The sequence below is a fragment of the Ooceraea biroi genome, chromosome 3 (genome assembly GCF_003672135.1).
Source record: "Ooceraea biroi isolate clonal line C1 chromosome 3, Obir_v5.4, whole genome shotgun sequence".
Classification (NCBI taxonomy): domain Eukaryota; kingdom Metazoa; phylum Arthropoda; class Insecta; order Hymenoptera; family Formicidae; genus Ooceraea; species Ooceraea biroi.
Window position 1 is genome coordinate 14,705,916 of NC_039508.1, and position 284,969 is coordinate 14,990,884.

A 284,969-nucleotide genomic window follows, 5' to 3' on the forward strand; every position below is an offset into this window, starting at 1 on the left:
GGATATTTTTAAAAATATAGTGAATAATGCAATGCACAATAAATATATTCCGTGGATTTTATTTCATCGTTATCATCATTAGTTTAAGACGTTTTCGATATTAAAACGCGGTTAAATTAAAATTCAGCGTTTTTACAAGATCATCTAAAATTTACTAATCGACTTTGCGAAATTTGTTTAAATTCTTTAATCCGCGATGTATAATAATATGACACTGGATAAAACGCGGAGAAAGCGACATTTGGAATAAGCCATGCAGCGGTATCGAGATCAAGAAGAAGTTTCTTCGGCGAGCATTTTATTCAGAAGTTAACGACTGTTTGAGGTGCGAGTTTTCTACATCTGCATTTCCTCGACAGCTTACTCATGCCTCCTAAAGCCCAAGATCGACGAACGTGGCTTAAAGTTGTGGCCGGAACTTTAAGGCTTGCTTACGGCATGGTAACATCCGGTTTCTTTCATTGGTTCGTACGTGCATACCGCACTGCGACATCCTGACGTAGTTTGAGGTTGTAGTAGCGAAACGCAAGCATGAAGACTTCATGGAAATTCTTGCATTAATGAATATTTCCGAATATACTGTCACTTGAAGATTGAAGAGAATCTTTTTCGCGATCTAATAGTTTCCAAAAAAGATTTTAAATATTTTCTCTGCATTTTTAAAAAATGATTTCGTCAATGTTTCACGTTTTGTAACATTTCCCCAACTTTTTTTCTTACTCTTTTCCACAATCTAAATATATCGATTATGTAAAACTATGTACATTTTAAAAATATAATTAATTATATTTCAATTGAAAATTTGTAATTAAAAATATAGATTTACCAATTGTTTCGCCAGATGCGTTTTGACGTAGGTTTTGGCAGTCGTTGCATACATTAACTGACATGAATTAATGACAGGTAGCCCAATGCGACGGCCAGAATTGTTCGCTTGTCAATACAGCGAGCGATTTGATTTCAATGTGTCAAGCGAATATCACGCCGGAGAGTTGTAAATCATCCAGACGGTACAATTCAACCACCATTGCGTACATTATTTCTCTCCTAACTACAATTGAAAGATATGAATAGGTTTCTGATATTCCTTCTTTCAAGTGAGAGACGTGTGTAATATACGTGTTTTATTTTTGCATTAGTTATTCTCAAAATTATTTAAAGTTACGGTCTTTCCTCTCAATATTCTAGCAGATATTTCTCCGTGCATATATCGAAATCTTTGGGAACAATGTTCGTACATCTATTACGAAGTTCTCCAGCCATGGTGCATCGTACAAAGCGATACTTGTACCTCTATTCCGGTGGGAATCATAAACGTTGATTTACATGCTCATTACTTTACATTTAACCTATTAATCGAAGTTCAGAATTCATCCAGTTATCGGCTTAATTCGTGGAAGCCAAAGATGAGCTGAACTCGTGAGTCCTATTATTCTGCATTCAATTATAACGGTCCGTAATTTGTATTGACTTTGTAATTCCATAAAGTAAACACATTCAGCCGGATATACACTGTGCGCGATCATCGGAACGCGAATTATGCTGAAAGCACACGAAGCGCGGTTCAATCGATACGCAACGCGAAGCGTTTTGGTCGAAATGAGTTTTTCAAGAGAGAAAGGAGAGCGACCGCCAGCGACAGGACCGTGAGCGGAATACGCGATTCCGCAAACCGCCAAAACGTTCGCTCTTCTCTCGTCGAGATCGTAACTTTCTTCGTGTACGAGACACGAGGGGATGCGAGCACATTGGTCTCGAGGGAGTATCACGAAAAATTCAATCGTACCTCTACATTCATAGAGAATTCTCGGTTCTCGCACTAAAATTGCGTGTTTTCGTGACACCTTCGTGTATGACGGTTGCAACGTGTAGCCGACAGTTCGCGTGTTATGTTATTTCGGTGTGATAACTCATTCTTTGACGTCCAATCCTCCTTCCAATAGAAAGTTCCGAATGTACAAAGAATTTCCGTATTCTCGGCACGTGCAGCTTGCAAATAATGAAATATGCAACTGCACAGAAATGACAAAAGATCAAATCACCACATTCAGAAAAATTTATCTTTAAATATTACAAGACATAATATTTCGTCCATATATGTATACATCTATTTTATAAAACCTCTCCTCGAAATATTCTCGTATTAAGGGATTAATAAGGATAGACGACCTGGACAAAGTTGAACGAGAAGTTCGAAAGCTTCTTCTCGAAAGACGTATTAAATGGTTTGAGTATCGACTATTTCTTGTCGAGAAGAACCAGCCTTCGATACGAGTCATTCCCCTTTTCTCTCATCCTGAGGGAGCGGAATCTCATCTACAGGGCAAATAAAGGTGTGTGTACGAGAGAACACCGTCCCACCCTCTGTACGATGCCCAACCGGAAGTTGCTTGCTCACGTCCGACTTCCCTACGAACAGAAAAGGGAAAGTCTGCCGGGAGCTAACTTGCTAGTCTCCCTTCCTCTCGGGAGCCCTTTCGCTGGGCTTACACAGAGAAAAGGAGACACAGGAAAAATGACCTTCGCCACGCGTCGACCTTCAACCCGACAGACTCATCTATCTAACAAGGTTGGAGCACTGTCCGCTTCTTTTTTATCAAAATGATGCTAAAATCCCTTTATATCTGATTTGATCGAGAAATTTAGTCAAGAAGAAAGATTGTTATAGCTTCCACTCTTTTTCTTTTACACCCTCGTGTAATAGTCTCTACAGGGGGATTTATGATGTGTATAAATTTTTGCGAGCACAGCTGAATCATGAATAATTATAATCTGTGAATTATAATTTTTCGAATTAAAAGTTTACTCACACACACACACAGGATGTGATAAATTGTGTCCAAAATTGCTTGCATAAAACGCGCGATGTCATGAACCATACACATTGCAATATGACAGTGGGATGTTGGAGGTGCAGGACATTTAAACACATGTCGCTTTAGACGCCGCTATGTGACGTACATAAAATATAAGCCGATCTTTCTGCCGCTTAACATCATTTTGCGTGTACTATCGGGGCGAGGCCAGTAACAGCGCGGCCGCAATTAAACCGGTTTGGCGGTTCGTCTAATTGTGCACGCGCGAATAATTTATCGCGGTCCAGTTACGTAGCCATCAATCCGCCGTCGAATTCGGTAATTATTTCGACCGCATTACAATTTGGCGCAATCTCGGCATGGTCCTTTTATTAATCGGCCTTCGGTTTCACGAGACAGCGGGGAGCACGGACATCCCCTAGATAGCCATCGATTTCCTCGTGCGGTTGCCCTTCGAGTTACATTTTCAAACTTGCTTCTCGCTCGAGAGCGACGTCGCTAATAACAGGTATGAAATTTCACCATAATTCCCCTTTTTCTATTTTCTTTTTCTAGAAAAAGGAAGTTGTTACTGACGGAAACTTATTACAGATCGCGTTTATGAGCGTCAAACTTTGATTCATTATGATAAAAAAATCTTATCTTCTTCGTTATTGCCGCGTGTATAGTGGAAATATTTTTTTATTAGACAAAGTTAATTTCTCTTCACAAAATTTGCATTAGTGAAGAGAAATTGCAGATGACTCACGGGTGCAGTGTGTTTATTATCACCATGGCAATTTTGATTGAATTTTCCGAACTTTTCTCGTTAACAAATGTTGAATCAACGGTTTGTGAAGTTTTAACGATACGTTTAAAAAGATAGACATTTTATCGTTAAACGACGATATATTTTAATGGACAGTTTTTAACAATTTATTTGCCTGTGCATTATATATCGATAAATGTCTGCGAAACTGCGCAAGTAAACAGATTGTGTCAAAAGGGTTCGACAATTACAAAATCGAAACTCGAGCGCAGTGAAGCTTGTACGAGCCATCACGAGGCGAAAGCGTGTTTTAGACGACAAAATCAGCAATTTAACTTCAATATTTAATCTACGGCGTTTTCGATTCTACGGAGTTTAGATCATTTTCAACCACCGTGAAGCATCGTGTACATGTTTGCCTCCCTCGCGCTTAGACAGTCAGCACTCGAGCTGTTCCTAAACTTCCCAGATGCAACGTAGGAAGTACGCGTAAGGAGGGACGAGTGCTCTTGAATTATGCGAAAACTTTCGCGGGCGGCAGACATCCCGCTCAATATGCATGTTACAAAAACTACATATGTCGCGTTTCTCTCGTTTCTGCTTGACGATCCTGCACGACGATGATGCCGATCATTTATTATTAATGAATAAGATTTTTTTCAGTTTGCTACATATACACTTATCTCCAACCTATTTAAACCCAAGCATGAAACGAGAGATCCCTTTGAGACGCGTTATCTCAAATGTTCCGCTTTTATGATGCACGTAAAAACTTTTTTTAGAGTTTAAAAGTGTACACGAATGCTGATATCAAAATTAAGCTAAAGTGCTTTATTTAACGTATTTATAATTGATGCAATTATTTTATTTCATGTACTATAAATTTGCCAATATACGAAACAACCAATCTTAATGGATTAAATTACATCAACTGAAAAAGATTATTCGTGGAAATAGAGAGAGGCTGATGATGATATGAGTACTCTAAAAACGAAAATGCTGCTGATGAGTCTCGTAATGAATAATATTAATTGCTTGATAAATGTAAAATAAGTTGCAAAATAAGTTGCAAAATACACGATATCACAATTCATCGTATTTTAATAAAGAACATGATGCGTAGTTATTATAAAACAATCACTGTAACGAAGAATCGTTCTCAGGATCGTCGCAACGACTTACTTCATCGAAAGATTAAAATGGGCCGAATGGACAAAAAATCACGAATAAATTCTCTTGATGCAAGAAAACCGTCAAATTATCGCGTTTTATTTCGGTTTTCTGTTTTGAAAACAAAAGAAAGTTTTTGAGACGTTTGTCTCAAGCAGATGAACATTCCTTCCCTCCGTTTCCATCGGATCGATTCGAGGTTCTATCTGTATGTAGTAACAGGATCAATCTGTGCCCGCTGAGACGACGGCGGAGCGTATGTTCTGCGGCAAGAGCGCGCGGTGAGCGGAAGGAAGACTTAATAACGTCCGCGGGGACACTGTCGCGCCATTATCTTTAAGAGCATATTCTCTCTAAAGTGGCACGAGCCCGCACACAATGGCACAATATCAAAGGCGAAAGGAAGACTGGAGCTTGCAGGGATGGCCGAGTCTTCTTTTCCATCGGTAATCACTCCGAAAGGATAAAAATGATCGCGTTTTATCGCCTTCTCTCTCTCTCTCTCTCTCTCTCTCTCTCTCTCCCTCCCTCCCCGCGCGCTCTGTGCCGAAGTTTCCACGAGAAGACTTCAATTTCATGTGCGGTGCGGGATCACATAAAATGTTTTTCCCCTAGTAGACGAGTATACATGATATCCTATACCCACCGGATGTCTCTTTAATCAAGCTTCTTTGGTCAATTTAGAAGATACGATTTTCTTCAGGCGAAAATATCAAGAGACTTGTACATGTTTATCGTACATCTGCTAACTGAGTTTCTAATTAAAGTTCTATTAATGTAAGATTACCTGAAATTAATTAAGAAATGTAATTTTATCGTACGTATTTTTCTTTTAACGCTTAGTTTGCTAAAAGACACTTGTTTTTATCTTAATTTAATTATTATATTATATATAAAATATAATATTCCCAATCTTATAGTCTGTGTGTCTATTAAATTTAAAAAAAATTTTAATTTGCTTGTATTATCAAAGTTATCTTACTGTCAGCAGCATTATATATGTAGTAGTTAGATCATATCATTTTATCAGAAGAGTAAATGTATAGTGCAGATGAGCATCACATATTTTCCATTGTAAGCGGATAGTAATTCTCAAGATGTCTTATCTCTACCACCCACGAGAGGCTCTAAACTATTTTCTTGTTGGCGTAAACGTAACCACGTGTTACAATAATGATTGCTACATATAAAGGCATTCTATTTTTGTCATACTATTTCCTGTATCACCTGCATAATCAGGAGAGAAAAACAGTCATTTTAAACAACAGGAATTTCCAGGAATGGCTTAAATATAAGTGCAAATTTATTAATGCAATTGATTTTACAAGCATAGAAAATAAAATTATTAAACTGGATCTAATTTAAACAGTAGATTTTATTAACTTCGTGATATGTCAAAGCATCAGGCATTTCATCAATAAAAATTTCGCTATCTGCCGCTTCTTGTTAATTCTGTAATTATTAATTAACAACAGATACTACAATTGAAATTGAAGAAATTGTTTAATCAACATGCGATGAACTGCTTGAATAGTTTTCTGTCCAATACATAAAGATTAAAAATATAGATAGATTATTTATTCCTAATCTGACCTCATTGACGTAATCAGGATGCATATATAGACTTACACGTAACGCACGTATCGTATACATGTTTCTTTTTTATCTATTTCTTTTTTCCTTTTTTTTATATTTCAACATATACATGAACACACGCATATAAGAGGTGGTTGCCAGCAACGGCTGCGACAGCTGCAACGCAATGCACCGCCTGCATCAGACGGTGCAATTTATTGTTGAAACGGTAGAGCTGGTTTGTCATCCTTCCGTGGTTCTCGATAGAAATGATAATAATTAATGTGACAGTTTGTAAAGACTGCATCGTTCGAAAGAGCGATAAATAATTAGAGCGTGGACAGAAATTCGAACAGTTGCACGCTTGAACTGTCTCGAGCACAATCCGGATGTCAAGGAAAACTCGTGCGGAAAGATCGTCCGTTTTGTTTTGTCAGCCACAGAAATAACCACTCTTTGTTTTAATTACTCTTAAATTATCGTCACAATACTTAATTCAGCTTTGACATATTTTACGTAAAAAGAATCTGTCAACTATTTTTGCCTGAATTTTTCTGTACTCGAAACGACCGGTTTTAGGAATAAAGTCAAACTGATTTTATCTACGCAATGAATAAATCCTTCTCCCAACTTATTGATCCAATTACAATGGCTTTATTCGTACACGATTGGGAGAACACGAAAAGCTGAAAGATTGCCCGTGACATAGGAGGGAAGATGAATTCGATTGAGCGTTGCGATGCATTCACGAGATCCGTTCGACTGTACTGTCGAGATACAGAGACCACCGTAAAATCCATACCGGTAGAAGCAGCGACGAGAGCGACGACGAGGATGATAATTGCTTTACGTCAGGTAGATACGGCGACGCGCCGTTTCATTGTGAAAGCGACGGCGCTTGTTTACCACCACTGTCTGATAGCTCGACGAATGATGGTAATTGTCGGCGACGTTGTTAGCGAAATAGTCGACTGGCATTCCGAGCAGGACCAAGAAGTTTCAGTGAGAGACAGAAGGACAAGTGGAAGAATAGAGAGGGTAAGGCACATTAGCGAAAACACATTAAGAGATCTATTGACAAAGGAAAGCAGAGAGATGGATTCGTGAATGTGAGTTTGAACAACGGAATGAAACAAAAATCCGCTATTACAACAGCTACATTTTCCCAATAATTAATTGCAAGAAATACCTACGAATTGTTCTCTTTCTCTAACGTGATGAGTTTATTCATAGAGCAAACTTTGTTTGCAGACAGGAAACTATGAAAACGGTTTTCATTTGTTCTACAAACTTGCCACGTTTTATTCATATTGCAAACGCAAAGAGTTTGCAAACAATTCTTGTTATACGAGAAAATTTTGTTTCGTATTACATCAGAAGTTTCCTGTTTAAAAGATTCCGTATTTCGCTTGTGATTATTTACAGTGGAGAATCTTGACAAGTTGATATTTACTTTGTCGTATGCTTTTATATATTATTTTCGCATTTGCGCAATATTGCATACGTGTAATCTAAATTCAAGTGCAATATACTGGAGAATGACGGATATATAGAACGATCGATGAAACTAGGACAGTTCGTATTAGCCGTGCATATCCGCTATAGCTTCAAGGAGTTATCTGACGCACACAAACGACTTTATCCCTTTTCCATTCATGATTACACATTGATACTCTTCTCCATTTCCGCTTGACAAAGCCATCCATTGTATGCGCATTACGATAACGTGCTGGAGATTTAACATACATTGAGAATTCCTTCTATTTTTTTTACTGAAGAGACAAACGAATTTATGCTACGATTTAAACATATCGTAGCATAAATTATGAGTTCTTCATAGCTTGGAAATGGAGCTTCTTACAATGAATAAGCTGCTAAAAGCTCAAATATGACAAATGATGTATCTAAATTGTACACTGCAAAACATGTCCACTTTAACTATAACGGAAAAAAGTCATTTTTTTCCGCTTTAACTTGTAAGTGTGAAATTAAAGCGGATCATATATATATACTGCTGCCATTATGCAGTGATGGTAGATTCGGGCCGCGGCCAGCACGGAATAGGAGTGGAGGGGGTATGTCACGTGACGCTGCGTGACGCACACATCTATCGTCTCGTGTCCGTGAGCGCTCGGGATCTCGGGCAACTTCGGGGCTCGTTCAAGCTCGCTCGCGAAACACGCGACCAACGCTTTTGGCTCGCGGCTCGCTGCTCGCTGATCAGCTGATGTGCCGTACAATACGGCAGCTGTCAATTTTGTCAAATTTGTATTGATGAAACACGATGAAATAAATAACACCTTAATATGGCAGTGCCATATTGCGAGTTGCCATAGTTACGTTATTTTCGTCCGCTTTAAATATGTATGACTGAAATCGTAACCGATGATCACATCCTTTATAATATCCGTTATAATGCTAGATTATTACCAGTCCTATTTATATAAAGGATTTTAAAATATTTTAAAAACTGGTAATAATCTAGCATTATAACGGATATTATAAAGGATGTGATCATCGGTTACGATTTCGGTCATACATATTTAAAGCGGACGAAAATAACGTAACTATGACAACTCGCAATGATTCCGCTTTAATTTCACACTTACAAGTTAAAGCGGAAAAAAATGACTTTTTTTCCATTATAGTTTCGCGGAATTTAAAGTGGACATGTTTTGCAGTGTACCAAGAACTACATAATATCGCACATACTATCGATTTCCGAAAATAACATTATTGAATAAAACATGGTTCTGGTGAATTGTAATAAATTAATGAACAGGTACGTCCTAATAATGTACAATTCTACAGAAACGCATTAACATTTAATTAACATTTAATTATTACCCAGCAATAGACATGTATTCACAAAATCAGAAACGAATCCTCATTTACTTCTCTTGATCAGGAAACGTTGCATTACTAAGTAACGCGATAATCTCAGCGTTCGTGCAGAGAAAAATTTAAAACCAGAGTGGAACGTCGTTCTTTTACCTCTCGCTGATACGGAGATGCGTTAATCGTCTTTTCCCAACTATTGTCTCTACCAGCTTGTGGATCTATAGTCTCGCCGAGCGAAGCTCTTGGAGACGCAAAGCTCTGCCCACTTGTTGCTAGCTACTTTTACAGCCGATTAAAGTCTCTAGGCCTTCATTTGTACGCGTGTTGGTGATGAGAACCGTCTGTGCCACGTGCAACGCTCACGTTCCCACGAACGCGTACTGTCCTGATACAATTTCCAGGTGTTTAATTATAGCATCTCCGCTCACCTCCATCGAATCGATTCAATCGAGCGATTTGTAGCAATTATTCTCGGTCACTGTGTGCAAACTTTAATAGGTTAAAGATGTCATGTGATGTTCTATAATTTTACACTGCATTTTTTTGATTTTTATACTTGCTGTTCACACTTGCAGTTCACACTGTGTTATCTTTTTTCTTATTATTTTTAAATATATTCAGAAAAAGAATTTGTCGAAACTTATAGCGATTTTGTTTTTCTTTTTATATTTTAACTTACAATTTTGCGGTGTTAATTATCATCATATTGGTGTATGTGTTATTATGTCGCATCTAAACGAAAATTTTCACAAACGTTATAGACAATGCGTTACTTTTACAAGTGTGTTTACATGATCAAATCGACATTGTCCTTTATTTTTCCATTATGTGAATATTTTGATAGGCAAGCTCAAATAAATATCATTTTAATGCTTCGAGATGTAATAGCTATTAGTCTTCCTTTTTATGCATGCAGAATCGATGGTCCTTTCTCGAATAATCAGGTATTACTTCTCTCTATGTGACGGGAGCGAATAAGTTTCTCACGCTTTATATGTAGTAATATCGATAAATTGCAATATCGGCGATGCAGCGTTTCGCACATCCTTTCACTTTTCTTCTTGTCGATTCTATTCATGGCATAAAGTCTTGATATTGCATCGTCGTACTAGGATTATTATATATAAATAATTATATATGATAACTCAGAGGAAAATTGCAATAGTTAGAAAACACACGGTGTATTCAATAAATCAAAGTGAAAAAGAAAGTCCTCGTAGAATATTTCATGGCAAAAGCCAAGATTAAAAGTTATGTTATTAATATTATATATTACAAGTTATATATAAAAGTTATAACACTTCTGTAAAAATGTCAAGGATCAGACTTGGACAAATATCCTAAAGTTAACGTGCCTTCCGTAATCTTTTAATTATTTTAAGCAATGTAGTTTCAATGTTTTACTATTGTGACTTTCGTGAAAAGGCTTGCCTTCTGGGAAATCACTCCATGTAGTACCCCGCTGGTAATAATGAACTTATTACTCCGGAAATACGGAATCTCTCCCGCAAGAACACCCGGTGTGTCTGAATGCGGAAATTATTCGCGTGATCGAAAAGCGTTATTTCGCGCACGCATCGGACACATGAACGAAGCACGCGCGGATTTCGAGCGTGGTAGATCGAAAGAATGACGAAAGGTTGGGCGAGGAGAGAGACAGGTACTATCGTAAAATTCTCTGGGCAGCAACGGGCGTAACGACGTTTCCCCATGTTTATGGGCCACCGTAAACGCGGAATGACTTCGCTGGGAAATTTTACGGATCGCGGTTCTTCCCTGCGGCTCTCCTCGCATTTTCCCTCGCACCACCGCGTCGACTTCGCTGACGTACGAGGCACGACGTTCAATGGATTTATTGGTTTCCGCGACGATGTCGTCCTCCATCCGTAGCAGGAAAAGAGTGAGAGAGACAGAGACAATGGAAGAAAAAACGAAAGAGTAACCTTCCGGGAAACGAGAAAAAGGATAGAGTCGCGGAAAACGTCAAGCGATGTGCTATTTGGAAAGCCGGAACGGATGAGGTTTTGGTGAAGAGAAGGTAAAAGGGGGAAATCATGTCGATATTTCCTGGATCTCTGAAGTGTGAAATTTTGCTAATCAAATCCCAGCGTATTCTGGTGAAAAGGGAATCCTTATTCTTCTGGAAAATAGTATTCATATATTCGCGAAAAAAAGAGCGCAATAATACGTCGCTCGACAATGTTGTGGCTGTCACGATATAAAACTGCAACAGTGGGATGTTTATGACAATAAAAGAAAACGTACATCCCAAAATACTGGGACGTGATATTTTCTCTATCGTGATGTAACTTCGTATTTTCGAAAATACAAGAAGGATGCACACCAGTGATATTGCCAAAGTAATGCGAAAATTTTATAGTCTTATCAGAAAATAATACGCTATAAAACGTGCAAGGTCCACTTGATATCGAGAAATGTTCATCTCTCTTTACTCGTTGCATTCTTCAGAACAACGAGCGATGTTCTCTTCGAGCAAACTCGTTTAACACGTAACTGAAAAATTCAAATTTGGCCGCGAAGTGTTAGCGGTTCTCGATATTTGAACGCTTAAGTGAATGTACGAAAATATTTGCGCGTGTAATGTACAATTATTAATTAAGCGCGATCAGCCATCATCAGTTCAAGCGAATTACTTCAGAAAGGCTGATATTTCCTCAGGCGTGTTTTATGCGTAGCGATCCCAAGCGGAACTTCGCAAAAGAGGGATATTCCAGCAACAAGTAGAATGTCGCTATAAGAGCACTCGCTTCATCAATAATATAAGGAAGCAAGACGCATCGGCCTTGTCGGAGCGCGTAACTCAATCGTGTCATCTTGCATTACGACGCGACTTTACGACGAAGCCTTTGTGAATTTTTGTTATATACATACAGCTTTTTCCTGATATACGTTACTTAGCAGCGCAGATGTCGGCATGACTTTCAGGCAGAAAGAGGAACTCGACGACGTTGAGAGAGAAACGCGGCTCATTCCGAGACGGGTCGTTCGGTCCTCTTGGCTAATTTGCATCTCGCGCGGCGACAGATGTCCGCGCAACCTGAATTACCTCTCTATGCAAGTCGCTCCACCTCGCTTTTTACGTCTTCCACCCCCTTCCGCTGCGCGCTCGGGTGGCTCTCCTTTTTTATTCAAATTTCATCTCGCGGAATAATAAAGCGCGAGCGACCCTCGTACCAGCGTCGACCCTCGATATTCGGTGCGCCGAGGGGTGATTCAAGATTGATCCAGCGGGAAGTCAGTGGTGATTTCGATAATGATCGTCGTAACGAGAACAAACATCGCGTTTCAGCTGGTACACGGGACGTTTGGTAGTCGATGATGGGGATGAACGCGGAGTGTTATTACCATTGACTATTGGCTGTTGACTGTTGAATGTGAATTGTAACCGACTGCCCGTGACTGCGTGGATTTTGTTAGACTGAAAAAAATTACTTTTTACTTTAATAAGAGCACATCGATCTTCTAATTTTATATATAATTAATTTAAACATTATTACATTGCAAACTGTATTTTTGTAGCGTCGTGTTGCGCTGTGACGCGCAACTTTGTTGCCTCTTTGAACGTGAATTCGCTGTATTAAATTCCTTTACTTTAAGTGTGACGAACGAGCAAGGATGCTAACAGTAACACAATATCCTGTCACATTGGCGGGCAGGACCGGTTCATCGGATTACAGGACATCCCGTGAGATATGATCCAATCATGGCCACTGCATCATGCATCATCGAGTGACGTAATTAAGCCGACATGTAGCGTCTGAGAAATGAATTCATGGAATAATTTTCAGATCCCACGTAACTGTGAAAACATTTACTCAGAATATATTTAATTATGAAAGCTAGACGTTATATTGTTATGTTAATGCAACACTGCTCAGTATATTCTGCTTTAGCAAGGATTATATTTCAATTAACTTCGAGTTGCATAAAAAAATACGATAAAGTTTCAAAGAACCTGCTCTCCTAAATAACGCTGTTAAAGACAAAAGCATTCTCTGTTCAACACTACTGCTAATTATTTTCTAATTAAGCAGTGCAATACGCATTACCTACATGATGGATTGCTATTGACAGCTCGTGTAATTTAGTGATCGGGAAATATTTGCGATCCGTTGTCAGGCTTAGACGACAGGTATCGCCGTAATATTGTTGTAGTATCTCTCCACAGAGATGGATTCCAATTGCATCGGCAATGCACCTCCGTGCCGCGTCATATGGCGCACACAACTGCGCGCGCCTACTCGCGCCTATACGTTCGCGGAGCTTCGAAGGAATCTGGTCTCGAGTCGGACGAGTGCAACGAGAGGTCGCCGAGGTCAAGGCAGTGAGGGCGTTCACCAGAATTATTCTCCCCTTTTCTTCCTCCTTCTCTCTTTTACTGCCTCCGCCATCGTCCTCGGACGGCAGCATGGCATGCCTTCGTGCGCGTGTACAGCCTGTTTCAGAGTCAATAAAATCTACTCTTGTCTGACTAAGTGGAAAGCCTCCACGGAGGAGGACCATTTGCACGGCTGCAACGGTGGTTCCACGATGATAAGGAACGTCCAATTTTATGGCAAGGAAATTAAACATTCTTCTAGCTTCGACGTGCATGACTTTTCCTACCTTCCGTGTCAAGCACTATCTTTTCCCAAGATTATCGTACAATCGTTTAATATCAGCATGCTTCTATCACGGTCTTTAAAATCACGCATGTTATTTGACGTTAAATCGTACACGAGTCGCAGCAGACAGCATGCTTGACAGACTTTTCGTTATTTCGCGTTTTTTGCGAGTCTTTTCTAGGACAGTTCTATTTCTGCACGTGAACACATTGTGAGGCGCATGAATGCACGTGCACATGGTACCGAAGTACATTCGCAGCATTCGTATCGATGTTCCCGATGTGTTTTAGTCGAGCATATTAGTGCCTCTGTTGAAAAGTTATTCCCTTCGATCACGACTCCCTTGCTGTTGAACGTCACGAGTCCGTGTCGTGATTACGTCGCCATAAAGTAAGTTTGCAAACTGGGTTCGCCAAGCAAACTACGTGAACCGTCGTAACTCTGTGCCATTGCGAGCATTAAACTTATTGTTTATCGACTCATTACCACCGAGGCGGCTCTTGTATTAATCGATTTATCCTTTATAACTTTTGATTAGCTTCGCGATTGTGCGACGCGCTCCCCTTATGGAAAACGTATCGCACGGCGCGCGTGCGTAATTAAAGTATCACTGATAGTTTCGCTCTAAAAAAGACGTTTGCAATGGCCTTGCACTTCGCAATGCGGAACGACACAATAGAAATAATATTTTAGTGAATAGATGCGCTTGATGGTCGCGTTCCTAATCGGTCAGTTCGCGCATCGATTTTATTATCTAACCGTCCTCAGTCACGGTTTAATTATAATCAGGCAATACGCGCGGAACGGGACCCGGAAATTAATACCCTGCGGATGCATTCTGCTGTACCAGTCCTCTCCCTGTCCCTCTCCTTCTCTCTCTCTCTCTCTCTCTGTTTGGGCAGTGCAAAGTGATACATAATATATATAATATATATTATATATGTCCGCAGATTATCTAATTAAATTTGTACTGCTCCAAAGTTTCTACATATGCGTAATTCACGCTTTTACAAATATTATTTTTTCTCTTTGCTGCGCAAACTCTTTCGCTGATGAAATTTAACTCCATTTAAAAATGTGCAAGATATTACTATCTTAAATGTACGATTCGTTATTGCAATTACGCCAGTCTTCACGATCCCGTGAGATAAATGTTTGACAGGACGTTAAATTCACGTTAATGCAATCGCGGAAAACGTACAAAATAAGTTAAACAGTCCGCTGTGGAGATAACTATTCTGTTGGGAACAGACGAAGATCCATTTTCGTGAGATGCGTTGGCTTCGCGAACCGGTTTTCTCGCTAGAGCGTCCCGGGATATTTCCTGAAAGGAAATTGCCAGGATTCTAATTCGCAGACTGCAGACCACCTCTACTCAGTTATCGCGATGCAACTTTTCTCCGATCAGGAGTACGAAAGTACTTTCACGGTAATAATTGCCTCTTCAATCCTTCCAATGCGTGTCTAATTTTTATCGGAATCCGTTCCGTAAAATCGTTTGCTATAATGAGTCATTTTTCTTGCTCTTTTCTTGATAATAAGCAATTTTTTCTTGCATGATTATATTTAAATAATTTTCATTCATTTAGGAAGTTTAACAAAATAATAAATAGTAAAATCACAATCAGTTCGCAAAAATCTTAAGAAGTAATTAGTTGATTCATTTACGCTTGGAGCATTAATTGACCCAATGTAAACGCAATTTTTCGATGATTTCTATTGTTTGATTGTAACTTTATCATTCTTGTTATCATGCAGTACTTTTTGTCGTTCATTTTAAGCGAATTAATATAAGAACTTTGCAACACGAACGGTCTTAGCCGTCAAATAATGAAATCGTTCAGTCGCAAATGAAATAGCGAACTATGCGAAGTACAATTTAAAATCTTTATCTCCACTGAAAAAAGGAAGAAACGTCGATAGCATCTGGTTGAAAGGACGCGTTCCAATAACGGATCGTACCGTCTCTTTTCATGGCAAAAAACCTTCGAGAAGGAGGATTGTCCTCTTCGACGCGAGCTGCTTTTACGCGCGAGCTAGCTCAAAGCCGCTCGTGCCGAGATGCTTCCATGGAAATTCGCCGCTAAAGGAGTCGACAACGTAAATCCTCGGTCGAGAGTAAATACCGAAAGGGCGATCGTAAAAAAGCGGAGTTATCGCTATATATACAGCATAGGGGTTTCGATGGATTTCCGATGGAAAAAATATCGTGTGTGGTCGATTTTTGTAGTTGACCGCTCTGGTGCTGGAGTATTTCCTCCGCATGTTCGAAACTTCATAAAAGGGTTCAAAATTTTATTATTCAATAACAAATGAGAGAGAGAGAGATCCACTGGAAATCGCATGTTTTCATGACGAATACAACCACGAATTCTCGGAAAATCATAGAGTAAACTTTCAGATTCTCTATTAACGCAAATTTAATTCAATGCTCTCTTTCTACACGACTTTTTCATATATATTTCCCACGTATACTTTAATCCTTTTAAGGCACTCGTTCATTCGAAAGTCGATGTTTCGTTTAAACACAAGTAGATCTTGCAGTACGATGCAAGGCGAAAGGAGTGCGGCCACCAGCGCATGTTACGTAAAGGAAGCGCGTCGTGCACTGGCGAAGTGTATCCACTTATAAAAAAAGGAAGCAGAAAAAAGAAGCGAGTGATCTGAAATGAAAGTGTCCGACCATCCTGGCAGCACTTTCTTTTGAATAAGCTTCTGTTCCGAAAAAGCGGAAGTTAATTCGCAATGTCAATGACTTTGAATGTGTTTCTAGCGTTTTCTTAATTCTTGAATTAATATAAGCATTCAGCACGTTCATTTCAGATAAGATAATGTCTAGAATAGATATCTGATGACATTTGTATGAATATTTTATGATACTGATGCATAAGGCTTAAGATGTTACGAAATAATTGGGATTTGATCGACGTCAGTTACACATGCAATTAGAAAAAAGACAAATTGATCGTAACTCGATATTAAGCGCCGCGGTAATTACATCGTTTAACGACCGTAACAGCGCACATTGTTAACTCAACTACTCATGGTATTACAACTAACGCAGGTAATATCAACTTTCTACAGTGACCTGAATCGCCGTTACCTTAGCGAGTAATAGATCCTTCAAATGCTGCCGATGACGCAAGCTCACCCGCTTATCCGACACAATATCATACAGTCTTTTCCAAAATTAGTTCTAAAATTATACCTTCTTTTGTCAGTACTATTGCTAATCGTAGCAACGTGCGGAGAGCAAGAAAGCATTGTCTTTAACATAATCATTAATAATTAATCTTAGCAGTATTTAAGAAGATTAATTTTCTTTTAACTAATTACAGAGAAATATTTTATATCCATCTATTATTAAATATTAAAATTCGATTTTCTTATTTCAATTATCGAAACATAAAAAAGAATGATATACATATTTCGTGTGCAATATTTTATTTATCTTTATTTTATAATATATTAAGGGTGTGATTTAGTTTTGAGGGTTTTTTTTTGCTCAAAAACGCATGTATTTAAATATGATAATTAATGAATACCTTAATCAAAATATTTTCCTTCGTTTTCTATAACTTTTTCCCATCTTTCTGGCAAGAGATAGATTCCACGACGATAAAATGACTCTTCTTTTGAGTTGATCCATTCGTCGACGAATTTTCGCACTTCTTCGAAATTATGAAAGTGTGTATCCTCTAAAGCGTGTTGCATCGACCGGAACAAATAATAATCGCATGGAGCAATGTCCGGAGAATACGCGGGGTGCGGTAAGACTTGCCATTCAAGCTCTAATAGTGTTTGTTTCACTGATAACGCAACGTCAGGTCGAGCGTTGTCACGAAGAAGAATCACTTTCCGTCGTTTACTCGCAATTGGTGGTCGGTTTTGGTCCAATGCTTGCTTCAACTTGTACAATTGATGTCGATAACGATCAGCCGTGACAGTCTCATGCGGATTTAACAACTCATAGTACACTATACCTTCTTGATCCCACCAAATACAGAGCGTTACTTTTGAACCGTGAATATTGCGTCTCGGAGTGGATGTTGATGGTTCGCCTGGATCCACCCATGATTTTCTGCGTTTCGGATTATCAAAATAGATCCACTTTTCATCCCCAGTAACAATCCGAGACAAAAGACTCTTCTTTTTTTGCCTGGCGATCAACGAAATGCAAATGTTCAACCGGTTCGCAATGGCACTTTCCGATAATTCATGTCGAACCCACTTCCCTTCTTTCTGAATTTTTCCCATTTCATGTAAATGTTTGGTAACTGTTGTACGATCAACATTTAATGCTCTGGCAAGTTCTGAAGTGGATTGTGTTGGATTTTCGTGCAATAATGCTTGCAAATCTGCATTTTCAAGCTTTCTTGGTTGTCCCGAGCGTTCTTTGTCTTTCACATCAGTATGACCACTTTTAAAGCGTCTAAACCAGTATTCACACGTCTTAATTGATGGGGCAGAATCACCATAAGTTTCCACAAGAATTCTATAACCCTCAGCCCCAGTTTTCTTTTGATTAAAAAACAAAAGCAACACATGTCGAAAATGCTCTTTCGGAAGTTCCATTTTTACGATGATATAAACACGACTGTTATTGCATCTATTGCTATAATACTACTAAATGTCATGGATAATGTCAACACTGTAAGAAACAACAGTTATCGGAAACAGCTATTGGAACAAACTGACACTACAGCCATCTGTTGCAAAACCCTCAAAACTAAATCACACTCCTAATATAATGTTTTTTTTGTAAAGATAGCAGTACTTAAAAAAAAGTAACATCATATGCACTTTCACATATAGAAAATGCAAAGTGATTGCTATTAGTATTTACAGAAAATATTTCTGCATACTAGAATTAAGATGTCTAGGTAAAAAGGAGGACACATATATTACATATAAATAGTAAACGCGAAGCGACGTAATCTTTGCATCGATATTAGCACTTTACTCGTCTTGGACACGCGTAAATATCGATTCGATTCCGATGAACTTTAACTAGACGAAGAGAAACTCGATTGAGAAACGTTCTTTCCCAAGATTGTTGTTAACGGTAGAGAAGGGTGCATCGTAAAAATATGAAAGAAGATATTGCACTTCAATATTGTCAATCTTGGAAGTGGTTCAAGCAGCTTGCACAACTGACCATCATCGTGGATATTATTACCTTTATTGTGTCGAGAGTTCTTTGGCTTTGAAGTGAGGTTTGTTATATTATAACTTTTCTTGGCATAACGTGTGACTGTAGCAATATACTTCTCCCGTATTTCTGTTCCGTTCTTTGCACTTTGAAAAAACTAAATTGTTCTTATAATTAAAGAAAGACACAAGGTTTGCAAAGATATATATAAAGAAAGTATAATATATTACTTGTATTTCTATTTCTCTCATTTTACAATCACCGTATTTATGTCACACTATAATTTATAGAGATGAATATATCATTATTACTCTTTATTGTATTAATGTTGATTAGTTCTGTGAGATTAGATATTGCTGGCAAATAAAACAACTAACGTTAAATTTTCTATTAATTAATTAAGATATGATATATTAATATCGTTTAAAACTATTTTCAATACACACGTATATAAGCTTTAGATGATCAACCGATTAGATTTTATTGCACATTTCGGAATATAATTGTGATAGTAAACGCAACATTCTCGTGCATTTTGCAATTTTCTGGTAACAGAAAGAATATGATGTCTCACAATGGTACAATATCATCTCGCGATGAAATCACTTCCGCAGCAATGTAAGGAGGAAAATGACGCGGTTAAAGATCAAACTTGTCGTCAGAACGAGCGGAGTAATCTCAAGTAAGTGCACATTTGAGTCGGAAGATATGAAACCCAGTTAAGTCGAGCCAAATTGAGAATGGCGCGCCTGACGGCCAAATGCATTACATTAAACGTATGCCAGTCTCTAGATATTAAGATATCTTCAAGCTGTATGAAATATTTAATGATAATTGAATTGCAAGTTTAACTGAACACTCTGCACGTTGACGGAAAATCGCTGAGAATGCAAGAGGCCATGTATTTTTTCTTTGATAATATTGTTTTAATATCTACCAATCGAGAAATATTCGTTTTTCGATCCTTCTACCTTTTCCATTTTTAGTTTTAATATAACAACAATGTTTTTACTTTACTTTTTACTAAATATTGCGAGAAATTCTATAAAATTCTATAAAACTAAACGCGGAACTATAATCTTTAAGCGCGTTTGAAGTTACTTTACTACTTATTATTATCAACGTATTTGTCGGAGCGTACGATTGAGACACGGTTTAATGAATATATAGTAATTGTAGTGTAATAAAATAGGGGTGTCTTCTCTGCACGAGCGTCCTGAAATAATCGTAATAACTGACGTTAGAATCGCCTGTGGGAATTACGGGATAAGGCATATTGGTGAGATAGGAGCTGGTAAAGTGCAATACGCGATGTACAAGAAGAGAAAGAAAGAAGGGGTTAATGCATTTAGAATGGAACGTAAGCTTCGTGGAAGCTTTTGGTACAAAGCTACCGCGGAGTTGGCGAGAGGAAAGATACTGTTTCGAGGAAGCCGTCTGTGACTAAACCTGGTTTAAATTCCCGTCTCGTAACACAGGACGTGTACTCCTTCCTTCCGACATCTCTAAACATGTTTTGTCGGGCTATCTGTAATCACAATGTCGCTTGGTACGAAACTTGCAAAATTATAGTGACTTTCGTGTAATTAGATATACCTGCAAATTAGTTCTCCTAATTACATGAATCCTTTTTAAAAAATCGGATTAACATTTCCATAAAAAAAAAGAAAAAAAATGTTCTTTGATTTATAATATACTACCGCGGATTGGATGAACGTTTCCTGCACGGCTCTCTGTTGGATTCTTTTGCACGAGAATCGTTCAGTTTAGTATGCAATTTAGAGATTAGTCAGACGCTGCACTTTGTAAAGCTACTCCGGAGTCCGGCGGATTAAATGCTCTCTTTAAAACGCTACTCTCTTTAAAACGAGCCTCTAATTAGAGTGCCGTTGCATAGACGCGCGCAGTTAACGAGGCCGTCGAGTGATAAGGCGAAAATTGCGCCGTAGACCGAGGACCTCATCCCGGTTTCCTAGTGCGCTGCGAGATCATAAAAAATAATCATCGTTCCGGTGTCATGCACTTTCCTCGAAGTCCTGCTCGCTTACGCGTCGTCTTTTATCTTTCTGGGTTTATTCTATTGTTAGAGGGCTCACTTCGAGGCAACTGTACCAGAACGCTGCCCACCGGTTTCCTTCTTTGTTCAAGCAGATCCGCGGAACTTTGTGACCTCCCATTCTGCGCGATAAAACGACGTTACGTTCGCGAAAAGTCACCGAGTTTTCCTTTTAGAACTTTAATTTCATAAACGAATATTGCATATCAGAACGCATATCGAAAAATATCGTGTTACGAGGCCACCGGTTCTCTCGCTCGTCCTTGACCTGCAGCTGCAGTGGATCTGAGCTAATGCTTTGTGAAGCAGTGTGAAGTAATAGAGATAGAGATTATAGGATGTAACGCGGTTATGAATAATGAATGACTTGAAATATGAATTTTAGCTATTTACGAAAACAGTAAAATTTAGTGAGATATAATGGTAATGCAGATGATACCTCTCAATTGTATATGTGCATGAACAGTTTCAATGTAGCGAGAAAGTTGGCGCTTAACAGTGTGTTGATAAAAATAAATATTTCACTCAATCCGAGAAAGATGTTAATCGATTTAGATTATTGTGTTATCTATGATTTGATTCAGCTAGATTTATGAGAGAATGCCTATTTGAATGCTGAAACAGTAAATGGTGTCAGTGTTAAAAAAGAAGAGAACAAAAAGGAGCAAACCGCATCCACACAATTATTTTACAACTCTGACCGAACGCATTCGCAGTCGATGTATGTGTAAGTAGTAAGTCCATTATCTAGTCAGACCGTTCGACGAGAAATGATATTTTCTCGCTTTTAAAAGCCAATATGCATATATATGCATACATGTCTATTTTTCAATTATTTTACAAACATTTATTTACATCTTATTGGGATAAATTTATAACTAATTATTAAATACTAATAATAAAGTTATCTGAAAAAGAGAATCTAAAACCGAAGTAACAATAACAAGGGAATGTTCGGGATACGTTCATTTGCGATATTTTATTGTAAACGGTATAACGAATGATCCTTGGAACGTGACTAAGGGATGACCGCAAGACACGCACAACAACATGGCCGTGGCATCAAACCACGATTCTCAAGGCGAGCCTCACTTAAGCTCAAGGAAATGAGACGCGAACCTGCCGTAATTAAGAACCAGCGCAGAACGCGTGCGGAAGGAGGGGGAAACGGTTAAGGGATGTAGGTCCATGAGCGCGGAGGCTGGGGGTCGCGTCGGCCGACTGGAAGTTTAACGAACTCGAACAAAGAGAAAGAGCCTTCAGCGACGAGGGACGAGGATTGACGAATGGGGTGCTGGCGCTAGCTCTGCTCCGCCAGGTTAGAGCGGAGGGTTGCGCGCGTATATTTTCTCTCTCTGTCTTCTCGCTCGCCTCACCCCGTCCGCTCCCGCTGCCACCCTCCGTGCCTCAGCCATCACGGAATAGCGGCGAGCCCCCGTGTATTACGAGCCAGCCACCCCCATAACACTACCCCTTGCTGCTGTATCGATCCATCGCAGTGCCGGCTTCGAGCCCACCCTCCTTTCCCTCCCCGGAGCGCCGGAGACTTCGGCGCTGTGCGGCGCGACGCGGTGCGTCGCGTGGCGGGATTGCTTGAACAAAGGAAACGTGATGCCGTCGTGGAACCTTTGCGGCGTTTCTTTGTTTCGGCGATGTTCACCATGACTCCATGCTTCTCTTTCTCTACGTCAGACATGCATAGTCTTGGGAAAAAGAGCATTAACGCGGTTTTAGCTGTTGAAAGTTTCCCTGAAATTACGTTAATTACATGTACAGTTACGAGCATGATAAAAACCTTAATTATCATTTAAAGAATTTTATATTAAATTATACAATGTAATGCTACTCCGAAAATTAAGTTTTGTCTTTTATAAAACAGATGTTTAAAGCAGAAAAAGGCTTATTTAATGACATGTACAAATAGACGTTTGTATAATTAAAAAATATAACTTAAACTAACATCAAAGTTTCTCTCTTCGATTCCAACCTTTCCATCTCGAATTATCCAGATATATGCTAATGAATTTCGGCGAACTTTTACATTTAATTCAAAGTACACAGCTACGTTTCCATTCTATTCGAATATTAAAGAGCTTCCATTAAAGAGGATCTCCAGTACGAATAAAAGGATCGTGCGGAGAGGCATTCGCTTTACTTAATCTTCTTTGTTTGGCGTCGTCAAGCAAGTTTCGCGCTTTGTTTCCTGAGAAAAAGTATGGTGGAAGTGAAATCTGCAGCTTGGTGTATATTTGCTATTATTATAAATTATAAGAATCTCATAGATTATCATGTTACATAATTATTGGCAATGCATACGCAAATAGTATCATGTGCGAGCGGACATTTATGAAAAAATGCGATTGACATACGAAATGCAATCCTGACTCCGTTGGACGTATGACGTTTAAACAACATTTGACAGAGATGGAGGGTTATACATCACCGTGCTAGACAAACTTGTCCGCTATCTCTAATGTATAATATTAACGTTCTTGTATTAACGTGCATTAAGCGGAGTGGAGGATCGCACTTGACGCGTTAACATGACGTTATTCGCCGGGGTACACGTTGAATTCAACACGATTGCGATATGGAATAAGCGCGGGTATCGCGCCCGCTCGACCCGACGTTTTGTCGGCCGAGACAAATGGATCCTTTTGGCGCATTGACTACCGGCAACGTATTTGCCAGCCGCCGTCGGAATTGTTTTGTCAGCTTAAAGCGCCGGCCAGGGTGTTTTGTTCGGTTCAGCGGTTCGAGCGCTCCCTTGTTCCGCGTCCGCCGTTGCAGAACCGACCTAACGCCCATACCGCGTACAGTACTTCCGCTTGAATCCTGCAATTTAACATTCGTTAGAAAGGAAAGCGCGCGTTCATTAAGCGTTAAGTAAAATTAACCCAGTTCTGACGTCACGCGAGCCGAAACGGAGAATTGAAACGTGAGGTGTTACTCCATGAAAATGTTCCTTTGCATGCAATGATTTCTCTTGCAACAAATGAGCTCTGCAAAGTTGAGACATCGTGTTTATTAGATGTCTTACTGTTTGCTAGATCCTTTACTGATGCTCGTAAATAATCTTTCTTGTAATTTCATAAATTTTAATTTTGCTTTATCATAATCTATGTAATATTCTTTTCATTAAGAAGGAACGACTTTGATGCATTGATAACCGCCATTGGGAATTCTCAAATAACTCAGCCACGAACGCGGCAATATCTCTCCTGTACTATCAATAGTATTGAGCAAATAGCGGCGTGATTCCAATATTTTATGTCAGCCTTTGGTTACACAGTGTATATATCGGGAAGAGGAAAGAAAGGAAAGGAACGATCGCGGTGCGAGCGAGGGCACTATTCACAAAGGGACGAGAGTATATATCCAGGAGATAGCACTCGCCTTAGCAGATCCATTAAAGCACCCTCGCCGAGCTTAAATCACCCTTCTGTGTGACGTTCTCGTCGTAGAAGAGAGCGCGAAAGACTGTTGTCTCATTTTGCTCGATTAAATCTCTCGATTTTCGGCCGACGTCCGTCAGCCGATGTCCATCATGGTCCATGATCAGTCGTAACAGCAAGTCGCCCAATTAATACGTAAAGGCTTTTCCGATAAATATCGGGCAGCATTTTCAAACGAGACTCCTCATTAGCTGCTCGCCTCCTTTTTACGCTCGAAGCGGTGCGCGTCCGTTACACGTCTCATTAAACCAACAGACCGCCTCTACGCTAAACGCATTATCTGTGGCACAATTAACTGCGGATCAACGATTAGGAGAGGCAGACCACAGCGATTCGGGCGAAAGAACCTTTTACCTTACTAATTTTATCGTGCTTTTAACAAAGACGAGCGGTGCTTTTGCTTTTCACGTATATATCACTTTATAAATTTATCTTATTATTATTTTCGAGTAAAATAATAATTTTATAGACTTCTATCGAGGATACACATGGAATTACGCATTTGTTGTGTGTGTACGCGGAAAGACTCCATGTATAATTAAATTGCCAATCAAAACGATGATGGAAGTCGACTCGTTAGTCGACGTTTGTATCTGCTCATTATTGCTTCTTCGCGTTTCTTTATATAAATCTACAAATATAAATTTTAATACGATGTGTAGATTAAATGTAAATTACACAGAATATAATTCACCGAATTTCTTTGCGTGATATCGTGATCATGACACATGCCAATTAAAGGATCTCTCTCTCTCTCTCTTTCTCACGTCGTCCACCTTCGGGCACACGTTCTTTCTTTCTAGCTGGACTGCGCTTACATTTTCTCTCGTTACGTAATACGCGCCTTGCAGCACGATTCCACCTGACGATAATGAGCAAGCACCCGGTGCACAGGCGCCCGAAGCGCGAATCGCGAGGACGTAACACGTATTTCTGCACGACGGTGATACGTAAGACCTGGGCTTCTCTTCACTCGAGCGATGAGCGGGGCAAATCGCTCGCTTCCTGCTGCGCGCGAACGAGAAAGTTCATTCCTTCACCGTCACATTCCTCGCGATGCATCACAACGTTTATAACATCGGGAAGAGATAGGGAATCCCAACTTTTCGATGGATTTTACTTGGTTTAAAGTTTCTTTTAAGCAATCACGAGTACAAATCGCAAGAAAACATTTTATAGAGTTTCCATTAACGATGAACGATTATAATCATTAATTTATTGTATTGTTCGATAAATTATTTTGTCCTGAGAATTTCTTTTTGTTTGCATTTATCAGAATTTTAATGGAATTCTGCATTTCTGTCATTCAAATTTAGAGTGGACATTTATATAGTGCATTAAGATATATACATTGTTTTTTGATTATCTCGTTTAATGATGATGATGATATTGAAAATTATACGAATTTGTCTTATCTCATGCTGAGTAATGTATTACGTGTTATAAAATCCATGCCACTTCATCTGTTTTGTTTTTGCCACTCGACCTTTTGCTGTAAAATTAAAATACAAATTGGAACAGCGACATCATTACGGGTTACAATCACGCCACGTGATATGACGAATGAATAGTAAAGTATGACACATATGGTGGAATACTGCCTTTTGCGTGCCATATGCTCTGCAGCAACGTGCGTTTCCGCGCTGATAAGATTGATAAGGCTCTCAATGGTGGGATTGCGGTCGTAGTTCGTTTACGCCCAAAGTATCGGCACGTTCAGTGATCATTCTTTTGCTTAAACGTGTCGCCACGCGAACTGTCACTCGTACTCTCTGAATTATTCGTTACAGTGTCACAGTGTGTCACAGAAGGACCTCGATTAAAAATTAATAATGCCTGGTAAGTAGCGACGTTGAATATTGTAAAATTGAGATTTAGAGATAAATAAATGAAAATAGAACGAGTAAGTCACGCAGTAGGTATAAAATTCATTTTATATCTATATTATCTGTTAAAACGATAAATGATTTGATGCAATAATTCTGGAGCTATTGAATTGTTAGTAAATGCTTTTTGCTTGTTTGGCCAGTTCCGAAAGTTTTCCGATAGTAGATCGCATATTTCAAAATTTATCGCAGTTTTATGATTGTGGCAATAGTTTTATTGACTATTATATATTATACTACTACACTTTTTCATCAAGATAAGGGAAATTCGTAAAAATCCATTAGGACGTGAAGGATGGTATCAAGAATCGTGCTATTTACGAGAAATGACCGGTGTGATAAGCGACGCGATAAATCATCGATCGTAACCCACCGTGAATGATCATGATGGGCGATTTCGTGGAAACGTGATATCCGCAAACACTCGACTCGATTTCTGTTGCAGGATACAGGTGGGTCAAGTGGCCGGCGCCTTATGCCGATCCACGTATGCTGATTATTATCGGTAGAGACTTGGATGGCATGAATCTGGCCGTAGGGCGTGCTATGCACCAAGGTGACATGCTACCGGCGAAAGTGAAGTTGGAACACGGAGTCGCCTACGTTAGTCACGGGGGTTCCGAGCACATAAAACGTGACTTTGAGGTACAATCCGTCAGGAATCGAGAAACTCGATCAACGATTTCCTTCGTTACTGAATACGTCTGGAATTTCGCGAGCGAAACGCCGACTCGCTCCTATACAATTATGCGAACCGTGTTATCTATCACTTGCACGCAGTTGCATGTGTTAACGACAGTTATTTTGATAATCTCATATAACTTTAATCAATTCACAATTGTGCAACGGTGCAGTTTTATGCGCCTCGACTTTCATGCGCGGACAGCACAGACACGTGTGGGTTTCGTAACGATGTGCCAGTCTCCTTTCCTTTAATAAGCGAATTCAAAAGTTCGCGTAAAGCCTTACGTAACACGTGTGAATACACTTCGCCCCTGCCTTCCCAGCGCATTTCATTTCGAAGCTGAAGATAAGATTACGATCGAGCGCTGAGCGTTAGCCACGTATATTTGTATGGTGATATCTCAGTGAAGAACGCTCATTTTATCGTATTGATAAAGCCTCTCCTCTGTTTCTCTCTAGTTTCGTAGATACGTCGTACACGTAATCGATAATTCGGTCGATCGGTGATAGCTACGATTGCAATACAATTACTCTAGATGCTCTCCGCGCGGGCGTACGCGTCAAACAGCGAGGCTGACTTTCCCGACAATATCCCGAAGGCGTTAGAGAGGAGCGAAAGTAAGACAAACGTACAGGAAGTGCAGCGAGGTATCGCTCAATATTGATTGGCCGTGGGATTCAAGTTGCGGTAATATATCCCCTAGATCCCGCATTAGACGAACCCTCCGTTTGCCGTGGCGTGCACTCGATCGCGCTCGTCCGAATCAATTTCTTCTAGTTCGGCTTATACACGATCGCCTGCGGCTTAATCTATTTGTCCTGGGCGAGGCCGGATGACGGGAAGTGCGAAGTGTACCGCTTCGTTGGCTCGAATCCCCCGCTATGAGCGGGGGCGGATATAAATCGAAATGTTCGTTTTCTATCTTAGGTATTGATGCCTTCTCATTTCAACTGGGTCCGCGCGGCACATGGTCATGTACCGGAACACGCAGTGGAGGCCGGGAGGACTATGAACGGTGAGGTACTCTACGTCGGACGTGCTTTTCACAACGGTGTACCGTGCGTAGGAAAGGTATGTTGCGAGTCCGATTCATCTGACTATGCTGATTCTGGTGAGATTGTACGAAAGACAGAGAAAGAGATCAAGAATACGTCTGTTCATAGGTTCATAGGAGTCACGGTTGTCTGTACATCCCATTCGATGGCAAGGAATTATCCTATAGAGACTATGAAGTCTTGGTGCAATATTGAACAATTGCAATTTTACAATTTCGTCTAGAAATGTCACGCAGGAGGTATCTTTGTTTGAAACTGCCAGGTTATTAAAGGACAGATGTTACCTTTACTTCTATCGCGGAAAGAATTTATATTCATATAAAAATAAATATTTTATTTTTTATTTATTTGTATATACTGTGAAATAAAATGTTAATGAATAATTTACAAACGTGAACAATGGCTTGAGTTGGACTGTCGTCGCGCCGATTTATGAAGTTTCCCTGAATTGTAAAGTTAGATTAAAATTTTACAAAGTTGGCGGTTCAGACTCGCGTTCTTATCTACCCTCGCTTAAGTTATATTATAGTACGCACAGAAAAGTAATTTATCGACCCTTAGTTAATGCGGCAGAAAAGGGCATAACGAGCTATGCTTCCAGACCATGGGACGATCAGCAATGGCGTCGCTACTCGCTTCCCTTCGCATAATCTGGATCGTAATTACAACGCGTATAGCCCAATCGCGATTCGTCGTCTCTCTTGAGCCTTTCGACTTTATTCCTTACGCTGATGATGTCGATGTAATCGCGGGCATCAAATGATTCAGCGACACGTAAAAGCATGAGAAAATATCGTTATTTTTGCTGGAATTTTATAACAAGCCATATTTATACTCTCGTACCGTTTAGTAGAAAATTAAAGACAGTAAATAATAATTTTAGATATAAATTGTTGAATATTATATATTATAAACTTGAATAAGAAATTTGATTAAGAATTATTTCTGGAAATACGCAGAAAAATGCTACGAACAGATCGATATACATATTCACCACTACCAAAATTTATTTTTTAGTTCAATCTTACAATAAGAGATACGTATCTATTCATGGAAAATATATAATACTCGTTATTATTTTATTTCCTTAAAACATATTTAGTATAAACGCTCGGGCTGCTTTGTATTGTGTACCATACGATGTAGCGTAAAGCTATTCAAGTTTCAATTACCATACATTTACTTAATCGCGTAAGCAAACAGAGAACGGTTCTCTGTTTTCTGATCGGTAGCCATTCAATTTTCACGCTCATTCGACTAAGATCGTTCAAAATAAATCCTAGACGCAAATAAATGTGGCACTGCGAGACGAGAGGATCGGAAGGGTAAAAGAGCGGCGCAACCAGTGGTCGTTTTCTGCCGGTACACCCGATAGGTGGTGGGCACGTGGCCGTTGCGGCATTATATTCCCATGCTTGGCACGTGGCCGCTTGCTCCTCCGTCTCCACCTTCTCTTTTTCCCCCTTCCTTTTATCCTCCCCTCCATTTATTGTTCCGGACCTGGTGTCTCGAAGCGGAATTGTCAAGGGGAGTTGCGCTATTTAATATTTTGATCGAGGAAAAGCGCGACTGCGCGCAAGGGGGGAGGCTTGCTCACGTGCGGCCGATCGCCCCCTTTTGATTAATTTTGGCTCGGATCGGCTGCCATGAACGAGGATGGCGCTCGACAAAGAAGCCCGGGGGCGAGCACGGGCGAGGAGAGACAAAAAAAATGGCAACAGCTGGCGGCGAGACCAGAATCGGCGGACAATGCAGCCCAGATCGAGGGTGAGACACCCCTCTTGCCGCTGTTGCCGACGCGAGTCGATCGACACGCGCGTGATCATCCCCACGTAGTATGCGCGTTATGCTATAATCGACGTGGAGGATGCGCGAAAGGGGAGCGATCTTATTAGGCTGAGGGCGAATCAATCGACTCAGGAAAAATTTTCAATTACGGAACGGTGATGCTTAGTGCCACTCGTACCCTGGTAGGTATATTCTCCGTAGCAAATTCAGCGGCGAGTTGTTTTCGAGCGAGAACTTGATTCGATGCCCGTTTTTAGCACAACTGTCGCATTTCGGATATTATATTTAACTCCGCGTAAGTTTGGTGCGAGTTTTGGAACACCGGATGTATATCCGGTTTCGTGTGTCAGGTTATCATCTGCTCAACGTCTCCGAGATAAAAAGGGTCTTTCAGGTTCACCTTTCGCGTTATCGTATTGATTTACGAGATAACCATACGGAGATAAGTGAATAGTGTTCGATATACAAAATAATAAGAGGTCTTGCACCGATCATTTTCACATTCGTCTGTAGTTTTCATCGTTTCCACGGAAACTCCTTTGCGCAAGTGGTCTTTTTTCTCTTTTCATTCACTTCTGTAAACTGGACAGCATCGCTGGCGTGCATTGCTGATATACCGACTCGATAAATCCGCGCTTATTGCGGTTTACGTTCGCCGATCGATCATCACGTCGTCGAAGAGCGCAACAAGCGAAAAAATTCGTTATAGAGAAATATTCACTCATAATATTGCCGTAGTTCTTGCAGATATTTCTGCAATAAAATATGTTTTCGTGTATTTTAAAACAATTTTTCTGATTTTTGTCAGAGCAGAAGCGTGATTTACCAGTTCGTTATAAACAAAAACAACACTTACAATTAAAAATATATCTTCCGTAAATCGATTGCTCCGAGAGACAAAAGCTGAAATTCCAGTAGCGGTGATTGGAATAAAAAATAAGCGTTATTGTGAAGGCGCGTTCGATCTGATTCGCTCGTGTTGGGCTTCGTGGATTGAGTATATCCCCGCAAGTGCGACGCTTATTTTATTTAGGCAAATCCGCTTTCTGGAAGCTGCGGGTTTCTGCGGGCGGCGGACGGATCCACCCATATGGCGCGGCAGATACGGCAACCAGAACCAGAATTGGGGTCCAGATTCGAGAGCGGCGGGAGACAGAGAGAACAAGAGCGAAGGAGAGAGAACGAGAGGACAGCTGCTCTCCCCGCTGTGCCGAAGAGCGTTGCAGCTGCTGTTTCGTTCAGAGGATCCACCAATTCCATGGACGAGCCTATAGCCGAGCGAAACTTACGGGAGTACAGTCCGCAACTAGTTCCGACACGTCGCGCATTAATAAAGTACCGCTTTATCGGACGAAACGTTAAAGGAGTCAGCGAGGAGTTGCTACTCTCTGATGCATTAAGAGCCATGAATACGAACAGAATCGGACTCTTATGATTCCGGTTTGCGCCGGACGACTATGAATTCGTTTATGCGAAATAGTTTCGTTTTTTGATTTCGTGTCCGCTTAATACTCAATCTAATAAAAATGACTGCAACATTTTTCTAAAGATGCAACACGTGTCTTGACAATTTTATTCAAATTTATTCGCACAGTGAATGAAATCATGAAACATTAAATTCAGAGCAAAAGTGCAGCACGAGCTAAACCATATCAGAATTGCATTTAGGCGTTGCGAATACATGCAGATACGTGGCCCATTGTTAATATCTCTCCGAGCGAGTGGGAATCAATTTTCAGAAATCTTGATATACGAGTAGAGTTCGGCTGGCGCTATCCGTTCCAATCTGATTATGTGGCATTATCGATGCTAATCAATTTACTAAACGACGGAGCGTGCATTTCCTGTTTACAGACTTTATCGAGCCATCGGGCATCAGATGAACAAGCACAGAAGGACAAGCACGTTTCGCCTGCTTAACGTACATCCATTACTCGCGAGGTTTTCATCATTGATCGCAAAAGGCACGCGCGCGAAGCGGATCACGAATAAATGAGATTCACGTTCTCCCGTGCGCACACGTCGGGGATATCGACTACATTCCGGTTTTTCGGCGATCTCTCTTCCTCGAGAGCAATAATTGCCGAGTTGGCACGACACCGGTTGTATGTACGTCTACCAACAGGTTAGCATTCCGGACTCTCTGGAAAGCAGCAGCCAGTCTGGGGAGCCAGTCCTTATTCTGGTCACCGAGGGTTGGGTGGTCCTCGCGATTCCGCGGGTTCTCTCCCTTGCTCTGCACGCTCGTGCTGTCCATCCTGCCTGCAACTGTACCGCACACGGGCTTCGCACCATCTGCCATTAGAGGCTGCACGCGTGCCCCGTGTCGGACCCCCCAGCCACGTAATGGCTCCATAACAATGTGGAGTGTGCTAAGGTTTCGATTGCTCGCGACGACGGTTTCTCCTGCTCTGGCTCGGAATTATGAAGGGGCACTGGCCGAGCGACTGTTGCACGCGAGATTACTATGCTCGATTCATTTCCGGTCATTTATTCGGAGCAGCAAATAATAACGAGAATGAGAAATGCAAATGAACGAAGCAACGGAATTTTTCTGGAATTAAATGTGTTTATTAATTGACTGAAAGGAGGTGAAGGAGCAGATAATGGCTTCATTTTTTATTTTCATCTTTCATTTGTGGAGCGCAAAAACAATTTTCTATGTTAAAGTTTAAGGAATTCAAGCTTCTCTAATGTATGTAAGACATATGTACGTATAGTTGGATACAGCTACTAATAAAAGTAAGGTACTATATATAGTATTTCACTCGTACACATATATTATACATACGTTGCGACAAAGCCCACGAAATTACTGTTAGCGTATTCTCACGTTTCACGTACGATTTTGTGGGGAAAGAAATTAGCATGACGAGGGGCGCATAGAGGGGGTGCAAGCATAGAGACGACACGCGACATGAGGGGTGCAACAATAGCCGAGATGACGATTTTGCGATTCTGTAGCGCACGGGCGTGGCTCTGGATGGTTTCGAAAAAAAGTTCGTTAGCCGTGCAATAACAGATCAAATGTATAAAGAGCTTACTTTTGTTATTGCAGATTTGCACACTGTTGAAAATACTGAACGGATATAAAAGCAGGAACTATTACAAGAGTGCTTCATTAGGTTTAAAAGAAAAATGGTTTAAAAGAAAATTGATTTAACGATCGATGATAGAGTCGAGTGTTCAGAAAATGGAAGACGAATGTATTGACACAGAGATATGCGAGAAAAATATTCATTACAGTATTGATAAATATTCTTACAAGAATTATAATTATTTAACATCTCTGTACGCGGCACAAACGTATGCATGTGGCACGAACTTATACGATCGAATTATGCATATATTCAAAATATTATTGCACAGGACGTTGTAGTTGGAAAACATTGTTCGTATTTTGCACTTTTGTTTTAACCACTCGTCGTTTTTTATGTACGACGCGATCGTGCACACAAATTGTACCGGCCATCAGAGGGCAACTGCTAGACGCTTTTACGGGCTTCGCGCATCTGGCTCTCCCGAGGCGTCCGCGGCTACGTGTAAAAAATTAAAAGTTAAGATCTCCAGAGAGTTCATGCTTCTCCTCCACGTTTTGTTAGTGCTTCGCCAGAAAATGTACGTGAGAGCTACCGCACGGTCGACCTTTCTCCCCAGAGTGTATTATTGGGTGATGAATGCAGGAATTAAACGAAGTAAGTGGATAGTGGCTGCATAGATTACAGGTCATCAATTTTTACGTGGCCTATAAATTATCAGAGTGACGGGATTAACGTACCGATGATATATCATGCCACCTTTGTTTTGTCCGATAATCTTACTACTGATTGCATTCGTTTACGTTGCTAATGAATCGCGTAATGTGAGTCGTTTGCGTTTCTTTCGCCAATTAATGTAAAATCTACTATCAATTCTGCTATCAAACTTGAATCGCAATCGTTTTAGAATTGGAGATAACGAGTGACAAAAATTCGGCTGAAATAACGGCTAAAGTTATTTGTGCTGGGCAAGATCGATCTGTGTAGGATTTGATCTCTTTAGAGACACAGGCGGTGCACGATCATTGATACAGAACGCAGCGTAAACGGATGGCAACGCGGAATATCGGTGTTGTTTTTCGACGGACCGTCACAGAACTGCAAATGACATCATGCTGACTGTACATCTCCCGTATCGGCGGTCGGATGTCGCGACGACACTCTCGTTTCGGATGCTATCATTGGAAACTGCCAGATGTACACGCGAGAAACCCTCGACCCTCGTGCCTGTTGTGCATTTCGCGCTCGCACACGCACTCGTGCACTTTCGATCGGCCGTGTGGGTGGCAGCGTGCGTATCCGTCACGTGGAAGCCAATCGATAAGGGCGCAAAGGGAGCGGAAGAACAAAGAAGGAAGCCCGCATATGTCGCTCCGCCCATCTCTTTCGTCGAAAACGGGCCCCTTTTGTGGCCGAGGGGATTCGTCTTACTTGTTTGCTTGCAGGCAGTCTTTATGAATGTATGAGGGATTTAAGGGTTCCCCTGTACCACATATACCATTATACCGCTCGCGCACGCAAATGAAATGCGCAAGGATAGAGGATCGTCTGTATCCCCGAGATAAAATTCACGATCTAGCGTCTCTTCAAATTCGCGCTACATTCGCGGAGGATATATCGAGGGATCTCCTGTTCATTTGATCCAACAAAAAAAATATTGAGGATCCGATAGATGCGATAATATACAGTTAATTGAGTAAGCCAAATTTTGTTAAAGAACTTTCGCCAGATGAAACACCTTCTTCATGACTCTTAAATTCTTAATCATTGTAGCTTCTTCGTGACACGTCTTCGCAATATTCACGCCATAGTGGACACTCGATTTCCCGCGTAAAAAGATTTCCAACTACCGTTTCGGTATAATCTCTCTGAGGACGTCGTAGCGATGTTCGCGACGAGCGCCGGGAGTAATTGAATAATTACGAAAGCCGAGACGTTTACGCGACGAACTCGCGCTCGCGCTTTGTATGAGTGCTCATTAAAACTCACGAAAGCTTCGGTACGTTCCTGTGCCTTTGATCTCGATCATGGAACGATCGCGCGACTGGCAGCTCTGAATATTTCGAAAGAAGATTGGAGGAAACAAGAGCTGTGTGGATCCCTCTGTGCGCGCGAGCGCACTTGCGGTGGCGCGACGGGATGAGAAATAGAGATGGAAAAGAGGAAGACAGATCTTAATTAACTACCCAACCCTCATTGGTGGCTGCTCGAGCGACCGAAGATGTCCAAGTCTCGTTATCGTCGCGTCTACACGAGGGACAGAAGTCTCTTTCAGCCGGCGCTTGCACTTAATAAGCACGTTTCATAGCGGAGGTCGAGTCACCGGCGATTCGAATGTAAATCGCGCCGAAATTGGCGGGGCGCATTCAAGCTGCCGACTTTAGGAAGTGTCTCACTTCGAATCGAGATAGATTGCGGCTAAACTCGACCATGGCCGCGACGCGTTTGCACTCGGAATCCGACAGCAATATTTACGAGAAAGATATCCAAACTGATATGATGCAATCTCGGCAGCGTGAAGCCACGAAATTACAGTTTTATTCGACAGAAGAGATCACGTGATACTTCTGTTTCATATGTTAATGTAATCATTTTTGTAAAAACGATTATGCAACATCGATGAAAAAACATTCTCTTTTTGTGTAGTAGAGCTTTTCACCTGATAAATTAAACATTTGTTCACTTTGAACCCGCTTGATCGTTATTATGTAATCGTTATTAATATTGTTTGTTAAGCTATAAAATCGAACCATTAAGAGTACTTTTATTTCCCGCTGATGTTTATCCGTAAATATGTTACGTAAACGTGAATTTCGTTTTCTCCCCGCGGGTAATTTCGAAGTTACATTTCTCCGAAGAATTACGCAACCCTCGCGCGGTGAGAATTCCATTATTTCGCGGAAAGAATTCTATCAGCGTTATAATGTCCGCATTTTTCAAGCCCATAAACTTTTCACCGCGTTGTTGCGAGAGCCGATATGATATTTTAAAAACGCTTGGGAACAGGACGCTTCAAAACGCGTCGCGCCCGCTATTTTAATCCGCGTTATGAAACAACGACATCTGTGGCAATACACGGATTCGTAGCAGCAATTTGAATTTAAATTGTTTCGGAATTACGAAGATGTAGGCACCGCGTGTCGGATTCGACGGAACCTGCTCATCGATGAATTTTCAAGCAGCTCACATGAAAGCGGATATGATTTGAACGTTCCATTGAAATCGGGATTTGTACTTGACGTCTGAGCAATTTGCAACATGAAATTGATGTTGAAAACTTTAGTGCAGTTTCACAAACGCGTGCCAATTTTTCTTGGTACATTGGTATTGACAGCTATAGCAAATAATCTTTTTATCTCCAAAATCAATATCGCATTGCGTACGATTGGTTTTGTTGTTTTCCGCATGCTGATGTTCTACGCCACTGTGTATCAAACGATACCAACATTAATTCTGAATGTTTCATCCTGGCATTCCGGAGAGCTGAAATCGCGAATCTTCTCACGGATTATCCCTCACCACGGATCGTCATAAGTAGCTCGTGAGCATGAAACGAGCCGTCAAATTTTTCCGCAACGCGGAAAAGGAGAGCGTGCCGCGCGCAGAGGAGGAAAGAAGAGAGAGGACCGATCGATCAAAAAGAAACAGAGAGATAGAGAGAGTGCGAGAGAGTCGGAAAAATGGACTCGTGAAGAGTCTACGTTTAATGAGCGCAAGAGCAAAGGGGTAGTCTTAGAACGTAGGCGGTTCGCGGTGGAACGCTTGTTTGCACACCCGAAGCCGTGCATGCGAGAGAAACGTATCCCATGCGATCGTTCCGAATCCAGGCTCAACGTGAGCCAAGCGCTCGTTCTCACGATCCGCGATCTGGCCGTGTGTATTGGTGCTCACGAGATAGGAATCGACTCGATATCGCCGCCGTATGAACTCGCCGCCTCTACATAAACCATAATGGAATACTCGGTCTACATCTCGCCTGGCATCCGCCTCCCGTCCATGTGCTTTACGTCTATGATGTATGTACTTAGATTATGCACCGACGTTAATTGTGTCGCGCGCAGCAGGAGGGAAAAGTAAGTTATACACAGCTCGAAGCACGTCTGCTCATTCGCGTTGCCCTCCGATGAAAAGCTGTCGCCAGCATTAATGCATGTTAATCGCGGTCGGATAATGCTCGATGTGAATTTTTATTTTTATCAATGGAAAGTGTTAAGGGCGAGGAATAAGATCGAAGCGCCGAGCGGCTGATGATTCATGAACGGTAACCAAAGGGTAACGCGTGATTTATAAAGCAGCTTTCTTATCGCACTCGTTTACATTCGCAACTCTGCCATATGAATTATGAACGACAATTCTTGGTCATTTTCTTATCCAAAGCGATTGAAATAAAGAATTAAAAATTGCTTCCGGATGTTCAGTATTGCAGATGAGTTCGTCAAGAATTATAGCATTAATTTTATTATCGCAACGTTAATTGCTTTGAAATAGGGTAACAAGTGCATTCGTTATCATTTTCTGTTTGATAAAAAATATTCTAAGTTTCAGTAATTTATTTATGCGATTAAATGAAGCCTCTATTATATTACAGAAATTAGAGTCCGATCAATTAAAGAGATATGTTCTTAAATCGGGTGATAAAGTGGTTGATCCTTGACCAACAAAGGAGTTATATTTCCTCGAGGGTTATCGAACGGGACCACGCTTCTTTGAAATCTTTCCTTCTTTACGCATGAGCATTGCGTCGTCCGTTTTTCACGAGGGAACAAAGAAGTTGATCCACGTGTTCCGTAATTCGATTTTCGCGATATCAATTCACTCTCGCGAGTGAAGTTTCGTATTCCTTAATCGATATTGTTGTCTGCTAAAAATATTGTTTTTCCTCGGATACAAGTTTGAACTTTGCTCGCATTTATTAATTCGTAACATATTAAATTATGCATATGATGGATTTTGATTATACTAAACTGTTCATCTTAATAATACTGTGATACTATACTTATATCAGAGTGCATCTAAATAAATTTTGCATCATTTTGCATCAGGTGAATATAATGTACAGACGAAATGCTTAACTTGTCAGACTTCAATATTACAGTGCAAGAAATAAAATACATTCTTACCAAGTATATATCGAATCAGACTATCAGATCTTAGCAGAATTAATGGAACACTTAGACATGTCTATACATCTATAAGATGTAAATACATCTGTAAGATCTATAAGATGTAAATACATCTGTAAGATCACATAACGGTCGATATGTCACATCATGAATTTAGCAACTCCACAGACTGAAATAAGTGAGACCTGGATCAAAAAGAAACAATATACATTAATATTACAATAAAAGAATGAAAGAGAGTTAGCAAAATCAGGGAGCGTAAAGTGAAAGGCAGCAAAGGGAATATAAAACACTAGACGTTTTGACAAATGACTCGCGCAGTTACTACAAAAGAAATTTTTTAGTAGCTGGATAACCATTCTTATGTAACAGTTTTAAGATGAACGGTATGTTTAAAGAAAAAGATAGCGTACGAAAGACATATTTAAGTAACATTAAATATTCTTCTCAGCAGTAGAAAGTTTCTATCCTGTATATTCGTTGGGAATATAAAAAGAACATAGGAAAGGAACGAAAAGATTTCAGTTTCTTACTAGTACATAGAATGTTCAAAAATTGTTCAAATGTGCCTAGTGGTTTATATTATAAAATTGATACACAGAGATAATATAATTATTGAAATTATATTTTCGCGTAAAAGATTTGTTTGATCCTTTACAAAATGGATGCATAATATGCACAGAAGCATAAGTCTGATCGCATTTTTTGCGATTTTTCTGTTTGTATCGTTCTATAATCATTCGCTATCGACGGGGAGAGAGTAACTCGATATAAATGTTTAAATAGAGACAGAAACTTTAATCTTGGGGTCAGGTGACATGATCAGCCGTGCGCGATAGGATAAATGGAAGCGCGGAGATGCAGCAGGATCGCACAGAAGAGACAACGAAAGTGGATAAAGAATAAATAAAATGGACGGAAGAGGCGAGGAAAGAGAGGAATTGCGGAAAGAATATCTTAAATCAAGAGAAACAGAGGAAAAGAGAAAGAAACAGAAAGGCAGATAAGACAAAGAGACAGAGCAACAGACAGAGACGAAACGTTGGAGAGAGTTGTGCGGGAAAGTCGAGAGCGAGAGAGGGTGCGAGTTTATGGGGGTGGAGAGTGGCGAGGGGGATGCTGCAGACGCGCCACGACAAGGGTAAATGTACGTACGAATGCACCCCGGATTGGCTTCGGGATGGTTTCCATGGAGACCAATTCGCTCGGCCCGGGGAAGTCGTCGCCGCCGCTACCACCGTCGCCACCACCGCCGCCGCCGCTACCACCGTCGTTACTGCCGTCACTGACGCAGCTACCCCCGGAAAATCGTACTGTTCCTAAACGCCAAAAAGTTGGGAACGACCGGTCCGCTCATTACCTGCGGTAGAAGTTGTACGCGAGAGATCTCCACTTTCTGTGAGGAGAGGTCCGCGCGGAAAATAAAATTCGTCGGTGGGTGTCCTGCGACGCAAAACTACCCCGCCGCGACCAAATTCGAGTGCTTAGCTGGGATTAACTTCGGTTCTCGACAGTAAATCGCATTTCGTTCTGCAGTTACAAATAGCGCAGAAATTGTTAATTTATCTGTTGTTATTTATTTCTAAAACAAGCTAAAAAACATTACATTTACAGATGCATATGATTGCATATGCAGATTATAGAGATGTTGAGCAAATGAGTAAAAGATGAGTGAACTTTGTATTTTTTTCAATATTGCACATTTCATATCTATAAAGATAAATATATATTTAAAAACAAATTTGTTATGCACAATTGCAGTATTGTTAGATTGGCTTGAGATAAAAAGATAACAATACAGTAAAGTCTAATTCGCTTTTTCCTGCAAGCACCGTATTTATCATGTATTTATTATGAATATATGATTTTTTGTTTAAAGATACTGCTTACACAAATATCATCTCATTTAGCACGCTATGTATGCAACGTGTGCAAAAACACGTTAATAAATTCATGTAAGAAAGTAAACTCTGAAGCGGCTATGAATGGAAAAGTCGATAAACCTTATGCTGTGGCGATAAGAAACTTGAGAAGGAATTTGCGGCGCTAACGTCGCGTCGCCGATAATTTTGTACTTAGTAAGAGTGATATCGCCGTTACCTGAAACCCAACGTAAGCGAAAATTCACGATTTACATTGTCAAGATATAATTCTCAGGCAATCCAGAAAGTCGATATCTTACAGAGTGACACAGTATTATAAAGATAAAAGTTTGCACAACATCGCGATATCTATATCAAATAAATGTACAAGGAAATTTTCTTTTATATTATAGTCTTATTTTGGAACTCAAAATGCTCGTGAGTATGAAAGTCTTATTATTTGAAGACAAACAATAAAAGACAATTTTTTTTACTAGCGACAACATAATACAAAGCTTCTTAAGCTTTACTGAACATAAAATTTTACTGATACATACATAATAAACAATTATTGTCTAATTTGCTTATAACAATCTTTGATAAAAATTTAATTCAGAATTTACTTGAAAATGAAGACGAGTTAAAGAACTTTCTTCCGAAGATGTCGCTCCAGGATTTTCTGACAGAAAAACCTAGCGAATTGTGTGTATGTATGTGTGTGTATGTGTTTGAGGGATGAAGTTCTACTCACCTATATGTACGTTACCTTGCTACAGTCTGCACCGTGAGATATCCACTTTTTGCAACACACGAGGCATGAATTCTCTTCGTTCGCGCAGGGTATAAACTCTAGATTCGCAGATTGAGAGCAGTGGCGCGGGACGATGGGATTACTGCAGCGCGCAGTGACAATCACCTCTAATAAAATAGTCCCTTCAGGCTAGTCCTCGTTGCTGCGTGAAAACGTTTTGATTATATGCGCGAAATTGCGCTAAGTAATCTCAGTATAATTTCGTTGGTGTTGCGATCTATTCATCGGCCATCTGGCACGATCGTGCGATATCACCACTAGAGCGGGATAGTCAAGTACAACGAAAACGAGGAGAGCTGCCCCTCGCCACGTCGGAGCAACTTCCGCAATTTAACGCGAAACGACGTTCCAAACTTCTTTCAGGGGATGAAAGCCCGCGCGTTGAGCCTTCAGCCTTACGAAAAATATTTTCCTCCGCATCCAGAGGCAACAGCGTATTTTCAGCGAGGTGGCAATAAACTCACGTGCACGTTTAGTAATGTTTGCGTAAATATTATCACAAAATAGGAAAAGAGAGCGAGAGAGAAAGAGAGAGTTAACCGATTGAATGCTGCGTTTTTAACAGATCACTAGCCTTTATTAAAAATATAATAATCTTCTATCACCCAACTTACGTCAGCAATTTGCAACACTGCGTCAATGAATGCGTTGAAACGTCAATGATATTGACATCAATATTGATAACTGCAGCCGTTGTTACAACGCGAGAAGCACAGAGACATACGAAGCTGACAATTTAATGATCTGTGACAAACAACAACATTGCTACATCCAAAAAACTGTCAAATATCATTGCAGTTATACAGGGTGAGGCACCTAAAACAGACCACCTGAATATCTCGGCTGTTATTGGTGATAGAAAAAAATGTGTCAGACCAAACTTGCATGGTTTCGAGGGACACATAATTTGTTCTAAATAGTTTTTTATTAGGTGGACGCGTAGAAGTCATATGAAGGTCAACTTCGTTTTTTTAAATGGTATGATATGTTTTTTTACGTACCATCTAGTAGAGCGTTTGAAGATGCGCACATTGATCTACGGGTCAAAATCATTCAAGATCACTGAAGGCCAACTGCAAGGGAAAATAATTTACTTTATATTGCCTAGAGTTCTCTGCTATTAAAAATACTGTAAACTCAGAAATGAAAAGTTCTAGCCCTTACAAATTTTTTCTTTTTCCGCGAAGTTCTGACTTGTTGTTATCATTATTTTTTATATTGCCTAAAATTCTCTGCTATTGAAAATACCGTAAATTCAGAAATGAAAAAGTTCTAACTGTTAGAAATTTTTTCTTTTCCGAGAAGTTCTGAGTTGTTGTTATCATTATTTTTTATATTGCCTAGAGTTCTCTGCTATTGAAAATACCGTAAACTCAGAAATGAAAAAGTTCTAGCACTTAGAAATTTTAGCTTTCAGTGACCTTGAATGATTTTGACCCGTAGATCAATGGCTCATCTTCAAACGCTCTACTAGATGGTACGTAAAAAAACATATCATATCATTTAAAAAAACGAAGTTGACCTTTATATGACCTCTACGCGTCCACCTAATAAAAAATTATTTAGAACAAATTATGTGTCCCTCGAAACCATGCAAGTTTTGGTCTGACACATTTTTTTCTATCACCAATAACAGCCGAGATATTCAGGTGGCCTGTTTTAGGTGCCTCACCCTGTATATTAAAGCAAGATGTTGTACAATTTACGTAATTAAGTGTGACGTTTAACATGTAATCGTACGTGACTACTGATAAGCTTACGTTCGCGAACTGTTGCAAAGAGAGGTTCGTGAATCTGCCGACTGTGATTGTCAATTGCTTTTGCGATCTCATTATCAAGAACAGCAGGATTCGAGTCTCACTGGGAGTCAAATCGTACCATAGAGACTCATATGCCGCGTCGCCGATCATTTTGCTCTGGAAATCGGAGCAGAAGTTTGGAACGCGAAAAATAGGCGGTGAAATTGCTGAAAAAGTTCCGAGACGTATTTGCCTACCTTCATACTTAGATATTCGCCAGCAAAGCAAAAGATGAATGCTTCTAAATTGATGACGACGTAAAATAGAAGTGATCTTATTATCATAGAGGAACCTTCGGTACCAATCGACTACAATATTAAAATTATAGTAATGTGCACACTCGGATTTCTTTATCACATATATCAGAATATCAGATTATTGAACATGCAAATTGTAAAAAATAACAACATCGCTTATAAATGGTGTTTGATCTCGTATTCGGTATCTCACTAAAGTGAATGAAAAATTTGATTATCGATTTGCTTTGCTCTACGTAATAAAAATTGGTAAAACTACTTACATTTACGATGATAAAGCCTAAGCAGCAAATAACGACGGTATTAGAAATAAATTGAGCCAGAGCAATGTACGAGTATAGACTCTCGATTTTCTCGGTAAATATGATGATGTTCTGATGCCTTTGGATCAATGAACCTATTGTGATTGTGGACATAGTCGGCTTCTTATCCTTCGATAAAATTTCTAATAATCTTTCACGCAGGATATCTATCTGTCCGCCTGCGTGCAGTACCTAGGAATTCGACACGCCATTATCTGCATCCATATATAAAGATTTGAGATAAACTAATAGCATACAATAAGAAAACATTTTAAAACATTTCTTAATATTTCATTAAAACAAGATTAATCAAGGAACCTTAAATTTCAATACATTTAGAATTGCAAGAAGATATAGGCAAATAATTTTATTTTTAAGAAGATACGTAAGATCACATTAATTAAGTAATGTCAAATAACGTGCCAGCTCTGAATCAATCTTTCGAATAATTCTTTTCCGATTTTTCCTAAATAAGTTGGAACGTGCACCAAACAATCTCAGACATCCTAGCGGAAATGTGGACCAAGCTACCTCGGGGGATCCATTCCCGGAGCTAATCTCAGTCGGGAACTTGAGAATCCCCCAGGGGGGTGAGAGCCCCCAAGGTCCCAACTTACCAGCGTAACTAGCAGGGCGCTGAGTACGCCGATCACGGTGGCGGACGTCATCTGATGAAGGAACTGCGTGGTCATGACGAGCTCGTAAACTGGCGACGTGCCACTCTCGAAGGGTAACTCCATCTTGAGGAAAAGTTCGCGCTCGGCGATGCCGTCGTGGTTACTCAAAGCAACGACGCCGATACAATAGAACAACACAGCCATCGAGTGCAAGCCGATGATCGAATTGGAGAAACGATGGCACAAGTTGGCCACGCTAGTCATAGTACACAGAGCTTCGCCGACGTCCTCGCATTCCTTCCAGTCCGTCGCGATGGCCCTTAACACGTCGTGGAATATTCTAGGAAGAATCGATTTCATGGAGCACCACGAGAACGAAGGTGTTCTATCTCGAAGACTATGATTAGGGAACTATTTGTCTATATACGGTCTATGGTGATAAACGATAAATAGAAAAGGAAAAAAAGAGAAAAGTGGATGCATCAATACTTCAAAGATATGACGTAAAGTAAAATGCATTATGTATAAATTATCAATTTAGTATAAAAAATATATAAGTATATAAAACTATATATTTGACTTTTGGCTACTTTCATATAATCATTAAGTTTTGTGTTAACGTTCGTGATGACAGGTGCATGAGAGATGTTTCGTATTACCAAACATTCGTTTTATTTGCACAAATTCGATGAAGTACAGAAGGCAATGTTCGAATGGCAACGACGTACCGTTGTTTCGTCCAGAAAACAATCAACTTGACACACAATAAACTGTACGACAGCGTCGCGCTCAACCCATCCATCAGAGGTGACAGATCCTCGGAATGAAGATGCAATACCATGTGGCGATACTGAAAGGTCTGCGCGGCTATCATCGTCATAGTCCACAAAAGTCGACTGGCGATCGTGTAAGAGACATTCGGCCAGATACCGGCAACCCGAAGTCCTATCTCGATCGAGCGAGTTATTGTATTCGCGAACATCATTAAACGTTTTAATTTCCGATTAATAATCCATGCTATAACGCGATCGACGATGCGTCTGACGATAAATCTGACGAAAGATAAACCGCGTTTTTCCTCTGAACAAAATGAGAGTGATTGTTAAATCAAAATTTTCCAATTAACGCGTCAAACAGTTCACTGAGAATGAATTAATTGGGTGAGGGTGAGAACGCACGGCACGTCACCGGTCGAAGGGTAGATTAATGAAATGAACGCGCACCACTCGCAGTTGATCGAAACGCGCGTGGAGTATATCAGCATCGAGTACAACCGTAGAGTAGATCTATGAACGGGAACCGGACGTGCACCTGTAAACGCCACGGATAGACTGAAGGATGCCGAGGGTCCGTTGCCGGGAGCGGCGAGCTCTACCATTGTCCACTGTCCAACAGGCAGGGAGCAGTTCATTAAATATTTTCATCGTTCCACTCTACGAAGAAGTTGCAATGCGCGATTGCCGATTTTGCAGATGGAAGGGAAATCGAGGGGGTCCGTCCTTCCGCGCCTAGCATGCGGTGCCGTGCAATTTCCGTTAAAAATGTACGATTCGTACGGAACGGAGGTCAGCGCACTGACGGCTTATAGTTCTGTTAAAAAATCATATGCGATGATCTAAAGAAAATAGAGAAGTTTCGAGGAAAAGGAGAGTCGCCAAAAGATTTGCGGAAATCGGAAATGTACCGTATGATACTTTTCTGTTGCATTATTATATTCTATAAATTATTTTATTAATTATCAATTGGATTGTCTTAAATGTAGTATTTTGAACGATGTATATTTAAAGAACTTTATATGCGCGTTTATTTAACTAGTGATATACATATATTACTGAGAATACGTATTTTATCTCGAAAGCTGACGAGAGGAATACTGCCAATGTTAATTACATCGCCAGCAACACCGATAGGTATGATCTTGTAGAATTCATGATCTGTAACAACGTGTGTGTCAAAATTCAATATATTTTAATTATATAATATATTATATTATATATAAATGTTATGTTATTATATTATGTTATATATAAATTATATATTGCTCGAGAGAGAGAAACATTTAAGATATTCCTGCGCGAATATAACATGCAAGCAGTCTATGTAATCAAGAGAGTTATGCAGTGAGTAAATACAAATCTAGGAAATTTAATAGGAAATGTCATGTGCATGTTAGGATTATAAATTATTTGATATTATCCTACATTTGCAATTTGATGTATGCAGAAACCTGTGAATGGTTTATTTTTATCAGGGCAATATTTGCGACAACGCAATAAAATATAAGTAAATTAGCAACATATACACAGTGCGTAAGCGCAATTAACGTGGTAATTAATTTTGAATAAACAATTTTCATTGATGCTATCTAATATTAATTTTACTCATACAGTTACGATTAAAACTCCTAGCAGGCAAGTCATCATTGATGCGAGTTGCAGCAGCGCGATGTAGGAGTAGAGATTCTCGATGTTCTCTGAGAAGTAAATGATTTTCTGATACTTTTTTATGATATTCCTCATCATCTCCTCATCATAGGATCTAAAAAAAAGAGACCACCTTTATGAAAATGAAGAGCCATATTCAAGTAATTAACTAAAATAAAACTAAAAGAAAATAGTCTTGTGCATAATTCTTTTTTTGGCAAAAATATCGACATACCTCATGAGACAACTTTACCAATTTATTTTTGTCAAATTAATTATAGTATCTACTATTTTGAAATATTATGGAAGTTGAAGTATCCAATCATTCGTTACGTTATTTACGTCGCCGTTGCGTACTTATCAGAGATAGAAGAAGAGCGTTCAGTATTCCAATTCCCTAGCCGCATATGAGAATATACATCAGTTCCGTAATTAACATGACTTTGTACATGCATTGTGTGTTTATGTTGAGGAAAGTTCCACTTTGTGAATATGGGATAGTTCGATCATGCAGTCGGTGACATCAGCTAAGATGATACCGGCACCATATGAAAACATGGCCACAGTATGAAGAGTAATGATCACATTGCTGATACGATTTAATGTTCTTGCTTTGTTCGTTATTTTTCGCATTTCAATGTTATTTTTAATGCACTTGCTTTAAACTTATCATCGTTAAGATTTCATTGAATATTCTATACATAACCACATATGTAAATTGTTTATTACGAATATTGCCTAACATTCGTAAAAAAACCGTGTAATAAAAATTTTACATATTTATTATTTTGTATCAGGTTTAAAAAAATTAGGAAACAACATAAAAAAAGAATACATGTGAGAAAATGACGAGCAATGTATATTGATTAATTTTGAATTTCCTAGAAAGTTACTAAAACAGTCCATCGTATCAAACACGTCGCTGAAATGATAATATGACAGGAAATATTTATAATTGCAAAATTAAGCGACTATTATTGTAACGCTCCAGAATATTCTGCAAATTGTGATGTACGATGTTCTAGCTAGATGCTAGGTAAAATAAAATGAGCACAAATTTTATCGTACGATATTTATTAATCGTGCTCTTACAGGCCATCAGATGCTCTTATATTTTGTACTTCTTTTTCTTTACATTTTTTAATTAATATAAATTAATTCATCAAAATATCTATTTACATAATAGAAAAAATATGCTCAGTAAAGAAAAAGAATTATAATTTATAATAATAAAAGAATTATATAATTTCGTTAAATGTGTATTTGTCAGCAACAAAGACCTTTCTCGATGTTATATCATCAAATTTCCATGTGAAGTCTGGGAGATCGTGAGATATCACCCAAATGTACCTCTGGCCGAACGACCAGTAAGAGCTGTTCATTAAATATTTTTATATCATATCACGTGTAGACCACGAACACATCTATTATGCTTTTTCCCCACTTTAATAAAAGGAAAGAGAAGAGACGGAATTATTTTTCCCTCTTGGGTGTACCGGACATGACCGCAAATGTGTTGTTTGTCTTAAATATGTAACGATTCATGCGAACATAGACAGGACAATGTATGTCCGACGATAAATCACGAATTCAAAGGTCTTGATAAAAGTTTCCAAAGTTTCACGTGGAGGGTGAAAAGACTTCGAAACAAAAGGAACAGCAAATAGAATCATGTAGTACTACGAAAAACACGTATGGTACTATGAAAAACACATATACGTTTCTATGTGCATAATAAAAGACTACGTATTCGTGTTACAGGGATACTTGGGAAACGATCAATAGCGTAAGTATCTGACAAATATAAAAAAGTAAGTTGTTTTTTACAAGATAAAATTAAGAAAAACAATTTACACAATATTATGGGAGAAGATTTAACATGTTAATACTGAAAGAAATATTTATTTGAGAAGTATTAATTTGCTTCACAAATATGTCTCATCTAATTTTATCTACGTAAATGCTATACTTCAAAATTTCAGATCATAGTTTAGATTGTAGTTTCGTTGTAACGTTATGCTATAAATTATTCTCAGTTTTGAAAGCATAGTATATTATATATTTGAAAAAGTAGGTACTGCACAACATGAATTTCTAACTAGTGATTTACACAATACTCATGCGTCATAGGTCGAACATTAACGATGGACATGATGTTCATTGCATCGCCAACATCACTGATAAATACGATCCCGAAGCACTCATGATCTATAACAATGTCATTCTTTACATTCATCGTAACTTCATATAAATTATACAAATCAATGCAATTTACATCAACATCGTCAAACTAATTTAAAACATGTGCCATTGTAAAGAGGTAAAATTACAACTGATATTTCTGAAGAGAAGAGTTTTACTACAAGCATTTTTTTATATATGCGATGATTGTGCAAAATTATTTCAAATGCTACGCATAATTCTTACACTTGCGAAATATTCTAAAGAGAGATCCATCATTTTTCCAACAGTAAGCGTCAACTGTTTTTGCGATCTTAATATTATAAATGATAAAATACGACCGTCTTCAGGTTTTAAGTTGTACCATGCAGAATTGTATGCTGCAACTCCGATCGCTTTGCTCTATGCAGGTAGAAATAATAAAATTATTTCGTTTTTATTATTTATGATATATTTGATAATACTAATTTTAAGGTGTTATTTGTAGGATTGTCCATTAATATTAATTTATCATCATATATATTATATTGTCGCTAACCTTGTTATTTAAATATTCTCCAGCAAAGCAAAATATAAACGCTTCAAGATTTGTTATGATGTAAAATAAAACAGACCTTATTATTTGCTGTGTCGCATCGGGTGTACCGATCGCCTGCAATATTAAAGCAGCATACGAAAAGTATTGTGAACAGTCAATTGCAAGTTAGTTACCTTTATTGACTTATCTTAAAAGATTAATTACAATAATTATGCGCCATTAGCAAACGCACGATAAATAGCAACAATGAATTTTGCCTTGCAAACATAAAATATTATGATTTTAATTCTTTACTTACGCATACGATGAGAAATCCCAGCGAGCAAATTATTATCGTGTTTGAGGCGAATTGTAGCAACGCGATATACGTGTACAGATTCTCAACATTCTGCGAGAAATTGATAATTTTCTGATGCTTTCGAATAATTTCGCCCGTTGTAACAATTGTACGTTTTCTCCCATCCTCTTTGGATACAAGATCTGTTAACAAACAACGCAGGATATCCACTTGGCCGCCTATATGCAAAATCTGGAAATAAGGAAAAAGAAATAATTATATAATTACCTTTTGAAATCACATTACAATTTATAAGCACAAAGAAAGATAAATCTAATATCGTGATACTGAAATAGAGATTTTAATTCAAATTCTTTTTAAATACTATAAATAATACTAATACTGTAAATTAATACAAGTGTTAATTTTGCTTTTCGTCTAGTATCATAAAAATTATATATTGTTCATAATTGCTTATAATTTGCAACTTACCAAAGTTAGAAGCAGGGCGTTTACAGCACCAGCAGCCCAGCTGCACATTATAAGATACGTGAATTGCGTGATTAAAACCATTTTATATGCTCGTTGTGTATTTACGTCGAAGGGAAGTTCCACTTTGTGAATGTAGGGTGGAATTGATGTGCTATCGGTGATATCAACATCGGCTAGGATGATACGTGTGCCATATGTAACAACGCTTAACGTATGAAGAATGATTATCGCGTTAGCAATACGATCCGATAATTTCGCTTTGCATATAGTTTCCTGCATGCTGATTTCATTGTTAGGACAGTCGTTCCAGTCTTCCGCCATCATTGCCAAGGTCTCGATGAATTTTCTGTGAATGATTGCGTTCGTTGATTATCCTATCGATTACAAAAAAGATTATTTCGGTTCCCCAGAGTACTCTTGTTTCCGAAAATTACAGAGTAGCTCTGGAAATATAATCCAACGTCGATGTTGTATTCTTTAAATCAGATTATAACTGTCCGCAGCCTGGATTTTTCTTTTCTCAAATTATTATAAACAATAATGCGCGGCAATATTAATTGCGCGTGCATATGGTATATGATTACTAATTGTAATCGCATCCTAGAATGTAGCTTAATTAGTGAACACACAATGTAATTAATAAATCAACAAATAGGTCACAGTTCCTCTTTTGTTACGAAAATTGTTGATAAGCATCGTTGCTTGAAATCGAATATTCATATATAGATATATTTATCATTGCAGCATTATTTTTATGTGGCAATCGTATTACTTACCTTTGATTGAACCAAAACACAATAAATTTAGTCATCACCTTTGCGTATGCTAGGAAGCTGCTTAAACAGTCCATCAAATTGAAAAGATCATCGGAATAAAAATGTGTTAAAAGATATCGGTAATGGAGAAACTGAACAATTATTATCGTAATAAACCAAAATATTCTGCGAATCTGAATACACGAGGTACCTGGCCAGATACCGAAAAGAGTAAACATAATTTCTGTCGTGCGATTGATTGTACTCTTCCGAATCATACTTTTTTATATTTCTGTATGCACGAACAAAAGTATCCAAGTTTGTACAATAACGCGGATATTTTCAGCAAATTAAAAAATATACTTCCGCCACAAATGTGTGTCTCAACGATAACTCGACGTGAATCATAAAATAGCTGCGTAAAGACTGGGAGGTCCTAAAAGAAAGTTATATGGGTGTATCCTTAGAGCTATCGACCAATAGAAAATCCTCATTAAATATTTGTATATTGCGTGCAGACCATGACAAAAGTTACCACAGTTTTGATAAAAAGAAGGAACAAGTGCGGTCTTCTCCCTTCTTTGAAACTCAATAATAATACCGTAAATCGTTCGCTTTAAATATGCACGAACGGTAGATACGATGTATCCAACTGCAAGTCCAGTGAGCTTTGAAAATGTTTCAAAGTTTAGAGACGAAAAGAAATAACAGAAAAGCAAATCGCGTACTACCGCGAAACTGTATGTACATCTTCCTTTGGGTGTAATGTCCTCGTACTGTGCAAACTCGGTCTGAGGAATCCATGATATTTCTTTTCATGGGAAAACGGGATATGTACGGTATCATATAGTTATATATGTACATATACAAGAAATTTTCTTGTAGTATTCTGTAAGTTATCTTTATCTTAGAGGATGTGTTTGAAAAAAAAAACTAATGTTACAATAATGTATTAGTATAACTAGTGAAGATATATTTACATGTCTCTTTGTAAATGCTTCACGACTATTGATCAAAAACCATCGGTATGAGAGTGTGACATTTATTGCATTGCCAACAAAACCGACAGGTAAGATCCCGAAATATTCATAATCTATAATAATGTTTTTTTTTGTATTGCGAATTATATGTATAATGTGTATAATAGAAATTAATATATTTTAAATAGGATAATACTATAGTGATACAAAATTATATAATCGGAAGATTTGTCAAAGACGAAAATAGTATAATCCATAAAATATTACGTAATACAAGAATATAAGAGCTAATGTGTTAAAAATTTATATTTTATATGAATCTTACACTTGCAAAGGATTGTAAGGAAAGATCCATCATCTTGCCAGCCGTAAGTGTTAATTGCTTCTGCGATCTTAATATTATGAATAACAAAACACGACTGTCTTTGGGTTTCAAATTGTACCATGCACAATTGTACGTTGCAAGTCCGATTTCTTTGCTCTATATAAATAATATGAAATAGATATGTTGCAAATAATATGCATATATTTTTATTCAATATATTTTTATGTGGAATGCATATAAAGTATGTATTGCTAACCTTATTGTTTAAATATTCTCCAGCGTAGCAATATATATATGCTTCCAGATTTGTTATTGTGAAAAATAAAATACACTTTATGATTTGTTGCGTAGCATCAGGACTACCGATTGCCTGAAATAATTAAAAAAGTACAATAAAAATTAGAAAAGTATTATTTGCAAATATCCGAGATAATTAATCTTATTATTAACAATATAATTAATCTTATGATGATAAAAAATATTTTTGTTAACAATATTTTTAATTTTACTCACGGTTACGATGAGAAAACCTATCGAGCATATTAGTGCTATGTTCGATACAAATAATAATAGCGCGATGTATGTATACAGAGATTCGATATTTTCCGAAAAATAGATAATTTTTTGATGTTTTTGTATAATTTTATTCACGGTAATAATTGATTCCTGTTCATTTCTGATCTCACTGAATGCAAGCTGCTCTAATCGGTATTGGAGAATGTCTATTTGACCACCTACATGCAGGATCTGGAAACGCAGATTTGATTTTAGCTGATAAGTAGACTATACAAATATACTATATTTATATAAACAGTGAAACAAATATAAATAATTAAATAACTCTTACTGTCACATCTCTTACAACTATCTTGAAATTTTAGAATATAATTCAAACGTTAATATTGAATGAAAAATATAAAAATTAATTATATACTTATGATAATAATTACGTTTCAATGTAATTATATATTTAATAAAAATATATAAATTAATTATATATTTATGATAATAATTACGTTGCATAAATGTGTTATTGTAACTTACAAGAGTTAAAAGTATAGTATTTATCAGACCAATTCCCAAATTGGAAAGGAACAAATGCATGAATTCCGCAATTAACACGCCTTTGTACATGTGTTGCGTATTAATTCTGAAGGGAAGCTCTAATTTATTGAAGAAAATTAGTTCATTTGTTTCAGTAATATCGATATCAGCAAGAATGATTCCAGCGCAATACGCAATGATCGCTATTATATGAAGAATGAGAATGATGTTAGTAACACGATCCGATATTTTTGCTTTACATGTCGCCATGCGTACATCGATGTCACTGTTAGCGCAATCGCTCCAATCGTCCGTGATTAATGCCAAGGTTTCTATGAATTTTCTGTGGATGATTGTTCCTTAGTCATGCTGTCGAATTCGAATAAAAATTCTATTCATCGCGTTGCAGAAAGCCGTATCTCTAGAAACTTGATGTCTCGCGCTGATATAGAATAGTTATATCGAATAGTAATAGTCATTTTTAAAATTAAATGAGAATACAAAATTTTACGTGTAAAAACATAATTACAAAGAAGAAGACTATTTAATCAATATAATAGATATAAGTAACTGGTTGTTATTTTTCCAATTCCATTAAATAGATCAATAAATAAGTTAAGAATAACAACGGAAATTCTTTTTAGCTTTAACAAGACAATATCATTATGGATCATCAATAATAATGAGACTTATGCGTTGTTCAGTTTACTTACTGCTGATTTATCCAAAATGCAATTAAGTCGATTAATAGTTTCATGTGTGCCAAAAAGCTACATAAACAGTCTATCAAATCAAAAAAGTTCTCGAGATTTAAATGCAATAAAAAATAGCAATAGTGACAATATTCAATGAATCCTGAAGTAACGATCCAAAATACTCTACTGATTAAAGTGCACGATTTGCTTGGACAAATGCCGAACAAGGGGAGCAGGAATAACGTGATGCGGTTGATCGTGCTTTTACGCATCATAATCCTTTATTTTTCTTTGTACTTGCTTGTGCCCAAAGAGCGCATTAGAAAATTAAGATAACAGAATGGGCGCACTCGGGGAGATAAAAGAAAAATACGTTGTCGCCAAATGTGTTTCGCAGTGATAGTACGATGCACTTCATTGGATACTTGCGTAAAGACTGAGAGACTGTAGGAGGTCATCAAACAGGTACACCCTTGTGCACCTGACCAATAGGAACTAGCTCATAAAATATTTTTATCGCGATGCGTGCAGACCTCGTGTCCGTCATATTTCCTTGCAATTTCGAGTAAAAAAAAGGAAATAATACAATGTACTTTCTCTGCCCCCGAGTACCGATAATGTATTTTTCGATGCATTTATGAAGCATACGTTAAATATGCAATGATTCGTGTGAAAGGACACGTATATTCCGTCCCCATGAGAGAACGTTTTGAATTTTTCGTCGTATTTCTCCCCAGAAATTGCTCACTGGACAGTAAACGAACAATAAAGTTGCGTGAAAAACAACGGTATTACTGGTGATGTAACGGTATTGATTTTATTCTTCAAGCATTATAACAAATTTTAATCTTTAAAGTATAATTTACTGATGAGTATTTTATATATATATATATATATATATATATATATATACATATATTTGATGCTATTACTATATTACTAATTTTAAAAAATTGTTGAGTTTTATAAAAGAACAGTGTAGATTCTTCGCACCTATATATTTGAAAAAATATGTCATATTTAAATCTGTACAACTGTTATTACAACTAGTGATTTATAAATACGTTATGATCGTTACATAAACATTAATAACTTAGTGTTTATTGCATCGCTAAAAGCATTGATAAATATGATCCCGAAGCATTCATGATCTAAAACAATTTATGTGTCTCTTATTATTATTTTTATAATGGAAAAACGTAAACATTTTCTTTAAAAAAACTAATTGTCTACATTTATATGTCTACATTTATATTTATAAATAAAAATTATAAGTTATTGTATTTGTTATGAATCTTACAGTTGTGAAAGATTGTAAGGAAAGATCCATCATTTTGCCAGCTGTAAGTGTCAATTGCTTTTGAGATCTTAATATCATAAATAATAGGACACGACTGTCTTTAGGTTTCAAATTGTACCATAAAGAGTTATACGCCGCCGCGCCAATCGCTTTGCTCTAGAAATTTTTATTATTATGAAAGTAATGAAGAAATGGTTTTGAACATTTATAATAAGATAAAGCTAGAAATTTAATTAAATAATGAAACAGAATTATTTATTTTCAATTATTCATCAGTATTATGTTTAGTTTTCCGTCGCTAACCTTGTTATTCAGATATTCTCCGGCAAAACAAAATATAAACGCTTCGAGACTTGTTATAGTATAAAATAAAACGGATCTAAGTATTTGCTCCACTACATTGGGACTGCCAATTGCCTGAAATACCGTACAGAAATAGCATACTAAAAATGTTTAAATATAGACTGCAAGCATAATTCTTTAAAATATGTTGTACAATATAAGATAAATAATGAAAAGGTGATAAATGATAAAAATATATAATTTATAAAAGCATAGCATTTTAAATCTATTGGATTAAATCTATTGAAGTATTAAAGAATAGAATAATATTCAATAACATTAAATATTATTATGTAGGGGAGACCGGTGTCGATTATAACAAAAATTCAATAACATTTTTTTTCAGTAAACCGTTCGCAAGTTTTGTTTCACATTTTTTTGGAACAAACCTTCAAGTTTGGTGCTACTTATCAGATTTTTAATATAGCTATCGGGAATCGTCTCGAAATATATTCCATTTTTATCATAGTGCGACGAGCGTTACTATCGACACCTCTCTGGTGTCAATTGTAACAAATACTTTTATTATAAATAATATCGAGTAAACATTGAAATAATGAAACGAGAACAATGAAATAAACGAACAATAAAGCAATAAGAACCAAACAAAACGAAATTCTAAAAACCAAGTGAAACATAAACAAAAGTATTAATCAGAGAGACAATTAATACATATAAAAGAAACATTTTTATCAGTGCAGCTGAGATGTTTGGCAGATTATTCCCCTTTCGGTTTTTCTTGGTCTTGGTTTCACTATTTTTCACTCGGTAGCTAAATAATTACCAAAAAATGTATATTAAAACATACGAAGTAAATGTATAGATGTCAATTGTAACATCCCAGGATGTTACAAACGACACCGTTTTTCGTGTTACAATCGACACCTCTATGCCATTTCCGAAATTATCCTGTTATTTTCTTATATGTTTCTTTACCTAAAATATCTAACCTACACAATAAGATAGTTCAGGCAACATATAATAAAAAAATGGGCTGTTATCGAATTTTGAATAAATACAGTAACCTAAGTTGTGCACCAAAAAAGATTTGTGAGAGAATATTTACTTTTGGTCGCAATTTCCGTAAATTTGGGGATAACGTGGACAACAAGAACGTTACGATGACCACATTCGGGACGGTAATGCGAAAAGTTGTCTCTTATTACTTAATGAAGGCTACTTCGTGTTTTTATATAAGGTGGCTCTAAAATAAGCTCTGTTACATTTGACATCTGTTACAATTGACACCAGTCTCCCCTACAATCGCTACATGCATATAAATTGTAATACATTCAACAATTCACTTACCATTACAATGAGGAAACCTAATGAACAAATCATTATCGTGTTTGACACGAACTGTGACAGCGCGATGTACGTGTACAGACTTTCAATGTTCTCCGAAAATTCGATGACTTTTTGATGCTTTTCTATAATTTTGCGTATCGTGATGACTACTGATCCATGTTTGTTCTCATCGACACGATGTGTCAACCAGCAACGCAGGATATCGATTTGACCAGCTGCATGTAGGGTCTGAAAATAGAGGTCCGATTGCCTGTTGAATTGATCAAAGTCTACGAATGGCATTCAAGCGGCTGAAAAAAGCGCGATGGAAAGTAACATTTTTTCAAAGTGTACAAAAATAGCAAATTGGATAAGGTAAACATTTGTTTTCGATTTTCGAATCTATTACGTCCATTCGGGATTTCGAATTCATACGATGCGATTGCTGCGCAGAGAGCGATTCACGGTTATCATTCATGCTTCATTCATACTAATTGCATACAGCTAAAATATCCTATATTTTCGTATCTTCTTAACTTACAAAAGTCAATAGCAATCCGTTTAATATTCCAATCGCCCAACCGCACATGATCATGTGCAAAAATTCGATGAGCAATATAAGTCTATATGTGCGTTGCGTGTTTATGTTGATGAAGGGAATTTCTAATTTGTTGGCGAGAGGCAATTCCGTCGTGTTGATGATATCAACATCAACCATGATGATACCGATGAAATATGCAACAATCGTCACCGTGTGAAGAGTGACGAGCGCATTCGAAATACGATCTGATATTTTTGCTTTGCATACCATCTCGCGCATGCTGATCTCGCTGTTGGCACAATCACTCCAATCATCAGTTATCATCGTTAACATCTCGATGAATGTTCTGTGGATGATTGCGTTCGTCATCGATCATACTGTTGACTGTAAGATGATGCGAATTTTCGCGTCGTGAGAACCAATCTCTCTACAGAGATCGTCATGTCTAGTTATTATAAGCTAATTTTTCATATTTTGTAACTATCATTGAATGTCTTTAATTACTATTACAATAACAATGAAAAACAATACCGATGATAGCAACAGTTCTTTTATCGAAATATTTTTACAAGGTGTATCTAACATTGCATACATATACGACATCACTTACCCCTGATTTAACCAGAATACAATAAACTTTATAAGCACTTTAGCATGTGCCAGGAAGCTGCACGTGCAGTCTATCAAATCCAATAACTCGGCAGAGTAAATATGCGTTACAAAATAACGGTAGTGACAGAACTCGATGAAACCTATCGTAATGATCCAGAAACCCCTGCAGACCAGAATATACGATGTGCCTGGCCAGATACCAAACAGAATGAGCAGAAATTTTATCGTGCGATTAAGCGTACTCTTACGAAGCATAATCTTTTATTTTTCTATTTGATCGTTCGTACGAGTTTCTAAGATATAATATAATGGAACAGAAATTCTCGGATAAAAAATAATATGTCTTGACTAAATGTCTTTTCCGCTGACGGTGCTCTTCCTCGAGATATACCATAGAATATTTTAAAAAGACTGAAAGATCCTAAAAGGGCATCAAACAGCAGTCTTGGACGCCTGACCAATCAAAGTTACTCATTAAATATTTTATCATAATGCACATGGAGTCCGCGAGTACATTAATTTTGTGCAAGTTTGTTGCGAGAAAAGGAAAAATGCGGGAAAATAAAGTCTCCCTCTCTTCCCGTTCTACCTCTCATGGATACTGATAATATAACCGTGAATTATCCAGTTTAAATATGTAAGATTGCGTGTAGAGATAGATATTGCGATGTATATCCGATTGTCAGTCTAGAGCTCTTCAGAAAAGTTTTCAAGTTTCAAGTAAAATGAAGAGGCGGAAGAGACATAGTGATACTTGTGCTACAACAGTATAACAAACAATTAACAAGTACTTGGAAAATAATATGTGAAAGGTGTGCAATTTCCCAAATATGCAAGCAAGTTTTAATTGTGCAAGCGCGAAAGTACTACAAGATTATCGACACAAAGTATTCTGGAGTAATTATTTCCTAATTTATGAATTTGAGACATGAAATGTTTTAAACTAAGCAACAGTTTAGTTTTGTATATTTTTGTACAAGTTATTATCGTTACAGAATATAATCATAAAAAATATGTTGCGCTATTATTCTATCACTAGTGAAGATATATTTACAGATCGCATTCGGTACATGGCTTCATGGCTATTGCATCTTCAAATGTATGATGTTCATTGCATCGCCAACAATATCGACAAATACGATCCCGAAGCTTTCATGATCTATAATAAAGTATACGCTCATTGTATTCGAGATCTCTTAGTATCTCTTAAAATACAACCTCAAATATCAGAAAAAAACCGCACTTTAAATATAACCGTAAAATAAGCGTAAAATTTATAAACGTAATAAATCGAAACGATTTATACAGGTAAAAATTTCGTATAAAAAATATCTTGGCACAGACATTATGCGTATAACTATTCTGGAAAATTATGCGTTACAGATAAATCTTACACTTGCAAAACATTCTAAAGAGAGATTCATTATTTTTCCAACTGTAATCGTCAACTGCTTCTGCGCTCTTAATATTATGAATATCAATGGACGACTGTGTTTTGGTTTTAATTCGTACCATGCTGAATTATATGCTGCCATTCCAATGGCTGTTGTCTAAAAAGATGGTTATTGTTAAAAAAGACTATTCAAGATCTATACTTGTTATATCTGTTTTCTTTTAATTCGACAAATTTATAATCACCTTGTTCTTCAAATATTCTCCCGCGTAGCAGAAGATAAATACTTCGAGATTTGTTACAGCATAAAATAAAAGGGATCTTACTATTTGTTCCGTTGCGTCGGGATTGCCAATCGCCTGCGATATGAATAATATGCAAAAGATTATTAAAGATATTTGCAAAATTATAAAGTAGCTTTCGGTTTAAAAAATATAAAGATATTGTTAAGAGATATGTAACAAAAATCAGTAGATATACAAGATGAGAAACAGAAATAATTAATTATATAAAATATATATTGTATTTTTATATGTAATATTTGTTGTTTTTACTCACAGTAACAATAAGGAATCCCAATGAGCACATCAGCATCGTGTTTGATATAAATTGCACTAACGCGATATACGTGTACAAATCCTCAATGTATTCCAAAAAGCTGATGATCTTTTGATGCTTTTGAATGATTTTATTCGTCATAACGACGATAGAATCATCTCTTTCTTTCTCTTTTCGAGGTACAAGCTCGATCAACCAGGAATGCAGGATGTTTATTTGGCCACCGGCATGTAGTATCTAATGAAAAATATATTATTACATTATTTTTATGATTGCGTATTATTTATGGTAAATACATATGACAAACTTACTAAAGCCAAAAGCAGAGAATTTAGTAAACCAGTTCCACAACCGGACATGATGAGATGAACGAATTGCATAGTTAACAGCGTCTTATATGTATGTTTTGTGTGTATGTTCACAGGAAGCTCCACTTTTAGCAGAAGAGGTAGTTCCGACTGCTGATCAGTAACATCAACGTCAGCCAAAAAAATGCCGATACTATATGCAACGATGGTCACCGTGTGAAGAGTGAACATCGCATTAATAATACGATTCGCTGATCTAACTTTGCACGCCGTTTCACGTGCACTGACATCATCGCCAGTGCAATCGTTCCAATCTTCTGCCATCATCGTCAAGATTTTCATAAATTTTCTGTGAATAATTGGTATTATTTAATTATCTTGATCAGTTGCGTATGATATTGTATACTATATAATTTTAGAAATTTGTATATTTATAGGATTGACTTGCTTGAATATTGCAATTATATTATAGCAGTGTATTATATTTTAACATTTACTTTTCACATTCTTTCCATGTTTACAGATATCATGTGTAGATCATGATCATGACATACGATGTTAAAAAAATTATTTAATTCGCATAATTATTAAATTAAATTAAAGAGATGAACGCGAGCTGCTATATTTCCTCCCCCGCTCAACTTATTTCTATATTACAAGATTACGTGAATATCGTATAGCGTTACTTACTGTTCGTTCCACCAAAATATAATCAGCTTAGTTATGAATTTTATCTGCGTTAGGAAACTGCTAAAACAATCCATCAAGTCGAAAAGATCATTATACTGGAAGTGCATTAAAAGATACCGAAAATGACAGATTTCATCTATTCCTAATGCGATGACCCAATATGCTCTGCAGATCGTAATATATGGTCTACCTGGCCATACACCGCACAAGATGAGCATTATTTTTAACGTGCAATTAATTGTGCTTTCACGCGTCATAATTTCTTATTTCCTTCCGTTCCTGTTTCTCTTTTTTTTACACAACAAAAAATATTGAACTATATTTTTAATAGGGCAAACTTTTTCAGGAAGATAAGGGGACTACACTTCAACGTATTTTCCAATGATGGTCCGACGTATATCCTGGAATAACTGCGTAAAGACTGGGAGGTTCTAAGACGTCATCAAATGGGTGCAACCTAGGACTGATCGACCAATGGGAATCCTTCATTAAATATTTTTATTGTACTACGTGCATCCCTCGAATACACCTGTCGTGGTCGCCTCGCAACTTTAATGCAAGAAGAGGGGTGCATAGGAGTCAACTCTCCTTCCCTCAGGTACTGGGGATGCAACCGCGCATTGCGTACTTTAAATATGTAATGATTCGTGCGGACGGGAACGCGACGATATATGTCCAATAGTCAGTCGTGTTCAAGCTCACTTCAGAAAAGTTTTGAATTTTGGATGTGAAGTGTGGAAACAACAAGGAAATCCAAGTGCAGAATATTACGTTTCTCTGGTTTGGTAAAAAGTATTTTTGTATTATTCTTAAAAATATATATCTGTTTAGAAAAAATTAACGTTTGTAATTAAAAACATAATTACATTACATTACATTACATTGTTAATTACATTAGTGGAAGTGCGTGTAAAATAATGGAATGCAATATTTATATGTGCAAATATGTGTTCCACAGACTAAAACCTCGTCCTAAAAAAAAACTGCAAATAAGTAGCTTTCTTCTATTAACAAAAGTAAAATTAAAATTAAAAGTAAAATTAACAAAAACGATTATTTCATAATTTATGGAGTTGAAATGCATTATGGAACTTTTGTTTTATAAGATATTGCTGAATCATTATTATTTTACACATTATATTTGCTAATTATATTGTCTAAAAGCATATATTCGAAAATATATAACTATATATAACATACATATAACAATATATGTTTTCATAATTCTTGATTTTACTTGTTATATGTCACTTGTTTTCCTATTTGACTGCTATTGATTAGGAACTGAGAATTATACTATCTGGTCTTTATCTCATTGCCAACAGTACTGACAAGTACGATCCCGAGGCTTTCATGATCTATAACAATGTTGCTTTTTGTATTATAGATAAATAAAAATATGTGTATGTATTGTAACACTTTTTATAGTAAAAAAGTGCTTTAAATGTTACTGCCAGAAATTATGATAAATGACAAAAATACACTCATATTGCATACAACACGCTTGCGTAAAACGGTTGAGTTGTAAATAAATTTTGTAAATATTTTGTGTAAAGTTTTCTATAAACATATATCTTACATTTGTAAAACCCTCTAAAGAGAGAGTCATCATTTTGCCAGCTGTAAACGACAGTTGTTTTTGCGATCTTAAAATTACAAACAGAAAAGTTCGTCTATCTGTAATTTTCATATCGTACCATGCAGAATTGTACGCTGCATTTCCAATTGCTTTACTCTACGAAAACAAACATAACAAGAACTCTTTTTCGAATAAAATTTATCTATTATATTATTTCTCTATAATTCTCTAATAATTTCTCTGTACTATTAACTTTAATATATAATACATGCACAAACATTAAATTGTTTATTAGCTAATTAATAATATAATAATTATCGTTACCTTGTTACTCAGATATTCTCCAGCAAAGCAAAATATAAACGCTTCGATGTTGGTTACAGCGTAAAATAGAAGAGATCTCATTATCTTTTCAGACGCATCGGGATTACCTATTGCCTATCGTGGAATAATGAGAAATGTATTTGCAAACTTATAATTTTGGATGAATATATGGTATGTGATAAAAATGACGATATACTATTGTATAAGTGATATGTATTAATATGTTTATAATATCAATATATTCTGGTACTAATATTCGGAAATATTCTGGAAAGTTATGCCAACTAAGTTTAGATATAGAACATGGATTTTTACTTTCGAGGTTTGTTAATATTTATAATTTACTTACAGTTACAATGATAAACCCTAATGAGCAAATCATCACGGTGTTTGATGTAAACTGCACCAGAGCGATGTATGAATAAAGATTTTCAATAACTTCTGAAAGAGTAATAATTTTTTGATGTTTTCGGATGATGGCGACGATTGATTCACGCTTTGTTTCGATCTCTTTCGGTGTAACTTCCATCAACCAGCAGAGTAGGATATTTATTTGACCACCTATATGCAAAGTCTAAAAATAAAGAATCTATTAATTATAATTATTAAACTTTAAAGATATTAATTATAATGATTAAACCTTAAAGATAAATATTTAAGCAAAAGAAGACGATCAGCAAATACTCTTATGAAAATAAATTTTTTAAAAAGTATACAAAAACCGGAATTAAATCTCTCATGAATTAAATCTTCGGTTGTTTAATATTTATATTATTATACATCAATATTATTTATTATAAATCGCCACATTCTTATAATCATATTTTGCTACTAATACTTGCTTAGGTGCAGGTTACCAGAGTTATAAGCAAAGCGTTGAATAAGCCAGCTCCCCAACTGCACACCATCACGTATATGAACTGCGTAACTAAAACCAGTCTGTACTCGCGTTGAGTGTCTATAACGAAGGGATACTCCATTTTCATCATGAGAGGTAAATCGACCGTTTGATCGGTGACATCTACATCAGCCAGAAGGATGCCAACGACATAAGCAAGAGCCGCAATTGTATGAAGAATAATTAACCCATTAGAGATTCGACTCGATAGTTTTGCCTTGCTTGAAGTTTTGTTCAATGCAACATCACTGTTAGAACTATCGCTCCAGTCCTCCGACATCAACTTTATGATTTCGATAAACGTTCTATGAACAGTTGAATTTTGAAGTAAGTCCAATGATACATTATTCAATTGAAGCAATTCTAATGATACATTATTAATTATAAAGATATTATCTATACAGCACAGAAGCTTGCAGCAACATCGCTGCAAGTTTCTGTGTTGTATGAGTGTATTTTCTTTATATAAAAATTTAAGTTTAAATATATATGTATAATCGTGCGGATAAACAAAATATTTAGATTTTACCAGTTCTGGTATTTCTAGTCATTTTGCATAATTATGTAATTATATAATTTTATATAATTTGCATAATTATATAAAAATATTGTTTATATAATATATTCTTACTTACCGCTGTTTCAACGAGAAAATAATAATTTTGACGGTCAATTTTACGTGCGCCAAGAAGCTACTTAAACAGTCCATCAAGTCGAAAAGATTGTCGATAGATAAATGAGTTACAAAATATCGATAGTGGAAGAATTCATTAATAGCTAGTGTAATTATCCAAAACACTCTGTAAATTATAACGCATGATATACCTGGCCAGACGCCAAACATGGTGAGCAGCAGTTCTATCGTGCGATTGATTGTACGTTTACTAGCCATAATTTTTCCCCCCATCGTTTACGTAGAAGGCACCAAACGTATGCAGCGAAATAAACACTCCTGCTGGAGTACAAAAGACATATGTTTTTACTGAAATTATATCTTCCGACCACAGTTTGATGCGCGTCCCGAAAAATTTGCGTGACGACTAAGCGTTCCCCTGAGCGACTGCAAAGCGATTGTATTAAATCGCTCTCTGGAACGATTGACCAATGATAATTGCTCATTAAATATTTTTATCCTACCATGTATGAAAACCAGAAAAACGTTTTTATCTAGCTTTGCTAACAAAAAAAGGGGATAGATATAATTTTGTCCTCTCTTCAGTGCTGTTGATATGTGCGTTGCTTTAAATATATAATAAACTGTATGAACATATCCGGCGATATATGCATATATCCGGAGGTGAATTGTAATGCTTGGAAGCAATCTTCGATAAAACTTTTTAGAATTTAAAGAGCAATCAAAGAGAAAAGAAGAAAAACAAAACATTGCACGAGGTATCTGCGTGCGAAACGTCTATAAGATATAAAACATATATTACGTAATATGACTTGCTTCGGCAAGTATATATAAGTATACAATAAATAAAATAATATTTAATATTGCATTATGTATATTACACAACGCAGCATTCTAATTGTTAAAAATATTGACTATATATACATGAGAAAGTTAACACACGGAACAATAATTATATGCTGTTAAATCATTCCATTGCTTATTAAACATTATCATCGTACTATATGCAAATCAGATATACATCATGTTACATTTCTCTAGTATTTTTGGAAAAAGAATTGTGGCTATAGATATAATAATACTCGAATGATCGGCTGCGCTACGCCAATGAAGAACGATTTGCTTTAAAAATTCAAAAACGCTCGAATAGACATGTCGATGATACCCGCATCGATTGTCAAATCGTGCGCACTGACTAAAGATAATATCCTGGGCATTTTCCAAATAAAGGGATTGCAAGAGAGAGACAGAGAGGAAAACGATAAGAGGAAGCCGCTTATAGTCTGTCAAGAATAATCGATCATTTGAAGAAAAATGTCGAGGGGTCGCGTGCTTGGAAAAGGAAAGCCGATTCACATGGGGGATTCGTGGACGGTGAGGTATACTACCATCTAGCTTCCTACATGCTGTAGCTTAGGTTTCTGCTTTGCATTGTTCTACAAATTACATTTGCGTCGCAAAACATGTTTGCAGACGTATACAGTTTCGTAACTACTGTAGTCGCATTAACACGTCACTCGGTATACGTTTTACAACATATTGTCCGTTACGTTGGTGATACATCTTGACTACGAGTGTAAGAATTCTGTAAAAAGAAAGTTTCATTTAAATATATTATTATTTTTTATAAAAATAATCATACGTAATATACAAAATGATTTAAATAGCGAGGCCGAGATTTTATTCATAATCTTTACATACGTTATTATCTTGGACTGTTCCACTATCTTTCTGATATATATTCTGATAGTATCAACCAATTCATCTATTTGCAAAGAAATACTTCTTTCTCAATCATTGGTACGTATAGTTTACGTTACTTTTTAACGCATTATATAACATGTATAGTCTTTGGTTTTAGCTTTATTACATCCTTTTATTATATTAATTTGTTTAGAGAAAACACACAAAGTAAGAGCTACTTTTACTAAGATTTATTTAATTTACATAAATTACCTTTGACCTATGTATAATAAAAACAATTTCTAAACTAATTAGAAGCACAATTATTAGCTCTTTAATACATCGCTAACAAAACTGATACATAAGATGCTGAAGCTTTTATAATCTGCAATAATATTATGCTTATCACACATACGCAATAAAATAATAAGTGAATGCAAATTATTATAAATTATTAAACTTTGTTTTATGTTGTTCAATATTTGTCTATGATAAAAATTGCGGCATTAAATCATACATAATTATAAATATCTTATTATGTAACATCTTTAAAGTAAATACATAAAAATATATTTTCAACATTTTCAAAATTTTTATCTTACATTCGCAAATCGCTCTAAGGAAAGATCCATAAATTTTCCGATCGTAATCGTTAATTGGTTTTGCGATCTCATTATCAAGAACAAAATAATTCGACTATCTTGAGGTGTGGATTGATACCAGCTAGAATCGTATGCAGCTTCTCCGATCATTTTGCTCTGCATATAAAAAACTAATTAACAAAAGAGAATCATTAAAGATTATAATAATCAAATTATTATCGTGATAATGAAACATGCTAACTTTGGAACTTAGATATTCTCCAGCGAAGCAATATACAAATGCTTCAAAATTCATCACGAAATAAAATGCAAGGATTTTTAATATCGTAAAGAAACTGTTAGACGCACCAATTGACTAGAACATTCAAAAGGCAGATGTAATCATAATAAAACAATTAATAAAGCAATTAAAGTTTTTTTAAATAAAGTGATAAAAAGTTCTGATATTGCGAAAATTTTTATCTAATGTATTATGTTACTTTCTTATATTAAAATTTATTTCAATTACTTACCGTAACGAGTACAAATCCAACGAAACAGATAATTAAAGTGTCCGATACAAACAAAATCAGTGCAATGCGAGAATAGAGATTTTCAATATCCTCTGAAAAATTAATAATATTTTGATGTTTTTCAATTATCTTTTTTATCATTACCGCACTCGGCTTATATCCGTTTTCTTCTGAAAAAAGAATCTCTGTTAACCACCTACGGAGAATATCAATCTGGCCAGCTAGATGCAGTATCTGGAAAATGAAATTTTAATTATTGTATCAGTTTATAATTGCAACTTGATTATAAATTGTGTTCTATTTAAATTACAATATATTGTGTATATGCAATATTACTACATATTGAAATATTATTATTACTATATTATTGATACAACGTCACATATTAATTTGAGATATTTAAAACAATCTTAATTTACTCACCAAAACAATTAGTAGAGCGTTTAATGTGCTAACGCCGATGGAACAAAGCAGCAAATAGAGAAATTGTGCGATTAACATTATTGCATAAATTAACTGTGTATCACTATGAAATGGAAAATTCATCTTTAGAATAAGTGGTCGCATAGATATGTCAGTTCCTTCGTAGTCACTTGTACTAACAGTGAGAACGCTAATACTGTACACTATTACGGCTATTGAATGGAAACTGAAGACGAAATTAGAGAAATTATGTGACAAAGTAGCATTGCTTATTATCATGTTAAAATCGATACCACTGTTCTTCTTCCAATCTATTGCCATCATTGCCAATATCTTATTAAACGTTCTATAAGCGTGATGTTCACAATTATAATATCAGGAAATAATAATTTTCCTAATTATGATACCTACTGTCACATGTCTTACCGTTGATTTATCCAAAAGGTAACGAGTTTAATGAATAACAGAGTAAAAGCCAGAGTTGCGCTTAAGCCGTCCATCAAATCGGAGAGATCGGCAATATATATATGCGTAATAATATACTGGTATTGAAAATATTGAGCAGTCACAAGTGCAATCGTCCAAAATAATCTACAAAGTGAAACGTACGGCGAGCCCGGCCAGATACCAAACATACGAAGTGGAATTTCTACGGATCGACCGATTGTGCTTGTAACTTTCATGCTTCTATTCTTTCCACTTTTTTAAAACTGTTTATCTAGTTTATTTCTTTTTTTTAAATACGGTTTGCAATAAAAATGGGCACTGTTATCGAACTATATAAAGTTCATGACTTGCACGATGTGTAACGCGAGACGTATCTGCACGAACTGTATGATTGTGAGAAAAGATTAAAAGAAATACATATGGACTGCGAATCCTCTCCGCGGAAATCATTAAGTATTTGCAGCTCTCTACAAATTGTACGTACAATTTCTATGTCTTACCGTTGATTGTAACATTTAGCAAAAAATAGCAAAAAATTATATAAGAAGCGATGCGCTTCTCAAATCGATAGTCACGCAAGCGATGTATAGTGAGCGATTTCCTTTACAAATTCAGGAGTTCAAGCAAGCATCTAGATGACACGTGAATGCATATCAAATGTTAACGTAAATTGAAGCAATCATAGGAGGGAATTTAATCCTTCGCAAAAATTGCATTTCAGGAAAAGGAAATAAAATTGTCTATGATAATCGCAATCAAGCGATTTTTATGGTATATGTTAGGGATACGAGGAGGTTTAAAAAAAGATTGTACAGTTTAAATGAATTTTTAATGTTGTTCTTAGGCTACCGTTTTCTCCGATTTACAATGCAATTGAAATGGGAGATATTATCCGTACGGAAAATGTATAATGGCCGAGTGGAAATCGGTGGAAACTTGAAGCAAGGAGAACAACATAAATGAGAAAATCGAAAATTGCTGGCCGCTTCATACGACTTCACTTATGAACTTTGTGCATTTCAAGTAATCGATTTTCCTTCCAAGCGTCTCGAGTTTACTTTCGCTTTCGACGAAAGTGCACATATGTGTATGCAAGTACATGCGCACAAGATAAATGAAACAATAGTAAGAATAATGTAAGAATTATTTTCATCTATTTTAATTTAGGTGCAAGTTTTCTACAATTAACTAACAGCCAATTCTTTATCAGTTAGAAACACAATATGTACAATATGTAGTGTGTTTAGTTTCAGTACATTGCAAGCAGAACCGATATATAAGAGGCCGAAGCTTTTACAATCTGCAATAATGTTACTTTTTATCATAATGATACGGATATATATATAAAAAGCATAAAAACGAAACATACAAAATTAATTAATTCTTTGTATCTGTTATGTTTTATGACGATTATGACGATATATGTTAATTGTTATAATTATTATATACATGTACGCGTGCAATTATTATAAAGAAGTTTAATGAATAAATTATAAATGTTAGCTTGCTATTCTGAGAAAATAGTATATGTGTCTATAGAAATCGGTGTGCACGTAAAATAAGTACAATAATCTTACATCACTAAATCGCTTTAAAGACATATCCGTAATTTTTCCAATTGTGATGGTTAATTGATTTTGTGATCTCATGATCAAAAATAATATAATTTGAGTATCTTTGGAAGTAGATTCATACCAAAGAGAATTATATGCAGCATCTCCAATGGTTTTGCTCTGTGTATTACATAAAATATCTTACATAGTTAATATGAGACAAACATAAATAATACATATTTTGTTATACTATTATTATAAAATTTGTTACAATACTAACTTCAGTGCTCAGATATTCTCCAGCGAAACAGAATGTAAACGCCTCCAGATTCATAGAGAAGTAAAATAAACAGGTTTTTATTAGAATAACCCACGTATTAGGCTTTCCAATTGACTGGGATATTAAGAAAAGGCCTAAGTTTTAAAAGAAAATTTCTCTGTCTTCCAAATTTCTTTGTTAACATATAATTTATCGTTACTTACTGTCGCCAATATAAATCCTAGGCCGCAGATGAGTAGAGTATCTGATAAGAATTGCACCAACGCGATATATGAATAAAGCTTCTCAATTTTCTTTGAAAAAGCAATGATATCCTGATGCCTTGTAATTATTTTCTCTACCATAGTAATTTGTAGGTTATATTTTTCTTTTTTTGGAAAAATTTTAATCAACCATCCACAAAGAATTTTGATTTGTCCACTCGCATGTAGTACCTAAAATTCCATGAAAAATTATTTTAATTCTATCTATATATTTTCTGTAATATCAATCAAAATTACCATCATTTGTAATAAAATACTAGCAATTATAATGATAATTAAAATAATAGTAATAACAATTAAAATGTTTCTGAGCAATAAAACTAACCATCGTTATAAGAAGAGCATTCAATATCGCATCCGCAGAAGCAAGCATTAATAATTGAAAGAGCTGGTTAAGCATGACAAATTCGTGTACGAATTGCCTGTTACTATCAAATGGCAAATTCATCTTTATAAGAAGCGATCGCTCGGAACTTTCGTTGCTGAAGATATTAGTAGCAAGGATGACGATTGAGTATGCAAGCACAGACCCCGAGTAGATAACCACTAGTGTATTGGAAAAGTAACGTGACAAATTTGCTTTCTTTGCCATTATATGTGCATTGAGGTCGGTATCGATGTTCTTTTTCCAATCCATTGCCATAATTGCTAATAGCTCGTCGAGCGTCCTACCAATGTTTATTGGTTCATTGGTACACAATGATCATAAAAAGTAAATTAATTTTTAAGAGTCCTAGTATGCATACGAGAGTATGCGGAAATTTATTTACTAGAGCTATATAATATGAATTTTATGCACACACTGCATTTCTAAATATTAATTAAAATTTCTCGATTTTAATATCTTTTAGTTTCTTTTCCAACTGTACTTTTACAAAAACGCCGAAGATTATTTAGCATTAAATAAAGCTTATTGGAGTCATCTTATGCACAAATAAAAAAACTTATTTAAAGTTCTTATAGAATATTTGTGTTGCACTATTATATATCTTACCGTTGATTGAGCCAGAAAATGACGAGTTTACAAAACACTAATATATTAACTACAAACACACTAAAGGTTTCCATCAATTCGGGAAGATCAGTATCTTGTAAATACTTGATAATATATTGGAAAGATAAAATAATTGTGATACTAAACGAAAATGTCCAATACAGTTTACAGAACGGAGCGTATGGTGAGCCTGTCCAGAGGCCACAGATGCGAAGTAGAATTTCTACCGAACGGTTAATAGCGCCTATAGTTTCCATATTTCTCTGCTTCTCTTGCCTGTTTGTACTATTATTTTTCTATTGCCTTTATTGAAAAGAAGCACACGTTGAAACTACGATACGTCGTGAGTACTACGTTAGCGGATAATTTAATCGTTTGATATGCAGCACTAAATATTTCTGTACAAACTGAAAGATCTTCGCAGAAGACGCATCGAACAAACCTTCCCTTTCACAACCAATAGGAGGTTTTCATTAAATATTTGCGTGGAAATCCACGCGTAATATATAGTATCATGCTTACAGCGAAAAACAAAATTACAAGAAAGAAAACGTGCTACCGAATCAATAATCACGCAGATAATATAGTAATCTACCAGCGAGCGATTTGCTTTAAAAATTCAAAGTAGCGTGCGTAAGCGCAATACGCGAATGCACCTGAGATATCATATTCATCGCGATGACTATAAGAAAAATGTTTGATCTTTCACGCAAAGCGTTTTTCGAGAGAAAATTCACGAATAATTCTGTTGAAGAAAAATTTTTTTCTGTATTGTACGAACATTGTGCTTTTCCGTTTTAATATCACAAGAAATCGCGGAATATGCAAGTGGGTATTACGCTCAAAGTTGTGCATTATAGTTCCGACAAACTGAAAATGTGAAGACTAAGAGAGAATCGGGGAAAGGGAAGGAAAAGGAAATTATTTCAAGAAATAAAACAGTTCTTCGGTATTATTATTGAGCAAGAGATATCATTATTTTTGTTCCGGAAATGGAAATGAAAAGCAAAACAAAAAATATATATTACAATAAATATTATTGTCTTATTATAAGATGGACAGGAAAAAAGAAAGCGAGAAAGAAGATAAACTACTTGAAAGAAGGTAAAATAATGTAAAAAGCGCAAATTTGTTGTACTAATTTGTTGTGCGGATAACTTAAAAATTCACTTCTAAATATTTAATTACAACTTTCCTCAAAACTAATTATTAACTAATTATGGCAAATTTCTTTTTTAGGATATGGCCATTAATACCGATATATAGGACGCCGATGCCTTTATGACCTATTATATAACAAAAAAGGAATTTCATAAAGAATAGAAAGATATTTCTTTACAATACAAATACAAGTAAAGCAGACTGAAATCGCTTTAACGTAAATAATTTGTCAAGATATATTTTATTAATAAGATAGAGTAAGTTTAGCGACAGTAATATATTTATATTATTTAAATCTAATTTATAAGAAAAAGATATATACTTACGCTAGTAAAACGTTCCAGCGAAAGGTCCATAATCTTTCCAATCGTAATTGTTAGTCGTTTTTGTGATCTTATTATCAAAAATGATATCGTTCGGCTTTCATTCACAGTCATATTATACCAAAGGGATCTGTAAGCTGCGTCCGCAATGTGTTGACTCTGCATCGAAAAAAGAGAGGAAGAGAAAGAGAGAGAGAGAGAAGGGGAGAAGTTATCGATTATTTTTTATATACATCTGCAATTACACGTTAAAGCGCAAAGAGGTATTCAAATTAAGAAGATGCACGCAAATGGAAGTTTTATCATTAATTCGTACGTAATAAAACGATCGCTAGATTAGTCCAAATGTAAAAATTTAAATAATATGTTGCGTTTCAGAAATCGTGTTTATAATTATTAAGTTTAAGTACAATGTGTTGTAGAAGGGAGCCTATAAGGAAATAGTACTTTGTGCCGATTTCGTCAATTTTTATAAATGAATATGCAATGACGTGACAAAGTCGATTCATGACAAATATGTTAAACATCTCGTTAATCAATGTTATATACGCTGACCTTAGTACTCAAGTAGTCTCCGGCAAAACAGAAGATGAATGCTTCGAGATTCATAACAATATAAAATAGCAGAGTTTTCACCAACATCGTGGACATATCTGGACTGTGCATTGACTGCAAAATATCATTTATATTAATATTTTGTTAATTACATATATATAATATTTTTCTTATATTCTTCCATCTTTTATATTAATCCAAGATCGGTTGAAACAAACTGATATTTCGTAACTTGTGCACATTCAAGGCAAGAAAGTTTTATTCTAAATATTTTTGCATTAATAAGGAAATTTAGGAAATATTATCAGTTGTGTATATATCTAATTAATATTCCAATTAATAAAAGAAATATAAAATTTTGCTATATTCACAGTAGTAATTAATTTCTTAATAAGTATTTGTTAATAAGTATTTGTTAATTACGTACCATAACGATCACGAATCCGATGGAGCAGATAATCAAAGTGTTTGACACAAATTGCATTAGTGCAATGTAACAATAAAGATTTTCAATATTTTCGGTAAATAAGATAATCTTCTGATGTTTTCCTATTAAATTCTTCATTGTAATTCCAGTCATACCATGCATACTTTCTTTGGAAAAAACGTTCGTCAACCATTCTCGTAAGATATCGATTTGACCACCTGTATGAAGTATCTAAAAGTACAAGTAATAGAAACGATTATTGAGGTAAACTTTACATCATTTCATATCTTTAAAAAAATCTTTAAAATAATTCTTTTTTAAATAAAATCTTTTCACAGAGAAAAGCATCCTCTTTTTATCACAGCACAGTCTCATTATTATAAATATTAAACATTTGTAATTTAGATACAAGATTTATGTTAAATTATTATTTATGTTAAACTATTAAATATATTAAACTATTATTTATGTTAAACTATTACATTAAAATTACATCATATTGATATGAATAATTACACGTAACATCTACGTCTCAAAATTTAAGTCGTTATTGTCTACATTGACTTACCAACGTTATGATTAAAGCATTTAGCACGTCAATCGCACACGCATGAGTTACCAGTTGAAAGAATTGTATAACCATTACGATCTCGTATATAGGCGAACTGTTGCTGTCGAAGGGAAAATCCATTCTTAAAATAAGTGCACGATCGAGAACAGTTGACGCATTAAAGTTATCATCCCCATTGGACGAGAGTACGCCAAAGCTATAAGTTACTACGGCAGCCATGTGGAGACCGATTATCATGTTCGAAATGCGATGTGACAGATTAGCCGCGCTCGTCGTCACGTGCAAGCTAAACGGATCGCTTGCGCAATCTTTCCAGTCCGCCGCGATCGTCTTCAAAATATCACGAAATTTTCTATACATAATACAGAAAAAGAAATGCTAGATAGTTTTACTATATTTACTAACGTTACGATTTGCCCAATTAATGTAGGCAATTCGTCCGATCTCTTTAGGATACGAACAAAAAATAATTCAACGATCGGATTGACTTACCGCTGATTGGTCCAAAAAATAATCAATTTGAAGAATAACAGACTATAAGCCAAAGCGCAACTGAGATTGTCCATTAAATCTGACAGGTTGTCGGTGTGAAAGTGCAATATAAAGTAAGCATATTGAAAGATCTGAGTGATGATTAGCGTACTGGACCAAAACAATCTGTGCAATATGACGCATGATACCCCAGGCCAGATACCGAAGACAAGAAGAACGAACTTTATGGAGAAGCATATCGTGCTTGTATTCGTCATTTTCGTAGTCGCCAGAATTTTACTGACTTTACTTTACTGACGATTTAGAAAGTATCAGATATCGGCAGATGCTTTATGCTCGTCTGATCGAATCGTACTACAAAATAGTTTGTTAACGATTACAACTTTGTGGTAAAAGAGCATCATATGCAACTGACCGAAATCATTAATAATTAAATTTCTCGTGGTACCGCACGGAATAAAATACTACAAAATTACGCTTTGCAATTATGCATTTACAATTGCAGTCTTGGAAGGTAAGGGGAAGAAAATGTACAGCGTGAAAACGAATTCGCTCCCTCGCTCTATTCCTCCCTTCTTTCGACGCTATAATGCAATAGCGGCGAATTATGCAATTTAAAAATGCAAGACATCGTACGCATGGAAAGTGTATAATGTTTCTAATAGAGATGGAATAAAAGGAAAATCAGCAGAATATAAAATAGAGAGACTAACATAAAGGAAAAATGGCAGACTGTGCACTACACTATTCAATCTCATTTAATAAACATTGCGTATCTCGAATTATTGATTTGCCACCTGAGAAACTCTTCTGTAAGTTTAGTCTCGTTCTCGATGGAAACATAAGCGCACATACGCGGGCAAATGCGCGAGGCACGTAGAATGATAAGCAATGCTGCAACAGTTTTCGTTAATTTTTATTCATGTGTTAATTCTCTGCAACTAATCAGCTCTTTTTGGAAATTCAATGTTCTGGACTTCAATACATGGCAAGTAGAACTGATACATAGGAGGCTGAAACTCTTATAATCTGTAACAATGTGAATAAAAGATATTAGTGGTCATTTAAAAAATACAGAAAAATATATAAAACATTTAATATTATATTCTTATAGTCTGATAAAAAATAAAACTGGTCTATGACATAACGTTAGATTCTTCTTAACTTCTTTTAAACTAACTGCAATCGACTTACATTAGTAAATCGTTCCAAAGATAAATTTGTAACTTTCCCAATTGTAATGGTCAATTGATTTTGTGACCTCATTATTAAAAACGGTATGATTCGATTGGCCGTGGAATATGAATCATACCAACAGGTATCGTACGCAGCGTCGCCAATGCTTTGGCTCTAAAGAATAAGATATATCATAATCTATGCTTTAAATCTATTTGTCGCAGATAAAATATTCCGATGTCTACCTTAGCACTTAAATATTCGCCAGCGAAGCAGAATATAAACGCTTCCATATTTATTACGAAATAAAATAAAACAGTTCTTATTATAATTCTTGCAGCATCAGAAGTACCGATTGACTAGAATATTAAAGAAAGATCTAATAGAATCTATGGAGGAACGGTAAAGTGATGATTAATTAAAAATAATTGACTTTTGTATCTTTGCAGATTTTATAGCAAGAATTTCTTGTAATCTATATATATATAAGCCAAATACCACTCACTGACTCATCAACGTGCAGCCCGAACCACTGCACCCATCGACTTGAAATTTTAAGGGTATATTCCTACTATTACGTAGGTGCTCACTAAGGGTGGGTTTTCCGAAATTTCACCCCTAACGGGTGAGAAGGGGTAAAATGTGTTTTTATTTAATTCTACACATAATATCGCGGGCGAAGCCCGCGTGACGGGGGATGCTAGTATATATATATATTCTTTCTTATCATAAAAAGAAATCGCAATTGCTTACTGTAACCATTATGAAACCCAAGCAACAGATAATTAGAGTATCCGATACAAACAGCGCCATTGCGATATTTGAATACAGGTCTTCGATGTGTTCCGAAAAGGTGATGATTTTTTGATGTTTCCTAATTGCTTTCTTTATCATAAAAAGACTCGCGCCACGTCCTTTTTCCTTTGAAAAAATTTTCATCACCCATTCACGAAGGATATCGATTTGACCACTTACATGCAGTATCTAAAATACACAATTTCCTCAACCGACACGCTTATTAGAAACTGTTAAAAACAGTTTTAGCTTTAACTTACAATATCTCAAAATTTAAAAGATTTCATATACATACATATCTATTTTTCTATCTTAATATAGTCACTAAGCTGTAATATACTAACTAGATAAGCAGCGCACATATATCCTATCAATCAATTGATACAATTAATAATTGATAGATGTGCTTTAATTAATAATAATTATAGGATAATGATAATAAAATATTTTAGACAATAAAACTCACCAAATTTATAAGCAGAGCGTTTAATAAGCCGATCGCACAAGAACACAGCCACAAATGAAAAAATTGAGCAATTATAACCAATTCGTATACGAATCTTCTGTTATAATGGAATGGTAGCTCCATTTCTAGAATAAGCGGTTGTGTAATGGAAGCATTACTAGTTTTATCGGTACCCGTATGAAGAATATTACTGCTATATAAAATCACAGCTATTGAAAAGAGAACCACTGTCATGTTAGCGAAACGCTGTGACAGTTTAACATTGTTTGTCGTTGCAAATATATGAACTTCCTCATTAAAACACTTTTCCCAATCGATCGCCATCATCACTAATAATCTCTTAAACGTTCTACAAGAATGGTTTTTATTGGTCATAATTATGATATAATAACCGCAATAACATTATTTAAATTATGAATGATGAAAACATATATCATTTTGCAATACTCAATGTAAATTTAATTTTTCTCTTCATCTCTTAAAATAACTTATTATTGATTATTATCAACATATCTTTAATTAATTAATTTTATTTTTTATATACGCAATTGCTAAAAAGGATTTACTTCACTGATAATTTAATAATAAATGTAGAAATATTTTAATTAAAAATTGAAACACTTTTTCTAATACGTATTATTACATACTACTGCATATCTCACCGTTGTTTATACCAAAAAACGACGAGTTTAATACAAAATAACGTGAACGACATTGCTGCACTCAAATGATTCATTAGTTCGGATATCTCGGTGGAATATAAATGCATTATGATATATTGATATTGACCAACTTGCTCAAATATAAGTGCCACAACCCAAAATATTCTACGTAAAAAAATACACGAAGAGTTCGGCCACATGCCAAAAATTTCTAGCCAGACTCTTGTCACCTGACTTATTGTATTCTCTAATTTCATATCGTCGTTATTAGTCTTTGCTCTATATCTTTGCACTTTGAAAAGACATCAACTCTGAAATAAAATATGAGTTTCGAAATATATGAGAAACAGCCGATTAAACATGCGATGTGCACGATATTGCAGCTGTGTACAGACTAAAAGTTCAAAACGGAATGCGAGTGAAACGTATCCTCCCCCGAGCTACTGCTTATTAAATATTTTGATCGTGTTAGGTACATGTTGCATGCACTATTGCATCATGGCATAGACATGTTCGAGGAAAAAAGTTTCCGGGTTGCGGACCCTCTCGAATAGTTGGCTAAACCGACGGTTTACCGCACCGTGTTATTTCCATTAAAAATTCAGGCAACAACACAGGTGGCAATACACGAACGTATGCTGTATGCCGAACGTTAAAGCATGCTCAGTGATCGTAAGAAAAGTTTTGCGGGTTTTGAGAAAGAGGGGATTTTGGAGGAAGAGAGAAAGTAAAAGAGGCGAAAGTTTCTCTTTCCGAGATTTTGTTCCCCTGCTATGAAAAGAAATTTCTCACGTATTACAGACAGTATGGTGAATACGCATACTTGTGCGTATTCACAACTTGTTTTCTTGAAAAATGTAAATCACGCAATTTCTTGGATAAAACACAGGCGTATAAATACAAGGTCGCACAGTAATCGCGAGGAAATAAGCTGAAGAGCAACCGGAATACGAAAAACATTTCATTCCAGCATTACGGTAATACTTTTTTTTTATATAAACGATAAGCATAGTACAAGTTCTAAAAAGCATTTTAAGAGAAAAGAGCTTCTGTCAGAAAAGATGTTTTATTTGACGTGATTGTATGAATCGTGATTGTTAACCGTTTCTGTAATTTTAGGATTACGAATACTATAATTCGATTCAATTTTGGACGCAACGCCATACCAAAGAGAATTATAAGCCGCATTCCCAATCAGTTTGCTCTACAAGGGAAGCAGAATAGATTCCGGGTTTCCTTAAATAATTGCAAACGTCGACTGCAGGATTCTCACCGCTTACCTTCGCTCTCAAGTATTCACCAGCAAAACAGTATATGAATGCCTCGAGATTCATCACGAGATAGAATAATACAGACTTCACCAATATTGCCAGGCCGTTGGCAGTACCGATTGACTATAATGATGAAATGGAATAATTGCGGATAAATAAACTGTATTTCCATGCTCTAAGATAAAATACAGCATTTACGGTTATCATCAAGTTATTACCTACATCCATAAAGCAACATGCATGTGATTCTCGCCGAGGTTACTCACGATGACGATAATAAATCCTAAATAATAAACAGCATATGATGAGGATATCTGATATGAACAACATCAATGCAATATAAGTGTAAAGATTCTTAATGTTTTCCGAGAATATAATAATTTGCTGAGATGCTTTGTATGATCAACGCTCTCAATATTATACGTTCACGATAGATATCATATTTTTGGAAAAAGCTTTTAGCAGCCACTCGCGTAAATTAGGACCACCAGTGTGAGGTATCAAAGATTCATATCTTTATGTTACAGATGCGGTCGTGTTTTCGATCCATTTTCGATCGTCTCGTGAAAGTTACTCACCAGAGTAATCGATGAGTGAATTTGCAATGGAAAATCCATAATCGCACATTGCCAGGTGAAAGTGTGATGAACAGTAGACTATGTGCATGGCACTACTCACTCCATCCATAAAATAAGAAAAATTATCTGTATTATAATGTATCACCATGTATTAGTATTGAATGAGCAGAGCTATGCTCAACATCACGATCCAAAGGAATCGGTACAGAGGGGTCGATGGTAGATATGGCCAGATACCACAGGCGCGAAGACCGATCTTCACAACTTGACTAACAGTGCTCACTTCCATGTTCAGTGGAAAACTACAAGAAATTCATAGAGAATCTCTCGAAGCGTGCGTATACCGTCAAACAATTTTGCGTATGTTAGAAAATCTGGGGTGGCTCGAAGCAACCAAACGTGGTCCTGCGTCGCTAAGCATTGACCAATCGCATCGCCTCTCATTAAGTATTCCTCTTGCCACGTATATCGCAAACTTTGGCAAACTTGCAACCACGTGCAATGACTTCAACCACTAACGCAGCTTCGAACGTGAAAAGTAGCGGTGTACTGTCTCCCCTACGAACCGAGTTTCCATGACCAGGGATAATATGATCGCGTGCTTAAAAATGCAACAAGTCGCGAGCTTGCAAGTGCGGTCTCCGCGACTTGCCACTGAGATTGAAAAGTTTTGCTGTTGGGGGAACGTTATAAGGAACGAGAAAAAAGAAAAAGAAATCGAAAACGTAAACATAAAAACACGAGATTTTGGTTGATAGAGCGGACCACCCCAAGATTATAGTTTGCACTAGAAGCAATTGCAAAGAGGATTGAAAACCGAGGTGACTTATAAAATTATGCGTTACAGTTCCGACAAAAGTAAAAATTTGAAGACTAAGAGAGGACGTATGCAACTTTTCGTTAATTTTTATTCATGTGTTAATTCTCTGTAACTAATCAGTTCTTATTGGAAATTCGATGTCTTGTACTTCAGTACATGGCATGTAGAACTGATACATAGGAGGCTGAAACTCTTATAATCTGTAACAATGTGAATAAAAAATATGATTCGTTGTCATTTAAAAAATGCAGAAAAAATATAAAAAACTTAATATTATATTCTTATAGTCTTACAAAAAATAAAACTGGTCTATGACATAACATTAAAAAACTTCTTTTAAAGTGATTGCAATAGACTTACGCTGGTAAATCGTTCCAAAGACAAGTTTGTAATTTTTCCAATTGTAATGCTCAATTGACTTTGTGACCTCATTATTAAAAATGGTATGATCCGATTGTCAGTAGTATATGATTCATACCAATAGGAATCGTATGCAGCATCGGCAATGCTTTGACTCTAAAGAGCAAGATATATCAAAATCTATGCTTTAAATCTATAATATTTGTCGCAGATAAAATATTCCAATGTCTACCTTAGAACTTAAATATTCGCCAGCGAAGCAGAATATAAACGCTTCCATATTTATGACAAAATAAAATACAACAGTTCTTATTATAATTCTTGTAGCATCAGGAGTACCGATTGACTGGAATATTAAAGAAAACTCTAATGGCAATGGAGAAATAAAAAGTTAATTAATTAAAGATGTATTAAGTAAAGATAATTAATTAAGAATAATTGGCGCTTTGTATCTTTGCAGATTTTTCTGCGAAAATTTCTTGTAGTATATACATTCTTTCTCGTCGTCAAAAGAAATGAAAATTGCTTACTGTGACGATTATGAAACCCAAGAAGCAGATAACTAGAGTATCCGATACAAACAGCGCCATTGCAATATTTGAATACAGCTCTTCGATGTGTTCTGAAAAGATGATGATTTTCTGATGTTTTCTAATTGCTTTCTTTACCATAAAAAGATTCGCGTCTCTTTCTTTTTCCTTCGGGAAAATTTTCATCAACCATTCACGAAGAATTTCGATTTGACCACTTGCATGCAGTATCTAAAATACACAATTTCCTCAACCGACACATTTATTGGAAATTGTTAAAGAACGTTTTAGATTAACTTTACAATATATTTTGTAATTTAAAAGACAATTGTACATACATATCTATTTTTCAATCTTGAAATAGTCGATAAGCTGTTATATAATAACAATATAAGCAATGCACATATATCTCATTTTCATCATTAGTGGATGATATAATTAATAATATTTTTATAATATATTATAATATAATTAATAATAATAATATTGATGTGCTTTAATTAATTATAACTATATTATAATGATAATAAAATGTTTTAGTCAATAGAACTAACCAAATTTACAAGCAGTGCGTTTACTGAGGCAATGCAACAAGAACATATCACCAAATGAAGAAATTGAGCAATTATAACCAACTCGTATACGAATCTTCCGTCACCGAATGGTAGATCCATTTCTAGAATAAGCGGCTGTCTAATGGAAGCATTGGTAGTTTTATCGGTACCCATACGAACAATATTAGTGCTATATAAAATTGCAGCTATTGAAAAGAGAGCCACTATCGTATTAGAGAAACGCTGTGACAGTTTAGCATGGTTTATCGTTGTAAATGTATCGAATTCCGCCCTGAAACACTTGTCCCAATCGATCGCCATCATCGCTAGTATTTTCTTAAACGTTCTACGAGAATGGATTTTGTTGGTCATAATCATGATAATGATCGCAATAACATATTATTTAAATTATTAATGAAGAAAAACTTTATCGTACAATATTGACTGTAAGTTTATTCTCTTTCTTCAAATCCAATAATTTATTATTGATTAGTTTATATATTTTCACACACAACACGTCTTTAATTAATTAATTTTATTTTTTATATTCGTAATTGCTGAAAAGGAGTTACTACTTTACTGATAATTTAATATTGAATGTAGATATATGTTAATTAAAAATTGAAACACTTTTTCTAATACGTATTATTACATACTACTGCATATCTCACCGCTGTTTATACCAAAAAGTGCCGAGTTTAATACAAAATAACGTGAACGACATTGCTGCACTCAAAAGATTCATTATTTCGGATACCTCGGTAGAATATAAATGCATTATGATATATTGATATTGACCAACTTGTTCAATTATAAGTGCTGCAGTCCAAAACATTCTACGAAGAAAAATACACGAGGAGTTTGGCCAGATGCCAAAAACTTCTAGCCAGACTCTTGTCGCCTGACTAATCGTATCCTCTAGCTTCATATCTTTACTATTAGTCTTTGCCGTAGTTTTTATCTTTGCTTTTTATATTTATTTATATCTTTGCACTTTTAAACCAAAGACTCTAGTAAAATATGAGTTTTGAAATTGAGAAACAGCCGAGTGACGTACGATGTGCACGATATTGCAACTGTGTACAGACTAAAAGTTCAAAACGGAATGCGAGTGAAACGCATCCTCTCGCGAGCCACTGCTTATTAAATATTTTGATCATGTCATGTACAGATTGCGTGCACTATTGCATCATGGTATACACACGTTGATGGAAAAAAGTTTCCTGGTTGCAGACCCTCTCGAATAGTCGAATAGAATAGACTAAACCAATGGTCTACCGCACCGTGTTATTTCCATTAAAAATTCAGGCAACACAGGTAGCAATGCGGACCGTATACCGTATACCGTTAAAGCATGCTCAGGGACCGTAAGAAAAGTTTTGCGATTTTGGAGAAAGAGGGAATTTTGGAGAAAGGGAGAAAGTAAAAGAGGGCAAAGTTTCTCTTTCCGAGATTTTCTTTCCCCGCTATGAAAGGAAATTTCTCACGTATTACAAAGGCTATGGTGAGTATGTACTCACAACTTGTTTTCTTGGAAAATATAAATCGCGCAATTTCTTAGAAAAAACACAGGCATATGTCAGGTTGCACATAGTAATCGCGAAGAAGTTAGTTGGAAGCTGAAGAGCAACCAGAGTACTGAAGAAAGCTTTATTCTAACGTTATGATAATATTCTTTTTTTATACAAACGATAAGTATAGTACATGTTCTAAAAAGCATGTTAAGAAAAAAGAGCTTGTGCTAATTTGTCAGAAAAGATGTTTCATTTCGATATAAAGCTACTTGAACGACGATTGAAAATGGTGATTAGTGATGTGTAAAAAGAATTTTTCTTATATATCCAATTGCATTAGTTACTTCATTAGTTACTGATATTTTTTCCGTAAAACAATTTAAGTAAATTTACTTATATAAAAATTGCATTAATGTGTAATATAATATTCTGATTTTTATTGCTTATATTACTTATTTATATTATTGTTACATTTACTATCAGATACTAACATGAACACTTGTATTATCAAAATATTGTCAGCTTAATTAATGCTGAACTTTGTTTAGTACATTGCCAATAGTACAGAAATATATGATGCCGATGCCTTTACAACCTATAATATTAATCACTTTGGTGACATACAAATATATAATTTAAATATTTAACGAATATTAACTTAACGAAATAAAAAGTAATTCAACAATAAAAACTAAATTCTTTTCATTTTAATATATTTATCATAATAGTTCGATAAAATATCACGTTCTTATTTATTTCATAATATTACTCAAAATAAAAAAAATGTTTATGATTGTATAACACTTATCAAATATTTAAAATTTATATTATGGAGGGAAGGAAAACAAAAAATAATATCTTACACTAGTAAAACGCTCTAAAGAGAGATCCATGACTTTTCCAATCGTGATTGTCAACCGTTTTTGTGATCTTAGGATTATGAACAATATAATTAGATTCTTTTTGGTTGCGACGTCATACCAAAGAGAATTATAAGCCGCATCCCCGATCATTTTGCTCTACAAGAGAAGTAGAATAGATTCCGGGTTTCCTTAAATAATTGCAAACGTCGACTGCAGGATTCTCACCACTTACCTTTGCGCTCAAGTATTCACCAGCAAAACAGTATATGAATGCCTCGAGGTTCATCACGAGATAGAATAATACAGACCTCACCAAGATTGCAGGGCCGTCAGTTGTACCGATTGACTACAATGATGAAATTGAATAATTTAGGATAAATATACCTCGTATATTTCTATGTTCTAATACCCCGAGATACACGCGAAAGATAAAATACAGCATTTACGGTTATCATCAGATTATTGCCTACATCCATAAAGCAACGTGCACGTGATTCTCGCCAAGGTTACTCACGGTGACGATAATAAATCCTAAACAGCATATAATGGGGGTATCTGATACGAACAACATCAATGCAATATAAGTGTAAAGATTCTCAATATTTTCCGAGAATATAATAATTTGCTGATGCTTCGTGATCAACGTTCTCAATGTTATACTATCCACGGTAGACATCATATTTTTGGAAAAAGCTGTTAGTAGACACTCGCGTAAGATATCGATTTGACCACCAATATGAAGTATCTAAGAGTCACGTTTTCATGTTACAGATGCGGTCGTGTCTTCGATCTATTTTCAATCATCTCATGAAAATTGCGGAACTTACCAGAGTGACGATAAGTGAATTTACCATGGAAATTCCACAGCCGTATATTGCCAGGTAAAAGAATTGAAGAATCGTAATCAGTACGTAGATAGGAGACGTGCTAACTGTGAACGGTAGCTTCATCTTCAAGATATATTCCCGCGCTGACACATTAATTCTTTGAATGTTACAGCAAGTACCCCGCAACTGTATAGGATTTATGACGGTCAACTGGAGGCCGATAATCCACTTCGAGAAGCGGTGTGACAGTTTGACTTTATCTGTCGTAATGCGTAAACTGCGATCCGCCAAAACACAGTTCTCCCAGTCCACGGCCATCATTTGCAATATATCAGAAAACGTTCTACAAGGTATAAGATTTATATTTAGTTATGTCTTAACTTAATATTAATATTTGTATCGTCTCTTTCTCGGATAAGTATTGAGAAGTGATGATAAGTTAGATATAAGCGTCGAAAGAATAATTTAGGCTTAATAGTTGAAATAAATTCAGATATCACAAATATTAGACAAAAAATATTATGGAAAACTTCTCATTCAAATCAAAGAACTTAAGAAACCGTTCTGCATATTGATATCCTGCATACTAATAAAACAACAATTTTTACACGATGCCTAAATCCTACCGTTGGTTTGCCCATAAAATGGTGAGTTTGACGAACAGTAGACTATACGTCATGGCACTACTCACTCCATCCATAAAATGAGAAAAATTATCTGTATTGTAGTGTATCACCACGTATTGATACTGAAAGATCTGAGCTATGCCCAACATCACGATCCAAAAGAATCGGTACAGAGTGGTCGTTGGTAGATATGGCCAGATACCACAGGCACGAAGACCGATCTTCACCACGCGGCTAACAGTGCTTATCTCCATGTTCGCCGGAAAACTACAAGGAAATTCGCGGAGAATCCCTCGAAGCGTGCGTACACCGTCAAACAATTTTGCGTATGTTGGAAAATCTGGGGTGGACTCGAAGTAACCAAACGTGATCCTGCGTCGCTAAGCATTGACCAATCGCATTGCCTCTCATTAAGTATTCTTTTTGCCACGTATATCGCAAAACTTTGGCAAACTTGGAACCACATGCAACAACTTCGACTACTAACGCAGCTTCGGACTTGAAAAGTAGCAGATATTGCCTCTCCAAGCCGAGTTTCCGCGACCACAGATAATATGGTCGCGTGCTTAAAAATGCAACAAGCCGTAAGCTGCAAGTGCGTACTTCGCGGCTCTGCCACTGAGGTTGAAAAGTTTTGCTGTTGGGGGAGTGCCATGAGGGACGAGGAAAAAGAAGGAGAAATCGAAAACGTAAAAACACGGAATTATTTTCCGATGGTGCGAGTCGCTCCAAGATTATAGTTTGTGCTGCAAGTAGTTGCAAACAGGAATGAAAACCGTAATGAATGCCTAGCTAGAAAAGATATAATTTAATGAATTTTTGAATACAGCCAAAGTGTGTACCTCAAAATGCCATTTTTGCGTTGGATTCTCAGCTTTAAGCATTTGATAGAACCGAATAAAGCAAATCTCGAATTTTACACAAATTCAACAAGAAATGAGATTTAATTGCGAAAGAAGTGCAAGTGTGCGACGTCTTGTATGTACAGAACATAAATGTACAGTCATAGGCACAGAGGTTGCGACACTTTTTTTTTAACTGAGTTTATGAACACGCAATCAAATTCAGGATGCGAATCACTGTGACGCGCGCCTACTCGATGAACGATCATGAAGTTGTCAAATTTGCGTATACATGTGTAACACAGTTACATGTGCGCGTCACAGTGATTCGCATCCTGAATTTGATTGCGTGTTCATAAACTCAGGTAAAAAAAAAGTGTCGTAACCTCTGTGCCTATGACTGTACATCAAATGCGAAGTTGTGCACGACGACTGTAAATAGAAAATTTGGAACTCAAGAAAATACGAACTCGTACCGCCAACAGAAAGTGAAATGACAAATACTTCTTTCAACAAAAGAGCTCTTTCAGTGTACATGCAAGAACTACAAATTTCAAAAAGGGGGTACAGAAAAATTAAATCAATATTTGCATTATTAATATAATATATTATAAGAAAGTAAAAAAGATTTGACTACATTTGCTGAAAAATTTCCATTATGCAATTTTTTTGCGGTAAATATTAATTACATAAATCAGTAAGAAATATGTAGTATACAATCAATATTACAAATATCATAATTTAGAACTTCATATATTTTAATTCTGCTACTAAATTTTACTGTTCACATTATTGCTTTACAATATTGCACTCACTATCTATACATTGTTAATTTTCAATACATCGCCAGTAGCATCGACAAATATGATGCTGATGCTTTTACAACCTATAACATTATCATTTATGATATATCACAAATATATACAATTAGTGACAATAATATGAAAAAATAATGTTTATGAGAAAATTGTTTTTGAAAATCTGTTGAAGATATTAAATTTTCATGTTAAAGAACAGAACGCGGACGAAAGAAAAATTGAATCTTACGCTGGTGAAACGTTCCAAAGACAGATCCATGATCTTTCCACTAGTAATCGTCAATAATTTCTGTGATCTTAAGATAATAAACGATACAATCCGACTCTGTTTAGTGGGGATGTCATACCAGAGAGCATTGTATGCCGCATTTCCGATCATTTTGCTCTGAAAATAGGAAACTAGAGTATATTTGCAAATTAATGAAAATTTCTCCGACATTAACCTTAGCACTCAAATATTCCCCGGAGAGGCAGTATATGAACACTTCAAGATTTATCGTGATGTAGAACACTAAGGACTTCATCAAAATCGCGGCAGCATTGGGTGTGTCGAGCGACTGCAATTTATATACACATGACGTACAAAAATTTAGTATAAGTTCAGTGCAAAATATAATAGCATATATACTCTTTCAGTATATACAGCAGCATATCTTTGAAAAAAGGAATTATTGGTAGCAATAAAATTATTGATAGCATTTTATCGGATAAGTAATGTCTATGTCCTTAAAACGTCGAACGTTTCGTTTCATATTACTCACAGTGGCGACAACGTATCCTAAACAGCATATGATGAACGTGTCTGATAAGAGTATCATTAATGCAACGTACGTATAAAGATCTTCGATGTTCTCTGAAAATAGGATAATCTGCTGGTGCTTCGTGATTAGTGATCGCAACGTAATTTCACTCATTGATTGCGCCGAATTTTTAGAGAATGCTGTCAACAACCATCCCCGAAGAATATCGATCTGACCACCCACGTGAAGTACCTAAAGTTTATACTTCGAGTAAAGTCCTTTTTAGAAAAACAAAAATCTATTCACACCTGATATCAGATACAGCGAAAATGATTTAATCGTATGTAATTAATGTCTCTCCAGCTATTTTGCATAATTGGAACTTACCAAAGTAACAAGCAGCGAATTGATAATCGTAATTCCGTAGGCCACTAATGTCAGATGATAACTTTGAACTACTGAGATCACCATGTAAATAAAATTCGTGCTAATATTAAACGGAAAATCCATTTTCAGAATAAGTTCTCGTGCGTATGGTTTCACTTCTTCTGAACTATTTACATTAGCGGCGAGCACGCCGCTAATGTATGTGACTACGGCAATCATTTGCATGCCAACAATCCACCTCGACATGCGACGTGCTAGATCCGCTATATTCGTCATTAGGCGTAAATTAGTGTGATTCGAGATGTAATTCTGCCAATCCTCAGCCATCATTTGCAATAGCTCGAAAAATATTCTAGAGAAGATTTTAAATTCACCATTTTTACGTTTACATCTATTTTATTCTCAGTTATCATGGAATGGTATCATATATGACACAATCCAACACGGATATTTCATAATTAATCAAGCGACGCGGTAGCGTCGCGACGCCAAGTACATAAAAATAAAAAATAAAGCTCCGAACAATGAGAATCACTGCATAAACATCGAGCGTTACCAAGTTCAGTGCATAGACGTCGAGCGCTACCGTATATTATAGCTTATCTGGAATTTATATCATTTGACAGGTCACATAGACTTATGATTAAAATATTTCAGGAACTAAAGCCGTAATCAAAAATCTACCGGCACTTTTATTATATAATATGGGTGCAAGCTTTTGATTACGACCAATTTGATCAAGATTGATGCAGTCAGTCTTGAGATATTGTAATCGTATATTATAATTGTGACGTTTCATTTTCCTTTTCCATGCAATTCAGGTTCAGACTCACGTACATATGTTCGCACATACACATGCAAAGCGATTTTGTCCGTCAAGCTGCCGTTCACACATGCATGATGTAATTTATTATAAATTAAAACTAATTTTAATACTTTTGGGTAATGTTTTATTTGAAGATAAATATATAAATCGCAAAAACTATAAAAAATTTAAATTTACTTGTTTAAATGAAATCATCGTGATAGCGTCGCAATGATAAATAAATAATTCTTCTAATTTTGAACGATATATTATGACAATTTAATTTGAGTACAAATCAATCAACAAACGTTTCGGTCTATTCGTTAGACCATCTTCAATGTATATCAGTAAACTATAAGCGAAATCAAAAATCCATATTAATAGTTACAACGGTCATTTGCAAAAATGTATTGATAGTCCATATCGCAATCCAAAATCCATGTTAGTTAGAACAGTCCTTTGCAAATGTTTATTCATAGACCCAGTTAAAAAATCTTTCCCAGTTAAAGAACTTTTTCATTTCTGAGTTTACGGTATTTTCGATAGCAGAGAACTCTAGGCAATATAAAAATTAATGTTATCAACAACTCAGAACTGCTCGGAAAGAATTGCATAAACGTTGAGCGCTACCGTTAGCTTATCCGGAATTTCATGCCAAATTCATGTCAAACAAACTTTTGATTAAAATATCTCAGGAACTAAAGCCTTATTTAAAAATCTAACGGCACTTTAAAAATATAATATGGATGCAAGCTTTCGATTGCGACCAATTCGAATAAGATTGGTGCAGTCTATCCTGAGATATTGTAACTGAATGTTAGAATTGTAACGTTTCGTTTTCCTCCTTTTCCGAAATCAGTTTCAGATTCACGTACGTATGCTCGCACATACACATGCAAAGCGATTTTGTCACTCAAGGTGCATTCACAGATGCACGATTTAATTTATTATGAATTAAAACTGATTTTAATACATGAAAAATATTTTATTTTACGATTAAGATATAAATCGCAAAAACTATTATATAAAAAATTAAAAATTACTTGTTTTAAATGAAATTATCGTGATAGAGTCGCAATGATAAGGAAATAATTCTTCTAATTTTGTAATATAAATTATGACAATTTAAGATATAAGTTGGAACATTTTATACTCATAGAATGAAACCGAGAAAAAAGAGAGAGGGAGAGAGAGAAAATTTTAAATTGTCACAATTTATATTTGACAATTAGAAGTATTAAGAAGATTTGCACGATTAGATAAATCTTTATTATCCAACATTTTTATGTTTGATGAGATCTCACAACAGAAATAAAATGACATATTATTGTGACAATACAAAAATACATAAAAACATTTAAAATTAATGAAATGTAAAAAATTTTTATAAAAAGTAATGAGATCCCTCTAAAAAACCTTACAAAGGTAAAAAAATACGCCAAGTACATAAAAAAGCAAAACTACATATGATGAAATCCATAGTTAACTAGCCAAGTACCTAGAAGCAATTCAGTTTGAGGATTTGTAATTTGAAATAATACTTGGTGTGCCCGGGTCGCATTAGAACGTACGTCCTACCTATAATTTGTGTAAACTCTATGTGTAAATTATTTGTATTGAGTGAGTAATGAAAAGGGATATTTATAATCACTCCGCTAGTGTGCAAAACTGTAAACGTATTTGTTTTAATATTACCAAATACAAAGATTTACGAGTCATTAGTGAAAATACTCAAGGAAGTACAAATTTAGAAGAATGCATGTCCAATGCGACCCGGGCACGCCAAGTATTATTTTAAATTACAAATCCTCAAACTGAATTGCTTCTAGCTACTTGGCTAGTTAACTATGGATTTCATCATATTTAGTTTTGCTTTTTTATGTACTTGGCGTATTTTTTTAACCTTTGTAAGGTTTTTTAGAGGGATACGTAAGTATAAAAAAAAGGATAGGCAATTTCTCGTAAATTACTACACAATATTATGTTATGATATGCAACATAATAACGCTAATTATACATTATTTTATTTTTAATCAAACAAAATAATTAAATTTAGAAATCGATTATAGTATTATTAAATATTTTTTGTTGATTAACAGCTACAATAAATACCGCTAAGAATGCAGTAACAAAATTTGCATTTTATTATTTCGGAAATCTTACTTATCTTACCGCTGATTAATCCACAGGATAATGAGTTTGATGAAGAGGAGAGAAGATGCCATTGCGCTGCTCACTCCGTCCATGAATTGGGAGAAATCGTCCATATGAATGTTCACCACCACGTAGCGATACTGAAAAACCTGAGCTGTGCTCAGCATTACGATCCAGTACAATCTAAACAGCACGGTAGATGATACATACGGCCACACACCGAAAATGTGCAGACCAATTCTGATTAATCTGCTAAGCGTAGTCGTCCTCATCGTTCTATTCGAAAACGATGTAGGACGGTTCGAAGATCAAAGATGCGACGCGTCTTCCGACAACTTCGCTAACAGTGATAATCCCGTGCGGGTCGACAACCGAACGTAAATTCATGTCATTGATCACTGACCAATCATACTCGTTAAATATATATACATCTGTTGTATAAAAAATTTGCAAAAGATTGTAATCATACTTTTACGGACAATATAAAAATGGGAGTATTCCTCGCCCCGTCGAACTGTCGACCGAGTACTATGCAATTGTACGCTCTTTTTAAAAATGCAACGAGTAAGGTAAAGAAGAACGTAGCTTCCATGAAATGCATGTCGCGAAAAGTTTCGTTGCTAGGGGAGCGTATCGTGGGGGATCGTGAGGGACAGCGAAGACGTATCGCAGGAGTTTGTCACGATGAAAAGACCAAGGCGAGAAGATCATAGTGCTGTTGTACGTGGTCGCAAGAAGGATCGGACAGTTCGGCGCTAACGGTCAGAGACCAAAGCACGCAGCGAAGGAAAGTGAAATCTAACGACTGGTTTTCCTTCCTCCTAAGCAAGATATCTATTCGTGATATTACATATAATATTCCTGTTATATAGTATTGTCTTTTGTATTGTATTTTTATATCAGAAGCTCGAGTAATGGAATGGAAAATGTGCAGATATAACATAAATGCGATTACATATTTATGGATAACTATATAACTTGATTATCTCAAGAATAGTTCAATCTTTATTTTTAGTTGTATAATTAAAAGTTACTTTACATTATTCACAATGAAACTTTGACAGAAACTTATTTTTTTATTTAGGGAGAAATTAAAATGAGTATTTTGTGTCTGAAGAACAAGTGAATTCTTTTATTTGAGCATTTATCAAGTTTGATAAAAAGCACATCGATTGAGGGAATCAGCATTGTGTTTATAGTTCCATATCTATATATCTATGTATTGCAAGCTAAGCAAAGTTATCACAAATCGATGCTTCAGTAAACGGCACCTTTGCTCGTCCAGACGCGTGTACTTGATGCGAAACCCCATCGAGCCTCTGAATAGGAAAATTACTAATCACGTAAACGGCTGGCGGTATAGCAAAAGTACTGTGTATTCTTTTGCACGCGACGTATAAGCAGCCACGTCGAGTACGTTAAAACTTCAATACATCGCATGTAACACCGACACATATGATGCCGAGACTTTCACGACCTACAACATGATAGAAGCAATTACGGCTATCATACGCGAACGTCATGCCAGGACAAGGTGACTGGAGAACGCCACGCGGTTGTCAGAACATCATTCACGATAACATCCTACGCGCAAATATGACTGTGTTCTTAGTCACTTTCATTATCTCACTAGATTCTTACACTGGCAAATTGCTGCAAGGAGAGATCCACGACCTTCCCGACCGTGAGCGACAGGTGCTTCTGCGATCTCATGATCATGAGGAGGAGATCCCGATTTTGTGCTGGTGTCCGGTTGTACCAGAGTGACTCATAAGCTGCATCGCCGATCGTTTTGCTCTGAAACACACGTGATAAATCTTTGTCAAAATATATTGCAGCCGTTATGTGTATTGTTCATTGCAATATATTACATACTGACTTTTGTACTGAGATACTCCCCGAGAAAGCAAGATATAAATGCTTCCATGAGAATGACAAGGTAAAATAATACGGACTTTATTAACATCGTCGATCCGCCTGAGACACCAATAGACTGAAATTTTTAAGATACCTTGTGTCGCGAAGAGAAATTCTATTATTTTAGTCTACTTACGATTACGATGAGAAATCCCAAGCAACAGATGAGCAGAGTGTCCGATACGAACTGTATAAGCGTAATGTTTGAGAAGAGAGTCTCGATGTTCTTGGAGAAGGAAATAATTCTTTGATGTCGAACGATCAACGTTTTCATGATGCTTTCTGCTTCACTTGGCTTGATATCATTCCGCGTGATTTCACTCAGTTTTTGCCGCACTATATCAATTTGTCCGCACGCGTGTAAAACCTAAATATCACATTCAGCTCAATATAACATCCTACACAATATATATATATATATATATACAGGGTGGCCCATTTTAATTTATACAGTCGATTTTTTAAAAAACTAAAAGAGATACGAAAAAATGTTTCAGACAGACATGTCACGATTTCGAGGGGGACATAAGATGATACCATTGGTTTGACCTTGAATAGTCGTTTGAAGGTCACGCGAAGATCACCTTCAATTTCTTAAATTGAAACCCCAACTTTTTATTGCAGATTCTTATTCTCCATCGAAAAGTAAGTAACTTTTGTCTGAAACATTTTTCGGAAAAATGTTTCAGACAAAAGTTACTTACTTTTCGATGGAGAATAAGAATCTGCAATAAAAAGTTGGGGTTTCAATTTAAGAAATTGAAGGTGATCTTCGCGTGACCTTCAAACGACTATTCAAGGTCAAACCAATGGTATCATCTTATGTCCCCCTCGAAATCGTGACATGTCTGTCTGAAACATTTTTTCGTATCTCTTTTAGTTTTTTAAAAAATCGACTGTATAAATTAAAATGGGCCACCCTGTATATATATCTGTTACTTATTGCTACATTTCTGAAATATTTAACTTCTTAAAGACTTCTTTTTGGTGCAATTGCATGATTACTTTTTTTTGCAATTTTCAGAAATACAATTGGCAAATCACGAGAAAACAATCATATTTACCAATATTATCAGCATAGAAGCTATTACGCCCACCATACTAGCTGCGCTCGTTTGATGAACGAATTGCGTAATGAGGACAGCTGTATATACTGATGAGCTCTCAATCGCAAAGGGCAATTCCATTTTAAGGAGGAGCTCTCGAACGTCGGACTGATTGTCGCTTTTGTGCTTCAGCAGAGTTCCAGTCGCATAGAACCACACCGACATCGCGTACAAGACGATTATCAAATTGGAGTATCGACGAGAGATGCAAGCCATCCTGGTCATCGTGTGCTTGTCAGAAATGTCACGTTCCTTCCAGTCCTCAACCATGCACGTTATGGTTTCATCGAACAAACTATAACGGATTATTTAAAGAGGTACTCATAAAAGATAAAAGTGCGCGAAAGCACAGATTTTATTTTTTGCAACACTATCGGGGTTGTATGAATGATGCGGCGTGTAAAGATTTGTGCGAGATAACTCTGAAGGTCCTTTTCACAATCTAAAATGGAGACTTTGAAGAGGTGTTTGTTTTGCAAACTACAACTTTGTGTACTTCATATCGAAGAAGCTTACCGAGTATTTAACGAAAAACTAATCAGCTTTATAAGCAGGAGACTATAAGCCAAATTCGCGCTTAGTACGTCCATGAGAAGCGAAAGATCTTCGCCGAAGTTTAAAAACAAGTATCGATACTGCAAAATCTGAAATATCGCCATCAAGGATATATAAAAGAACTTGCGTAAAATCGCATACGACGTGCCCGGCCATATGCCGACCAAGCGAAGGCCGTACTCGACAGAAACACACACGCTGCTCATTTGATCTTTATCTTGGATTTGAACAAGTATTTTACGACTCGATAACGTGGTTTATTACTAATCCCTGATAACTCCTGGTTTTCTTCTCTACATTGTAAGCAAGAAATATAATTGAAGGAGAAGCACGAATTTCTTATGGTGGAAGGACTTTAATCCGAACGATGGATACGCAACACTGCTTATGTATTGTCCAAAACTACAACACTGTTGCACTGAGAAAATGTTGGATTTCGCAATGACATCGGTTATAAGACGAGTGTTGAGGTTTTTGTCTGTGGTGCAATCAATAACTCAGATGCATCGGTGGATACGATCGGCCGAGAGGTCTCAGTGAGACTGCGAGGTCCTAAAGTCTCAGTACTTGTACAACCCCCCACATTGACCACAGTTGACCAATAGAAATTAGTCATCACGTATGCTCATTCCTCTCTAACTTGGAGATCACGTTTAAAAATTGTAAACCGATGCTTATGATAATTGCCACGCTTGTAAAATAAGAAAAAAAAGAACAAAGAGAACTACGAAGATGTTCATGCACCCTCGCATATACATCGTCTGGCCGCTGTCCCTTATTTACATTAAAAATGCAAGGCAAATGTACGTGCGTCGAATGCACGTAAGCACGAAGTGCGTGCATAGAATACTTAAAACTTTCAAATGGCAAAAAGAAATGCAGAGGGCAGGAATTGTGAAACATAAATTCATAAGAATAAATTGAAAGCAGAGGCAAAAGTTTTTGCGATGCGATTAGGATATTGCAAAGAACTCATCGAGCATAGAGATATCTATAAAAATTGCAACTGTCAATTCGATCAGAATGTATTGTAGTTTTTACATGAGGTCGTATACGTTCGTGGAACGTCGACCAATTAATATTGTAGATAGAGAGACGTTACATTTTCATAATAGCTACAAATATACACGAAGAAAATTGCATTATCCGCAGTATCTGCGTTATCTCCGCAATGATTATCCGCAATCATCAAGACATAGCATGCAATACGGATACGTAAGAGGCCGAAGCTTTAATGATCTGGAAAATATAAAGAGAAAATGGAACTTGTAATACGTGACTACCAAGATGTATTATAACATTATTGGTAAGTCTAATATAAAGATTTAGAGAGAGTAAAGTAATAAATACTTAAAATTATATTTTTTCACGTACAAATATAATATGTGAAAAAACATACAATATTCTATCGAATTAAAACTTGGCGGTTTAGCCGAGATGTATTTTTGTATTTACAATTTGTATCAAGAAACAAAGAAAAATGTAATTCTGAAAATACATCTTACAGTTGTAAAACGTTCTAGAGAGAGATCCATGAATTTTCCGATTGTAATAGTCAGTTTTCTTTGCGATCTTAAGATTAATAACAACAAAACTCGACTTTGCTTAGGACTCGAATTATACCACTTTGCCTCATAGGCTGCATCACCAATCATTCTACTCTGCAATTAAATTAATTACAAATTATAATTATAATTGAAGAAAAGATTGTGTCTACAGTAAATCTAGAAAAATGCTTTACAACGTACATTTATGCTGATATACATGTATTCTTTGTAACGCGAATTGCATATGTACGTCTTTTTCTCTTTTCGTAATTATATGAATGTAGACTAATTTAGACAATAGAGAATATATATATATATATATACACACACACAAAGATAATGCATACATTTGTAACCACGTCTTACCTTGGCGCTGAGATATTCTCCAGCGTAACAAAATATAAACGCTTCCAAAGTAATGACAACATAAAAGAAGAGAGACTTGACTAACATCGTTGATCCTTCTGAATCGCCGATCGACTACGACAATACGACATGGTTGAAAATAATACATATCAAACTTTCTGAACAGCGGATATGGAATGAAGGTGCTTTAGAATCTAGTCCTCAGTGTTATGCAGTTATTTGAGAGGCTCTTATCGCAAGATATATCATCATTTATATATCGATGTGCCACCAAATAAAAGAAAAAGTTTTTTATAATAATTATATGCGCACATCATTTGCAGATTAATTACAATATCTCTGCGTACCATGCATTACATTACTCACAGTCACAATTAGAAATCCGAGGCAGCAAATGACCGAAGTATTCCACATAAATTGCATCAAAGCTATGTATGAGAAAAGGGTCTCGATGTCGGCCGAAAGCGCGATAATTCTCTGATGTCGATGTATTAGAGTCTTAATGCTCGTAGCTGGCAAGTCGAACATGCCGTCCCCAGAGGAGATTTCTACCAACCCTCGGCACATTATATCGATTTGACCACCTACGTGAAGAATCTAAAAATAACGGTCAACGCCCTGCAGTATGCTGTCGGCATTGGCGCGATTAGCCAATGCAAAGAACAATTTGTGAATGCACAAGTTCAGCAACAAAAAGAAGCAACGTAAGATAGATAAAATTTATTATATCTTAAAATTAAGCTCTTGCATTATATTATCTCAATTACAAATTTTTCTTGTAAAGAGATGAAATACAAGAAAACTGCATGTGGCAATTTGAGAAAATGTAAAGATATAGATATAGATATTCATATCCTAAGGTTATTGAATCAAGACTTGGAATGTTTCTCACAGTACGCATAAATGAATGTAAACTTTTAATCATAGATGATACAGGATATTCATTAAATCAAATAACCAATGTGAAATGTTGCGCACGAGAAATGTGATTAAAATTATGTTATTATTCTGCTAAACTATATAAATTATGCATTTTCATCACGTGATGTAATTACGTGATACATTTCGTGCTATATGATAAATGGTCCAGAACTAAAATCCAACTCATCTCGCTTTTAATAACAGCAAAGCGAACTTCTCCTTTTCTTCTGGCAAAAGCAACCGTTTATTTGGAAAAACAACATCAGTCATATATTACGCCATTGCGCAGCATTAAATATTATGAATATATTATACCTTTATACTACACAATATCATTATAATTTCAATTACATTATTACATAATATAGATTTGTATTATTTAAAACTCGAAGAATATATAGAGTTTACATCAAACACTTTTTTCAAACCGAAAAGTGCCGTTTCAGAACATATTTACTCACCAATGAGACTATCAGGGCGTTCAGCACGCCGACTATCGTGGCTGCCGCGAGCTGGTGAAAAAATTGCGTGACCATAACGACTTCATAAACAGGAGAGGCATTGGACTCAAAGGGTAGCTCCATTTTGAGAAACAATTCTCGTGTCGGCACCGCGAGTTGCTCGTTAAGCTCGTCTTCAGGCTCGTCAGAGTGTGCGATAAGTACGCCGGTGCCGTAAAGAATCACGGACATCGAGTACAATCCGATGATCAAATTGGAGGACCGATGTGACACATAAACCGTCCTCGACATCAAGTAGCCAGCCCAATCGGTCGCACACTCGCTTCGATCTCGGGCCATTGTATTCAGGATGTTGTGAAATATCCTACGAGAAACTGTCCTGTCAATAGCAGAAGATGCGAACTTGCCTCCTGTTGGACATAATTAATTAATTTCTTATAATTATTTTTTTTAATGATCAATCGGAGACCAATTTGGACCCGATCTAAAAATGTGGATTGTAATGTAAAAGTGCGTCCTTTTTCACGTCACTATACAGGGATACACACAGCAGGAAAACGAAGATCTCACCGTCGATTAACCCAGAATATCGTAAGTTTCAGAAGCAGGAGACTGTAGGACATTGTAGTGCTCAAACCGTCCATGAGATGCGACAGATCGTCAGTACGAACGTGTATGATGAAATACCAGTACTGAAAGGTCTGCGCCATTGTGAGGGTGATCATCCAGAAGGCACGATGAAGGATTGTGTAGGATGAATCAGGCCAAACGCCAATCATGCGGAGGCCCATCTCGATCGAACGACTGACGGTGCCGACGATTATCGGATCGGTCTTCGAGCGCATTCTCGAAATTCTGCTCTCGAATAAATGCAGCCGAAATGTCTCTTTACATCGGTACAGTTATGGAATCTTGATATTTCGTTGACAACTCGGACAAGTATTTCATGTGGCGACGTCAAACACATGGATGAACGCGTGGAACGGAGTCGAATGCGGGGATGAAATACGGAGGACCGTCGCGCGTACCGATTACCCACCCCAATGCCACCGTAAACCAATAGGAAATAAAGACAAGATATTCCTATTGCGAGGCAGAAAAATTGTTGGATAAAGTTGCAATTATTTTAAGTAAGATAAATGCAATGGGTATAGATAACGAGAAAAAAAAGAAAAGAAGAAGCAGGGAAATTGTCGTATCTGGGATTACTTCGAACTTTTAAAAAATTCAGGAGTTGTACGCGATCGTGGTTTACAAGATCTACGAGAGATCGTGCAGAATAATAATGATCAATGTGAATAATGCGGATGAAACTACGTTATCGGACGAATCCAGATATTTCAAAATGGCAAACTATGTGAAAATTACGAATGTACAACAGAAAAGTTAAATCGGTACGTGCGCATTGTCGATACAACGAGGGGAAGAAATAATTGTCCGTAGCGGATACATAGCAGTTATTAGCGAGTAAAGTAAGTGCACGGACGGTAGTGTATGAGTTATAATGAAGACAAAATTGTGTGCTGTCTTTCTGCCCGTGAATTATAAATTTATATTATATATAAATGCTGTTTATTAACAGCGAAGAGAAATATTCATGAAGAAAGATTTTGTACACGATTTATTTTTTTTCCATCCATTATGCAGAGAAGCAAAGACTTGCTCTAATATAATTAATCTTTTCTAACTTGTTAACATATAATACATACGAAAACTTATAAGTGAGAAAAGAAAATATGGATCTCAATGACTGCTTGGTAGAAATTGAACTAGGATAACAAATAAATGAATAATTTAAAATAGAAAATATAAGTGATTTACGTTATGGACTCTTCGAAATTTATTCTCTTTCATTTCTTATTTCTACATTTTCTTACAAATTTTACTCTTTTTTACATATAGAAAATTATTCATGTCAGACAAGCTATGCGGCTACAGTGCTGTGCTTGTTACTGTCCGATATGTCCGTAACGACGATGGATGTGCTTGGCACAATTGTTATCCACTGCTCCCGCTTAATACATCGCGTGCAACATCGAGATATACGAAGCGGATGCTTTCATTACCTAGCCGAAATAAAACAGTTTCACTCATGTAACACTTATCATTTTCCTGTTTTTGATTTACGTTACTTAACACTATATCTTAAGAAAAATTAAAACTGGACGTATATTAATATCTAATAAGGAAAGTGCTTACGGTCGTAAATCCTTGTAGAGAAAGATCCATGACGTTTCCAGCGGTGATCGTCAATCTTTTTTGCGATCTTAGTATAACAAATAATATAATTCGACACTTGTCAGGTGTCATATTATACCAGAGCGACTCATACGCTGCATCACCAATCGATTTGCTCTGAAAAGACAGCGTACAGACTTGGAAAACTGAACAAAGGAATCTATTTCGTCCGAATCCAATCTGAATTCGATCTAGCGACATCGTTTGTCCAAGAGCTTTTAAAAAGCACGAGCATTATAAAGTCTTGGATGGGATTACGATCAAGTTTTTTTGGTAAATAGTCATGAAGAAATAGGATTGTTAAAAGATTGAGTGCAAAGAAGTAGCACAGAACATGAAATAAAAATATTGTGCAAACCTTGGCACTGAGATATTCTCCAGCGAAACAAAAAATGAAAGCTTCCAATGTTACGGCGACGTAAAAAATAGCGGATTTTAACAATATTATAGTAACTCCAGCCTTACCGAGGGACTGTGAAAAGATGACGAACAACTCGAAAAATACTCAACATAAGTTTAGTATTAAAAATTATTTAACTATAGAGTTATTTTTAAGTAACTAACAATATGACTTACAGCTATGATCGTGAAGCCGATGCAACAGATGACTAAGGTATTCGACAGGAATTGCATCAGTGCTATGTCGGAATAGAGTTCTTCAATATTATCTGACAGCGTTATTATTTTTTGGTGTCGAGTTATCAGAAGCCTGATCCCCGCAATGATCGAACTGCTCTCTGAAGATTCATCATTGCAAGTCATTAATAACTCCTGACGAAGAATATCGATCTGTCCGGTCACGTGAAGCACCTAAATGCAACTATTAATGATCCGTAAAAAGTACTTTTGATTATTATCAGCAAAAGTTCAGTAAAAAATTAAAAAATTTTCAAGTTGCTAATAAGAAATTAGAAAAATCAGATTAATCACTGAACTTTAATGTTCGCAGGAATCCTTTAGAACAAGTGAAAGGTAGAATCCCAGGAGAGTTCTCAAAAAATTGAAAAAAGTCATATATCATCTGTATGATCAATGGAACTCACCAACGTGATGATTAAGGAGTTTATCATGCCGACTAAAGCGGCGATCGATACTTCATGAAGAGACTGACCGATCGCCAGAAGTTCGAAGAGCGGTGACACGTTCGCTTCAAAAGGAAGTTCCATCTTTATAGGTAGCACTCTCTCACTAGCATTGAGGTTCCCTTCCAAATCGGTTGAGTGCCGTACGAGGCTAGTCGCGGCATAGCAGATCGCAGCGGTGGAGTTGATACTAATCAACACGTTTGAGCAATAACGCGACAGATTGGCATTGCTTGACATAATGCACATCAAGGATTGGTCGCGACTAACGTTGTTCCAGTCTTTGTCGATGGTTAGCATGATGTTATAAAATATTCTGTGGAACAACCAAACGCATAACTTCGGAGCTTATCGTAGTTCTTCCATCGAAGGAACTACTCTTACTTGCGATTCAACCAGAGAGAGATCAGCTTCAGGAAACCGAGGCTGTATGCTAACGTGATGCTGAGCGCATCGATGAGATTCGAGATGTTGCTGATGTCGAAGTGATTGAAAATATACACGTATTGAAAATAGAGCACTATCGCTACGCTGGTCATGTACGTGAGCCAGATCAAGGTCCCATGTGACAAATCCGGCCAGATCCCGACGAAACGGAGGCCAATCTCGACGGAAGTGCTGATGGAAGTCGCGCGCATTATCTCGCATGGGATCGGTGGACTGACCGATGTCTCTCGCGGGAGGTAAACGATCTTACCAGACCAACGACGTTACTCAGGAATTAAGCATGAGCTTCAGTAAACTGTAATTCCGGGCACACTGAGCTTTGCGAGACCATAATGCATTCATCCCTACATTGTTGGTGGTTATAGATCAATCGCAATTATGCAATCGAGTTTTGCTGCCTGTTCCCGGCGCAACGGTAAAAAGAAAAAAAATCATACGTCGATGATTACAGGTTGCAGAGAAAGAAAAACGTAATTCGAAAGGATGAATGTTACGTAGGGGAGAACATCAATTATTTGCTTAAAATATGTAGAATCTATTATAGGGAAATATGCATGTTCAGCGATAGATGCAGCTATCGAAGAATTTGGAAAAACAAAAGCAATGGAAAGGCAGTATTGAGAAAAGAGAAACTTGTGAGAAGGTTTAAGCTGTGCATTGTTACATTGCAAATGTAACGTAAAATTACGTGTAACGTGCTAACTTATCTTCATATAGTTTATCAATCAAATTAGTTTACAACTAAAACTTATTTACACCTGGAAGTAAAGTAATTTAAACAAATATATTTTTGCGAGTAGGTAAATTCATAGCATTAATATCACATGTTTTCAATAATGTATTACAAAACGCGCGTATCCTGCGCTAAGAATATTATTATAAATTTTTACAGTGTTATATCGCAATTAATTTGTTATATTTTAAGAGATTATTTGTTATATATTAATTTGTTGTATTTTAGGAAGTACTTTCTGCACGCGATTTTCTACGTTGTCCTACCGATTACATCATGTGAACAAACAAATTGCTGATACTATATTTGGACCACACGTAGCAATCCCTACGAGCCTTAATACATTGCATGCAACACTGATATATACGTAAACGAAGCAGAAGCTTTCATTACCTGCGTACTTTTTATGGTAAGCATTATATCGAGCGTGTATATGGTACAGAGACGGTAGAATATAGTTGCATTGTAAATTGTTTACATAGTCAGCTTTGAAATTCACTTGAGACACGTTTAATATCCATGAGAAATTTTATATGTATAAGAATGGCTCTTATGCTGGTGAATCTCTTCGGAGAAAGATCCATCATTTTCCTAGCCATGATCGTCAATCTCTTTTGCGACCTCACAGTCACCAATAAAAAAGTTCGACAGTGACTGGGCGTCATATTGTAGCAGGCAGACGCGTAGACGGTGTCCCCGTGATTTACTGTGGAAATTAACTACAGCTGAATTCTATGCATGGCATAAAAACGAATCTTCCTCCTAAAACAATTTAATTTAAAAATAAGTTTGTAGAAATGCAAGTACAAAATTCTTTAGGTGCATGGAACGCACCATCCGTTGGTGCTGCAATTTATCTGAGACTAAGACAGATTATTCCGCAGACAAGATATAGTCTGGAGAATATGATAAGTTTCGCGCTGAGATACTCTCTGGCGAAGTAGAAGACAAATGCTTCCAGCGTAATCGCGACGTAAAATAAGATGAATTTCGTTAATATCGCTCTTCCTTGCTTGTTGCCGATGATCTAAATGAAACGGACACATGATTACAAGATGGATTAAAGGAAGAAGTCTTAACGAGATAATCGTTGTTTATTCAGATTAAAATAATTCACAATTTTTACTAACGATGATTATCATGGATCCTAGACAACAGATAACCAAGACAATATTAGAAGAACTGTATTAGTGCATAGAAGATTGAAGAGATCTTCGATATTATCAGACAACGTAATGATACTTTTGTGTCTTGAGGATCTTAAGTAAGGACTTTAAACTTCGATGAGGAGTTCTGATAACTTTTTGAAGATACTTTCATCAAACATTGCCGTACTATGTCAATACTGTAATGACTACTCACATGAAGAATCTACAAGAAGATCAATTTTATTAGTAAAACATAAATTAAAATTAAGCGACCGAATTTTATTGCAAAATGTAAGGAACGCTTTTAAATTATCATAAGATAGCAAGCGAAAGACTGATTAGAACTTACCAATGTAACGGCAAAAGCATTAATCATCGTGACTAGAAACGAGAGAGATAATTCGTGGAGAAATTAAACTATTACCGTAATCTTGAATGGAGGATTAATTAACTTCAAAAGAGAATTCCATTCTGACGAGAAGATCGAATCTGGTCCCGCAAGGATCGTTTTTCGTTCTTCGTGAAGCATCTTAGGAAGCTTCTTAGGGCGTAACCGACAGCATTGATAGACATTAAAATGTTAGAGCACCGACGCGACAGATTGGCATAAATTATTATCAGATACGTAATTCGGCAGTGATGTATTCTTTCCAATCCTCCGTCTATCTTTGCCAGAATCTCGTAGAATAATATACATAAGAAACTTTTGAAGTATGGAAAATTGACACGTTTGGTGTGACCGTACGTACATCTTTACGTCTTCTACATTTATGCGTTGTTGTGAACGGAAACTGTTACCGCTTGAATAAATATCAGATTCGAGATAGGAAAGGGGCTTGCATTGCTGCAGGGAATGTGAATATTTCACGAAAGTAAGCGCTTCAACATATATTAAAAAAAAGCATATTAGAAATATAATATCGAAAATGGATTTTTGTGTGGAATGAAATAGGGATAACGTTCTCATTTTCCTGTCCTCGTATCTGTAGCCATTAATTTAATGAATAAATGTAATGTAAAAGAATAACGAGAGCAGTGAGGCATGATAACATTCTATCGTATCACGCGATGTTATTACATCGAAGAACACACTTTAATGTGTGCACGCGTTGAATCATGCTTTGTTGGCTGTGCTTTTACTGGCGATTCAAAGGCTGATCAACTTCAAAAACGCTATACTGTATGCCAGAGTATACTCAGATTATACTGTATGCTCGGATCGTCTATAAGCATCGAAAAATCGTTCGATGTTGTACATGTACTGAAAATACTTCACTACTAGCACTGACGTCATATAGACGAATCACCGAAAATTGTCATAAGGCGAACCCGGCCACATGCTGATAAATCATAAGCCTATCTCTCAACCGAGGAACAGTTGTCATACGTGTTATGGTCATCACGTTTCACGGTAATCCTTGCGAGACATCTCACTGGATCATCCAGCAGCGGCTGAATGATGCGTATTGCGAAACATGCACGTCGATTGATCTAATATACGTTGCGTGATAACGATAAGAGAATTGGTCGTTCGCATGAGGGATGATAAAATGTATGTCCTCTGAAATGGCAATTTATCAAACGTACTTACGCGTTGAGCGATCAACCGTGTTCGCCTTTCAAAGATTGTAATTTTGGAGGCAGAAAACGATCAAAAGGTATCCGTCCATATTACTTTGCGCGATAGCGAACAATTTCCTTTAAAAATTCAGAACTTTCACCAAGTGTATATCACGTTTATCCATATCTAACGATCTATAATATCCATAATGTCGCCGAGAAAAAATATTTCAGCTATGAAAAGAAATGTCTTGAAATAAAAAGAAGGAGAAATGAAGGGAATGAAAGTGAACGCGTAGACTGGCGAGGATTAAAGATATTGGTAGAGCAAGATTTATAGGTATTGATTGTTTTTCCTGATAATAATATCTTACATTGCATAATGAAACAGTAAAAGAATTTATACTAGTATTAAAGAAGAAACTTTATGTGATGTAATCTGTAACTTTTAAGAACGGTAAATAATTTTGAGTATTAACAAGTTTAATAGACAAACTAGTTTTTTAATAACAATCTCTTTCTCACAACAAAGCATTTTTTATTACTTTTTGTATTAATACATTCCATGCAAGGCAAGTACGACGCCGATATTTGCTTGATCTGAAAAGCTGAGATAATTATACATATATTCCAACTGCACATTTGTTATTACAGAAAAGATTATATATAGTATTAATTAAAATTAGTTATAATTAAATGATTAGTTACAATTAAAAATAAATTATTTTTAGAAGTGTGCCGAAGAGAGAATTCAAGTTGGAACTTACTTTTGTGAAATCTTCCAAGGATAAATCCATGATTTTAGTTAAGGTAATTACCAATCGCTTCTGCGATCTCATTATTATAGATGATATAATTTTTCTTTGACTGGTCATATCACGACATTTTGTAGACTACATCACTGATCGACTAACAAAACATGCAATTATTTTATAATTAAATTATATATAATTTAAATAATTTAAATAATTATTATATAATATAATTATATAATATAATATAATTAAAATAATTATAATTTAAATAATTAAATTATAGATCAAGGATTATCAAATAGATATTGATCTTACCTATAAGATATTCTCCATTAACAAAGCAAAAAATGAAGACTTCCACTACTAAGCAATCATACTTTTTACCAAGATAACCATCTCTGCGCCATTATACACGGACTGTTTCATTGAGTAACAGAGGCGAATAAGTTTCTTTGAATTCAATTTCGCATTAATCTCACAGATATGCAGACATACTTATTATCACAATGAGAAATTCCAAGCCAGCATTACTACGGTATTTCAAATGAGCTGCATTAATGCGATAAAGGAGAAAAGTTCTTCGATATCCTTCATAGAAGGGAATGATTTTGCTGCATCTTTTCAGTATTGACCGCAAATGTGGAGAATCCGTAAGCGAGAGTTTTTACGGGAACTTTTATAAACTCTCGACACATCATATCGATTTGACCTCTTATATTAGGTATCTAAAATACGACTAATATTGCGGGCAGCTCAAAAAGTATTGAACAATATGTCATCGACTCGCGATGAAAAAAAGTATCAAGTTGATTTATTTGCACTTAATATTATGAATATAGTTTTAGTGCAGAACTTTGTTTACCGTAGATATTCAAATTCAATAGTTTCATCAATGTAAAGATAAGAGCTTTCAGAATGACGACCGTGGCTGCATGTAATCTAATACGTAGAAAGTCTATAGCAAGCAGCTCAAAGGTTGCCGATTGCTTGACTTCAAAGGGAATTTCTAGCTTAAGGAGAAGTTGTTGCCACGTGTTGTTACGTCTCTCCATTAAACTCAGAAGATGAATCGCGTACCTCTCGAAAAGATATAGCACTGCGGACGACACATTGATGCTCGTATAACGTTGCAACAGACGTGTGAAATATTGTCTTTGGTGGTCATCGCATAAGTGTTGATCGATATTATCGCATTCGTGCCAATCATCCTCCATCACCATTAAAATTTTGTAAAACGTTCTGCAATATGTCATTTAAATTGATTGGATATTTCAACACATAAAATGAAGCATTTTTTGACGAAATCCCCTGCATAAACATTGTTTTTTTAATGAGGTAAGCAGCTGTTTGAACAATTTGAACGACTTTCAAATCAAACGATGTTGTTTAAATTATTGAAAACTCAGAAGTACCATATATTAACTGAATATATTTCTAGTGACAAGTTGACATTTATTTTGCAGTTTCCACTTTTATTTTGCAGTATTCACAAATCAGCAAACTGATACTTGCGACATTGTTTTAGCTCCTCATATTCGTGTTACACGTTCCATAATTCTGCGTGACAGATATTTAATCTCATTCTTCGAATGGCGGATTTCAACAAAACTAAAATCACGAAGCGGCGCAACGGTTTATCAGCGATGCATCCAACGTCTGCTCAACTTGAAAAACGTCAAACTATAATTGAGAGTCATGGTCAAGTCATCCATGAAATTGGACAGGAGCCCCAAAATGCATGATTGTATACTGATAATACTGTATGATCAATATGCTCGACACGTATATGAGCGAATGAACGGTCGAATGCGGCAACTCTGGCCACACGCCGAGCAATGTAAGACCCATTTTGAGTGGTGGACTTATGGCATTCCCGTTCACTATTCCACACGGTAACTCGGAATCCAGAAGAAGCTAAGCGCGACAGAACAGAGAGAACTTGGAATTGCATTAACAATTCCTGATACACGGGAGCACGAAGATCAGTATCGGCGCATTCTGAGCTACTCTGCATAATACACTGAAATTACCTGGCGATCCTCCAGCGCTCAACATGGTCCACCCCTTTCCCCCCTCGAGTGACTATCGATCAATTGCAATTATGTGCCGCACAGTCTAACAGTAATTTGAGTATAGCGCTTATTATCGGTCTGGATGTCCTGTAATTGCATCAAGACCGATGTACTTGATCCGATGGCCGTGAGCTAGAATGTAGCTCATATCACGCGATGGATGATAACAAGTTCTTTCAGCGGATTTTAAATTTTCTGCCGCTTTGACAAGTTAGACCCATGGAAATGGAAATACTGCCCTCGTAATATGCGGCTGATCTCCGACGAAGTTGTTCAACGTAAACGGTAACTTGGTCGATAGGTACCGAGTTCACGGTACTCATGCCTATCAACAACCGTCAACAATCTCGAGGCTACGAGGAGATGAAGACCGGCATACATACTCTATTGATATTACATAGCGTAGATTTTACGAGGAAGCGAACGATTTCGAATTTATTAGTTTTCTTTTGCAAACTTTCTTTTTTGATGTAACAATATCGTCCAATCAATAAGGAATAAATCTGTTTCGTATTTTACACGATTTGTAAAGCTTATTTTGCACGCGGTGGTTCTATCGAGAGAACGTTCGTAATTATGCAATAAGTATTCTAACCGAATAATATTAAATTGTGTCCGTGGTTCAATTGTAGGTCTTAAAAGAGGTAAATGAGAACATTATATCTCTCTAACTGGCATCGAATTATCTAATGGCGAGTAATTTCCTTTAATGATTCACAGGATAGCATACGGTACATCTACTTTAAAAACAATCTCGAAAATCTCAAAAACCAAGAACAATTTGTGAAAATTGGATATAACAAACGAACACGGTTGTCAAAAGTATTACAGTATATGTAAAAGTTTAAAAAAGAATTACACATGTTCTAAAATTTTGTTGAGAAATTATAATATAAAAATATAAGCTTTTTAATGTGTGCAAGAGAAGGATTTTTGAAATACAAGTATGTTGATAATGTGGATTTTTTAAATAGTTTAATTATTAATTTTTTAATAAATTCTAATAAGTTCTAAGTAATTGCTTTTCGAACTAACTATACCATGATTTTAGTAGCATCGCAACCACATGTTTCGTATCAATACATTGCATGCAAGACTGAGATATATGATACCGATGCTTTCATTATCTAAAAAAAGGTAAAATTAAAAAATAAAGTTTAATATAAAATCATCCATGTACGTAAACAACTTATATTCCAACATATTAAAATGAGTTAGAAGCAAAATATAATACAATTTTTATTTAATAATTATATGTCAAGTAAATTCTCGAATACATTCTCGAAGGGAAAAAACTTACACTCGCGAAAGCTTCCAAAGATAAATTCGTAATTCTTCCTGCCGTGATCGCAAGTCCCCTCTGGGATCTCATTATCATGAACAATATAATTTTAACGTGATCCGGTGGTATGTCATACCATAATGATTCATATGCTGCATCAGCAATTGATTTACTCTATAATAGAAAGAATGCAAAGAAAATAAAAAAGATAGGATTTTTCATATTCTTCCTTATTTAATCAACCTTCTTGTTTGAGAGAGACTTTTTTAATTGTAGCATCGACGTTGCGAAAGGGAGAACTAGAAAAGAACTGAAAGGTGAAAGGGCAGACTATTCATCACAAAAGATAGAAGCAATATTTACTGAATGAACTTTTAATATTGCCAACGTTTAAAATACAGTAATGGTAACCATGTATATAAACGTTTTGTTTTATTTTTATCTTTAAAATATAAAGGATTATGGAAAATATATAAGAATTATGGAAAAGAACTTTGCATTTGAGATAAATGCCTGATTATTAAGCACGATGTTAAAATGTATTATTTCATTTAATTATTTCTAAGTATTTACAGAATGTCTTGGATGTTTACTTACCTTAAGGCAAAGGTATTCTCCAGCGAAACAAATTATGAAGGCTTCTATCATTATGGCAGTGTAAGCGAAAATTGTTTTCACTAACACGATGACACTGGTATCATTATGAACGGACTATTTGAACGAATAGGAAAAAGAAATATATATTTTATAACGTCATTCATCAGAAATTTGCAAGAATACTTACTATCATAATGATGAATCCCAAGCAGCAAATAACTAAGGTATTCCAAACAATCTGCATCAATGCGATGAAAGAGAAAAGCTTCTCGACGTTGTCAGAAAATAAAATGACTTTATTGTGTCTCTCAATCAATATTCCTAATGTAGATGTGGAAGATCCGTGAATGGGAATTTTCGTACAAATAATTCTGAACTCTTGACATATGATATCGATTTGCCCGCTTACGTGGAATACCTGAAATGCAATTAAGTCGTCGTAAAGATTCCAAGTATTAAAAGAAAAACATTGAATAAAAAATATGCTATCCGGCTGTTAAAAGTATTTTTATCATATAAATTCTCATGTTTTCAAAAATAATTTATATCATAATTTGCGTACGATAAAATCACGAAATTTGTGCACAAGAAAATTTTATAAGATATTGTAAGATTAAAGTTCTTGTGCAATAATTGTTTCGTATCTAAGAACATACATGTCTAAAAATCAAGTACAAAAGTCATGACAGAAGATAAAAATATAAAAATGTAGAATGTAAAGCTTACCAGAGTAAGAATCAATGCATTTATAACGGCGACCGTGCACACATTTAACATCACATGTATGAATAGAACTATGACGAGCAGCTCAAAAGTTGGCGATCGGTTTATTTCGAAGGGAAGTTGTACCTTAATAGGAAGTTGTCGCAAGGTATCATTATAATTTTCGGCTAAATATAAAAAACGAATCGCGTACTCGCCTAAGAGGTAAAGTACACCGGCAACCGCATTAAAGCTCAACATAGCGTTTGAACAAAAATGCGATATATTGGCTTTCACTCTCATCACTTGTAAATACTGATCGACGCCGATGCACTCGCACCAATCATTGTCCATAGCGTTCAAGATTTGGTGAATAACTCTGTAATTTATTGCTACAATCGGCCACACATATTTGGACTAAAGATAGCATTTCTGTCACGCATGTAAGTAAACCGTAGCTCAGGCTAAGATTTAGATAATAACTCGAAAAAGTAGAAAATTGGAATTGACGCAATATATGTTAGAAATATACGGACTAATTTTGTTGGTTTTTAAAAAATTAGATTAGGCAAAGCTACGCAGCGACATGATATTTTACCGACGATGTATCCAAAGGCTGGCCAATTTAAGAAACGTCAAAGTGTAATCTAAAGTCGCGGGCAAGCCATCCACGAGATTCGGGAGCTCGCTGATCTTAAAGTGCTCGAATATGTACTGATATTGAAAATACTGTAAGATTAATATGCTCGACATAAAAGTCAACCAGTAAAATGTGGAGAGCGGCACGCCTGGCCACACGCCAAGCAACCGGAGGCCGATTTTCAGCGAGGGACTCACGGTACTTGTAACTGCCATTCGTCAACAGTGTCGAGGACGCTTTCCAGCAGGAAACGAAGATTAGCATCGACACATTTATCCGGTGCTTCGGTATAATATACTACAGGAATACCGACCAAGTGCATCTCCATGCCATGCATCCCCACTCACGTGGACGTGGATGGATGGATCAATTGCTATTACGTGTAGCAAGTTGCAGTAGAGTTCATTATCTGCATTGACATCCTATAATTTCATTGATGGTCTGATAATGTGTCTGACTATAAAGCAACGAAGACATTTCATCGATGAACGAACAATAGCAATTATCAGTTTTTCAACAAATGTTTCTTTTTCACATGACAATTTTATCAAGGAAAAACTAATCTTTCTTACATTTCCTATGGAATCATTGGAAGATCATTTAATGTGCAGCAGTTTTATTGAACATAATTGCGCATTAAGTATTCTCACCGAATGATACTAAATTATGTCCATGCTTCCACCGCAAGTCTTAAAAGAGATAAATGAGGGGAGGACATTGTACTCTCTGAGACCGAATCACGTAATGGCGTAATTTCCTTTAATAATTCACAGGATTGCATGCTATACGGTAGAAACGTATGTCTTTCTTGCAAATAATTTCTAAGAACACGTACCAGCAAACCAAGAACATTCTTTAAAAATTGAATGTAACGGGAGAGCTTAGTTGTGAAAAGTATCGTGGCATAAAAGATGCACTCTTTAACAACAGGTAATTTTCAATAATATAAACTTATTGTATTTGTACATAAAATTATCGACACAGAATCATGGTATTTTTTCAATTGGTCAATTTTTAGTTTGATATTTCAAATTACAACAAAACGGACTTATCCCCTTAATATAATTTTATTATTTCTTCTTGTCTTTTTAGTACCTTTACACAAGTGATTAAAGAACTAGAGAATTCATTATAGAGAGTAAATCAATTAAAGTTTTAATATATTACGTGTAATACTGAAATGTATGATGCAGAAGCTTTCATCACCTAAAAGTATATTCTTACTCACATGCTAAAATAAAATACGCACACACAAATATGTCGCATAAATCCATCATGATATTATTAATGTGATATGCATTGTTATATTTTTAATAATATTAAAAATAATTCAGAGTACACACACACACACACACAATATAAATCACATATTATCTAAAATTATCAAAATTCTTACAGATGTGAAACCTTCTAAAGTCAGATCCATGACTTTTCCAGCTGTGATCGTCAAACGTTTCTGAGATCTGATAATTATCAATAATAAAATTCGGCATTCTTTGGTAGATAAATCGTACCAAAGTGTTTCATATGCAGCATCGCCAATAGATTTACTCTGAAGAAGAAAGAAGTGTTATAGATTAAAATATTATACGATATTACAAGTTAAACACATTATAATAACATTTATATAAATAAAATGTATGCACACACACCCATCTCCAAATCTTTTTATTAAATCATAAAATTATAAAATGGTTTTATTTATATCGTAATATTACAGAATAGAAGATACTCGACTGCAGAAGCTTTTAATGGCAAGAGAATTATGCCAACCTTAGAGCTCAAATACTCGCCGGCAAAGCAGAAAACAAAAGCTTCTAACGTTACAGCGATGTATGGAATGATGGATTGTATTAATATTCCGGATTTACCCTCCATATCTGTGCCTAGAGACTGCATAATGCTATGTTAGATTATATTAATAGAACAAGCCTCTCGTAATATAATGCATAATCGTGCTTTTAGTTATTGACTGGTATAATGCTCTACGTGCAAAATCCTGAAAATGCAATTCCAACAAAATGACAATAATCCTATTCAGAAGAGAATAGGATAACGTATTGTTACAGCAAATTTCTCTCTCCCTGAAATTGCTTTAATTTGAATGTTATAAATTATTTTTATATAAATTATTTTATTTTTATATATTATTTTTATTTTATACTCATATCATCTAATATGTTTAAATTAATTATAAATACGGTACCGATATTACACATAGTTTAGCAAAATAATGAAAACAGTGAAGGAAACTACACATAATTTCAAAACAAATTTTCCTTTTTGAGAGAAAACTTTGCATTGCGCAAATGAATCAGCATTACTCACTATTACAATCATGAGTCCTATGGAACAAATAACTATGGTGTTCCATACGAATTGTATCAGTGCGACGAATGAAAAAAAATTCTCGATGCTATTTGATAGAGATATGATTCTCTGATGCCTTTCGACAAGCGATCTTGTTGCTAACGGATCAGATTTTCTCGTGGAGGAAATCTCTCTCAATCCTTGGCACATGACATCGATCTGACCACTCACGTGAAGTACCTCGAGATAAGAACTGAAGCTTTAAGGAATGCTTATGATTTAACAGACAATTTAACAATAATTCAACGGACGCACTACTTAACGTTTCACTGAACTAACTTTCTGTTAAAGTTATCATGCAATGACCTTAAACGTTTCCATTTCTCGACTTACCAGTGTCAAGATCAAGGAGTTTAACATTGCAATTACAGTCGCCGTTTCCCACACATGAAGAAATAATCCAAGAACGATCAGCTCGAAGATCGGCGAGTTTGTGGCGTTAAAGGGGAACTGTACCTGCATCGGAAACTCCCGAGGAGCCCCATCGACCGCACGATGGCTTAGGTAGTTACCAATGAAGTAGAAAATCGCTGACAGAGTGTTGAGAGTCATCATAGCATTGGAACACCGGTGAGCCAGACCAGCCTTGCTCTTCATCACGCATATGTACGAATCCGTAACGCAGTCGTTCCAGTCATCTTCCATCGCGTCCAAGATATCGGAAAATATTCTGCAACGTCTGCGATAATTTAAATGATCACGGCGGCCGCTAATCATGCATCTTACCGGCGATTACGCCAAAGACTCAGCAGTTTCAAAAACGTCAGGGTGTAATCCAAAGTGACGCTCAGGCCATCTATCAGCTTGGGGTCCCTCACGTCCAAATGTGCGTAAACGTAAGAGTACTGAAGATACTGCATGACGACGAGAGTAACCATGTAAAAAAGCCAGAAGAATGTTGCGTGCGAGGATCCGGGCCACATGCCGATCAATCCAAGACCGATTCTTAACGAAGGACTGATGGTGCTCGTCAACATACTGACTTGCGAGCTTACATCGGAACGATTCACTTGGTCGAAGTTTGCGCGTTGTATCTTCCTGAAGAAATGGATCTCGACTGTTGGGGTGAAGGAGAGCGTCACAACGAAGAAAATGCTAAAGCGTATCTCATTGCACTCCCCACTCTTTCACGAGGACTCGGCAATTTTACAAAGAGTAAAACTGCCACGGTAGTATGTTTCTCGATCAATCGCAATTATATATCTCGCATGTACGACGGTAACTGCACAACGATGAGTTAAATTGCGATGACAGTTCGCTAATTACAGTGCACAGAAGAAAAAGTACACGTGGAAAATATCATCGTCCATTCTGCCGGAAGAATTGAACGCAATAGTATAAAGCAATAATATGTAATTTTCTTTGAAAATGCATTTGCAAAACACAAACTCCATCGGTATAGATAAATGCTTTTTCATTGGAAGGAACTAGGAAGATAAAAAAATTATCCACTGATCTGAAAAGTAGATGTGAAAGGTACAATCAATTAATAATGATTATATCATTATAGTATAGGCGATTGCATATTATAACGGAGATATTAGTTGGCTGAATATTAACGCGATATTCGCGGAAAAGAAAAATCGCTCGTTCCACAAGTAAGATGATGGAAACAAGAACTTACTTTTAATATAGAATTTCTATGTGATATATAGTGGACAGAGGTACTGTATATGAGTGTATAATATAGTAGTTTTAATATCATATATTATTAAATTATATATATATGTATACTTGTTCTCTCTAAAATTTGTAATTTATAGTCCATAACATATTGGAAGTGAGAATATTTCGTAGGAATATTCGAGATGCAAAATTTATCATAAACAAATTATTTCTCGATAAAATCCAGAATAATATATATTAATTTTCTATCGTATAAATTGTTTGATTAGAAAGAAAAGTAACACACACACATACACACAATATAGAGTAATAGTAATAATATTACAAATATTATATTAAAGGAATCGAGCAATAGTTGAAAATGAAAAAGAAAGTACAGGATAAACATTAATCGTCTCTCTATATTAGTTTTTCTACATATGTACATCACTACCTCACTCGTGATCACTTTGACAATATGTGTATAACCAGCATACATTGATTTGAGTTTTAGTACATCGCGTGCAAGACCGAAATGTATGAAGCCGAAGCTTTCATGACCTAAAAGATATTCTTATGAATAAGTAAAAAACATTTTTATTAAATTTATCAAAATTAAAATAATTAAATGTTTTATTGTTATCTAGAAAAATAGATCTAGATTAATATCTAGAAAAATCAATTTTTCATCATATGTAACATATACATCGTCAATTTTATTCATAATACTGATATTTCCGGAATACCATAAATATCGTTGCAGTATCATTGGGATTTGAAATTAGAGTACATTAAATAGAAAAATAATGTGATACGTATTATTTAAAGTACAGAACTTACAGTGGTGAAAGCTTCCAGTGTCAAATCCGTGACTTTCCCAGCCGTGATCGTCAATCGCTTTTGCGATCTTAGAATCAGGAATAATAAAACTCGGCATTCGCTAGTGGATAAATCATACCAAACTGCCTCGTATGCTGCATCGCCGATGGATTTACTCTGAAAAAAAGAAGAAACTACGACATGGTATACAGTATATATGACAATATATAATTATAGCATGTTACAATATATTATAAAATAATATAGTACTTTATAATGTGTTATAAAACTTTGTTCTCTTGTTTCTCTTCAGAAATTAATAAAAAAATAGAAAATCATAGAAATAAAAGCAACATGCTAACCTTTGTACTTAGGTACTCGCCAGCGAAACAGAAAACGAAAGCTTCTATGGTTACTGCGACAGATGGAATAATAAACTGTATTATTACGCCGGATTTACCTTCCGTATTCATATCCAAAGACTGCATATAATATTAAATCATACTTATAAATAATATGGAATACTGATTCGAATAATTATTATTTTATTTTATTTCATAATTTATTTTCTTTTGAAAATGCGCTGAGCAGGTTATTTTACTATGGCGACTGTTAACTAATCTTTACTCACTATCACCGCCATAAATCCTATACAGCAAATAACAAAAGTGTTCCATACAAATTGCAACAGACCAACGAATGAGAAAAAATTTTCGACATTATTCGACAATAATATAATCTTTTGATGTCTCGTTATCAGCGACTTGGTGGATAACGAATAAGGCTTACTCGTGGAAGAAATTTCTCTTAACTCTTGACACATGATATCGATTTGTCCGCTTATGTGAAGTACCTCGAAATAAAAACTGTGATTTTCAGCAACACTTACACAGAATTTAATGAGCTCAATTAATTTATTAGACATTTTTGTCTTGTCGTTTTAAGCTTATTTGATAATCAAATAATCGTTTTTTTCAGTTGACTTACCAATGTTAAGATCAACGCATTCAGCATCGCGATCACGGTCGCCGTTTCTAACACGTGGAAAAATAATCCCACAACGGCAAACTCGTAAATGGGCGATTCGTGGGCTTCGAATGGGAATTTTACCTGCACCGGAAACTCCCGAAACTGACCATCCTCGGAAACCATGCGGCGACGTACAAGGCTGTCGATGAAATATAGAACGGTAGCTATGGCGTTAACGGATATTATGGCGTTGGAGCAGCGTTGCGCCAAATTAGCCTTACTGGTCATTATGCACTCGTGCATCTCGCTTGTGCAGTCCTTCACATCCTTGTCTATCGCAGCCAAGATTTTGGCAAATATTCTATAATGATCATCATCATTATCTATGCTTCTCGTATCATGAGAAGATTCTCAGTACTGATCAAAGAATGATCAATTGAATGATCACAATCACCGACACTGATCACTCGTCTCTTACCGGTGATTGAAACGGAGACTTAGTAACTTGAAAATCGTCAGAGTGTAATCCAGAGTGAGACCCAGGCCGTCCATCAATTTGGTGAGATTGTTGAAGTCTAGGTGCGCGTAGACGAAGGAGTACTGAAAGTACTGCATCACTACGACAGTCATCATGTAAAAGAGCCAGGAGAGCGTTCCATATGAAGTGTCGGGCCACATGCCGATCAAACTGAGACCGACTCTCAGCAATGGACTTATGGGGCTTGTCAACATTGTGGCATAAAACTTCGCATTGAACCATTACTTCGACGCACCGTACACCGTCATCTCTTCTCAATGAATCGAGTAACGACTGTCCGAGAAGTGAAGTCGCTGTAAAGATAGCAAGACGCGGTCGAGTCTTTCGATTCGACTCGATGGTACACCCTCTCCCCCATCGCATATCGCAAGAGAGGTGGTAATTTTATGGGGTAGAACGGCTACGTGGTACTGCGCGAGCAATGATCAATCGCAATTACGCAGAATTCGCGGTATTAAACGTACGACGACAGCTAAATTGCGATAATCAATAATTAAAAGTTGCACGAGGAACGTACACGTGTACGTTTACGGAAATAATGGCTCTTAAAAATGCAAATGATGCAAATGGTCAACGTTGTTGTTAAGCTTCATTAAAACAAATGTTTAGAAAAAGTAAGACCTTACATTTTCTCGATAGATAAAAATTAGATCCTAGCGAACTATACGATAAATTCATGCAAATGACACAGACAATTATCGTGGAACTATAACTGCACATTAATGCACATTAATCGGTGAAAAAAAAAAAAATATGTTGCAGATAAGAAGGTAAAACCGCAATTTGCAATTTCGATAATAAAGCTGTATTTAATGATACTTACATTCTCCATGAATTTAAAAGTTAAGTTTTATAAGAGTTACATGATAAATGTCGTGAGTAACGTATGGTATTGCTTTATCGAATAATAGCTAGATATATTATGTCAACGAATAAAAAGGAAAATGTAATGTCGATAAAAAGACTAAAACGTAAGCTGCATTTTGAATGAAAAGATAATAAAAATGTATTAATAATATAGATACATTTTTCGTATTACCAAAATATATTTTCATACAATCCATTTTTCACACGATTGCAATAAGTTCCTGTTGAAAAAAAATTTATCACAAACGTGAATAAAACTGTTATGGATAATTCTGATTATACTAATTTTATCTTTAAGTTGGTCCTAATGAAATATAAAATAACTTTTCTAGATTGCACGATAAAATTATGGATGATACTTAAAACATTGCACGCAGTACAAACATATACGAAGTAGAAGTCTTCATAATCTAAAAATGAATTCAGTTGGAGAATTTATAAATGGAAAATACATTTATATATTATGATACATACATTTTATGGTCATAAACTCTTCCAAAGTTAGATCAATTTCTTCCACAATGATCGTCAATCGTATTTTAGATCTCACTATTATGAACAATAAAACATAACTGTCGGACGATATCATACTATATCAAAAACAATGCATATAATATACTCATATAAATTTTCATATTAATATAAAAGAAAAGAAATTTTAATTTTAAAGATTAAATTAATATTTGTACTTTTAAACAATGGGTTTATAAAAAATATTGAAATTCAATAAACATTAAAACAAAATATATTATAAAAATTTTATATTATTAAAATATACGTTTCTCTCATATCTTTATCTCTACTTTTATTTTTAGTTAGCCAACAATAATAATCTATAAAACATTAGTTTGATTGAGAAAATATTAAAGATCAAATGTTCAAGATGTATAATAATCCAACGTTCTCCAGAATTTAGTACATTGCATTTAATACTGATACGTAAGAAACAGATGCCTTCATAATCTAAAAGAAAATTTTCCTGATATTAAAATTGGATATGTCTTATGTATTAAAAATAAAATTCATACTATAATGTCTTACACTAGTAAAACCTTCCAAAGTTAAATCGATAACTCCTCCTGCAGTGATTGTTAATCGTTTTTGACATCTTAGCATTATAAACTTTAAAATACGAGTATCACTTGGTGACAAATTATACCATAGTGATCCATATATTGCTTCACCAATCGATTTACTCTAAAAAAGATATTTGATGTCATGTTTCTTCGCATTTTGCTTTAAATAATTGTTTTGTAAAATAACGTTGCTCAATATTTAATATTTTAATCGCATTTCCTTGCACAGTAACGTAAATAAAAATAGTTAGATATTCATAATATGTATTTCAGAAATATAGAGAACTCGTTTACATACCTTAGCACTTAAAAATTCTCCAGCAAAGCAAAATACAAAAGCTTCTAGAGTTATCGCAAAATAATAACTGACGGGCTTGATTAAACCTATTACACCCTCGCCATTATCAATCATCTACAATAAAATATGAAAGAAATGTTTTTCGTGCAATGGAAAAAAATAATGAAGCTACTCACAATAATAATCACAAAACCAGTGCAACACATGACCACCGTGTTCCACAAAATTTGTACCAACGCAATGTGAGTAAATAGATTTTCGATATTTTCCGATAAAATAATGATCCTTTGATGCTTATAAATGAAAGTTTTGATAACGGCTAAAAATATGCTACGGTCATATTTTTTGTTGGAAATTTCGATTAAGTTTTGTTGCATGATATCGATCTGACCGCTTACATGAAGTACCTATAGACATAAAATAATTTATATTGTTGTATATTTTATATTGTATGTAAAGTAATATTTCGATTTAAAATACTTTTATTGTAAATAGTGCTGAAACGAATTATGGAATATATTATGATTGTAATTTCTTGTTATCTTTAGACAAGCATTATAAGCGTACCAGCGTAACAAGCAATACGTTCACCATACCCACTGTACAAGCAACCACCGTGTCGTAGAAGAATTGTCCGATCAAGAAACACTCGAAAATCGGTGATTTACTGACGTCGAAAGGAAGTTCCATTTTTATGGGGAGTTCCCGAGGACTGACTTGAGAACTGTTGTCAATTTGATTGGCATTGCTCATCGATTGAAAATAATGCTCACCGATTGAAAGGGAAAATGCAACGAAAGTGTTGAAGGTGAATACTATATTGGAAAGACGACGTGCTACATCCGCCATGCTCATCATCGTGGATGCATACGAATCATTCATAGTGCACTCTTTCCAGTCTTGATCCATTGCCTTCACGACGCAGTGAAATATTCTGCAGGAAGCAAGGTATATCGGATCTGTACATGTACATGTGAATCAAAAGATATAATTTTATTTAAAAAACTGCTAATTAAATTTTAGATAAAATGGTATTAATTAAATTTGATTTTTCTTCATTTCTTCAAGACTATGTGATGACAATGTAGTCGTATTTGCAATGTATGCGAACTTTTTATGCTCTCTATATTCTAGCAATGCCTTACCGGCGATTCCACCACAGAATGATGAGTTTGAAAAGAACGAGAGTATACGCCAAAGTGAGGCTGAGACAGTCCATAAGAAGCCAGATATTGTTCAATTCAAAACGTGCAACTATGTACGCATATTGACAGTATTGCATTATTACCAAAGTCGCCATGTAAGTAATCCAATATAGGGTTGCGTAAGCCGAATTCGGCCACAAACCAATGAAACGAAGACAGATTTCGACCGATCGGCTGATCGTATTTGCACGTTTCATCGGTATCTATTTACTATGTAACACGGAACGTTACAAATCGATCACAGAGACAGTACGTAAAAAGCATCCGTGTCTTTCGATACCGCTTCGTGCGATGCTAACGCACACTAAATAATCGTGGTGAAGACGATAAAGCCTTAGTCATTCTGTATGTAAATCAATCGTAATTGCAGTCCATTTCCTCGTCCTATTAAGTCTTGTAAGTTTAGAACGTAACGTTTAGAAATTAAAATGTAATTACGTGCTCGCTTCCCTTCTGAGTTATTATTTTGATATCGTAGGGATAATTGCTTTACCAAGAACTGTACACTTTTATCATGAAGAGTAATTTTTCCATAAACGTGGAAACAAAAAAATACGCAAGATTATAGCAAAAACAGAATAATGTGTTTCATAAATGTTTCATAAATAACATGGAAAAACGTGAAGTTTATTATGATAGAACATTTAATGTATTGTTAGTATTCGCTAAAGTCGCAAAGAAAAATTTCCACGGAGATGATTTTATGCCTTATCACTATCGTGTAATAATTTAATAATAATAATAATAATATTAATAATAATAATTTAATTCAGCGAACAATTATGATCGCTTGAAAAAATTTTCGCAATTAAGGCGAGCAGTGAATATGCACGTATGGTGACAAACAGATGTCATTCAGAAGTTAGTACATCGCATTCAACACTGATACATAGGAGGCTGATGCCTTCATTATCTAAAATAAAGCGATAAAACGTGACATGTAGTTAAAATATAATACGTGAAGAAAATGAAGGTTTTGCAATATAATGACTTACGCTCGTGAATCCTTCCAGAGTTAAATCAACAACTTTTCCTGCAGTAATTGTTAACCGTTTTTGTGATCTTATTATTATGAACAATAAAATACGACTATCGGTTGGTGGCATGTCGTACCAAAGAGACTCATACACTGCATCGCTAATCGATTTGCTCTAGACATAAAACGAATCCAATCCGAAATATTCATAATACATTTATAATACATTTTCGAGATATGTTTATCACAGAAAACATACTTCTTTAATTTAATATATTTTATGATAAACATCAAGCATGTTAGCACAATTTTTTATTTTTTGTTACAAAGTTTGTATTTGCATATTAATATAATGCTAATAGTATGAGTATTATAATTTGGTAAAGTAGCATAATTTGTGCTTATAGAACAGATTATATTAAAATACGCGGTATCTATTTTATACGCGGCATAATATTTTATGCAATGCAAATAAAAAAATTAAAAATTATGTTGGATAATTTTAATATATGAAAAATTCTAATACACCACAAACCTTAGCGCTTAAAAATTCTCCAGCAAAACAAAGTATGAAGACTTCTAGAGTTATTGCAATATAAAAACTTACAGATTTGATCGAAGCTGTTGCACCTTCATTGGTACCAATGGTCTGCAATACAGTAAAGAAATATTTTTCGTCAAAATCGCAAGACAAACGCCTGATATTACTCACAATTATGATCACGAAACCAGTACAACATATAACTAAGGTATTCCATAAGAGTTGCATCAGCGCAATGTAAGTAAACAAATTTTCAATATGTTCTGATAAAATAATAGTCTTCTGATGTCTGTCAATAAACCTTTTAATAACATTTAAAGATGTGCTTGGATTGTAATTATTGGAAATTTTAATTAAATCTTGTCGCATTATATCAATCTGACCGCTTACATGAAGTATCTATAAATGTAATACATATTATTTAAAATAAGATTAAATTTATTATTAATTAGTTCGTGTCATATATATCATAATAAATATCATTGTGTTAAAATTTCTACAGTTATGAAGCACCATTACAGCTAAGCAATAAAATATATAAAATATGTGTAAACTAAAAATATTAATTATATCAAAGTATGTATAAAAATAACAATATAAATACTGTAATAATTACAATTACTGTTTCTTTAATACTTCTTATAATAACTTGGATGTAAATTATATATATATAATATATATATATATATTGAAAATTTTAATTTATGTGATATATATACCCATATATCTCTAAAATTATATATAGTCATACAAATGACAATCTTTGTAGAGTTGACATGGACTTACCAGTGATACGAGTATCGCATTCACCATACCAACCAAGCAAGCTAGCACCAATTCATAGAGAAATTGTCCCATCAGGAAACATTCGAAAACAGGCGATTTGCTCACATCGAAGGGAAACTCCATTTTTATTGGGAGCTCTCGAGAATAATTGTTAGCTCGACTGTCATCGATGTTCATCGATTGAAGTAGATGCTCGCCGATAGAGAGAAAAAAAGCGGCTAAAGCGTTAATACTGATCATCACGTTGGAACAACGATGCGACAGTTCCGCCACGTTCAACATCGTGGACACGTACGAGTCATTGACAGCGCACTCTCTCCAATCATGTTCCATCGCTGCCAGAATGTGATGAAATATCCTGTAGGATGTGTCTAACATAGTAAATATTAATAAATTGCTGAGGAAACAGTTAATTAATCCGCATTCGACTCATGGGATTATAAGATAATAATGAAAATTTAACATTTGGATAAATAACATGTCCTGATACCGATGCCTTGCGACAAAACACGTCTTACCGGCGATTCCACCACAGAGCAAAAAGCTTGACAAAGGCAAGGCTGTATGCCAAGGTAAGACCGAGACAGTCCATGAGGAGCGACAGATCACTCAGGTCAAAATGTGTACAAACGTACATATACTGATAATATTGCACTATCACTATCGTCGTCATGTAGATCAACCACCAGAGATTCGCGTAAGTCGAGCCTGGCCACATGCCGATGAAACGGAGGCCGAATTCGACCAGACCGCTGATAGTGCTTGTGCGTTTCATATCGCTCAATGACAACCACTGAATGTCTACCAGATGTCAATGCACGAAAACGCGCATGAACTTTGTTACGTAAATGTTGCTTGCTAGACAATAGTAGAGCGATAAAGCGCAGGTCTTTCCGAACGGATCAATTATAATTATACGTCGACTGTTCGAAACCTATTAGCTCCTAATAGTATAGTTAATAGTATCTCCTCATAAGTATACTGAATAAAAAAACAAAGTTACTTCATTTTTCAAGAGCACATAATTGTTTTTAGAAAGGAAAACTTCCAGACTTGAAAACGTTTCTATTCACAATTCATATTTATCGGAAAAGAAGTATCCATCTCTTCGAAAAAAAATACTGGTAATGTCTATACGTGGAAAGCGTAATAACAGAGTAATATGGATAGCACAAGTGGAGAACATCATTAGTGCTCAACGCATGGAAAGGTTGGAGTATTAGTCTTTTTCTACGAGCTAACATTTTATATATAGAAATATTATTTTATACATAGATAAAATGTTAAATGTTATCCAAGAATTCGATCACCGATTGCATGATAAAATTATAGGCGTTACCTTGTGTGTGTCTGTGTCTAACAAATTTTAATATAAACATACAGAAATATATAATTTTATACTAATATATGTATAAGTAATATTTTTACATTCCGTTCAACGGAATTAAATAGTTGGTAGTCTAAAGCTATCCCTGCTATAGTGTAGGAACTGGAGTACGTTTTTGTTTTTATAGAATATCCATTTTTGCACACATTATTGCAGTAAATTTAATTAATAATCTTCTGTTTTAGGACTCACCTTTCCTCAAGCGCGCCTCCTTTAATAAAACGCACACAACACGGATATGTACGACGCGGACGATTTCATAATCTGAAGTAATGAAATATTTAAATCGTTTTTGGTAAAAGCATTTTAGTACATAGTACATAGTATATAGTAGAGTATATTTCCTGTATATTATAAATTTTACTTACGGTCGTGAAACCTTCCAAAGACAGATCGGTTATTTTTCCCGCGGTGATGGTCAATCGTTTCTGCGCTCTCAACATCAGGAACATTAAGATTCGACTCTCGCTGGGCGTCAGATCGTACCAGAAGCATTCGTACGCAGCATCGCTGATGGACTTACTCTGCAATGGTAATGAGCTCCTACGATGAATCGCATCTAATTATGCTTTTTCCAGAAGTTAACGCGAAACTTGAAAAATTCCACGACGCTACCATTACGCTTCCATGCGCTGACCTTAGCGCTGAGATATTCCCCGGCGTAGCAAAAGACGAATGCCTCGAGAGCTATCGCGACATAAAAGATGAGAGACTTCGTTATCACCGTGGCCCCTTCTTCCGTACCGATAGACTGCAGCATGGGAATGTACGAAGTATCAAGATATCTATTTTCATGTTCACATTTAAGCTCGCGTATCGTAGAGGAAGTAATATTTTTAAAATGTAGAATATATGCAATGAATTACTTTTTTCGGTTGAATACACGAAAGTGTTAAGTAATGTGACATAACTCACTATTACGAGTAAGAAACCTATACAACAGATGACTAAAGTATTCCAGATGAACTGAAGCAACGCCACGTTTGAAAAGAGATCTTCGATGTTTTCTGCCAAATCGATTATTCTTTGATGCCTATTGATCAAAATTTTGATAGTAGCCAGGGAAGATCTTGCATGCTTCTTGGCAGAGATCTCTAGGAAACCTTGCAGCATAATATCAATCTGACCACTTACGTGTAGTACCTAAAATGTTCCACGTGCAGTCGAGCATTCAAGATAACATCGCTTTGTACTAACAAAGAAACTTAAATATAAAAATCATCTGTGTATGTACTCGTACTAATATGAAAAATTACAATAATATTTCTTTACAATAATATTACAATTATTTGCAATTAATAATATTACAATGTAATTAACAATAATATTACAATAAAATTCTAATAAAAAATTATAACATTTACAGTAACTCATGATTCATCTCTAACATCACTAAAGTAATGGTGGTGGTGGTGAAAACATCGATCATGCATAAAATCTGATTGAAACTTACCAGCGTGACGAGTAAAGAGTTTAGCATAGCGATGATGCAAGCTACCGATAGATCATGAAATAATTGGGCTACCAACACTAACTCAAACACTGGAGAGTTGTCAACGTTAAAAGGAAATTCCATTTTGATTGGTAACTCGCGTTTTGTCTCTTCATTCTTGTAGATCATCGATCGGAGTATCGGCCCACCGATCGTGTAGAAGAACACAGCTAACGCGTTTGTCATGATCATCGCATTCGATAATTGACGCGACAAATTGGCGTGTCTAATCATCATGGATATGTCCGAGTCCACTGCAATCCCATCAGTCCAATCTTTATCCATCGCATCCAAAATAACGTACAATTTTCTACGGAATATTTCTGACATTCAGAATCGTCTTGCATGAGATACAAAGTTGAAGTACTTTGTCAAAGTGAGACGTGCTTTCACAGCCATAAATTAAGAGTACTTTACCGACGATTGAACCAGAGATTGATCAGTTTAAGCAAGGACAGACTATAGCCCAACGTGATACTTAGACCATCTATGGTAACCGAGAGATCACTGATATCGAAATGCTGCAGGATGTAGGAGTATTGGAAATACTGCACTATTGCCACCGACAAGATGTACGTCCACCAGTTAATGTTCGCGTACGTACAATTTGGCCACATTCCAATAAAACGTAGACCCACTTCAACCGATTCGCTGATAGTGCTCATACGCCCTATAGAATTTCTATCCAATTTTAACGTACTCGACATCGGAGCGACTACTGTTTGCGCAGACGAATTATGCAAATATCATCAGCATAATAACATCAAATGTAACAAAAAAGTAGAAGATAGTAGAGAGGAATAAGATGTGACATTTATGACAATAACCCGCCGATCAATCGCAATTACTCGCGTTTCATAGAAATGGCGAATGAAATTGAATGCTCACCAATTTGTCAAATTATAGACTTGGCAAGATAATGGGATATGTACAGAAAACTATGCTTTTTTCAGATTAATAATGGAGAATTTTAAGCTGATATAATGGCTGAAGAATCATTGACTTTAAAAATGCACAAAGCTTTCTAAAGACTGTTTATTACTCGCGTAGGAAATTAAATGCTGTATCGAGACATAAAGCCAAGATGGAGGATGAAAAATGAACAAAAGTTACAAAATGGAACGACTTGTCGCACAACTGCAGTTCTCTGAAACGCTTCTACTAACAATTATCTTAAGAATATATGTATAACGAAAGAAAACGATCATATAAATTATTATTTCTCTTTATATCAAAATATCGTAACCGTAACAGCCATGTAAAACAGTATAGCTTTTATTAATGCTGAACTCTAATCGTATCGGAGACTGTGCTAATCGACTGTAACATTGAACCAAGGTGTAAATCACTTTCACGACAATATGCAAATTTTCATCGCATTTATCTGCGGATGAGATACTCACTGTCACGATCATGAATCCCAAGCAGCAGGTCATCAACGTACTTCAATTGGATCAACTCGATACAGAAGATCCTCTCGTTTGAGAAAATGATAATCTTCTGATCAGTTCCTTCGCGACGAAAACGCCAAAAGGTTGATTGTTATTTTTGGGAGATATTTCTCTCAATGCAACGCACAGAATATCTATCTGACGGCTTGTGTGAAGGATCTGAAAACAGGTACTCAAGCTAAATGAATAATTATTGTCAAATCACTTTTTAAACAATAGCCAAGATTATTGATATATGTTTATAAATTCTAGGCAATCCTCGTATCTGTTGACAATCGCATTTTACGCGAGAAGTTTCTCACTTAGGAAATGTAATGGGAGACACATGTTTATCCTGAACCCTCTTTCTCTGATTTGATACTCTGCAAGAACGCCCGCATGTTTCTGTGTACTCTATACATACTACAAAAGCTAATTGGAGAAAATGGAAAGCAAGAGAAAGAGAGTCTCCTTTTCCACTACGAGAGTGGAAAAAGTACTTATCAATGTGTCACAGTAATGGACATCCAATGTTCTCATCCTCCCTCAGATTAAATATACAAATAAAAATATCACATTGCCATGAGGTATACAATGACTTTGTGACATTGCCTGGTTATATAAATTAAGTATAGCCTAGAAATATTAAGAAAATTTGTTTGTTATAGATTCTACTTACTAACATGATGATCAGAAAGTTGAGTAAGCCAATTATGGCGAAGGATGCAAGATAGAGAAACTCCAGATATGTAATAAACTATAATATAACATAACGGTGACTCGTTGCAGTCGCATGGAAGTTGTATCTTCAGCGTGAAGTCACGAATAAATATCTCGATAGCATCATCGGCGTCATCGATAAAAGATACGAGAACTCCGATGCCGTAGAAAAGTGCTGCCACCGAGTGAAGCCCGATGATCATGTTGGAATAGTGCCGTCATAGATTCACCTTCCTCACCATGATACGCATGGATCGCTGATGCATCCTTCCAATCCGTAGCCATCGCAGCTAGGGTGTCGTAAAATATACTACGGTACGGTAGTTTACTCTTTCCATGCGAGCATATAGATAAACGTTTCGTACCAGAGATGGAAACGAATAGAAATCTCGTAGGAGAACGAAGTTGAACTCGGTACACATTTAGCAATAACCATAACTGTATGATCGTTTGCGTAGAATCGAATATACTATTAAATGCTGTTATAATATATTGTGATATAATGCAATAATAGTGTATTCTTAAATTACAATATATTTCATTCAGCCAAATTAAAAACAGTTACATCAATTTTAAATAAGTAAACTGACGTAAGTCTGATGCAAGTCTATTTTGTTTTCTTTGAGAAAGAATAAATTATAGAATAAAATCTGCACGGAAATTTTATGGTAAAGACATCCAAAAATATCATATACAAATATAAGATTTCAGTTTTTATCTTTGATAGAGACACTCTCATGACTAATGCTCTCTTATCGACTATTCAATAATAAAATCATCAATTTCAGGATCATCACGGTGTACTCAGTAGTGATACTTAAAATGTCCATGAGACGCGATAGATCCTCATTTCCAAAGTGGATAATGATCCACTAAAATTGGCCAGTTTGTATCATGCCTCTGGTCAATATCCATGCACATCGAAACAACAGGCTATACGATGCGTTCGGCCAAATTCCGACGATACGGAGACCAATTTGCATCGAATGGGAGACGGTGCTTGTAGGCGTCATCTTACACTTGTTTATATCTACATTACGTAAAGTTTGGGTGAGAATTCGACATCCAAAATGTGCTTGGGATGCTCGTGACTTTGCTAACGTCGCAAAGCCGCGGATTATAGCGTCAATAAGTTTCTACAACGACTCTATAGTAGCAGGTTGATCACGCAACGATTGGCAGTTAAACGCAGTTGTAGCAAGGTAATCACCGATAAATTGCAACCAACCGAGAACAAGAGGGTTACGGCTCTACGGCAGAGGGAATTAAAGTTGCAGCAATCATGCAATGATTACGAAGAATTGGACGATCGAGATATACAACGGTGTTTCATTTTACTGTAAAAAATGTCGATGATGAGATAGATTGGTAGCGTTTGAAAAATTCAAGAGACGCTTTTGCCTACGTTTCTATGTACGCAAGCGCGGGTCGCAAAAATGGCGAAGGATTTTCTGAGAAATATAGAAATATGGTAGACACGGTGGATTATGCGCGCATAGAAGTCTCCGAGCATGTGCAGTATGATTGTAACAAGCGACGATTTCTAATGAAGATGTAGTAGGTATCGCAAAACTGCACGGGAGAGAGTTTCAGATCCCATGGATTTTAATAACATTTTGAATGTGTGGAGTGGAGTTCCTTACACAATATATCAGTTTTCGAGTATCCTGAAACATTCAGCATATATGTACCTTTATTTTTTGTGCTGCTTCGTGCTGCATCATCCAACAAAGACAAAATATCGCGTAGATACGCTAAAATGGCATAATAAAACGTAAGTAATAAAACATTGTAAAATTATATGAATTAAATGGCTTTATCCTGTATCACAAGATTAATTTCATTTAATTAATTTATTGTAAGAAATAAATAACTGTCTAAAAATTTTATTTTTTTTAACAGTACGTATGTAGTCCCAAAATTGCTTCATCAAAATTAGTACATTGCATACAGAACGGATATGTACGATGCGGAGGCCTTCAAACTCTGGAAAATTAAGTGAAATGCAATAAATTAATTCATCATTTAATGCCCCTATCAAACAAAATAATTTTATTAGTAGAGGTGTAAGTATAAAATATTTATTTATTATTATTAATAATAATAATTGCTTGAAATTAGCATGAAAATTTACAAATCGCTTTTAAATGATATAATGTTAACTGTATTATTCGTAAAATATATTTAACATGATATTAAGTATCCTTTTACATACATTCACACATCTTGTATTACACATATAGAGATAACTTTAATCCTTGTAAAAAAATGCATGATTAATCTTAATTACACATTACACGATAAATCTTAAAATTGATATAATTGTACGCTAGACATTTAACGCTCGACGAACCTATTAATAATATAATAAATTATGTGTATCCATAAAAAGCCCACAAATTTATACTAAAATCTTACGTTTGCAAATCCTTCCAGCGATAAATCCATAAATTGTCCCGCAGTAATCGTCAGCCGTCTTTGCGATCTCATTATTACAAACAGCAAAATGCGACAGTCCTCAGGTTTGAGAACGTACCAGAGTGATTCGTATGCCGCATCACCAATCATTTTACTCTGAAATGCAAATGAACCAGGTACCGGGAAAAAACGAGATGTCATTCACGTTCGCATCCTATTTTCGTGTAAGCAATGAATCTCTGAGCAAGCGACTTGAAATACTCACTTTACTGCTAAGATATTCACCAGAGAAGCAAAATATGAATGATTCCATTGTGATAGCGATGTAGAAAAAGGTAGTTTTGATCATCATTCTGATACCTGTATCTGTACCTAATGACTGGAAGTCAGGAAGATAATCAGGAAAAACGTTGATGTACACATTCTTTTAAATCTTTAAATGTTATATGTTGAAACTTCGATGTTATACTCTAATATTGCACTTTAAAATATTTAATAAACAAAATTTTCAGGTAAACACAAATCGAATACTTACGGTTACTATGAGAAACCCGATGCAACATATAATCATCGTATTCGACAAAAATTGCATCAGAGCGATTTGAGTAAAAAGAGACTCAATTTTATCTGAGAAAGCAATAATTTTATGGTGCTTAGTAATCAAGGACTTCACAATATCTTTCGATAAATGAGGTTTGCTATCTTCAGAACAGATTTTCTCTAATTGTTCTTGGATGATATCTATTTGTCCACCAATGTGCAGCATCTATATATTATATACAATAGTCATATAGATATTATATAATAGTATAATAAATTTCCGTTATAATAAATATATTTTTGTTATAATACGTAATATATAATATTTGTTAATAATATCGTATAATGTTTTAACAGGTTTAATAACTTTAAACGCGACAAATTAAAAATTATCTGTTGGAAAAAATTTTCAACGCTTTCTCCATAATATAAAGCAATATATGTTGAAGAGAAGCGTACGCAGTTTATAAAAGAAGTGTCCCAGAGGGAACAGATGGCCAGGCTAACGATGGTCGAGCCAACTGTTCCAAAGTCCTTTAATATTCTGTGTATCTCTGAGACACAAACGGAAGTGGCAGCCGGTCCGCAGCGAAGCGCCAGGAGCTCAAGGCAAAATGGCATGAGGCTTTGTCCAGTTCGTACTACACGAGAGAGAGGGACGACACCGGAAACGAGACCGTATCACCGAAAGACAGCGTGAAGGGCTCAATGTTACGTCGACATGCGCGAAAGTCGCGTTGATCAAAAGCGTGAGTGAAGTGAAGTGGAGGGACACGAGCCTGGCGCGGACTTACGCAAGAGCGGGGGTAGGGATCCAGGGCCTCAGCATCGATCGCTCTTCGGAATCGATCGATCTCGACTATCTCTGAGTTTTTCTGGTGTACGACATGCGTACTATTAGCGTATGTGGATACTATTATATAATATATCATGGCGTTGAATATAAAAATCGTATTACATGCATCATATATACAGGGTGAGGCACCTAAAACAGGCCACCTGAATATCTCGGTTGTTATTGGTGATAGAAAACAATGTGTCAGAACAAACTTGCATGGTTTCGAGGGACACATAATTTGTTCTAAATAGTTTTTTATTAGGTGGACGCGTAGAGGTCATATGAAGATCAACTTCGTTTTTTTAAATAGTATGATATGTTTTTTTACGTACCATCTAGTAGAGCGTTTGAAGATGCGCACATTGATCTACGGGTCAAAATCATACAAGGTCACTGAAGGCCAACTGCAAGGGAAAATAATTTACTTTATATTGCCTAGAGTTCTCTGCTATTAAAAATACTGTAAACTCAGAAATGAAAAAGTTCTAGCCGTTAGAAATTTGTTTTTTTCCGAGAAGTTCTGAGTTGATGATATCATTATTTTTTATATTGCCTAGAGTTCCCTGCTATTAAAAATACCGTAAATTCAGAAATGAAAAAGTTCTAGCCCTTAGAAATTTTTTCTTTTTCCGAGAAGTTCTGAGTTGTTGTTATCATTATTTCTTATATTGCCTAGAGTTCTCTGCTATTAAAAATACTGTAAACTCAGAAATGAAAAAGTTCTAGCCGTTAGAAATTTGTTCTTTTCCGAGAAGTTCTGAGTTGATGATATCTATATTTTTTATATTGCCTAGAGTTCTCTGCTATTGAAAATACCGTAAATTCAGAAATGAAAAAGTTCTAGCACTTAGAAATTTTAACCTTCAGTGACCTTGAATGATTTTGACCCGTAGATCAATGTGCGCATCTTCAAACGTTCTACTAGATGGTACGTAAAAAAACATATCATACCATTTAAAAAAACGAAGTTATATGACCTTCATATGACCTCTACGCGTCCACCTAATAAAAAACTATTTAGAACAAATTATGTGTCCCTCGAAACCATGCAAGTTTGGTCTGACACATTTTGTTCTATCACTAATAACAGCCGAGATATTCAGGTGGCCTGTTTTAGGTGCCTCACCCTGTATATAATATTTTTATTTATTATTATATTATATGTATCGAGAAACTGTTCACATTCTTATCACATAAGAACGTCTTTGAACTTGATAAAGCAGTTTTTTGCATTTTCGCTCAGCAAACAATTACGTGTATCATAAAATTATATAATATAATTGCCATAAATTTAAATAAATTATTTCTATTTATACACGCAGCAAGAGAGGAGTTATTAAATGCTGTCGATAACAACTTACCAAGGTAACGATTAATGCATCGAGCATTCCTATGGTGGAGGCTACCGCCATTAGATGAATGAATTGCACAAACACCATGATCTCATAAATCGGCGAATCACAGAAAATGAAAGGTAATTCCATCTTTATAAGTTGCTGTCGGCATTCATTATCAATTGTCTGCTTGCGAAAGTCAATGGTCGCGGTGCTGTAAAGCAAAACCGCTGTCGCGTAAATGCCGATGATCAATTTCGAGCAACGATGCGACAGGACCGCTTTGTCAACCATGGTATACATGTTGGAGTACTCGGCCCAGTCCTTGGACATCGCCGTTAGGATATCCTTGAATATTCTGCAAGACAACATTTCACAACGTAACACAACGCAAACACTGATTTTACATTCATGAGGTACCATGCAACATACACCAATTTGACAAACGGATTGCGCTGAGCTTATTTTCACTACATTTTTTAAAATATGAAAAGTTTTTAATTGTTAAACATTAGAAGCATACATTCCTTTTTTCTCTCAGAGAAAGAGAGAGAAATTGCTTTAATATGTTTTAATATAAAACATCAATTTTTTTAATATTGTATAATAATATTTCCCGATTAAAATAATTATAAGAATGACAGATACTGAACTGTTGAGCTGCAAAATATAATCTTACTGGACAATTAATGTATTTCAAATGCTACTATTTTTTAATCTTTTACAATTCAATATACTATACGAAAACATTGTTTTAAGTGACATTAATTTTAGGATTAATAGAAAATCATAAAGAATACATACTGATTTTTCACCCATAGGGTAATCAATTTGAAGAAGAGAAGGCTGTACGGCAAGGTGGTACTTAAGCCGTCTATTAGATTCGGCAGCTCCGCGATGCTGAAGTGCGTCAGAAGGTATAGACACTGGAAGATTAGTCCCGTTCCCATTACCATCGTCCAAAGCAGTCTGAACAACATCGAGGAATTCGGCCATATCCCGGTAAGACGAAGGCCAATTTCAACTGGTCGACTGACGGTGGTGGTTGGTATCATCGCGCAAAATTCCGTTTTCGCTCCGTCGACGAACCGGACGAACCGGACGGGAAGTTCTTGTCGAGACTTCGCACAGTCGCTGAACCTTCGCTGGAGGATAAGCTTCAAGATATTAACATGGTGACCAGATGTGGCCCCACCTTAACGGCTGTCGACCAATCGTAAAAGTTATGCATTTTCGCTGTAGTATGCTTAGATATGCGAGAAAAAGTTACAACTTTCGATCGAACAATGATTGCAGGCTTTGAGCGCAGAATTGACGAGAGTGGCACTTGCTGTTTTCCGGAACAAGAAAACTACCTTGCCATTGTTATTGCAGATGGTTTACTTTAAAAATGCAAGAAAGTAGGAAGGAAAAGTGCAGAGTGCAAGACAAATTATTAGGACGACCATCGTCCAGAGAAGTTTCCGAACAAAAAATAATAGTCAATGTTCGTAAAAGATCGGTCGTAATGCGCATAGAGACGCATCACGCAAAACTAAGTTCATCTCTTCATAAAATGCATGTAATTTCACTTTGCACAATGTTTCAAGCAAGCGCAGACCAGTACTTCAAAGTAACGTTAATGTTTCAGAATAAGCCAATGCATCTGTGCATGTATGTACATGTATGTGTTAATGCTAAACTTACATTAATTCAAAAGGAGATAATTTGGATAAGCGCTTTGAAAACAGTGTAAAGAATTAAACAATGACAAGGTAAATGCTGCTACATATTTTTTCAGTATTAGCGTATTTATCATATACATCTCTACATTTATTCAATATCGAGAGTTATGAAGAAAAGATGAAATATATAAAAATGATGATTGAATAAAACATAAAAATAAAAATAAAAACTTATGATGATATTATATATGTATATATTATTGTTATATAAATATTAGTATATTTACTAATATTTTACAATTAATATTTCTTTGCTGATCAAGACATTGCAAGCAGCACTGATACATAAGATGCAGAAGCCCTTAAAATCTGAAATATATAATATCATAGCTATATCAAGAAAATATAACATAACTATATATTAAGGAAAATATCCTACATTTAAAAAATACAATTTTCTGTAACTTACGCTTGCAAAAACTTGTAAAGACAGATCATTAAATTTTCCGATTGTTAAAGTCAATCGTTTCTGCGATCTCAATATCAAAATTAATAACATTCGACTTTCGCTGGGTTTGACATTGTACCAAAAAACTTCATAAGCCGCGTTTGCGACTGATTTACTCTGCAAAAGAAGAAATTAAAAAGAGATTATATCTTTCATGAAGAGAAAATATTTAAGCGATTATATACTGTATGATTATCATATTACATACTGTATGATTGTATATGTGAAAAAGATCTTTATAAGATTATATTGCCATATCGAAAAGCTGGCACAATAAAATATTCTTTGTACAAAGTAATACTACACTGATACATTTATTTTACTAATATTCATGATAAAAATTAATTTAAACCTTGTTACTGAGATATTCTCCAGCAAAGCAGAAAATAAATGCTTCCAGAGTGATGGCAATGTAAAAGAATAAAGATTTCAATAACATGGCGTAGTTTTGATTACCTTCGATTGACTGAAAAAATTCGCGTTGGAAAGAGAAATCATTATTCAACATATTGTATATATATGTTTATATATACGACGTTTATAAAGACCAGTTTTAGCACAAAATATTTGTAAAACTTACTGTCACAATCACAAATGCTATACAACATATAACAAGCGTATTCGTAAAAAATTGCATTAATGCAATATAAGAAAAGAGATTCTCGATATTGTCTGAGAGTGCAATAACGTCCTGATGTCTGCGAATGACCTCTCTTGTTGCCGCCTTATATAATTTACATCCATATTTTTCTGAAAAAAGTTTGAACAATTCTCGACACACGATATCTATCTGGCCGCTTATGTGTAGTATCTAAAACCATTTAGTTACGTCTTAAAGCAAATAAAAATTTTTACGATTCAGATACTCGGGAGATTTCAAAATCAAATATATATACGATCGTTCATTAATATAATCAACGTAAATTTAATTTGTTATATTGTTTTGCAAGCGAGTTTAAGAAAGATCGAATAATTCTTATTTAACAACATCAAAAATACTTGGAAAGCGAAAAACTTACTAATGTTACAATCAATGCGTCTAGCATCCCAATTACCGAGGCGTTACTTAACAATTGAACAAACTGAGAAACCATAACGATTTCACGAATCGGAGAAACGTCATAAGTAAAGGGGAATTCCATCTTAAGAAAGAGATGATCCTCCGCTTTATTGGACTCATTGGTATAATTAAATTCCATTATGACGGAGACGTAAACTACAACGGCCATCCAATATACGCCGATTATTAACATCGAGTAACGTCGCGAAAGATTAGCTTTATTTGTCATGGTATGCATATTGAATGCGACGCTGTCACAGTTGTGCCAATCGCGCGATATCGATGTTAAAATATCGTTAAACAGTCTGAAATGATTATTGCATATTATACAAACTAATTAAATATCAAACCTTTCTGTTTATAAATTATAAAAAAGACATCGTTGCTATATGCAGATTTTGTACACGTACATTCGCACGATTTAGAATATTTAGATAAAAAGATTGTAAGGTATACAGTTATCGAAAACGTTATCGAAAAAACAATATAAATCAAAGTAACACGTTAACGAAGTTAAACGCCGAATCGATGACCGACGGTGAACTTTCCGTTCAGGCCGTGTCAATCATCGATGACCCGCGACAACATAAAACGTAAGAAATAATACGCTAATATTAAAAATTAAAATTTTAAGATTATGAAAACAATGTAGCTGAAATTCATAGCTGAATATTACTTTTATTAATATTAATAAATATGATACAGTATGATAATGCAGCTCACGGTTGCATGCAACTTTGCGTTGCTCAAGCTGACGGTATTGTGCGGCGTAAACGGAAAAATAAACAGAATGGGCTCGGCACTTAATGTGTTAAGTAACAGATCGATTAAAAGATAAATTTTCATTTACGTACATCAAAATATATAATAAAACTTTCTTACCGCTGATTCAGCCAGAGGATAATTAGCTTCAGACACAATAAGCTGTAAGGTAGCGTGGTGCTCACGCTGTCCACCAGATCGGGGAAATTATTATTTTTGATGCAACTAATGATGTATTTGAATTGAAATGTTTGAGTGACGCCTAAAGTAATCGTCCAAAAAGCCCGGTACAAGAGGCTGTATGAAGACCCTGGCCAAATCCCGATTGCCTGCAGTCCAAATTTAATCTGTGGACTGATGGTGGTGGCGAACTCCATTTTCACGTTAATTCCTGATTAATAAGATGACTTCTCAGCCGCACGACAGACGATGAACTCTCTTAGTGCGGCCTTTAATAGCAGCCGGACAAAAGTTACCGCATTCTTACTAGCTTGATGCAAAGCAGAAATCTCACCGCTTGTACATCGAGTAATTCTCTAACTAAAGGATTCTAAAGAGGTCATCGTTCGTCGCATGAACCTTCCACTGGTCGTCGACCAGCGGTTAGAATTATTCATACGTGCTATATTATAAGAGGAAAAACTACGGCTATGATTTCAGGTTTGCCAAAGAAAAGATGTGGAAGTAATAAGTTTTGCGATCTTGCAGATCGAGTATCACGATGGGCTGCAATCAGCGTTATTTGCTTTAAAAATGCAAGGCAGTTTAGGTAAGCTTGCGCACCATGGATTCACAACGCTACGGGATTGCAATCGGAAACAAGATGGAGGATTCCGCAAGAGAGGGAATTGAGTATTCTCGACTGATGCGCAAGGTACAGTGTTTCGTACTCAGTGTCAGAGGCGATCAGTGACAGACATTCTGATTAATTCATATCTGGTGTTATAAGTGCTTTGCAGTGTGTCGTGTGTATGAGAAAACGCGAAGAAGATAAACAATTTATTATTATACTATACACATTAACCGATAGATTTATTTGCTCAAGAAAAGAACAGATGTGATCTTTACATACATCGGATAATTCTGTCATGAAAACTTAGTTATTTTGTTTCATCGTTACTTAATAAAGCCCTCCATTCTGAAAATGATAAAAATAATTAAAACCATAGAAAAGTAAATTTTCACTTTTCTTAAATACATCTTTTTATTTTCTACGTTAGTTATAAAATTTTGATTCTAGATATTTGTTACATAGCAATTAATTGTTAATTGGAGATTCATATTTGTCTTAATACATGGCATGCCATATTGAGATATAAAGCACGGAAACCTTCAGAATCTACAAAAGAAATTAAATTATGAAAATTATTTAATTAGTACAATTTGAACGCGGTATTCATATCGCCATTTTTGTCAACAAAAACGGAATTTCTTATGCTTGCAAAACTCTCCAAAGATAAATCCATGAATTTTCCGACTGTCACTGAGATCTCACCATTAGTAACAAGATTCTATTTTCGGCCTTATGCAGCCTGATATAGATTTGCTCTGAAATAATGTTTTAATGACACTTTAAGATTTACATTGCATGTTTATGTGACAAATGAATAGACGTGACAACTCAATATTCATGTTTTCACAAAAGTCGATCGTTTATTTTTCACATCGGTCGTTAATTTTTTATTTTTCACCCTATTCCCATACAGCACAGAAGCTTGCACCAACATTGCAGCAACGTTGCAACGTTGCAAATTGCAATGCAACAGTACAAAGACATTGCAGAGATATATATCCGCAAAATACCAGCACACTTGTAGCAACATGACATTAATATTTCGGAAACATTGCACAATCAAAATTTGTAATTAATTAATATTAATAATTCATTTTATTAAAACATTGGAGTCTTCCTATCCTAACGAGATTCGTCCAAATCTATTCGACCAATGTGATGACCAGAATCTGAACTCGGAAATATGCGCATGCGGTGTTTGTCTCTTTCGACTATCTAAAGAACATGGTGGTTGTACGACGCGAGCATCATTCTAAAAGAAAGTAGTTACGTAAAAGAAAAAGGTAAGTACATTTTTATAATATTATGTCTAATTATAGCACTTGTGTGCTGTTAATCTTGTATCTATTAATTATAACAGAGAATCACTCTATTTGCCTATCTCACGGTTTATATCACTATAACCTCAAAATTATGGAAATTCAGTAGAAAACTGCATATTAATAGTTGTAATATTTTTAATAACTTTTTCTGTTATAGAAGCTGTTCATGAAATACACAATCATGCCACTGATGCAGAAATTGCTGAATGCATTTCCAAGTGGCTTGCTCAAGCTCCGATTAGGATTGAGAGATCAAAGTATGTCATTTTACATATAATTCTATACATACTTGCAGTATGTATATTTTTATGTAATTTTATGCTAATATATGAATTTTAATTCCTATTTTATTTTTACAGGCAACATACAAACAAAAATGAAGAAGATTCAATTATTTAATTAAAGGAAAAATATTTTAACATAATTAAAGGAAAAATAATATCTCAAGAAGAGGATTTTTAAGTTTTTTTATAAAGAACAGTTACTTTTTTTTATAACAAAAATAGAGAAAATGTTTATTTCATTTTTATTACTATTGTTATATTACATATAATTGTCTATTTATGTTAATAAATAAAAATATTGAAGTTATATAAATAAAAATATTTAAAGTATATAATAATGAATAATTATAATTATTGCAAATTCATTACATTGCAATATTATTATGACGTTTCATTGCAATGTTCCGAAAAGCGGACATTTTCACATTCCTGTAATCCCATAGCAATGCTGCAGAAGCATTTCGCAGTGAATTTGCAATGTTGCTACGTTGCGGTGGAAGATTCCTGCAATATATATGCAATCTTTGCGTGCTGTATGGGTTATGTCAACGTAATTTGTAACAGACGCATTCGAAAAAAACTAGCTACATCCAACGCTAAAAATGTGATGTGATATCAATCTCGCTCTCCTCCCCTTTCTCACCTTAGAGCTTAGATATTCGCCGGTGAAGCAAGGTATAAACATCTCTACATTCACGAAGAAGTAATAAGGGACGAGTTTCACTAGCATTTTTATCGGAATCGAGCGACTGCGATTCAAAGATGGATTTATCGAACAAATTGCAAAATGCTGTTCAGGAGAAGCGAATCGGATTACTCATAGTTACGATTATATAGTTATATGAATCCTAGAAAGCAAATAACGAACGTGTCTAAAAGAAACTGCATTAACAACATGTAACAGAACACGTATTCAATATTACAAGGCCTTTGATGTCTGCTCACGTATAATCACGATGGATCTCAACGTGATTATACGTGAATTGCATTTATTCTCAGCTACTAGAATTTTCAACAATTCATAACACATTATGTCGATCTGGCCGGCAATATGGAGTACCTAAAAGTGACGGTCCAAGATTGTCCCAAAACTATGACCTATTGACGATCTAATATTATTTATTAAGCGTCCGATAATGAAATTTCCGTTGATGCAAATTTAGTTTTCATGTGAGTCCGATAAAATCCAGTAAAGCAGTGTGACATAAAAACAAGTGGAACAGTAACTAAAATTGGACTTCTCTTTTCAGATACAATACTCTCCAGTATAGAACCATCTTACTAACCAACGCGACGATGAGAACGTTCAGCATTCCTGCCAACATCGCTAACGTGTACTGCAGGAAAAATTATAAAACCATGATAATTTTGTAAAGCGGCGCATGTGTTCGAATAGCAAATTCATTTTAATAATAAGTTGCTTCTCCTCGACAAATTACTTAGTGCCTACGCTTTTTTGAGCCAACATGTCACCTGCTCCCAAAAACAGCACTCCAAGTACGCGCCGATGGTATATTTCGAAACTCGATGAGATAGAATAGAAGCTTCATCATCGCTTGCATCTTTGAAGTGAATGCGCACTCGGTCCAGCTTTGGTCATTGTCGTAAGAATGTTGCAACGAATACTGAATGATATGATATCCATAAATTATTAATATACAAAAAAAAAGCAATAAAGTTTTCCAAAGAGATGAATTATTCTCGAAGGAATCTTGATTCGAGTCTCTGTTAGTGTAAAAAGGTAAAGATCTAATATATATCTCAAATTTTTATTTCCTCGCTTTTAACAATGATATTTACATTTCTATATTTTCCATTTTTCAATTGTAGTATCATTAATGAATCTTACCCTCGGTTTAACCAAAGAATGATCAGTTTTAGGAACAGCAGGCTGTTAGACAAGCACAAACTTAAGGAATCCAGGAGATCCGGCAGGGTATCGGAACTGACGTGACTGAAGAGATACCAGAACTGAAAGAGTAGCGAAATTGCTATCGTCGTCGCCCAAAGGCGCTGCAAGAATCTGCACCAGGGATCCGGCCAAATCAGCCGCAAAGTGAATTCCATCGGACCGCCGATGGTACTCGTAGGTGCCATTCTCTCTGTCTCCGCGAATCTCTCGATTCCGGCAACTGGTACAGCTGCAGGCACGTAAAACTCTTGTCGACGTAGTTTCGCAGTTTTATCACGTTCTCTATGGAGGAGAACTTGGACCTCTCCTGATTAAACGCGACTGGCCACAAGTCACGTGTACTGCGGACGCACTGATGTCAGGTAGGATCTTACGGTTTTAGCTGAACACCATGCTATGCCATAAAAACTTTCCACGAGGGCTAGTTGACCTCATAGAGGCAGTGAATAAAGTGCTGCTTGCGCGGAACGACTACCGTCCGACTGCAATTACTGGCTGAAGACCATTATACGGAGCGCACGTAAATGTGTAACGACCGCTTGACGATCACGAGGGAAAGGGACTGTTGGAGGTAAAAGGCAGACTGATTGTGCGTATTTCATCGGGTTTTACGTTGCTCGTGATTCCCCGATGCGAGGACAAGACGTTTTCCTTCAAAAATGCATGGCTATAATGTACCAAATTGCTCGAGCGATCTGTCGAGATAATCAAAATAGTCAGTCATCTACGGATAATGTAATATAATGGCGGACTATTCAGTTTGCCGCGTCGCACCAACTTACGTATCATAAAGAATTCACATAATGTTCGCCGGCGATCTTTCGGCGATTTACTCGCATAATTATTTTATTCTGACGAAATAAAAATTTATAATATAAATAATTTTAAATCGCCAGTGAGTTATTGAAATTGCTAATGTTTTGATGTTATTTATTCGACCAATCCTGGCACAATGTCGATGTTCGGACATTTTCAAATTTTTATAATTATGAAGCTATGCGCTAACGGGGTCGAGTTGGCTAAGACACCCGCACGGATTGAGGGAGGTCTCAGGTTCGATCCCTGGCTGGGGTGGCAGTTTTTCGCAGCGAATATTACTTATTCAAATTAATCTATCGATTTAGACTAAATTATTCGCTATGTTTTAAGTCTAACAAACCCCGTTAGCGCATAGCTTCATAATTATAAAAATTTGAAAATGTCCGAACATCGACATTGTGCCAGGATTGGTCGAATAAATAACATCAAAACATTAGTAAAAATTTATACTCAATTTCTGGGCTATGTGAGATCAGCAAAGTAAACTCCATAATATTCATATATCTCATATAAAAGCAGCATACGGAGGAAAACAGCTTTTGCGAAATTATTCCCTCGGTTTCAATCTAAAATAACTGTGTAGAGAGTAAATAGATGTTATTGTGTTCGCCGTATGAATTCACGCCTGCAAGAATTTCTGGCGTCTCCGGTCGGAGAGGCTTCCACGAGAGGTGAAATAACGTGACAATTTTATTGTACAAGGCGCATAGCAGCAATAGAGGCAACCGTTACCTTCCAAAGTTACGTCACGTAATAAATTTTATCCGTATCAGCGGCAGTGGATCTGTCCCCGACGAGCGTGTGAATGTAAAAAGAGATTCGGGTATTTCGTATGATGTATATATCACTACCGTTTTCAAGACAAATGTCTTGCGCGAAACAATTCCTCCGGAAGAACGGGATGATAAAACATTGCCTCTCGCCCCGTCACCTCTCTGATTCTTTACGAGCGAAGATATGGGGACGGAAAACTTGCAGCAGGTGCGTACTGTAAAAATTGAATGTTACGGGAATGCGCTCAGTGAAAACCGACTTGATTCCGAGCTCGGTGAAAAATTGCAGCGATATCTCTCGCTGTACATTCTTACCGCATTTCCTCAAACCGATGTTTGGCTATCGTTCGATATTACGAAGCTTACTTCAGAAGGATATCCACCTAAAATAAATTGCAAGCAGATACACACACGCGTTCGCCGTACTTCGAAGCGGGATTAGAATTCTCCTATAAATCACCTTTGCAGTTTAAGTTATTGCAAACCGTGTTCAGTCATCACCTGCAAACACATATTCTCACAGGAAATCATGATACTGGCAGATAGAAAGTGTTTGCGAGCAAATATAAAATAATACGAACCGTTGAATTTATGCGCGCTTTGGAATGAGAATTCCGGTGGAAAAGCAAGAATGTGTAATATTGGGTCTTTGATGCAAACTAGCTGAAAATTGCGTTCCATCTGTTATGAAGAAGGTCCGGCGCACAGAAATAAGTGCTCCTATTCTTGCTGAAGAATAATATTATATTTTTCTTTGTACAGGAAGTAACTTCTAATTAACTAGATATTATAGAGGGAAGAAGGAGGACTTGGATTTGAATTATACGAAGGCAGCAACGAAGGTAAAAATAATATTCGCTGGTAAGAAATTGATTATCGTAAATATATTTATTTCAGTTCTCTTGTATAAAAATATAACATATGTATAAATGGATCATCTATACAAACTTTATCAAAAAGCAATAAGAATAGCATTATTGTACATGTATCTGAAAACATTTTTCTTCATCTTCGAGAAACATTTCGTGCAATAAAAACGTACCACGCGCGATATTTTCCAATCTGTTCAACGACACGTATGGTCCAATAACCATTATTCCAGCAAACGATAAATCTTTTAAACTGCTCTGATAGACGAGGAGTTATATATATAGTTACGAAATCGACAATGTGTACACCTATGACTATAGGAAAGACAGATCACCCATTTCTATCGATCAGGATTAATTCCGTGACCGTATTAATCCATTCGAATCAGAAGTAATTCCATCGTTTGTGTACAATATATCATACAATGATTACACTATTGATTACTCGCGCGAATCTCTGATCCACATAACTCAAATTACAATTAGAAATATCCAATTATTCACAAGATCAGGAACATGATTGTGACTCAATAATATATCTACATTTTCTCGAAAAGAATGATACAAAAAGGATATTGAACAGTATACGGAAAGACGAGCTAAACCTGATCAAACATTGCACATCCAATGAATTAGTCAATTTTACATGCCATTGTAAGCTGGACCGCCGCCTCCCTCGGGCACGACCCAATTGATGTTCTGGCTCGGATCCTTAATGTCACAAGTCTTGCAGTGAATGCAATTCTGCGCATTGATCTGTAACCTTTCGCCTTCTCCGCTTTCTAAAGGCACGAATTCATAAACACCTGGAAGCAAATTACACACAGGCGCGGATTTATAAAACTGACACACACATTCTCATATCTGCCTGTCTAAAACGACAATGGAGAATCGAAAGTTGGATCATCAACAACAACTATTAACTATTTTCCGGCTTGTCATACAACGAAAGTGCTGCAGCGCGATAGTGAAATAAATGAAACTAATTTATTTATTTACTCCGGAGGAACTGTAACATATTATTGTTTTACGAAGATATTAATAATCTCAACAACATGCAGGACATGATTACTCAATGCGAGGATTTATTCAGTACGATTTATTCAGCAGACGCTATACATTTTGTGGATGCTGTGGAGTGAGATTTACGCCGCGAAGGTCACACTGTGCCCTCGGCCAGACAGTCGATAACCCGGTCCCCACCATCTTCCAGACGACGCAGCTATCCTGTAGGAAAGCAACTCCCAGACGATCCCCTCGCCAATGCCCCGTCTCGTCTGGCTCATGAAAGGAAACAGGAAGAGGAACACAGAGAGCGAGAAGAGAGAAGCGAGAGGATAAAGAAGGAACATAGCGTACAAATCAAGGGTGGGTGTTCAAGAAACAATGGCGCATGAAGAAGCAGTCGTATAAATTTGTCTGGTTTGAAAGCGTTCTGATAAAGCATGACATACTATAGTGTTTACGCCATGGTGCAATTTCCAACTAAATCTGTCTTTTTTCGATCAAAAATTCACTTATAAAAAATTACTTTCATATTACGGTAATGCGAAAAATTTTTAACTAATTGGAAATTTTACGATCGATTTGAAGTATATATTTCTACGCTGTTTCAGGATTAATAATAAAAATTTTCAAGGGACAAAATGGGAAAAGATAAACCAGTGGTGAGGTTGTTGGCCGAAGCTGGCTGCAGGGCGCAGTTCGATTTCGGGGATTGAGCTTGGTCCGGGGTTGTCTAGCCATGCGGGGGTTGTTCGGGTGGCTCAGGTTCAAGGACACACCGGTCGATAAACCCCCGACAAGACTGGAAAAAGGGAGAGGGGAGAGACGCGATACGAGGACGGAAGAGGAAGAAGCTGGATTAACTAGTTGCAAATCACGCAAATTCATCGCGGACAAAATTGATCACTTCATGATATCCTTAAAATGCGAAATAATTTTGCATAAGGAAAATTTCCACGAAATCTGGAAAATATCTGAATGATTGATGATAATATCGTATATGTGTGGAGTACAAATATTAAAAATTAAGTAAATTGAACATAAATATCTTATATTTGCTTTAGAAAATTTTAATTCTATGTAAAAAAGTATTAAAAGCAAAGAGAATACGGAGTCAATATTTTTTAATAAATATTTAGCGAGCGATTCGATTGCAAAAAGGAATGCAAGAAAAGTCGCTTTAAAATCTATTAAATATTTAAAATACAATGAAACAGGGACGATGGCGTATGTTTGGCGTAAAATAATGCAGCTTGAGTATCAAACTCCGCAATGCAGTAAGTGCACTACTTATTCATCGTCAGTGTACCGAGTTTCCCCATTTGCGTCAGTGGCATAAGACATTCTTGAGCAAATTGATTTTAATGTTAATGAATGCTTCCAGCATGTTCACGGAATAAAGATCTATTGTCTACTATACTGCGCTCTATTTAAACTATGCTATGAAAAACGGTACATTTTGTTACTAATAAATTTGCGCAGTACATTGTTAGCGTTTAATTTATAAAGTTGATTAACTTATAATCTATGCAATTGCAATTCTCACAAAAGAAACAATTCATAAAATATACCTAACATGTAATTAGAAACAATATTCCTAAGCAAGTTGGTATTAGTTAATAATTAATGCTCTAATAAAATGAAAAATATACTAGAATGTATCTAATAAATAAAAATAATAAAATGATTAATCATGCAGTAAACTGACTCACCAGCAGGACAGAATCGTCCTTCCGGACCAGCAAATTCCGCGAGATTCCTCTTCACCGGAACGGTATCGTCCATCAATGTTAAATGGGCTGGCTGATCGGCTTCGTGATTGGTGCCAGTTAGAGCCACGGATGACAGGAGGTCGAAGGATACCTCGTTGTCCGGCTTCGGATATTCTATGGGCGTCGATTCAGCTGCGGATTTCAGTTTCTTGTAGTCGGGACCTGAAAACATAAAAAGACGTACGAAGGTATTAAAATATGACATTTAAAGTCTGCCAGTCTGACTTGCTTGATATCTTTCGTAGAAATTCGTCGGTTCTTACCTCCATGAGACAAGGTCCACGGTTCCCTTCCGCCTAACAGCATGGAGAAACCCGAGTACATTAAGCCGCCGTATAGTCCGAGAGAGGAGTGGAAGCTGGGCCTCATATTTCTCACGGCTTTCAGTTCTTTATAAACCCAACTGTTCTTTATCTTATCGGTGTACGTTTTCGGCTCTAAGCCTTTTGTCGGCGACGCGTTGCTCTCTGCGTCTACGATCGCTTCGATAACACTTTCCGCGGCCAGCATTCCGCTCTTCATGGCGTTATGAGTTCCCTTAATTTTCGGAACGTTCAGGAAACCTGCCGTGCACCCGATCAGGCAACCACCGGGGAACTGAAGCTTGGGAATGGACTGGAACCCACCTTCTACCAACGCTCTAGCACCATAGGCTATCCTGTAATTAAGAAAAATAAACATGAGGAACGTGAAACGAGTACAGAGGCTCAAGCTGTATTTCCCGTAAGAGACACTGACCTCTTTCCTCCCTCGAATGTTGGCCTGATGCTCGGATGCTGCTTAAACCTCTGGAACTCCTTGAATGGAGACAGATAGGGATTGCTGTAATCCAATCCTATGACGAAACCTACGGCAACCAGAGGTGTCTCTTCGTTCAGATGATACAGAAATGAGCCACCGTATGTATTCTTATTGAGCGGCCAGCCAACTGTATGTTCAACCGCTCCGGGTCTGTGTTTGCCCGGTTCTACCTCCCAAATCTACAAAGAAACGTTTTATATCGATATTATATCGGTACTAATAATTACTTATAATATTGATTTATTTTCTAATAATTATTTCATAATAAATGATATTAATGAGAGACCTATTTTATTCCATACGCAATAATCACCTCTTTCAATCCGATACCGTACGTCTGCGGCTCGCAATCTTTCCTGAGATTCAGTTTCTTCGACAATTGTTTCGTCAGGTGACCGTGACAGCCCTCCGCGAATATGGTGCACTTCGCGTGAAGCTCCATACCGCGTTCGAACGTGTCTCTGGGCGAGCCATCTTTTGCGATACCAACGTCGTTCGTGGCCACCCCTTTGACGGACCCGTCCTCGTGATAGAGAACCTCTGCTGCCGCGTAGCCAGGATACATCTCGACACCGGCGGCTTCCGCCTGCTCGCCAAGCCATGCCACGACGTGTCCCAATCTGTAGAGAAATTTCTGCACTCAAAATCGTCTCGCTTTTCCTCGCTCATTTACGGACACAGCAATGCTGATGTTTCTCTCCTTACCTCACGATGTAATTTCCGTGATTGTACATTGGCATTCCTTTGAAGATAGGTACGGATATCCTTTTCTTTTCGGTAAGAAACGCAAATTTGTCTTCCATGACAGGAGTGTGCAGCGGTGCGCCCAGTTCCTTCCAGTTTGGAAAGAGCTCGTTCAGAGCGATCGGATCCAAGCAAGCGCCGCTAAGGATGTGTCCACCAATGGTAGATGCCTTCTCAACAAGGGTAACCCTGAGCTCCTTGCCGTGCTTCTCTGCCAGCCTGCGAGCCTGGATAGCCGCTGACAATCCCCCTGGCCCACCACCGACAATCAGGATATCGGTTTCGTCCACGTACCTCTCCATGTTCACATCTACAGCAAAAAAATGCAGAAATAATATTACCATTGTATAACTTACATTGTTCTAAGAAATAAAATAAAGCCAAGAAGAACACCTTTTACCTTTCCATCTTGAATCCGTCTCCCTAGGTACCACCGTGTAATGCGTTGTGATCTGAGGAAACTTGGCGTCGGAATAAGCTCTTTGGAAAACCCTTTGTAGCCTCTGTACTGCCAGAAAAGCAGTTACAATTAATGCGTCAATCTGCGTAGCATTTCTTACACAAATTACGTTACAACTTGTTTTTTTTTAGAGATAAAATTATGTGTTTACGGATAGAAAAATTGATCGTTTCCGACTTTGCATTTTTATGCTTTTAAAATAAAAATAACACGTTTTTGTGTGCTCAGACAAGCAAATAAATCAAACTAGAAAGTGAAATATTGTACAAAATGCAGGGTAAAAAATAGCTAAAAAGATACATATCTCGGGGGCAAAGTCCGATCGCATTTATACTATTTACCTACACGTAATAGAAGCCCGATCGATTAGCTCGCGATTCATGTTCGAAATAAAAGACAAAAGTTTCGTTCACTTTTTGTAATTAAATAAAACCATTTATTTATTTTATACGGTATACTTTTATTGATAAAATTCATAAATACGATTCACCGATGGCGAAACAAGCATTTTCACACACAGTTGTACGATATATCCGTGCGATATTACATAACATATGATATGCAATAAAGTATTAACTATTTCATTGGCGTGTTTTTCCAAGCGCTGTCACAATAGATGATCGTATTTATTTTTTAAATTAAGAATGGAGCAAACCAGGAAATCCTAACCAACGCACAGCTGATATTATCAAACTCTGTAACACGTGAAAATCACTCGCGCTGAAGAATATGTATGAAATATCAACGAACTTACTATTTCCGGGCATATTGAGCACTGCGAAAGCCATGATCGCGCACAGGCAATGCACAACTGTCGAAATCAGTACTAATAATAAAGTTATCAGATAGAATTCGTGGCGGTCACTTGCTCCGTTGCTCGCTTGCGACAAGTAATGACAAGTAAGCTCGTAAACATACATGAAGCGACATCTGTCACTTATCAAGCAAAGTTAGTAGTTTAGTAGTCGGTAAATAAACGTAAATTATTTTTCTTTCTATTATCCGAAACTTTTAAATTGTGATATTTAAAAATAAAAAATTGAATCCACTGTTAAATTATTGCTAATAAAAAGAAAATAAATCCTTACCGATATTGATTCATACTGCTATCTCAGTTTTTAATCAGGAACAGTGGAGGTTCGTAGCGGGCTTTTCAAGAACTGAAAAGCTAAATTTAGAGGTCTATTGAAAGGCGCCTGTATAATTGCAACAAGATTAGCATTACTGACAACATTGAACACTGCTGAAGCTATAATATTAGCACTGCTGTGCAAACGTGATAAATTGTGGAAATGAAAAGAGTAGTTCGCGTTATTCATCACGGATACAGCTGATCGTCAGCTGTAAAACCAGGGTCCATGCATCGAATTGAACTGTATCATAAACCGAACCGAACCGATCTACATTGTTGAGCCATAATTAGAGTCATCAATCACTGATAAGTCATAGAAATGGTCTGGACTGGTAGTCCAGAAATAATACAAATTTCTACTTGTAGCATTATATATATATATATATATATATATATTTATAATAAAAAAAAGAAACAAGATTGGTAAGTTACCATTCTGCAGGCATTGATGTTGACTGAGGCCTCCACTGTTGTAATTCTCAAAACCTACGTTACGAGACTGCATTGTACTTGATCAAAAATTTAAGCAGTAATACAATACCGAATCAAATGTGAATTTATTTTCATATAGTACAATAGCGTAAAATAAAAATTCTTCTTTTAAAACAGTTTCATATAAAAACAAGTCAAACAACATTTTTATATATTTTTCTCAAACAGTTAAATTTAAATAACAGATTAAACAAGTTTATATATTATATTGGTCAGGTATAACAAATTTCTTTAATAATACAAGTATTATTAAATTAAAAAATATGATTTCTTGAATTAATTTAATGTTCAAGTTATCAGTCATCGATAAGATAACTAAACATTCGCAAAACCACTGAAACAATCAATGTGTCGATATATTCAAAAAGGTATCGATAAATTCTCTTGCTATTTGATTACAAAGTAATTTTATGTACAATATAATAACAGGGCATACTAATTATAAATAATTTATTTCTTCATACCTTTTTATTAGGATTTAGTAAAAACATTTAATGGAAAAGAAAGAGAACAATTAATTTATTTAATATGTGTACTTTTTCTGAATTATAAATAATATTTCTTGAATGAAGTGTAAAATTACAATCTAAGGATTCTGCAAAATTTCAAACGATCTTGACTGCTCCTAAAAATAATATGGGAACACGCGTGGCTTTCGCGCAATTTTCATCCGAGTGGAAGCTTTTGCCATTTCGTTGATGAGGCTTTCTATCGATTTTTAGAACGGTTAAATGTCTCACCTCGATATAGAGTCTGCGTCGCAATGTTCGACGCCGTGAAAAGGGCGACGACCAGAGAATGTTACGGGTTCAACGATTGAAATTTATCACTGAGCATTTTTACCGTAGAATTTCAATTAAGCGACGATAGAAAGTTTACGATGTTATTAAGCGATATAATTAAACAATATTTCCAACTTTTTCTTTGTGTACAGCTGGATCGTTAACTTTCAATAATTTTAATATTAATAGATGGATAAAACATAATTATGGCAATTAACAAAAATCATATAATTGATATCCATTAAAAGAGAAACTTTACAATAGTTTTACACTCTGAAAATAGTATAACAACAAAATAAACTAGTAAAGATCAGAATATAATAAAAGCGAAATAACAACTGTACTTCAGATCCATATGCATTATTTTCGAATAAAGAATTTTCAACGTGCACAAGCCACGTGTATCACATGCAACACTGTCTTGTTTTCACACTGTACTATCGCACGTGCATCGTCATGATTTTGTACGACGCGTAAAGCAAATTACAGTGCAATAATGAGATATTCCATTCTACCATTAGGAATAATGTAGCAGCACGCGCGGCTCCACGTGAATCAAATTCTGAATGCAAAGATAAAATAGAGTCAAAATGCGGCAATTATGATCCTCCCTCTTCCGTTTGCATTGTTCCAAACTATCTCATTACCATAGAAATTTCGCGAGAAGGAAACTGCCGACGACGTTTTGGCACACATTTGCAGTCACAATTAGCGCTAAACATGAGTACGCAATAAATAAACAATAATAATCGATGAGTAAACCTAAGGAACACTATTGTCGTTTAGTCACTTGTCACGCTTGGCTCTAAATTTGAGATCTGCTGGGAATGCCAGAAAGCAACTCGATAAAAAACAAATTTTCTTGGCCGAATGGTGCGTAGTTAATCGTCGTCCAATTTTAATCGTTAATTAGGGAGGAAGATCCAGTTTTCCGAGATGGGAAGGAGGAAGAAAACGCGATGATTATTTCTAGACTAATCTCGTCTGGCGATCGTGTAACGAGTGTTCATTCGTTGCGCGTGTGCCTGAATCGTGAAGCTCGCTTCTCGCATAACGAAAGAAATCCTCTTTACGGATCGCCGGCGATTTCCGCTCGTGCATGAAATGGCGCTCGTTTAAATGCACTCCGGGCACACTCCGTGAAAGTCCCACGCGATCATAAAACACAGCACGGCTCTCCTTGTTCCACGCACTTTCTGATATTGTTTGCGAATCGTCGTTACACGTGGCTTTCATTAATTAAGGGAAGTGTATCTTCTTCTCCATATATGTATATATCGGCCACCTCCTCGCATAATGCGCATGTAATGCCGTTTATCGATTTTGTCATACGCAACATATGAATTTTTTAATGCGATCTTTTAATGTAGAAACATATTAAAAATGATTTGTAGATCGCACAAGGCATTTCGATAACAGAATTCCTATAACGCGCACGTAGGACATATTCTCTATTTTCTTTATGTGCATTATATTCCGATAAGATACAGAATGCGATAACATGTTGATAACGTTGAATATTTGGCTAATAACTCTTTTGTAATCACGTGTAGCTCACCTACGTGCACTTACTAGGAAACCTTTGCTTCTCGACGTTAAAACGGGCATCATTCTTTGTTTTCTGCTTAATTTTCGAAAGGAACTGCGACAGTTCTAGGGCAGCCGATGAGGATTATACATTTTACGAAGAAATGATTAGTTTAGCCGTACGAACGAGGACAGCTGACGGTCAATAAATACCGATGAGTCTACCGGACGACTATTTGGCAGCGGGATGCGCGAGTTCTCAACTCTGAATCACGCGCGGGCACACGCTAAAATTCGAGCAGCTCGTTCCGAAAACCCATGTGAGGCACGGGAAACTCGGCCGCATGCCAAAAACGCTTTTCTACGAAGAAAGCAGTGACAAACGGTGTCGCCGTCGCGAACCTTGCACCCGAAGGGATCGCACCGAGTGCAACGACCCGAAGAAACGATTAGGATCGCGCAACAGCGTGACAAGTTGACCAAAAACCGTTGTCACGCGTTCGTTATTTGCTATTATTTTTATTTAGATTTTTTCAAAGAAGACAGAGAGAAACTGACCTCGCCAACGTAATTCGGAGCTTCGTTTTATCGTTTCCCGATGCAAATGCGTGACGTTGATGATCGAAATGCGTGACACGGCCGAGATTTATCGATCCGTCCATCCGTTGTCCAACGGAAACCGTTGGTCGCGAATCGCGGTGTGCCCAGAATAGCCAGCAGGACGACAAAACTGGAACTTGCTAGCTTGATAAACCGGTTCTAATCGTGGCGAGGAATCGATACCTTATCGCCTCTATCGCACTAATTGAACACTGGGTCGAAGGTACCATACGATGTTGTTTTTATCACTTTACTGCACAGGGGGTTAATTAATTCTCAATTGAGATTTTCAGAGGCGGACAGGTTCGTCGTACGTAGAATGTTGGAATACAAAAGTGCAATTCAAGTACATAATAATATAATACTAGCTTGTCGAATTAAGTCCTCCAACTATTAAAATAGAGTGAAATTTAATTTTAATTTTACGTGAGGTGATACGTAAACCAATTTATATAATCAGACAATCTAGAAATAAATATAAATTGTTTATAAAATATCAGAGTAAATATAAATATGTACGCGTGCGTGCATATTGGTTTCAGTTAAGCTGATTTTGTTTCATCTCGAGAAGTAAAATTTCAGTAGGCAAAACTGGAAATTTGTTTAAGTCAGGTTGCTCTTGCAGAGAAAATTTTATTCCATCAATTCAGAATTTACGAGAAGTAAACATCTAATTAAAGGTTTTAAAAAATAAGATCAATCCTGTTTCACTTGCGCTGAGAAGCGTGTCACACGCACGCACTATTTCTATAAATAACCGTTAATCGAATGCTTGAAAAAGCTATTACGTGAGGTGATACGTAAACCAATCTACGTAATCAGACAATCTAGAAATCATTTTCTGAGAATTACACAAGTTTTCTTTTTTTTTTAATCCATTTCTATCAAATTGCTTCCAATTTGTACTTAATTATTAAAGTTGCATATTATTAATACGAGTGTCACTCGAGATTTTGTATCCAAACGTATCATTTAGATAAATATGAAAATTAATAAAACTTGCTTAATCAAAATTGATAATAATTAAAATCTAAAGATTGTAACGCAGAAAATGTAAAATTTCTTGCGGATTAAATTTCACGAATATTATATTAGTATTTTTAGCAAGCAAATATATATATATATATATAAATTTATATGCATCGTACATTCTTAACATATTCTTAACATACGTTATATAGAATTTCAGAAATAAAGAGAAGGGAAACAATAACGGTTATAGAAAACACGGTCTTTATGGATGGAACAATCAGGTCACGACGTCAACGTTTATCTTTACCGTTGACAATGAACGAATTATCACTACGCGATATCGTTACTTTACTTGTAATGCAGCTCGATATAGTACAACGTGTCCCACGCAAATGCGTCGTACGCAATACAAACCGCAACGAAATGCATTCCGTGCGTTCGCAGCAGTTTCATGCACAGCCATCCTTAATACGGCGCAATATGAGACATCGAGAAATTTAAGCGCATTTTTTCATTTCTTCAAACGCCTGTTACTTAAAATTCCAGATTTCAAATGATTCTCTTATCCATTTATTATGAATTTAGAAAATTTAAAAAAGCTAGAGTGAAGATATTAAAATAAAACTGTACATAATGCAATCCAATCCGAAATAAAGAAAATGGTAGATGAAAAATTAAAAGTCAAATAATTTTAGACTTTGAGAAATCATCAAAACATTATCCATGTTAAACAGATAGTCATGAAATTAAATTCTGAAACGTTCAAAGTTATTTTTAAAGATTTTGTAACTGTCGTCTCTCCGAAACGTAACCGGGCCATTTTCCCATCGCGGAAACGCGGCGAGATTCCGGAAAAATCGCGGCACAGTATTTTCACGGCAGGGCGCCCCTTGCTACGGTTCTGATTTACGACGTGCAGTATTATCGTCATCGAGAGAGCCGGGCGCGCGATGACATCTTGAAGTGAGTCGCGAATGCGACGCAGCGCACGCGTACCACGCCGATGGCGCGCACTATAAATAGCGGCGGTGAAAGTTTTCGCGGGCAGTATATTGCGCGCAGTCGAATAGTGAGTTTCGTTGGTCGAGTCTGTGAGAAACGAGGCATAGCTGCGCTTCCAGGTTCCCTTTCGTTTCGGCTGAAACGCGCTCCGATTTCATTCAAGTTCGAGCTTCGATACCGCTTCGAAGTTTCAATCAGCGATCGACCTTTCGGTCATCACCGAGGCGCTCGAAAGAGGATAAGAAATTCTCAGCAAAGGGAGGAGCAGGATGCCGGCTGACGTAGCGATGCACACCAACTTCCTGCAGTTCAACCAGTCCAGCCTGAAGGAGTCGAACGTCGACTCCTGCTGGAACACCGAAAACATGAGCGGCTACATGACCTTGGTCGGCCCGAACGGTCATCGACAGGGCGTTCAGGTGAAGGTCTACCGCACCAGCGTGGAGCACTTTGCCGTGATCTACCCGCAGAAGAAGGTCTGCCGGCCGCTCGGTGTGCTGAATCTCAGGAACACGACGATCGAGCGCTACGGCGACGAGGGTTTCCTGGTGAGGCAGAAGGGCTTCGACTCGCCGATCGCCTTGACTTTCCTCATGGAGAACAAGAAGGAGTTGGATTACTGGATCCTCGCGTTTACCGCTAGGACCAGCCCGCTGATGCACCAGAGCAGCCTGCCGATCGTCGAGGAGGAGGAGATCTAAAGGGTCTCGTCGCACCGCAGTCACGCAGCCGTGTCAGCTGCGAGCGACATGACGGATGGCCGAAAGCCAAATCGGTTGCGAGCCCGCACCCCGAAGAGAGGAGAGCCGTCATATGGTCCTCCGTATGCGAGGACTTGCACGAGGAGTCCTCCGAATGCTCCGAGCATTCTCGTCCGGGGAGCAGGAAGACAATCGCCGTGTGTAATTCCGGCGGACTACCGAGTGCAGGTGTATCGGCGTGTGCTCCGCTGTTCCTCCGGAAACAGGCTTCGCCGGGTTTCCGCAGTGTCTGGAAACCCTGGACCTTGAACAGCGCAAACATGGGGATCCGAAAACTGACCGAACCGGTCAAACGTGAGTGCCAGGCAAGGGACAATCGATCGCGAGGTGCTGAGTGGTTCCCCGAACTCTCGTCTGATCGTCGCGCACGTTACCGCGACTCGGCGGCGGTCGTGTCGCGCGAGGCCATGTTGGCATTAAACCCTAGCAGCCAGCATCATCGATCCCGGCCAGCTGTGACCAATCGCGGCGTATCTTCCAAGCGGAGCCGGAGCGCTCCGAGGAGAAACGGGAGAGGACGAGAAGAGAGAAGACGGAGAAGGACGAGGTGCGCGACGGTGCAGAGTAGAAGGGAATAGGCCAGACAAACGGCCTTTTTTTCCTGGAGGACTGCCTACGCGTCGACAGCGCCGCGGCCGGTGTCGCTCGCCCCCTTTCTACGTGGGGAACAACCGTTAACTTCGACCTGGCAACCGCCCGTGTTCCCGATCCGCTCTCCCGGCCAGCCAGGAGGCGACCTTTCCCGGCGACAGCCTCGAGACGCGGCTTCTCGGCAGACGGAGCGAAGGAGCGCCTCCGTTTCCCTTCGTTCGCGCTTCGCTTACCCCGAGTACCTTGACGGGAACTCGTTGCGCCCAATCATTACCGCAGTCAGATCGACGCTCGCGCCTGATCTCGTTGAATGTTAACGAGCGCCGCCACGCTTCCTTTCCGCGCACGTCCACGACCCCGTGGCGAGAGGACGGCAGGCACGCTCGCGCGATCGTTTCTTTTTCCCCCTCGTGAAAGGTTCTTCCGCAGGTTTGCGATGGGAAAGGTAGCATTGTTGATTAGCGTTCTCGATATCATTTGTGCAACGAATTATGCAATGTATCATTCGTTCCCTCCGGCGTGCCCACCGGTCGGATTGATTTCGAGCAAATAAAGCATTTATTTAACACGAGAAATTTCGATCTTCTCTGTAATAAGATTTGACAAGGACAATGCGAATTTGTATGTACATGCATTATGTATTGTTCCAAACGTAAGATCATGTTCATTACTTGACTTTTGGCAGAACGGTCTTGATTTCACAACGATTGCCTACTCGGTTCTTCAAGAGAATATCAACGAGCGGCGATTGCATCTCGATAAAATTTCCATGCGAGACACGATCGGTTCGCACAGTGGGCCGCATTCGCATCGTCGCAATTCGAGCTAAACGTGATAGTCTGAATGAGATACTAATCTATTTGAACGACTGATAAAAACCAGAGAGTCACGATTTGCTTTGAGAATGCGGGCTGCCCGGTACGAGCCGATATTTCTGAATTTACATGAGCGCAGATGAACGCGACGTGTTCTTAGCGAGACCGTTCGTAAAAGTAGCCGCGGGACGTTAAAATTGATATAGCCTCTATCGTCATAAATACCCGTCGTCTTGTGGTAAAAACTTTGAGATTGTCTGTGATATTACGTAGAGACGATAACACCATCGTTGCAATAGGCATCGAGATATCCCCTTAAAGTAGAATAGCGAAGATTGTCCGCGACATGCAAAATCGCTGTACGACTCTAGAGATCTCTCCGCGATTAAAAGCGAGAGCGTTATAATTGTAACGAACTCCTCGAAGATCAACAATGAAAGTCTGACTAGAAAGATCATACCCGATTCGTTATCGATACGATTGTCGTTTTCCTTCTCAATCGATCCGACACGTTTCGACACCGTTTCATCCATTCATCCCACGCAATCCCGAACAACCGGTTGTCACCCAAGAAGGTCAAGAGTTCAGTGAAATATCGCGTATCTTTGTAAATAGTAGCTAGATGATGAGCCGAGTAATGAGTGATTGCGAGCATCGAGCGTGAGGGAGAAGAAGTCGACTTCGTTCGTAATTTCCTACTAGATTCTACCTGTAGCCTACTCTAGATAGTCTTTTGAACTTTTTATAAGAGCATGACCATTGAGCTACTTCCAAGTTCTTCCGTTTAGTCTGACTACCAGTTAGGATTCGTAGTAATGTACGTAAAACATGCAGTATACACACGCACACACATACCTTACATGCTATGTATATACATATACATAGGTATATAATTACATCTTTGTATATAAAGTAAACCATGAAAATATAAATGTAGTCAATGTGTCTTCAAATTGTCTCGTATTGATTTGCTCTTCCGCACACCCAATCCTCATTTCGCGCGCGCGGTTACGTGCAATTACGTGAACATCTTTATTCGCGCGCGCATACAGATGACTGATAATTTTGGCGAAATTATATTCGGTGATTTCGACGTTAATTTGCCGGTATATAATAAATTCCCCGGTTTAAACCACCAATTATTTTTATCTCTGACTCGACTTGTACATGCAGTTTAAATATCTCGGCGTTGTTAGCAATAGATATGAATTGTAACCGACAGTATCCTTGCTTGTTTCCACTCGATCGTGACCATCGTATGAAAGGCAAAAGGAAACCTTTCGGTCATTGTGCTACCGTGCACACCGCGCAATTCCTGTTCTGGAACCGGCTTGGTAACGTTACGTTTCCGGTTTGCATTTAACAGGTTTTATGAGCGCGGAGAATAAAAGAATATACGCAGTCTAGATGTTACTTGTTTTTTTTCTCTTTCTCTTGAAATATAACATCACGTTGAAATAAATAGAATACGCCGCGAAAGCAATAAACATCTTAATGTTTTTCCTTTATTTACGCGTTCTTCCAGGATAAGATTCTGCAAATGATGCACAATATATACATACATATAACAGAAATACTGAGTTATAAATTATATCGCGTATAATTCGTTTCTCTAGTTTAATTTAATGATAATTAGATATTTTATTCCATTTTATTATTCTATTTAATCTTTACAAAATTTTATATTATTTTCAGTTTAGTTTTTTTAGCTGAATTTATTTCAATTAATACGAATATATATTTTTATCTTGTTCATACGTCGCGTTATTTATATATGTATATATATACAGACTTCGGCCGATCGATACTTCACTTCCCGAGGTTTCTGCGTACGCTTTCGCAGAAGTTGCGTATGAGCACATGTGACATTCGCACAACTTGATGATGATTTATTACTTTCGCCGGCTAAGGTCGTGCGATCAATGAACGTCATGTCGGAATATTTGCTTGATCTCGTGCAAATAATAAATAATCAATTTTGCCCGTTAGTAAATACATATAAGTAATAATTTCTTTTAAGGGCCGATTGTTTCAACTTCTTGGTAAGTTTTACCCGACAGATAGCATATCTTTGCCTCTTTTCAGATAAGTTCTAAAAAAGGGATGAAGATATGATACCTGTTGGATAAATTTACGAAGAAGTTGGAACAATCGGCCCTAAGTCTTGTAAAATTTTCTTTCTCCGTTGAATCCTGTTCTGAAAGGCTTTTCTTATGTCAACGGTTTTTGCACATCTGCGATTCTTCAAATAGGAAGGCAAAGAAAAGGTCGCTATGCCTTGTGCAGTGAAACGTATACGTTGCTCCCTTCGGAGAAGCAAATCTATTGTGTAAGAATCTACATCGCACCTAGGGGAACTATCTCGTAAGGGATGGTCGAAGAATCGTAATACTTTGTGGTAGTATGGTAAACATCTTGCAACATTCAGTTTTCTCTTCGTGAATTTGGTAAATAGATTTATAGTTAGAGAAATATACAAACTGTGCGCACAAAATATTCAATTTGAGAAGTTGTAAAGTTTCACAAGAAAATTATATATTTAATTGCGGACATCATCATAAATGTGGTTTAAAGTAACTTTCAAAATTAATTCACAATTCCGAGATTAATGCACTTCAATTGATACATAAATACATCAGGAAAATCTTTATGATATATACATTAATTATATACAGCCACGTAATTTAAAAAATTGTTACACGCAAAGAAAGAACAGGAAGTAAGGTGCTCAAATATATTTCTCAGCTATCTAGAAGTGTTTCGTGCGAAGGTGGAATTGTATAATCGTGAGAATTTGTATCAAAACAATGAGTTCGTGGTAGGTAAGAAAACTCACCGAGTATATGGAACGTCTTGGCAACGTGCGTCTGCTTTTGGCACGCAGGTTTCTTCCGTGCAGTGATATAAATCGCGTGAGTCGCAAATCAGCAGACAAAAATCACAGTCGCAAACACGAATTGTTTGTGAAACAAATCGTAAAAACTGCACACGATAAAGTCTCTCTTTCATGGATGCATAAATTATGCGGAGCGTTCCGCGAATCGATCGATCGAGGTAAATATGAGATTTTACGATTTGGCAGAGAATTCCCGCAGCTTGAACGTGATGTATATTCCTTAGAAAATAGATAAGATAAAATTACAGCGAGAAAATAGCAAATGCAAAATATAAAATTTTTCAATATAATTTTTTTATATTTCTTGCGAGTTTTCGTTAATTTAAAAAAAAACAAGATTTTAAATTATGAGATTTCGACATCGATTTCCTTTTGTTTTTTCCATAAATTATTTTAACAAAATTTTAATAAATATTCAATTTATCGATTGGCTCGTAAATTAAAAGAGTTTTTATGTAAAGTTTGTTTTTGTAGTTACGCCACATGATTCATAACTTATAGTTACGGGAATGCGTTTATACCGGTGTATCGCAGTTATATAAAATTTCTGTTTGATTATAGACGACGAAGACAATTTGCACTTCCGGGAGCTATTACTATGCCACAACTTCATGATGAAATGAAATGTACCTGTCCTATTGAGCGGAAGTCGCTGTAATTCTCGGTAAATTAACTTTGTAATGTATCTTTTGAGGTATTTAAAATACATGCATAAAGACAGGTTTCTTTGCATGTATAAATATTTCTTTCTAATTATATAAATGTTTTAATAATTTAATATAATGTTAAAATAATATTTTAACAAGTTTATAACGACATGTAGCTTCTTATCATAAGATATTACAGTGCAAAAACGTTGAAGAGGAACGTTTGCTATTATTTCAAATAAAAAAATATCTTATTTTTTGTGTCAAGTAACGTAAGTAAAATTAAAAATTCTAACAAACTATATATAAAAAACCCAAGATGATCTCCTCCTTGTATTATATATTGGGTCACCAGTTTTCCGTACGCATAATCTTAAAACCCTTTTAACTAAGAAATAACTCCTTTATAAATTACGGTTACCACCTTTCACCTTTAGACCGTAATAGCTTTTGCAGCAACATACTCGCGCGCAGTAGCATCATTCGAGTTGCCCTTCTACCTTCACGTACTCTTTAGATTTCATTATTTTCCATTAGCTATATTAAAAGCATAATTAATATATAATTTTTTTATTTACGCTTTTTTATATAAACTAGCTTATGTCAACTAAATTTATTATAAAATCATAAAATTCAGTATATAAAAGTTTTATGAAATTTTCAATTTTATAACGCTTTAGAGGAATGTGCGACATTGTCGAAGTACTAATTTCATTTATAATATATGAAAGATTTTTTTGTATTGACAAAGCATAATACATCGACTTTATTCGCGTCGCTCATGCGTTAGAAGTTCGAAAATAATGCTGTAGAAAAACGTATTATCATTTTGCAAATATATAGTATGTATAAGTTCAGAGATCGCGGATGTCCGTGCGTGAACACTTGCTTCAAAGAAATACAGATGAGCCAACAAATAACATCGAACAATGGCAAACAACGATGTGCGGAAAACAGCAGACTACGTCAACCGATGGGATGTAGATCGATCTTGCTTACAAAACATCTCGATATTTTTGATACTAGAAATAGACATGTCAAGAAAAATGACAAACCATTAGCATCAGGTTACAAAGGAAATAATCTTACGATCTGTCATACTTTTCTTGAGAGCAAATGGTATTGTATATTTTTGCGATTACTGATAAGCAATACATATACATTTTAATTTATCCAAATAATCTCACAGTAATTGATATAATGATTGAAATAATATGAAAAATATTTAAATGAAAAAATTAGATTTGTGTCGTGGTATCGATAATCAAAATGATAAGGTTTAGCAAAAATTTGCATTCTTTGATATAATTCTTACAGATAAATGTCTGTAATAAAAAAGAATGCTTATTACATGATGCTAACGTTATTCATTATGTAAGTTACGTCGCAGGTTCACGCAATTCGTTATAAAGAATTAAAAAGCATCGTAATCGGATTTTTAATTATTCGGAACAAGTTAGAGTTCTTATCACAAACGTATATTGTGCAATGTTTTCATAAAAACGATCCTAACATTTCAATGATGTTATGTAATCGCTAAGTATAATAAAATGCGCCCGACACGCATGATGCACGCTAGATCAACGTAAACTATATTTACGCTTGAGGCACAAGGTCCGTGATCAAATATATGTAACGTGTTTTATTGTAGTTTTTTTACAAAAAATATTAACGCAATTATATTTTTGAAAGCATTATATTTGATCTTATTGAGAAATTTATATTAAATCTTTTACAAAAATTTACTCTTCTTATAAATATTATTTTCATTGCTACATTTTCTTTTAGCTTTTCGTTGTTCCTCTAGACGTTGCGTATTTAATTTCATTGTCAAGCATGATAATCATGAACAAAAGCGATCTTGTACAATAAATTTCTGTTTTTTTCTTTTTCAAACTATTTTTCATGCAAATTCGTACAATATACATATGCGGCATGGCTTTGATAAACATAACTGAAATTGCTTACAGGTGCATAATAAATAATAATTATCAGTCGCATAAGTTAAAAAGAATGAAAATAACATACAGTACAAACTAAAAGAGAGATCAGTGAAATGGTCAATGACAAACAAAAAATAAGATTATATTATAATTACAATTTAATTGTATTACTCACAGATAATTTGATAATAAGCAAAATTATAATAACAGAAATATTATAATAGAAATAATAATATGTTTTCAAAGCTTATACAAGGTCGTACAACATATTCTAAAAATATTTTTTTTTGCTGATACGTTATAAGCATATAAGCATATAAGCAGATAAGCAGACTCAACAAAAAAGAACACGAAGTATTTTTGGAGTGCATGCTTTGCGACACGAACGATGTAAAGTATATTTCTCATTTTTCCTCATTGGATTTACCGTGGACTACCTTGGAAAGGGTAATGGAACCGTGACTCACTACTTAAAAACGAGTTTCAGCTTCGTGGTATTCGATGGCCCGTTTCATTCCTGGAGATGTCATGACGATCCGTGGGCGAATGGTCCATTGGGATATCCCGATCTTCTCGTATGCATTACGCAATACTTTTGTTATATTTTAAAATCTGACCGCTTTTCACTTCCGTTCTACTTTAAATCTCTAATAATAGATTTCTTCTTTGCTTTTTTCTAGGTACTGTCACTCATTAATGTATTTTATTTTTCTGGAAAATTTTTCCTTGAAACATTTGATATATATCATACTGTTTTAAGATTCACAAATAACATAAAATAAAATAATAGACTCAAAGTGATCATTCCGTAAGGATAAATTATTCACTGATACGTTCGTTCTATCTGATTCTATCCGTTTGACTAGTTTTCGATGGAACCAAAATTATCTAACAATCGTACTTCAAGTCAGACCCATGAAAATCATTCATTCGAGTCGGAGATAAAATAAGTAACTGTTGCATAATGGGCTCTTGCCAAATAAGACGACCGAGTTTCTTTGCGCTAGTTTTCAGGCTTACACGCTGTGATCTTTTCTATATCTAGATTAAAAAAAAAGAAAAAAAAACGGATCACGAAAATATTTCCACACGATTCTGGTTTAGCTTAGATGTAATAGTCAGATATTTTCTGCTCGGGCTTCCACGAGAGAAGGAAGCGAAGTTGCATCTACGTAATCTAATGGAAATAACTTAAGATATTTTAAAAAATGGAGCAGGGGTATTTGTCGCAAGATACTTGTAAATTCTGCCCTTTTTATAAAAAAAGACTTCTTGTTTTTCTATAAAATTCTCTATAAAATCTTTGCAAAAGGATGACTCTTTATAAAACAACTAAGAGAGGCCTTTCTTGTAAAAGGGCTAAATTTACGAAGATGCTGCAGCGCATGCATCTACGTCACGATAATGACGTAAAACGTGAAGACGGTCCATTCATTAATCAATTTTATTGATACTAAATTGCGACACATAGCGTCTCATATTTATAGCAATTACGTAGTGCTCTCACGGCGTAATAATCAACGTGGTAGAAAGGCATTTTTTTATTACATATTAGGATATTTCAGGCCTTAAGCGATGTCGCTTCTTCACCACTAAAGAGCTCAATGCGAGTCCGCAGAATAGCCGGCGCGGATTTCCAAGGGAAATTAATTCGCATGAAAAGAGACGTAAAAATTGACGGTATGAAGGCACTTGAGGCACGTCCTTACCGACCTCGTGATCACCAGAGAGGATAGACCCTCCGGGTTGTCATGGCGACCAGCCAATGGCTCCAAAGAGACCGTCAAGGAGCGAGAGCCTCATGTTCCTTCGTTTCAATTAATTCCTGATCCTCTCAGATTTCGGATGTCAAAGAAAGATCAAGTACCTGTCATTTGGCCCAGTTCGCACGCGAATTCTCTATATCATTACGACAATATTCTTACATCGCAAAACATATCCGGGAGATTACTGAGACCTGATCTTTTTGCACAATTTGCAAATATTCTTATAATTCATGTTACGTCTTTGCATGCGTGTCAATAATACAATTAACATACTTTACTGAAAAATTAATATTAATGAAGGATTTGCAGATAAAGCGTACACATCTTGTATAAAAGCGACAAATGTTTGTAAATTATACAATTTTTGTTTTGTAGGAAGACAACATGTCTGTTTACCACGGTAGTTCGAAAAAGGAGGAACGACCGAACGTATTTTTCTTGGATGTAAATCGCGGGTGCGGATCGTTGAGTGCAGTATCGTTTGAAATACGCATTCTACGAGGCCAATTGTACGTTGGACTTGTTTTCGAAAGCGGACAAACAAATCGGAAAACGGTACGAACGAAGATAACATCGATCGTCCGGTTATCCCTGCAGCTTGGAAAAACGAAGTTTCGAATTTTTGAGATAAAACGTGAACGGGGACTTCCGCAGCAAAGATTTTTCAAGCAAACATTATTGCAACATCTCCAATTACTGCGGAGCGGTAAGCGAAATGCACATTTATTTATTTAGAGACCAATATTATTTTATTATTTAATTATCATTTGACAGTTTGTAAAGAATTTCATTATTTAATTATTATTTGACATTTTGTAAAGAATTTTATCTCTTAACGTTTGATGTGGAATGGTATTGTGATGTTATGATTATCTTGAAAATCAAATAACGGCGTAAATTAATTGAAAAAGTTTTCCGATATTACACACGCATGATACAAGCGAGAAACATTTCGTGACCGAGGACGGGAATGCCCCAGACAGGCACTCGAAATTCCTGCCAGTAAACCTGCTCAATCGTAGATATCGCATGCGTCGTATCGGCATCGAAAGTTCATATCTCGATATATCTTCATAATATAGATCAGACGAACGTAATTAAGCTTATTTCGGTATGCCTTATTAATTGTATCAGTATCGTTCACATCGTTAATCGCGAGATAAAAATGGACGGAAATAATACGTATTAGTCGCTCCGGAGTCATATTTAGCTCTTCAGTAAAATTCCCCTTTGTGCTTTGTGCTCGCGATCAAGTCGCGATCGCATCCTTATCATGCCGTGTGTCGCAATTCGTTCGCTCGTGCCGCGCGATCGCTATCGGCACGACGTGATTATCGGGAACGGCACGTAGAAAACACGACGAATAACGGTGTCGGCGACGGAAATTTTTCTCTCCACGATTCTGCATACTGTTAGAGTGCCGCGTGATTCGCATTCCGCGGGAAATGCTGAGAAGCTTCTCGATTCTCCTGCCGAGAGAATTGCGGCGAATCAACGCGACATGTGACATCAATGGGACACATTGCACGCGATCGGCGGTTTAGGATTAATTAATCTAATACACACACACACACACACACACACACACACACACACACACACACAGATCATACACAGAGAGATCATACATGCATATGAGTGTGACACGAGTCACGAGAAAACTCACGATGGCCGACAAAATGATTCAGATTCTCCATGCAAGTCCAACAGTCATATTTAATTGATTTCGCTCACGTGGTATAAGATAAACAGTCTTTATAGGGGGTCTCTAGCTGATTTGTATGAGGTTAATTGAAGTGACAATTTAAATGCCTGCCGTAGATACGCAATCGCTTATGTTGGCCTTCCCGACTGGTTCAGATATTGAGACAAACATGTCTACTTTATTACCATAAAAGAATGCAAAAAAACACGAATTCTTCGCGATGCTGTTCACAACTTGAGTCTCAAATTGACTTTTGTGATGTAAGATCTCACTCGTGCCTACTTTGTAAAATCTTTATAATTTTAATCTTTATTATATTATATTATTGAGCATTTAAATTAATTCAGTAGATACACATATATTTTTATTGCGCAAAAATAATGGCACAAGAGATACATTTCATCTGCGATATACGATACCTCGATACGAGATAGTGTTTGAAGCATAGAATAATATTGAAGTTATTGTAAAATTGATAAAAGTCAGCTCCTGAAACAATACACATGACGTTAGCACGAAAAACTAGCACTTATTACCGCCGCGCGTACATACGTGTCAAGTTTCGCGAAATCATTGGATCTAATTTATTAGCACATCCACGCGCTAATCAGTCTCGTGGTACATACTCGAGCATGTATACGCACATGGCACGAGATGACATAGTCTACTGACGTGCGCACGTACTATACCCGTCATTCATCGAGCTCGTGCTCGTTTTTCGCACGTGATTCCGGTGTTGCATTACCATATGCGACCACAATTAACGCAAACGTAGTGTCATTGATAGTTTCTGCAGTTAGAAATAGCAACAATGTAAAGAATACTCCGGGGAAAAATCAAGTATGACAATTATTATGCATTTCGTGTAGTTATCTGCTTATTTAATTATTCGTATAATTATTTGTAGTCCCGAAGTAGTATAAGTTTTGTAGAATTATTTGCTTCGACATCAGTTAAATAAATTCAAGGATCGACGATGTCGACATATCTCTTCAAGCCATATTAAACGTGTCACGTTAACGAGGATTAACTTGCTTATCCATCGAGAAATTTTCAATCTCGCAAAAAAGGAGCATGCGCTTGTACCGGACGTGATTATGTGCCTCGACATGCAACATTCAATCTCAAATGTTCTTTTTGCATCTTATGATACTGCGCATCCTGTCCTCCTCTATCTTTAGAACTGTCCCTAGAGCTGTTCCTTGGTAATCGAGTTTTAGTCGCGCGGCCGCCTCGGTAATGACCGTGACGTATGACGATCGATTATCGAATTAACGGCGCACGTAGGCGGCACTTCTAACGTGTTTCGTTTAAGGGAACGACACACTCGGAAGACAAAATTACCGCGACGCAATTTGCGACGCAATTTACCCGGCGGTTTGCTGGAATCGCTCCGCGACAATTATATGTGACGTATTTCATGCGATGCCTATCTCTATCTGTCTTCCGGTGTTTATTAAGGGTTAAATGTAATACTAAAATATAAAACTAAGGGTGCAGTCCATTTAGCGCTGCAAATACTCCATAACAATTTCTATCCTTTTTCCTTTTTAAAATAAAAGACAGAAATAAAAATATTTCGAAGCATTTGGAGTATCTGGACGGCAGTCTATATACTGAAAAGAAAAAAGAAATAAAAGAAAATTATTGTAACCGACTTCTCCAATACTCGTGCCATGAAAGGGCGATGAATATTGGCTTTGGAACTCGGTCCGACGAGTCGTTCATTTTAGTCTCATTTGACGTCCATGTGTTAAGTGAAAATCACGCATGGATAACACTTTGAGACTCAGAAAGGGCAAGGAAGAAAAACGAGCGGAAAGATCTTTTCGATGAACAGAGCGGTTTTGAACTCACGACTCCTATATTGGTAGACTACAACGCTATCTGCACGACTACCAACATATGTCTAGAACGTTATCTTCTGAATTTGGTCTGACTGGTCGACTTCCTCTCTTTCTGTACTTCCTATTTAATATATAATATTATATTATATATATTATACAGGGTGAGGCACCTAAAACAGGCCACCTGAATATCTCGGCTGTTATTGGTGATAGAAAACAATGTGTCAGACCAAACTTGCATGGTTTCGAGGGACACATAATTTGTTCTAAATAGTTTTTTATTAGGTGGACGCGTAGAGGTCATATGAAGGTTATATAACTTCGTTTTTTTAAATGGTATGATATGTTTTTTTACGTACCATCTAGTAGAGCGTTTGAAGATGCGCACATTGATCTACGGATCAAAATCATTCAAGGTCACTGAAGACCAACTGCAAGGGAAAATAATTTATTTTATATTGCTTAGAGTTCTCTGCTATTGAAAATACCGTACATTCAGAAATGAAAAAGTTCTAGCCCTTAGAAATTTTAGCCTTCAGTGACATTGAATGATTTTGACCCGTAGATCAATGTGCGCATCTTCAAACGCTCTACTAGACGTAGGTACGTAAAAAAAACATATCACACCATTTAAAAAAACGAATTTGACCTTTATATGACCTCTACGCGTCCACCTAATAAAAAACTATTTAGAACAAATTATGTGTCCCTCGAAGCCATGCAAGTTTGGTCTGACACATTGTTTTCTATCATCAATAACAACCGAGATATTCAGGTGGCCTGTTTTAGGTGCCTCACCCTGTATATTAATATATATAACATTAATATGTAATATTAATTTATATAATATTAATATAAATTGCGCAAATTAATTGATAATAATAACGCAATAATTAACAAAAATAATAAATTAATTACACAATAAAAAAAGATTACCTTATAGTTCTTAGAATAATTTTTTCCAATTAATATGAAAAAAAATTAAAGTAGATTTTACAATATCGTTGAAAGGAATTTTCTAAACAAATTTACGCATATGTAAAGCAACTTGTCTAGATAACTATTTTTCGGTTTCAATTGCGTACACATTTATGTTTACATTGAAAGTCTCGAGTTCTTGTGCGATAAACGTACACCGCACGTGATAACTGCATGTGGTTAGGATAAGATATTTGCGACAATATTGCGTTTTGTCGCGGGACTTAGCACAAGTTAGTGTGCGTCAGCGTGTACTTACTTAGCTATGCAATCAGTTGAGTCAGACGACTGATACGATAAACAATTACATCTATGTTTTATTGTTTTCGCACTTTCTCGCAAGACTGCACAAAACGCTATAATTTACAACGGTAAATCCATGAGTCTCGTGATTTTATATTTGCACTATCTCAGATTGTCGGTCATGTATAAAGCGAAAGATAGCAGTAAGCGCGAACAATACTGCACTTTCAACCGGAAGACCTGGCCGGAGCACATTCCGTTTAAAGTTTATTGCTAGATGCAGCAGTATGCTTCGTCTTTCAAAAACGCGTCGTAGAAAATCGCGTTCGACAAGGTAAGGCATCACTGCTGACCTTTGCATCCGCCTTTCCACTCCATCTGGCAAGCAATTATGCATGTATATATATATATATATACAACGTAGGAAGAAGCGCCTTACGTCATCGTTCGGTAATAATCTACCGTCTCGAATGTCAGGCAACGCAATTTGGAGATTGCGAATGTATGCCAGTTGCAGGCGTGCCTTAATTGACACCGTAATGGAGCATTCGCTAACATCGATTTGATGCCCGCCCATCGCGGAATCGCAGCACATTTTCGGCACACGTTCCTCCTGAGACGTACAATTTAAGGGTCTAAGGGCAATAACCTGAGCCACGTGGACCCCTGAGACTCCGGTTGACACTCGAGCGATGGAAAAAAGGGCCGGCGGTCGTAAATAATATTATTCCCTTGCATAATCTGATGAGAAAATACTGTACTACATGCTTCACGATCCTAAGCTGCCATTTATCTTGCAGTAGCCTTAAGCGTTGCGAGATGATTATGTTTATTTGAACAAGCGATCGATAAAAATCGAAGTTCAAGGATGAACAACGTAAATAATAAATTGTAGAAGTTAAGAGAAAATATTTTCGAAGCTCACGTCACTTTTAAACAATCACGCGTTCGTCGTGCACGCTTTGCCTTTGAGTGAACAATCGCCATGGTGTTGTACAGGCGACAGGAACACTCGCAGAAATAACCGATAGAATGGATTGAGTGAAAGGCGAGTTCTGCATTTACAGTGGGTAGCCTTGCCGTGTCTGAAACGGGCTCTATATTTAACGTTAATAATATTTCAGACTCGTTTCGAGATACGCGCGTGTTGCGGGGTATGCCTACTCTTGCATACTGGTGCACGGGCGCATACGTGATAATGTAACTACATAAAATCGTGGCTCACATTTCGCCCGAGAGATCTTTGAATAATCCTAAGAAGCTAGAAAGTGAATCTTACCACACTCTCAACATCTCGCTCGCTTAAGCAGATTGTGTGACGCATAAGTACGGCGCGACGCGCAACTGGAGGATGAGCTCACGAAATGTCTCTCCGACTGAAATAGGATTTTATAGCTACCATAGGTGTCGTCTATTCGAGTTCTAATCGTCGCGTTACGATCAACGTGAGACACAATGTGTGTATAGGAATTATGAAGAACAACGGGAGTGATATGTAAAATTTCAAGTTTCACAAGTACACTTTCGTCACTTTAGTGATTTGGAGAAGTTGAATTGTTTTAACGAATGGAATTAAAATGTGAGAGAGAAAGAGAGTTGAGAGAGGGGAATCACAATTCATTATAGATACTTTTTAATCGAATATATATAAATTAATAAAAATTTTCAGCTTGATAAAATCTTAATACAAAAATTAAGTGACGGATACCATGGAACGCCCCCGGAAGTTACGTAAAACCCGTATGCATGCTGCGAACATGTTCAACACACGTGACTTGAAACGAGTTGTAACTATACACGTGGTGTATATCTAATCATCCAATGTGATCACGCAAATTGCCAGGTATATCGATGATTGAGTTCTTCGGTATCACTTAAATTTTACTGAAGTATTAATAATTAATGCAATTTTGCACGATTTCAGGTTTTTGGGTACCACCGAAAATGAGAGAATCTACCTTGCTCTATATCACATTCCATTGCGAAAAATAGAACAGTCGATATTCGATAAGTCTGTAACATTGGTTTTAAACCTTCACCGAAGAATAAACTGAGCGACGTAGGGTAATCGCTTTACAACTGGAACGAGACTATCGTAAGTTTATTCGTCGACAAGTGCGTTATCATCGTAGACCGAAGTGTTTTTCAGCTTGTCGCGAGGCCACGTAAGGCAGTCTGCAGTCGATATTGTTGCTCGATGTGCCTTCCGGAAAACAGGTTCTTGATTACCTAATACCTATCGCGCGTTTGATACGCATCCATTAAGTCGTACAGTAAAAGGAGCGCTTGAGAGACAAACCGACCACGCGTGACAATAACGAAGTCATGCAACGTCCAAGTAGATCGAGAAATACATGACTCACATGTTTCGCTTATTATTCGCGTCGATCCACGTTTAATACGGAATACGATTGTGACGAGCTTATACATGAGCTGAGTCAGCACATGATAATGAATTTTGTCGTGATGTATTGAAAATAAAAAATAATATCGCTACTATAGGATTTATACGATACTGCACATTAACATATAATGTATAATAATCGCATGTGAATCTAGTTGTACATATTAAATTATTTATCAACGTGCACTAAAAACCAACTCACTTATACGTAAACTTATCTTTTTAATTCATAAAATGAAATGACTTTAAACTTTTTGCATTGATAACTCTTTTAAATCATTATTATAATATTCTACTGCTGTAATCGTTAATTTGATAAAGAGCCGCTTATTAAGTGATGATAGGAAGAAAGATATTAAGTTTCCTGCATGCACGTGCCTCTGATAGCTTATGAAACGTGATGCTTCAATTAAAGCCTTAGGCACAACGTTTCCTTAAAAAATAATCCCGGATGATGTACCGTTGACGTCGCCGAAATGTGCGCTCATTAATAATTGATAGCTTATCCACCTGTCTTCCGGGACACGCGAATTGAATTACGGAATTATCACATGGCAACAGTGATTATACGGAGCATCGCGCATATGAAGATAACTCATGTTCACGCCTATTCACATGAGACGTTCACGTGTACGAGAAACACGCTTATGTAGAACACAGATCGAGATCTTTATAATTATGCCATGGGAACTGTTACAATTAGGATTAAAAGAGTCGCCCGCAATAAATAGGGAACATTGCGTCTACAATGTGATGCGCTGAAACTCGGGCATTTTAGAAAGTTTGTCAAGGATCGGAATGAACTTGACGTGTGTGAAGTTAGCCCCGCACTTTTTGAATTTCATCTTTTTCTTGATTGTGCTGCATTGTGCTCCGTTTGTGCTGTATTGTGCCGCAAACCGCAATTCAATATCTCAAACCATTTTCGAAAAAAAATAAAATGAAAAATTTGGTAGCCCCGCACTTTTTCGCGATTAAGCTCAAATTTTTTTTCCAAATTGGCGTTAACTTGTGTCGTGTTGTGCCGTTGGAAAAATTTGAATATTTCATTCCGTTTCGATAAAAAAAATTCATAAAGATAGATTAAAAAAACATATAAAATCACATTGCAAGGCAAATATATAATTTCTGCGAGTTGTGCTGAGTTGTACTACTCATTCTCTACGAGAGACATGCATAAAAATCGGAAATAAATTTGAGAGTCGATAATTATTAATGAAAAAGGGGTGGGGGTGAATAAAAAATTTGACATTTTCGAATTTTTTCCACTTGTGCCGGATTGTGCTAGAGTAGCACAACAACTTTTTCAAGTGACAAAATTTCCTCAGACCGCTAGATATCGCAGTACAGAGAAAGTTAGGACTGAAGTGTAACGGTTTTTTAGGAATAGAAAATTTCAAACTCTTATAACTTACGAACGGCGAACGATAATCGAATTCTGCGAGTTGTACTGGATTGTACTACTCAAAATCTACGAAATACATGCATAAGAAGCGTGGATTATCGTGAAGATTAGTCAAAGTTATCCAAAAAATGGTGAGGGCGAAATAAAAATTTGACATTTTCGAATTTTTTCGGTTGTACCAGATTGCGATCGACGAGCACAACAACTTTTTCTAATGACACAATTTCGTCAGATTACTGGATTTTGCAAAACAGTCGCTAATAAGAACTTAGGGTTTAGGAATAGAAAAATGCAAAACTCCATACCGTCCAAACGATGGTACATAATCGAATTTAGTAAATTGTGCTGAATTATGCTAGTCAAGAAAAATGAACGACTATCGAAAGTAGTAGGTAAAATGGAAAGAGATTGATAAAAAAAGTCAGCAAAATTCGAAAAGTACGGGGCTACCAAATTTTTCGTTTTTTATTTTTTTTTCGAAAACGGTTTGAGATATTGAACTGCGGTTTGCGGCACAATATGGCACAAACTTAGCACAATTCAGCACAATTAATGAAAATTCAAAATTCGAAAAGTGCGGGGCTACCAAATTTTTCGTTTTTTATTTTTTTTTTCGAAAACGGTTTGAGATATTGAACTGCGGTTTGCGGCACAATATGGCACAAATGTAGCACAATTCAGCACAATCAAGAAAAAGATGAAATTCAAAAAGTGCGGGGCTAACTTCACACACGTATGAACTTGTTAAGAATGAACGTTTGGTGAAGCAAACTCTCATGGTGATGAATTCTCTCATTGCATGAGATAATAATATCGCGCATCGTATGTACCGCATGCGTTATTATACTTTTATCGAAATGTGATATCTTATTTATTCATTGTATGCAAATACGCTTATGAATAGTCAACACTTTTAACTTATTACGTGTACTTGAAAAATTTAGCCATGAAAATAGTGAAATTACTACTTTCAATGTCACTTTAAGTAGCACGTGTGAGAACCTATTGTTTTAAGATAAGCTCTCTTATCAGCAGATTATGAGCGGCGAGAATTTCCAAACCACAAAATTTCCGCTGGCATGAGGAAACGATCCGCTCCCGACTGTATCTCTGATAAAAAGCACATACGCATACGTGACGTCGCGTAAACGCTTTTAGTGACGCCGTTGGGTTCATACTGATTCATGTGTATAATTTACCTGCATTATCATTATGCAAATAGTTACGTTCGCGCGATAAGACGTGCGCTACTTATCGCGAGGTAACCGAATCCATATAGAGAGTTGGTATTTCTATAATTAGAATATTCTGCAATATAGTGCATACACGCGAAACAGGAACTATTACATCAAGAATTGCGAGCTCTTGAGGCAAAATACGTGGGACGATATTTCAAAGAATTTTTATTTATTGTACTTTATAAATACGAGTGTACGGCAACCAAGTGTATTTATACGTACTTAAACGAGCATGTCTTCCATGTCCCGATTTTCACCATAAATAATGTCATAGTGCGCGCAAATTCGCATCCGTCGCCAACCAGATCTAATGCCATTGACCGCTGATACGTGATATCGATTTACGCGTAATCATAGCTCGCGAAAACTACGGAGGGGCCAGTTCGATAACCCGTCGCGCCACAACGTAATTCACGTATTTTTATCCATTCTGCAGTCTGCACACATGCAGTCTGAGGTCGAAAGTTGTCGCTGTGATAAGATGCTTTTGCGTTGCCATGCAGCAAGATAGCGGTAAATATTGACCACAGATGTCGGCATCAAAACTCGTAAAAACAAGATGACGTAAGAGCATAGCAAGATACATTATGGTGCATTTGTCAATACGCTTCCTTTATGTGCGATAACTATTTATAATTTTCAAAACTTTCAGATCGCTCTAGCTAAAATCTAAAAGATTTTATTCATCATTTCCTAACGTAAGTCTACTCGAAAAATTTGCAGCTGAAACATCTTGCGATGATTGTCCATGTTATATTTCTTATTGATCTGTTGTTCGATATTCTAGACACACTGATAAGCGAAAAATTAAGAAAATCCAATCTTGAAGATGAATTATAAGAGATATTTCCGCATATAATCATATTATCGATTTTAAAAGAAATCTCTTTATAAATAATCGCGACATTAAGCATTTTCTTCTGAGCGAGTTGTTTACTTCAAAGTGAAGCGAAGAAAAATCTACCGACGCGTGATACATCTGCGTCATGGAATTAACTGTTATTAGACATGCATCAATTAATATTATAGAAAATAAATGTTATAACATGATAAAATCGTATATTTCTTTATATATGATAAATGCCATTTTACTGTGTGTAAATTAATATCCGGTTTCTCTCAGTTAAAAATGTATGATCAAAAATTCAGATAGCCGTTCAATGCAATTTTCATGCATGATACAAAAGCTGTGCGTATATTTATTCATGATATTGTCTCATGGAAAATTTTCCATTGACGAGTCTGCTGAGACTCTCTCGATGTTAAATGGTTAATTGACTCAGGGTAAACGGATAGAGCAATGTGTCAATTGCCAAGATTTAAGAATGTTCCAAACAGCAGGGGGTCTTTTGTCTATCATAGTATCTTATAGATTTATTGAATCTATAATAAAATAAATATTATACGAAACTTCTAGTTTTCAAAATAGTGAATTTAAATTTGAAAAACTATTGAAAATGAAGAGAATTAAAAAAGAATTCAAAATATTGAAAATAAAAAGACTTTCAGAAATTACACATATTATAGTTATATTAGAGATATAAAAAAAATACTTTACAACATATAAATCCCTCGCTATTTAATGTAATTTTGCTGTAACGTAACAAAAATTCGGAATTATATAATGATGCTTGAAACCGGTGCTGAAAGTCTCGCAGAGCCTAGCTCTCTCTCGTGGCCGTTGCGTGATAATCACTGTTAATTAAGAACCCGTATCCGCCGTTGCTGCGAAAGAGGGAGGAAGAACAACACAATTATTTATGAGGCTGCTCTATGATTACGAAGTGGAATCGTGGACGCGGCGACTAGCTGTCTGGTAGTAAATCGTACTGGCTCCATTCCAAAGAGCGTGACGGTGAGAACACGAGAGGCTGATCGTGTCGTGTCGTGTCGTGTCGCGATTCGCACGCGAAAGTCCGAGAAATTATTTTGGTCGAGGCAAAAAATTAAAAACACGCTGTCGTCGCTTGACCAATCTCGTGTCCATCACACCGATGGATATGTAGATAACGAACAGCAAAACAGAAAATTTGAACGTCACTGTTATTTGGTCAACAACAATGGAAACATCGGTATCATGGAATGGAAAATTCAGACATTCAGTCATTGTTACTTGGCGAAGAACGTTCATCGTAATAATAGAAATGTCACCTCGACTGATTCTTGGTATGAGGTGCAAAAGTCGCACATTTGTTTACCGTTTCATATTACTATAAAACTTGTAAATTTAAAGTCCAAATTACGATCAAGTATAAATATGAAACGTGATAATATCAAATTTATTTATCTAATTGAAAGAGCTCAATTATTATACGTAAAGAAAAACGCGAATGCACGTGTTCCCTTCCAGTTAAAGTCTATTCACCTCATTCCCTGTCCGTTATACTCACGCATCAGAATTATTTTCGCTTCAAGAAATCAAACAAAACTAAAACATCATTAAGAGTTGGTGCAGTCAAAGTAAGACGCTTCTCAGTAAGAAGCAAAGAAGAAGCGTTTCCGTAAATAAACTGACGGGATGCTGCCTCGGTGACCAAAAGAGGATGGCACGTGAGCTTTACGGAGGAACAAATCTGGTAGATCCAGAGAGTGCGGAAAATTTCATGTGTCATCCCTTAACGATCTTCTATTCAGTATTTATGGAAAATTATTTTAATCTGGAACATGCGAAAATGGTTCATCATCTTTACCCTGTTTCAAATTTTACAATATTTTTTTATATTCCTTCTTTAATGTGATTGTCGATATCTTCAGAAAACAAAAATATTAATATACCTAACAATTTATTTACAATTTTATATTTAATTTAATTATATTTAATTTTATATATTTTATAATTTAAAAACTGTAATTATTTAAGTATAATATATATAGACATCTTTTACGCATAATAAATCAATACTTAATTCTTTCAATGAAATAACGTAAAGTATCGACGTACCCCTCTTGACGTAATGTCGCTGACGTACAATCTTATGCAACTAAACATTATCGGATTTTGAAAGCTTTACATATCATTTAATAATTTATTTTTATTAAATATTTTTTTTAAATTAAATATCTATTCTGTTTATAATAATATTAATAATAATAAATTTACAACATTTTCATTTCAGTTTTCTTTATACAATATAATAATATGTGTACAATACTATTTAAAAAAGATATTCGTGTACGCGATCATATAAAATTTACAAAATTTATTACAAAATTTGTAATAACTCATCCATATATGAAAAAACATATACACATACATATAACAGATAATCAATAATTTTTCGATTACTTTTATCATGTTAATGTACGTTAAGTATTATTGATAGTAAAATTAATGAACAAAAACCATAGTAATAAATTCAACGATTTTTGCCATTAAGTTTATTTTAATAATTTGACAGTATCTTATATACACGTGTGTAAAAAAAAGAATCCAAACGGCTTTCATACCATTTGCGTCCCATCCCTGGTGGGGATCGAACCCACGACCTTTGGATTAGAAGTCCAACGCGCTATCCTCTGCGCCACAGGGACTTGATGCTCTCAACGCTTCAGCTTTTACAATAGAAGTAGCACATCTTCTATCTTTGACAGATGTCACTAGTTCGTGCGTCGATTCTACTACGAACTCACATATTCCGAAACATCACAATAGATACATAGTCAAACCATTTGCATATTTAAGTATAAAGATATTTAAATATAAGCACATGTCCTCAAAATAAGATATTTCACAATATTATTTAGTACTATTTACCATCATTATAATTTTTTAATTATTTCTATATCGTTTATTCAGGATAACAATGTTTGTTTAGCACTTAAACTTTGTTTCGTTTGATTTGAGTTTGACAAAATTTTCGTCCTACTGCTACTAATATCAAACTAGTATAAAACATCACAGATCTAAGTAGAAACGACTCAAAGGAAATTTTCAAATCATGGATTAAGCATAGAAAATATAAATTTTCTGAATAGATATTAAAATTATTCAATATCAATTTTATAGAAAATGATCGATGTATCGTTCGGGGCGCTGGACAATCACGCACTGCTCCTGCAAAGTTCTCGATGGTGGGGAAAGAATTTGCGGAAGTGGGGACATGACGGGAAAGATGGCCGTCGTGGAACATATGACAAAGAACGGCGGGCTCCTGTCGCGACCGACGACGGCGACATCCTCGCGACGACGACGACGAGGAGGACGCGTTCCGCGGCACCGCTGATCGCCGTCGTTAACCGCCGCCTGCCGGCGGCCGCGTCGTCGCGTCCCGTCGTGGTGGTGTCCTCCTTCCCTGTGCAGCGTACGGCAACGAGAAGCGACAACCGAGAAGAGGAGAGTTCTCGCGCGCGGGAGAATTCTTCGAGTACTGTGAGCCGACGATCAGAGTTTGGAAACGATCATACGCCTCCGCGCGTCCGTGGTGCCGCGCCGCGGATGCCAACACCTGCGACGTGTCCGTGTGATACGCGACCAGTGGTGATATAGCGCGGCGCAGCGGGGGAGCCATGACTACGCGTGGAGAATGGGCTCGATCGCGTCGGTGCTGCAGTGGCATTGCTCGGAGTGCGCCCTGATAAATCCGACGGAGAGCGCGAGATGCGCCAGGTGCGGGCTGACGCGGATCAGGAGCGACGAGAGAGCCAGCCGCGACAGGCCAGACCACCGTGTCATCACCGCGGAGCGTAGCGGTAGCGCGCGGCAGGAGGGTGGGAAGGCGGGGGGAAGCGGCCGAGCGTCGACGAGGAGGCGCGAGGACGGTGAACGTTCGCGGGGGGTATCCTCCGGAGAGTCGACGCCGCCGACGCCGCCACCGAGGACAGACAGATTGGCACGCAACCCGACGGACACGTCGCTACCCGTCAGCCAATGCGACGAGTCTCGACGACGTGCCGTTGTTCACGGGTGAGGGTCGCGATTATCACCCACGTCTCCTGTTTCCCCCCTCCTCCCCCGCCCTCGACCCCCTGGCTCCTTACCCCATGTGTTTTACTAATACTTTGGGGAACAAGCGACTTGTCTTGTCATTCTACATGTGTATTTACATGCTTATTACAGAATGTGGTCACATCTGATTCGCTCACATGTCATGCTTTATCTTGATTGTTTAGAACAGACATATGTGAGAGAGATATGTATAGTCACATTTAATCTGCTATAAACTTGATTAATGTCTCATTGTGTACCTAATTCTGTGTTTAACATTGTTTGTGATTGTCAACTAATCTCGCATTCGTACTAAATAAAGTTTCTTGTACACTAAAACTGCTTCCGCTGAGGAGGATTCAAAACAAAACTGGAATATTCGAGCTTTCATTCGATTTTTGTCAATTAGAAATTATTAACGTACTCACTATCAACCACGTTTTTCGATTCTTATTTACCCATATTAATTACTCATATTATTGGCTTGCATTCTTCTCAAATACATTCGATCGATGTTTCAAGAAATCTTATTTTGTTACTTTTGTGTAACATGTATTTTATTTTTCTTAAGGATAAAGATATGTTTTTATAGCGTATATTCCTATAAACTTACAGTTTTGAAAGATATCTATCTGCATCCGACGTTAGAAAGAATTCACATTGCGGCTCATGGGGTGGGAACTCATCCGAGAGGAAACCGCTGAAACGTTTTTCGTCTTTACCTTCTTTAGTCACACAATGGACTTGTATTCGTTGTCTATTGGACAATAACTGCAGCTCATTGATTTGCGCGGCTTGTGATGCCAATGCGTCGATAGCTCAAACTGACGGAAGGCAGATTGGCGCACGCAAGAGCAAAAAGATCAATCAACACAAAGAGGATCGTTTCAAAGTCGCTTGCCGACTATTGGCCAACGCTCTAGATGAGGTTGCTAGTACGAGCAGCTCCACTAACAATGATAAAGTTAATATCGCAGGTAAGTAACGGAATGATTATCAGAAAGACAAAAAAAAGTCAATCTTGTACTTGGATAATTGAATGAAATAAAATAAAACTTGAAAATCTTTTAGGCATGGCACAGTTGACAAGCATAAGTCGGAACGAAAGGAGCAGAGTAGATCACAAAGACTGGATCTTACCGTCAATTGGAGCAATGGAGTCCACGACACTTCCGTTCACGGATAACACGGATACCTCTCAACGCTCTCCGAAGCGACATAGTCCATCTATGTACGAGCGAGTCAAATCCAAAGTCAGTCGTTCCTTATCGAACGGTTCCGTTGTTCAGAAACTGTCGGAGCACGTGGTCCAAAGACCTACGAGTTTGGTGGTACCAGAAGCGCGTCAGGACGACGGCTTATGGAGCTGTGATAATTGCACATTGGACAATGCACCTGGTCTAGAGCAATGCGAGGCGTGCGATGCTCCTAGAAGTCCTGCGCCCTGCAGCGGAGTGGTTATCAGCGTTCCGGCGTGGATGCCACGCGCGTTATCGTCCGCCGGGCCCTTGTCCTACAGAAGATCCTTCTCCGACGCCGACTCGGTCGCGAATGTTACCCAAAAGAAGACTGTCAACCGCAGAAGCCTGAACGACGAGGAACCGCCGGCGGTGCCGCCGCACTCCATCGGCTTCAACACAAGACCAAAGTATTCCTACATAGGGATTACGGATCCCGATATACCGCCACCATTGCCAAAGAAACAGAGCAGTAAGTTAGGTCTAGTGCCTACGAAGGCGCACAGCGAGGCGACCAGTCCGGTGGGCGAGGTATCGAACGTGAGCACGCTCAAGCGCATGTGGACCTGCAGAAAATGTTCCTACGCGTACAATCCACTGTGGTCCAGCGGTTGTGACATTTGCGGCTCATCTAGATCGCCTCCGTCGTTAACGCAGCCTAGCTTGATAACCGTGACGAAGGACACGAGTGGCTATCCGCACGCACAGTCCCCAATCGTCGTATCGAGAGACAGCGTTAGATACATACCCTCGAAATCAGCCACTTTGGCCACCGCGGAATCCGATTTGGACGATCAGATCGATCCGCCGTCGCCGGTATGGACGTGTAAGAAGTGCACACTGCTGAACGCCGCATCGAGAACGACGTGCGAAGCCTGTTGCGGCTCCAAGTTGAAGAGTATCATGCACCTGGAGGACGCCACGCTGCGGAAAGGTGAGAGCTGGGTGTGCCCGTCGTGTACGCTGAGGAATCCACTTTCAGCACAGAACTGTAACGCTTGCAAAACGTTAGCGGACTTTCTGGACGTTCCGAAAGACAATAAGGCTATAGGTCAACGGAGTCCGAGTCCGCGGCTCTGCGCGACTCCAGCAAATGCCAAAGCAGTTACCCCGCGACACAGAAATTCCATACGAAGGAACGGTTCATCGGTGAGCGACAAGAGGCACTCGAGGACCAGAGATCCTTCGCACACTCAGGTGAGAACGTCTTTCGTAAAGTTTTTCAGGAACAGATTCAGTCGATGCGGTGATTCTTTAATACATAAATTTTCACGTATTCCAGTGGCAGTGTAAACTATGCACCTACGAGAATAAGAGTACGACTGCTCTTTGCGAGATGTGCCAAAGCTCGAAGTCGTTGTCCCAAGTATCGGGAGACAGAGAGATACCTAGGCTTCTCGAGTCGGGCACTAGTACTCTTAGAATACAGCGGCAGGAGAGCGTGGTGATGGAGAATCTCAGACAGCTGGAGGAACGAGAAGCGTTAGAGAAGTGGGAGCGCATTGTACGATATTGCAAAGAGGTAATGGTAGAAATCGGAAACGTAGCTAGACAATACATAGCTGGACTATCAGTGGAGCTAAGCGCTACTTACATTTAACTTGCAGACGAACGAGCCGTTCGTCGACGATTCATTTCCGCCTGCTCCGAAATCCTTGTACTATAATCCCGCGGATACGAAAGATAACCACGTCGTTCAATGGAGAAGGCCGCATCAGATTAACGTCGACTCAAGTGTCGATTCCAAACTGCCTTGGGCTGTCTTTAGGACACCCTTACCTTCTGATATCTCGCAAGGTGTCTTAGGGAATTGCTGGTTACTATCAGCTTTAGCTGTTCTAGCCGAGAGTGACGAACTCGTGAGAAGAGTTTTGGTCATGAAGGAGACATGCCCGGAAGGTGCTTACCAAGTTAGACTCTGTAAGGATGGAAAGTGGACAACGGTGCTCGTCGATGATCTATTACCCTGTGATAAGAGAGGTCATTTAGTGTACTCTCAAGTACGTATTCGTAATTACATTTTTATATTATTTAATTTTTATTATTGTCAATAACGTACGCGTGTTTTATGTTGAAGGCAAAAAGAAAACAGCTTTGGGTGCCGTTAATTGAGAAAGCAGTTGCTAAGATACACGGTTGTTACGAGGCTCTAGTATCTGGTCGTGCTATAGAGGGTTTAGCAACGTTAACGGGTGCCCCGTGTGAGAGCGTGCCTTTACAACCTTCAGCATTGCCAAGCGAAGATGAACTCGATAGGGACCTAATTTGGGCACAACTCCTGTCCTCGAGGCAAGCTATGTTTCTGATGGGTGCTAGCTGCGGAGGTGGTAACATGAAAGTCGACGAGGAGGAATATCAACGAAAAGGTTTAAGGCCAAGGTAAATTCGGAGTTTGATTATTTTGCAACACGCGTAAAAGCATAATTTTATAATGTTTATTTATCGTTAGATTTGTTCTATCTAATATCGAAATATCTTTTTCCAGGCATGCATACTCTGTCCTTGATGTACGTGATGTGCAGGTAGGTCTCACAGACATTGCACTTAATTGCTTGGCGTTCAATTCAGCCGAACTAAAACTGAATCATTATCTATGACTCGAAGCAAGTGTACATATCACCTTACCGATAAAAGGAAATAATTACGCAGGGAATACGATTGTTAAGATTACGCAATCCTTGGGGTCACTACAGTTGGAAGGGAGATTGGTCCGACGACAGTCCTATATGGACACCGCAGTTACGTGAGATGCTCATGCCGCACGGTGCTTCGGACGGTGTCTTTTGGATATCCTTCGACGACGTACTGAAATACTTCGATTGCATCGATATCTGCAAGACGAGAGTCGGATGGAGCGAAGTGAGATTGCGTGGCACTCTCCCGCCGTTATCGTCGCTCAGGCATTTATCGTGCGTTCTCCTAACGGTGTTAGAACCTACCGAAACGGAATTTACGCTGTTTCAAGAAGGCCAAAGGTGAGAAAGGATTAAATCGCCGCAAATACGCAAACGTACTGCGAGATGTACTAATAAATATAATTTTACAGAAATTCGGAGAAATCGCAGCGTTCTCAATTGGACCTATGCGTGGTGGTCTTTCGTACGAGGTCGCAAGCCGCCCCGGAAGTCGGCCGATTAGTAGAACACAGTAAGCGACAAGTACGCGGTTTCGTCGGCTGTCACAAGATGCTAGAGAGAGATCTGTACATCGTGGTATGCCTAGCCTTTAACCACTGGCACACCGGGATGGAGGATACGTCCAGCTATCCAGAATACGTTCTCGCCATTCACAGTTCAAAGAGGCTTCTGGTCGAGCAGATATCACCGCCTGCCTTCGTTTTAGCTGACGCTATTATAAGCTTAACACTGGCGAAGGGACAACGGCACGAAGTGAGCGACGTTGCATCAAATAATACATACAGAAAACCTCTTTCGAATCGAAATTAATACTAAATTAATATTTTACAGGGCAGAGAAGGCATGACTGCCTATTACTTAACCAAAGGGTGGGCCGGTTTAGTGGTAATGGTCGAGAATCGTCACGTGAACAAGTGGATTCACGTAAAATGCGACTGCCATGAAAGCTATAACGTCGTGTCCACGAGAGGACAACTCAGAACTGCCGATAGTGTTCCCCCCCTTCACAGGTAAGGAATCGTCCTCAAGCGTCGTCTGTTTCGTGTTCCGAATGTTCGTGCGCGTTGCCGAAACTTTATTTATTATTTTCTTTCCAGACAAGTCATCATAGTTCTAACGCAATTGGAAGGTAGCGGAGGTTTCTCAATAGCACATCGACTCACGCACAGATTAGCTAACAGTGGAAATCTACACGATTGGGGACCGCCCGATACTCATCATTGTCCTCAGATCGATACTCAGGTAGAAGGTTTGCACAGTCCTCGCTTCATAACGTGAAAAGGCAGAGTGAAACGGAGATGCAGAAGATTATCCGAGGAGGGCGTAGAGCCAGCTGTAAACCGGGAAACGATTCTCGCACGCGCAATGTCGGGAAATTGACTGAAGAAAAACCAAAGCAAGCTAGAAACACTTCGGCGTACTATAAAACGTTCTGAAGAGGTTTAGGATCTTTGTGCTTTCTAGCTGATAATACTTCACGGATGCTCTTAGCGTTGCAACATGCTCAGCATTGGACATAATACAATAAGTAATTAATGTACAATGGTTCTGGACCCAGTGGCAATACAAAACATGAAGAGAACTTTCTTTCGAGTAGATAGTGAGTTATGCACTTCGCGCGCGCGCGTTAATGTGAGAGGAAAGAGACAAATGACTTGAAATGACAAAGAGTAAAAAATGAAACTTACGTGCAAATTAAGTGTTTCTGCTGGAACCATTAAGCCGCAAAAAAGAAGACTTATGGAAAATTGAATATTTATGAAGAAACAAGTTGAACATTTTGCTTGTTATATAAACGAAAAAAAAAAGAATTATTTTCTCAACCTAACATTTAAGCATCGTAAGAAATGAAAAAAAACCTAAAGGATTACACAATAATGTAATGTAAAATGAGATCATTTTAGGAGACGTTAAGGATGTGTGTGACCTCCGTACACATTGTTTTTGGAATTGCTTAGGATGTAGTACGATTACGGATCGGGACATTTCCAACTTGAACCTACATTTACATGCCGATCCTACTTCTGTACACGTAAGGCCGTATTTGAAAGACCCGCATTTAAAGGAACTTGAATTCGTACAGTTCCATTTGACGTGCGCACGATGAAAAAAAAGCAGCAAAGAAGAGCTCTATGTATTGATTGTAGAATGTATCGAGCGTAGAATCTCACCTAGACTTCGTTGTTCCCATCTTGCAACTGGATGGAGAGCTTGCGCTAACGTGGACGTAGCGTGCGGCTACAGAACCAAAGATCTCTCTTGAAAGTTTGAAAAAATATCTTGACGCGTTCACTGCCATTCTATGCAATGTATATATAGCCTGTTTTGTGCTTCTGTTACAAAATCGGAGGTAGAATTGGAATAGTCGGAGCTGACCTTCCGTGTTATTACACATTAATTACACTGTTTTGCGTTGGCGCAAAGATACGTTGCGAAATACATGCGCAAGCATGGCAGTTAGCGGGTTGGACTTCATTTTAATTTTACGTTTACATGCTTTTTCATGTACGAAGAAACAAGTTGCCCTACCTTAATTGCAACGTATCACCTTTCATGCGTTATGTAAGAGCCAATGAGCATTCGGCTCTTCCGCGGAAAACCCGATGTTTCGGCTTTGATATCAAACTGCCATGCTCCATATTTTTAGACAAAATGGTAAAATGATCGATCGGCAAGCGCGACACGTCTGGCAGTGGCTATTATATCGAATCAAAAAATTGTCGGATATGTACAGCCGTGTACATTGAATGCGATGATGCGACAATATATACGCGATGCTGTGATCAGCTGATGATGCTTTGACTCGTGACCCGGAAACTTAAGTTTACCAAGGGATCCTTTGTTTCGCAGATTCAGAGCATGTGAACGCAATCTCAATTAAAACAGTACAAAATTTCCATCTACGAGTTTGCTCGTTTTTATCGAAATGATATGTGGGATGTAATATCATGACTATATTAGCTTTATCTTGACAAAATCGCCGTAATTGGCGATGCAAATTACAATACAATATCGTTTTAATTACACGAGTATAATCTCATTTGTCTTCTCATTAAACCGAACGATTAGAGATTAATTCGCATCGATGTTTCGCATGTCCACGCATTTAAGTTGTGCAAATCTGGTTTATTCAAGTCGTTTGTTTTATATTGGAAATCACGATTCCACTTATGCGGTTGCCTCCCGCGGAGGGATAAAGCGCAAGCGGGACTCTCATTCCCCCTCATCGATCTCAAAAGAGCAGGCCGAATTGTCTTAGCGAGGCCTAAGTGTTAGCAACTAGTTTTAAGAATTAAGAACGAAGAACATAGTTTCGGGAAATGTCCGTTTAAACAATCCGTAATGCGCGTATTGACGGAAGTACACGTCCATATAATCGGTCTTTACAGTGATGCGCTCAAAGTTCAGTAAAAAAAAAGAGTTCGTTTGCGATCGCGAGACTCGGCATCCTTGCGATGGCCCACGACTCAAACGACGTTTGACACGAGCAGCCTGCTAATTAACGACATGCCCGCGAACGTCGTTTAATTCGTCGAGATATTCAAGGAATTTATTCTGTACGAATACTCTTAATACTTGCAATAGATTCTGTATTGAATGGCCTTCGTTTACAAAAATATAGTTTCGTAAATATAAGAGACGAGCTATCGCGGTTGCGCGCTTCAGAAAATCGGGGAAATAAAATGTCGAGATTCATCAGCGGCACTGATGACGATCGCGCGCACGCGAGGAAGAAGTTAATTAAACGAGAGAAGTTTCGTCCGTTCGCTTCCTTGAAGCGCGCAACTCTCCTCACCGTGAGGATCATCACACGCGCACATTCTTCAACATACATGAAGTACCGAAGGCTAGAAAATCCTCATTTTTTTGTACCAAGCATGAGTTGCATTTACGCGAGGGCGGTGCTTACGGAGATTATGGATACGTTGATACCTAGTGCCATACGACGTCGTATCGACGAGGTACCCCGCGTGAACGGACAGCGAGCCCCGACGATGACTGTACATTCGCATGTCACAACGTAACGCGTGTAAGCGTTTTCCGCTTATAAGAATAAGCAAACAAATAATCTATTTTACATATTGCATAATCACTGAGGCTAAAGCGTTAAGGCGTTCCCGTTCTGCGGCGTTCGGCGTTTGTGTTTGTCAAAACGGTAATGTAAACTCATTAACGGGTGCGTGTGGTATCCGGTATGCACGCGTGATTCATTCTCATCACGCACGCATGCAGCGAATCGATGTAATCTCACACAGCAAGGGAGAAATAAAGTGCGGGACTTTAACGTGTCGCTATAATATTTTCAGAAAATCGGACAGTGTCCGAGATATGCACAGAATGACTCGATATATCGTTACTGTGTGGGATAACGTCCGATACATCGGAGCTACAACAACTGATGTTACTCTACGGCTTAAAAATGCAAATGTTCTTCTAAAAAGCCTATTGCGCCTAACGAGATCGATTTCTTGAATTGGTTCTATGTTGCGTCAGCTAGCACGTGCAGTAATGTACCTTGTACGGGATACCCCTTCTTCAAGCAACAGACTGATATCGGTTGTTCCAGTTCTGCGATTTTGATATATTTTGATACAATGGTAAAGTTCGATCATCGCCGTTCTGCCAAACAGTCGCCGTAAAATCTGCACAAGTTAGAAGCGGACAAGATATACATTTAGGAGCAATAACTCATCGTGCGTTTAGCGCTACACTTGCCTGACACTCATCTCGCAATCTCTCTACATAAGATTGTGAAAATCGCGTTTGAGGCCTGTTGTATCATCAATCTCGCGATCAGCACTGCTCACGATTCATCAAAATTTCTCTCTTTCTCTCTCTCTCTCTCTCTCTCTCTCTCTTTCTCTCTACCTTATAGATACAGATCTGCGAAGAGAACCACAGTATTTTATTTTAAGCGAAATAAAGTTCAGTACGACTAAATGTCTTTTTTACTCGATTAACGCTAAACGTGCGGCGAGAGTGCGGGCCTACGTGAACATCCTGATGGAAGTACCATTTGTACATAAAGAAGAATAATTTATTCTATTTATGGGGGATACAGGGGAGGAGAGCCGGCAAGAGGAAAAGTCGTGCACCGTTTTGTGTTACGTTTGAGTTGTTTTGCATGTGCTTCGGTGTCTTTGCCGCACCCGGCTGCAAAGCCGCGCGGCAAGTTCGTGTGTAATGCATTCTATATAAATTATACATATAAATATATACATAGCGCAGTTCTAGAGAATAATGTACCGAGATCGAGATACGACGATGACGTGCGAGGCGTAAATATCCGTTCGGATCGTTTCGCGCGTCTGCGGCGCGAGTTCTCGAGGAATGTCGTCTCACCTGAAATTCTTACCGCAAAATTGATCGTTTAACGTATTCGTTTTAGTGTACGCTAAATCGCGTCGCCGCCACGCGAGAGACTTACGGACGATTACTTTACGGACGGTCGTACGCCATCGCAGAGTACCTAGGAATATATTCTTAATATGTGAAGAAAATATAAGAATTAACGGTGTCTCGTTGTATTTGTATAATAAGGTGTAAAGAAAAAAAAAACAGTGGTGTCATTCTCATGGTCATTGAGCGACTCCTACTTCATAAATAATGCTACGTACCGGGTGCATTCTAAATTGCATACAAGCGTTAATCTGTATTTTTATCTCGATACGATGGAATTAGGATAAACAATGTGACTCTGCAATAAAAAGAAAGACAATGCCGAGAAGATCCAGAGCTTTATACATGGTACGTCAGAATTCCCTGGCGAATCTGAGAAGAATATCCCATAGATTTTCCAGGCTTGATCGGTACACATTCCAATATCGTTTGCCTGGTTCCAAGCAGAACGGAATAGCATTGACTGTTCTCTAGTTCCAATGTATCGATCTTCGCGGTGGAATTAAAATCGATGTTCGAGCAAGTTATACAAGCGAGAACAGAGTGAGATCAAGAGGTGGAAAATATTGTGGCAAGCGTTGAATCATGTTTTATATACGTATTGCGAATTATCGAGGCCGTTTCCGGGAAAAAACGATCTCTAGAAAATATAAAGAATCGGATATAGTAAAATGGAAGGGAAAAGAGATTGCATTTTGGACGCGTTACTTTTATGTCGTTCAGCTCGCGGCTGTGATCATTTTAGAAACACCCATGTACGAACCCGAACCAGCAATCAACTTTGTGATAGTCTGTGTACCGAATCTGATGAACATCGTTAAATTAATCCCATCTCCTCCTATTATAGGTAAGATGTATAATTATTAGAGTCTCATCACGTACACGCAAAGGAGAAAACATATTTACTACGTCATAAAGTGATAACGAGATTGTGTTGTCCCCTGATTTGTATCATGTAGGCACGTTTAATAATAAATCGAAATATTATCTAATTTGCATTCACTATTCCTTATCCTTCGACTCCATATTAATTTCTTTCGATGCAATCATCGTTATCAATCTGATTAATTTATTATTCAAATTATTTAATTAAAGAGATTAAAGATTAATTAAAGTGAATATTTATGAAAAATCTTTTTTTCAATTAAGGAAATAAATGCAAATATTTATGTTAAATCTATTAGAACGTTCGACGTATATGCATAGGTAGAAAAATCTTCATTCCTTCACGAAAATAGTAGCGCCTATATGTGCGGCCGTCCGGTCTATAATTAAACATTGCCATCGCTCTACTGCCGGTTGCTCAGTATGATAAAGTTGGCGACTGGTGTACGACGTTTCCGTGATAAACGTTCTGACTTTGACTCGAAAAATTGAGAATAAAGTTAATAAAATATAATAAAATATAAGCACTCATGTGTGCGCCCGCGCGCGCGTCTGACGTTGCTCAAGCGTCATTCTACAGCCTCGTGTGAAAGCGCCGTAAGTATCCCATTACATAAAGCTCTAAGACTGAAGTTCGCAAGGTAATCTATACAATATACGTTCGACTTGCGTTTTTCTTCAGCTTCATCTCCTCCGCCTCGCAGTCAAATTAATTAAATCAACGGGTCGCAGACTTTAAATTAAAAAGCTTGAAGTTGAAGATAAGTTGGAGATTAAACCGACTTCACCAATAATCTCAGGAATTAATTGGCCATGGAGACGGACCTGAGTCGCGGTGTGTGCCCAGTATGTGGTAAAAATGCCACGCTGAAGTGCGGCAACTGCAAACGCGAGTTTTACTGCGGCAAGTCTCATCAGTCCCGGGACTGGCCGCGTCACAAGTCCACATGCTGCGCTTGGAGGATAGATCGCGATCCCGATCTCGGACGACACTTGCTGGCGATCAGGGACTTGGCACCGGGGGATGTAGTTCTCTCGGAACCGCCTCTGGTTTGGGGACCGTCGATCCACACGACGAATCAACGGCTCTGCGTCGGCTGCGGCAAACGGTGCGACGACTTCAATGTGAGATGCGGCAAGTGTTGCTGGCCGGTGTGCAAATCCAATTGCGAGGGTCTGTCCGACAAGAGGAGGCACGAGTTGGAGTGCGCGCTCCTCGCGCGCGCTAGAATTATTCCCAGGTATCGCGTGTCCCGACGCAGGTCGATAATTTTCAGCCACTTTAAGCCTCGAGACTCAATTAAGAAAATGTTTAATGAGGAGACGGAGGTTTATATTTAATAGTGATTTGTATCGCGCGACGTGAAAACGTTAAACGCCCAAACGTACTTCTGAAGATGGTCATTTCTCAAGTCAGACGTGCCTTCGCTCCACCATTAACTTCGCGATTCACGACTGTGCCTGTAGATGCGAAGTTCTTTTGGTGATCCGTATGCTGATACTGTGGCGCACAAAATCGAAACGCTGGACGTCCTTGGCCAATCTGCAAAGTCACGAGGACTCACGAAGACCCGGCACGGAGGCTCACGATGAAGTGTTGGGCATAATTCAGCATCTCGGCCCGCTCTTGACGATGGCATCCGACTGCATGGACGTTCTACCGAAGATTTGCGGACTGATTGATGTGAACGCGTTGGAGACCGTGCCGCCGGAAGGTTCGGTGGCGATTTACGAGACCGCTTCCCTTCTGGAGCACTCCTGCATGGCGAATACGCGACACAGTTTTCATGTCGACGACAAAGGCAGACCGCGCATCACGGTATACGCGGTCACGTCTATTAAAAAGTACAAAGCATACATTTTTATTCTGTTTCTCTTTTTCAAACATTATCTCTCGATTTTTAGAAAAAAATTTATTATTGATATTACTATCATCGCAATTAATATTTTCAGAGGGGAACACTTGAGTACCATGTACACTCACGCGCTTTGGTCTACCAGGGCTAGGCGAGAGCATCTCCTTGCCACAAAGTATTTCGTCTGTCGATGCCAGCGTTGTTCCGATCCGACGGAACTGGGCACGCATTTAGGGACGCTAAACTGTCCTTGTAAAAATGGACTTATGTCGCCAAATGATCCTTTAAACATGAACACTGATTGGTCCTGTAACACGTGTCCAGGAATAATCACATCCTCGGAAATTGCACAGTTGATAGACCGATTGGAAGAAGAAGTTACGGAAGTTATGAAGCAGGCGAACGAATCTATCCTTTCCGATCTTCTCTCAAGGTAGAGCAATACCTTTCCGTTCAGTTCTCTTAATTAAGAATTAATTATTTTAAATTAATAATTTTTTATTCGCATTAATTCATAATTAATAACATTTGTAACACTTAACATTAAAAAACTTAGCTACATAGAATTAGAATATTAAAAGAATGTGAAAAGCATCTTTTTCGTGTTGCTATTTGAAAGTTATGCGTTTTATTTTTAATATTTGAGCACTAAACAACGGATTGTTGATTTAGGCTGACGGTGTTGCTACATCCCGGCCACCAACATTGCATATCTGTGAGCCATTCATTGATACAGCTGCTGCCGGCAAGCGATCCACGAAAATTAGACTTGTGCAAGCGTATCATGGATACGGTAAACCGTTTGGATCCGTATGGGGCGCGTTTGGCTCTTTACACAGCGGTCGTTCTGCGAGAACTCGCAGTCTGTCCTGGCGAAGATAGACAGGTTCATCTCACTAGAGCAGCATCGTTGTTAAAAATGGAACCACCGAATTCACCTGGCGAAAAACTTCTCCGACTTATTGAAATGGAACTTGGTGGATCTTAACTGGTGACTCATAATAATAATAATAAGAAATTAGGAGTATGCTGCACTTTTATTATTGAATTTATTATACAAAGTATAAAACAATGAAGGAAGGACTTTTACGATTTTTATTACGAATCTATCTAGTATACGAAAAAAAGTTTCGCGTCATTGCTCGTAAATTATCATTTACTACTTTCCCGAATTGATTTACCTATTTCCTCGATTTCAAGTTAATTTACATCCACACATTACACGTACGTCAGTGTACCTATTTGGACTAAAAAAGGCATACGTATAAAAGAGCTTAAAATTATGTAAGAATGTACATATATGTTATACAAGTATCAAAATATACGTTGATGTATACGTTTATGGTCACTTCGCATTTATCGCTGATTGTACGTTTGTAAATCGTAAAATCTAGACTAGATGACTGTGCCTCGAAATGCGACTGCAGATAATCCTCAAATCCGCAAGCTCCTCATCAGCCGTGTTATTTGTACATTTAATGTAAAATTTAATTTAATTCTCATTCAACATTGACGAACGGAACTTTAATGATAAAATGAAATATTTCATACACAGATAAAATAAAATGTTTATGTAGAGGACAGTTACTTTAAATATCATAAAATATTTTCTCGTATTGATTCTAAATGCAATTTTGAAACGATATACTCGCATGTGAGAGACTTAAGAACACGATGCTGGATGTGGAATACGACTTTTTATAATATATTTCTGAGATTATAAAAAATAAACTACAATTTCTTCAATTCTCGAAGAAAAATATTGTGTGAATATATCACTTATTTAATATTAAACATTATTCAGCGAGAAATAAGTGGGCCTAGGAGTGACTAACGGTGCTCGGGTAGATTGTCGTCGCGTCGCTCTTACAGTTCGCTCAATAGGAATCATGATTAAGATTACGTGACGCAGGAACGTTGTGTGCGCACACCTAGCAATGGATAGGACAAGGACTGGCCCATTTGCTGCGCCGTGACCTGCAGGAGGTAAGCCTTGCCGGGCTGCAGTCTTTTCAAGGTGAACGTCAGCGCCTTGTCCTTCGGAGGGTCTTGCTTCTCCTCGCAAACCTCGAACGTGTACTCGGACCGTCTGCGCCGATGCAATCCGCACTGATCCGGAACGGTCGTGACACTGGCCAAGGACGACGAACTCCGCAACTCCTTCACCAGGATGCAGTATTTCGCGGTGCCAGCCGATTCCACGCCTATTGTCACCTCGTGACAGGTCCTCATGGCGCGGTACTCTTGCGGCGGACTTTTATGCGGTATCTGCACCAAAAAGTGTATTACCTAATTCTTCGTTTCTCAAGTGAATAAGCATTGAGCAAGAAGAGATTGAGCAATAGTGGAAAGAACAATCAATGATCGACTCTTTTGATGAATTTTACATTTCTGAGACTGCTTGAAGGATACGCGAGTTGACTATCCGAGCAAAATGCTTCTTTATCCAAAATGCTTCTGTAGAAATAAAACAAGTATTAAAAGCAAAAATTTCTTCTTTTCTTATACTGCTCTTCTACTAGAAAATGATCTACTGGAAGATGACCTAAGAGTAAGAAGTTCTACTTACAAGAAGATGGAAACGGATTAAAATGCGAAACAGGACACATCTTACACGAAATTTTATGTGAAAAATGGATTCGTCCAGTCTAACATACTTGCGGATAAATGGTGGCTGATGGCTCCTGCGTGGCCAGCACTTTTATGGTGGATACTCGGATCAGTTCTTGCGGTGTAGTCGATATACGTAACGTGTACGTTTTACCGGGCGGTAGGGGAGGTACATGCAATGAAGCATATCCAACCACTTCTTTTTCCTATCGAATTATACGATATGCATTTACACGCTTATATACGTGTCTATCTTGTAAGAAATTTTATTATGCTCCTGTATATAATCTATTGTTAAAATACTGTATCATGAATCTAAATGAAATGAAGATTCATCATATTTGATCGCTCTCTGTGAACTTTTGATTCTCACCCGTAATATGCCTTGCCCGCTTAATTTCGCCTTCACGATGCCTCCGCCACAAGGGAGTATGTGAAAGGTACTCGAGGTGTTGTCCGGTGGGCGATACCGAAAGTTGACGAAACCGTCCGTTTTTCGGAGATTAGCAGTGGTGTAATGACCGGTGTGTAACATTAACTCCGGAGTCCTCTTGAATCTAATAGAGTCCGTCGCGACTCGATTGGAAACGTTGTTTCGAGTGTTCACCTGTCGAACGAAGGTATCATTTTTCATTGGTAATCTAACGGCAAATGAACGAAATGTAATGCAATGTATTTAAATCTGCTATTTCACGAAGAATAAACGTGTTCCCCATGAAAAAGTTCAAATGAATCCTTTTCCTCACATAAAAAAAGATTGTGTTTAATCTAATAATAATCAATCGTAAGGTTTTACATTTTTATAGTTAAGAAATTTTTTCTCCAATGTCAGATGTTCTTTTTAAAATGTTCCAACATATCTTATACTTTTTTTATTACTATTGAAATTAATTTTATATAACTTATGCAGTTTTACGAAAGTTTTAATCGATTCGATTCGATAATACGACGGCAAACCGACCACATAAAGAGTAAAGTTGTACGTAGTGTCGTATCTCATTTTGTGAAGCGTCAGCTTCGTCTGCCGCACGCAGTGCAGTCCTTCCGGGATGCCCCGGCGATGATGCTCCTTCGAGGAAGAGCCGGTTCTCGCCGAATGCGGATGAGCTTTCAGAACTTTCTGAGCGGCGCAGAGTGTCGACGGGTGCAGCTGCGAGCCCGAAGTGACAGCTAAACAGTAGCTCGAGAGATGAGGATCTACATAACTGAAAAAACAAGCATCCGAAATTGCTATTATGACGAAATCCATGATGCGATCAACACATGGACCTATCACATATCTTGTATCAAGACGTATGAACATGATAAACAAATATTGTTATTGTCGCAAAGTATTATATCCGCTATTCAAAGATGTGATATAATTTTATTTGCTGTTAAAAGTAAATCCTGCACATTTTTCGTTTTATTCTGATTGATCACGTCTTCTTCATTTCGTGGCATTTGGATGTCTACAGAAATTTTCATCCATGTTGCCAGTAAAATTACCAGTCAACACCACGCGTGACACACTATCTTCTCTGCGGAATCTTATGAAATACTAGAATCCGCGCTAGAATCACAAATAATTCTATTCAAGATATATTCTTCACAGAAAGAAACTCCATCTCAAACTGACAAAAGAGAATCATCCATTATTGATTTCGCTATATTTCATGCCTATCTGCAGATGAAGTCAACGCGTGCAAAGGGAAATCTCTAATACCTTTTGTTCCAGGATACCGTCAATCGCCGTTTGCTTCGTCGTTGCTGAAACCTCAGCGAGCGATGTCGATGTCCCTTGTCGCTCGCGTACAAGCCTGGTATGTGATCCAGGGCACTGGATGTCGCGTACAGAAGCACGGTGCCGGGCGATCGTTCCGTGGACTCCACAGATTTGATCTCGAACCAGTAAAGACCGGCTCGCGTCTTTGGTATCGTGAAATTTTGATCCTCCGCACCTTCGTACGTAAAGAGAGGAGAGCCCGGCTTCAGGGTCTTCACGGGCCACCGCGTTTGCGCTACGTGGTAAATTGATTCAGAATCATTCGACCGCGCGCGCGACTTGATGGTGAAGTTATAGGAGCAACCGATTATTCAAGCTTCATCGTATTATCTACAGATGACTACAAATAATACTTTGTGCCGTTTCTTGTGAAGACGTATCTTCATGCATTATCATTGTTCTATTATCTTTAACACTCGCAACTCAGCAAACTAAGGACGTAAAATAAAATAAATAAAAATAAAGTAAATAAATAAATTATTGCTAAGATAGCTATGAATAAATAGTATTTCGACATAACAGATTGCACAGATCTAAAAGTTTGAATCGCTTCAGCTATCAAGAAAGAAAAGAGAATTTCACGTACATTTCATTCCTTCCGCTTCCTGATCATTTTCGGGTGGCTCCACGTAACTGACCGTCCAAGATATCGGGCCACTGCACGGGCTAACGAGTAACGTGAGGGGCGGACCTTCCCGTGGGCTTAGGTAATAGAACCTGTAAGAATTTCATCTGCAACCAGTTTGATATTGGTGTTCGCGGCACGTTGAACGTACGCAAACGTGAAACATGTGACGGCGCACTCCTTTAAAAACCGTCGCGTCGCAACGAACATTATATTCTTCATATTTCGATATTCATAAAGAGGACCGTATCTTCCCTTTCCTTTTTTCTTTCCTCACGATTTCGACTCATTTCCGACACCGCATTCCATGGATCGCAAAGCGCGTTATCGCAAAAATTGCCGCCGACTTAACCCGGTTGCGCATCGCTCGGAAGCCTCTCGTAACTCGTTATCATAATCAGCGTCGATCGGCAACGTTAATCCGCTGGAGAACACCGTACCGGCGGATGTTGATCGTAATCAACATAATTTCTCAGTAATCGCCGCAATCTCGAAGTCACGCAACACGCATACACGTACAAGCACGCGTGTGTGCATATATAAATGCATTTTATATATATATATATATATAAAATGCATATATGTATGTATATATATATATATATATATATATATATATATATACATAATCGAAGCCACATCGTGTGCCGTTATATTTAGCCACAATGTTTGATCGGACTGCTACAATCTTTTACCTCTCTCTTCTTCCCTTCTTCGTTCGTTCCTCTCTCTCTCTCTCTCTCTCTCTCTCTCTCATTCTTCCTTACACGAAAATTACACTGGTTAACTTTACGCCTGGACGCTGTTGCTCGTCTTCTGCCGCCCCCGCTCTCCTTCACGCCCTTCCTTACATCGTCGGGGGCACCCTTTTACCTCTTTTTTGCGGCGATGTCGACTACGCGCGCGGTTCAACCCGTTAGCCTCCGAGCGTCGCCGCCGTCATCGTGTCGTCGTTCGAGAGGAACGTCGGGACGCCGCCGCTGCCGCCACCGCCGCCGCCGTCGCAGCCGCCACACGTGCTCCTCTCGTTTGCGTCTGGCGGTGAGACAGCTATTGTAAAATTAGCGTCGGGGCACAATGCCGGCGTCGCGGCGTCTGGGGTCGCACAGCCGCGACCCCCGTGATCTAAATCCGGCGTGGCGAAGTCGTCCTGAACGCGAAAGAGAGAAAGAGCGAGACGCGCAGAGGCCCGGATTGATCCTGTTAGTCGGTCTGTTCCGTTCCTCCGCCTCTTTTCTCTCTTGTCGCGTGTCTGCCGCAAGTTTCGTGGAAAATCGCGACCGAGATAGGTAGGACGCTTTACGGCGCGTGGCGTCGCTCGTTCTCTTGCTCCTGGCGCGCGATCCACGAGGGGAGCGACCCTGCGGAAGGTGCGACACGCCGGATGCGTCATGAGCATGATGCTAACATGGACATGATAGAATTGAGAGAACATCTACTTATTTAGATAATCGTCCAGTTATTAAGTCAACTTTTGAGCAAAGTGCTTATTATATTTGCAATTGTGATTATTTGCTCACGCGAAGTTGAAGTATGCGCCTCTTTAAAAAACGTAACAAGAATTATGAAGATGTAGAATGACAAATAATTTGATTAATTCTTCTCCTTTTTCATTTTAGATGTCGACATACTGCAGTTAACGATTGAAGATAAATCTCTTCCTCGCGAAAAGACTTGAAAGATCGTTTTCAAGTTTTGATCCTTTCAAAGATGCTGGCTGGCAGCATTTGTAGCACGCGAGACACCTTACGTAATACTTTTATCTTAAATTTGACTTTAAAATAACTGACTGCATTAGCACATAAAAGACATCGTTTAACAATAGAATCTGCACGGCACGTGGTATCGCTGACGCTGTGAAGTGTTACGTTCTTCGCGTGGCGTTTGAAGATATCCGAAGTATGACGATCGAGGAAGTGGTATCTATATTAATTAATAATAATAGCTGCGTTCGAGATTTGACAGATTTAATATTATTTTGTTATGAAGACAAAACAATAAAGATTTGTCACCATATGTGTATGAAAATCCTTAAACTTTTAAAGAAAGGATGTTATTCTGTACTTTGACTTCGGCTGGAGTTTCGCGGAAACCATCTGATAGAAGGACTTTATGACGCGTAGCGTCGCGACGGATCGGACCATTAGACGCCGGGTGCACATTGTAAGGGTGCAAAGGAGCACGAGGACAATAACGACGAGCGAGCAAATTTTATCGTCCGCCACCATCGTGCATGCAACAGTCTCGCGAGAGCAGCTCTCGCACTTTCCCTTATCATCGAGAAACTTCAAGCAGCTATCTGCCACGCTAACAATAAATGGTCATTCAGAATTACCTCTGCAGCTTTTAAGCGCACGTAAAAACAAATAATTATCTTTATGACGTCTGCAATATATTTTATCACATTACAGTTAACAGTTTATTTACTCGTCAATCTTATCTACCAATTAACTTTAAATTGAATAGAACTTTGTCATTGAACATTTACAGATCCAAGAGACTGTCTTTGTGGAAAAATCTAAATTTAAAGGAAATTTACATTTGAATGTTTATAAAAGAACGAAGAAACTCACAGTTAAAGACTTTAAAGTGTTCTTTGAGCTTTAGAGCGAGTTTCGTGGAAATAGCCGACTGATAGCATGACTTTTATGGCGCGTGTCGTCGAAACGGCCTACATCCGCTTTTCCCGCGTGCGACGTCGCGACGCGCCTCGTTATACATCTTGCTGTATCCACTGTGAGTGAACGAAAGTATCGGTTATAGCCCTCTGCGCTACGCGATGTGGGTCGAATGTATCGAATCGCATGCGTACGCAAAATGTGCATCGAATTACGTACACAAGCGTTCGCTGCGGTTGACAGAACGCGGCACGGGGTGCGTGACGTTACCGTAAACGTTCGCCGTTCACCCATCGTCGTATCGAGCAAACAATTTACGCGCTTAAAAATAGTTGCTTAAATATTTCGTGCCGACTAGGGATATACACGTGCAGTTTGCTTCGCTATAATTGTACACGTGCTAATTTTGCAGCATGAATTTTATCAGAAGCGAAAAGTGATTGTTACGCGTATTTAGAGTTTTTGTTATGTTATAAAAATATAAATTAAGAAGTACCAAAAGGAAATAGAGAAAGGATGAAAAATTTAATATAGAAAATTTAATTTTAATTTAAAATTTCTCAAACATTGATACTAAATAAGGACATTTTAATATTATACGAAGCATCAATAGAGCAAATTTTAAATAAACAAGGGAAATTTATCGCAAAGACGAATTAACAAATTATATTTTACGATATCTATATACATTAAATTCTATCAATAAAGATCTAATTCTAAAGAAATCCACTATAGTCCACTATAGTTTCAGCAAGCCTGATCCTTTCAACAAAAGATCCATTAAACTAAATTAAAATTAAATGTCCAGCGCAGGAGTCGCAGGTGGAACTGGCGATCGATCGAGCATCTACAGATCTAATTGTGTGCGACAGCGCAGCGTCATAATTATCCGGACTAAAACGTGCCAGCAGTTCTTCTCGGATAATTAAACGCGACGAAAGAGGAATCGACACCGCCACCAATGGAACATAGGGCGGTATCTGACTTTCCATTGCCATTCCATTTAATCCTCATCTGCACTGTCGTAAACGGTCACAACCACACTCTACTAAATACTCACTGAGACACGTTGCCGGGTCGGATTGTCGCCGGTATCTGGTACTCCGGGTGCAGCACGCCGGTCCGGTTGAACTCTTGGACGCGGGTCGGCTTGTCGACGCCAAACGGTCTTGGACTGCCGATCGTCCAGTACGGTTGCTGCTGCGGTTGCGGCTGTTGCTGCTGCAGCTGCTGCAATTGCTGCTGCCTGACGCAGAACGGGCAAGCGGTACAACCGCGCGCGATCGCCGCGAGTATCATCAGGATACCGATCATGATGCGCGACATGATCGGGCCAGCGTTGGTCCCCGGTCTCTCGTGGATAACGGCGACGACGACGACGACGTCCGTCGTCCAGTGGCGAAGGAGTTCGACTGTGTGCCGAACGAGCGAGCGAAACTCTGCCATCGCCGCCACCGCCACCGCCACCGCCGCCGTCGCCGCCGCGCTTGGGAAACCACGCCGGCGGCCGACGAAACGAAGTAACCCCTCTCGCTTCCTAATCGGACGACTTCGCGTTCGTCCTCCGTGTTCTGAAAGGAACCCTCTCTCTCTGTCTTCCACCTCGCCCGCACTCCCGTGGCCTCCGTCTTTCTCTCTTTATCCATATCGCGCCCCCTCACCTTTCTGTCCCGCTTGACCTCCCGTAGCGAGCTTGTTACCCTCTCACCATTCTGCGGACTTGCATGCTCGCGAGCACGTGGTTACCCTAATTTGCGGCGATTTTGTAAAATAATTATTAGTTGTGAGACGGAGGTGTATGTGTCGATGAGAGAGACAGCAGAAAAGGATGCATGTGTATATGCAAATGAATGAAATACGAGTCTACTTGATTTAATTCATCTTCTATTTTTGACTTTGTTCAATGTCTATTTGGACAAATTCAACAAGCATGCAAAAATGCATGCAGTCCTTAAATAAATGCATCTCCCTTTTTATAATTATTCTTCATTTGTTTTACATTAATTTTTTAATCTACATGGGAACACTACAGTCTCCAGAGGGGATAAAGCTGATCACCAGTTTTGGGACTGCGCGATAACGCTATCTAGATCGAGTTTGCGAAATTCGCGCCTCCCACCCACACCGGGGCAGCGTCTCTTCGATGAGAAAGGTGATTGTGTGTCGGCTTCGTGTACGGCGGTGGGTATCGGCTGGTTAAGGTAAAACAAGGTGGACGGACTAGAGGGGCCGGCGCGGCGTGGCGCGGCGAACGGCCTTCCTATATCAACGGGGCGCGAGGAAAGAAGGAGCCGATATGACGCGAAGATCGTGCATAGAGGGAAGTTATATACGGCACGGCGCGCTGTATCATGGACCAACCATGGGACGATGATGACAGCAGGTCTGGCGAGTGGCAGGCCAATAAATCATGGCCTGCGGTGTGGGAACCTCTGCCTACATGCTACGTGCGTATGGGCGTACGCCATCGGTAAAACCTTTACTCCTGTGCGGACCTGATCGTGGGGTGGTGTGGCGACGGTCGCCGTTATACACACGTACACACGGCGACGAGTGTACGGACACCACGAGTGCGCGCACCACGTGCTCGCCTCGTTCGATCCGCCGCGCTGATCGCAGACGCACACACGCGCACGTGGATGTGCCGGTGCGCGCGCGAGCGGAGCATCGTTATGCACACATCGCGTTATATTGTTGCGTTGTGGAAGCCAATTCGCCGCGATGAGTGACGGTCCGACTTCATGTGAAGTTGAGCCTTTTTTGGTAGTCATTTTTGCGGGCCCGCCCGGGCCCGGGCTCACGGGACGCCGTGCCGCATCGCTCCGTGCCGCACCGCAACGGAGGAGGCGTGCAACGATGGCCGCTTCGCACACAAACGGCTTACTTCCAAAAACGGCGTTGGTTATCGACGCCGAAAAGATAGGACCTTCTCTTATTTCGCGTGGGGCCAGTAGGGGTCAATACACTCAAAAAAAGGAATTGCTACAATAGTCAATTTTTATTGGCTGCATAAAAGTTTTCTGTCGCAACCATTTATTTTTTGAAACAGCAAATCACAATGTCAATCTATGATTTTAAATAGGCCAACGCAGCCAACTTTCAAAGGTAGTAAATAGTTGGCTGCATTAGGCATTTTCTTAGCTACGATAGCTTTACCGACTAGGTTGATAAGACAGTTGGCTGGACTAGCCAACACAAATTTGTTGTGTGAAGTTACGCTGCCATGTTGGTGTCGCGAGACCATCCCCACCCGCTTCCGCACGATGCTCGTCTTCATCTTGTTCAATTCATCTGTTTCTAAAAATCGGCGGTATGCAGTCACACGCACGTAGTAACTGAGTGAATAATGGCTGCGTTCCGATATTGACTGCCAGTACTGAAAAACTATAGTTTATGTCACGTATACTATAGATTTTCAGTACTGGCAGTAATATCGGAACGCAGCCAATATAACTGTGAAGGAGAAAGAGGAAGTGAGAAAGAGAGTGAGTGCGCGACCGGTGAAAAAAGTGTCTATCTCTTATACATTATGGCAGACGAGTGGACAGTTAAGCTTTGCTATTGTTTCTGTACAAATTGTAATATAACGTCGTCTTTTTGCATGGCAGCCATCCTCTGCATATTGTTGTGACCATCCGATTGCATAAACCATCTGCACGGAAAAAAATAGTTGTAATATATGAACATCTTAAAATATTGCCGTGTTAGCTACTTTTTTTATTGAAGGAATAAAAAGTGGCTAATGTAGCAATATTTTTAGGTGTATATATATTACAACTATTATTTTCCGTGCATATGGTTTATGCAATCGGATGGTCACAACAATATGCAGAGGATGACTGCCATGCAAAAATCAATTCACTGGATCAACCAACTAGTAGGCAGTTGCACAGGAGTTATTCGTTGGAGTAGCCAATTAGCAAACCGCTGCTAAGTAAATAGTTGGTTAGAGCAGCAAAGTTACGTTAATACTTCAGCCAACTTTATAGCAGCTTTGAAAATTTGCTGCTATAGCCAACCAAAATGCTATGCCATATTTGATCATCTAAATTGGCTGATGCAGCCAATTCGAGGCTACAACAGCCAACTTTTTCTTTCAGTGTAGGTAATTGGGGGAGGCTGGAGTGGGAGGTACCCATCATCGAGCTAATGAAACGTTGTTTCCTCTGGTGCTCCATTTATTCTTGCTAGTTTTCAGATGTCACATTTGTTTGCAGTACATTACTCCGTTGCAACAATTGTAGGTATACTATTTTATTTTATGTCTCTTTATGTTCGGGATTTTATATTTTTATGGTATTTTATATTTTATGTTTTTATGGTTTGTGAATGAAACGCTCCGAAACATTGTGTCGAGGAAGGTTGTGCAAATCTTAACAATGAGCTGAAGTCTTGTAAAAGACCGATTAGTTTCGGCTCCACTTTAAGAATTACCGAGATCACACACTCTGGTGTTATTGGATCCTGTGCGCCCAGCAACCTACGATTTTTATATATCGTTGTCGACGTGGACGAAAGGGAGGCAATTGGAGGATCGTAAAGGGCCCAGATAGAGCCTGCGAGGCTGACGCCCGTATACGTCGACCGAGTTCTCTCGGCCTCTTCGAGAGAAAGAGAGGGCGGGGCCCTCGCATAAATTTCCATCGAATGCACGGCTCTACGCTGGCCCGCTAGTCGATTCAGCGTCAAATAAAACATATCTTTACGAGCAAAAATGTCGGGTGCGTTATGCCAAATATTCAGTTGTTATAAACATTATTATTAAGTATCTTAAAATCTCAAATTATATCCTAGTAATTGACAAATTCCTAGGATTTGACAAATTTTTATGTCAATTATCCTACGATATATCATAAAGAAACCAATAAATTAATAAAATTATTAAATAAATTTTATATTCGTTAGATTTATGTTGTTCTTATACGTAGCTAGTGTAATAAAGTACCAAACCGGATGCAAATTTCTCGATCACAGCTGCAGAAAATCGAAGATTACCGCAGGTCAGAAAAGAATGAAATGCGAGACTTTTAACCGCAAAACGAGAAACAAAGATCGTTGTGGCTAATGCTGTCGTGCGAAATTTCTAAATTTAACACCGTCTGGAACATCTCGCACGTGCTTTCCCAGCCACAGCAAAATTGATTAATCGCCCGAATTTCGAAGTAGTCCATCATTAAAAAAAGTTTTGATTTTAATGAATAATATACAAACGGAAAAAATAGAAAAAGGTATAGATTGCCAAAATCATTTATATAAAGAATGTTACTTTTATATATTACAATTCTACAATGCTAAGAGTTAAACAATTTAATATTACGATATTAATTTATTAACCATCGTCACTAATTTCGTAAAAGACATAAAAAATATATTTTTATTTTATTTATACATAATTAGTTAAAATCTTATTGTGATTGGGTATTGTTTTTCACTCTGGCTCATACAAATAAATTGTTTGTCGCAAATGAATTACAAGAAAAGTTTCGTCTTACTTCATGGATTATATATGCTGCATCACTCGATAGGTCGAACCTCGAATGTTGGCTTCGATGATCCACCTGTGCATCGGTCTAAGCTTGCTCGGATAGCTCGCTCTTCTTCTCCGACCCTCCTGCTCTCTGCATTATGAAGACCTACTCCGCTTTAGGTGTCCACCACCTCGTAATACTGATTCTGACGGAGAACCCACCGACACCTTCCAAGTGTTACATGTGTTCAAGGTGTCGGATATCGCATTGGTAACTTTAGACCTTATTTAGAACGTAGCTCTATGTAACATGTAGCGAGTGTATAAATGCGGATAACAGAATGGCTTTGTGATAAAAAAAAGAAATAATACGTAAAATAGCTATACTTGATTTGATTACTTTGAGTATTTTAATGTCACTATTGTTATTTGTGACATGCACTTCTAATCTAACATTTATTTTATGTTCTTTGTTAATTACCGTTATCATGCGCATTGAACCATTAAGAGCAACGCCTGCGTTACACGCCGTGATAATTATTGTTTTTCTTGCTTTGATTCATCTTAAAGAACTGTTTCTGCAATATGCAATAACTGTTTTATTTATATAAATATCTAAAACTAATATAAAACATTTCTTTTGATAAAATAAATTGGAAAAGCACGAATATGATAAGCGTTAAATATCAATATATTTCTAATTACAAATATAAATTTATTGATAAATTTTGTTTCATGCTTTGCAACAGTCTTGCAAATAAGAATGTTGTCACGTAATAAATTTGAAAGGACAGCTTTTTTTCCCAGGTAGAGAAATTTGAAAATATAATCAACCACGCGTGCACATTATTCGCGCAATTAAGTATTTAATTTTACATCGTGCGCCATGTAACGAGGATATATCCCTCGAAAACGGCCTTGATGCATGCGCGAGGATGTGTGTACGTGCGCGCACAATGGGTGTTAATAATTTCTCGTCGTTGCAAGCGATTTTATTTAAGCAGCAGGCCAGATACGGCATGTTTGCTGTCTGCGAGAGCACTTGTCGTATATTGCGCGCGGCATGCACGTATTTATAGGTGTCTTCTCTCTCAAAATAGTTCGAGAGCACAGTGTTGCAAAGACCGTAGAAATTCGAGCGAATACACGCGCGCGTGATATGTCATATCGCTCCTCCGGCCCGCTCTCTCCTTGCACCACTTTACCCCCTCGTTCCCGTTACTGACATATCCGACATATGAAATTTTCCCGTGACAAGCTAATCAGAGTTTCCCTGCAAGTTCCCAAATGCCAATTATAAAATCCGAGAATAGACATTCAGCAGTGCGTTCGTTTGCAAGTATCGGAAAGCAGCGTAGCAGCGAAGCCATATATCATTGGGTTGCAATTCTGACTCTCATCCAGAAACTTGGGTCGGAAGAATGTAATCAGGAAAATAAAAATACATTTTCTCTCTTTTAATTGTTTCAATAAGCTCCGAGGTGATAATTTTAGACCGCTAATGAATCGACAATCGCATCTCATCCGTCACAAGAATACATAGTGCACGCTCCGTTTCGAGCGGTGCATCAGTTAGGAGCGCGGGCCGAAAAAGCGAGCGGAAGAGAGGAACACGCGCGCGTGTACGCACGTAACACTGCGGGCACACAATACATACCGGGGCCCGCGTGCCCCTCTCGCGGAATCCCGATCTTTCGGTTCACAACCGACGTATTACTTATTTATTAGGACCGTGCCCGGGTGGTCCGCGACATGACAGAATCGATTACGCGAATTCGCGGAACCGGCCTTCTTGGCCCTTCGGAATTATGCTTCCACTCCTTTGGAGAAAGAGAGAAAGAGAGAGAGAGAGAGAAAGAGATTTGGCCTCCCCGTCTCGCTCCTCCTCGATCCGCTCTTTTAATCCTCTCCTGCTCTCTCTTTCCCTCTTGCCTCCACCATATCCGCACTCCATGCCTACCTTCGTCCTTCCTTAAACATATACACCCTCCTTCATTCCCTCTTCTCCCTTTGCTCCTCTTCCTCGGGTGTGTCCAGAGATACTCCCGTTCTATCGCATCGTTGATTCTCTTCCCCCTCTTTGCCCCGTACCCTTGGCCCTCAGCTTATTATGTAATCAGAATAACAATAATTTGCTTCGGAACTGCTTCGACTGCTCATCAATCTGAGTGACAGCCGGTTACCCGCGGCTACGTGTAGGCATCGGCCATTTAGCGATCCATCGGCTGCGGTCCTGAGGGCGGCAGACGAGCACAGGGGAAGGCAGCTTCGAGTTATCTCGCCGTACCCTACCGGCGATCCCGTTGTGATTCACGGATCGTCAAGTATTTAGAAGATTAATTGGCATCCGAAGGGTGACATCCAAAGATAAGACCGTGGCCCAGCGAAGAGCTTTCTCTTCAAAAATATCAATAATGATACTGATAGTTTTGATAAAGCATGTAATTGGAAATGCAATGATAGTAATATTAAAAATTAAATATCTGTGCGTCGAAATCTGGATCGTAAAAATATCCAGTAAAATTCATTTTCTGCTGATTTCGTCGCACTCTGTGCACATTCTGTTCCTCGCGAACTGCGAGGCAATAAGTTATGAACAAGTTATGCATATGAAACAATGTAAGGGGTGGAAAGAAAATGAGACGAGCGTTGCAATTGTATGTACAGATTTTATTATGATTTAGAGTGAATACGATTGGATTGTGTGTATCTGTGTCCGCATACGGAGTGTGTGTAATCCATGTGTACGTGTTAGTCCGCAGAATGAACGTGGGGTTTAGGTAGCTAGCCTCGTCCTAGCCTCGTGTGCGCATTCACACCGTACATAATTGATTCGCTTGAAACCACTTGGTTTTGCTTTGTAGTCTCCCCGCGCGTTTAAGTATCTCACCTAATTTAATTACCGTTACGCAATAATTCGATTAATCAATAAATCCGTAATAATAAATCCGTATAAACGTTGAGTTGTGTGCGTGAGTGAACTAGTGGTGCCGAACCTGCCGTAGGATCGACTAGGAAGTCTCTGTAGTAACCAGCGGTAAACGTATCACAAGTTATGTAGCGTTCATTTATCCATTTATCGGCGGCGAGTGTTGGAGTCTCGAGGTCGATCGTGTCTAACGCGTCTGTCCCTTAATACTCCATCGGGGTTTAGAGATCCCTTCTTCGGATTTTTCGCGACAAGTGAAAAAGAAAACCTCGTCCATTCGTGAAGGATCAGCTAACAGCAGCGTGAACCTGGTCTTTCTCTTTCTGGTCTCCATCGGTCTCCCAATTGTATGACTCTCTTTGTGCTCTCTAAACTAACAACCGTTAATTTAATTAATTAATTAAAGTCGAAGGTTCACCCCCGCCGAGGAGAGGCCTCGCTTTGGCAATATCGTGTCACGATGCTTCTCACCCGGGAAAACGATCCGCGTGCCGATCGCGAAGATAACACTTGCCTGCTCTCGCAACGTCGATCCTCCAACACTCGGAAGTATTGTAGTATAGTGTGACGCAGTGCGCGCCACGGCGGTCTTAATCGTTCGGCTGTTCCCACCCTATAAATAGACGGGACGCGCCGGCTGCCGCCGCGGGCGCGCTCTGCGCTTAGGTAATCGTTCCTTTTATTGTATATCAAACTTTATAAACTGTAATACAATGTAAACCTGTAAAAAATATACTGGGTGGCGGCGGCTCTGTATAATATAATAAGTAGTATTATAATCGTTATGGTACAATTGTAATTAGTATAAATATATCGTTATATTATAATCTGCGATGTGCTGTTTCCGCTCTCTATAACCGAGGGTCTTCCGTTCTCTCCCTCTCTGTCTCTCCCACACCCTCTATATTTCTCATTCGAATATAACATACGCGCTCACTGCTATAATTATCGCACGCTACTCTATCTCATCATGTTCCGCATTGTATCTTATCAGCGCATCTTGTTTCTTCCTCTCTCTCTTTCGCACTCTTTCTCTCTCTCTCTCTCTCTCTCTCTCTCTCTCGCACTCTCTCGATCTCTTCCACTTCACTTCCACCACTCACTTCTCTTTCGTCGTACGGTAAAATACGATCCACCGGTATCTACATATTCCACTTCTTATGAGAAACGGTATATATAGTTGCGTCGCTCTTTACGTCGGTTATACCACGCTTTCGGGGAGACGGCTTCAGCTAAAAGCGTTCTCTCGACACGTTAATTCGCGTATGACAGACGCTTTTACTTAAATCGCGCTTAAAAGCGAAGTAAGAATACCAGTCTTTGTTCCTCCCTTTTCGCTCTTGCAAATACGTACCGAAGACGATATCCGTCGTTTCAAACGGCGCACCTTTGCGCCAAAAGAATCGTGCTTGCCTATCGAAATTAGGACACTAATTGCAATGCATTGGCACGCCAGCAAAGATTTCTTTATCGAAATGTCCTTCTTCCTCTTCTTATAAAACATGATGTTTATCACGCGCAAGGATGAGTTTCTCAAAACAAGACATTTCTCATTTCACGTTTAAACAATAGCTAGAAAGAGCTGTCATTGTCGACGGAGAAATAAGAGAGACCAAGATCGATCATAATGAGAATTAGAAAACAAGATTAAATTCTTTAACCAGGTTAATGTAAAATGTAAACTGGCTAAATTATATAAATTAAGTGGATTTAGTGGTTTTTAGTGGATAAGAAAAGAAGTTAAATGCTCCGATCGCGAATACTGTAAAGTAGTTAGATTAGAAAAGTAGGGAATGCATGAATGAATGAGTTTAAGTATTTAATTATAAACCAAGTCCCTTTCTTGACGAAAGCTGAAAGTAATAAACTTGATTGATTGATTAAATTCATTACCATGATATGGAATAACTCTTTTAAAAAATATATAAAAGATACGACAAAACATTCACACGTGATGTCGCGAGAAGGGAATGACAAATTTTTGAATTCATCATGTTCGATTTTCCTCCTAAGCGACTTTTAGCGGAAAGCTAATAATAATCAGAACGTCGATAAGCACACGCGCGAGAGCAGCAGCACCGATGGCGTATCGTTTACCGTACCCCGAAATAACTCGATCGCACGTACGTTCATTCATACATACGCTCGTACGTATTTCATTTTATCATGCGCTCGGGGCGAGGCTAGGGCGATTTAGGAACTACGTGACAGCACAACCGATGCAAGTAACTATTTCATCTGTATCGTTTCCGGTTCCTGTTTTTTCTTTTTGCGTTTTTTTTTTTATACAATGTGAAGTCTCTGATGACGTCCGAAACCGTGATTTCTGCGTTGGCGACGTCGGCGATAATGCACGAACAGGTCGCAGCGAAGGGAAACAATAAAAGGCAGAAAACGATCGTTCGGAGAAGGTAGATCCCGCAGCAAGTAACCATCCCGCCAAGTAACAACTGCGAGAGAAGCTGCGGTGGGAACAAGTCTTGTACGAGCCATCGGTAACTCGAGTCTCGGTCGTTCGAATGTGCCGCCGGTTGATAAACCCCTCGCGGTGGAGAAGTTCGAGGGATTCTCCCCGGGAGAGTTCCAAGCGACATCTCCCAACGACCGCTCGCATCGCACGCTGTGAACTTCCGTTTGAACTGCGTTCGGCGGGAAAGTCTCGCGACTCAGGACCGAATCGGCCGATACACTTCAATCGGAATTTGCGGCGTGGGGGCGTGAAACACATGCTTAACAGCGTTGCCGCTGATAACAACGAATTTCTGTAATGTATGTGCGATACGTCGAATGCGGAAGTAGGAGCGACAACGCTATCATGCGATGAAAATATGATGTCGGATGTTACACGTGCCGCGTTTTTGCGATGCGACGCGCGACGCAGAAACTACGTGTTCTTACAATGTGTTCGCTTGCTTCGTCGTTTTTGTGTTTCTGTTTCTCGTCTCTTCTTCTCGATTAAAGATTGTATCCGAAGAACAATGCCGCGATGCACAATTATCGATAAATATATGTATATGTATAATATATATATATATATATATAAGTATGTATACCTATGTATTACGCATAAATAATCGACAGCGCATTTATTTCCGATTTTATGTACAATTTTAGATTACACGAAATTAAAAATAATATTTAGTGGAGGCGTATCTCTTTGTTAAACATTCTCTCTCTCTGTCTCTCTCTCTCCCTTCCTTCATCTTTTTCACTCTCTATATTCTCATTCTCTCTTTTACTTTCACACCGCTACGCTTCCATTTCCTTTTTCCACTTTCATTCTCTGTCCGTTATTTTCTCTTACAAAATAAGTAAGATAATACTACTTCCGATTTGTTTTAGTTATCAGAGAGTGTTATAGTTGTTTTTTGTATTGTAGGAACTTAAAATGGTGACTTCGCTGATCGGAGTCTCGTAAAAATAAAATATCCTGCCTCATTTGTCAGTCGTAAGTCAGTGCCTAACATAGTAGTCAGTGTCCAATAAAAGTAGATAGTATTTGTAACAGTACAACATAATTTAATCGTGTGGCAACATGTACAAGAAAACCACATATATTATCGATGCATGCGAATCAGAGATAGGAATATGAATTTTGGTGATATCGTTCTTTGATATTGCCAATGTAAGAAAACAGATGCGATATGACGCGCTTTCTTTATTTCGGTTTTTGCTGCGTTACATTAAATATTAAAATCACAGAAATTAAATCAGTTCCAATCTCTGTTACATATGGGGATGCAAGGATTACATTGCCAGTCGATAAGATGATGATAATAATAATAACGATAACACTTCTTTTAAAAATTAACGAAAATACAGTTCTTAACACAAAGGCAACGCATAACGCAATAAAAGAAGATTGCGCTTAAAATTAGAATGCAAACGCGTTCTTGTAACCTTTCAGCTATCATGCAACGGCATTTGTGAAATAAAATATACGTATTAACAATCCGAAGCAACAATGCGTCACGACAACATTAATGATATGTCATATCCACACTTGAAAAGATTTATGATGCTGATTTAACAAATCGATCACATGCAATTCATGACAAAAACGGCGCAACGTAATAAGAAATTAAAAATTTAAGATTACAAGTTAGAATACTACTAGATAGTACTTAACAATTATTAAAAAAAAAACTGAGTAGAGATGTTGCTTTTGAAAGTAAAACATAAACAAATCGAGAAATAATTCACAGATAAAATATGATACTTAGATATAATAACAAGACAATGCAGAGTAAAAATTTTCTTTTAAAATCATTTTTCATTTGAAGTGGACATGTATAAAATCTATCTGTTTTAAGTCTCTGATGAAAATAACAAGATAATATTATTTAACATTCAATGGAAATATACGATCTCAACATTCGGATACAACCCGTGGTGTTCCGCTATAGCTACTATAGCTATAGCTACTATAGCTTCGTACGTGCGTGCCTCCATTCAAAATTGTAATAATAAATTGTAATAATTATTACATGACTAATCTTGAATTATAATTATTTTACGTATGCCGATCGTCGAGCATATAGCTGAATATTCAAACAAGAGACGAACAGCGCGCGAATGCAAAATCAAATTTGTCTAAAATTTTCCTTCGCGTACGTTTTTGTTCGTTCGTCGTCCGTCGTTACTCACATGTTAAGTTGACAACGCGTCGATTTAAATTTAACTAATTATCTTTTAATTTTAATTTAACTTATTTTCTGATAAAGTATGTAATATCCCTTGACATAAAGTTGTAATATCCCTTCGCGATAATAAAGTAACCAATCGATACGCGTCTCTCCACACCCTATGCGCGACACTGATAATGCTCCTTTTCCTCTATTTCTGTGTACCTACATGTGTCATTCTCTCCCTCTCTCTCTCGCTCTCTCTCTCTCTCTTCCTTTCATGCTTAAGATTCTCTCTCACAAAACAGTACCTTTAATTCTTTTCCCTTTTTCCTCATTTTTTCCCTCCTTTAAAGCTTTGCGCGTCGCCTCTCGCGAGAGAGGCGAGAGACGATAAACATCGCGATCGGGGACGAATGCTCTCTTATGTTCATTCTCCTAAAGGGGTGCCTACGAACAACGAAACAAGGCGCGAGATTTCAGGTATCTAACTAACGTACCGATCGTTTTTTTTCCGTTAAACTGCAAAATAATACTGAAGTCTGCACATGTGGTGCCTATATCACATATGTCTATATATTATATAATATATATGTACCTCTTGCATACACTCCCGCACGCATACGAACAGTCATTGTCTGTGCGAGTCGTTACATACAGTTACAACGTAATATTCCTCTTATGCGTCTCTGTTTCTCAATCTTTCTCTCGCGTCAACAGAGTGGATAAAAAATTGTTAAAACCATTTTCAACGTGGCTGTACCATCTTGAACGTCCGCTGCTCGAGTGCCATCCTAACGAAGTTCGATATTAGCCACGGAAATGAGAATGGCTACTTACGGAAATGGAAATAAAATATTAATGACGAAATCCGACTTAAATTTCAATTAAACAAGATTATTCTAGTGTAAAGGAACAGAAAACTGCAGATTTCTTTTCTATAAATTGTCTCAACTTTCAATAAATGCTTGCAACTTAACAATCAACGCAACAGCTTAAAACCAACTATTCCTTATAGCGAATTCATTAAATGTACATTGATGCAAATCTATCGTTACTAATTTATTTCAATATAAAAACAGCAAATGATTTGACCGATAAAATGCATAACAGATATTCTACCAAACAACTCGTGGTGAATGTCTCAATATGATCGCATTTATGTAAATTTGTATTTTACACTTACGTACTAGAATATAAATTATTATATGCTAACGTGAATTCTAAAAGTCGGAATAAAAGAAGTAATATTTGGGGGTGAGTTTTGCGCAAGCAAATGATTCCAAGCGCGACGAGGACCGACGGTACAGCCCGCTGAAGCAGTTATAAACTCTTTTGAAACACCCTGTATATATAATATATATGTATAGTATTAATAATCAATAATAATATCAGTTTGTATTGTACAGGCTGTTTTGGGGATGAGGGCCGAAAGCCTGTGGTCTCTCTAATATTTACTTCAAACCCCATGTCGCACCCATACGCTTCCTCCTTCGTTTATGCTCTACTTAAGTTACTATTTATTATTTATTTTTATTATTAGTATTATTATTTCATAATATATCTTATCTTGTTTCTCTCTAGGAGTAGCAAGGAGTGTGACATAACGAATCCTACTATATCATTCTTATCTCTGCCATTTTTCGCCACTTTTTATCTCTCCGATTTTCCTCATCTCCCTCCTTTTCACTTAATCTCTTTAACGAAATCTTTATCGTATCGTTATTATAACTTTATGTAATTTACCATTACCTTTACAGTTTAATATGTAGCATTTTCTTTATCTATCGTAGATTTGTCTGTGGCTATCCCTGATGTGTTAGTTACCCTGCGCTTCCGTCTGGTTGTCGAAATATTGTGAAATTGTGGTCTACGATTAAAAGTTTGTTCATTGTTTTTGCTCCGTATTCATTTTCCCGTTCTCTTTCTTTTTTTTCCTGTATCTCCGAATATTCAGATTAGCGTGAGTTCAGCCTTCGATGCTACTAAATGCACGCAAATGTCTTTTGTCGATGTCATCGAGAATTGAACTCTCCGGAATCACATCGTTATCAATCCTGAATTCCTGCAAGAAGCATTTCGCGTTCCGGTACTCGTCAAGGCTGGCGATCGCGCATGCTTGCCTCGTTCCGTGTCGACATATTAGTTTGCAACGAGTCAGCCAGAGATGGTCGTTCGCGTCTCGACAAATCGCGCAATTTTTCATTCTGCTAGAGTAGTCTGATCTTTAAAAACGCTAGATAGAAAACCACGTCGCAGAGACAGGTCGCGAAAAGAAAGAACAGAATAATTCGCGGCGAGCAGGATAAAACAGTCAACAATTAAAAATATTATTTACAGATGTGGCGCGTCGTTCGCGCATACTGTATCAGTATCTAAAAAATTATGCACATCGGAGCAACCGTATTGACGGCAGATCAGGTTCACGAGGGTTGGCAAACGGTAAATATTGGCAAGAGTTCGCTATTATCGCATTAATTAATCCACGGCCGTCGCACGATTCGGTAAGACTTTCCTTTATTAAAATAAAAGAAGGATCGCGGGCGAATCGCGCGAAAGTGACAATTACTCTTGTGTTGATGCTAGATCTCATCACTTTACTTGAATGCATTTGGAAACTTCTGCATTAATAATCATCAATATTTTAATAAAACAAAAAAAACAAATATAAATATAAAAAGACCAGATTAAATAATTCTGTCTCATTAAATGATCCAAATACAACATATTTTATTTATATTCATGAGAAAAATATATAAAAAATATATAAAAAAAGATAATAATAGTATTCAGTAATATATATCTCTGCACTAGGAAATACTAAAATATTTTGCTATAATTAACAATTCTATTCTCTCATTTGTCAAAGATAAAGCAGAAGCAAGCTTCCCAACATACGTACGTGTTGTTACTTAATCGTTATTTCTCTTGTTACTGAAAAAACTCTCTTTTTGTGATTTCAGGTTTGTTCTATTATGAATACGATCGCCACTTTTCGTTCGAAACGTCCGTTATCCTGATAATCGGGCTGCGTGAGTTTTTATAATGATCGCAAGTCCGTAAAATGGACGTCATGCTGTTTTTCAATCATTCACAATACTATTTGGTATATGATCGCTTTTGCAACAGGAACTATTTCGTAGCAGTGAGGCGAGAACTTTCTCGGCTGCGCTGGCAACGATATTCTCGTCGACGTCGTTTCATTCGCGTGAAAAGATCTCCCGATTTTCAGTTCTGTTTCCCCGAAGAAATCGGTAACGTCGTATAAAACAAAACGACAATCTTCTGCACCTGTCGGCAAACTTGACCGAATCTGAATGAAAGGGCGCGTCGTTAACATCGAAGCGGGATGTACACTCGAAGATTTTGCTCAGAACTCACTTTTTGATGAGCAAAATTAGCCTCTTGGTCGAACCGTCGCTTCGCGAAGCTATTCTCAATCCCGTATCCAAGTCCAAGAGAGATGTACTATCAAGAGCCACTTTTAGAGAGCAAATCTGTCGAGTGGATAATGCTGATTAAAAATCAATTTCCGAATTGTGCTCGCCGACGAGTTTGTCTATCAAGAACCAAATGGACAACAATCTCATGCGTATACCCAGTCCAACTACCGACGGAAGAAAGACAGAGCGACGAAACCCAAATGGCAAGCACAGAAACGAGCGGAGAGCAGTTACTGAACGCTTAAGCGTGGCTCAAATATGTTTATCGGGAGTGTACCCTGGGAGAGTTGCGAGTCAGTTGGTAAAAGTCAGTCTTGTGAAGGATAATGTGTCTCGTGGAGAATATCACGCGCGTGTAAATCTATGTAACCTGTTTGCCTACGACGAGGAGTTTCGCGAAGGGGAGTTTTCTTCACAACACCGATCAACTCCGCCGATTAATTCTTCAACTGTGGCATGCAAAATTGCTTGTAAGATCAGGAGATCAAAATTTTCTCAAACTTTCTACAGAAATCTTTCACCCCCGATTAGACGTATATTGTCGCATCCAGGTCGACCGGTGTACCGGTAGTTTCATACCGATGAAGAATTTATTGTAGAAAAAAATTAATAGCGAGCAGCTTAAAAAAGTGATATCAAACAAGAGAATAGCCATTGCTACAAGAGAAACGAGAGAAATATCATTGCTGCAACCAGTCAGCAAGGGATAAAAGAGATAAAGACTAAAAGAAATAAAAGACAAGTTGAGCTCATTACCGCGAATTGAATAAACAGCATCCTAGCATCCTAGCATCGGTTGCATTATTGTCTTATAAAGTTGATCAATATATTATCTGTTACTAACATCTTATCAAATTTTAAATAGCATAATACACGAGAGAGCGTTGTCCTTATTTATTTCGGGACACGGATCCTGCCGTTGTCCTAAGTCACACATAACGTCTTTTTGTACAATAAATTCTTCATACTGGAATGAAACCTTGACGAGAATGTCCCACCAACACAAACACATGCACGACATTCGCAGCCGAAGAATCAATCAAACATCCGCTGCTCCTCGCGGGCGACGGTAAATAAAGCAATCATCACCTAATATTAACGTACAAGAACGTACCAGTGCAGCCAGTCCTAATCGGAACCATTCTGCTGTAGCAACGCGGATGCTGATTGCGATGTTTGCGGCTGCATCGATGCCTCGTGATGATGATGATCGACGATCGGCGACGGTGTTTCGCTGCTCTGCGAGTTTGCCAGATCGAGACCACTGCTACCTGTTCCATCTCCGCATCCGCTACCACCGACGCCGCCACCGTCTCCGCTTGGATTCGCGGACGATTCGAAGCCAAGCGCTTTCCGCTCGCTGGGTGGTAACACGTGCACCATATTCACTGGCAAGGGAAAAGGCATGAAGTCAGGGTATATGGTCTGCGGCTGAGATATCAGAGAACGATGTGAGAAGCCGCCATTGTCCCCCGGATGCTGCAGAGGTAAGGAAAGCCCGTGGCTCATATGCGGTGATTGTTGGATGGACTTGACGTTATTGTTGATCGTATTCATGATTTCGGGAGTGTTGGCGTTGGCGCAATCCCTCCGCAGCTGTTCAAGCTTCAGACTCTTTCCGTATTTGCCACGCACGTACATCAGCAAACTGTTGTACGGGATACCGAACATACGACTGGCTTGCGACGTGGTCAACTTTTTTGCCCAGACTTGTTGCAACGCCTGCGTAAGTTCATTATTCGTCCATGACCTGGGCGGACCTCCTCGCGGCGCGCTGTGCTGCCCTTTGGGCCTGCTCAAGGCCCGGTTCACGGCTAGTGCGCGAGTGTTGTGATCGTTCCACCGACGCGACACTTCGCCGTCGCTTCGATGCTTCTTCGCCTTCTTGGTGGGTGAACCGATATTGGAAGTGCTCACGATACCCTTTAGCGCTTCAGGCTTAAAGTTATCCGCGAACAGCGGGTCGCCGAAGAGACTTCTGTCATACGTGCTAGCGTGAGAAAAAAGTCCGCCACCAAGGGCCGACACGCCGTCCAACGGTGGCGTGAATATCGCCGCGATGGAGCTACTACGTCGTGTGACCATCGACAGATCTTGTTGCTGCTGTTGCTGATACGGATGGGATCTGCCGGACCCGTGCGGACTGTCCTCGCGTGGATGGTGACCCTGAGGTGACGGCAGCGGCAGTTGACTCTGCGGATGCCCGGGCAGCCATTGGGTCGCTAGCTGGCCGAGGCTTGTCAGGTACTCGGGAGGATGTGGTTGCGACAACGACAACGACAACGACGACATCGTCGGCAGTGCAACCGTACCGACTGCCGCCGCTACCGCCGAGATGTCTTGTACGGGACCATCCGGATGCAACAGACTCGTTCCCGTGAGCGGCGAAGCGCGCGGACTATTCGTCGCTTCGCTGTCTTCTGTCTTTACGTGGTGCTGATCCAGTCCACTCGGTGATATAGGCTTTTTCATCGACAGATTCTCCGCTATATCTTCTTGTAGCTGATGTTGTTGCTGTTGCTGATTTTGTGCACTACTGAGGGATTGCTGCTGATGATGCTGGGATTGTTGTTGCAACTGCTGCTGCTGTTGTGTCTGTTGCTGACTACCGCTGAGATTAAGAACGTTTGACGGCGGACTCGAGCTGATCGGCGGGGTGGAACGCCTGCTCAGATCCTGCGGCACTAGTTCGCTGGATCGTCGGCGCGGACGTGCTTGCTTCCGGCGCGGCATCAATGGCGAACCGCAACCCTCTCGGATACCATAGTTCATGTGGCCGATATGTGTGGCCGGCATCTTGATCCGGTGGTCCCTCGTGGATTGAAACGTGGATTGAAACTGCTCCATTGCGGTGTTCGTCTCCTTCAACGATGTGCTTTCCAACGCGTTGTCGTCCTCCTCGGTAGTGTCCTGTCGCGCGACTTCTATCGTGGGAGAGTCGCCTAGACCGAGATCGTGCATCGGTGTTGAAGCTGACGACGAAGGTCTCGGTTCCACCGAAACTGGCCTAGGTTCCGATAATGACAGTCCGCGCACTTGCAGACACTCAGCAGCCCTAATTAGGCCTGCCAAATCGTCCTGTGGAATCTTCACCTGACCGCGATACATGAAGTCGATCAGTGCGGATAACTCGTTACGTGTAAAGTCCTTCAGCACGATCACAGGATGCTTGCATGGATTCTCCGCAAATATCGTCTCGAAGAAGGGACTGCAACATAAAACTCTATCTGACGAGTCACGATCTCGTATAATTGCTCGAGTAGTACTCGAGTAGAAATAAGGATACACGGAACATGGATTAGGATGCAGAGTAATCTTCGTTTTCTCGAATTTTGTTAGAAATTCTTCAGGAAGAGCGTATTTTTCCGAAATCGATTATATTACGGCATAGTCGTCCAACGAATCTTTATATCCCGTCGTTCATAACGTTATACACTTCCTAGCAAAGAACGTTGCGTGTCTTCGCTGAGTAAGACAGAACGGTGGCTAGTAACCGCGAGCAAAAACTTACCGCAAGGATTAGCGCTCCTTCTCCGATCGAGCAACAGCGAATCAATCGGATGGTACAAGACTTTCGCTCGTTGTCAACTTTACGTCACACGTACCGCGCGAAGCGAGAAGAGCTTGTGGCGACGTGTATAGCACAGCCGACTGGTAAACCACGAAGGAAGGAGCGATGAAGAAATTTCTCTCAAGCAAGAAAGACTCTTGAGCGCAAGAACTACTCTTGGTTTCAGAACGTACTGCTTCTTTAGGATACATTATCCCTATACTTCTATCGATCAACAAAACTCGATTGATCGTGCTTAATCTAAATATGAAAGAGAGACAAGTAGCACAAAAAATTCTTATCCCCAGACGTATATGTAAAGATGCGAAACTAGGAAGTATTTAAAACTAGGAAGTTTTAAATATATTTGTCGTAGCGCTTGTATTTTCTTGATGCCATGAAAATTTATTATATAATAATTTTGTTTGTTCATCGATGTACAACCAAACCTTCATATTCACAGAAATAACAAAATTTTGCAATCTACAAAAAATATAAAAGTGACTTAATTGATTTTTACTGTAAAAAGAACACGGAATCTTAATTGCAAATGTATATTTACTGCGGATAAGGATAAAAGATTATTTTTTACGTACGATTTTACGCCCTCGCACACATGCAATATCATAATATTATAATTATATTGAAAAATTACCGTCATTATGTAACTTATGTAAAAAACACATTTGTATCAATGTACTGCGTGCAACCCCTAAACTTTGCATGCGTTAGAATAAACATATATTACATACAAAAAAGACGGCAAAGAACATAATATAATAAATACGATAATTCACACATAATGTACTTACCAGTATAAAAATTAAAAAATTTTGAAGCAAATTATGAACTTTATGATCTAATTGTACAAGACTTTCCTAATTCTTCGTAAAAGGGACACAAATCAGGTGACGATTTGTGATCATCAGATGCACGTTGGGACATGCAAAGTTTAGGACAACGTGTTGTCTAATCTAAAAAGATAATGATTTAATAATAATATAAAATGATGAATAAAATATATAAGGTGTACAAATTAATTCGATGCCTTTTTTAAAATTAAACATTAATTTAAAAAAGACAATTTTAATTGTAGACGAAGAATTATACTTCAACCAACACTGGCCATTTAATTGAAAACTCGTATCACACAACGTTTTGACCTCTCATCGGGTCCTTCTCAAGTGTCAAAATAAATAAGTCGATTTCTAGAAATTAATTACAGAAAAACCATAAAATAACGTATAAATAACAAATCATTAGCAATAAAAACAGACGAAACTTACTGGCAGAAACAGACTTAACCAAACAAAATTTTTAATGTGAAATATAACCATAGATTTAATATATCTATGAATATAACACAGACTTGCGTCGAAACACGTGTGTAGCTGGTGGAAGCCAACAAGCAAGTGAAATTTCCTAAGAGGAAAACATGTTTGTCAAGATTGGATCATATGTAACGGGTAGGCTCTCTGTATCCCTTTGTAAATTGATAGCATTCTCATGCTTTTTGATGAAAATCATCTCAGCTATCTCCCGTTTTCTTAAATGTTCCTTTTGGTGAAGAATATTAATGTTACTCCAATCAAAACAATGATTAATACCAGAACTATGCTTGCTGACCACCGACCAACAATCTGGACTCTTCTTTATGTCAGCTCTATGTTCTCTAACGCGATCGTCAAGGTGTCTTTTCGTCTGTCCTATATAACAAACGTTGCAATCCGCACAACTGATCTTATAGACAACGCCCGTCTTTTGGCCCTTCTCAAGACTGTCTGCCACGTTTGATTAATGTGTTCAACTTATTTGGGATAGTGTACGCAACAAAAAGATGACAGCGTGTAAGAATTTTGCACAATTTCTCTCCAATGCCTCTCACATACGGAATAGTGATAAAGCCTCTCTTACGTTCGGTATCAATGCGCGGGTTCTCATTGCTCTTATCTCTATTCCTATATTCAATATTTGTCATTCGTATCATTAAGTGTCTGTGGACAAAGTCAAGCGGATAACAATTATTATTTAAAATAGATGTAACAATGTCAATATTGGTCGCGTGGAATCTGTTGTCAGAAAGTAATATAGTTCTGTCTATTAAGCTATTTATAACTCCAACTTTATGTTTAATCGGGTTGCTCGCAAAAAAGTTAGTATAGCGACCGGATAACGTATGCGTTTATGCAAAAGTCTGTGCTCCTGCCTTAATAATAATACACCAGATCGTAACTAGGTATAACCTTTATTAACACTATCTGTCCAGACATACGGCGTATTCGGTTCTCTCTCTATATATTGCGCGCTCTTGTTTTTCCCCCTCCCGGTCCCTATCAATCGAGCTATCAATCCGCCTCGCGCATATACTACAATTTGAATCGATAAAATCATCGATGCAGTTTTGCACCTCTTTCACGTTTTCAAAGCATATGTCAGTCAGGTGATGTTGCAGCGATCAGAATAAGTACTAATCTGAAAGAACTGGGTCCGGTGAATAATTCGTATAAGGGAGAATTTCCTATCCTGACAAATAAATATTTGTCCCTTTTGCAACACATGGTCGAGCGTTATTATGATAACTTCCTGCATTCTACTTTTACAGATATACGTTACAGCATCTTCCCCTAAAGCTGAAATCATATTTGCACCCTTGGTAGCATTTTTTTCAATTGGAAAGCGAAAAGAATGCATTGTCAATGTGCTTAACGCCATATTTCATCATATTTCATATGATTCTGTTCTGTGAAGTTAAGTTGTTTTGCCAAGTTATATAGAACTATATAGAGCATTTTACACCTTAAGGTTGGAACGTCAAAATCAATCAAAACTGGTGAGAAAATATCTAAATTTAAAGCAGAATTATGATTAATCAAAGGCAAAAGCATCGAATTATCTTGTACATCTAATAAAAGATGAACGAAATTAAATAATAAATATTAAATGATAAGTGAACAAATAAATAATAGAAAGTATAATAAAATTCCAATAAAATAAAATCCTACTTTTGCAGTAGAGTTACCTGCAGGCACTAAGGACAACTTTGTGGGCCTTAAAACTGCTTTCGGCACAGATTAGCGTCACGTCGACGAGCACTTCCGCTTGCAGCAGCGCCTCGAACGCCTGTAGTATATGAGCCTGATGATTGTGCCAACGTAGAGAATAGTGCGACTGCAGGGGCATCCTGTCGGGGCTTTCCCCGACGCTCGACATTTTTCTTCCGCCGTTAACGTCGGAAGTTGGTGACTTAGCAAAGCCGCCACTTTGTTCTGCCGCGTTCTCCCTCGTGCCGCGTCCTCGTGGTCCGACGTGGTTCTTTCCTTTCCATACACGTGTACGAATGTACCATGCAGGTATCACGAAGACTGCCCCTCCTCCTTTCTGTTCGTCACTACTTTGCACTGTGCTGTACTCCTGAAATCCGAAAAATACATGATTGGTTAAAACAGAATAGTTTCTAGAACGGGAATGAACGAAGATGAACAGAGATGAACGGAAATGAACGGAGACGAACGGAAGCATGGGCGTTGCGAAAGTCGCGAGGGTGCAAGGAGTAGTTTCGAAGTGACGCATCTCGACTTTTCTCGTCGCTCAGAGTTTCGGAGGATCTACGGCGACGGCGACTCACATCAATATCAAGCTGGATTATTAGGAAGTTTTTACAATACCATGCTCGGAACATGACAAACATGAAGGTCATGTGTACGTGAATTTCACGGTTCATTATAGGAATTTATACCTTAGAGGTAAGTTCTTTTTAATTATATTGCACGTTTTCATTTATCCTACGGATTCCGGAATTCTCAGAGACTCTTTTCGTTCATATGATTGCTATCACTGATCGAGTAATTTATTTTTATAGACATAAAAAGATATCTTGTTTTCAAAATCATATTGTATAAAAATATTGTATATCTATGTAACATTCTGTCAAAGAAGAATATAACCAGTTTAATTTATAGAAAAATTTATTATATAAAACTGAAAATATACATATCCATTCTACTCGCTTAAAACTAAACTGCTTTCATATTAATAATGTGTCCAGTAGCCACCGTTGTCAATGATTGTCCGATATCGTCAAGAGATATTTTCCACTAACTTGGCAGCGTATTCTTGCGGCAAAAATCTCCATATGTCTAGGCGAATATGTCTAAATAATTGTTTCGCGTTGTATACTCTTTTTCTAAGAAGTTTTATGTGCTTTATGTATGTCCGGCTGTTCACAATAGTTTTCGGATGTTTACAAAGGAATATGGTTGCGAAACACGATTCGTATGTAATTTATGAGAAAATAAATCATTCCCTGCCAAAAGTTCAACAATAACTGAAACGTTCTCGTAAAAAAAGGATGCTCTCTAACTCTCGCAAGAATTTCAGGTCTACCTTTTACGGACTGAAAATTATGCTGGTACACGTTCTTATTTGACTAACTGCATATTTATTTTCATACAATGAGATATTGTATCAAATCTTGCAGAAAGCTAGAAATTTTTTACGGAAGATAATTTTAATCTGTCTCTTTCTTTCGCAGGCACGTGACTTCCTGATAAAGAATCGGGCATACGATTTTATAGAGTCCGCATTGTGTGGCACAAGCTAACATTATCGTCACTCATAAGACAGACAATCAACGGATACGTGCTGTTCTCGAGATGACGCGTGCGTTAATTACTTATCCGGCCGAATCCGCAATAATTACTGAATCGTACTTGGAGCGATTCTAAAGTATTTAGCAGCGTCGATACTCGCTTCATCGACGATCGAGTTGATGAATAATTTCGTGATTGGTAAAAAAAGGGTAATTGAAAGAAGAAAAGAATAGCGACTACGGTTTGCCCGCTTCCTATGATAATCGATGTTAGAAAAGAAATCCTGTTGATTTTGCAAATCAACAGGCAAAATCACATGACGCCCTGCGATATGAAATGCAAATATGAAAATCATATCAATCGCACTGACCCATCCACGCAATTTTGGTGGATAAAATTGCAACAAATATATCATGGCGTTCTTTCGGGATTAATCAAGTATATTTTGCATCGCTGCTAATCGGATTGGAAAGCTACTAGAAGACACTATCTGGGAGTAACTCGTCTCTATCAATCATCTGCTAAATTACGGCGATTCGCGAACTTGTCAAGAAACACGCTCCACTTATAAACGAGACCTTTGCTTCATCCTTTTAATTCGTAATGCTTCTGTATAAATGTACGATTTCGAATTAGGTCGATGCTATCAACAACGCGAATTGTACTTAATAAATCGCGAATACGTTTTTAATTAGTTCGTGCATCAATTCCTTCCTCATCCTCCCTCGTCCTTCCTCCATCTCTCTCTTCCTCTCTACGTCAATAAAATACGCTATATAAATACAGCATGTTTCGCACATATGAATGACCCTCGAATTTCTGTACGTTGCTCTAAGTGTCTGTATGCGGCATAAATCGTCTCAATCGAGACCAATGACAACGCATGTTCGCGCATTTATTTTATAATTAAAACATAATTATACAATAATACGAAAGGCATACGTGTGTGAGTGTGTGATATGATCCGAAACGAGCGCGCTCCTCCTCAACGTTACGTCACTCGCACATATGCGATCCCTTTTCATTGCAGATTGCATCCAGTTAAAAAGCCGTCTACAGCGCTTTCGATCAATCTCTCGGGACGCAATTAAATTAACAATAACACAGCAGAGATAAAATATGATTGTTCGATGAAAAAAATACAAATACTGCATATGATATAGGAGAATCCTCCCGCGCAATTTGCGTTCGAAGAAGCTGCTACGTGGAACGAGTATCCCGACCAGCGCCACGCGACCTTAGAAAATCGCGGGAAATAGAATCGATATCGTGTGAGATGAAGGGATTTTCCCTGCACCTAGATTGTCGAGCACCAATAATCGGAATCATGCTATCGGTATCCGCGCTAAATAAGCGATTAATAAGAGCATTCTATCGGTATCGGATAATTAATTGCCGGCTGACAGCCCTCCTTACGATCGTAAACAGTCCCTCTCGTAGAAGAGCTAGGTGCATACAACGAATCGCAAACAATAAACAAGGATAGAGTACATGCGAAAGATGAATTCCGGTGTCACACAGCGATATCAAACAATCGAACTCGCTTTCCGACTGACTATCGTCTACTTTTTACCACGCGGGCGAGCGCAAAAGCTGCGAAAGCGGCATTAAAACGCATACGTCCGTAAATCGTCCGCTTTGACGAGAAGTCGTGAACGGAGAAAAATACTTCTCTGTGTAGCTCGATTCGAGATGCATCCCAGGGAACCGCCGGACCGGGATACGTCACTGTGCGCCGTCGAAAACTCCCTGCAAGTTTGTTGTCAAACTCGCACGTGTTCGGAAAAAGCGCGGATTTACGTCGAGTCTCTCTCACGGTGTCCGTTTTTCGCTTATTCTCCTTTTTTATTTCCGTCTCTCGAAGAGACTGCTTTACGTTGCGCGTTTTACACGCGTGAACCATTTAATCGTCGCGATGCATAGCGTTCCGAACTTCGTCGGACGGAACGTCGGACGTGCAATAGGAAAAAGCCGGGATTAATATCGATGCTCGCAATTTGACGATATTTTGCGAATATGAGGATTAAAATGACCGATGAAATTTGCAAGCCATTTAGCATTTTCATGATAAATTTAGCAATATGCGACAATCTGATAGTCGAGTCAAGGGACTGGATTTCTACAAAATTTCAGTTTGGTACTTGACAGATATAGATATGAGAATGACTATATTATTATATCTTTGGAGCAATCATTATGTAGCTTCGAGATCTGGCAAAGAATAGAACATCAGAGAAACTTTTATTGTTAAAAAATTGAAGAATTCATAAATGGTCTTCCTAGTAATCATAAATACCAGACATGCAATGAGGCTTGAATGTGATCATCAGACAAATCCGAACAATAGATGCTGCTAGTTGAAGGTTCAAGCACCGGTCTCGCTTGAGTGATCTGATCGAACTCTCAGAGATCTGCGATTGGATCTCACGAGTCCGATTCCTCAGTGTGTAGAACACAAATCCTCTTCGTTAACGCGACTCGTTCTTCGAAATTAGAATCCTTTGATCCCGCCAATGGCTTAGAATCTGTCAGGAGTTTCATCCAAGACATCTCGATATAAACGGTTCATCGAAATGTTTTGACACATGTGTATATGTTCGCCGATTATGTTGCCACAGTGAAAACTTTGAAAGAATAGAATCCGAAATTGGAAACACATGGAAGAACAATGCACATTGTCGTAATTTGCGTAGCCGCGTTCTCCACACACATGTCACTAACTAAATTGAAACACGATAAATTACCAAAGAGGTCAGTGTAATTGCCAGTTGAGCCCCTTTGTGATCTTTGAGACATCTTCGCAATCTCGCCTCTCAAAAACAAACTTCCGAAGTAACAAAAGAACATGTCATAGGGTGGCAGTCGATGACACGGGAATTTTGCGCGGGAAAAATTTACAATCCTAGAAACAGCATGAGTATTCATCATAAGTATGTTAAAGAAAATGTGACACGGAAAAATAAGGAATAGAAAATGTTTTATTACTATTAGTACATTTGGATTTTGTCTAATTATAATCAAAGAGCAAAATATTAATAAATAATTACAGCAACAATACATTCATGTATAACAAAGACGATTATTTATATGAAGGAAGATATCAAATCACAGAAATCACAGAAATGAAAACAGCGATCTATAAGAACTTCGTAAAAATCGATCTTACAATAATTCGATTTACTGATATCGATACACAAGACATGTCACCATACATTAGCAGAATCTTTAAAAATTAGAGAAAAATGATAAAAAAGAAAACGAGATCATAAAAGGGGAGGTCTCCTAGGTTTTAGAAGAATGCGGCACCCCTAAAACGGTCAGCTGATTTCCCTCACTATCACCCACCGTATGACTCGGTGAGAGTTCACAAAATTGCACAAGAGAACTATCCCCTGCAGATGGCGGCGGCCGGTTCACGTGCCGCTCTTTTTAAAAACAGTTCGGCTAGGACACTCCATGTGTGTGCACGCGCTTAGAGCACCCTGGCGTGTAAGCACATTGTGGAACACCGCACACCAAACAATCAGGAAACGTGTCGTGAGCACTTGCGAACAGTAAGGTACCCCCGCGCTTACTCTCGCCGCGTGTATTTCCGGTAAACACCGCGCGGGTAAACACTGGCTTTCCGAGTTGCACGAAGTCGCTTTTGGGATACTGGGGATGAATTCACGAGGGGGTGGAATACGTGGAGGATTGCGCGGGCAACGAGACACGGGGGAGACACAGCCGGTGAGGAATGCGTGTGTTCGCGCGCCACACGCGCGAAGGGGTGGCCGAGAGAGAACTGACCGTATCGTGCGGGTTGCGTGTGCGGCACACAGAGCGGCGTCGGCGACGGCCGGTGAGTGAATGCGCTGTGTGACGTTAGGCGCCCCTCCTAAGATTCCCGCCCCTCTTGCTCCTTAAACCTCACATACCTTCCTCTCCTCCCCCTCGAGCAGTCGGTGCGCCTCTTTCTCCACGAGGCGCTCGCTCGCTCACGAGTTAACCGTCTTCCCTCCCGCTCTACTTCTCTCCCTCTTTCGTTCTCTCTCTCATGTGCGAACCACCCTCTTCCTTTCCCCACTCTCCCTTCGGTTTCTCCGCCGTCACTTAGCTCTCCCCTCCTGCCCTTCTCCTCACGCGTACAAACCGACTCGCTCTCGCTCTCTCTCTTTTTTACCGTCTCTCTTTCTCTTTCGCTCTCCTCTTCGCCACCCCCAACGTTTGTCCCGCGCCGCTCCAACCAACGCTCGCGGACCGCGAACTACCCTTTCCTTGCTTTCTACTTTGGGGAGAGCCGCTTGTTCCGATGCGAGTCGCGCCGTTTCTTGTTGCCCTAACCCGCCGTACCTGCACCCCTATCCACCGCGCACGCGACTCACCTTCTTGTATCCTATCCGAAATCGCCGCGCGGTTCTTCAGAATAGCGTGGCGAACAGTTCGACACGCCGTTTTCAAGGATCAGAAATTTCTTTAACGATTTTCTATTCTTCGATGCAATATTCGAATAACATTAATTAATGTTCAATTTATACGCCAATCATTATGTTTTGCGATTATTTGATGATTGCGTTAAATTTAATTTTGCCACATTATTATAAAAACGCTAAGTTTGTTTAAAATGTTTGTTTAAAAATACGCGTGTATGAATTTATAATGCTTTTCATGAAATAAAGAAAGGATAATAATAAAGGAACTCGGTTCTTATTAAATATTAGAAAATCTGAGAATTCCGGTAACCATTACCATTTATATTACCAAAAATGTACGCTATAGCTTTTCTTTCACGCCGAATAATACTACGAATAAAGTTATCAGTTTATATCAGTTTATATTGCAAAAATATCCATTTAATTTTATCACAACTACGTGAATCTTGAGCCGTAATGAATAAATTAAAACTGATTTCCAATTATTATCCAATATATAAATTCTTTGTTGTATTTCGCTCGAAATCGGGAGTACGTAAACATCATTATTTACACATTAAAATATTAGCTGTTTGATTTATTAAAACTTCTATAAATAAAACCATATAAATTTAAAAACCATATAAATTTATAGAAAATGCAAACAGTAAACAAATGTTTCCCTGTTCTCTGATTTTTCCAATGTTAAATGCTTATGATACATCTGCAAAAATGCTAGGATCAAATTTGCTACAAAAAGAGCAACAAATTAGTTTCGTTTTCAAGAAAAAATATATTTATTATCTTCATGCTACGCAAATTTTGACATGTTATTTCAAAGGAGATCTTCAGCATCGATATGTAGAGGGATCCATTCTTATATCAGATTTGAAATACTTCAAATCTTTCAACAGATTTTTCGAGTAATTTTAATTGTGAAAATATTAATATCATCTCCGCAGCAGAATCGAAAATTATAAAATCAATGTAATTATTTAATTGTTTTAATTTTACCAGTATTAGAAGTTCAATTCTCATGCAAAAAGTACCTTCAAGTAAATTTCGTCCACTTTCTTGGCATAATCGCGTTTCTTCTTTCTTCCGTGTGTCGATTACATCTATATCGAATTAGTCCTGCAAACACCGAATTAGTCCTGTGAAAACTAGTAAATTGCCGTCGAACCAATTAACACAGGATCAACAATCGGAGATAACAAAACATCTACACACACGCGGAAATGACGAAAACGATGATGAGGAGACTAGATCAAACGGAAATCAAACAGTGAATCTTGCAATAACAATGGTATCAACTTCGAAGCAAGTAATATTTGCAATAATAATAATAATCGCAAAAGCTAAATTTATAAATATTATAACGTGGAATTAATTAAAAAGGAAATTAATTAAAAATAATATATAATTTAAAAAACTCACTAATTATTAAATCATTTTGAACAGTTATATTAAACAAAAAACAAATATAATGCTTCTTTCCATCCTCAGGAACTTAAGTTAGGAGTATAAAACTTTATTTTTAAATTTCCTTAATATTTCTTAATATAATAATAATAATAATAAATTCCGCTCCGTCATTTGTCCGCGTTCAATTTTAAGATAAAACCCGGCGTGCAAGATTCCTTGCAATTCACACCCCTACCGACCGATCGACTTGAAAACTATGTACATGATATATTCTAAAATATACATGATGAAGAAACCTATAAAGTCTTCTTTCGCGAAGGCACCGCGAAATCTGTGCGCACGCTTTCGCACGGCGACCGCTTCTTGCAGCCGCTATCTAGAGGACGTCGTCGGCTCTCGAAACGGAGAACGACAATCAAACGAAATCACCAGTAACAATCACCATAACAGCACAATCACCACGAGCAAAACGTAGCACGAACATACGTGTCTAAATCATCAGCCGGTGTCCAGTCGGTGACGACTATTATCGCGCGAGCGCGCATTCCGTCGTCATCATCATCGCTGTCGTCGCTCCCTCCATCCCTCAGATCTCTCTGCTTCCGGTCACCCACTTCCTCACACGTATATAGGCATGTATAAACAACACAAGGGGGATGTGCATATACTTCTTCCACAAAATACGCACCACAACACCCGCGTGCGGAATTCCGCAGGTGGTAGTGCGACGACCGTCGCCTGTCGACGACGCACACGCACACACGCAAATTTTACGGCGGGAAAGTGTGTGGCCGAGCGGTGGCCGGGCAGCCTGGCTCTCAGAGCGGTCGCGATGTGACTGCCTCTTCGGACTTGCCACTGAAAGTGGAGAACGAGGCGAAGAGTCCCACCTCCTTGTGCCACCTCCAGCCGGGTGGGTACCAGCCCATCGGACCCTCCTTCCTGCTCTCTACCTCTCTCTTTCTCTCTCTCTCGGTCTCTCTGGGTTGTCCGACTGTTTCGCTACACGTCCTTCCGGCGCAGCAGCAACTGGTCGAATGCGTTTCGCTCGTTGTGCGAGAATGTGCATACATTTCAATCTCTCTCTCCCTCTCTCTCTCTCTCTCTCTTTTTCTCCCTTTCTTCACGGGGAAGCAATTTTCCTCTAGCTTTTATGGTGCGTGCAACGATTAGCCATGCACTAACAATAAGCTGGCATGACTGCGGAATTCTCTTCGATACCTGTGATCACGCACCCTCATTTACGGTGGAGACCGCGCTCCGTTGCTCTTTCTTATCCCACATAGCGAAATCTTCGAGAGGGTTGTACGGGTAGCCACCGTGCGGATTGACCACTCGAGCGACGTCTCTCATCTCGAGAAGCTAACTGCCGTAAGGAGCCGGGCGACCCTTCTATGGGATCAAAATGGTTGTCAATAATCAATTCCTTGTTATCGACTCTTTAAATAATCGCATGATTGATATCGAGACCTGTTATAGTTAACTTCTTGGCAGAGCTTTGGATTTGTCTGATGTAAATATGTCGCGGGATATTTGCATATTTCAACCCTTTTACAGAATGTCCGGCCTATTTAATGGAACACCTTCTCAAGAACTGCGCTCAACATAAGATTTTTTTATAAGCAGTGGAAAATATATTCAGAAGGATCCCGCAACAGGTACAGAAGAACGGATAGCGTACGAATAGCATAATTTTTCATGCATGTGCGCTTCATGTTCGTTCGTTCGTGTCTCTCCATGTGTGCGTCTAACATTCTTCAATATGTTTCGCAAACCATATTTTGTTCTTCAAACGAAAATAAACAGATGTGTGAATCCCATTTTTCAGAGAAAAACAACGGTAGAGCAAACAATGGCGAATGGTACATTCTGCAATTTCTGTTCACAAACTTATGAACAAATATGAGCCAATCGGACGCTGACAAACTTCGTCCGCATTTACTGTGGCGAACACATGTTTCGGAATTCAACGACAAAATTTCATATTTACCCTCGTTCGGGTTTAGTTCGGTTCTAGTCTAAAATGAAAAAAAGATTTTACATGCAAGTAACTGAGAAAGATTTATTCCAATGTTGCTGTGATTCTGTTTGCGCATTGAGAAACGTGTTCAAGAAAACCTAACAATTCGGAAGAAAATGTCTTTTAATATGTTGAGAAAGTATTACAGGTACAGACCAAAAAAGATAGCGATAGTATTAGCAATTTAATCTTAACTTGAGGTTTACTACACACACAAATGTCTTACTGGTATTCAGAATTTTCTGAATATCATTATAACGAACTATATATATATAAAATTTTATAAAATTATATGAAGAAAAGACCAAAATTAATTGTAACTAATTTATATAAAAGCAATTTAATGGACATATAAGATATAAGATTAAACAATCTCGCTCTTTATAATTATCAATTAGCGTTATTGCCAGACTCTTTGTCGGCATATTAATAGTTGACGACACAAAGATATTACTAAAATAAGAATATTGATTAACAAGTAAATGTCGCAGTGGGTTTGAAGGGCGATTATTACGACAGACTGCGTTCCCCGTTAGGGTTGAGTAAAATTTTATGAATGTACATACGCAATTTATTAAGCGACAGTTTCTTGAGCATTATGCAAATTATATTATCAATAGTTTGCCGGGTATAATGTATGATACCAGTTCTTCTTTTCTGAAAAGTCGTTAAAATTGTTAACATTTCTTTATGATTTCAATGCACCGTATTTCCTCGACATAATGCCAGTAAGAACATTACGAGTTGATGAAAATTAGCGAGAATTATAAATACACGCACCGTAATATCTTCTGGAGTCCGCACGTAAGCCGCTTATTGTACAAACAATTGCAAAGGCGGGATTCATATTGTTAACAAATTCTCTTTGGTCGGATGGTTCATAATGACGCAAAAGCGCTTTTTAACTGAGATTCGAAACGTAATGTAAAGAAATTTTACTGACTACCATTCATCAGGATTCTTCATCGGTTTACGTAGAAAAATATTGAAGATCAATTTTAAGTTAAAATTTGTAGAAACGGGAATATTGAAATGTAACGCAAAGTTTTCTTTTAAAGATACGTTAGTAGACATTTTTAATTTTAGTATTATACATTGTCGCGTTCAAAGAACGTTACAGGTATCCCCGTGTTATGATTTCACACGGGTGTAATGATTTCGGCAACGATCCATGTCATTACGTGGGGAAAATAATAAAAGCTGCTGAAGAACGAGACATCAACATCTTTCGTGTTCGAAGCTCAGTCGCGAGACTATGTACCAAGCGTGAAATTCTTTCATCCGGCCTTTCTGATCTCTTCACATTTACGCATTATTACTACAAATGCAACAAGGAACTACATTCGTTGTTCGTACTTTGAAGATCATGCAAGATATACAATGAAAAAACATGGCCACTATGAAGTTAATTTATTTTGTAGGAAAATGCAATGGTCGAAGATTAGCAATATTGTCCGCAGAATTGTGTGAGCATGTAAATTGTTTGGAAATTCTTAACGTAAAGGTATACATGAAACATAAATCAGCGATAAATGAACCCAGAGTTGGCGAGTTTGTTGAGTTGAGCTCATGCTTCCAGACTTGGTGGTCAAATTAGGAATTTGCGGATCGGAGATTCACACCGCTTCCAGATGTTTCAGAAATTTTCCGGTCGTGGTGAAAAAGATAATTAATTGCGATTGGGAAACTTCTTTCCTCCCGGAGGTAATCCCGCCAAAAATTTCGCCATTTCGTCCAGTCATCGTGACCACCTCTAACGTACTTCGCGTCGCCCTCGAAAACCCCGTTGCGCTTACTCGAGGAGCTACGATCGCGATGGAAAAGCCGCCTCGCATAATTTTTCGCGCGCGGCGGGAAACTTCGGCTCGCGCCCGGTACCTCTTATGCTCGAGCCAGCCGGAATTAATTAGTATTCCATAGCGCGATAATAATCGCGGTAATTAAAAGACTCCGAAAATCCAGTTCGCCGGCAAGTTCCAAACGTTGCGCAAGCAGAGGGAAGGCCAGGGGACGATGGGGGCCACCGTTGAGAGTTGGGCGGGGGATGCACGCGTTGGACGATGGGGGTACAAGGTGGTCGTGGAGAAGAGAGAGTACCTACTCGCCGTAGCCATCCGCCCGTCCTTGTGTGTCCCTGTTTAAGGGTTTCGCCGGTGCAGAGCCTGGTACCACTACACACATTCCCCCTGTCCCTTAGCATCCCCCCCGGTCGGCCTCCCGCTTGCCCTCAACGCGCGGCACCCCACTCTCTTTCGCTCTCCTCACTCGTGAGGAGGAAGCAGTCTGCAGGGGTTCTCATCCTGCGCGTCGCTCCCGCCACACCATCACACGTGCGCGGTGGCGCGCGCGCGTACGCGCGTACGCGCGGGGGCGGGTGGCGGCGGGCGCGCGTCACGAGGCGCTAGAAAAGCGAAGGTGCCCACGGATGTATTTTTTAATTATTGATTTTAATGACGAGGGGAGCCGCTGCCAACGCCATCTTGGATGCTGGGCGGAGTAAGAAGCGTTCTCTCCCTCTCCCTCTGGCCCCCCTGCCCCCTTCGCGCGATCTCTCGCTCCCACCCACCTGCCTCTGTCTTTCCTTCTCGCTCTTTTCCTCTCGCTTCCTGCGACTCTTTCGGGGGACCTCTCCCCTCTCTTTCTTTCTTTCTTCTCGCAGCAGATCCCTCTTTTTCCTCCGTCCTACCGCGCTTCTTCCTCGGTACCCTCCCGTCCACACCGCGCTGCCGCCGCTCGCCGCACGGTCTCCCTCTTTCTTCTCTACTAATGCCGAGAGATAGACAGATGATGATTAAGAAAGCGCCAGTACGTGTGAGGACAACGCCGCGACGCGCTCGGTACCTCCGCGCCGCGCCGCGCCGCGTTCTCCACCACTTCTTCCTCCTCCTCCTCTTGCTTCAGCTCCTCTCCCCTGTCCCCTTCCTTCTCCACCTTCGGCGATTCTTCTTCCTCTTTTCCTCTCCCGATTCTCTCGGCCGCACTGCTTTTCTTTTCCATCCCCCCTCCCTGCGCCCTAGTCAGTCGCGGGCTCTCTCTTTTTTTCCGCCGCTTGATTTCTGCTCGTTCGTTCTCTCTGTCCCCCTTTCGCCTTGTGGCTCCTGGAACTTTTTTTCCCTCTTCGCAGACCTTCCCTCCTTGCGGTTACACGTTTGTCGCGTGCATCATAGTCCGCCTCCGGAGAATGCCTCCGAACGACTTGCCCGCTATTTGTTACTGATAGTTTCGCGGAAGGATGTTAAGCGCGATTAGCACGGCCATTATCAGGCGAACGCGGTCGATCGGCGATGGCGAACGCAAAGTATCGGCGGTACCAGCGAGAAATATCGATCAACGTCCGAGATGCGAGCAGCGAACCGATCCGGCATGCGTTTCCTTGAAAAACGCTCACTCTGAGGCATCGCGATCTTGCGAACGAGCTCTGTAAATTCCTCTCTTGCGGTAGATCCAGTCGTTAATTGGTTGTGCTTCATTAAATGAAAGATGATATTGACACTGATAATTGACATGAATCATAGAGACAGTCAAGTTTGTAGATCGGTATTGTAAGAAATCATCACCGTTACGACGGGACCAGCGGAGTTTATGAGAATATCAGATCAACATGTGATACTATCGCTATCAGGGTCGAGAAATTCTCAAGACTAAGAATTACATTTTCAAAGCAATCAAATTTTGATTGAGATGATATTTCGAGTATAAAAAAATAATAGTTTACATGTTTTTTATTTTATTGTCTGAAAGCGATGTCATCAATTATGTTGTGAAGTTTTGCAAAAGAAAAAATCTGGAAAATTTTGCGGATGAAGATTGTCTGGTTGAGTTATTAAATAATCAGGCTTATACGTAATTTTATTGTGATATTGAATAATCGGTTACATGTGGTAGTACTTGGATCGTTTTCGCATATCGAATATGCAACAATGAAGAATTTTGCTGTGTTAGCGAAATTCTTTCTTTCAATGTTGTAACAATTTCGCTGTATGTAATTACACGCATTCGGGACACGTATATGCGTATACAACGAATGAAAACTGAGACTTGCATGCATCACACATGAATCATGTTGCAAGTAAGGTCAGCTTGAATGTATAGGTGCATATTGTCACTTGGACGCCACGTGCTCTTCAGTTTCACATACATATTCCATCTCGCACTTAAGAAATCGTAAATATACAATGACGTTGTATAAATAATATTCACACGACATGGTTCAAATGAAGTAAACAAGTTTATTTAAATCAGTTGCATTTGATTATGCAAAAGTTCCTTGAAATATAAACAGGTGTGTAAAAGATTCATCTACGTTATTAAATTCTGGAATTGAATATTCGCCAATTAAATATTAGAGCGACACGAGCAACGATATATAAAGATAAACAGATTTATATAAATCATATATAATTATTAGCAGAGAAGAAATTTAGAGGCAGCACAAAGATAGGAGTGCTCATTCCATGTGCAGAATTATCTCGCAAATTAAAAATCCGATATGATATCGGTAACTTAACATAATTACATTCGAAACATTACGAAGATTATCTGCATCTAAATTAATTGAACGAAACGAATGATCGTCATGGAAACCAAATAAATGTCCGAATATTCTTCTCCGCGGAATCAATCCTTACACAAGCATACTTTAAATGATATATTCGCGAATGATAAAACAACCATTGAATTTATTCGAAGTTTTCTCTACTATCTTAATTCTCATGTGTCAAAGATTACTATCAGACAATGACTCCAGCGAAAATTTCTCTTTCTTTTCTGATTACGAGAGGAGGCCGTTTAGATAACGCTTAAATTCTCTGCTTATCGGCATATCTCGGCACGGAGGAATGAAGCGAGCGCTTGTGCAAAACCAAAGAGAAGAATGATCAACTAACCGTACTCGCAATCGATATTATCATAAGGATGGAGATTCGTGCATTAGCTGTGCCGTATGAGAACGAGAAAAGAGAAAGAGAGGGAAAGAGATCAAGAGGAAGAGCCACTCGGGGGTTGCCCAACGCCCCATTGTGAATTAATTACCCAGAATCATCGCGGGGGGGCAACGCCATGGCGCATCGCGTCAACGCCGAGTCACGATTTCGTTAATTTTCACCCTGGTCCTCGCGCCGGCTATCATCCCATCGTGCTTAAATACTTATCGATAATTCGATCACTGCGGGCTGACCCGATTTGCACCTTAGCTTCGTCAAGTCGACACGAGGCCGATTGAACCGCGTGACGAAACGAATGTGCCGCGAAACGTTCTCCAAAACGAGAGGCGACGTCTTCACATATGTGAAGGCATATATATATATATATATATATATATATATATATATATATATATATAGTCATACATGTAATTGTATCGCTCTTGTGGTCGATATGCAAAGATGACAGTAACATTTCTGTTTGGCAAAAAGACGTCGCTGCGCCGAATTAGATTCCTCGTGCTTCTCATGGGAGCTAATTTGATAATTTTACGTCGATAAAGTCGTTGAAGAGCGGAACGGATTCCCTCGGACGTGAAATGCAGCGCATATTATTTACCGATTCATGTAAACGAATTGTCGTACATTTTATGACATCATTTCATGTCACTCGCTATTTCAAGCGATTTCAACGGACGTTTATTTCAAGATAATTCGATAATTATCTCGCGCGATCGTTAAATCCCGATATGTACCGACTGGATTTCTCGTAGAAAGCCTTAATATTTTATGTGGAGAAACGCATGAGCTGCCTTTTTGCGCGGATATAAATCGTGTATCCTCCAAGAGGAAGCATGCGGATTTTACTGACGTATATATATGTGTGTGTGTGTGTGTATATATATATATATATATATATATATATATATATATATAGGCCAATCTCTTTCAACGACAATGCCGCGATGCACGCTTCAAAGACCGCGTATCCTAAGAACACCGTGAAAGCAGACAATGCGCGACGGTCCAGTAAATCTCGATCGATGCTCAGCGTCCGAAGCATGAGAAAAGAGACCGGACCGGAAAGAGTGGATCGCCCAGTGTAATTTTGTTGACCTTCTCGCGGTTAACCCGCCAGTGTTCGTGTTCTATGAGCATTGCACTTGGATCAAAAGTTAGTTTATTTACAACACAAATATAGAAAAATGTGATAAATTATGTTTTATCATAAGTAAGCGAATAAATAAGCACGGCATGGATCTCCTCTACTTTAAATAGGAATATCTGTGCTGCTTCTCATCCTCAAATTTTACTTGCATTGAAGTGGCTCCCATGCAATGAAAGATGAATTTTAAGACGAGATTTGAATTTTCTTTCGTCCCGGAATTTGTCGTCAAAATTTTACATCCGTATTCTATCCCAGATTTACCGCAGATTAAGAATTGATACGATAAAAATATTATCAGAAAGGCATTAATAGAAGGCAAGAAATTCGCGTGATGTCACACTCACTCGCGACACTATTTCTCTCCCTAAACCCGCTTGTCCCGAGACAATTTTACGCTCGACTGTCGGGCAAGAGAATACTTTAAGTAGGTTCGACGACTCAAACGTCTCGTTAATCTAAACGTCGGTCGAACGGTAACCGAACAGCGACGAGCCCGACGGACAAATCATCTTGTCGTGACATGAGAGACACGTGCGCTATTTATCTCTCGCGTGAAGAACGATCGAGAATCGATGCGGCGGCTGTCGATTCGACCGACTACACTTACGAAAGCACCGTGGCCACGCGTTTTATGGCGCTTACTTCTACGGACGTGAGACAGGGCTCATGGGGGATGGTGGGATGTGGTACAGTAACGCGGAGAGAGAGTGTGTCGGTGCTCGGAAGACGCGCCGGAGACGCAGGGCTGAGGGGGGCGGTGGAGGCGAATCGGGGTGTGAGAAAAAACAGAAGAAGAAACGAAACGAGATCAGATCGCAGCATCCGCTGAGGTTTACACGGAGAACATCCCGAGGCGCGTTACGTTCGCGCGCGCGAAGTTCGGGCACGATGCGGGGGCCACATAAATTTTGCGACCATTCTCAACGGCATCCCGACGGAGAACGCCTTCGCTGAAGCAGATTTTCCGTCCGCGACGTTTTCCCCGGAAACCGTATTTTCTGCCGCGCATAATTGCGACATTGAATGAATTATACCTTTTTTTTTAGTGAATTATCTACAATACTTGACGCAGGCGAGACAGTCTACGGCCTATAAACGTATTCTGAAAATTGCATTAGCGATGTGATCCGATTAAATTATATGAGTAGGATTAATGGCGTTCGAGCTCCTTGCGATTCTCGATCTCTCAGTTAGTCTCTATCAGCGCAGCGTGTATCCTGGCGAACATCCAGCGAACGGAGAGACCCTCGCAGCGAAATCTCTGTAGTTAGCATAGCGTAATCTCTTAATCGTATTTCTTGAAAAAAGCACACGATCTTGATTACACAGCTACTTAGGCATAAGTGATATTTCATTGTCCAATGTCCAACGATTGAGGAATTTATGCGTTCAATTTTATTCGTGAAACGGAAGTTTTTACAATTTCAAGCGTTAGCAGCAGAAAATCACATTTTCTCCTCGTGCGAATTTACGCTGCTTATATATTCGAACTGTACTATGATACGCCATTATACCGCGTTGTTACGGCGCGCATATGAAGAGACAGAGGCAAGCAAAGCGAGAGCAGAGTCGAAGAAGTTGCGTGTGCAACCGAGCAACTCGTCAGGAGGAAAGTTGGCGACAACGACGGTGTCGTAAGACGTCGCGATAATTATAAATCTTGCGATTCGCCTGTCGATGTTACATACTCACACGCGCGCGTGCATAGACAATGATAATGCAAGCGCGTGGAAAATGTTCAAAAGATAATGAGAGAAATTTCCTCTCACACAAAAGAAACAAGTTGACATCCGCACGCGTCAGAAACGCATTGGTTCCGCGCGAAATTCTTTCGGCGTTTCAAACGGAGTATTTGCTCCTTCGCGAAGTTGATTCTCATATTATTACCATATCTACAATTGCAAGATAAAAAATCGTACTTGTGCACCGGTAAACTGTCCACAGTAAGTATGAAAAGCTGCGGCAGGCTCGGCGGAAAAGGGATGCTTTCTTAAAATGCGTCTTTTCCTGAACTCCCGCGCACTCCCGCAACGCGGGAGTAACGGATCGCCGAACTCGCCTCGCCGTACCCTCGTCGTATCCGGCTGCGTGCTCTCATAGGCACCGAGCGTTGATGAGTCGAGGCGGGAAGATGAAGGGACGAAAGAGCGGGGTGTGGGCATTGGAGGAGCCCGAACGAGCCTGAAGAGAATGGAGGGCACGAGAGGAAAGAAAGAGCGCGGCAAGGCTGGAGGAAGCAAAGAACGGGCCTGGGGTGGGTGAGACGGAGCAAGAGAGACAGAGGCGGACGGAGGTGGCGGAGGTGGAATTAATGCACGCACCGGGCCACGCACCCAAACCCCTTACAGGCAGCCAGCCTACTTCGTTATACGACAAGTATAAGAGGAGAGCACAGAGACTTTTATTGATCGCCTGGCAAAAACTCAGGAACCCTCATTTCGTGCTCCGTACCCCCGACTCTCTCACCGGCGAGCCTCTACCAGTCTCTCTCTTTCTCTCTCTTCTCTCTGCCTCTTGCCCATTCCGCTTATCCCTTGGTTCGAGGAAAAAGTGACGGGCTGTCGTCGTCATCGTCGTCGTCGTCGGCGTCGTAGTCGTCGTCGTCTCCGATACTAAAGTCGCGCTGCCTCTCGATAATCTTTTACACTTAAGACCGAGGTAACCCTTTCCCTTTCTACGCAATCCACCTTCGCACACGTACCGGGCCTCTCTTCTTCTTCTCTTATCCAGTCACGACGTCCTCTCCCTCGCGCTTCAGCCTCCCTCGCAACCCGCGAGGGCCGAAAACACCCGGGGCAATGTAGATACGTGGCGGAATTACATCGAATACCAGGAGAGGGTGGTCGGGGGTTAAGAACGAGATCCCGAATTTTGAAATGCCGAAATAAGAAACTCTTACCGCCGAGATACCATCGTTTCCCCAAAAACTCTTTCGTAAATCTTTATGATATCAAAATAGTGAATAATGAATAGCACATCCTTTATTTTGAGCTCATTATACTTCAAAATCATTGGTACCGTCGTAAAGGGAGAAGGAACATATCAGAGTTGGCGTTTAACGTCGCGAACCGTGAAAACAGTCGATAAATCGCAGTTTTGACAACCACGTGCGTCGCGAATTCAGAAAAAATATTCTTCCCCCAAATCCATACAATACTACTTCCGTTGCAAACTGTGAATGCACTCTCGCTTTCGGCTGGATGCTGAAAAACGATGGTCCGAACGTCGCCGTCGCGGCGCTCGCTCGCGGTCCCATTGTTCGTCCGCGCACGCATAATGCATAGAAATATTAGAGCTTTTAAGGCTTAAAAACGTAAGCGCGTGGCGTCCGCACTGCGAGGACAGAGAATGCACCCTCCTGATAGTCGGGAATGTTCCGTGTGTCAGCGACTGCCGAGTGGAAGAGGGCTGGGGGTGGCAGGGGGTGGCGAAGGGTGAGAAACGGCGAACGGGTAAGATGTGTTTGTTCCACACGAGCTATTGTCCGCGAAGACTACCTTTCCATTGTTTGTCGCAGTCTCGCCCTCTCTCTTTCAACGGCAACAGCCACCCCTGTCGTTCAGTATCTTACATCGCGCCCAGCTTTATTTCGAGGGTTTTGCGCCACTCGAGAGGAGCGTCGGCGTTGCGCTCGCGCGAGATCCCGCACACTGCTTTTCTTCGGTTACCTAACGGAATCGGGGGGAACCCCGACTCCTTTAGGATCTTAACGAAGATAGTGACTTCTTGCACCATGCATAGCGATACGTACATAGGTATATATTATACATGGGTACACAGATTCACTCTGCTGTAAAATATTTCCTAAGAACGCTCGAGGATTACACGTAGCTATCCAACTTACAGAGCATGCTGTAATTAAAAGAGTAAAATTTTAAAATAAAAGTTCTTTGATTTACAACTCCGGATTTATAGAATCCATTATAAAAATTAATTAATAGATTAATAGTTTTGAGACGTCTTGTCCATGTGATCATCAGTAAAGAGGTAACTCTGCCAATTAGCGCGAGCGTGTGCACGTGTTGAAGTGTAGGAAACAAGGTGAGCCTTCCCTAGTTTTCCGAAGGTGTTAGATAACTAAAGGTAAGAAAAGCGAGGAAGGAGCGTACCTCGCGTTTCCTGCGATCATAAATTAGTGTGTGAAGTTTTTGCGCTGCCATAGTCGCGCACGGATGCAATGCGCTTCGCAAGTCACATCCATCATCGCGATTTCGCAAGTCATGCGACCGCCGTGGTTGTCTTTTGGCATGCAGTCGGGGAAGAATGGCGTCATTATCAGAGAAATGTTGACGCGTTCACTATGCGATTCACCAATTATTACTTTAAAAACGAAAATGTAAAGCTACGTTACATAAATATCGCGGAAAAAATTAAGCACAGATGCAAAGCGCGGGACATTAATCATTATCGATAATATTTTAATAATTTTCTAGCATATGTAAATTTATCTGCATTTCTTAAGCTGATTAGCACGAGTTCGATTTGACTTATCGCGCCTCACTAAAAGTGCCGCATATTTTTGACGAAGATTGTATATCGTGATTACCCCTCTCGCGCTTTACGTTATTACGACTCACTTCTCCCTATGTAATGCATCGCACGATTAGCGTTCTGAAAAGAATGAGAAAGAATGAAGCAAGCGACTCTCTTTTCAATGAAAAGGTTAAAAAGAGGGATCACGTGCTCGGTGCAGACGAAGAAGGCAAAAGATCTCGATCCGGCTTTGTGTCGATGAGACGCCGTGCGTCGGATGTGCACGTGTGGTAGCGTGTTTGCACGAGGCATGCACACCCACGAGTCTACTTATACACCTGGCTGAACAAAGTACTTGGCCAGTGCATTTTATTGTCATACGCTGACTCGAATTGCCACTTGCGACAGAAAGGACCACTGTAATAATAATTAAAGTTACGCGCATGCACAATCATAGTAATGGCCGCCAAACGCGGTCGTCCACCGCGGTCAGAAACGAGAGAGGATATCCAACAGCCCCAATGCCGCCACACTTGAGTGCGCGAACTCTCGCTAAAGACTAAGAGATGGGGTTTGGAAGGGGGGGACAGGCGGCGGCGGGCAGGTTGCGGGGGAGAACGCCTTCTGGAAATATTCTAATAAGCAAAATTTTCGCTTTTGTATTTAAGAAAAGGGAAAGAAGTGGTGCCGAGCGCAGTCGTACGCGAGGAGGAAAGGGCGCGATGGTTGGGGGAAATGGGAGGAAGGGTTGGGGAAGGGAGCTAGATGATAAGGAAAGAATGAAAGCACCGAAGCAACCCTACCGTATACTCTCTGGTAGTCGCAATGGTGATGGTGGTGGGCGGGTGGTGGCGATGCCGGTTTTCAAGGGGTTAGAGTGACTTGAAGGAGAACGCGGGTACGTAGGGAGAGGAATAGTACAGAGTCGCGAGAAAGAAGCAAAAGAGGCAGAAGAAGCAGAAGAAGCAAAAGAAGAAGCGAAAGAAGAAGAAGAAGAAGAAGACGGACAGACGAAAGGGGGAGGTAGAGGGTCGAGCTGGTCGTATTGTCTCAGCGGGGTGGTTGCCCGCGGGAGCGCGGATCGAGGGGACATCGCGCGGAGAGAAGAAGGAGATCGTTGGGGGATGGCGGATGTCAGAGGATGAGAGGTGCCGAGGGCGGAAGGGTGGCCTGGCGGTGGTTGAAGGAACGAAGCGCGGCTGCGGAAGAAGAAGCGCGGAGGCAGAAGAAGAAGGAGAAAAGAAGAAGGCGAAGGACAAGGAGATTGCGACGCGCGAGGAGAGAAAGAGAGAAGGAGCGAAAGAGACCGCGGGACGCGAAGGGGGTAAGACGCTGCATGAAGGGTTGGAAATGTAGATAGAATTTCTTCATTTCGCGTCCTTCGCCCCTCCTCGCGCCCCCGCCTGCCCGCCGACCGCCACCGCGAGTCTCTCCCCCTTCCCTCCCCCCGTCCCGTACTCCGCCTCGCGTCGTCTTTTCCTCTACCACCCTCTACCTCCCTTCTCTTCTTTCCGCGCCGTCCCCTGCCCACACTCCATATACCCACACCCCCGAACACCCTCGTCTCTGCCCCCGACATTCCCCTCTCATTTCACCCATCCCCGCCATTCTTTCTCTTAAGACTCCGTGGCAGAGGAATCGTTAAAATCTGGCCGTACCCTCGGTATACCCACCCCACCACCCTTTGCCACCCTACTGCCACCCACCGGCACCATCGCCCGCCACCCGGCCGCGCGAGTCCTCCTACTCTTACTCTCTGCCTGCCGTTGGAGCTACCACCCTCCTCCCCTATCCGCCACCCTCGCATCTCTACAGTCACTAACCCTTGAATGCCGCTCACTCGCTACTTACTTTCGCGGGTGGTTGCAAGGAAGTAGTCCCGGACGGTGGAAAGAGAGAGCGAGGTGCACCGTAGGTATCCGCGACGAGTAACGTTCGACTATTAATCAGAGGGATGAATATATATATAAGAACGTCGTAGGCTTTCTCCTCCCGGGGGAGAAGGGAGATACGTTCTAGAAATACATCGTACTACACATGCATTTCATTGCTTAGAGTTTGTTATCAATCTTGTTCAATTCACAACACTTAGTCTTGCTGAAATGCATAACCAACTGATAGCCTAATCCATTAAAGCTTATGGCATCGACATTAGGAAGTTGATTAAATTACTGTTAACAATATTGACTTAATTCTCACAATATATAGATACATACTATAATTGTATTTGCACAGCGTAATTGACAACGTATAAATTTTATATCCGTAACAAGTAAAGATGTACTTTGTTAATCTTGGAACATATCGATGGCATTAAGCGACTCTTTGAAGAATCTGATTTGAAGAATGATTTTATGTAGCCAAACAGTACAAGGATCTGGTAATTAACCAATCGATAACAATGTGCCGTCAACGCGTCGATACTTATCGTATCGCATAAATAATCTTATCGTTGAAACTCAGGTGAAACTTTTGAAGCGTAGGTGGTATCGAAGAGTACAGCGCGAAAGAGATGGAACAGCCATGGATATCGATAGCAGCTGCGATAGTTCTGAAAAGTTTAGGAGCACTTTATACGACCTAGAGCACACTGCAATATTTACATTGATCGAGTATTAATGGTTAAAGAGGAACAATAGAAGTAGATTGTTCAGATGCAAACATTTTGATACGATCATTAGTATAAATAATATTATTTTTATCGATTATCTTTATCTTATTCTTTTAATTTTATTGCGGAATTATCAATCAGACAACGCTGTTTATTTTAAAAATAATACATATTTGTTTTACAAGTGACGCGTAATCTTATCACGTAGTGCTTATCTCTTTTCTGTCCTTTTAATTCCATGAATCATTTATTTAATGTATTGTGGAATAATTACGCATATGTAATTATGAGATATCGCAATTACACTTATTAACATGCTTTAAAATCTCGTACTGCTTTTACTCTGATTGCTTCTTCTGTGTAAAACCACTGCTTGGGATTAAGATTCCATAAATAAAACTTAATTATGTAGTCTACTGTGTTACATTAATATGATCATCAGTTATATTAAACAGTTGTGTTAATTAGATTTTACTTTCATCATCTATCGTGTTTGTAAAACCGTAATGTATCGCAATTATTATGCATTTATCGCACATCCAAAACGCTTAACTCCTCGCTAAACTGATCCGAATGAATTCAACTTGACAACGAGGTGCATGAGTTTAGGGTCAAAGACGATCGCGTCGCCGGCTCCTTTTCACCCCCCAGCCCACTCCCGATCTCAAGGCAGGGTGAGCCAGGACAGGGGTAGGAACGGCAAGAGAGTTTTCGACTGACGCTCAAGGGTTATTGTTTCGGGTACCACGGATTTGCATTATTTCCTCCGACCGGTCTCATTGTTCGTTCATTTTTGAATGTTGCATTCTCAGTCACGAATTCGTCCTTCTTGCGTATTGCGATGCATTTGTGCAGGTGTAATTAGCGATGCGATCGAGTGCCGCGCTTTTCAGTTTCTAACTTATTCAACGTTTCTCATCCTGTTGGCTCTCGCTCTTCTCTCGCAAAGATGAACGCATCACGATACGACATATACGTGCTTGTGCCGAATCCATCGTAAATATCAGAAATATTTTAAGGACAGACGTTTTTCGACAAATATTCAATTAATTTGCAGACTAGTTTCGAGAAGTATAAAATTATACATGTCATACATATTATTAATTACAACCTATATGTGTATCTGACGTATTCTGTAATACGTGCATTTTACTGTGAGCTAGCGCTACTATTAGTTAATTAATGCATCATATCATTAGCGCAAGAAGTTTAATCCTCATTTTGCGATGCGCATTTATTATTGCTCGATATAGACTTATCTCGCGTAGACCGCGCGTTCTCCCTTTACGTCTTAACAACGTTAGCCCTCATAGCCCCAAGGGCCAATAAGAGATGAATGCCCACGGTTATAAATTCTTGCCATATTATGCAAGTGAATATATTTTCATCATTAAAATTTTTATATGCATAATTATTGCCGACATTAAAAAATAGATTATAAAATATATAAATTATATATAAGACAGATTTTTACAGAAATAAGATCTGACACAGGATAATATAGAGATATATAAAATATTCAAAGATATAGCAATTCAAATTCTAAAGAATAAGATTTTCGTAGACTGATTTGATTTGCAACGAATAACATTTAAATTCAATCCAGTTGAATTTCAAACGCCGCTTTTGCAGTTGCAGTTGTGAATTTATTTATGGTACCGCAAAACGTAATAATTTCGTCTTTAATTATGAATGGTCAAGTAAATGTTTATTAATTAAGGCAACTGATGTCAAATTATATGATATAGAATATATGATATAGAAATGATAACTGTATACATGAAAATATTATTTCTTTTCTTTGAATAATAAAAAAGTGGGACAAAATTATAATTGCTCAACATAATGTTTTTCTTAACGGCGTTCGATGTGCTTTTTTAAATATTCTGCTGATTATTTTCTAACACACATTAGACGACATCTAGAGATCGGAGAAAAGGGGATCGAGAGAACTTGCACAGGGTCTAGGAGGGGGATGGAAGGCAACCCTCCGCCTCGCGTGAAAAATATGTAAAGTATTGATTGCATTTTATAATTACTTGGGAGCCGGTCGTCTTAGCTACCCTATCCACTCTCGTGCCACCCTCTTCTCTGCGTTCTCGCACCCTCCGCGCTTCCATCGTGGGGTTTCTTCTTTCTCATTTTCTATCTTTCTCTTTCTCACTCTCTCTTCTTCTTCCTCTGTCATACCCTGATTCTCTCACTCCCGTCTCTTTGCGACTCTATCGTTATCTTTCTCACGCTCTCACGCCTTCTCTGTTTTCTTCGCCACCGAACTGCAAGGATACATGTGTGCGTTCCACCCTCTCTCTTACGTGGGTTGGTGCGCACGTTCTCATGTGTTTACACTTGAACGAGCAAGGAGATAGTCGTTCTCGCTTCCTATACGACGTGTACCGAATTAAGAACATTGGCAATGTACTCGAATATTAAAAACAATTGCATTTTTTAGAATGCAATTTTCCGAAACCAAATGAAAAATGTTTAGCCCTTTTTACGGTGAAGTATATGACGCATTTTAAGTTTAACGATCCTTAGTTCTTCAGAGGAATATGTCTGTGTTAAGATTTCCAGCTGCAGTTTTAGAAAATTATTCTTAAGTATGTGACCATCGAAAAGTTTTACGGAAGGTAACTCTCTTGGAGAATAAAGTGAGAAGATGGACACTTCCCGAGAACCACTTCTAAGTCTATATTCACTGGAGAGTTTCGCTATCGAGAGTTGTTCTCGAAGATTTGACGCTCTCGAGTATGCTGCAAGCCTAAGCGATACTTTACTGAGTTTTTGACTAGTATGAGTAATGAACAATAACCAAGTCTTTAATTATTTAAATTTTAAAAATAGTTTTACAATTTAAATAATAAACGCAATTCATAGTGCGTCAAATAATCCGATTTTCACTTTTACTTCTCATCTACCTACACATTCTCGTACTCGTCAGCTTAAGCTAAGGACCTTCCGATGATCCTCATTGAACTTTATAATGGACGTATTGTTTACGGCGGCGGCTGTCTAAGGAGTTTGCGTGCGAGCGACTGTGAGACCGAGAAGGGAGAGGTCTCGCGCTGCAAAGCAGCTCGAAAGATACAATTAAGATTTATCTAGGAGTGCAAAGCGGACTGATTAAAAGCCTGAGCGGTGCTTTGCGAACGCTTCATTAATAAACGCAGTTTTCGGAGGACAATGAAATGGCTGCGCTTCGCGTCATTAAAATCCGATTAAAGCCCATTTGGAAAACTTTTTTCTGCCGCAAGAGTTTTTATTAATAAATTGCTTGGAACATACTTGGTAATATATAATATAAATATTAATCTTAGCATCGCAAATATTGTATAGATAAATTTATGAATTGATAAAACATAAATGAAAAGATAATACATAGATCCGAATAAATAGTTCTTATCGTCGCGCACTGTTAATACTCCTATATAAATTCAAACATCTCGATTATCATGTGTTGTCAGTCCAACAACCCTTTAGTCCACTAATTCAACCTTTATTGAGTAGACGGACAACGTGCCATCGATTATCACGTCATGCATCAGTCTCACATTCTAATTATAAAGTCATCATATTGGATTAATTAAATTTGCATGAAGTAAAATTGCGTGACATGGTAAATGTAAAAATTAATTAAACACATCTGCATATTGCATCTTAAATCGATACTATTCTATCAAATGAAGATATGATATTCTATCAAGTAACTTTTAATCATGCATCAATTTCTTATTCATATTTATGTATACAGTTTTCGTAAACGCACTTTTAATGATATATACCATCGTAGAGAGTTGAACGTGTTACCCTCGCGACTATTTCGCTATTTTTACCGTTGCACTTTACGGTATGTCAAACAAAGCACCCTCGCGGTAGGGCTGCTGCGTTATGCCGCGTTTCGCGCGGCCTCGCTCCACCTGGCACAATAATTCGTCGCTTCTCTCCGGGATTTAAGACGAATGAGTCTTACGTCTACGCGCGAGCTTGCCGGGAGTGGAATATCGGAAAGGTAAGGAAAACGAGGGAAGAAGCGGCGGTGGTGGGTGCAGCGGGGGACGGCGGGCGGCGGTTGAGAGTCGCCGAGAGGGTGAGAGTCGCGATGGGGATGTGTAAGAGGGTAGCGGGAGGACCAAGGGGGACGGTGAGGGCGGCGGTGGCGGAAGGAAAGGGTAGGCAAGGAGGGCCACTGTTTTTACCAACCAGCCTGCGACTGCCGCGTACTCATTTACTCTCGGTAAACCAACACAGACACATCAGTGCGCACACGTGCGAGGGTCCGTGGGGCGTCGTATATGTGAGGGGGTGCTCGAGCATGCTCGAGCAACGGAGACGAACGCACTCGTTCGTACGGCGTACGCCTCCCCGAGATATATTTATACGTGTGTATGTATATTCATAGAAAAGGAACGCCGAGAAACACCGCGCCGTTTCGTCGTGAGGATGGGTGAGTCGAAGGGGATGAAACGGTCAGACGTGGAGACGGACGCGCGTAAGATATATCAATGCTTTGGCGAGGCAAGCCAATGTGCCAAACCACTGTGATCTGAAGGCGAAAGTAGGAGCACGCTATACCTGACTGTTTCCTGCCTTCGGCTTGCTGCCGAAACAGTAAATGGTTAATATTTATAATTATTTTTGGTCCAAGACGTTAATATATTATTTTGATGTCACATTATTGTATGGATGCGTCTAGAAAATTATTTCTGTCTTCGTGATACGAGTGCAATTGAATTTACCTTGTTCTATTCCAGAATGTTAATAAGAATTATCCACGACCTCGATCGTCGCTTAAATGCACATCCATGACCTGTGCTGTTTTTCATAATTCACTGCAAATAGAATTTATGTCAATTACTAACGATCGATACCACACGCTACGTTACGTTTCTATAAATTGATTATGCAATTCTGTAGTGTCATATGCCGTGTCATATTCATATCAATTGCTAATTACTTCATTATAAGCGCCAGAAGGTGAGGCAACGTCCTCATGGTGTGCCACCCTCACACAGACGTGTCTCAGGCGTGCGTAAGCAATATGCGAGCTGCAGACGCGGTAATCACGCATACGAGTTCTCTTTACGCGCGCGTACACACATACCCCCACAAATACCCCTACATACACAGTCGCGCGTACGAACTTTGCAGCCTACCCATACCAACGCCTGACGATGGTACACAGGGGTTGAGAAACTTGAGGTGCGGGTGCGGGTGGTAGGTAGCGAGAACGCACGTAAGGGTTTTCTCGGTTTCTTACAGCGAAGGAGTGGGAGTTTGGCGGAGGTTGAAGCGGAGGACGACCGGGAGACGGCGGCGGGGCGGGGGAGGGAGAGGGTGAAAGGGAAGCTCGGGGTTGGGGTAGAGCAGCTCTGCCTAGAAGTTGCGCCCAGCATTTTAATCGATTTCATTTGCGCGCATGTGAGCGAGCGAGCGAGCCGAGCCACGGAAAGAGAGAAAGAGTAAAAGGTGGGTGTGGGTAGGTAGGATAGAGAGACAGACAGAGGCAATGAGAGTGTATAGGTGGGACAAGGAGCCGGCGTCGAGAGCGAGCGAAGGAAACCGTAAGGACGAGTTGATGTGCGTGCAAGCAGGACGAAAGAAATAGCGCGAAAGAGACGGGGGCCCGTCGAGGTAAAGGAAGAGAAAGAGAGAAAGGGAGTAGCAGAAAGGGGATGGAAAGAAGAGGACCAGGGAAAGAGAGAGAGGAAGTGCTGGGTACGAGAGAGCGCGCGCTTCTCCGGTGTATAAACCTTTCTTTGTTTTGCTTTGCTTGCGTCATTAGGGGTTGGGGATGGATGAGGCGAAAGAGCGGGGGAAGGACCCCCCCGACGGGAGAGGGCGTGGTTCTTCTGCAATCTACATATAGGCATCTCGTGCAGACGACCTTAGTACCACACACGAACGTATGTACGTATGTTTGTGGGCATACACGTGTGTTTTCTGTAGGTGCACCCGACCCCGGTGCACCTCCTTCGTCCCCCGTCGTGCTCCCCGCCGTCCTCGTCATCGTCGTCGTCATATAGTCGTCGCCCTCGTCGTCGTCATGTCTCTACTTATAATTCGCATGATGGGCCGACACACGCTCGAGTTAAAACTTCGCGATGTGTCTTCCGCCGGTGAACTCCGCGCGTCCACCACCCCGCAACCCCCGTCATTCCCTCCACGTGTAGGAGCAACCGTGTGAGCGAGGGGTGGCTTTATATCCGTCTTTCGCTCGTCAAAAGAGACTGCGAAAATACGTCGGCGGATAATACCGCCGAGAATCGGCACGCTCGGTGAGATTCTGTGTCAAAGTTTCAAATGCGAGAATTCGAGTAGACCGATATAGATCATGGGCACGTGGTAGCGGAAAACCCAGAAAAAGTCTAAAAACATTAAAAAGAGTGTATTGAATGATTAGCGTGAGTTTGTTCAACCAATTAGAAATTTTATAAATCTGCTTGTTCACCTTCCGCGCGCGCACGTGGATCATGAAAAATTTTTGAATAATTCACACAACATTAGAATTTTACGTATCTGTATTAATAAATATTAAACATTTTTCATTAATAATTCAATCAAAGTTTGTCTCAACGAAAATGTTTTTCAAAAAATTAGGAAAGAAACATGTCACAAATACATTCGGAGAAATTAATTTAATCGGAAAATAACTTTACCATTATTCATGCATTCCCAGCACATAATTGTTTGGTTACGGTAGGCATGAGAAAGTTAAGCACCGACGTAACATTAATTTATCGATAAAAGCGCGGGGGCGAGTTGGATATAATTCGCGAGATAGATTTAGCGCTCGTGTCAAAACTTTCCGATGTGTTTCTCCTCAGTGCATCGTCTCTCGTCCCAGACTATTGCTACGCGGTTCAGCAACGTGCCACTTCATAACAAGAACGAAGCGTGAAGATACTTTCGAATAATCATATTGTTGAACACGATTGACGAAAACCTGTGTAATATTCGTTCATAATTACAATTTTTGACGTCATTCATTTGTGCTATCCGCATTCGTGTCCGCGCTTCTAAACAAACTCATTTGATATGAAGATAAGCATGATTATAACAATCAAATAATTGTACGTATCAGAAATGTTGTGAATATGAATTATCTATCCAATAATTTCGTGAAATTTTCCTTCCGGTACCTTTTTCGGTTTGAGACATGTCAGAATTTCTCGGAGTTCCAACCCCTGCAATGGGACGTGCATGCACCCCATGTTCACCCTTCGTCAAGTGTAGTGTATCAAGCTCTACCATATGGAACCACGCGTCCGTGTTCCGCGTCAAAAGATACGTTCACGGAACGTCGGTACGTTTGAGACAGCATCATTCCGGATTTGCGTATCAGCAGCGAGATTACGCTTAGATAATTAAACGCGGGTATATCGTCGCTACTCGTTGCCATAAATCTCAACTCGTAATTAGTCTCTCGGCACATAATAACATCTCGGCGAGATGTAACGCGCGTTGGTACTAAAACTCTTCTCGTTCTCGTTCTCGCACTCGCAGGTCCATCATCTGTGCTTGTGGACATGTTTTTCGCAGCGCATTTCTCGACGCACCATTAATCAGCGCTGTTGATCTCCATCGAAATCATACAATTAATTTCGATCGAAGGGTTGTGCTTGTCTTTTATCATCGTCAATCGCGGATGTTCGCGGGCTTAAATATGCCGATATAAGTCCCATATCAGTGCACAATTTCCCAAGAGATGAATCACGGAAAAATATAAAACGATGAAGCTTCGTAAGCACGTGGGGGATGAAGTCAAACGGCGACGTTGAGGGACTCATAAAAACAGGGCGTGGGAGGAGAGAGGAACATAAACGGGGTGGCCAGTCAGCTGATTTCTCGTACTCGGACAGTAGTCACGTGCCGACAGTGGCTGGACGGCCGGCCGGTCCGTCGGGTGGCTTATGCCACGTGGCGGCCGCGAAAACAAAGCAAAAAGAAGGGAGAGAGCAGCGGAGAGAGAAAGAAGGACTGTCCGCAAGCGACGGCAAGCAGCAGAGGGAGAACGGAGGGACCGAGAGGGTGGCGGTGGGTGAATAGCGGCGAGATTTTATTGGTGTCGGTAAAGGATGGTCCATGGTCTGCGTTGGTCAGCTGGCGTCGGCGCGGCTTTAGCCGTGCGAGTCCCGTCCCGTCTAGGGGTGGTGGAAAGTGAGTCCAAGGGGGCAGGGGATGGTAGGAGAGGTGGTTGAGAGAGTGCGAGCGGTCGTCGAGTGCCGAAGGGTGGGGCTCGGTCACCACGTGGCGGAGCACGTGGTCTTTACCCTCCGTCGAGTTTCACTCTGTCTCCCAGTTCTCGTCCCCTTCCTCTCCCTGTCTTTCGATATTAACGTCTTTAAATGATGACGATACAAATTGAACCTGTCTTCTACATATTCTAGAAGTGGTGTTCTCTCAAAACGGCACGTGGGCTATAATTCTATTTTACACACCAAAAACATACTGATGTTTCTCAAAGTGTCTTCCTCGCGTTCTTAAATTTCTTTGTTTCGCTCCAAGTGAGCGAGATCTACACGTGGGTCCGACTAGCGATCATTCTCTCATTTTCTTTTGGCATTTTCTCTTGAGATCACATATCGCCCCAGACACTGTCAAGTTTTACGATCGTCGCCGAAGTTTGGTTCTCGTCTGTTGTTTTCAGACCGCTGTGCAGCGGAGTTTGTTTGACGTAATGTAGGGGTTCGTGATGGACGATATATCTCTGCAGTTTGTGGATTAGGCAGAAGGGAACGCACGAGGTATGCTGAGTGGAAATAGCTCCGTGTCGGGAACGGACGAATCACTTGTGACACTGTGTTATAGCACAGTCACGCCATTTCTACAGAATAGCATTTTAGCATTTATTCATATTCTTCACTTAAATATTACGTATAATAATTTGATTCTTTTTCATTACTATATTTTTTATGTTTTTCTTTATTTCATATCTAGAATATTTGTAATATATTTCATCAATGGTCAGAGTGGATATGTTCACGTGACTAGTTCAAAGCTAACTGCAAGATATAAAGTTTTAAAAATGAGAAATTAAAGCGAATAAAGTACCATAAGAAAAAACGAGGACGTTGCTATGGGTACCAACCAGGTGTTAACGTCAAAATTGCTTTGGATTAGCGCAGATATTTCGCAGGAGGCGTTCAATATTGGCGGTCTTAGGGACGCATCGTCCCTGTGTACGTCTGTGTGGAATTTGGCATAAGGGGGGGTGCGTCTCTCACCGCTCTTGCGGATTAAAGTTAAAAGAACGCGAAGACGTACGAATTAAATTTCGCGTGGAGAGGGAATAACTCGCAAGGAGTCGGGGTCAGTTACGGCAGCACAATATATGTACATAAAAAGATATTGTAGAAGTGTATCAAGTGAATAATATATTTTAAATGCGTATATTGTTATATGCATACCAACAAATATTATTAATTTATGCAATCAGTAACAATATATCATTTAAATATATAATAATGTAAAAAATTCTTGTAACTTTTTCATAAAATCAATCCTTGCAATTCCTCTTTTCATATGCAACTGTTAATAGTGCGAAAACATATATCAAAAACATCCTTCTTCTTTAATGTCCCATACTGTTTCTTATTATTAGTTTATAAACCAGTTTATAAACTATTATTAGTTTATATACTAAATCATATAAATAATTTCATGAATTCAGTATCGCATATTTGTAATATTCTTTTAATGCACGTAATCAAGCGAAAGTCTGATACTTTTAAGAGTTAATACGTTCTCGCACACAAACGCGTGCGATCGCCGGAATCAACGTCTACTTTCCAGACATACGGGCAGGAATACCTCATAAGAAGCTGCCAGATAAGTGTAGCGCGCGCGTCGGCTTATTAGAAGGCGAACGCGCGAGTATTTTCCATATACACACACGCATCTCGAGGGGGGAATGAGGGGGATGTAGCGCGAGCGGGCGTAGGGGATGGCAGCGGTGGCGTCGAGACGCGCGAGGGGGGTGAGTCAATGGGAGGGTGGGTACATGACATGTCATGCTGTGCCTGGCTCGCCTCCACCTTCTTCCAACTACCTCAGCCCATCGTCTCTGTCTCCTCGCACCCCTCGCTAACCTCCCGGTACACCTCCCGCCACCGACCCCCGTCCCGTCGTCGCGGCATCCACTGCCACATCGATCCGCCTTAATGAGTGGAAAGAATAAGACAGCCTCCCCTACTGCGAAAGCGGGAGTCTCGCCCTCCCCTACGACGGCGAACGACGTCGTGTATAGGAAAGAAGGGGGTCGCGGGAATCGGAGACGGGAGAGAAGGAACGGGACTCGAGCGCCGTCGAGGTTCCGAAAGGGCGAGGGAGAACGGAATAAAGCAAGGATGAGGAACACGAGGAAGACAGCACGAGAGACAGCAGGACGAAGAAAGAGTGCGCGGGACGGGAGAAAGAGAGAAAGGGGGTGAGTTTCGAGAGGTGAGGAGGTGATGGAGTCGGGAGGCGGAGGGGCGGTAATGCTCCCGTTGTTTCGCGAGCGAGGGAGGCACGCACGCACCCCCCTGGGCCTCTCCCGCTCAACCTACCACCAACCCCCTGCCCCCCGCAACTCGCGTCCCCTCGCAGCCGACCCCCTCTCGACTCCGAGGAATGTTAATTCCCGGCGCTTTAATTCTTACGAATATTTCCCTCGTGCCTGGGGACGATCGCGGAGTGGCGGAAAAGACGCGAGCGAGGATGAAGAAGCGGAAGAAGGAGAAGAAGCTGAGGAAGAAACGAAAGGGAGGACAGGATGGCGAAGGAGCGAGAGAACCCCTCAAGACATGCGGCGTCCTTTTCCGACATGCCACCGGCAACTTGCTCGCTCGCACTGGTTCCACGTTGTTTCCTGCTCTTGGTTTCACGGATTTTAAGCCTCGCAGGTAGTTTCTCGGCAGCTTCTCGTGAGGCTGACAAATCCTTTCTTCTTTGCATTGGCAGAATAGGCGTGCGAAAAGAAGCAGCGACAAGTGGTCACCGATTTTAAGTAGTCTAACAAATATTCGGCCGTTACTATTGACGTGCGTGCCGCGTTTTAAAATTATCTTCCAAGATTTATCATGCATTACTTGACATTACAAAGAAACGCCTCTTTTATCGTTAACATGCCTGAAATTTTCAATTATGAATCCCAAGACGGAACGAGGATCGGATTCGTTTTGCTGCCGATATACCGTTGAAATAAATGCATGCGGCATCTTTTCTCACACCGGCACAGAAGCTATATAATACAGCAATCTACAGCAGAGAAGGGGTGAGAACAAAAAAGGAGAAAATAGAGGCAGAAGACACTCGTGAACTATCGAGAGAGGTCGTGGGCGTTGGACGGAGAAGGAAACTTATCGAGAAAGAAACAAATCGGGAGCGAGAAAAAGGCAAGGAGCAAGAAGGACAGCTTGAGAGAGAAGCGTTACTATTGCGGTTTTTACCATTTCGTCACATCCGGTCATCCGCGTCCACTGCGCCGCTCATCGTGTTAGTGGCCTTTTGCCTGAGAACGTACCTATTTGAATAAGTCATCGAGACATCCAAGTCGAAGTCGAACGATTTGTAGCATGGCATACATCTATAAGTTGCAGTTGATATTCACGATTTTTCCTAATAAGTTCGTGCAAATTCATATATTCGATCGACTGTCTGTCGTTACATTAATTCCACGCGACTATAACTTATTCTTTGATTTTGAGACAGAAATAAAGAAGAATGTTATGTTTCTTCTCATACTGAACAGTTTTACGAAACAAATGGTGCACTCATTGCGCGTGTATCGAATCCGAGTATTAATAAAAAACAAAACTGAAAGTATTCTATTAATATTTTAAATTATTATTATTATTATTCTTGATCTGTATATCATAATTAATAAACTCAAAGAAAACGTGATAAAATATTTTTCTACTGATACAACTTTCTACGCACGTTGATTTTACGCGGCATTCCCTCGAACCCCTCTGTTTTGTCCCATTTCATCTCTCGATACGTATTCCCGCCAGATGAAGCAGGCGCGCAGTTTTGTACGATATTAAATAATCAGACGAGCCCATAGCAGCCCCTTTATCCCGCCGGAGGGTTGAATCGCGTGTTACATAACTCCTGTTCGTAATTCTTGAATAGAAAGAATTCGAGCTTGCCATCAATGCCTCCGCCGCGCTATTTCGCCTAATTGCGATCAATAGTTACGATTGCACGAGTGTCAAAAAGTCTTGGTATGCTAGACTTGATATGCTTGAGCGCTTGTATTATCTATAAATATTGAGAATTAGAGAACTTAATTTCAATATTTGTCAAATCGATAATTGTTCAGTTTAATTCAGTCCGGCTCGGATCCTTTTTCTTTCTTTGTATTCTCTCTCGCGCGAAAGGTAATGCAATGAATCTCACCCCATGTTACATCATTGCCGACCAACAAAATCCGCGCGAGACAACTAACGGCCGAACACCGTTCACATTGTCGGTAGTGAACTGCATTCTAATCTTCCATCTCGCCTATAAACAAACCGGGCCCCCCTCGTGGGATATGCGGAACAAGGCACGTTATTATACACGTATTGAAGGGAGCGGGAAGTCCACGAGAAGGCTCCGGTTGATGTAGAGTCACTATGAGCGATAAATTCCGCTGACGAATAAAATAGATCCCGACTAATTGTGTGGGAGATGCACGATTCACTTGCACGCTTGTGCTCATCCGTTTGTTCATCCCTCCCTCCTTCCCCTTCTAAGCAGTACTCTTCTCTCTTCCAACAAGTCTCTGTTCTTGTCACTCTTCTCGTCTGTTCCTCCAGATCTCTTTCTTTGCCTCAGCTGAGTTTTCTACTTTCTCTCCTCTTCTCTATCTCTTTCTTTCCTTTTTTTGTCTTTTTCTATCGTACACATCCCTCCAGGTCTTCATGCTCCAGAACGTGGGTGCATCCTTTACACTCCACGATGTCCTGCACAGGGTGCAATGGCGGTGGGAAGACACGAGGGAGAAACAAGGGGAAGTAGGCACCGGTGCCTGGTTAAACCTCTAGATCGGGTTATGCACACCGCAAGTTCGTCCACGGATTTAGCGAGTGATGGGTATGAACTTGGGCGAGATGGTCGGAAACCTACTCGACTCGCGCGCGTCGCTGGCATATTCCGTGATTTATCGGTAGCAGCATCCGTCCGTCTCGAACAACTTCCCGAAACGAGAAGATAATCAATGGCCCTTACGCAACCCTTACGGTGTACGCGGAGGCGAGCTTTTTGCTAATAACTTTTCAATTCCGGTATTCTTCGGAAAGTTCGAGACAATTAAAAGTAACATCAAAAGTAATTTTAAATAATATTGTAAATATGACTTTTTTGTATAAAATCCAATTCTCTCTCTCTCTCTCTCTCTCTCTCTCTCTCTCTCTCTCTCTCTCTCTGTCTCTGTCTCTAATGTCATATGTCGCACGTAACAAATTTCTTACTCCTAATTAGCCATTTTTGGATTACCGAATGCTTTAGAAATTTCGTCGCCTCGGCGAAGGAACGCTTGGCAGACACTGCGCCTCTTAATTACTCTGACAATTAATCATATGCCGGTAAACGGACCGACGCAATCACGTCAATTTGCCAAGTCAAAATTGCTCGCTTAGAATCCCTTGCTACCAATCTTCCCTCTTTCAAACTTATTACTTATTTCTAGACAGTCATATTAGTGCAATTTATATTGACATATGTATCTTTTACTTACATATCAGACACGATCTCAAGCCAAAAAACAAACAATAAAGATATAATTGAATGCAAAGCACCAATTTGTAACAATTTAATTGATCGATTTCAGCATATTTTAACGTGTCAAACTCACTCAAACGAGTAAGTAAGCGAGAAAAAGGGACAGGAAAAAAAGAGACAGAAAAAGAAAAGAGGACCGTGCCGCGTGCCGGATGATTTCCGCGAACAAAAGCGCGGTCGCACTGCTGCTTGTAGCCGTCTGTAGAAGGGCCCCGTGAGGAACGAGCGATCGCACGAGCGCAAAGATCAAGCAGGATCGTGCGACCCGGACCCCTCGACCTGTATGCCAGGAACGAACGAACGAACGGGCCCCTTTCGCCCTCTTCTGTCCCTCTTCTGTCCGCGTCCGCGCGGCGCATCTGCTCTCCTCTCGCACCCCCTCCTGCACCATCACTTTGGCCATCTTCCCCCGCCTCACGTGGCGGAGATGTGATCCACGCCTGTGATGCAACTCGGATTGTGTTACCTCACCGGCACACCGGAGTCGAATTATGTCGGATACGGTCGCGGTCTCGTATACATTTGTCGGCGATCACGTGTCCGCACGAAGAAGGAGAAGAAGAAGGCGAAGAAGGAGAAGAAGAAGGCGAAGAAGAAGCAGACCCGGGATTGCAGCGTCCGATCAGGTCGTGGGGATTGGGATCGTCGATAGGGGATCTCGCGAACACGGCTCGACTATGCCCGTGCTTTACTGCGCCGGCCCGTTTATTAATCACGGCCGCTGTATTTTTCGCCCGCGCGGATGCAGCCGCGGATGAAAACGGGTGAACCCGCCGAGTTCGGGCTAGCTTGACACTTCTGGGTAACCGCTCGGTGTCTGGGATGAAACGGAATACTCAAACAATAGCACACTTTACACGGATTTCTTTCTCAACGACGATTGATCTTAGCGAGTGGTGTGGTTCCATAGATTATCTCTACAAGAGAAATTTCTCTATCTTTCTTTCTTTTTTTCCCAAGTTCTTTTTATCAATCTTAACAACTTTAATTTGTTCCAAAATTTTCGATAAAACAATCGTACTGTATAAATATATTTTTACTATGTAAAAATCTAGATGTACTATACATACGTCGTATTCTTGTTTTAAAGAATTAAAATTTATAAATTTAAAATAGTATAAGAATTTGCTATCATTACATTTCCGTAGGCGATACTTTGGAGCCATTAAAACTAATCATTAAAAAAAATCCATCCCATCTAGTTTAAGTTTGCGAAATCGTGATCTTTATATCGTAATTCGGTGTCGAAGACCCGCGCCTAAAATAAAATCCACGCGCAACGACCAAACCGCAATTAGGGGAGCCGTAGTGGGCCTGGGAGATATCTCTCGCCGGCGTGGAGTTCCTGAGATCTCGAATCACATTAATACACGGCAAATAAAATCGCCAGTGCAATCTCGACGGGGGAGAACGGAAAAAAAAGCGCGATTCGCGCCTCGCGACCCCCTTACGGGCTTCCTGCGCGCAGGTATACTTTATTTACGGCCAACAGCCACCCTGCGCGAGGAGTAGAAAAGGGGGGAGGGCAAGGCGCAGGGATGCTCGAGGGGGCGGTTGGAGGTAGGTAGCTGGAGCTAAGATGGCGTCGTGTTTACTTCGTTAAGGAGTTAATTACTCCTGGAGTCCCGGGTCCTGCCGCTCTGCGAAGGACGATGGACGTGGGAGTGACGGCGGAATTTGATGTAGACGCGAAGGACGTAGGCGGAAGGAGAGCGCCTCCTTTCCTCCCTCAAACTCTCTCTCTCTCTCTCTCTCTCTCTCTCTCTCTCTCTCTCTTGCCTCTATGATTTTCTCTCGGCGGCGTCGCGGAAGAGGGTCGCGAGTTAAGTGCCTCGCCGCTTGGCAAATCCGATCGAGGCCTTTCCGCGGAATCTATTTATCTATTTATCTCGGCCTAGAGGTAATAAGCCGATATTAAAATAAACGGTTAGCCACTGCGATTGCCGCTAGGTCGGCTTGACTGGTGTAAATCGGGCAAATTGCTCTGGATCATCACCGTAGACTCTGAATTTATGAATCTCTCAAACGTTCTCACAATTGTCTACGCAACTGTCGAAAATTTCTCCGACTCGGAGACAGATCTTGCGGATCGCGAAAGGACATTTTCAGATCGCGCATTCTTATAAAAGTTATAATACAATAAAGATAGCAATAAAGGTTACCATCTTAGAAGCCACTCGGGAATCCGTAAGTTATTTCGCGAGGACAAGGGAAAAAAGAAAGAGTATTTGCCAAGGAGGTAACGGCGATTTGATTTCTAAAGCGCGCGCTAACAAATACGCGACGCCTTAAGGTATTTGAAATAAGGAGGCGGAATGCAGTACCTCGTTCCCCTGGACGGGTGAATGCGGAGGTAAGCAGGCTATTCGAGGGGGTGCAGAGCGCACCTAGGCACTTCTAGCTTCCATCAGCAAAGTAATTAATTTTTAATGTACTTTGCCTGCTTATTTCTTTCGTATCATGGGTTTTTTCCCCCGCGCCTCCGGCGGCCGGCGGGACAGGGGGTGACGGGGAACGGGCGGCGACGGTTATGAATTTCTAATGAGATTCCGTGGGAGATCTGCGAGAGATTAGCGTAGCTGGAAGGTGCGGCGCGGTCGTGCGCTAGAGGTAAAAGTATGTATCTTGCGCGTCTCAGACCACGAAGAGGACACTTTCCGAGGTGGAAGTGACTCACGGACGAAAACAGGATGCTGGCTAGATAACTGTCTCAGGCCATGTGCACGTACGCTAAACGCAGATATGCGTTTCGATATGCAAAGAATGATTAAAAAAGCGCTAAACGAAGGGCTGCTTTTCAGCTCGTAGGGTGAAAGGTGTAAAGGATTGCTAAGTAATGCATTAAACGACGTGCATTGAACGACGTGTTTGGCGACATTTGATTGCAATGTGATGAACATCACATTAATGTAAATCATTGTGAATTTTACTTGACCAATTATTTGAAATAAGAATATTTATTTAGTTATTATTTATTTAGTTATTATTTTCTAAATATTTAAATCCTTCAGGAATAGATATTAACAGTCATCCTTGCTCTTTCTGAGAAAATCGGATGTGAACTGGCATTTTTACGATATTCGAACAATGGTACGTGTGCTCACATTAAGAGTTATGTTGCCCATACGAATTCTCGGACAAAGGTTGACCATCGGCAAACAGGTAATTTCAGGTGGGCGATCGTGTAGGCACCCCCGTGAGCACGTAAGAGCTCCTTTTTCACCAACCGACTCCTCCGGACTCATGTATTAGAACGGTCAATACCTTAGGGCCCAATATGTAGACCTTCGGATAAGGTCTAATCCTGAAACCTGTGTAGGCGGCATTTCTGTTTCGCGTTCCAGTGACATATGTGAAATCTGCACGTAGTATTTGTAGGATTCCTCAAAAGACGCGAAAGGCCCAACTTTGCTTTTCTACCTGTGCCATTGTTGCCACTCGTGTAACAACAGAGTTCCGCGTATTAGGACTAATTTTAAAATCTCCCTGCATTCTGTGCGCAAATACCATGCAGATTTCGTTTTTCATTGTAGAAGCGCGTATTTCACATTCGCACATTCGCACCGATCTCAAGTTTTCCTGAACATTTTCATTTCTGCGAAAGTTTTTGCACTCATTTTCTGCTAGCGAGTAAGAAAGCCGTTGCTTTCCGCAATTTTCGATTTTCAGTTCTTGTTTTTATGTTTCGTAAATCATATACAACTATGTAGTCCCGTACATTTGTAGGCCATTTTTAACGTATACTTTAAAATGCAAATGTAACGCAAAAGTTTAAAGTGCATATCATCATAGGAAATAAAAAAGATTCTAGTTGGTACACTTTGGTTGTCATTCTCATTTTTAATTTGTAATTTTTGAGAATAAGTGTGTTTTTGGAAAGCATCAGACAAGTTAAAATTTTCTTTTAAAACACGTTATTTGCTTGAAATAAATTCTGAGTTTGAATGTATGACAAATTTATATGACTCTAAAAATCTTGCAACGATTCTATTTTGAGGTTCTTGCGAAGAAAATATACTCATTTCGCTTGGTGAGGTTTATTGAAAATGTAAGTTATTTATAGTCGCGTATCAATCTGGCGTTGATATTAACGGAGGGCCATTCGCGACATGTCTTGCGACAATAATTGATTTCTTCCGGGGCGACGGCATTCGCGCACCCGCCGCAATACATAATTCAAATATTTGCGGAGCGCTCGTCAGTATTGCGGGCGCAATTACCAGCGATCGAGAAGAAAAGCTCGCATCATGTCTTCGGTATTTAACTACCCCGCGATCGGCCGCGCGCTCCTCTCACCAAGTCGTTTTTCACGATTCAGCAATTCCACCTTACCGGCCTTGCCGAACGGTCAGTATTCTTCGAGGAACACGTAAACCCTTCCTTTCGTGCGCATTATGTGTTTATCCTTCTTTATCCGTGTTTTCTTTTGTTCTCTCTCGCGACGCCCCTTGCACTCCCAACCGCTTTTTCTTCTTCTCTTTTGAACCTCTCATCATCCGTTGAGCAGGTAGTAAGTGTTGCCACTAGATACAGGTGCTACTAGGTACACCTACACGGGGATTGCGGCTGAATAGCTTCGCTCAACAGCGTAACTGATGCATGGATTCGCAAAATTGGAGCTATAGTGCGTAGTAAACTACTTCTTTTTTTGGAATATTAGATTGGCGATAAGTGGGACGATCTCTTTATAGCTATTATATAATTTTGCTTCTTACAGCATAATCACCCGTTATTTAATAATAAATTCTTATTTTTTATATCATATATTTTGCTATGATGACAGTATTAATGTGAAAAATTTGATTATGTCAGAAAATGCAACGAGTTGAAAAAACTTCTCGCTTGGAGGAACGAGATGTCTCATAGAGTTCCCCTTCTCCTAAAAAGATTATCGAGTGAAATCCGTTTCCGCAGCTGCAGCCCCTTGCTGCAGAATTATTTTCAGCTTATGTCATCGTCGTAACATGTGCATGCATGCATATACCTGAGATGGAGACGAAAAAACGCGTGTCGGGGTAGAAGAGAGCTAGAATCATGGCCGGTCGGAAGAAGTAGCACAAAATAGGCATGAAACGGCAATAATTATGAGACATAAAGTGACGAAGAGCACGAGAATCGTGCAAGGAGAAAGACTGCGCCTGGCAAAGATGGACGACGCGCACGCAAAATTCCGGGAACGGGAGGTAACGTTGCATTTCTCTGAAGGTCCAAGAGCGCTGGACCATTAAGACGAGAGTTCCACACTGGTGGCCAAACGCCGAGTGCCCGTCGTTTCGGTAAGCTTTGCGAAGAACTAACGGAGAATAACGAGAGAAAATGGAGGGTGGGAGAGAGAGGAGGCACGCCGCTTAAGAATGGCCTCAAGGCCTCTCTCGCCTTAACCTTCCTCCCTATCGGGAGGATCCAGCGAGGTTTCATTCTTTCCTGCGCGCCGCTAACCCCGTCCTGCTTCTTTTCCTTTCAAAAGAAAGGATTCCGATTTTAAGATCTTACGGAACAGCACGTATATCCACGTTTTTGTGTTTTATGTTTTATATTGTAGTTATTCTGCCGAACTCTTTGGCGAGTAATTGTTATATAATGCAATGGACGCTTCCTCTTTCATCTCCTTTTTATTTCTGAAGGGATAGAAAATTATTAGGGTGATTCTGAATAATTAATCTGATTAGTATTGATGATTAAATCGGAATCAGATGCGAGAAAAAGCATACATTCACCCAAAGTTGAGTTTATATCGAAAATATCACCGATAAATTCAAGATTTAATATTCATAACGAGATCGTTAGTTTATCGTAAATACAGTTTCGGACAAAAATATCGTTTTTAAAATTTATCAGCTGCCGGATTCGTTCTTTCGCGCAGGTGAGAATCGAGGAAAGGCACGCTATCGAACATATGGTTACAGATCCTGAATGAACTCCACTCGCGCAACCCCAAGCGTCGAAGCAGTGAATGAATGTAACTATTCCTACGCAACGCCTCGCGAAGGAGTTGAATCCCCGTCGTTGCCTCTAAGTATGAATGAAGACTGAAATAGCTGCGCCAGGAAGTGGTGCCATAATAAATACCTCGTCTACTGACTCCCCATGCTAGATCCCGCCGTCCGTTCTCCGTCGCGCTCTCGCTTCCTCGCCGCCTGCCACCGAAAGCTCTTTAATAATGCAGGACAGTCGTTTGCTCGTTTAACTCGGATAACCTAATCGTCCACTTCCAGACTGACTCCTTCGCGATATTCCTGTATGCACATTCGTGACTTCAGGCGTTCCGCGTTACCTCGGAATAGACACCCTCGTGTCTATATATACCTCTGAAGATTGATTCTGTCGATCGAAATAGATAGTCGATGCCAATGTATTCTCGCGTTTGAAGCGCGTCCTACGCTTCTGAATTTTTTAGGACTCAAACAGTAACAATCAGAATTAATCGGTTTTAATTAAGCTTGCAAGTATATATGTAACTCTCCTCGATATCGTGTGTCTTCGCGATGTTCAGCTTGCGTGTCTGAATTTTGAGCTAAGTACGTGAATTCAAAGTTCTCGATCTCGCAGCAAGGAAATAACGTGATATCAAACTGCGTGCACAACGGTACATCTCGTAGCCGATCTCCAGAGACGTCGGACGCGTCCGACGGACGTCACTCTCGCGCCTCGCCGAATCGCGGAATTTCGCATTCTCTCCTTCGTCGAATGATGACATTCCCGGACGTTGACGTCCCGAGCGTCCGTCATCTCGCGACTCGCCCTCGATGCACATCGATGTGCACCCGATGACTCGCGTCAGCAGACCGCCAGTTGCCAAGCGAATTTATCGCACGACGACAACCCGCGGCAGAGGACGTCCGGGGGTAGAAGAGAGACGGGCGAGTGGCAGAGGGAGGACGGGGAGACGCGTATAGTTCCATCGTTAAGGAGCCAGCCCGGCGGTGGACTGGATAGGGAGATGGTTTAGGGTCCATACATAGAAGGAGCCGGCACCAGCACGTATAAGGACGGAACGTGTGGGGTATTGACTAGCCGGCTGGTCCCGGCAAGGGTTGCGGCTAAGACGGAGAGAGCAACGGGAGGGTTGCGAAGCCGGCAGGGGGAGGGGGAGTGCGGGAATACTCGAAGGGACGAAGGAAGACGCGGCGGACGGTGAGAGGGAAAAGGACGCGCGAACGCGCGCGATGCCGCGGAGGTGAGGGACGAGGGACGAGCTCTCATTGCTAAAGGTGGCTCCAGGACGGTGGGACGCGAGGAGGGTTGACTAGGGGGGGAAGGGAGGTAGGAGGAAGAAGGAGGCGGAGGACGGCAGGGTGGACTACCTAAGACTGATATGGATTGTAGATTATTCTGGACCTCGGGGTGCGGCTTGGCCAAGGGTTAGTATCTCAGAACCCTTGGCGCGCGCTCACCTCCGCCTCCCTCTTCTTCTCTGCCTCTGGAGCTCTCGTACTCTCGACCCGCGTTACCAAACCTCTCTCGGGCGTCCACCCGCTAACTCTACCCTTCCCCTCCTACCACCTCCTTCTCTCTCGTCCTCTCCGCATCCTCGCAACCCACGCTTCCTGACCGGCTCCTCGCCTCCTCCTCGCGGTTCCTTCTCGCGGAGAAGTTCGTCCGTTCCGACTAGGCGGCTAGGCCTGCGGCCGATTACATGCCTTCCCGTAATCCGATGTTGCGCGAATCCCTCCCCCTTCAGCCCCGTTCGTCTCGCGAGCCAATTCCCTCTGTGTTCTCGAAGACGCAAAACCTGGAGAATCTCTGACGGCGCAGAGAATTCGCAATAATCACCGGCCGCTCGAATCGCGATTATTATTTCGTTGTGTGAACCCTTCGTCGAAAACTCGCCTGGTGCCCGCCCGAATCGTTGTTCGTCTCGCGAATCACAGAATCAGGCCGCAAGAAGATAACGATTATTTTACGAGAGATGATTGACTGATTGATCTTTTGATCGTGCGCGAGAATATCCTCATTTTCTTCAGATCTACCGCGTTCGCCTTCGTCATCGCAAAAGTTTGTTGAATTCGCCACCAACAAACGACGACTGTTTACACGTTCCTCCTTTGCTCCGATGTTGCAGGCAACGCGCCTTTAGAGGCAATCTCGGCTACGAAGGTTCGTGCCAAGATTCAAGAGTTTAAGGTCGCGGTGCTTGACCGACCTTCTTCCGCTAGCGAATTGTGCCGTTTTATGTCTCTCATTCGTGTCAAATTAGCCGAATCCGATGAATAATCTTACGCACCAGTCGCAACGAAACCACCTTTATCCTTATTTTACTTGTAAATATCCTCTTCTACCTTAATTTGTTTTTTATTCCTCTTACATACCAAATGTAAGAATATGATATTAAAGAAATAGCATTCTATCTATAATTTAAAGATACTTATGACACGTTTCTCATTGAGAGATAATCGTGTTCAGATAAATTTATAAAAGCGTAAATCGTGGCTGTTGTGGAAACTTTCTATTGTTTCTTTATACTATCTTTAATGAGCTGTCCATATCAGTAAATGTATGTAACGATGTAGTGACCTGCATAAAATTTAATAGGTATGTGGTACACAACAAGAATGAAGATAGAGATTAGCTAATCACGATCATCTCTCAATACTGATTTCTCTCGCTGATCGAGCATCGCGCTCCCGTTCTCCCCCTTTCTCGTTGATCTTGCAAGGTAGCGGTGCGTTGTTAATGACTGTTAATGACAGTTGTTACGACTCGGCGACTATTAGTTTCTCGTGTACCTGGTACGCCACGGCACACGCTCAGTAATTACGTATACGTTCCATCGACCGTCGTGGGTTCTGCAATGTAAAACTAGCACGCCCGGAGTGCTGCCTTTGGGAAACGGTGATCTCGTTTGCGTCATGCGCATTGTTAAAGGCAACGCTTATGCAATAATTACTGTTTCCGGTGACACGGTGCCGATCGCGACGGAGATCCGTTCGCCATCGACGAACTCGATTCTCAATCCTCGCGATTCGAGATGTCGATTTTTCATTTTTACATTTGACAATTAATGATTCATCAGCTTTGTTCTTTCAACTAAATCTCATTAGTAACTTGTTATTTCAGTTTCAATAAACAATATCATGCAGCATAAAATTTGTAACTCAGTACATTACTATCTCAAACTCTTCATTTATGTCTAACTATTGTTGCTCACGTAGGAGGTAGCTCGAATGATACAATGCAAACCCTCATGCATATCACATAAATCTCGTATCAACCCCTTTCTTCACTTGTCTTGATCATCGATCGGACAGCGACGACGACGGAGATTCGCGATAACCGGTGAGCGGGAGTTTAAGATGGTGCGGTCCTACGCCAGCACTACGGTTGTCGCTTAACCGACAGACCCAGACCCCACTATGAACACCGTTCTCACTCTCACGGGGCAATCTTTCACATTCTACGCATACTTGCGCCCACCCGAGCCATTCCGCCGGATAGGTAGTATAACCGAGGCGAGTCCCGGAGCCCGGCGTGCATTCGAGCCGCACCGTAGGAGCCTTGGCAGTTTCGCGGAAGCAACAAGCTGTTTATGGCTGCTCCTTGCGCTCCTCTCGGTTCTCTCTTAACCTACCTTCCCTCCCGCCGTCCACCTCCCTTCCTCCCTTACAACGGCTTGCGCTGCCGTTGCTTCTCGTCGCCTCTTTGCGCTACCATCGGTCCTTACGTGGCCCTATCCGTGCTCTTTTCTCTCCACAAAAGGGTAGCATGTAGCTTAGGGGAAAAGAGAGAAAGGTATAGAGATAGAGAGTGAAAGGGAAAGAAAGGGGGAGTAAGAGAAAGCGCAGAGGGTAAGAGAAACGAGAAAGAGGGAGACGCTGGGAAACCCTCCTGGGAGCAACCATCGGCGCGAAGAGCGTGCCAAGTGGCTGTTTACATCAATTTTATCGCCGATTTCTGAACCCCGCTGTCAGAACAGATTCCGCACGCCCGCGTTTAGACTGTGTCGTATGATGTATACCGTTGAGGGATGTCGAGAACGATGATCTCGATGCGATGCAATCGGAAGATCTGCGACGTATCATCCGGCCGCGATCAGAGATTTATTATCAGTTACCAAGTTAGTAGTTAGTAACTGATTTGCTGATTTTACCGTAATTGCTTCCGTTGTATTTCGTGGCTAAGGAACGGACTCGATGAGTCTTCACCCAGTAAACAGTTCAACTATCGAAAGATATCTTATACACTGATGCGCGGATATTGCGCCGAATGACAAATTAAATCGAGCGCGCGAATGAATTGCAAATGAGATAAATTTTGCCTTATTTTACTATACACAATGTTATATCTGTCCGCAATATCCAAGTAGGGGATCGCGCAGAAAGCTAAACCTTACGTGATTCACGGAGAATAGGACATGTCCGCGGCAGCGCGTGCAGCAAATAGTCGCGTATAAACCCGAGTCTTTGTTAACCGGATTATTACGTGCAATATTCGGCCTTGAGAATGAGCATGCGCGATTCGCCGTTCTGAATAAACGAGGTGCGTTAATTGAGATCTCAATGATACAATCGACAGTGCTCTTTTTTTCCTAACGGTGACCGTAAATTGAACAACCGATGATAGAAACGGCTACGGATGGTTATATAGGACAAACTGGAAGTGAATCAGTAATAATTAAGTTCATGGCTATTATCGTCTCATCCGTATTTGTGTCTCTTTTAAACCATTCCGTCAATCAGCCAGTATCGTTCTTTCTCTCGTCTATATATGTTTCCTTATTGTAGTCTTTATAATTAAGTATACAAATGTTAAATTCATTAAATAAGTAATGGTATTCTTAAATATGGAATGGAGTCTTATCGATGCACTTTAGTGTTCGCGATACTGGAACGAGAATTTGATCTTTCACTTATCTATGTCCGATTCAGTGTGGTATTTACGTGCTTCTGAAATCACGAAACTTTTTCCCGCGTTCTGATACTTATCATCATTGACACGATGGTACACGATGATCGCGGAATTTGTTCTTTCATCGTTCGCTGATTTTCCGAGATAGATCTTATTTCTACTATCACGATACAATGTTACGGCAATGAATTCAGCGGCGGACATGGAGAGCGCTTGACCACCACTTCGTTCGTCCGGATGATGGAAGGACGTGTCCACGGTGGACGAAAGAGCGCACAGTGACGGAGAGCCGATGGTGGGTGGTGGTGTGAAGGGAGGTTGGAACGGACTTAGGTGTGTATGCGCGCATCCTCAAGCCGTTGCATCCCTCTATCCGGGCAATAGCGGCACCTCACCCCGCGGCTGTACACACCGGTACCGGATAGAGGGTTGCTCGGGAGCCGATCTGGGACGTGTGCTGGGCAGGCGAATACGAAGGTGGTCGTAGCGGGGTGAGAGTCGTAAGACGGCGGGCTGGATGGAGGATGGGCGAGGGGCGAGGAGCGCGAGACAGAAAGACGTGCAGATATACATGCGCGCGTACATATAATAGAGAGACAGAGAGGGATGGAGTTGGAAAGATGGCAAGGGATTCGAGGGAGTCGCGGTAAGAGAGGGGAGAGGAGGAAGACGAGAAGGAAGGAACAGAGGGAGAGGACGAGGGAGAAAGAGAAAGCGCAGAACGAGAAGGACGAAGGGGAGGTGGAGGCCGGTGGTGGTTGAAGGGGGTTGGGTTGGTGCACGAGAGGGCGCGCGAGGGGGGAGTACCGTTAATTCCCCGATACAATGCTCATATCACCTTCCCCTCTCCCTGACCACCCACCGCCGCCGCTCTCGTCCTCCTTCCTGCGCACCCTCCCGCCCCCTCTCGCCAACTCTACGGCCCCCTGCTTGCTTGCCTGCCTGCCTGCCTGCCTGCCTGCCCTGGCTTCGCCTCGCGGACGTTCCTTGTCTTACTGGCAAACTTAATCGATATTTCACAGTTTCTTACCCCCCTCCCCGTCTACGCCGGCCTCCTCCGTCTTCCTTTCTCCCTTTCCTGCCTTTATCGCACCCTCCCGTTCCCTCTCACGCTTCTGCCTCGCGCTCCTCGTGTCCGGCCGCAGAGGGTAGGACGAGGAGGGCGAGTTGAGAGAAGAGAGGCATCTTCCTTCCCTCCAATCGCACTTCCGAGAGAACGGCACGGGGCAGCGGCGCGCCGTGCTGGCTGGGCTGGCTCTCACTCTCTCTCACCCTCGGATGCGCGGGTTGCAAATATCTATCTGCATATTGTATTACACGTCACGATAATGTAGACCCCCCCGGGTCTCTTTCTCTATCTCTCGCCATCTCGGCCTGGTCGCTCTCGCCTTCTCCTTGCGGGCGCTGATCGCCAGCCACCCTCTATCCTCGCACCCCTCTCGTTTTCGGACGGGTATTGTGTGACGCCTTGCAGCGCGGTGCATCGTCCGACGTCCACGGTAAAGAACGATCCCTTCCATTTTTCATGGGCGGCCGCGAGCGCGCCGGTATCTCATTATCGTAATTGGGTGACGCGCGCGTGCCTCGTGGCTCGCTAGAGAGGAAGATCGGAGGACGATCCATGCCGGGCTGCCGTATGCTGATGGGTTAACCTCGTGAAGGATTCGTCGAGTACTTGTCTCGAAAAAAATGTACAATTATGTAATTCGCTTTAGTTGCCTTTGCGAAACTATACAGATAAATGAACAAATCGACGAAATGCTAAGTGTGCTTCTTTTTGTACAATTATGCTTGCCTTTTCTCTATCCTCAAGGATTTATTTATTTGAGGTAACATTTTTGAATATGCGCTCCGTGCTTGTATATGCAAAATAGTATTTACGTTACGTGTATTTAAGCATTTAATTATATGTATGTGATAGAACGATAGGGTTCCTATTTTCCGAATAGCGCCTGCAATTTTTTTACGGTCCACTCATTATTATGTCTTTACGTTATTATCTACCATACAATCATTTTCCGAAACCGCAAAGTTTGCTGATTATATACGCATCCCCTTGAGTCCCGTGAGTACACTTATTCCGAGATCGCGTGTAGATATTTTTACGGAGAACGCGATCGATCACGTAACGATCCGACAAAGAGAGAAGACACGGTGTTTTCGAAAGTTAACGTATTAATCATTACCACTATTGCTCAACTTGTGGAAGAATCTTGTCTTCTTAATTGCTATATAAAATTTAACGTAGAGGCTATCCTTAATTTTACGGATTAATGTAGCCGAACCACGAAGTTCGTCAAAATCATCCAGCATTCCGTTGAGTAACATTTCGAAGGCAAGCAACGATAAGGTATCGCGGTAGCGGGAGTGAATAGAAGAGGATGCGCGACGGGGCTTCTCGAAGCACTCGATGATACTCACATTTAGTATGATATTTATACGATTTACCACTTTTGTTGCATGTTACTTTCAAAGTAGCAAACAACTTCGATCGTAGCATAATCACGTGTATGATTATGCGAAAGCGTGAATTATGCTTTCGTGTATGTCTATCATCGAATATCTTGCTCCAGAAATAGCATGATACGACTTGGTCACTTTAAAAGTCGCATTTACATTTTAAAAAATGAGTATAACGTAAATTGGAATAAACTTACTTATTTTCCAAGTAAAGTATACATATATATAGAATTACATTTGATTTGATTTATATCGGATATATCTGCAAAATATTAAATATGCTTATAATTATTCTTCTATTTGATTATTAATATGTTTAGATCACGCGTATGCATAAAACTGCATAGCATATGTTCCAATAAAACTTTAATAAGAAGTATAAAAGACTCCTAATTTGATTTAATTTCTTGTTAAAGAAACTCATTTTAGTTATTATTTAAAATTGTTTGGAACAGTATTGTGAAAGACCCAGCGTGTCGTGAATTTCTCGTGTGTTTCCTATCGAGTTCTCCATCGAGCGTGTCGCGAGGTATTTCCGAGCCGAGTTTTTTCGTCGATCCGGGAAGGAAGTGCAACGGAGCCGATAGCCGCATCCGTGTAGATATACCTCGTAAGGAGGAGGGATCCGTTACTGTCAAACAGTGGCGGTCGTCGCTGCTGCCTCTGCCCAAGCACCTTGTGCACGTGAATCAATAGCATTAACCCATTCCACCCTATCAAAAGGAGCCGGGGTGGGTGGCTGCTGGTCTGGCGAAGAAGGGGGGGGTGCAAAGGGGTGGCAATAGTAACAATCCTGAGGTATTTAGCCGCTCGCCCCCAGGACAGCGAGGGAGCCAAGATACCGCTAAGACCGTCCGCGTACTGTGCAGCATCCATCCCATCGCGCACACCCCTTTCTCTCCCTTTCTCTTTCTCTATCTCTCTCGCTTTTGCTCTCTCTCGATCTCACCCTCTGTCTCTCCCGCCGGTACTCTCTTCCTTCTCCGCCTCCTCGCGCACTCTCCACACTCTCGAATGTATCGTAGTGTATTCTCATACGGACTCGCCTCTCGCCCCGGGAGCGAATGTGGATGCTCGTAAGTGTGTCCATACCGGGTGATCACCCGGAAAGCTGCCGGGTTCGGCGGGACCTCAGGTCAACGCTTCCGAATTCGCGAGCCGTGGATCCGCATTGTCGAAATCCCGGCGCGCCGTATTGTTTTGCGTGATCTCGCCCTATAGCGCTGGGCTATCCGCTAATAGCAGTCGTCGGGGAGATGATTACGACCCGGCCGTACATGGTTATTATAGATTGGATGCTGGATGCGAGGCCGTCGATACATGGCGCAAATGAAGTGACGATGGATCCTCGCGAGAAGGGGTGGCGCGAAGGATACTCCCTCGTTTTCTTGAACGATCACGCGGGTTTCACGAAAGCCTCTTGTGGAATAATCCCTATTCTTCCTGCATTTGCTGATGCGGCGCAGTGAAATTTTATATGATTCATTGCGCTTAGTGAGTTTTGCATAAATGGAGATATAAATCTATACGTAATATAAAATGTGATATTCATCCTGATTGTTATAATCGCTTGTTAGTTGTTGAATAGAAGCAGTTATTTCCGAATGTCATTTAATGAGGGCGCGTAATGATTGCACACCGAGAAAAAAAACTGAGATTGGAAGCAGTTTCGAGTTGTATGCTATCGAGAATAGGAGACGCGTGGGATGCCGAGTCAGTTCGTTAAATATTCATCGAGAGATTATTGTATAGAGCTGATCGAGTTAAGTCTTATCCTAATCGATATTTTCGCCTTATCTTATCCACATCGCCGCAGTGGTGCGCGTTATTCGATTTGCTGATACGGAAATACGCTTGTCGCCCGGTTCCAGCGCAACTCGCTCCTTCAGGCAGGACCATTTTGCGACTTTATTTAATATACGTATTTTGCGTTTCCATATTTGCGCGATCTAATTCTACGTACATCTACCATGAAATGTAGAGAAGAGACCTAATCCAGACGAGTTGATCTATCTATAGATAAATATTTTAATATGTTTAACCGTTCTGATAAAAGATTCCAGTTAAAATATCAAGTATAATTATATCAATTGCATATCAACTGCAGTATATCAATATCTAATTTTTCTTAATACACGAATCTTTTATTTATTCTAATAATATAAAATCATTCTATATTTTCATTTTGATCCACTGTAATATTATTATAGCAAATTATAGTACATAGTATAACGTATACAGCATCGATGGATCGGCAACTTGCTGCTACTATTGGGCGACTTGATCGCCTTTAGATTTACCGAAGGTTTTGCTTGTTCCAGAGCGGAGTCCAGCAGTGCCCAGTAGAACTCAACAAAGCGCAGCGCAAGTGTTCAGCCACCGTTAACTGCTATGACGTAAATCTTTGTTTCGATTTTCTGTCGCATTTGTGATATGCAAGAATGTGCTACAATACTTTTTGAATTTTTCTTCTTCTGATTCTACTGGTTCTAATTGTGTTATATTCGACACGCTCATACTGCGCGCACTCTCATTCGTCGTTCGATTCTACGCGAGAGATTACGTATTTTCTGGTATACTACGAAAAAGCGAACTAGCGATGCTTTCCGCTTTTGATACTTGCGATCCGACGTTCCGTTGATTTTATTTGTTATTTACTATTTGCCCGTACGGCTTTTCGAACTTCGTACGAGGACTTGAAGTGTACCCTTCGGCCTGCACCGGTATCCGAGTTTTCAAGTGTTTTTAGGAAAAGGCAACTTTCTCGTCGTGACACTTTTCTTTTGCGTCTTGTGGGCAACGCGAATTACACGAGCGCTGTCGCTACTCGAGCTTGTCGTTCGTCGAACGCCCATAAACTGCACCTATTTTCTCCTCTCTTCCTTCTTCCCACCGTACCACGACCACCCTCTTGCGTTTGTAACGAATCTGTCGCAATGGCTTGACGTAAAACGGAACTTGTCTGGAATATCGCAGCTATCCATCAAATCATGCGCTTACGCGCGTAATTCTTTATAAATATGTAAAATATTAAGGCCACCTATAGCAAATAAAAGAAAATTTTTTCTAAAAACAGAATGGTAATTACATGTTTAAAGTAATATGAATATTATAACGATGTCCAGGTCCATGGTCGATGCGTTTGAGAGTTAAACAAAGGACAGGGAAGAGAAAAACGAAAATAAGCGCAGAGAGCTTCGTCGGCGTAACGATCGGGAGATGAAGAGATGATAGCTAAAGGAGATGAAGGGTAAGACGTCTACCGTGGCCGGTCGATGATGCCGGATGTGGACTGCGGTCTGTGTCATGCATCAGCAATTCACATCTCTTCAGCCTTATTGTCTGTATCAAGGAAATCCTGGAATCTCGCGTCGTTAGTCGTCCACGAGCAAGACGTGTGCACTCTTCTCGCAAACCGGAAATTCGTTTTTACGTTTCGATGCACGTGTCACTTTCGGTAGGTTCTTGCTACAGTTCCGCAAAAGAGACAATTGTCGTTTAGAAAATTGTTGAAAGTACGCGAATTCGTACTATTGATCGCTCGATAATACCGTAATGAATTTCTAATCAGTAATTTTTTTAACTGCAATAAAGTTTTTACAATCTTAAGCAATAACAATTTGTATTATTCAGAGCTCGTTTATGAACTTGCAACGGAAGTTTCCTTGTAAAAAAGTCCAGATAAATTTATATCATTTATCGTAAATTTCATAAATTATATAGTAAGACGTAGAACTCAACAAATCGTTTACTCGGATGTAAGATTTTTTCTGTCTGCTGTTTGCGGATTAGAGATCTACCGTTCTCGGCGCTTCAAATATACGCCGAAACGAATCAACCTTATCGTGATCCCCCTGCACTTTTCCGAGGGTGGAGAAGTTTCAGTCGACGCGCGAAGTGCTTTGTTAGGAAATCGAAGTCGGCGGCGGGGTTAATGGTGTATGTATGTGTATACGTTGAATGTGTAACGGCCGCGGAATCTCCGTGAGGGTCGCGAGTACGCGCGTAATCGAAGGGGGATGAAATTACACGCGAGGCATCGCGGCAACGCCAGCAGTCACATTTGCGTGCGCCCATTGTATGTGGTGTATGGAGTTAAAAATCCACGTTGACCCTGTCGTGTACCACGCGCATCACCCCTCGATTACCCCGATAACGCGCTCTCGATTCTTATCGATGCTTTATGGGCGACACGAGCGACAGTACGTGTGACGCGTTGATCACTTCTGGAAATTTTTGGGCGCGGCTAATAACGCGGTCACGTTACGTAAATGCGTATCGTGAGGGACAGGTGTGACTCGTTACACGCGGACGAGAAATTATTCGAGAGATAAATTATCGTCAGATTCGTGAAACGGAACGAGACGAGCGTCTCCGAGCGTGGAGCAATCCATCTTTTTATTCCAGAATCGATTTATGTAAAGTGCTCTGCCGTTCCTGTTAATGACATGTACTTTGACGAATCCGGAATTACAACATTAAATACATTGACAATTAAAATTGAAATGAGATTCATGCTAAAAAGTACGCTTGAATCATAGCAAGGAGTTGCTCGCTCTGATCACAGTAGATGATTAATTTGTAATTCGATAATTGGACGAAATAAATGTGCGCGATGTAACATACATTTTTTCGGGCATGTATCTTACGATCAGTACCTTGGCTCATTAAGCATAAAAACCGAGAATCGAGGGTGAGCCATAAAAATTCACGTTAAAACAAAAACTTTAACTTCTAACACAAGACACGTGTATCACCTCCCCAACGCTCACGTAACGCTCACGTGTACCATGTCGTAAGTGTCCGTAACACGCCATTCTACCCGAGCCATAATGCAACGCGGAAAAGGTAATGGCATAGGACAAACCTGCACGTGATGCGTTGCATACTTACGAAATCGCCTTCCCTTACTTCCATCGTGTTCCTTGCTCCTCCGAGCGGATCGGGGGGAGTTCTCTGTCTCCTTCTTTCTCTCTCTCTTTCACGTATTTCTGTGTGGGTGTCTGTGCTTGGGTACGTATGCGTGCGTGAGTTTCCGGGGGAAACCTGGTAGGAGCGCGGGGATGGTATGGGGGAGGCGGCCGAAGGCAGAAATGGGGCGGGTGGTGGATCGGGGGTTCGAGGGAGGCGGCAGGCTGCTTGGCATGAGGAGCGTTCATCAGCCCCGAGGTTTTAAATACGAAGCGAGGAAGGGAACTAAGGAAGAAACCACCCCGTCTCTACCCTACCAGTGACGGATTGATTAAAAATCTAAGGGGCGAAAATAACATCGGGCGCCTCCGTTGCTCCATGCGTCCCAACGACGACTCGATGACTTTTTCCCTCATGATACTGCGCAATGTGCTTCCGTTTTTTTTCCGCCGCACAAAGAGGTTGCGGGCTCTGAGACAGAGAGGAAAAGAGAAAGAAAACGATCGCGATCTTTCCGCGAAGAGTATTAGTCGGACTTGCGAGCGTGACGACATAGACGAACACTCGTATGCACGGTGATTATGCTTGTTAATGACTGGGAAAGATGTCGAAGACGTTTCTTAAAAGAAAGAAGAATGCGTTGCTCGTAGTGCGTCTCGTATGCGACTTTCGTAAGTCTACTTCGCGCGTAAATTTTACTTCGTGCCAGTTATTTATCGGTGCATTGCTGAATAATACCCTAATTCGTATCTGATCCAAGAGGACATGAAATTTTCACAAGGATACAATATGATATAAATCCATTATTTTGTCACTGATAAATATTATAGCAATTCTTAGACTAAATAAAATTCCATACACTGAATGTTTAATAAAATTAATTAAATGTATAATAAAATTATAGTCATGGTCGATGGTCGATGGTCTCGCGTTATCTCCAAATTGTTCATAATTCAGGACTTTATCTTGAAAAGCGAGTTTCATACATGTACAAGAACACATACATGCAAAAGCATCAGAAAAATATATAACAGATAAATAAAAATATAATTTGGGAATTGTAATTGTTATAATTTTTAAGACAAGATTAGCAAAAGTAAAAGTAATAAAACTAGTTTAGCATAATCGCTATAGTCAAATTTTCCTATAATTATCTTGTTAAAAAGTTGTTAGAAATGAAATATCTTCATCTTGGTAAGAACGATTTGCATATCGACAATTTTACGATTGTATGTCATATGTTTTTCTGCTAACACTTATAATGAGTAGAAATGAAGGAAGGAAATTTGCGAGACGAGCTAGTCGGCCCTGAGCCAAGGCAGTCCGTCGTCTTACGCATTGGCTATGTGTAGTTTTAAATAGTCCGAGGGGTGGGCGCCCGGCCGGAGCACGAGGTGCTCTCTCACGCTCTCGCTCTCTCGGCGGATGGGGTTGATGTGGGTAAGGTGGATGAGGTAGTCGAGGACGAAGGGGGTAGAGACAGCGAAGAGAGAAAGGAAGAGAGAGAAAGAACGGAAGAGTGAGAACGGGACCGAGCAAGGGGGCCGACCGAGAGAGAAACGAAGAGAAAAAGCAGAGGGGAAAGAGACGGGGGATAAAGAGCGGAGAGTAGACGACGAGGGCCGTCGGAGATAAGACGCAAACGAACCCCCTTTCGCGTGTCTCGATCGATAGCTCTACGCGGAAAATTCGAAAGTAAGATGCAATTAAACAGCGAGCGAGGGTAAGCAAGAAAAGGGGTGAGTTTTCCAGCCCCGTAGGCCCTCGCCTCTACTCCCCTCGCGTCTTACCGCCTTCCACCTCCTGTCCCCCTTCGGCCCCGGTACCGCCATCCTGGCAGCCCTTCGACGCCGCTACCCACCCGTCCTCGACCCTCCTCGATCCACCACCTTTCCACCACGTAACCTTCCTCCGTCCTCCCCGTCTCTTTCTTCCGCCGCGCTTTTCCTTCCACCTCCCACCGATGGACTTTCGTCTTCTCGTTTTCTCGCGCATCCACTTTTCTCCCTCATCGCAGGAAACCCCTCTTTCCTCCTCGCCTTGCCGAACACCGTGCACGCTCCGGCCGGCGTCGTCGGCCCGAAGGGAAGCAACCCTTTTTCTCAACCCCCTCTAGTATTTATATTGAGCGTCTTAAAGCATCCCCCTGCCAACCCTCCCGCGCTCCTTTGCCACCTGTCTTCTTTCTACTCTCTTCCTATCTCTTCGTCGTCCGCTAGAAACCCTCGAGCAGTGTCCACCTTTTCCTCTTTCTGCATCTCTTCTTCTTCTTCTTCCGCTTCTGTCTTCTCTTCGCATTCGTGCGCTTCCTCTGCTTCGTCTCTCGCACTCACGCTATCGTGACGTCAGTATTCGTGACGTTTAAATACTCTTTTCGTGGACGATGGGTACATGGAAACTGGTGGTAGTCACCGTCTTTGCGGAGAGAAGTCGGGCGCGATCTCCATCCCGTTCTCTCTATCTCTCCATCAGCTCTTTCCTGCTTCCTCTGTGACTTTCTCTGTGTTCCGTTCGACTCGCGTGCTGCCTCTCTTTATCTTCTTCCTATGTTCTCCACTTCCTACTGCGTTATCCTCTTTCATCTTCCTCCACCCACTTCGTCTTTCATTCTGTGAAAACATCCTCTCCTACCGCGCCGACGTTATCTGCACTACGCAACGGGAATTAGTAAATATTCTTGAGGTGACTGTAATGCAGACAGTACGCGGATATGTCCCCTTCATGGCCGGAAATCCGCGACTTTTCATGGCGTATCGTTAACAACACGCGGCTTCATTTTCGTACCCGCATATTATTTTCCCGCGCTGGCTTCTCTGCTTGTTCCACGCGCTAGGAAACGGAAGGAAAATAATGGGATACACGTTCTGGTCCCTTTCAAAGTGGAGTCTATCCACATAGGCCACTAGATGGAACAATGCAGACGCGAGATCTCGGCGTAATTTTCGCAAGATATTTTGTTTTCAAACCGTACTTCTTTAAGATCACCGGTGTAATATCGCGGTTTCCAGCAGCTACTTTTTCCAGAGTGTTTACCAAAATGCTGATAGAATTCACATTTTCGTCATTGTCCATTGATGACGAACTTTCACGGTTTAAAAAGGAACATGCACAGTGCAGAACATATACATAACATATGTCAACTATACTTGCAGAACACATGTGCTCAGAAAGAATAATTCTAGGATGCAATCAACTCTCCTCTTCTTCAGTTTCACGTATTTTGAATCAAACTGGCGGAAACCGTCACGTTTTTCTTACCAGTCCCAACCTTGAAGTTTATGGAAGAAACGTAATGTATTTTGGCTGTTTGGGACCCATTAATCTAGAAGCCTATACCATAAATTCAGTAAAAGATCCGAAGACAACATTTCTACTGAGAGTTCCGTTTGTATCCTGACTGATTTTTTTACCAAAAATTCCTACACTAGCTATTAGATGAAATGGTATTTTCTATTCGTTTTTTGTTGATATGCCGAGCGTGTATCAGACACGCGATTTCATTTTAACGTCTGACTTATTCAAGAATCTTCATTCCCCCGTAGCAGTTCCTCGAAAGTGAGCGACAGCCCGGATATGTAGTTTGTTAAACACGCTGCTTATCATACTACTATTTCTCGTTATCGGTTCGCACGATGCTGCGTTCGTAAATCGCGAGGTGCGATGGAGTTACGCCCGTGTAACGTCAAGAGGCGCTCCAGAAAGTTATAATTTATAAAAATAATTAAAAAGCGGAGAGCTAAAAAACAGGAATACTCTTCGAGCGAGCGTAATGCGATGCGGCACATGGTACACTTCTTATAGAGGCGAGAGTCCGCGATTTTCCTCTCGTGGAAAAGCGCATATCGTTAAAGACACACGGTTTCATTTAGCCGCGCGGCTCTTCCGCGTCTTAATTTCTCTGTTGTGGTATGCTGGCTGGTTACAACTCGCGAAGTTAAAAAGTCAGTAACGGCGATGTCTAAAGATAGCTATGTGTTTTTTTATGTTTTTTATCTTTTTTTTTTATTATATCCAGCGTGTAACCAAACTTCTCCGTTTTTCCTGCCGCGTAATAACAGTCGTAATGATTATGAAACAGATGCTATACTGTAATAACAATGCAAAAAATAGTATATCCGTATAAAGAAACTAAAAAAAGAGATGCATGCATAGTACTAAAGCTGACATATATCGTTGCAACGAGGAAAAACAAACACTGTGTATTATAAAACGTTAATCTAAAGCTTTCAAACAATGATTGCAAAACATGATGCAGCGATGCGTATTTTTAAGAATGCAAGTTCTAACATATAACTGAATTAATCGATATTTATTCATCGATAATTAGTCTATGTTAAAAGTCAGTATGCACATATTTATGCAGCGAAATTTTATTTTTTACTTTATTTAGCACTTTTATTGATGTATAATATGCCAGTATTGTACACGCAAAGCGCCCGCGATTGTTAAAAAGCCGGTCCATTGGGCAACACGACTATGCAATGAAGTTGTAATTATGAGGCGAGTGCAAAGTAAATATTCGTGAGACCCGGTCACTTCTTTAACAGACAATAGCGCAGCCATTTTACAAGGACCAAGTCTTCTCCACGGCGAAGTGCATATCATTAAAGACACACGACTTCATTGCGCTGGCTTGCTTCGCCCGGGACTTAATTTCTTCGCCGTAGACCGGATAATAGCAGACCCTTCGTAAAGTTCACAAACGTGAGTATACATCGTGACATTCGCGCACAAAGATACTGGTGATGCTTTTTTTACGTTTTTTACCACGGCTTGGAGAACTGCCAAAGTTCGTCGACATCGCGCAGTTGCAATTATAAAATATGCACGAGATAAATGTTCGCCGACCCGCGGGAACTGTAGTAAGAGCAATATGTCTTGTTACAACCTTTTTGCAAGCAACTATTCGAAACTCTTTCTCGACCTGTCACTTCTTTTTTAGGTGTGTATCCATTATTTCGTTAATCATATCCCAAGGAATTCTTTTTGTAAGAACGAAACTTAATTCGGAAGCGTCGAAATGCATTAAAAGCATAAAATAATTACGTAGCATCGAGTAGAGATGAAAAGAGATAGGAAAAGAAAACAAATTAAAAATTGCTTAAAACAAATAAAAATAAGACAAATAATCATATAATCAATAAGTAAAACCATTAAGTTTATATTATTTTACATGATTACATAAAGCTTAATCAACAATCATATATTTGGAAGGTAAACATGAGACAATAATGATATCTATTCAACGACAAGATTAAATAATACTAAGTAATACCATTGTTTTATTAATTTTAATTAGCCATAGTTAATTAGCCATTGCAGCGCGTCCACCTCAACAGTTTGCAAATCTCGTCGAATCAAGACAATTACACGGCGATTATTCCCATGTTCTATTTTCTCCGAAAATTTTTCGATTCCGCCGGCAAAGAGCGGACTGGATAATGAGAAATTTCGCCCGGCTCGTAAGCGGAAGCACGCGAGTTCACATAGAGTTCGTGCACGAAGATACTAATACTTTTTTCTATTTTTCACGACCGCCTCGAGCGAAGTTCGCCCAGGGAGTCCGCAGTGCTCACCGATACCGCGAGTGGAATAGTAATTACAAGATATATATGAGGCAAACATATATATTCACGCAGTCCCCCGGACCGGAGCAGAGGTGTGCGTGATAGAGTTGGGGATAGTCCAGGACAAGTATGATCGATGCAGGAAATAAGGAGCTATTGGGTTTTACGACATCCTGTGGCGGCGCGCAGTTTCCTGCGAGGGGCGCAGGGACGGCAAAGGGGGCGGGTAAATTCTTCGTAGCACGCTCCGCCACCAAAAGGATTCCTGAAAGATTTTTTCAGGCCGGATCATCTACTGCCTCCTCTCGTGTGCATGCCGCGGTGAAATGACGGGGGAACGCTCCTTCTTCCTCCTTTCGCGCGAGAGATACGAGGTACGCGTAAACGTGGTAGCGCTACGCGTTACCCGGTACTCGTGATTTATTCATTCTACATACATAATCGTTCACCCATAAAGCGAACGGCAGATACCTTCTGCTCGGTTGCGTACGTACGAGCGACCGGTATCTGTAGCAAATCCGCGAGCTCCTCCCGTGATTTATATTTATAGCGCTGTAACTCCGCGTATTCTTCCGTTTTCCTCTACGCATAATTAACTCAGCCGCGATCGCTCCTCGTTTCGATGTAACTCGAGGGGGGAAAAATCACGATCGTGTCCTATCGGTTGCAAATGAGGGACGCGATCGACCTTTCTCCTCGCATAAAGATAGATCGGAACAGGTATCATTTGGCTGAATTCCACTCGCGCAGGGTAGTTAAAGAGGAAAAAAAGGAGACTCCTCGCGTCAATCATCGCGGGGTTCCATCATCATCATCACGAATAAACACAAAGATGAGTTTGTTAAGCGCCGAGACTCGTGCTTACCGAAATTACACCGGTCTCAGTCCATGGAAAGAAACGGCAAACGGATCGTCTCTATCGCTTAATTATCAATTGTTAAGGTTTGCACGGCATTTTACCGTGATCCATGAGTAGTGTGCAACGATCTGCTTGACGCGGGCCGGTCTCACATTCGCCGGGCACGATAGCTCGCTCGCTTGTTCTTGCTCCCTCGCTCGCGCCCGCGCGAATCGACACAAGAAACGAAATAGATCGCGGGAGACCGCTCCCACATCAATCATCTTTCGCAGTTTCGTGGTAGAAAGGATCGGTTGCGGAGCAAATCGTTCCATTGGGGGTCAGTCCCGGTTGCGCAACGAGTCAACGTCGGGCCGCGCGCCCGCTGAGACAGCTTCGGGACCCGTGGTACCGAAGAGGAGAGGAATACACCGCGCGCGCGCGTATAACTGGTCTTGTTGACTTAACGGATCAATTTGATGCAAATCACTCGTTTGCGATATACACTGGTCCCGTCTACGGCGCCCCCGATATTCGCCGTAATGCCAAGCGAGCGAACGAGCTCTCGTGCTCGTCGCCGTCCTTCGCCTAACGTCGTGTCCGTAGCAGCGCAGTATTTGGAAATTAGCGAATGGGTCAATTACGGGCCAATGGAACGACGGTGCTGCAGGCGGGGGAGGAGGTGGGTAGCAATTGCGCGAACTCGAAGAGTCGCGGGTCACGCGGGGTGACTGTGGGAATCCTCGTGACGCGTCCCAATCGTTCACCGCGGTTACGTGCGCCTGTTGGGTCCCACCGTGGATGCCACCTTTTCGTTTCCCTCGTTGCGAAAAGACGGTTCACGCTGCCTCGTTCAATCCCCGTCGCGATTCGCAAATCTGCGAGGTGTCTGCCTCGCGGTGACACGTGGCGTACATGTCAGACGTGATATTTGATATTCCGTTGTTCCCGAGGTGGTTTACATCTGTATGACTGTATGTATATGTGTGTATGTATTATGTCAGTAAAATAATACAATAATAATTGATACTCTCCCTATCAGTTTCGTGTCACCAGTATTACTCATTTCGTACATGGCTAAATTAAATGCCTAGTTGCAAGAACAAAATAAATCGATGTAGAATGTTAATAATTTCATAAAATTTATAATACCGATTCTAATGTGTTAACCATGTTCTATTTCTGTTTGTAAATTTCGACGTATAGATACGTTTTGTGCTTTACGCTCGTTACAAATACCGCTGCTCGCGCTTCATTGTCGGTGTGTCTTGAATTTTCTTCCCCTTGAGACTGTGCGCTAGAATAAGACGCGATTGTGAATGGAATTTCAATTATCCGGCCCCAATCTAACTTTACTGAAATTTAAAAATTATGTACGACCTAGCGTTTCTCGCTACCGATTGCAGAGTACGTTGCTTCCATTAAAAGGTAATTAAATTACAGCTCGCTATCGATTGCGAGAGACCCGGAGAGACGGTGGGTCATGAGGCCGCTACAGAAATCTTCGCGTCGCGATTGTTTATCGTCCGCGTGGGTTAACAATGCGAACGTCTAATACTCCTTTTAATTGACGTTGAACGAACCAAGCGCTCGGAGCAATAGCATGCCGGGGAACGCGTATGCCATGTAATATTAATTATCGACGATGAAACACGGGATATCAATTACTGATCCCCAACAATTTCATAATACCATAAAAGTCTGTCGCGATGCGATCAAGCCGAGCAGCGTCTCGGATGAGTTACAAGCAGCCAATGGCTACATAATTTACCCTACTGTATTCCGGGGAAATGATATCACGCATCGAGACGAGAATTCATGATAAAGGCAGCCACGCAGCTCCATCGAAAGCTCGGGCGTGTACGATGCGAATCCGAACGGAATCGCCA

General features: G+C 39.1%; 24 protein-coding genes, 10 long non-coding RNA genes, 1 other non-coding gene and 2 pseudogenes across 70 annotated transcripts; 13 read left to right on the plus strand and 24 right to left on the minus strand.

The window, feature by feature from the left end:
- Positions 1 to 26,140: 26,140 nt before the first annotated feature.
- LOC105277163 (natterin-3) lies at positions 26,141 to 28,552 on the plus strand. Its single transcript, XM_011335343.3, has 4 exons — positions 26,141 to 26,277; positions 26,770 to 26,969; positions 27,937 to 28,080; positions 28,173 to 28,552. The coding sequence occupies exons 1-4, from the start codon at positions 26,271 to 26,273 to the stop codon at positions 28,257 to 28,259; spliced, it is 438 nt and encodes a 145-aa protein (XP_011333645.1). The 5' UTR covers positions 26,141 to 26,270; the 3' UTR covers positions 28,260 to 28,552.
- Positions 28,553 to 41,241: 12,689 nt separating this feature from the next.
- Positions 41,242 to 51,142, minus strand: LOC105277162. Its single transcript, XM_011335342.3, has 12 exons — positions 50,863 to 51,142; positions 50,349 to 50,763; positions 49,573 to 49,918; positions 49,102 to 49,332; positions 48,804 to 48,917; positions 48,512 to 48,667; positions 44,390 to 44,760; positions 43,662 to 44,001; positions 43,006 to 43,236; positions 42,683 to 42,793; positions 42,447 to 42,602; positions 41,242 to 41,430 (listed from the first exon to the last, which is right to left on the minus strand). The coding sequence occupies exons 2-12, from the start codon at positions 50,603 to 50,605 to the stop codon at positions 41,383 to 41,385; spliced, it is 2,361 nt and encodes a 786-aa protein (XP_011333644.2). The 5' UTR covers positions 50,606 to 50,763; positions 50,863 to 51,142; the 3' UTR covers positions 41,242 to 41,382.
- Positions 45,069 to 46,439, plus strand: LOC113561625. The gene is made up of 4 exons (XR_003406313.1): positions 45,069 to 45,341; positions 45,477 to 45,571; positions 45,711 to 46,245; positions 46,366 to 46,439. It is a non-coding gene; the product is annotated as an uncharacterized LOC113561625 (long non-coding RNA).
- LOC105277160 (odorant receptor 13a) lies at positions 50,621 to 53,876 on the minus strand. 3 transcript variants are annotated; one of them, XM_026968181.1, is made up of 6 exons: positions 53,390 to 53,872; positions 52,677 to 53,019; positions 52,146 to 52,379; positions 51,889 to 52,002; positions 51,633 to 51,788; positions 51,272 to 51,420 (listed from the first exon to the last, which is right to left on the minus strand). In XM_026968181.1, the coding sequence occupies exons 1-6, from the start codon at positions 53,644 to 53,646 to the stop codon at positions 51,370 to 51,372; spliced, it is 1,155 nt and encodes a 384-aa protein (XP_026823982.1). In that variant the 5' UTR covers positions 53,647 to 53,872; the 3' UTR covers positions 51,272 to 51,369. The 3 variants fall into 3 exon arrangements, with proteins under 3 accessions (XP_026823980.1, XP_026823982.1, XP_026823981.1); XM_026968179.1 differs by having other exon boundaries at positions 50,621 to 51,420; positions 51,633 to 52,002; positions 53,390 to 53,875; XM_026968180.1 differs by lacking the exon at positions 51,272 to 51,420 and having other exon boundaries at positions 51,535 to 52,002; positions 53,390 to 53,876.
- Positions 53,877 to 54,351: 475 nt separating this feature from the next.
- Positions 54,352 to 58,265, minus strand: LOC113561622 (odorant receptor 4-like). Of its 4 annotated transcripts, none has more exons than XM_026968190.1 (6): positions 57,452 to 58,265; positions 57,109 to 57,187; positions 56,322 to 56,549; positions 54,975 to 55,088; positions 54,672 to 54,827; positions 54,352 to 54,522 (listed from the first exon to the last, which is right to left on the minus strand). In XM_026968190.1, exons 1-6 carry the CDS (start codon positions 57,706 to 57,708, stop codon positions 54,472 to 54,474), a joined length of 885 nt encoding a protein of 294 aa, XP_026823991.1. In that variant the 5' UTR covers positions 57,709 to 58,265; the 3' UTR covers positions 54,352 to 54,471. The 4 variants fall into 4 exon arrangements, with proteins under 4 accessions (XP_026823991.1, XP_026823988.1, XP_026823990.1 ...); XM_026968187.1 differs by having other exon boundaries at positions 56,842 to 57,187; XM_026968189.1 differs by having other exon boundaries at positions 56,842 to 57,225; positions 57,452 to 57,544.
- Positions 58,266 to 58,401: 136 nt separating this feature from the next.
- On the minus strand, positions 58,402 to 65,636 carry LOC105277156. Its single transcript, XM_011335331.3, has 15 exons — positions 65,539 to 65,636; positions 65,226 to 65,422; positions 63,839 to 64,158; positions 63,163 to 63,508; positions 62,655 to 62,879; positions 62,306 to 62,419; positions 61,982 to 62,137; positions 61,722 to 61,760; positions 60,913 to 61,003; positions 60,403 to 60,664; positions 59,716 to 60,061; positions 59,405 to 59,641; positions 59,092 to 59,205; positions 58,848 to 59,003; positions 58,402 to 58,612 (listed from the first exon to the last, which is right to left on the minus strand). The coding sequence occupies exons 3-15, from the start codon at positions 64,108 to 64,110 to the stop codon at positions 58,562 to 58,564; spliced, it is 2,409 nt and encodes an 802-aa protein (XP_011333633.2). The 5' UTR covers positions 64,111 to 64,158; positions 65,226 to 65,422; positions 65,539 to 65,636; the 3' UTR covers positions 58,402 to 58,561.
- A 113-nt stretch (positions 65,637 to 65,749) lies between these two features.
- Positions 65,750 to 67,895, minus strand: LOC105277153 (odorant receptor 13a). 2 transcript variants are annotated; one of them, XM_011335329.3, is made up of 6 exons: positions 67,484 to 67,879; positions 67,058 to 67,403; positions 66,635 to 66,868; positions 66,364 to 66,477; positions 66,123 to 66,278; positions 65,750 to 65,905 (listed from the first exon to the last, which is right to left on the minus strand). In XM_011335329.3, exons 1-6 carry the CDS (start codon positions 67,738 to 67,740, stop codon positions 65,855 to 65,857), a joined length of 1,158 nt encoding a protein of 385 aa, XP_011333631.2. In that variant the 5' UTR covers positions 67,741 to 67,879; the 3' UTR covers positions 65,750 to 65,854. The 2 variants fall into 2 exon arrangements, with proteins under 2 accessions (XP_011333631.2, XP_026823983.1); XM_026968182.1 differs by lacking the exon at positions 65,750 to 65,905 and having other exon boundaries at positions 66,185 to 66,292; positions 67,484 to 67,895.
- Positions 67,896 to 68,314: 419 nt separating this feature from the next.
- Positions 68,315 to 71,494, minus strand: LOC105277152 (odorant receptor 4-like). 2 transcript variants are annotated; one of them, XM_026968186.1, is made up of 6 exons: positions 70,595 to 71,494; positions 69,926 to 70,268; positions 69,541 to 69,771; positions 69,338 to 69,379; positions 69,082 to 69,237; positions 68,315 to 68,804 (listed from the first exon to the last, which is right to left on the minus strand). In XM_026968186.1, exons 1-6 carry the CDS (start codon positions 70,849 to 70,851, stop codon positions 68,754 to 68,756), a joined length of 1,080 nt encoding a protein of 359 aa, XP_026823987.1. In that variant the 5' UTR covers positions 70,852 to 71,494; the 3' UTR covers positions 68,315 to 68,753. The 2 variants fall into 2 exon arrangements, with proteins under 2 accessions (XP_026823987.1, XP_026823985.1); XM_026968184.1 differs by having other exon boundaries at positions 69,338 to 69,451.
- Positions 71,495 to 71,722: 228 nt separating this feature from the next.
- Positions 71,723 to 74,902, minus strand: LOC109610831 (odorant receptor 82a-like). The gene is made up of 6 exons (XM_020030956.2): positions 74,124 to 74,902; positions 73,629 to 73,983; positions 73,061 to 73,291; positions 72,634 to 72,747; positions 72,082 to 72,237; positions 71,723 to 71,880 (listed from the first exon to the last, which is right to left on the minus strand). The coding sequence occupies exons 1-6, from the start codon at positions 74,378 to 74,380 to the stop codon at positions 71,830 to 71,832; spliced, it is 1,164 nt and encodes a 387-aa protein (XP_019886515.1). The 5' UTR covers positions 74,381 to 74,902; the 3' UTR covers positions 71,723 to 71,829.
- Positions 74,903 to 75,020: 118 nt separating this feature from the next.
- On the minus strand, positions 75,021 to 78,347 carry LOC105277252 (odorant receptor 4). Of its 3 annotated transcripts, XM_020030958.2 has the most exons (7): positions 77,223 to 78,347; positions 76,752 to 76,909; positions 76,561 to 76,685; positions 76,053 to 76,283; positions 75,545 to 75,658; positions 75,318 to 75,473; positions 75,022 to 75,152 (listed from the first exon to the last, which is right to left on the minus strand). In XM_020030958.2, exons 1-7 carry the CDS (start codon positions 77,477 to 77,479, stop codon positions 75,102 to 75,104), a joined length of 1,092 nt encoding a protein of 363 aa, XP_019886517.1. In that variant the 5' UTR covers positions 77,480 to 78,347; the 3' UTR covers positions 75,022 to 75,101. The 3 variants fall into 3 exon arrangements, with proteins under 3 accessions (XP_026823984.1, XP_019886517.1, XP_019886516.1); XM_026968183.1 differs by lacking the exons at positions 76,752 to 76,909; positions 77,223 to 78,347 and adding an exon at positions 76,439 to 76,461 and having other exon boundaries at positions 75,021 to 75,152; positions 76,561 to 76,644; XM_020030957.2 differs by having other exon boundaries at positions 76,561 to 76,909.
- Positions 78,107 to 84,816, plus strand: LOC109610832. Of its 4 annotated transcripts, none has more exons than XR_002193123.2 (5): positions 78,107 to 78,199; positions 78,342 to 78,838; positions 79,021 to 79,405; positions 84,484 to 84,593; positions 84,712 to 84,816. It is a non-coding gene; the product is annotated as an uncharacterized LOC109610832 (long non-coding RNA). The 4 variants fall into 4 exon arrangements; XR_002193124.2 differs by having other exon boundaries at positions 78,342 to 78,514; positions 78,596 to 79,405; XR_002193121.2 differs by having other exon boundaries at positions 78,342 to 79,405.
- On the minus strand, positions 79,961 to 82,436 carry LOC105277151 (odorant receptor 4). The gene is made up of 6 exons (XM_011335326.2): positions 82,007 to 82,436; positions 81,336 to 81,681; positions 80,782 to 81,012; positions 80,484 to 80,597; positions 80,252 to 80,407; positions 79,961 to 80,091 (listed from the first exon to the last, which is right to left on the minus strand). The coding sequence occupies exons 1-6, from the start codon at positions 82,261 to 82,263 to the stop codon at positions 80,041 to 80,043; spliced, it is 1,155 nt and encodes a 384-aa protein (XP_011333628.1). The 5' UTR covers positions 82,264 to 82,436; the 3' UTR covers positions 79,961 to 80,040.
- Positions 82,972 to 86,541, minus strand: LOC105277150 (odorant receptor 22c). The gene is made up of 6 exons (XM_011335324.3): positions 85,166 to 86,541; positions 84,540 to 84,882; positions 84,227 to 84,457; positions 83,945 to 84,058; positions 83,713 to 83,868; positions 82,972 to 83,444 (listed from the first exon to the last, which is right to left on the minus strand). The coding sequence occupies exons 1-6, from the start codon at positions 85,417 to 85,419 to the stop codon at positions 83,394 to 83,396; spliced, it is 1,149 nt and encodes a 382-aa protein (XP_011333626.3). The 5' UTR covers positions 85,420 to 86,541; the 3' UTR covers positions 82,972 to 83,393.
- A 205-nt stretch (positions 86,542 to 86,746) lies between these two features.
- On the minus strand, positions 86,747 to 95,179 carry LOC105277180 (odorant receptor 13a). Its single transcript, XM_026968196.1, has 9 exons — positions 94,451 to 95,179; positions 93,893 to 94,229; positions 92,965 to 93,195; positions 92,791 to 92,904; positions 92,553 to 92,708; positions 87,587 to 87,817; positions 87,269 to 87,382; positions 87,055 to 87,210; positions 86,747 to 86,893 (listed from the first exon to the last, which is right to left on the minus strand). The coding sequence occupies exons 1-9, from the start codon at positions 94,693 to 94,695 to the stop codon at positions 86,843 to 86,845; spliced, it is 1,635 nt and encodes a 544-aa protein (XP_026823997.1). The 5' UTR covers positions 94,696 to 95,179; the 3' UTR covers positions 86,747 to 86,842.
- Positions 89,003 to 92,328, minus strand: LOC113561623. Its single transcript, XM_026968193.1, has 2 exons — positions 90,930 to 92,328; positions 89,003 to 89,312 (listed from the first exon to the last, which is right to left on the minus strand). The coding sequence occupies exons 1-2, from the start codon at positions 91,181 to 91,183 to the stop codon at positions 89,261 to 89,263; spliced, it is 306 nt and encodes a 101-aa protein (XP_026823994.1). The 5' UTR covers positions 91,184 to 92,328; the 3' UTR covers positions 89,003 to 89,260.
- LOC113561627 lies at positions 94,162 to 101,022 on the plus strand. Of its 5 annotated transcripts, XR_003406317.1 has the most exons (4): positions 94,162 to 94,251; positions 100,601 to 100,635; positions 100,721 to 100,862; positions 100,972 to 101,022. It is a non-coding gene; the product is annotated as an uncharacterized LOC113561627 (long non-coding RNA). The 5 variants fall into 5 exon arrangements; XR_003406315.1 differs by having other exon boundaries at positions 100,721 to 101,014; XR_003406316.1 differs by lacking the exon at positions 94,162 to 94,251 and adding an exon at positions 95,707 to 95,795 and having other exon boundaries at positions 100,721 to 101,014.
- Positions 95,499 to 117,636, minus strand: LOC105277179. The gene is given in 18 exon segments (XM_026968195.1): positions 95,499 to 95,728; positions 95,995 to 96,150; positions 96,403 to 96,516; positions 96,769 to 96,999; positions 97,785 to 98,148; positions 98,355 to 98,639; positions 99,952 to 100,139; positions 100,381 to 100,494; positions 100,599 to 100,832; positions 101,066 to 101,420; positions 101,516 to 101,764; positions 107,925 to 107,962; positions 110,425 to 110,779; positions 110,999 to 111,093; positions 112,437 to 112,592; positions 113,030 to 113,039; positions 113,796 to 114,080; positions 117,282 to 117,636. Coding segments are annotated over 18 exon segments (3,534 nt in total). The 5' UTR covers positions 117,536 to 117,636; the 3' UTR covers positions 95,499 to 95,677.
- LOC113561624 lies at positions 101,746 to 109,769 on the plus strand. The gene is made up of 8 exons (XR_003406312.1): positions 101,746 to 102,351; positions 102,513 to 105,332; positions 105,724 to 105,802; positions 106,031 to 106,468; positions 107,273 to 108,763; positions 108,871 to 108,956; positions 109,378 to 109,507; positions 109,677 to 109,769. It is a non-coding gene; the product is annotated as an uncharacterized LOC113561624 (long non-coding RNA).
- Positions 108,775 to 109,851, minus strand: LOC105277176 (odorant receptor 30a). The gene is made up of 3 exons (XM_026968194.1): positions 109,699 to 109,851; positions 109,120 to 109,275; positions 108,775 to 108,946 (listed from the first exon to the last, which is right to left on the minus strand). Exons 1-3 carry the CDS (start codon positions 109,747 to 109,749, stop codon positions 108,896 to 108,898), a joined length of 258 nt encoding a protein of 85 aa, XP_026823995.1. The 5' UTR covers positions 109,750 to 109,851; the 3' UTR covers positions 108,775 to 108,895.
- Positions 109,832 to 110,418, plus strand: LOC109610834. The gene is made up of 2 exons (XR_002193126.1): positions 109,832 to 109,922; positions 110,029 to 110,418. It is a non-coding gene; the product is annotated as an uncharacterized LOC109610834 (long non-coding RNA).
- On the plus strand, positions 111,265 to 112,849 carry LOC105277175. The gene is made up of 3 exons (XR_893559.3): positions 111,265 to 111,970; positions 112,439 to 112,678; positions 112,761 to 112,849. It is a non-coding gene; the product is annotated as an uncharacterized LOC105277175 (long non-coding RNA).
- Positions 115,413 to 116,896, minus strand: LOC105277172 (odorant receptor 67c). 2 transcript variants are annotated; one of them, XM_026968191.1, is made up of 5 exons: positions 116,822 to 116,896; positions 116,466 to 116,700; positions 116,197 to 116,316; positions 115,856 to 116,011; positions 115,413 to 115,576 (listed from the first exon to the last, which is right to left on the minus strand). In XM_026968191.1, the coding sequence occupies exons 2-5, from the start codon at positions 116,655 to 116,657 to the stop codon at positions 115,526 to 115,528; spliced, it is 519 nt and encodes a 172-aa protein (XP_026823992.1). In that variant the 5' UTR covers positions 116,658 to 116,700; positions 116,822 to 116,896; the 3' UTR covers positions 115,413 to 115,525. The 2 variants fall into 2 exon arrangements, with proteins under 2 accessions (XP_026823992.1, XP_026823993.1); XM_026968192.1 differs by lacking the exon at positions 116,822 to 116,896 and having other exon boundaries at positions 116,197 to 116,249; positions 116,466 to 116,608.
- A 78-nt stretch (positions 117,637 to 117,714) lies between the features above and the next one.
- LOC113561626 lies at positions 117,715 to 118,850 on the plus strand. Its single transcript, XR_003406314.1, has 2 exons — positions 117,715 to 118,312; positions 118,541 to 118,850. It is a non-coding gene; the product is annotated as an uncharacterized LOC113561626 (long non-coding RNA).
- Positions 118,851 to 119,001: 151 nt separating this feature from the next.
- LOC105277181 (putative odorant receptor 92a) lies at positions 119,002 to 121,310 on the minus strand. 2 transcript variants are annotated; one of them, XM_026968334.1, is made up of 6 exons: positions 120,728 to 121,310; positions 120,150 to 120,516; positions 119,759 to 119,989; positions 119,583 to 119,696; positions 119,250 to 119,405; positions 119,002 to 119,171 (listed from the first exon to the last, which is right to left on the minus strand). In XM_026968334.1, the coding sequence occupies exons 1-6, from the start codon at positions 120,982 to 120,984 to the stop codon at positions 119,121 to 119,123; spliced, it is 1,176 nt and encodes a 391-aa protein (XP_026824135.1). In that variant the 5' UTR covers positions 120,985 to 121,310; the 3' UTR covers positions 119,002 to 119,120. The 2 variants fall into 2 exon arrangements, with proteins under 2 accessions (XP_026824135.1, XP_011333670.3); XM_011335368.3 differs by having other exon boundaries at positions 120,150 to 120,541; positions 120,728 to 120,814.
- An 83-nt stretch (positions 121,311 to 121,393) lies between these two features.
- Positions 121,394 to 124,295, minus strand: LOC105277191 (odorant receptor 13a). 3 transcript variants are annotated; one of them, XM_011335380.3, is made up of 6 exons: positions 123,609 to 124,295; positions 123,091 to 123,448; positions 122,476 to 122,703; positions 122,299 to 122,412; positions 121,783 to 121,938; positions 121,394 to 121,700 (listed from the first exon to the last, which is right to left on the minus strand). In XM_011335380.3, exons 1-6 carry the CDS (start codon positions 123,863 to 123,865, stop codon positions 121,650 to 121,652), a joined length of 1,164 nt encoding a protein of 387 aa, XP_011333682.2. In that variant the 5' UTR covers positions 123,866 to 124,295; the 3' UTR covers positions 121,394 to 121,649. The 3 variants fall into 3 exon arrangements, with proteins under 3 accessions (XP_011333682.2, XP_011333681.2, XP_026824134.1); XM_011335379.3 differs by having other exon boundaries at positions 122,299 to 122,703; XM_026968333.1 differs by having other exon boundaries at positions 122,299 to 122,703; positions 123,091 to 123,461; positions 123,609 to 123,694.
- A 27-nt stretch (positions 124,296 to 124,322) lies between these two features.
- On the minus strand, positions 124,323 to 137,945 carry LOC105277189. Its single transcript, XM_011335374.3, is given in 17 exon segments — positions 124,323 to 124,741; positions 124,846 to 125,001; positions 125,115 to 125,228; positions 125,393 to 125,620; positions 125,931 to 126,279; positions 126,387 to 126,852; positions 128,350 to 128,588; positions 130,527 to 130,693; positions 130,803 to 130,916; positions 131,073 to 131,303; positions 133,277 to 133,607; positions 134,054 to 134,406; positions 135,383 to 135,538; positions 135,774 to 135,887; positions 136,002 to 136,232; positions 136,441 to 136,786; positions 137,364 to 137,945. Coding segments are annotated over 17 exon segments (3,903 nt in total). The 5' UTR covers positions 137,621 to 137,945; the 3' UTR covers positions 124,323 to 124,690.
- LOC113561644 lies at positions 126,845 to 129,893 on the minus strand (annotated as a pseudogene).
- A 2,167-nt stretch (positions 137,946 to 140,112) lies between the features above and the next one.
- Positions 140,113 to 142,241, minus strand: LOC109610829 (annotated as a pseudogene).
- LOC105277193 lies at positions 140,484 to 141,080 on the plus strand. Its single transcript, XR_893568.3, has 2 exons — positions 140,484 to 140,812; positions 140,893 to 141,080. It is a non-coding gene; the product is annotated as an uncharacterized LOC105277193 (long non-coding RNA).
- A 1,774-nt stretch (positions 142,242 to 144,015) lies between the features above and the next one.
- Positions 144,016 to 149,704, minus strand: LOC105277194 (electron transfer flavoprotein-ubiquinone oxidoreductase, mitochondrial). Of its 2 annotated transcripts, none has more exons than XM_011335383.3 (8): positions 149,552 to 149,704; positions 148,738 to 148,845; positions 148,299 to 148,647; positions 147,907 to 148,213; positions 147,531 to 147,772; positions 147,056 to 147,450; positions 146,733 to 146,954; positions 144,016 to 144,821 (listed from the first exon to the last, which is right to left on the minus strand). In XM_011335383.3, the coding sequence occupies exons 1-8, from the start codon at positions 149,583 to 149,585 to the stop codon at positions 144,658 to 144,660; spliced, it is 1,821 nt and encodes a 606-aa protein (XP_011333685.1). In that variant the 5' UTR covers positions 149,586 to 149,704; the 3' UTR covers positions 144,016 to 144,657. The 2 variants fall into 2 exon arrangements, with proteins under 2 accessions (XP_011333685.1, XP_011333686.1); XM_011335384.3 differs by having other exon boundaries at positions 148,738 to 148,840; positions 149,552 to 149,685.
- Positions 149,705 to 159,256: 9,552 nt separating this feature from the next.
- Positions 159,257 to 175,953, plus strand: LOC105277195. 5 transcript variants are annotated; one of them, XR_893570.3, is made up of 6 exons: positions 159,257 to 160,525; positions 160,929 to 161,031; positions 165,099 to 165,429; positions 171,166 to 171,339; positions 171,421 to 171,591; positions 174,341 to 175,953. It is a non-coding gene; the product is annotated as an uncharacterized LOC105277195 (long non-coding RNA). The 5 variants fall into 5 exon arrangements; XR_893569.3 differs by having other exon boundaries at positions 159,257 to 161,031; XR_002193132.2 differs by lacking the exons at positions 159,257 to 160,525; positions 160,929 to 161,031; positions 165,099 to 165,429 and adding an exon at positions 170,204 to 170,953.
- Positions 175,954 to 178,001: 2,048 nt separating this feature from the next.
- On the minus strand, positions 178,002 to 178,074 carry Trnar-ucu. The gene has a single exon. It is a non-coding gene; the product is annotated as a tRNA-Arg (tRNA).
- A 765-nt stretch (positions 178,075 to 178,839) lies between these two features.
- LOC105277200 (calpain-D) lies at positions 178,840 to 188,278 on the plus strand. 3 transcript variants are annotated; one of them, XM_011335399.3, is made up of 11 exons: positions 178,840 to 179,446; positions 180,083 to 180,444; positions 180,539 to 181,902; positions 181,988 to 182,227; positions 182,313 to 182,705; positions 182,783 to 183,084; positions 183,191 to 183,227; positions 183,340 to 183,680; positions 183,752 to 184,094; positions 184,173 to 184,351; positions 184,439 to 188,278. In XM_011335399.3, the coding sequence occupies exons 1-11, from the start codon at positions 179,067 to 179,069 to the stop codon at positions 184,617 to 184,619; spliced, it is 4,122 nt and encodes a 1,373-aa protein (XP_011333701.1). In that variant the 5' UTR covers positions 178,840 to 179,066; the 3' UTR covers positions 184,620 to 188,278. The 3 variants fall into 3 exon arrangements, with proteins under 3 accessions (XP_011333701.1, XP_011333702.1, XP_011333704.1); XM_011335400.2 differs by having other exon boundaries at positions 179,067 to 179,446; positions 183,355 to 183,680; positions 184,439 to 184,619; XM_011335402.2 differs by having other exon boundaries at positions 179,323 to 179,446; positions 180,199 to 180,444.
- A 1,559-nt stretch (positions 188,279 to 189,837) lies between these two features.
- LOC105277199 (SET domain-containing protein SmydA-8) lies at positions 189,838 to 192,824 on the plus strand. The gene is made up of 5 exons (XM_011335398.3): positions 189,838 to 190,223; positions 190,309 to 190,867; positions 191,094 to 191,471; positions 191,580 to 191,915; positions 192,155 to 192,824. Exons 2-5 carry the CDS (start codon positions 190,440 to 190,442, stop codon positions 192,468 to 192,470), a joined length of 1,458 nt encoding a protein of 485 aa, XP_011333700.1. The 5' UTR covers positions 189,838 to 190,223; positions 190,309 to 190,439; the 3' UTR covers positions 192,471 to 192,824.
- LOC105277198 (protein NDNF) lies at positions 192,502 to 200,515 on the minus strand. The gene is made up of 7 exons (XM_011335397.3): positions 200,161 to 200,515; positions 196,444 to 196,574; positions 195,798 to 196,092; positions 195,054 to 195,297; positions 194,466 to 194,699; positions 194,140 to 194,298; positions 192,502 to 193,750 (listed from the first exon to the last, which is right to left on the minus strand). Exons 1-7 carry the CDS (start codon positions 200,424 to 200,426, stop codon positions 193,382 to 193,384), a joined length of 1,698 nt encoding a protein of 565 aa, XP_011333699.1. The 5' UTR covers positions 200,427 to 200,515; the 3' UTR covers positions 192,502 to 193,381.
- Positions 200,516 to 202,549: 2,034 nt separating this feature from the next.
- On the plus strand, positions 202,550 to 204,335 carry LOC113561618. The gene is made up of 3 exons (XR_003406309.1): positions 202,550 to 202,585; positions 203,201 to 203,340; positions 203,462 to 204,335. It is a non-coding gene; the product is annotated as an uncharacterized LOC113561618 (long non-coding RNA).
- Positions 204,336 to 207,216: 2,881 nt separating this feature from the next.
- Positions 207,217 to 230,566, minus strand: LOC105277196 (protein jim lovell). Of its 9 annotated transcripts, XM_011335388.3 has the most exons (5): positions 229,816 to 230,566; positions 229,144 to 229,228; positions 222,134 to 222,525; positions 216,679 to 218,772; positions 207,217 to 215,618 (listed from the first exon to the last, which is right to left on the minus strand). In XM_011335388.3, exons 3-4 carry the CDS (start codon positions 222,322 to 222,324, stop codon positions 216,693 to 216,695), a joined length of 2,271 nt encoding a protein of 756 aa, XP_011333690.1. In that variant the 5' UTR covers positions 222,325 to 222,525; positions 229,144 to 229,228; positions 229,816 to 230,566; the 3' UTR covers positions 207,217 to 215,618; positions 216,679 to 216,692. The 9 variants fall into 9 exon arrangements, with proteins under 9 accessions (XP_011333690.1, XP_011333691.1, XP_011333687.1 ...); XM_011335389.3 differs by having other exon boundaries at positions 207,217 to 218,772; positions 230,006 to 230,566; XM_011335385.3 differs by having other exon boundaries at positions 207,217 to 218,772.
- Positions 230,567 to 284,969: the final 54,403 nt, after the last annotated feature.

Bases quoted from the DNA above. Each gene is read 5' to 3' on its own strand.
- LOC105277163 (XM_011335343.3), top strand. The intron at 26,970-27,936 runs GTACAATCCGTC...TTTCTATCTTAG, and splicing joins ACATAAAACGTGACTTTGAG to GTATTGATGCCTTCTCATTT. The intron at 28,081-28,172 runs GTATGTTGCGAG...GTCTGTTCATAG, and splicing joins GTGTACCGTGCGTAGGAAAG to GTTCATAGGAGTCACGGTTG.
- LOC105277153 (XM_011335329.3), bottom strand. From the start codon at position 67,740: ATGAAAGTTACAAGCACAATCGGTCGATCCGTAGAAATTCCACTTCGT. The intron at 67,404-67,483 runs GTAAGACATGTG...TCACGCTTATAG, and splicing joins ACCTTTTGGATAAATCAACG to AACGTTTAATAAGATATTGG. The intron at 65,906-66,122 runs GTAAGATAAAAA...ATATTATTGCAG, and splicing joins CCTTAGAGCGATTTGCGAAT to ATTATAAAAGCTTCAGCATC.
- LOC105277181 (XM_026968334.1), bottom strand. From the start codon at position 120,984: ATGAAACGTGCAAATACGATCAGCCGATCGGTCGAAATCTGTCTTCGT. The intron at 119,406-119,582 runs GTATGTAAACGA...TATCTTTTTTAG, and splicing joins GAGAATTTTTAAGTGCTAAG to AGTAAATCGATTGGTGAAGC. The intron at 119,172-119,249 runs GTAAGACATTAT...ATTTTCTTTTAG, and splicing joins CTTTGGAAGGTTTTACTAGT to ATTATGAAGGCATCTGTTTC.
- LOC105277200 (XM_011335399.3), top strand. From the start codon at position 179,067: ATGGGCTCGATCGCGTCGGTGCTGCAGTGGCATTGCTCGGAGTGCGCC. The intron at 182,228-182,312 runs GTAATGGTAGAA...TTTAACTTGCAG, and splicing joins TTGTACGATATTGCAAAGAG to ACGAACGAGCCGTTCGTCGA. The intron at 184,352-184,438 runs GTAAGGAATCGT...TTTTCTTTCCAG, and splicing joins AGTGTTCCCCCCCTTCACAG to ACAAGTCATCATAGTTCTAA.
- LOC105277152 (XM_026968184.1), bottom strand. From the start codon at position 70,851: ATGGAAACTATAGGCGCTATTAACCGTTCGGTAGAAATTCTACTTCGC. The intron at 69,772-69,925 runs GTTAGTTTTATT...ATGGAATTTTAG, and splicing joins ATGCTCTTCTTATAACGATG to GTACTACATGCGAGTGGACA. The intron at 68,805-69,081 runs GTAAGATTATTG...ACATTATTGCAG, and splicing joins CTTTAAAGCGATTTAGTGAT to ATTGTAAAAGCTTCGGCCTC.
- LOC105277191 (XM_011335379.3), bottom strand. From the start codon at position 123,865: ATGAAACGCACAAGCACTATCAGCGGTCTGGTCGAATTCGGCCTCCGT. The intron at 122,704-123,090 runs GTAAGTCCATGT...TTACATTTATAG, and splicing joins ATGCGATACTCGTATCACTG to ATACTTCATGTAAGCGGTCA. The intron at 121,939-122,298 runs GTTTGTGGTGTA...TTTTATGTCTAG, and splicing joins GAGAATTTTTAAGCGCTAAG to AGCAAATCGATTAGCGATGC.
- LOC105277194 (XM_011335383.3), bottom strand. From the start codon at position 149,585: ATGGCTTTCGCAGTGCTCAATATGCCCGGAAATA. The intron at 147,773-147,906 runs GTGATTATTGCG...GTTTCTTTGTAG, and splicing joins ACGGTATCGGATTGAAAGAG to ATTTGGGAGGTAGAACCGGG. The intron at 146,955-147,055 runs GTAAGAACCGAC...TTATGTTTTCAG, and splicing joins GTGGACCTTGTCTCATGGAG to GTCCCGACTACAAGAAACTG.
- LOC105277172 (XM_026968191.1), bottom strand. From the start codon at position 116,657: ATGTGTCAAGAGTTAAGAGAAATTTCTTCCACGAGTAAGCCTTATTCG. The intron at 116,012-116,196 runs GTTAGCATGTTG...TCTTTTTTTCAG, and splicing joins GCGAGTACCTAAGTACAAAG to AGTAAATCCATCGGCGATGC. The intron at 115,577-115,855 runs GTAAGTTCTGTA...AATATCTTTTAG, and splicing joins CACTGGAAGCTTTCACCACT to GTCATGAAAGCTTCGGCTTC.
- LOC105277198 (XM_011335397.3), bottom strand. From the start codon at position 200,426: ATGTCGCGCATCATGATCGGTATCCTGATGATACTCGCGGCGATCGCG. The intron at 195,298-195,797 runs GTATTAGAGATT...TTGTTTTTTCAG, and splicing joins ACGGTATCCTGGAACAAAAG to TTATGTAGATCCTCATCTCT. The intron at 193,751-194,139 runs GTATGTTAGACT...TTTTTGGTGCAG, and splicing joins CAGCCACCATTTATCCGCAA to ATACCGCATAAAAGTCCGCC.
- LOC105277196 (XM_011335396.3), bottom strand. From the start codon at position 222,324: ATGTCGAGCGTCGGGGAAAGCCCCGACAGGATGCCCCTGCAGTCGCAC. The intron at 218,773-222,133 runs GTAACTCTACTG...TTTATGTTGCAG, and splicing joins GTTGTCCTTAGTGCCTGCAG to TCCCTTCTTCGAGACGATAT.
- LOC105277162 (XM_011335342.3), bottom strand. From the start codon at position 50,605: ATGATTCGGAAGAGTACAATCAATCGCACGACAGAAATTATGTTTACT. The intron at 48,668-48,803 runs GTTAGCGACAAT...CTACCTGCATAG, and splicing joins GAGAATATTTAAATAACAAG to AGCAAAGCGATCGGAGTTGC. The intron at 41,431-42,446 runs GTAAGCTTATCA...TGTTTGTCACAG, and splicing joins CTTTGCAACAGTTCGCGAAC to ATCATTAAATTGTCAGCTTC.
- LOC105277199 (XM_011335398.3), top strand. From the start codon at position 190,440: ATGGAGACGGACCTGAGTCGCGGTGTGTGCCCAGTATGTGGTAAAAAT. The intron at 191,472-191,579 runs GTACAAAGCATA...TAATATTTTCAG, and splicing joins GCGGTCACGTCTATTAAAAA to AGGGGAACACTTGAGTACCA. The intron at 191,916-192,154 runs GTAGAGCAATAC...TTGTTGATTTAG, and splicing joins CTTTCCGATCTTCTCTCAAG to GCTGACGGTGTTGCTACATC.
- LOC105277156 (XM_011335331.3), bottom strand. From the start codon at position 64,110: ATGGGGGGAAAAATTATGGCTAGTAAACGTACAATCAATCGCACGATA. The intron at 59,206-59,404 runs GTGAGTAAAAAC...TTCATATCGCAG, and splicing joins TGGGATTCCTTATTGTTACT to GCGATTGGCAATCCCGACGC. The intron at 59,004-59,091 runs GTGATTATAAAT...CCATCTTTTTAG, and splicing joins GAGAATATTTGAAGAACAAG to ACAACAGCCATTGGAATGGC.
- LOC113561623 (XM_026968193.1), bottom strand. From the start codon at position 91,183: ATGAGGACGACTACGCTTAGCAGATTAATCAGAATTGGTCTGCACATT. The intron at 89,313-90,929 runs GTAAGATAAGTA...TATATTGCCTAG, and splicing joins ATCCTGTGGATTAATCAGCG to AGTTCTCTGCTATCGAAAAT.
- LOC105277180 (XM_026968196.1), bottom strand. From the start codon at position 94,695: ATGAGCAGCGTGTGTGTTTCTGTCGAGTACGGCCTTCGCTTGGTCGGC. The intron at 92,905-92,964 runs GTAAGTAGACTA...TAAAAATTTCAG, and splicing joins TGGGATTTCTCATCGTAATC to TCTATTGGTGTCTCAGGCGG. The intron at 87,211-87,268 runs GTTAATGTCGGA...TCCTATTTTCAG, and splicing joins GGGAATATTTGAGTGCTAAG to AGCAAAATGATCGGAAATGC.
- LOC109610831 (XM_020030956.2), bottom strand. From the start codon at position 74,380: ATGACGAATACAAGCACGATATGCTTCTCCATAAAGTTCGTTCTTCTT. The intron at 73,292-73,628 runs GTAAGTCAATGT...TTGTACTTTTAG, and splicing joins ATGCTTTAATCATAACGTTG to ATACTTCATACAGGTGGTCA. The intron at 72,238-72,633 runs GTCAGCGTATAT...TTTTCGATGCAG, and splicing joins GAGACTACTTGAGTACTAAG to AGTCAACACATTGCGGACGC.
- LOC105277160 (XM_026968179.1), bottom strand. From the start codon at position 53,646: ATGATGCGTAAAAGCACGATCAACCGCATCACGTTATTCCTGCTCCCC. The intron at 53,020-53,389 runs GTAAGTAAACTG...AATCATCCACAG, and splicing joins GCATTTTGGATAAATCAGCA to AAAATTCATAGAAACCTTGG. The intron at 52,003-52,145 runs GTGAGTAAAATT...TAATTATTTCAG, and splicing joins TAGGTTTTCTCATCGTAACC to GCAATCGGTAGTCCTGATGC.
- LOC105277252 (XM_020030957.2), bottom strand. From the start codon at position 77,479: ATGAAATTAGAGAATACAATAAGTCAGGTGACAAGAGTCTGGCTAGAA. The intron at 76,284-76,560 runs GTGAGTTTTATT...TGTGTATTTTAG, and splicing joins ACGCTCTGCTTATAAATTTG to ATACTGCATGTAAGTGGTCA. The intron at 75,153-75,317 runs GTAAGTCGATTG...ACATTGTTACAG, and splicing joins CTTTGGAACGATTTACTAAT to ATTATAAGAGTTTCAGCCTC.
- LOC105277151 (XM_011335326.2), bottom strand. From the start codon at position 82,263: ATGAAGCTAGAGGATACGATTAGTCAGGCGACAAGAGTCTGGCTAGAA. The intron at 81,682-82,006 runs GTGAGATATGCA...CCATTCTCGTAG, and splicing joins ACTTTTTGGTATAAACAGCG to AACGTTTAAGAAAATACTAG. The intron at 80,408-80,483 runs GTAGACATTGGA...CTTGCTCTTTAG, and splicing joins GCGAATATTTAAGTTCTAAG to AGTCAAAGCATTGCCGATGC.
- LOC105277176 (XM_026968194.1), bottom strand. From the start codon at position 109,749: ATGATAGAAGCCTTCATAATTTGTTTCGCTGGAGAATACCTTTGCCTT. The intron at 109,276-109,698 runs GTAAGTAAACAT...TTTCTATTATAG, and splicing joins GAGAATACCTTTGCCTTAAG to AGTAAATCAATTGCTGATGC. The intron at 108,947-109,119 runs GTAAGTTTTTTC...ACCTTTTTTTAG, and splicing joins CTTTGGAAGCTTTCGCGAGT to ATAATGAAAGCATCGGTATC.
- LOC113561622 (XM_026968187.1), bottom strand. From the start codon at position 57,708: ATGCTTCGTAAGAGTACGCTTAATCGCACGATAAAATTTCTGCTCATT. The intron at 56,550-56,841 runs GTAAGTTAAGAA...CTCTATTTTCAG, and splicing joins ACGGATTGCTATTGACTTTT to ACCCTACATGCAGCTGGTCA. The intron at 55,089-56,321 runs GTAAGTGAATTG...ACGGTATTTCAG, and splicing joins TAGGTTTCCTCATTGTAATG to GCAATTGGCAGTCCCAATGT.
- LOC105277150 (XM_011335324.3), bottom strand. From the start codon at position 85,419: ATGGAGATAAGCACTGTTAGCCGCGTGGTGAAGATCGGTCTTCGTGCC. The intron at 84,883-85,165 runs GTAGGATTTAGG...TATACCTTGTAG, and splicing joins ATTTTATGGGCAAACCAACG to AACGTTTTCTGATATATTGC. The intron at 84,059-84,226 runs GTGAGTAACCTT...TCATCATTGTAG, and splicing joins TAGGATTTATTATCGTCACC to TCAATCGGTACAACTGACGG.